This window comes from Salvelinus fontinalis, chromosome 18, assembly GCF_029448725.1.
Source record: "Salvelinus fontinalis isolate EN_2023a chromosome 18, ASM2944872v1, whole genome shotgun sequence".
Taxonomy (NCBI): Eukaryota; Metazoa; Chordata; class Actinopteri; order Salmoniformes; family Salmonidae; genus Salvelinus; species Salvelinus fontinalis.
In genome coordinates, this window is record NC_074682.1 from 40,184,508 (window position 1) to 40,472,865 (window position 288,358).

The window sequence follows — 288,358 nt, forward strand, 5'->3', positions numbered from 1 at the left end:
AGTAATTTAGTTTCCTCAACTTGTTCAACAGCCACACCATTCATTACCAGATTTAGCTGAGGTCTAGAACTTGAGGAGTGATTTGTACCAAATACAATGCTCTTAGTTTTAGAGATGTTCAGGAGCAGTTTATTACTGGCCACCCATTCTAAAACAGACTGCAACTCTTGTTAAGGGTTTTAGTGACTTCATTAGCTGTGGTTGCTGATGCGTATATGGTTGAATCATCAGCATACACGGACACACATGCTTTGTTTAATGCCAGTGACAGGTCCTTGGTAAAACTAGAAAAGATTAGAGGGCCTAGAGAGCTACCCTGCAGTACACCGCACTTTACATGTTTAACATTAGAGATGCTTCCATTAAAGAAAAGCCTTTGAGTTCTATTAGATAGATAGCTCGATATGGCAGAGGTTGAAAAGCCATACCACTTAAGTTTTTTCAACAACAGGTTATGGTAAATAATATCAAAGGCTCCACTGAAATCTAACAGTACAGCTCCCACAATCTTCGTATTATCAATTTCTTTCAACCAATCATCAGTCATTTGTGCCAGTGCAGTACATGTTGAGTGCCCTTCTCTATAAGCATGCTGAAAGTCTGTTGTTAATTTGTTAACAAAGAAATGGCATTGTATTTGGTCAAACACAATTTTTTCCAACAGCTTGCTAAGAGCTGGCAGCAAGCTTATAGGTCTGCTGTTAGAACCAGTAAAGGCCGCTTTACCACTCTTTGGTAGCGGAATTACTTTGGCTTCCCTCCAGGCCTGAGGACAAAGACTTTCCTCTAGGCTCAGATAAAATATATGACAGATAGGAGTGACTAGCTCCTCAGTAGCTACCATCCTCAGTAGCTTTCTATCTAACTTGTCAATGCCAGGAGGTTTGTCATTATTGATCGTTAAAAATAAATTTTCCACCTCTCCCACACTAACTTTACAAAATTCAAACTGGTACTGCTTTTCTTTCATTATTTGTTTCTTTATACATAAATATAATTGCTCACTGTTTGTCATGGGCATTTCCTGCCTAAGTTTGCACACTTTGTCAATTAAATAATCATTAAAATAATTGGCAACATCAAATGGTTTTGTGATGAATAAGCCTTCTGATTCGATGAAAGATGGAGTTGAATTTGTCTTTCTGCCCATAATTTAATTTAAAGCACTTCAAAGTTTTTTTCCATCATTCTTTATATCATTGATCTTGGCTTCATAATAAAGTTTCTTCTTCTTTTTGTTGAGTTTAGTCACATCATTTCTCAATTTGCAGTAAGTAAGCCAGTCAGATGTGCAGCCAGACTTATTAGCCACTCTTTTTGCCCCATCTCTTTCAACCATACAGTTTTTCAATTCCTTATCAATCCATGGAGCCTTAACAGTTCTAATAGTCCGTTTCTTTATTAACCTGTCTAGGATGAGAGTGCCGCTCCCCCCCCACCCCCACTGAAAAACCAGGGCCGCGAAATTCAAAAAAAATATTTTTTTTAAATATTTAACTTTCACACATTAAAGTCCAATACAGCTAATGAAAGACACAGATCTTGTGAATCCAGTCAACATGTCCGATTTTTAAACTGTTTTACAGGGAAGACACAATATGTAAAGATGTAAATCTATTACCTAAAAACACATTAGCATAATCCACCATCTTTTATTTGTCCACCAACACCAGTAGATATCACCAATTCGGCTAAACTAAGATATTTATAGCCCCTAACCAAGAAAAAACTCATCAGATGACAGTCTGATAACATATTTATGGTATGGGATAGGTTTTGTTAGAAAAAAGTGCATATTTCAGGTAGATGGCATAGGTTACAATTGCACCCACCGTCACAAATGGAATAGAAAAACTACTTAGAGCAACGTGTTTACCTACTTACTAATCATCAAACATTTCGTAAAAATACACAGCATACACGAATCGAAAGACACAGATCCTGTGAATACAGACAATATTTCAGATTTTCTAAGTGTCTTACAGCGAAAACACAATAAATCGTTATATTAGCATAGCACATAGCACATAGCAGCCCAGCATTGATTCTAGCCAAAGTGAGCGATAAAAGTCAACATCGCCAAAATATATTAATTTTTTCACTAACCTTCTCAGAATTCTTCAGATGACACTCCTGTAACATCATATTACACAATCCATATAGAGTTTGATCGAAAATGTTTATATTTAGCCACCAAAATCATGGTTAGACAATGTGAAATGTAGCTCAGCTGGTCAGAAAATGTCCGTGCGCCACTTAGACAGTGATCTACTCTTATACATAAATACTCATAAACGTGACTAAAAAATATAGGGTGGACAGGGATTGATAGACAATTTAATTCTTAATACAATCGCGGAATTACATTTTTTAAATTATCCTTACTTTTCAATACAGTTTGTGCCAAGCGAAGCTACGTCAAAAAACATGGCGTCCTAAGCCACTAACATTTTTCGACAGAAACACGATTTATCATAATAAAAATGTCCTACTTTGAGCTGTTCTTCCATCAGTATCTTGGGCAAAGGATCCTTTCTTGGGTCCAATCGTCTTTTGGTGGAAAGCTGTCCTCTTGCCATGTGGAAATGCCAACTGCGTTCGGGATGAACTGGAAGCGTGCCCAGCAATTCACAGCGTTTCAGAAATAAATGTCCCAAAATCGCACTAAACGGATATAATTTGCTATAAAACGCTTTAAATTAACTACCTTATGATGTTTTTAACTCCCATAACGAGTAGAAACATGACCAGACTAATATTACTCCCTCCACTAATGCTTGGAACAAGTGCGGGTCGATGTCCTCCAGGCGCATTACGCAGCAAGAAAAGACTTGCTAGCTACAGGTTTTTTTAATTTATAGTGCCTGTGAACGCGCAATCGACCCCATTCAAATCGTCATCACGTAAAGGCATCCAGGGGAAGACGTAAGCAGTGTCCGTATAGTCATAGCAATAACAGTGCCCTTTTAACTGACTCCAGAACAGTGGCCAAAATTTCTGAAATCTGACTCCATGTCAGGGAAATTGCTGTAGAATGGGCTCTGTTCCACTTAGAGACAAAATTTCAACTCCTATAGAAACTATAGAGTGTTTTCTATCCAATAATAATAATACTATGCATATTGTACGATCAAGAACTTTGTGGGAAGCCGTTTCAAAAATTACACGATTAGCATAAATAGTCACAACAGCGCCCCGTTATAGGAGTTAAAAACATCATAAGGTAGTTAATATAAAGCGTTTTATAGCAATTTATATCCGTTTAGTGCGATTTTGGGACATTTATTTCTGAAACGCTGTGAATCGCTGGGCACGCTTCCAGTTCATGCTGAACGCAGTTGGCATTTCCACATGGCAAGAGGACAGCTTTCCACCAAAAGACGATTAGACCCAAGAAAGGATCCTTTGCCCAAGATACTGATGGAAGAACAGCTCAAAGTAGGACATTTTTATTATGATAAATCGTGTTTCTGTCAAAAAATGTTAGTGGCTTAGGACGCCATGTTTTTTGACGTAGCTTCGCTTGGCGCAAACTGTATTGAAAAGTAAGGATAATTGAAAAAATGTAATTCCGCGATTGTATTAAGAATTAAATTGTCTATCAATCGATGTCCACCCTATATTTTTTAGTCACGTTTATGAGTATTTATGTATAAGAGTAGATCACTGTCTAATATGGCGCACGGACATTTTCTCACCAGCTGGGCTACATTTCACATTGTCTAACCATGATTTTGGTGGCTAAATATGCACATTTTCGAACAAACTGTATATGTATGTTGTAATGTGATGTTACAGGGGTGTCATCTGAAGAATTCTGAGAAGGTTAGTGAAAGAAATAATATATTTTGGCGATGTTGACGTTATCGCTCTCTTTGGCTAGAATCAATGCTGGGCTGCTATGTGCTATGTGCTATGCTAATATAACGATTTATTGTGTTTTCGCTGTAAGACACTTAGAAAATCTGAAATATTGTCTGTATTCACAGGATCTGTGTCTTTTGATTAGTGTATGCTGTGTATTTTTACGAAATGTTTGATGATTAGTAAGTAGGTAAACACGTTGCTCTATGTAGTTATTCTAGTCCATTTGTGACGGTGGGTGCAATTGTAACCTATGCCATCTACCTGAAATATGCACATTTTTCTAACAAAACCTATCCCATACCATAAATATGTTATCAGACTGTCATCTGATGAGTTTTTTTCTTGGTTAGGGGCTATAAATATCTTAGTTTAGCCGAATTGGTGATAGCTACTGGTGTTGGTGGACAAATAAAAGATGGTGGATTATGCTAATGTGTTTTTAGGTAATAGATGTACATCTTTACATATTGTGTCTTCCCTGTAAAACATTTTAAAAATCGGACATGTTGGCTGGATTCACAAGATCTGTGTCTTTCATTAGCTGTATTGGACTTTAATGTGTGAAAGTTAAATATTTAAAAAAAAAAAAAATTTTAATTTCGCGGCTCTGCCTTTTCAGTGGGGGTGGGGGGGGAGTGCCGCTAGCGGCACCCTCAGCCTAGACAGGTTAATAACCTGAACCAGATTACAGGTTACAGTAAGAAGCTTCCTCTTGAGCAGACAGCTTGATGAAAACCAGACAATATTCAGGTCCCCAAGAATGTAGACCTCTCTCATCACATACACTATCAAGCATTTCACACATATTATTTATGTTAGCACTTGGTGGCCTATAGCAACAGCCCAAAAGAAAAGGCTTTAGATGTGCTAAGTGAACCTGCAACCACAACACTTCAATAACACTCTAAGCATCACAGGGATATGGCTCTGAATATATACAGCAACTCCTCCCCCATAAGCATTTCTGTCTCTTCTACTGATGTTATATCCTTGTATTGCTACTGATGTATCATCAAATGAATTATCTAAGTGAGTCTCAGAAATGGCTAATATATGAATGTTATCGGATGTTAGCAAGTTATTGATTTCATGAACCTTATTTCTAAGGCTACATATATTAATATGGGCTATTTTCAGCCCTTTCCTGGGTAGCTTATCAGAGATAGACATAATATTGAAAAAACAGACAAAGCAAGAGAAAAAAATACATTCAGCAGTCCATTAATCAATTGGTGTGTGTGTGTGTGTGTGTGTGTGTGTGTGTGTGTGTGTGTGTGTGTGTGTGTGTGTGTGTGTGTGTGTGTGTGTGTGTGTGTGTGTGTGTGTGTGTGTGTGTGTGTGCTGCGGGGTTGAGGCTACGAACCCATAGGCTTGGCTCTCTCATCCCTCCCAGGCTTCTGGGAGGGTGGGTGGACAATGAGCCTGTCGTAGCGGATGTACGGAATGTCCCCACGCACTCTGGCAGCTTTCATGGCTGGGATCAGTTCTTTCCTCTTCTGGTGCACAGCTTCAGGATAGTCCTCGTTGAGGAAGATATACGTTCTTCTCAAGTTCTTGGCTCTTTCCAGAACAGCTACCCTGTCCTTGAACCTCAGGAACTTGACCACTATCGGCCTGGGCCTATCACCTGGGCCGGTGGTGGGTCTTCCAGTCCTGTGGGCGCGCTCCACCTCAATCATCCTATGGTCCATCATCAGTTTCTCAGGGATCATTTCCCTCACTTTGTCCTCAGACTCCATCTAGGTCTCATGTGGAGATTCTGCAATTCTGTCCACAACCATGTTGTTTCGCCTTGATTGTCCCTCGAGAGTCTTATTCATCTGTCATTGTTATCATGGATTCAAACACAGAACTGATTTCTTCTCTCAATGAATTACAGATTGCTGTCATCTTGCTGTCATCATGGCTCAATTGTCTCAAGGCTTTCAAATATTTAATACTCAAAATATTTAATTTTCATGAAATCACAAGTGCAATATACCAAAACACAGCTTAGCTTGTTGTTAATCCACCTGGCATGTCAGATTTCAAAAAAGCGTTATGGCGAAGCAAACCATGCGATTATGTGAGGACAGCTCTCAGTAGACAAAACATTACAAACAGCTAGCAGCAAAGTAGATTGGTCACGAGAGTCAGAAAAGCAATAAAATGAATCACTTACCTTTGTTGATCTTAGTATGTTTGCACTCACGAGACTCCCAGTTACACAATAAATGTTCATTTTGTTCGATAAAGATTATTTTTATATCCAAAAACCTCCATTTGGTTGGCGCGTTTTGTTGAGTAATCCACAGGCTCGTGCAGGTCACGACGGGCAGACGAAAATTCCAAATAGTATACGTAAAGTTCGTAGAAACATGTCAAATGTTTTTTTTAATCAATCCTCACGTTGTTTTTACAATAAATAATCGATAATATTTTAACCGGATGGTAAACTTTTCAATACAAGAGAGAAAGAAAAGGTCTCGCTCCAGTGGCGCGCGCATGAACAAATCTAAGGACATCTGGCTATCCACTGACGCGATGTGATCATTCTTGCTCATTTTTCAGAATTAAAGCTTGAAACTAGGTCTAAAGACTGTTCCCACCCTATGGTTGATATCCCTTTAAATGGAGGATAGGCTTGCAATGGAAAATGATAGTTTCAGAAAAACAGCACTTCCTTGTTGGATTTTCCTCAGGTTTTCGCCTGCAATATCAGTTCTGTTATACTCACAGACGATATTTTGACAGTTTTGGAAACTTTGGAGTGTTTTCTATCCAAATCTACCAATTAAATGCATATTCTAGCTTCTGGGCCTGAGTAACAGGCAGTTTACTTTGGTCACGCTTTTCATCCGGACGTCAAAATACTGCCCCCTAGCCCAAAGAGGTTTTAACAAGAAATTTATGGAGTGGTTGAAAAACGAGTTTTAATGACTCCAACCTCAGTGTATGTAAACTTCCGACTTTAACTGTATATTTAAAAATTTAAATTTTACGTATGGGTATAGGTGATACAAATACTTATCTTGTAGTAAACATTAACAGTATCAAATTGAGAGCGGAGAGATCCTATAGGTAGGTAGAGAAATGGAGTCTATTTCTTAGACAACATTGTTGTAGATTTGTTCCCTCTCGACAAAAGACAGGTGACTTCGTCCCGAAACGGATTGGGAAAGGATAGTCCTTCTAGGGAATAGGGAAGGATTAGGGAATGTGACTGCCCTGACAGTCCACCCACAGGGAAATGGGAATACCATGGAATACCGAGGCACATGTGACAGATTTGAGAATGGACCCTAAACCCAATAAATCAGACAGAGAAGGAGACAAATACTGAGCAGAAGAATCAAAGGAAATGCCTGGCCTCTCGTTCCCATGTTAAATCACCTCTTTCTCTCCCTCTCTCCCTTTCTCTCTACCCATTTGGAGAGGAGAGGATAGCCGTTTCCTGTTATTCATGTGGAGGAAAAGTCGAGAGTGAGGGATAGCAAGACTGGAAGAAAGAAAGGGAGAGTGAAGAGAGAGAGACTGAGACAGACAAACAGAGAGGTAAATAGAGCAGAAGAAGAAGGGTTACGCAGGCCATTGTGAGAGAGAGAAGGTGAGGTGGGATGAGGAGAGAGAGACACAGACAGAGACAAAGACAGAGACAAACGGGCGGACAGACTAATGGATGGACATAGAGACAGACGGGTGGATGGACTAACGGATGGACACAGAGACAGACGGACATAGAAACCAACAGATGTAGACAGAGAAAGAAAGGATGAGAGGGGTTGAGGGGGGGTGTGCCTGTCTGCCCGTCTGTCTGTCTGTCTGTCCCAGGCCACATTCCAGCAGAGTAATCCCACTGACAAAGCCTGGTGACAGGGCCAGGAACTGACCTAGGGTCTGTCCATCAGCAGCTGATCGCTCTGATATCACCGACATGGGGAGTGTAACCTATACTCTCATATTCACAGACACACAGGCACGTGCATACTAAACGCTTGCAGGAACATACCTGAATGAACACACATATAATCCCAGATATATAGAGTACACCTGTACATTGCACTGTACTGACAATAGTAGCTGTACCTGAACATCATTGAAGATCCTAAAGTATGCTCCTCATTCACAATCATATCCTCTCCTCCCTCATTCCTCCTCACCTCCAAACATCCTTCTCAGATTATTTTATCATACTCCTCTTTCTGTCACTCCCACACCCCCCCACACCCCACTATGAGCAGAGTCAGTGTAGCATTTCAGTTGTTAACAGAGTGGAGAGGGGGTTGTATGAGAGGTGGGATGGGGGGGGGGGGGGGGGGGTGTAGAGGAGATGAGGGGGGATCATGAATGGGTCTCATTCTCCCGGACCAGACTTCAAACAGACCTGCATCAGTCAGCCAGGTGGAGTACCGCCGGCCCACGATGCCCGGCGGCAACCCAAAGGTTTCAGATTTACCGAGCACGCTCTCACACACACGACATACAGACTTACACACTGATCCATGGAATGAGCCGTCCGTACCTTCAGGCAGACGCACACAAACACACACTCACACACAGACTGGTACTTGATGAGCCAGTAGACTTTAGTAGTGTCTCTGGCCAGCGGATCCTGGCTGTGTGTGTGTGTGAGAGAGAGAGACAGAGAGAGATGGAGAGAGAGAGAGAGAGAGAGAGAGAGAGAGAGAGAGAGAGAGAGAGAGAGAGCGAGAGAGAGAGAGAGAGAGAGAGAGAGAGAGAGAGAGAGAGAGAGAGAGAGAAAGAGAGAGAGAGAGGGAGAAAGGGAGAAAGGGAGAAAGGGAGAGAAAGAGAGAGAGAGAGAGAACGAGAGAGAGAGAGAGAAAGGGAGAGAGAGAGAGAGAGAGAGAGAGAGAGAGAGAGAGAGAGAGAGAGAGAGAGAGAGAAAGGGAGAGAGAGAGAGAGAGAGAAAGGGAAGGAGAGAGAGAGAGAGAGAGAGAGAGAGAGAGAGAGAGAGAAAGGGAGAAAGGGAGAGAGACAGAGAGAGAGAGAGAGAGAGAGAGAGAGAGAGAGACACAGAGAGAGAGAGAAAGGGAGAGAGAGAGAGAGAAAGGGAGAGAGAGAGAGAGAGAGAGAGAGAGAGAGAGAGAGAGAGAGAGAGAGAGAGAGAGAGAGAGAGAGAGAGAGACAGAGACAGAGAGAGAGAGAGAGAGAGAGAGAGAGAGAAGCTGGAGAGTGGCACCATAAACCAGCCATGGACGCCAGGGCTAGAGCATGGTCTACCGCAAGGTACACACACACACAATTTCCTTTTGGGGACCGGTACACACTTGTCCGAATTTTCCTTGTTTTACTATCCTTGTGTGGACTTCTGGTCCCAATAAGGATAGTAAAACCAAAAACACACACACACACACACACACACACACACACACACACAAACAAACACACCACACATGCACAGGCACACACACAAACACACATCTTCTCTCTTGCTCTCCCCCCTCTGCACATACGTAGTTTATAGTGAGCGTCCTCCTCTGTCGATGAGAACATGCTCAGAAAACTCCTCTTTGGGACACAAGGCTGAATTACAGCTGCTGGAGGCAGGAGAGGGAGTGATGATACACGCACTAACAATTTCTCTCATTCTAAAGCCTTGTTCACACCGCCAGTTTGAAGTGACTCAAATCAAATTATTTTGCATATCCGATTCGAATATGTTCTTTTTCCTGCATTCTGAACAGCCAAAAAGTACATGGAATCAGATATTTCAAGCCATTTCAAACCACCTTCATAGGTGGTGTGTGTATCAAATCTGATTTCTGGACATGAGACTTGTGTCTGAACAGTCAAATTTGATTTATTTGCCCTCAAGTCGTTTTTAGACTGTTATTTGACATATCTTGTTGTTTGCTAGCTACTCTGTTGACAGTTTAACAAGAACATGTGGTAGCTAACTAGCTTTTTATTTGTTTACAAACAGATTAGTGAATGTGCTAGAACGTTAAACAGCTAGCTAGCTAGCCAAAAAGGACTAGTTTTCAAAGTTGGATCATCTTATCCTTTGAGGATTTAAAAGTGTTCTTACACTGTGATTTTGAACATTCAAAGCAACTGGGAAACGTCCATTGCAGGCAATGTTGTCACCTTAGCTTGCTACATAACTTCTGAGTGACAGGTAGCACGAGCTCCACCACCAGCCATTACTAGGACAACTTACGTAGCCATGTCAGCAAATTACTGCTGTCTGAACACACACAAATCTGATTTGGTCACTTGTAACTTGCTATTTGGACAGTCAGTATTCCAAAATGGATTTCAATCAAATTTCAATCAAATTTATTTATAAAACCCTTCTTACATCAGCTGATGTCACAAAGTGCTGTACGGAAACCCAGCCTAAAACCACAACAGCAGGTCTGGGACAGGTAGCACGTCCGGTGAACAGGTCAGGGTTCCATAGCCGAAGGCAGAACAGTTGAAACTGGAGCAGCAGCATGGCCAGGTGGACTGGGGACAGCAAGGAGTCATCATGCCAGGTAGTCCTGAGGCATGGTCCTAGGGCTCAGATCCCCCGAGAGAGAGAGAAAGTGAGAGAGAGAAAGAGAGAAAGAGAGAAAGAGAGAGAGCATACTTAAATTCACACAGGACACCGGATAAAACAGGAGAAATACTCCAGATATAACAGACTGACCCTAGCCCCCCGACACATAAACTGCTGCAGCATAAATACTGGAGGCTGAGACAAGAGTGGTCGGGAGACACTGTGGCCCCGTCCGACGATACCCCCAGACAGGGCCAAACAGGCAGGATATAACCCCACCCACTTTGCCAAAGCACAGCCCCCACACCACTAGAGGGATATCTTCAACCACCAACTTACCATCCTGAGACAAGGCCGAGTATAGCCCACAAAGATCTCCGCCACGGCACAACCCAAGGGGGGGCACCAACCCAGACAGGAAGATCACGTCAGTGACTCAACCCACTCTTCCATGCCGACCCCTCCTGGGGACGGCATGGAAGAGCACCAGTAAGCCAGTGATTCAGCCCCTGTAATAGGGTTAGTGGCAGAGAATCCCAGTGGAGAGAGGGGAACCGGCCAGGCAGAGACAGCAAGGGCGGTTCGTTGCTCCAGTGCTTTTCCGTTCACCTTCACACTCCTGGGCCAGACTACACTCAATCATAGGACCTACTGAAGAGATGAGTCTTCAATAAAGACTTAAAGGTTGAGACCGAGTCCGCGTCTCTCACATAGGTAGGCAGACCATTCCATAAAAATGGAGCTCTATAGGAGAAAAAAGATTTGAGCATGAAAGCCTGCAGTGTGATAAAAAGGCTTAACACACACACACACACACACACACACACACACACACACACACACACACACACACACACACACACACACACACACACACACACACACACACACACACACACACACACACACACACACACACACACACACACACACCTGCAGTACTCCAGATTCTATCCACCATTCCTCACATAAAACCCCCCTTTCCTCCACCTCTCCTCCCCAGGCACCTCTGCTTTAAACAGTGATCCATCAGAGCTGTGTGTGTCTCTGGTTGGCTTTGGCCAACCAATCAGGCATTACATACTAATCCAACCATCACACTGATATCAAGAAAAATTAAATATTAGCTTTTATTACCGAGATATTATGAAAAAAACTCCTTGCAGACTGTGTCTACATACACATACAAACTGTCCCATAAAAAACTTCAGTACATCGGCTGTTCTAAATGCACTGTTTTAGACTGGTGAGAAAGAACATGAAGCAAGACTCTGAAGCAAGACTGACTGAAAAATAAAAACAGAATTAACTAAGCACACACAGAAAGACAACAAACACACACTCCCGAGTGGCACAATGGTCTAAGGCACTGCATCTCAGTGCAAGAGGTGTCACTGCAGTCCCTGGTTCACATTCGGCCGTGATTGGGAGTCCCATAGGGCGGTGCACAATTGGCCCAGCGTCGTCTGGGTTTGGCCGGGGTAGGTGGTCATTGTAATAAGAGTTTGTTCTTAATGGACTTGTAAAATAAATAAATGATCAATATTAGGGCTTATTGGTGAGCCTTGAAGTACATGTCACATAAAGCAATGTTTATGTACAAAACGCTGAGACACACACATATTTCTGCATATAGGAATTCACATTCAGATGGAATCATAAAGTTATGGAGCTCTATTCTATGTATTGACTGAATATGACTGCTGCTCTCCCACTGAATAGAAGAGAGATGTACTAGAGAGCCACAGTAGAAATAGAGAGTACCGCCCATATGCAGGAATGCATTTATAATTCACAGTCCACAGACATACTGGTTTCTATTACACTGCCCCTGCTCCTGCTGCTGCACAATGGATTCAGTTGGCAGTAAAGACTCATTGACATCCAATAGCTGAGTATACAAATCCATATGCTCTTTTCAATGAAATTAAATGGCAACTGAGTGGTGAATGCAGTGTATGGACACCTCAGGCCAATAGACTGTAATATGAGTATTACTGGATGCAGACTCTCCTCTGTGGATGTCTATGGCTCAGATAAGCAGGCAGCTGTGTAGTACAGGAGAAAGTGGATGTAGAGCCGTCTAGAGAGCTATAGAAAGACAGGGATGCAAATGGACAGAATTGACAGATTCACACACTGACCTGTGCTACCATAGGCCACAAACACAAACACTCTCTCTACCTCTCCCCTCCCTCTCCATGGGAAACAAGGCAGCAACTTCCTGTGCCCACAGGCCTCAACCAATCACCATCAGATAAGAGGTAAGCCAGCCCCCCTCCAATCGGAGCCAGGCGGGGGCAGTCACATAACTGGCGCGCCAATCTTGATAAGGGGAGTGCTGTATCCACCCGCTTCTGAAATGTTCCCTTTTATCCAACAGCCTTTCCCCTGGCCCTGCCTGGCCTCTCATGTCCCGGTCGGTGCACCCCTAGGCCAGGCTGTGGTGGTGTGGTTGGGCTGTAGCAGGCTGTGTTGGTGTGTTGGGGCTGTAGCAGGCTGTGTTGGTGTGTTGGGGCTGTAGCAGGCTGTGTTGGTCTGTTGGGGCTGTAGCAGGCTGTGGTGGTGTGGTGGGGCTGTAGCAGGCTGTGGTGGTGTGGTTGGGCTGTAGCAGGCTGTGTTGGTGTGTTGGGGCTGTAGCAGGCTGTGGTGGTGTGGTTGGGCTGTAGCAGGCTGTGGTGGTGTGGTGGGGCTGTAGCAGGCTGTGGTGGTGTGGTGGGGCTGTAGCAGGCTGTGGTGGTGTGGTGGGGCTGTAGCAGGCTGTGGTGGTGTGGTTGGGCTGTAGCAGGCTGTGGTGGTGTGGTTGGGCTGTAGCAGGCTGTGTTGGTGTGTTGGGGCTGTAGCAGGCTGTGGTGGTGTGGTTGGGCTGTAGCAGGCTGTGGTGGTGTGGTTGGGCTGTAGCAGGCTGTGGTGTGGAGTCTCTCTCTCGCTCCCTCTCTCTCTCACTCCTTGTGGGCTGGGCTTTGTGTTTGTGCTGCAATTATTCCTCTCTCTCATCCACCCCTGCTCCCCTGTGACCTCTGGCTAGGGGTCACACCCCTGGACCCCCCCCCCCCCCCCCCCCCCCCCCCCCCCCATCACACACAATGGACCTCTATTCATGGGCCTGGAGAGGAGAAAGAGAGAAGGAGAAGGAGACGAGAGGAGTGGAAGCCATATCTCACCATTGCATCTCTCCATTCCGTCTGACCAGTGTTAGCCCCCTTAGCTTCCTCCCACATCTGTCTAGCCATAGCCCCCTCGTCTAGCGGCCGGGCCTCGTCTCTGCCGTCGCCCATCGCCCACTCAACCGCCATCCTCCTGTTCCTACCTCCCCACGTCAGACCCTAGATCCAGTGGTGAGCTGCCCCATCCTTGCACTCCCTTCCTAGGGTTGGATTCTGTGTCTATAGCCCCCTGGGGAGCTCTGGTGTAACTGCTCTAAAAATTGCAGCTTTTTCACATAGGTTCTACCCTTTCTATCCAATCTGGCACTAGCTGGACCTTTGTCTCTTTAGATAAACACCATCATTCTAAGGACTCATTCCATAAATCCACAGTACATCATCTCACCAAATTTCTAAAAGCTATATCACCATACATTTCATACTGGATGTCAATAGCTGATGTATCACCTGCTGTCACCTATAGAGTGATGCTGAAGTCCCAGTTGAAACCTGTGAGTGTTGGTTTCAGTGTGTTGGTTTCAGTCAGAGAGGTCAGGCGGAGACAGTAGGGGGGCATCAGGGGGTGGGTGTAGGGGGGTACAGTGCTGGTGTTGATGGGTGGGCGAGTAGGCAGGGCAGGCTGGGATTTAAATGGAGATTGAGCCCCTGGGGGTAACCTGGCAACAGGCAGGAGCTGCTGTCAGATTAGAATCTGAGAGAGAGAGATAACCAGTTTACTGCCCCCTGGATGGATGAGACGGGGGGAACAGGAGGAGGAGGAAGATGAGGAGAGGAGGAGGGGTGCAATGTGTGTGTGTCAGTGTGTATTTAACCCGCAGTGCTACATGGCAGAAGGCAGCTGCAGAGGCCTTTTCTAAAGGAGCGATGGGGCTGTTAAAGCAGCATGGTTAGAATGCCACACACAGCACACTATACAGAGCACACACACAGCACATCCATCACTGACTGCTTGCAACACAGACAGACAGATACACACACTCTGTGAAACACAGACACACACACACACATACACACACACACACACACACACACACACACACACACACACACACACACACACACACACACACACACACACACACACACACACACACACACACACACACACACACACAACAAACAGTGAGACAAAAGGAAATGACACAAAAGTGTGTTGTACCACTGCTTTGTTCCTGGGTGATCGGTCAGAACTTGAGACACACGTTTATACAATATGTCCAGTTTACACGAGGAAGACTTGCTGGTCTGTGTTTGAAACCAACACTAACACACCACTGACCAGCATCATTCAGCCCTTATGGTCACCTCAACTCTATATAGTATCTGCTCAAAAAGAACATATACACACACCTACAGGCACACACCTGGTCAAATCAACGACACTGAACAAAAATATAAACACAACATGCAACAATTTCTAAGATTTACTGAGTTACAGTTCATAAGGAAATCGGTCAATTGAAATAAATTCATTAGGTCTTAATCTATGGATTTCACATGACTGGGAACGCAGATATACACCTGTTGGTCACAGATACTTAAAAAAAAGTATGGGCGTGGATGAGAAAACCAGACACATCTCCTTCACATTGATTTGATCAGGCTGTTGACTGTGGACTGTGTAATGTTGTCCCACTCCTCTTCAATGGCTGTGCGAAGTTTCTTGATATTGGCGGGAACTGGAACACGCTGTCGTACACTTCAATCCAGATCATCCCAAACATGCTCAATGGGTGACATGTCTGGTGAGTATTCAGGCCAAGGAAGAACGAAGACATTTTCAGCTTCCAGGAATTGCAAAGATCCTTGCGACATGGGGTCGTGCATTATCATGCTGAAACATGAGGTGATGGCGGTGGATGAATGGCACGACAATGGGCCTCAGGATCTCATCACGGTGTCTCTGTGCATTCAAATTGCCATCAACAAAAAGTAATTATGTTCCTTATCCATAGCCTATGCCTGCCCATACCTAAACCCCACCATGGGGCGTTGTGAACAACGTTGACATCAGCAAACCAGTCGCCCACACAATGCCATACCCGTGGTCTGGGGTTGTGAGGCCGGTTGGGTGTACTGCCAAATTCTTTAAAACTACATTGTAGGCTGGAGATCTTTGTGGGCTATACTCTGCCTTGTCTCAGGATGGTAAGTTGGTGGTTGAAGGTAGGTGGTGTGGGGGCTGTGCTTTGGCAAAGTGGGTGGGGTTATATCCTTCCTGTTTGGCCCCGTCCGGTGGTATCATCGGATGGGGCCACAGTGTCTCCTGACCCCTCTTGTCTCATTCTCCAGTATTTATGCTGCAGTAGTTTATGTGTCATGGGGCTAGGGTCAGTTTTTTATATCTGGAGTACTTCTCTTGTCTTATCCGGTGTCCTGTGTGAATTTAAGTATGCTCTCTCTAATTCTCTCTTTCTCTCCTTCTTTCTCTCTCTCTCTCGGAGGACCTGAGCCCTAGGACCATGCCTCAGGACTACCTGGCATGATGACTCCTTGCTGTCCCCAGTCCACCTGGCCGTGCTGCTGCTCCAGTTTCAACTGTTCTCCCTGCGGCTATGGAACCCTGACCTGTTCACCGGACGTGCTACCTGTCCCAGACCTGCTGTTTTCAACTCTCTAGAGACAGACAGCGGTAGAGATACTCTTAATGATCGGCTATGAAAAGCCAACTGACATTTACTCCTGAGGTGCTGACTTGCTGCACCCTCGACAACTACTGTGATTATTATTATTTGACCATGCTGGTCATTTATGAACATTTGAACATCTTGGCCATGTTCTGTTATAATCTCCACCTGGCAAAGCCAGAAGAGGACTGGCCACCCCTCATAGCCTGGTTCCTCTCTAGGTTTCTTCCTAGGTTTTGGCCTTTCTAGGGAGTTTTTCCTAGCCACCGTGCTTCTACACCTGCATTGCTTGCTGTTTGAAGTTTTAGGCTGGGTTTCTGTACAGCACTTTGAGATATCAGCTGATGTAAGAAGGGCTATATAAATACATTTGATTTGATTTAGGTGGCTTATTCTCTGGCAACAACTCTGGTGGATATTTCTGCAGTCAGCATGCCAACTGCCCACTCCCTCAAAACTTGAGATATATGTGGCCTTTTAGAGTGTCCTTTTATTGTCCCCAGTACAAGGTGCACCTTTGTAATGATCATGCTGTTTAATCAGTTTCTTGATATGCCACACAGGGATGTTAAACAAATTTGTGCACAACACTTGAGAGAAATAAGCATTTTGTGCATAACGACCATTTGTGAGATTTTTTTTTTTCAGCTCACTTTACATTAAAGTGAACTGTATACTTTGTTAAGTGTATTTTACAACTTTAAAAAAGTATTCTAACTGTTATTTGACAGTAATATAAAGAAACATTTGCGTGGAAAAGGAATACAGAGATGTGTGGAATTTTGGTACTTGAAATCCCTCTAACTGGACTTATTTTATGAAGTTGCATTTTTATCATGAGACTGATCAGTAGCTTTTCAATAAAATCTGTGTATTTTGTCTATGTTATCTAACAAGACATTTTGGCTAAGAAGTCCCATTGAATCCACTCTGACACGTTCACCCACATTACTGAAGATTTCAGTCTAATTTACTGAACCATGTCCAATACGTTGCAGGAAGGAAAACAATTTAAACAAGTATTGAGGAAAGTAATTGATTGATTCAAAGAGAGAATGATCTACCTGATAAATTGATTGATTGATTGATTGTTTGATTGATTGAGAGTTAACGACTGCCTAAACAGAGAATTGATGGACGTAACAAACAACCTCCTTGGTTTACTAAGGACACAGCTACAGTATCTGATGTCCAATACACTAACCTTAGATGGACAAAGTGTTATGTACTGTTGTTTGTTGCCCCCACAAGCTTTAAGTGAAACAAAAAGTGATTTTTTATCCAACTACAACACATTAGGCCTAACCTTTTTTGCTTAAACCTCTGTTTTTCTCTTCACAGAAACGATTGTAAATTAAATTGTCTTGTGAAACAAGAGAACACAGCTGCAATCATAAAACGTTCAAGACAGTCCTGTTACACACACATCAGTACAGGGACTGTTTGAATCTATGGATGAAACACACACTTATCATAAAAACTGTTTCAATCTATGGATAAAACCAACACACTCACACACACGGCCTGCTGTCTGTCTGGTGGAAGAGGGGGTGTGTGGGGAGGCCGTCGAGCAGGTCGTTGCGGAGCCCCCCGTCAGCTGTATTGGTGTAGTGACAGGAGAGGACGGGGGCTCACAGAAAACAAGGTAGGGGTACTATAGAGAGGGGTTCACACAAAGAGAGGGGGGCCGCTGCTGGAAAAGAAGAGCAAGTAAATCTTCTCAAAAGGAAAGAGAAAATAAGTAGGGCTAGAGGAGGGGATAGGGGTGAAGTCTGAAACAATGACTGCTCTTTTTTTGCAGGTGTGTGTGTGTGTGTGCGTGCGTGCGTGCGTGCGTGCGTGAGTGCGTGCATGCGTGCGTGTACCTTGCGGTAGACCATGCTCAGGGTTAATGGAATTAACCAAATAAGCTGAGCATGGATCTGCTTTCTCCCCTTGTTAACTTTCTGATGATTTGCATGTGACCTTTATCAGCTACAGACCTGCAGCGGTGCATGTGTGCGTCAATAAAATGTAACAAACAAAAGAACATGTATGAAAGACTTTGCATGTTCTTTGGTTTGAATAATCTCTTCTCATTCAGTTTGAACATTTGAAATGTTTCTTATTGGATCCAAGCTGGGATCCGTATCTGTGTCTCCTAAACCTCTCAGTTAGTTACACATCACAAGTGTGTGCATAAATTTGATCATTAACTACATGAAAAACAAACAAGACATAGGACTATAAACCTGTGAGGAGGATTCTCAGTCCATCTGAAAGAGAACGATCATGACTTCTTTACTGGAAGACTATAAAACAAATTTATATTAACTATAAACTGGGATGACCACATCAGAGGTATGAGGGTGGTCTGAACATCTTCAAAGGAAAGTCAATGATGGTTTAAGAGTGTTTGGATATTTATAGTTATACAGTATATACCCTGAGTGTACAAAACATTAAGAACACGTTTCTAATATTGAGTTGCGCACCCCCCAAGTGACATCAATAAGTGATCATAGCTTTCACCTGGATTCACCCGGTCAGTCTATATCATGGAAAGAGCAGGTGTTCTTAATGTTTTGTACACTCAGTGTGTGTGTGTGTGTGTGTGTGTGTGTGTGTGTGTGTGTGTGTGTGTGTGTGTGTGTGTGTGTGTGTGTGTGTGTGTGTGTGTGTGTGTGTGTGTGTGTGTGTGTGTGTGTGTGTGTGTGTGTGTGTGTGTGTGTGTGTGTGTGTTTGTGTGTGTGTGTGTGTGTGTGTGTGTGTAAAGTTGTAAAGATCTCAGATTAATACTTAATTTTGGTAAATATTTGATTGATCTGTTAACAATTGTGGATTCAAATTCAACTTTGAATTCAACCAACCCCTGTCCTTCCAGACCCAGCGCCAAGATAAAGTGACTAAGGGGGCAGTTGAAATCGTGGAGGGTTCTTGCATTGTAATTATATTGAATTCTGATTATATCACAATAAAGATCAAGTTAAAATGCAGAGACTCCGAGACCATTGACTGAGTGCTTTTGTAGTGACAGGTTGGAAATCTGTAGCCTATCTCCGCAGCACTGTATCAGCGCAATGGACAGCGCCCTACACACCAAAGTGAGGTCATTTTGGTAATGAATATAAGCTACAAGTAAGATTGGTGTAATGAAGACGCAGGGAGTCAGGAAGCAGGTGCATTCGGTGAGTTTAATAAGAATAAACATAGAGTGGATACAGGAACAAGCGCAGCATCTGAACATAAACCAGAAACACTACTGCCTGATGGGTGACAACAAAGGAGTGCTAGATAGAGGGGGAGTAATCAGGGAAGTGATGAAGTCCAGGTGTGCCTAATGATGAGGCGTCGGTGTGCGTAATGAAGGTTGTCAAGTGTGCGTAATGATGAGTTGCCAGGATCGGTGGTTAGTAGACCGACAAATGGGTAATTCAACTACTACAAACAGCTGTGCAAACTAAATGGTGTTAGTGGTAGCCTAGTTATTAATGCATGTAAACAAAAATATTGAATAGCAGTTTTGCTTAGAATTCCGACACAACTGTGAATGTGAACGAATGAATGTGAAAATGTCACGTTCTGAGCATAGTTCTTGTGTGTTTTGCTTGTTTTAGCGTTGGTCAGGACGTGAGCTGGGTGGGCATTCTATGTTGTGTGTCTAGTTTGTCTGTTTCTATGTTTGGCCTAATATGGTTCTCAATCAGAGGCAGGTGTTTTGTGTTGTCTCTGATTGGGAATCATATATAGGTGGCTTGTTTTGTGTTGGGGATTGTGGGTGGTTGTTTCCTGTCTTTGTGTTTTCTCTGCACCAGATAGGGCTGTATCGGTTTGCCACATTTTTGTTATTTTGTATTGTTGTAAGTGTTCACTGTTTTCGTCTATCAAAACTTCTTGTCAATATGGGGGCGCTGTTTTCACTTTGTAAAAAATCGTGCCCAAATTAAACTGCCTCGTACTCTATTCTATTGGATAGAAAACACTCTCAAGTTTCTAAAACCGTTTGAATTATATCTGTGAGTAAAACAGAACTCATTTTGCAACAAACTTCCTGACAGGAAGTGAAAAATCTGAAATCAAGGCTCAGTTCCAGGGCCTTCCTATTAATTTGCTTGAAATCTATGGATATACATGCATTTCATACGCCTTCCACTAGATGTCAACAGGCAGTGGGAGGTGGAATGGGGTGTCTAGCTTGATCTGAGGTCGAACAAGAGCTCTTGGAATGACGTGACCACTATTTCCTTTGTCTACCAAGGCTCGGGAAGGACATCAGCATTGGCTTCTGAAAAGCGTTCGGTATAGACGGCTAATATCTCCGGCTTTAATTTTATTTGATACATGTGATAATATCATCGTAAAGTATGTTTTTTCAATATAGTTTTATCAGATTATTCAACGTTTATCGGGAGTTTTGGAGTTTTCCGTTCTCTGCGTTAGGTGAAGATGGACATCTTCGCGCCACTTGGCTAGTTAAGGTTGCTAATTGACAGGAGAAGAGGACCTTCTAAAACCAAACAACGATTTATTCTGGACAAAGGACTCCTTGTACAAGATTCTGATGGAAGCTCAGCAAAAGTAAGAACCATTTATGATGTTATTTCGTATTTCTGTGGAAAATGTTTAGTCGTATTTTCCTTCCTTTTTGCGGGCGCTGTCTCGCTATAACGTAAGCTGTTTGTTATGGTAAAGTAATTTTTTTAAATCTAACACGGCGATTGCATTAGAACTAGTGTATCTTTCATTTGCTGTCCAACATGTATTTTTTAGTAAAGTTTATGATGAGTTCTTTGATTAGATTAGGTGACTGTCCAAAATTTCTTCGGAGATTCTGGTGAATCGATGCTACATATTCACAATGTATAACCACGGTTTGCAGCTCAAAATATGCACATTTTCGAACAAAACATAAGTGTATTGTATAACCTGATGTTATAGGACTGTCATCTGATGAAGTTGGTCAAGGTTAGTGGTTCATTTTATATCTTTTGCTGTTTTTTTGCGATCGCTACCTTTGCGGTGAATGAATGCGGTTGTGTGTTTGGCTATTGTGGTAAGCTAATATAATGCTATATTGTGTTTTCGCTGTAAAACACTTAAAAAAGCGGAAATATTGTCTGGATTCACAAGATGTTTATCTTTCATTTGCTGTATTTTTCATAAATGTTTTATGATGAGTATTTAGGTATTTCACGTTGCTCTCTGTAATTATTCTTGCTGCTTCGGTGCTATTTGTGATTGTAGCTGCAATGTAAAACTATGATTTATACCTCAAATATGCACATTTTCGAACAAAACATAGATTTATTGTATAACATGTTATAAGACTGTCATCTGATGAAGTTGTTTCTTGGTTAGTGACTAATTATATCTCTATTTGCTCGGTTTTGTGATAGCTACCTATGCGGTAAAAAAATGGTGAAAATATGCGGTTGAGTCTTTTGCTATTGTGGTTAGCTAATAGAAATACATATTGTGTTTTCGCTGTAAAACATTTTAAAAATCGGAAATGATGGCTGGATTCACAAGATGTGTATCTTTCATTTGCTGTATTGGACTTGTGATTTCATGATATTTATATGCTAGTATTTACTTGTGGTGCTATGCTAGGCTATGCTAGTCAGCTTTTTACTGATGAGGATGCTCCCGGATCAGGGATGGTGATGAAGTTAAGGTTTTAAACATGTTGAGCACTGGCTACGCTGCGTGTTGGTCCGATCCCTGCTACATCTTCTCTTCTCTTGAAGAGGAGGAAGGCTGCCGTTACAGAACAGAACAAAACAGCGGTACCAAGTAGGCCTAGTAAACACAATATCAAAGGCATGAGGCATGACATAATGTCTATTTAGGCTAGTTACATTAACAGTTAACAAACGCAGTCAACAAAAGGCGATTGAAGCTCCAAATAACCAAAACATAGCCTACCACAGTGAGATACAGCCATGCACAGCTGTCTTGCCAAATAAATTCAAATTCGACCCACATAATTAATTAAGCAATTGCATGCCTACCATAAACACGTTCCAATGCGTACAGTTCGACTGACAACCAATAGGCTACCAAGTTAACCATAATTAAATGTATCTATTTCTATATAACTATACCCAGGGGTGTCTTTTCAAATCAAATCAAATGTTATTTGTCACATTCGACGAATACAACATGTGTAGTAGACCTTAACGTGAAATGCTTACTTATAAGCCCTTAACCTACAATGCAGTTTATAAAAAAATAGAGTTAAAGGAAATATTTACTAAATAAACAAAAGTAAAATTAAAATAACACAATAAAATAGCGAGGCTTTATGTTTTTTACCTTCATTTAACTAGGCAAGTCAGTTAAAAACAATTTATTATTTACAATGACAGCCTAGGAACAGTAGCCGTCATTCCCTTGTTCAGGGGAAGAATGACAGATTTCTACCTTGTCAGCTCAGGGATTCAATCTAGCAAACTTGCGGTTACTGGCTCAACGCTCTAACCACAAGGCTACCTGCCGCACTTATATACAGGTGGTATGGGTACCGAGTCAATGTGCTGGGCTACAGGTTAGTCAAGGTAATTTGTATGTGTAGGTAGGGGTGAAGTGACTCTGCATTGCTAATAAACAGCCCTTTGATTAATTGTTCAACCGTCTTAAGGCTTGGGGGTATAAGCTGTTAAGAAGCCATTTGGACCTAGACTTGGCACTCCGGTGCCACTTGCCGTGCGATAGCAGAGAAAACAGTCTATGACATGGGTGACTGGAGTCTGACAATTTTTTTGGTCCTTCCTCTGACACCGCCTAGTATATCTTCTTTGGGCTGCAGGGGCAGTAATGAGTAGCCTGGATAAAAGGTGCCCATTTCAAACGGCCTCGTACTCAATTCTTGCTCGTACAATATGCATATTATTATTACTATTGGATAGAAAACACTCTCTAGTTTCTAAAACCGTTTGAATTATATCTGTGAGTAAAACAAAACTCATTTTGCAGCAAACTTCCTGACAGGAAGTGGAAAATCTGAAATCGATGCTCTGTTCTAGGGCCTGCCTATAAATGTGCTTGATATGTATTAGTATACATGCACTTCATACGCCTTCCACTAGATGTCAATAGGGAGTGAGAGAAGAAATGGAGTGGATAACTTGATCTGAGGTCGAATAAGAGCTCTTGGCATGACGTGTCACCAATTTCTTGTTTTCAGGAAGGCGCGAGTAGTACCCGGGGATTGCCTTCTGAAAAGCTGTCGTTATAGACGGCTACTATCTCCGGATTTGATTTGATTTGATAAATGTGACAATATCATCGTAAAGTATGTTTTATCAATATAGTTTTATTAGATTATTGAAATTTTTTCGGGACGTTAGGCGTGTTGCGTTGTCTGCGTTTGTTCACGAAGGAGAGCTTCGCGCCACTTTGCTAGCTTTCCGTGCTAATTGACTGGAGAAGAGGACATTCTAAAACCAAACAACGATTGTTCCCGACAAAGGACCCCTTGTACAACATGCTGATGGAAGATCATCAAAAGTAGGACCCATTTATGATGCTATTTCATATATCTGTCGGAACATGTTTACTAATAGTTTGCGCCCAGATTTTGGGTACTCTCTCGCTATAACGTAAGCTGGATGTCGTAATGAAGTTATTTTTAGAATTCTAACACGCCGATTGCATTGAGAACTAGTGTATCTATCATTTCCTATAAAACATGTATTTTTTAGTAACGTTTATGAATAGTTATTTGGTCAGAATAGGTGAGTGTCATAAAAATATCCGGACATTCTGGGAAAAAGCTGCTACGTTAGCACAATGTATAACCACTGATTTCAGCTCTAAATATGCACATTTTCGAACAAAACATAAGTGTATGTATAACCTGAGGTTATAGGACTGTCATCTGATGAAGCTTATCAAGGTTAGTCAAAAATGATATATCTTTTGCTGGTTTGTTACGATCACTAACTTTTGCTGCTGGTGAATGGCTTCTGTTTCTGGCTATTGTGGTAAGCTAATATAATGTTATATTGTGTTTTCGCTGTAAAACACTTAAGAAATCGGAAATATTGGCTGGATTCACAAGATGCTTGTCTTTCATTTGCTGTACACCATGTATTTTTCAGAAATGTTTTATGATGAGTATTTAGGTATTTCACGTTGGTGTCTGTAATTACTCTGGCTGCTTCGGTGCTAGTTGTGACGGTAGCTGTGATGGTAGCTGCAATGTAAAACTGATTTATACCTCAAATATGCAAATTTTTCGAACAAAACATAGATTTATTGTATAACATGTTATAAGACTGTCATCTGATGAAGTTGTTTCTTGGTTAGTTTGGTTGGTTATTGGTTAGTTAGGTTGGTTTTGTGCATGCTACCTGTGCTGTGAAAAATGTCTGTCCATTTTTGTATTTGGTGGTGAGCTAACATAAATATATGTGGTGTTTTCGCTGTAAAACATTTAAAAAAAATGTTGGCTAGATTCACAAGATGTTTATCTTTCAGTTGCTGTATTGGACTTGTTAATGTGTGAAAGTTAAATATTTCTAAAAAATATATTTTGAATTTCGCACCCTGCACTTGAGCTGGCTGTTGTCATAAGTGTACCGACACCGGGCTGGCAGCCATAAGAAGATATAGGTCCAATTTGGCAGGTAGCTTGGACCCAGTGATGTACTAGGCTGTAGGCACTACCCTCTGTAGCGCCTTACGGTCGGATGCCGAGCAGTTGCCATACCAGGCGGTGATGCAACCGGTCAGGATGCTCTCGATGGGGCAGCTGTAAAACCTTTTGAGGATCTGGGGACCCATGACAAATCTCTCCTGAGTGGGAAAAGGCATTGTCGTGCCCTCTTCACGACTGTCTTGGTATGTTTGGACCATGATAGTTTGTTGGCGATGTGGACACCAAGGAACTTGAAACTTTCAACCCACTCCACTTCAGCCCTGTCGATGTGAATGGGGGTGTGTTCGGCCCTCATTTTCCTGTTGTCCACAATCATGTCCTTAGTCTTGCTCACGTTGAGGGTGAGGTTGTTGTCCTGGCACCACACTGCCAGGTCTCTGACCTCCTCCCTATAGGCTGTTTCATTGTTGTTGGTGATCAGGCCTACCACTGTTGTGTGGTCAGCAAACGTATTGATGGTGTTGGAGTCGTGCTAGGCCATGCAGTCGTGGGTGAACAGGGAGTACAGGAGAGGACTAAGCACGCACACCTGAGGGGCCCCCCGTGTTGCGGATCTGCATGGCAGATGTGTTGTTCCCTACACTTACTACCTGGGGGCGGCCCATCAGGAAGTCTAGGATCCAGTTGCAGAGGGAGGTGTTTAGTCCCTGGGTCCTTAGCTTAGTGATGAGCTTTGTAGGCACTATGGTGTTGAACGTTGAGTTGTAGTCATAGGTCTCACATAGGTGTTCTTTTCGTCCAGGTGGGAAAGGTCAGTGTGGAGTGCGATTGAGATTGCGTCATCTGCTGGGGAAATTTGCGAATTGGAGTGGGCCTAGGGTTTCCGGGATGATGGTGTTGATGTGAGCCATGACCAGTCTGTCAAAGCACTTCATGGCTACCGACGTGAGTGCTACGGGGTGGTAGTGATTTAGGCTGGTTACCTTTGCTTTCTTGTGCACAGGGACTATGGTGGTCTGCTTGAAACATGTATGTATTTTGGGTTGTTGGATTACAATTATATTGAATTCTGCTTATATCCCATTACTCCACAATAAACATAAGAGTTCAAATGCTGAGACCATTGAGTGCTTTTAACAAAGAAGTGACAGGTTGGTGTGAAGTCTCCCCTGCGCTGTGTCAACACCATGGACAGCGCCCTACACACTTAAGCAAGGCCGTTGAAAACCTAGGCTAGTGGCTAAGGATGTCATTTTGCCCTTCCATACCCTAGGTTTTTGCTGAAATGACACCAATGGCTAAACCACCAATATTTTGTATAAAAAACAACCAGCTAAACTGTTTCTTACCTTTTCAGAAGAGTTGCAGCCTTTTTGATTCTCTGTGGAACTTCCTGAATACTCATGATCCTCAAATGCCAGTTGGATTAGCTGAGCTTTCCTCGGGTGTAGCATGCCTCTTATGTGCTGAATGAACACATTTGTCAAAGTGGAAAATGTGTTCTCGCATGTAGCTGTGGACGCTCCAAAAGTCGATCCATGTGTCTGCAGAAACTGGAAAGCAACAATAAACACAGCTTCCGCCAAATCTCTTTTGCTTACATTCAGCAGTGGTTTCACCTTTTCACATCTAGAAAGTCATGGCTCTCTGGGTTAAGGGCACACAAGGTCTCCCTTAACCCAGAGAGGGCACACAAGGTCTCCCTTAATTAACCCAGAGAGGGCACACAAGGTCTCCCTTAACCCAGAGAGGGCACACAAGGTCTCCCTTAACCCAGAGAGGGCACACAAGGTCTCCCTTAACCAGTTTGCTGTTGCGTTCTCACAATCGTTCGGACATTTCAACAATGACAGCTTTTAATGTAGGCTGTCATTGTAAATAGGAATTTGTTCTTAACTGACTTGCCTAGTTAAATAAAAGTTAAATAAAAAATGTAATCAAAAATAAATGTGCTGAAGAACAGTCTTTTACAGTCTCTTCTCCTCTGTCCTGCTGGCCTACTGTACTGTCCACCACGTATTGCTGGAAATGTGTACGTACATAACGTTGTTGTTTGCTTGGAGCTGGTGGTGCGTCAGTGTCACTCACACTGCACTGTGCCCAAATGACTTCAAACTCACTGTCGCATCTTAACATCTCGACAAACTCCAACGCACTGCGGACCACTTTGACTCTAGTGTAAAGATGCATTGCTTTTGCCTGGAGTAATTGGTTTGTAGGATCGAGAAGACTGAGCATTCTGTGCACCAGCATTGTGGCTGTAAACTCAAAGCCAGGGTCCGTTACCGCCTTCAGCATCCCTGTAGCCTCCAGTCTTACTTCTGTGTTGTACGAACGTGTGCATTCGATGTCAGAGAGGAACTTCACAATGCGGTCACAACTTTTAACAACCACTGACACAGTAGCCAGGTGTCCCCTTCTCCTTTGGCTGTGTTTGGGTACTTTGACAAGGCCCATTTTCAATATCCATCGTGGCAGTGGCAGAATAGCTGGTTTGAGCTAGCTAAATAGGCTAAGGCTAATAACACAAACACTTTTTACTGCTAGCTAAGAAGCTAACTAAACTCTGTAGTGAGGGGGGGTGAGGCAAAGTTGAGCGAAGCAGCTTCAATGGTAAACTTGGCCCCACCCTTATAAATAAAAATAGAATATTACAGGTGGAGGCGTATCACACTATTCATCTAGCCTACCACAGATGAGAAGCGTTTTTTCCAGCTTTTTATGGAAACCCATAGGAGTCATACCTAACCGCCCCAGTGGCTTTCTATAGCCCCCCTACACACACCACAGTATGCTCTGTCCATTGTGCTGATACAGCGCAGTGGAGATACTGATTTTGCGCCAACCTGACACTTTTTTGCTTTTTTATATAGGGACATAATACTGAAGAGGCTAAAGTTTTAACTGAGTGGCAAAGCCCTTTTTGCCCCCTCGTAGAGCCGGGCCCATGTCCATCATTTGTGGTTGAAATCTGGTTTAAAAGGAAACAAAATTCAACCTACAAGACACAATAATACAAGGTAGAGTATTATTGATAGAGTATAATGAGGAAACTGTCAACTCAACCACTTTTTAGCCTGGAGGATATGTGTTTGTAGCCTGTTATACATTTGTTTACAAGAACCGACCAATTGTTTGATCTTGTTAAACTCTTATCAGGCAGACATTTCTCCATTGAGGCTCAGTTTCCTGTAAAGTGTTCTACTGGCCACAGAAGTGACAGGGAAGAGCTGCCATCATGGCTATAACTGGGCCAGGCTGTGTCAGACTATAAGACTGTGTCAGTGTGGGCAACCGTGGGCTGATTTGCCTCTAACAGAACTACTCTCCTTACAGGACACATTTGCATTGGCTTATCCCCCTGCCTGGAAATACTATGGAAGTAAAACATTGTCATAGGAGTCCTCTTTGTCTCATGGAGCAGAACATGTAGGGATACACACACACACCAGAATTAGATAAATGTGAAACACAAACAGTAGTAATACTGTGGTAATTATGCCACCTGCTTTATCCACGCAAAACAAAGTAATAGGAACAAAATTCTTGTCCTTTTTATTGTCATTCCAAAGACACAATTCTAATTCTTCTTCAATATTTCAACTCCGTGTACGTCTTAAAACAGATTCAGAAACCTGGTGACAAATGTACAAGTGCAGTAGAAATGCATTAAAAAACACCACATAAAACAAGGAGGGGAGAGGAGAAGGAGAGGACAGAATAGAGAGAGAGAGAGAGGAGAGCTAAGTTGAAAGAGAGCGAGAGAGAGAGAGGAGAGCTGAGTTGAAAGAGAGAGAGAGAGAGAGAGAGAGAGAGGAGAGCTGAGTTGAAAGAGAGAGAGAGAGAGAGAGGAGAGCTGAGTTGAAAGAGAGAGAGAGAGAGAGAGAAAGAGGAGAGCTGAGTTGAAAGAGAGAGAGAGAGAGCGAGAGCGAGAGAGAGAGAGAGAAAGAGAGAGAGAGAGAGAGAGAGAGAGAGAGAGAGAGAGAGAGAAAGGAGAGCTGAGTTATAAGAGAGAGAGAGGAGAGCTGAGTTATAAGAGAGAGAAAGGAGAGGAGAGGGAAAGTTCTAACCTCTGCTCCTATGGTCCATCTTTCTGTGAAAGCAGATTATCTGGAGAGGATGGGAGGGGATGGAGGGAGGGACTGGAGGAAAGAGGAGAGGGGACGGAGGGAGAGGATGTGTTGTGGACAGAGAAGAGAGAGAGACAGAGAAAGAGAGAGAGAGAGCTCTGGTTTTCATCATCAGCAGTGATATTAGCGCTTCGTTAGCATGTGCTAAATATTATTGTGACTGATGGCTTTCACACTCCTATGTAATGAGATACAGGCCTGTTCACAGACCCATTTCAGCCCCTCTCTCCCTTCCACTGAAACCTACTAACACTCCATTTACAGTGTGCACGCACTTAAATGTGTGTGTATTTATGTGTGCATGTTTGCGTGTGTGCATGTTTGCATGTATGAGTGTGTGTCTATGTGTGCATGAGATATCCATCCCTCCCTATTACCTAGTCCATATCACAGACCCTCTCCCTCCCTATTATCTAGTCCATATCACAGACCCTCTCTCTCCCTATTATCTAGTCCATATCACAGGCCCTCTCCCTCCCTATTATCTAGTCCATATCACAGACCCTCTCTCTCCCTATTATCTAGTCCATATCACAGACCCTCTCCCTCCCTATTATCTAGTCCATATCACAGACCCTCTCTCTCCCTATTATCTAGTCCATATCACAGACCCTCTCCCTCCCTATTATCTAGTCCATATCACAGACCCTCTCCCTCCCTATTATCTAGTCCATATCACAGGCCCTCTCCCTCCCTATTATCTAGTCCATATCACAGACCCTCACCCTCCCTATTATCTAGTCCATATCACAGACCCTCTCCCTCCCTATAATCTAGTCCATATCGCAGACCCTCTCCCTCCCTATTATCTAGTCCATATCACAGACCCTCTCCCTCCCTATTATCTAGTCCATATCACAGACCCTCTCCCTCCCTATTATCTAGTCCATATCACAGACCCTCTCCCTCCCTATTATCTAGTCCATATCACAGGCCCTCTCCCTCCCTATTATCTAGTCCATATCACAGACCCTCTCCCTCCCTATTATCTAGTCCATATCACAGACCCTCTCCCTCCCTATTATCTAGTCCATATCACAGACCCTCTCCCTCCCTATTATCTAGTCCATATCACAGACCCTCTCCCTCCCTATTATCTAGTCCATATCACAGACCCTCTCCCTCCCTATTATCTAGTCCATATCACAGACCCTCTCCCTCCCTATTATCTAGTCCATATCACAGGCCCTCTCCCTCCCTCCTATTCTCAAATCTCATTTCAACTCCAGCACTTTAGGACTTCACTCCTCACTCACATATCTCCCTCTGACCGATTTAGAAATATATTCCAATTAAAGATAAACATTCCCAGGTAAAGCCTCAGTCTCAGATGTTCTCTGGAGGTTGTTTGAAGGTTGTGTGTGGAGAGGGAATTCCTCAGGAGTCATTCTCTCACAAGTCATGATAATTGAGATTGGGAAGAGTTTGATATGAACCACAGAACCAAAGGTCATTCACTGAGATAGGAAGACAAAACAATTAGACTCTAGCACAATGCCCACAAAACCTTCCACATGAAGTGGTTTGGATAGACATAATGCACTTAACCACATTTATATTCACATAATAATACAAACCAATATACACACTATTCAGTTGTAAAAATGTAGAAGAAAAAACTTGTTTGATTGCGTAAAGAATAAAAAATATACAAGACAAATGTGATTGGTTTAAGGATCATGGAGTGTTATGCCTATAATAATGTAATTAGTATGTAATTACACAGAGCCAACAGAGACAGAGGCCAAAGATGTATGGGGACTGCAGGTTAACTCTGTGTGATTAGTGTGTGATTGGCTGGGTTATATCTGAGGTTAGGAATCACAATATGGAAACAGAGGGAGGATAGGAGAGAGAGAAGGAGTGTGCATAAGAGGGAGGATAGGAGAGAGAGGGAGGATAGGAGAGAGAGGAGGGGAGAGAGAGGGAGGATAGGAGAGAGAGAAGGAGGGTGAGAGAGAGGGAGGATAGGAGAGAGCGAAGGAGGGTGAGAGAGAGGAATAGTGATACAAGGGTATGATAACACCACAGGCGACGTGCTGGGATAAAACTAAGGGCCTTTGAGAGTGGAGCATGGCAACAAGAGAAATGAGAATGAGAAAGAAAGAGAGAGAGAGATAACAGATACTTTCTCCCACTACATGTGACACCCCCCCCCCCCTTTTCTTTGTTCAGTGAAGGATAGGAGTTAAAATGGCCGTTCCCCTGTTCTAAATCTACTAAATCCCTGTGTCTGTGACTCTACCGCCCTACCAGCTTTACAACACACTCATCCTTAATAAAACTCTCTCTCACCAACACAATGTCCAGCACTGTAGATCACTACTGCCCCCCTGAGGAATGACGTATACCACAACAAGCCCAAGGAGGAAAGGTTGTGTAAAGTAAAGGAACATCATGTCAAATATTCCAGTGAGGATGAACAAAGACATGACTGACTGTGACAGCACAGAGCAGAAGATACACTATATGGCCATTTTATCACCACCTACCTCCCCTTGTGTGGGAGGTGTTGGGGGAGGAAAGGGGAAGAACAGGACGATTGGTCTAGGAGTGGTAGGAGGAGGATCAGTGATACAGTGGTAAAAAACAAAAGGTGGGTTAAAGCTGAACATCGATGTCGTTGAGAAAAGTAATTCTTCCTATATTTTGAATGCATTTTTCAGCTAAAGGTGTGTAAACTGTGTTTATGTGTATTTTCCCCTTCACTACACCGCTTGTGTTATCAGTGTGGTTGTGTTTGGGTCGAACCCTGGTATCAGTGTGGTTGTGTTTGGGTCGAACCCTGGTATCAGTGTGGTTGTGTTTGGGTCGAACCCTGGTATCAGTGTGGTTGTGTTTGGGTCGAACCCTGGTATCAGTGTGGTTGTGTTTGGGTCGAACCCTGGTATCAGTGTGGTTGTTTTTGGGTCGAAACCTGGTATCAGTGTGGTTGTGTTTGGGTCGAACCCTGGTATCAGTGTGGTTGTGTTTGGGTCGAACCCTGGTATCAGTGTGGTTGTGTTTGGGTCGAACCCTGGTATCAGTGTGGTTGTGTTTGGGTCGAACCCTGGTATCAGTGTGGTTGTTTTTGGGTCGAACCCTGGTATCAGTGTGGTTGTGTTTGGGTCGAACCCTGGTATCAGTGTGGTTGTGTTTGGGTTGAACCCTGGTATCAGTGTGGTTGTGTTTGGGTTGAACCCTGGTATCAGTGTGTTATCTGGACATTCATGGTCCATTACAGTGCTGCTTTATGACCCCCAATCAGAGCAAGGCCAGCAGATAAGGGCCAATCAGAGCTCAGAGGGCTGATAAGAGCCAATCAGAACAGGGGAGTGATAAGGAGCCGACCTGACATGCAGGTGAGATAAGGATCTGTAGAAACGAGGACAGGCCCAGACCCACGCAAACCACATGCAAATTCACACACAAACACACACACACACACACACACACACACACACACACACACACACACACACACACACATACACACACACACACACACACACACACACACACACACACACACACTCACACACACTCACACACACACACACAGTGTAACTGTCTCTCACTCAGCTCGAGTGCACACACTTGACCCTGGTAACTGCTTGCATTACCAATACGTTGATGGAGTTATTTTATTCTGGTTATTGGAAATTCACTCCACTGAACCTTTAATTATGGATGACCACTGCTGCTTAAAGGGGAAGTTTATGAGAAAAACAGGAATTACATTTGTTTTGTGTCTCCCGCCACAACAGTGTGTTTACAGCAAGTTCCAATAGTTGTTAGATAGCCACGTTTAACATTCCTACACACATAGAACCACACACAACACACAGAAACGTGCATACACAAGCAAGTACAAGTGTCCGCACGCACCATGTCCCATGTGAAGAAGACGTGTCAGGTAAGCTCAGAGTGAGGAGCTCGACAGTAAATCAAGCACAGATAAGGCATCTCTCTCTCTCAGAGAACACTGCAGAGTCACCATCACTGCCTTATCAGCGTCTGATTTATCAATATTACATTTCAGACCACATTCCCCATCCCAGCATCTGACTGACTGGTGCCAGCGGGGTGCCAGGGTGCCATCTTGGCAAAGGAGAGGGTGGTGTGGGATTTGTTCTACTTATCTACATTACCTGCTCCACACTTTCAAAGTGAATGAAAATTATAGAACATTTCCCACACAAAAAAATGTGTAAGATTCTACCAACTCTACACGATTCTTAAGGTAACATCCATTGTTTTTGTCAAAATTGCTCAAGCTCAGTAAATTTGGTTGGGAATCATTGATGGAAGGCAATATTCAAACCTTGCCTCTGATTTTCAAAGAAATTGAAGTCAGGACTGAGACTGAACCAGTCAGGAACTATCAAACCTCTTGGAAAGCCATTCTGGTGTCTTTGGCATTACAATTTGTGAAATTGTCCTGCTGAAAAATAAAACTCTATCCCAGGGTTAGGTTTACAGAAGACTGAGGCAGGTTTTGCTCAGACTTTTTACCTGGGCTTTGCTCCTTTCATATTTATTTTGATCCTGACAAACTCCCCAGTCCCTGCTGGTGACAAGCATACCCATAACATGATGCTGACACCACAATACTTGAAAGTCATAGACGAGTTAAGGGCTCGCTTAACAGTTCACTCCATCAAAACAAGAGCACAGAGATTACAAGATGAACAAGAGTTAAAGTATTATGCGCTAATTACATAAATAGAGAAATAACGAAACTTGAAACTTTAATATTGGGGTAACATTGGAGTGAGAAAACAGAGGGAGAGGAGGGGCAAGCTACGATATAAATGGAGAGAGATGAGGGAAGTGTAGAGAGATTTATTGTGTGCTTTTTAACATTTGAAAAAGAGGGAAGAATAGCAAGTGAGGGGAGGGGGGTGGGATGGAGTGGCGGTTGAAGAGTGACAAAAGGGTGTGGGGGGGGGTTGATGAACTTCAAACTGGTCTTTGAGGAAAATGAGAGCGTTTTGGCCCACCAGAGATCACAGGCTGCAATTATATCAGTGTGCCGGTCGGGGTGATGGAGGCGATAGCACAACTAGCAGTCAGGCTAACGGCACAGGAATACTGGCGCTCACAGCTCAGACCCCGCCCCCCACCTCCTTCCAGCCTCCGCCAGCAGAATACAGCCCTTGACTTCTCTCAAAGCGGTCGTCCAGGGATCAGCAGGGGGTCAGGTACAGGAAGAAGCTGGGGAGTGCAGGACGCTAAATCATTAGCCCATCTGATGGAACTCCCCGTGCTTCCCTCTCACTCTTGTAAAACTTTTTTTTTTTTTAAATACTTCCATTACTTTTCCAATTTTTGTATATTTCCAATTATGCTCAACAAAAATATAAACGCAACATGTAAAGTGTTGGTCCCATGTTTCATGAGCTGAAATAAAAGATCCAAGAAATGTTCCATATGCACAAAAACGTATTTCTCTCCAATTTTGTGCACAAATTTGTTTACATCTCAGTTAGTGAGTATTTCTACTTTGTCAAGATAATCCATCCACCTGACAGGTGTGGCATATTAGGAAGCTGATTAAAGAGCATGATCATTACACAGGTGCACCTTGTCCTGGGGACAATAAAAGGCAACTCTAAAATGTGCAGTTTTGTCACACAACACAATGTCACAGATGTCTCACGTTTTGAGGGAGCATGCAATTGGCATGCTGACTGCAGGAATGTCCACCATTCCTGCAGTCATCTGTTGCCAGATAATTGAATGTTAATTCCTCTACCATAAGCCGTATCTAACGTTGTTTTAGAGAATTTGACAGTACGTCCAACCAGCCTCACAACTGCAGACCAAGTGTAACCACACCAGCCCAGGACCTCCACATCAGGCTTCTTTTTTTGAGGTTCCCGAGTAGCACAGCGGTCTAAGGAACTGCATCTCAGTGCTAGAAGCGTCACAACAGACCCTGGTTTAATTCCAGACTGTATGTAGGCCGTCATTGTAAATAAGAATTTGTTCTTAGCTGACTTGCCTAGTTAAATAAAGGTTCATTAAAAAAATTCTAATTCACCTGTGGGATCGTCTGAGACCAGCCACCTGGACAGCTGATGAAACTGAGGAGTATTTCTGTCTGTAATAAAGCCCTTTAGTGGGGAAAAACTCATTCTGATTGGCTGGGCCTGGCTCCCCAGTGGGTGGGCCTGGATCCCAAGTGGGTGGGCCTGGATCCCAAGTGGGTGGGCCTATGCACTCCCAGGCCTACCCATGGCTACGCCCCTGCCCAGTCATGTGAAATCCATAGATTAGGGCCTAATTCATTTACTTCAATTGATTTTCTTATATGAACTGTAACTCAGTAAAATTGTTGAAATTGTTGCATGTTGCATTTATATTTTTGTTCAGTATATTTCTTGGGATTGTGTATTTTTTACACAGGCATCACCGGTGTGTACACGTATTTAACTTTTGCAAGTTACTTAATCAGAATGGATAGCATGATAGCTATTTACACTGTTATCCAAAATACACATATAACACAGAGACAAGGAGGTTAGAGACAGGAGGGAAGGGTTAGGGGTCAGAGAAATGGATCCAGCTCATACCACCGATGAGGGACATTGGGGTGGACTTGGGGGCCAGTGAGAGGGCGTAGGGCTTTGGCTTCCAGAGACTGGTCTTATGAAGGCTCTGTGTGTGCAGAGAGATCCCTATCAGTCTAAGGCCTGGAATGGGAAGACACAGAGGTAAATGGCTAACTGATGTAACCATCCCTTCGTGCTACAGTATCCTTACTATATCCACTCCCTCTCTCTAGGATCCTCTTTCTTCCAGACCTGTCCATCTTCACCACAGTCTGACCACAGAACCACGGAATGATCAGATGAGTGCTTACAGTAGAGAAGTATGGATATGTGTGTCTTAAGGGAATTTGTGGGTGAATCCACAAGCCAACAACAATGCGCATCAATCAGTCACCGGATGGCTTCCTGTCTCTCTGTCGACTACTGCTTTTAAATACTCCTCTCTGTTGTCATAGCAACACCTCTCCTCTTTGGGTGTAGAGGGACGGTGGGATCACAAAGAAGGTTGTGCTTCACACTTCACACACATATTCCCAAACAACGTAGTCAGTCCTCCATATTGTTGCCCCGACAGTGGGTAAAAACACGTACACTGAAACACACACGTCCACACACCAAACATACACTTTACCTCCCACTCACCCCTCCTCCCTGGGTGGGACTCCATTTCCTTCTCCTGATACATAAATAAATGGAGGGGTATAGTGCCCCAGGACTGGAGAAAGAGAGAGGGGTGGGGGAGGGGGTGTAAAAAGACAGGAAGAAAGACAGAGGAAGCAAGACAGAGTTTGAGAGAGAGAGAGAAAGAGAGAGGGGGAGCGGAGCAGAGGGCTAAAAGTGGTGGAGACGATGAAAAGGGGAAGAAGAGAGGAAGGCAGGTGAGAGGGGGACGGTAATTGTTTCCCAACTCAAGGAAGTGTGGTCTCAGTGCGGCAAGGCTTCCTCTCCCTGTGGAAGCCACCTCTCCCCTCTCAGACATGAGAGAGAGACTGAATCAAACAAATTAACCACAGAACATGACCTGGAATGTACAGCAGAAAAGGAGGGGAGGAGGAGCAGGAGGGAGAGAGTGTGAATTGACTGAATTAGTTAAACAGCTCTCACTTTGCCGCTACAAACGCCATGCGTGAGGCTGTTAGTGTATGTCTACCCTTACAGAAAAAACACATTTTTGGAATACTTCATGTGTAGTTTCATGTTATCACATGTTGCTTTACATGTTGTCACATTAACTTCACATAACATGTGATTAGATGAAAACATGTTTTTTGAACAATTAACATGTTCACGTGTGAAATGCATGTGTATTTTCCCTAAGGGTAGTCTATAGTCTACAGACTACAGTGGTCTGAAAATATATAATTCACACAGTTCACCGCAGTAATGGGCTTCAATCATTCAATCACGTTCAGTGTGTGTGTGTGTGTGTGTGTGTGTGTGTGTGTGTGTGTGTGTGTGTGTGTGTGTCTGTGTGTGTGTGTGTGTGTGTGTGTGTGTGTGTGTGTGTGTGTGTGTGTGTGTGTGTGTGTGTGTGTGTGTGTGTGTGTGTGTGTGTGTGTGTGTGTGTGTGTGTGTGTGTGTGTGTGTGTGTGTGTGTGTGTGTGTGTGTGATAACACAGACAGGCTTAATGTAGACTGTCTGCAGTGCTCAGACATAGACATGTAGGGTAAGGGTTAAGGGGTATGGGGGAGGGAGGGAGGGTGATATTTCCAATCTTAATTAGATTACTATCCGGAGGGCAGTATTTTAAGGAGGGGGAGCAGTCTGATAATCTCCTCATAACTAAATCTAGCAGATGACAGAACTTGCTTTTTAGTGACTTTCAATGTTTACAACTGTGTGTGATTTGGCTACTTTGTTTTGTCGTTATTTATTTCTGTCTGTCTGTCTGTCTGTCTGTCTGTCTGTCTGTCTGTCTGTCTGTCTGTCTGTCTGTCTGTCTATTTGTCTGTCTGTCTGTCTATTTGTCTGTCTGTCTGTCTATTTGTTTGTCTGTCTGTCTGTCTGTCTGTCTGTCTGTCTGTCTGTCTGTCTGTCTGTCTGTCTGTCTGACATTCTGTCTATCTGACGGTCTGTGTGTCTGATGGTCTGTGTGTCTCACGGTCTGTGTGTCTGACGGTCTGTGTGTCTGTGTGTCTGACGGTCTGTGTCTGTGTGTATGTGTGTGTGTTTGTTAGAAGAGAGAGGTTAGGTTGAGGGGAGAACCAAATGAGGTTAATTGAGTTTGTTTTGTTTGGAGGCCTTCCATATGCAGGGAGATCTAAGTAAAGGTATGTTTATTAGAGAGAGCGGGTAGAGAAGGAGAGAGAAATACAGGGAGAGAGAGACAGAGTGAGAGAGGAAGAAAAAGAGGGAGAATAATAAAATATGTACATGTACGCACATGTCTTCTAGGGATCACACACCCCTTCTCTTTTTCTCATCTCCCCCTTCCTTTTCCATAGTTGAGAATAATAGCTCAAAGCACCAAAAATAATTACGCTTTCAAATTTATTCATCTAATTTAAAATGGCTGTCCGCACACTAACTTTGTGTATGGGAGAAAGAGGCTTGATTACGCTAATTCTTGCTGTAAGTGTTGTTTACTGTAGTATCTCTGGCATAGTGATACCAGCTGCCACGGCAACAAACACAGACCTTCACCTGCCAATCAAAGTGTCCCGTCAGGCATTAAGATTCCAAACAAAGAGAATCAGAGAAAGGAGTAGGAGTTGGGGGAAAGATGCAGCAATGTCAACGGAATATGTGTTAGAGAGAGAGAGAACGTGCATGTTTTAATCATAACAGCAATGTCAAATGCCCCAAATTATTCTCAAACACATGGATACTGCTCTCTGGTCTGCAGGGACGTAAAAAACTCTCTGAGTGAGAGAGGTGAAGGGGAAGTAAGAGTTCTGTTGGGCTGTGCACCCACCAGTCAGACCGGTTCTGAGTGTAGGCTGCAGATTTCCAGGTGAGTCAGTGAGGCTGTGTTCAGCCCGTGTTTATTTGCCTACTGTACCTGTACATTTGCATGGTGTGTTTTTGCAACGGGAGGTCCAGAGTGCCGAGGGGCCTAACACCCCTGCCATCCATGAGTGCCGCCTACAGGCCACAGCTACCATCACAGCAGCATTATATTTCATAACCAGGAGAGAGGACAGCTCCTACAGCAGGGTTCCCCAACTGGTGTGGTTTTATTCCCCCCCCCCACACAAGTTTTCTGACCCCCCCCCCCCCCCTCCCCAAAAATATATAAATACATATATAAAAGATTATAGTAATAATTACATTACATTTCATTGTTGAACATGACAGACTATAAAATCACCAGGAAATCAGCTCCAATTGATTGTATTTTATTTTATTTGTTCCCAAATATTCCCATGCATAGTAGAGAGACGTGATTGTATACAACTGTAAGCAAGGTTGGAAATTATTATGTTCTAGTCAAATATTATATCTGTTTGGGATTCTTGCGATCAATTTGCGGTCCACAATTGATCTGTAATTATGTTTTGGCCCCCCGACCAGCCGCTCAAGAAAAAAATGGTCCTTTTGCTGAAACTAGTTGATGATCGAGCTACAATGTCTGGTGATTTTCATCCTTGTCTTCTAATCACACTGATAACACCTGGCTAAGCAGGTATGTGGACTCTCCAGCGCCAATACATGACATCAGTTGATCAATTAGGTGCAAGTGGGGAGGAAAACCAGCAGAATTGTGCATCTCGAGAACAGGGCTTGTTCATGACCTGATATTCAGTATACTGTAGGCCTATATCAGAATGTCATAGCTAGACTCATTCAGAACCAGAGAGTGTTACTTCAGCAAAGCACAGCAGCAGCTGTCTCCCAGTGTCTCTCAGTGTCCTCCATCCATAGGGGTTGACTGTAATTACTTTGTGACCACTCAGTTCAACCTGTCACAGCTACGGTCACATGACTAGGACTCCATACTTGTCGCTCATCGAGACGGTAATCTGGAAGATCTGAGAGGCTGAATCAATCTTCCATTCCGGCTCTATTGATCTTCTCTCCTCTGTCTACCCGTTACACTTTCTCTTCTCTCAGTTTTCTGGCCTGCTTTCTGCAGTAATGGATACTGAAGACATCAGGCACGTTTAACATTAATGCTGTGGGCTTATTTGTTAAAATACCCTCCCCTCCCCTTATACAGACAGAAATACACACACATGCACATACACACACACACACCAACACACACACACACACACACACACACACACACACACACACACACACACACACACACACACACACACACACACACACACACACACACACACACACACACACACACACACACACACACACACACACATTGAACAAAGGTCTCTCTAAATTGAAAGGGGTTTGGCTAAACGTCAAAGAGGAGCTGCCTCTCTTGTTGTTGCAGTAGCCATGAAATGATTAGCCTCAGCTAATGGCTCTTATCTCCGCAGCAAGACTTATCATGGATGTTCAAAGCCCTGCTCCTCCAGGTGGGTCTTATTTTAGGGGTTATTACAGCTCACTCTGCCCAGAGTAATGAGCTCGATCTGGGCTGAACGAGAACGACAAGGGGGCCAAGAGGAATGGAAGTACAAACCAACATATTAGAGAGCAATTCCACTGGGCACAGGCATCATTTCAATGTCTAGTTTTGATTTACATTTGGTAAAATTAACAAAAACATTTCCCCATGTCATTGGTTGAAAGTTAAGTTAAAAAATATATGAAATTCTCTTATCTTGATGATTTTTTGCAAATCCAATAATTTTCTACATTGATTCAAGGTTCTCACATAGTTTAAAAAAAAATGAAATGATGTGGAAACATCGTCGATTCAACCAGTTTTATGTCTTTGTACATGCCGATGTGGCCAGTGTGTGTGTATGCACATATGTATGTGTGTGTGTCGGTATGTGTGTGGTGTGTGTACATGCAACATGCATGTTTATATAATGTACTAATCTCTCTTGCCTGCAGTGTTTTTATAAACTCAGTAAGATTGACCAAACAGAAAGAAGATTAATTTACTCAACATGTTCTAATGAATGAAATTGCACTCTGCTGTACTGTGGTGATTCATTCATATGTATACAAAGGGAACAGGAAAGAACACCCTATGGGGAGAGAACCAGTCACGCTACAGCAACGGAACACGACAACGGAACTTGGAACAAAGGCTCCGGCCAGAGCATTCCAAACGGTCTAAACCACAACTCACAAAGAAAAAGAGAACGAGAAAATACATTAGAAAGGGAGGTGAACGTCAGAGAAAAACAGAGCAAGAGAATAAAACAGAAAAATACTGGGAGAGAGAGAGAAACTGAAATACACAAAGGAAAGAGAGAAATAGGATGAGATGTTGACAGAAAGAGAGAAATGGGATGAGATGGGGACAGAAAGAGAGAAATGGGATGAGATGGAGACAGAAAGAGAGAAATGGGATGAGATGGAGACAGAAAGAGAGAAATGGGATGAGATGGAGACAGAAAGAGAGAAATGGGATGAGATGGAGACAGAAAGAGAGAAATGGGATGAGATGGAGACAGAAAGAGAAGGAGACAAAGAGCACAAAGACACAAAAAGAGGGCGAGAGATCTGTTTCCTATTCCGAGGCCTCTTGCTCAGAGCTAACAGCACGCGCCCCTCCTTCATCCCTTCATCCTGATTGGAACTAGAAGACATGAGCCGAATCCAGGGGCCAGCAGGCGCCACCCGCCGCAACTCTCAACCAATCACGGGCCAGGACAGCCTGGGGGCCCACAGGGGCCAGAGAACACAGAGGGCCCATCTCAGTAATCTAACTTCACTCTGCATTAGAATACAGAAATACTCTAACGTGGGTTAAACTGTTCATGCACAGGGCAAGCATTGATGCAGCAGGGCTTTAATCAACCAACACACATCCAGGGTTGGATAGATTACTTTCTAAATGTAATCCTTTACAGTTACAAGTTACCTGTCAGAAACATAACTTTTGCATAACTTAATCTCAGTAACGTAATCAGATCGCTTTCTGATACTTTTGGATTACTTTCCCCTTAAAACTTCTTGACGCACGGATCCCTTTAGCGGGATCATTTTCATAAACAACCACTGAATTGCAGAGCGCCAAATTCAAAAAGAATTGCAAAAAATATTTATATTCATGAAATCACAAGTTTAATATAGCAAAACACAACTTAGCTTGTTGTTAATCCACCTGTCGTGTCAGATTGTGAAAATATGCTTTACAGTGAAAGCAATTCAAGCGTTTGTGTGAGTTTATCGATCACTAGACAAAACATTAAGAACATCTAGCAGCAATGTAGATTGGTCACGAAACACAGAAAAGCAATAAAATTAATCGCTTACCTTTGATCTTCGGATGTTTGCACTCACGAGACTCCCAGTTACACAATAAATGTTCATTTTGTTCGATAAAGATCATTTTTTATAAAAAAAACTCAATTTGTTTGTTCAGTATTCCACAGCTTTAGGCAGGTCATCAAGGCTTGACAAAATTTCCAAATAGTATCCGTAAAGTTCGTAGAAACATGTCAAACGATTTTAATAATCAATCCTCAGGTTGTTTTTAACATCAATAATCGATAAAATTTCAACCGGACTGTAAACTATTCAATACAGGAGAGAAATAAAATGTTGAGCAACCAGTGTTGCGCACATGAACTAATGGAAGGACATCCACTGACGCGTTTTGATAAATCTCGCTCATTTTTCCGAATAATAGCTTGAAACTATGTCTAAAGACTGTTCCCACCCTGAGGGAGCCATTGGAAAAGGAATCTGGTTGATATCCCTTTAAATGGACGAAAGGCAGGCAATGGAACAGTGATTTTTCAAAATAAGAGTCACGTCCAGGTTGGATTTCCTCAGGTTTTCGCCTGCAAAATCAGTTCTGTTATACTCACAGACAATATTTTGACAGTTTTGGAAACTTTAGAGTGTCTTCTATCCTACTCTGGCAATTATATGCATATTCTAGCATCTGGACCTGAGAAATAGGCAGCTTACATTGGAAAAGTTATTTTTCCAAACATAAAAATTCTGCCCCCTAGCTTCAATAGGCATTCGAAGAAGACAAAAAAGATCCATCAAATGCATTTGATGTGTCATCATAGCGGTCTCTGGCTAGACTCGCTCAAGTAGAACAAACTTAAACATGTGCATTTTTTTCAATGCTGAATGGAATGTCATTGAGAAACAGAGAGGTGTCATACAGTGGAGGCTCCTCAGAGGAAGGGGAGCATTTCATAAAAATAAAAATTGTGAAACATTAAAAAAGTTATCCTTTTTAGATAAAACTATACTAAAACTATACTAAATATATTCACGTCACCAAATAATTGATTAAAACACACTGTTTAGCAATGAAGGTCTACAGTAGCCTCAGCAGCACTCTGTAGGGTAGCACCATGGTGGTAGCTGGAGGACAGCTAGTTTCCGTCCTCCTCTGGGTACACTGACTTCAATACAAAACCTAAGTGGCTCATGGTTTTCACCCCCTTCCATAGACTTACACAGTAATTATGACAACTCCCGGACGACGTCCTCCAACCTATCAAAGCTCTTGCAGCATGAACTGACATGCTGTCCACCCAGTCAAAGGGTGAGAGAATGAATGTTTAAATATCGAACAAAAATATAAACGCAACTTGCAACAATTTCAACGATTTTACTGAGTTACAGTTTATATAAGGAAATCAGTCAATTAAAATAAATAAATTAGGCCCTAATCTATGGTTTTCACATTACTGGGCAGGGGCGCAGCCATGGGTGGGCCTGGGAGGGAATAGGCCAGGCCCAGCCAATCAGAATGAGTTTTCCCCCACAAAAGGGCATTATTACAGACAGAAATGCTCCTCAGTTTCATCAGCTGTCTGGGTAGATGGTCTCAGACAATTCCGCAGGTGAAGAAGCCGGATGTGGAGGTCCTGGGCTGGTGTGGTTACACGTGGTCTGCGGTTGTGAGGCTGGTTGGACAAACTGCCAAATTCTCTAAAACGACGTTGGACACGGCTTATGGTAGAGAAATTAACATTAAATTATCTGGCAACAGCTTTGGTAGACATTCCTGCAGTCAGCATGCCAATTGCACGCTCCCTCAAAACTTGAGACATCTGTGGCATTGTGTTGTGTGACAAAACTGCTCATTTTAGAGTGTCATTTTATTGTCCCCAGCAGAAGGTGCACCTGTGTAATGATCATGCTGTTTAATCAGCTTTTTGATATGCCACACCTGACAGGTGGATGGATTATCTTGGCAAACGAGAAATCCTCACTAACTGGGATGTAAACAAATTTGTGCACAATGTTTGAGAGAAATAAGCTTTTCGTGGATCTTTTTTTTCAGCTCATGAAACATGGGACCAACTCTTTACATGTTGAGCTTATATTTTTGTTCAGTACAGTACTGAAAGCGTGAGCTACAGCTAGCTAGCACTGCAATGCATAAGTTGTTTACTCAACGAGAGAGAAAGACAATAGTAGAACAGTTTTGAACAAATTCATTTCTTCAAAAATGAAGAAGTGAGACAGAGATTGATATTTCATTGTATTTTTTTTCAATTTAATTTTCACTTACTTAGCTAGTGAATGCTAGTAAATCTAGATAGTTTAGCCTACTCAAACAGAAAGGGATGCTATGTTAGCTAGCTGAATATGGCTATCCAACACTGGAACTCTTCCAAGTCAAAGGCTGGAGGAAAATTTAGATCAGAAAGACCAGAGAGTATTAACATAAAGAATAAAAACAAGGTGGGATAGGAGGAGGAGGAGGAGGAGGAGAGGAGGAGGAGGAAGAGGAGAAGTGGGAGCAAGTAAAGACAGAGGGGGTGGGGGTGGTCTGGTCTGGCACCAGAATCCTATTGGCAGTGGGACAGACCCAGAGATGAGAGGAACAGGAAAGAGAAGCCGTGTTCGTGTTTGCAAACAGTTTCGCTTCATTACGATGAATAGGAAAGAAAGGATTAGCAGGGGAAGAAAATGAACGAATGAACCAAAATGTGTATTCCATAAATCAAAACTACATCCAGATGAGAGCGGGCCGGCTAACCTGTTCCAGATGAAGCAGTCTGAATGTCTATTCCTCCTCCCAGTTCACTCAGGCCTTAAATCAACTGCACCTTCCATTCAATAAACACAGATTATGGATATTAATACACATTGACAAGGAGATGGATAGTCTGACACTGGAGTCTGTCAATGGATGTCCACCTCACATGAAAATGCTGAAATGTTAGGCGAATTAATAAGGAGACATATATTATAGTGAAAATGGATGAGTGGGTTGGGGATGAACTGGGCACCATAAGCTTGGCTGCTGGCACAGTAATCACAGTGCTATTCAGGTTTATCAATTTAACATTAGTCATACTCAAGTACACCAACCAAAAGTCACTGGCTACAATATTGAACATGCACATTAGACATTATACTGAGCTGAGGGTCCTCACTGAGCTGAGGACCTGCAGTACTCTGCTCTGGTCTTGTCTAATGTCCTCACAGCCCAGCAGTAGCACAGTGTTGTGTTGGTGGATGTTTGTTGTCAGGAGGATAGTTGATGTTTTGGTGTGGGGGAGCTCATCTGTATCTGCGTGTGTCCTGGCTCTTCATCACCACTCATTTCCATGGCAATCCTTCACCTCGCCGTCTCCACGACGTCTGGCTCATCTGTTACTTCAAAGGCCCTGGCAGACGCCTCAGACCTGTTCCCAGCGATAAGGCAACACCTCAACCGTAACTTCAAACACCTCCTTTAGCTCTCACCACTTTCGCCCCATCTCCTCAACACTGGAGCGGGTGGCGCAGGGGAGTGGAACGCCTGTCCTCAGTCCCACTAGAAAAAGCTGTCAAAAGCCACAATCAAGAGCAAGGAGGTGGAAAAGAACATTAATATTGGGCTGGGATATGGCTGGGCTAATGCTGGAACATGGGTAAGAAGATACACCCACATCTTGTTTTTGGTGGCGAGGTGGGGGAGGGGGCACTCACTGTCTGGGCCTGTTTTAAGCACATACTGTCTGGGCCTGTTTTACCCGCATACTGTCTGGGCCTGCTTTACTGTCTGGGCCTGCTTTACCCACATACTGTCTGGGCCTGCTTTACTGTCTGGGCCTGCTTTACCCACATACTGTCTGGGCCTGCTTTACTGTCTGGGCCTGCTTTACCCACATACTGTCTGGGCCTGCTTAACTGTCTGGGCCTGCTTTACCCACATACTGTCTGGGCCTGCTTTACTGTCTGGGCCTGCTTTACCCACATACTGTCTGGGCCTGCTTTACCCACATACTGTCTGGGCCTGCTTTACTGTCTGGGCCTGCTTTACCCACATACTGTCTGGGCCTGCTTTACCCACTTACTGTCTGGGCCTGCTTTGCCCACTTACTGTCTGGGCCTGCTTTACTGCCTAGGCCTGCTTTACCCACATACTGTCTGGGCCTGCTTTACTGTCTGTGTCTGCTATACCCACTTACTGTCTGGGCCTGCTTTACCCGCTTACTGTCTGGGCCTGCTTTACTGTCTGGGCCTGCTTTACCCACTTATTGTCTGGGCCTGCTTTACTGTCTGGGCCTGCTTTACTGTCTGGGCCTGCTTTACTGTCTGGGCCTGCTTTACTGTCTGGGCCTGCTTTACCCACTTACTGTCTGGGCCTGCTTTACTGTCTGGGCCTGCTTTACCCACTTACTGTCTGGGCCTGCTTTACCCACTTACTGTCTGGGCCTGCTTTACTGTCTGGGCCTGCTTTACCCACTTACTGTCTGGGCCTGCTTTACAGTCTGGGCCTGCTTTACTGTCTGGGCCTGCTTTACTGTCTGGGCCTGCTTTACCCACTTACTGTCTGGGCCTGCTTTACTGTCTGGGCCTGCTTTACCCACTTATTGTCTGGGCCTGCTTTACTGTCTGGGCCTGCTTTACTGTCTGGGCCTGCTTTACTGTCTGGGCCTGCTTTACTGTCTGGGCCTGCTTTACCCACTTACTGTCTGGGCCTGCTTTACTGTCTGGGCCTGCTTTACCCACTTACTGTCTGGGCCTGCTTTACTGTCTGGGCCTGCTTTACCCGCTTACTGTCTGGGCCTGCTTTACTGTCTGGGCCTGCTTTACTGTCTGGGCCTGCTTTACCCACTTACTGTCTGGGCCTGCTTTACTGTCTGGGCCTGCTTTACCCACTTACTGTCTGGGCCTGCTTTACAGTCTGGGTCTGCTTTATCCTGAATCCCCTGCATGTAATGTTTCTAAGAAGGAGAGTGGATGGAGACCAACGGTTCTGTGTCTCCTCTATAAAGAGATTGAACATGTCCAAGACAGGCTGCCGTGGGGGCTGTCCTGTCCATCCACCAAATCATTCAAAACTTCAGCCCCCCCCCCCCCCCCCCCCCTTCCTCCATCACCACCACAGAAAAGGAAAAAGGAAAGAAAGAAATCTTCAATTCTAATGGTTCATTTCCATGGGACACTACCCTGAAGCTCTGAGCCTGACTGTAGTGGAGTACCCCTCTACCCTACTCCCCTGTTCCCTCTCCCTCAAAGCTCCCCGTTCGTCCATCTTCCCCCACTCTCCCCCCAGAATGGGAATCTGAGTTGCGAGTGTGACTAATCTGATTTCCTCATTGAATTTCCCTTCCCGAAGAACGAACACACAGTTGGATCTGGCGGTATAGTATATGTAAAGGTGAGGCTGGATGGGATGGGATGAATTTCACAATATTGATATTAGTCCGTATCAATATACACCATAAAATAAAACACCACCCCCATGTGGTCAAACACACAGAAGGAGGAGGAACAGGAGGAAGATGGGATGTGTTTCTCTTACATCATCACTCACTGTCTTTTGCTCAATGTCTCCCTCTTTAAACCTCTTCCCTCCTCCTCGCAGTTGTCTTCACCATCCCTCGCTCCCTCTGTGTGCCTACATGCGATAAAGCTGTGCACACACACCTGATTAAGATGCAGAGATGAAGTGAGGGAAGGAAAAAAGAAAAGAGGGATAGAGAAAGGAAAAACAGATAGTGAGAAAAAGGACTTCTCAGCAAGTAAACACTAAGTGAATGAACCTATCAGAATATTGACACAAGCAGGCACGTTTATAAAACAGATTAGGAGAGAGGAGAGAGTCAGGGGAAAGAGGAGAGAGCTAGTGGGGAGAGGAGAGAGTCAGGGGGAGAGGAGAGAGTCAGGGGGAGAGGAGAGAGTCAGGGGGAGAGGAGAGAGTCAAGGGGAGAGGAGAGAGTCAGGGGGAGAGGAGAGAGTCAGGGGGAGAGGAGAGAGTCAGGGGAAAGAGGAGAGAGCTAGTGGGGAGAGGAGAGAGTCAGGGGGAGAGGAGAGAGTCAAGGGGAGAGGAAAGAGTCAGGGGGAGAGGAGAGGGTCAAGGGGAGAGGAGAGAGTCAATGGGAGAGGAAAGAGTCAGGGGGAGAGGAGAGAGTCAAGGGGAGAGGAGAGAGTCAGGGGGAGAGGAGAGAGTCAAGGGGAGAGGAGAGAGTCAGGGGGAGAGGAGAGAGTCAGGGGGAGAGGAGAGAGTCAGGGGGAGAGGAGAGAGACAGGGGTTAGAGGAGAGAGTCAGGGGGAGAGGAGAGGGTCAGGGGGAGAGGAGAGAGTCAGGGGGAGAGGAGAGGGTCAGGGGGAGAGGAGAGAGTCAAGGGGAGAGGAGAGAGTCAGGGGGAGAGGAGAGGGTCAGGGGGAGAGGAGAGAGACAGGGGTTAGAGGAGAGAGACAGGGGTTAGAGGAGAGAGTCAGGGGGAGAGGATAGAGTCAGGGGGAGAGGAGAGGAGAGAGACAGGGGGAGAGGAGAGGGCCAGGGGAGTGGAAAGAGGGAAAAGAGGAGAGAGTCAGGGGGAGAGGAGAAATGGAAAGAGAGCAGAGAGTCAGGGTGAGAGGAGAGAGTCAGGAGGAGAGGGGAAAGGGAAAGAAAGGAGAGAGTCAGGAGGAGAGGAGAGAGTCAGGAGGAGAGGGGAAAGGGAAAGAAAGGAGAGAGTCAGGGGGAGAGGAGAGAGTCAGGTGGAGAGGAGAAAGGGAAAGAAAGGAGAGAGTCAGGGGGGGAGGGGAAAGGGAAAGAAAGGAGAGAGTCAGATGGAGAGGAGAGAGTCAGGAGGAGAGGAGAGAGTCAGGAGGAGAGGGGAAAGGGAAAGAAAGGAGAGAGTCAGAGGGAGAGGAGAGTGTCAGGAGGAGAGGAGAGAGTCAGGAGGAGAGGGGAAAGGGAAAGAAAGGAGAGTCAGAGGGAGAGGAGAGAGTCAGGAGGAGAGGAGAGAGTCAGGAGGAGAGGGGAAAGGGAAAGAAAGGAGAGAGTCAGGAGGAGAGGAGAAAGTGAAAGAAAGGAGAGAGTCAGGAGGAGAGGAGAGAGTCAGGAGGAGAGGGGAAAGGGAAAGAAAGGAGAGAGTCAGAGGGAGAGGAGAGAGTCAGGAGGAGAGGAGAGAGTCAGGAGGAGAGGGGAAAGGGAAAGAAAGGAGAGAGTCAGAAGGAGAGGAGAGAGTCAGGAGGAGAGGAGAAAGGGAAAGAAAGGAGAGATTCAGGGGGAGAGGAGAGAGTCAGGAGGAGAGGAGAGAGTCAGGAGGAGAGGGGAAAGGGAAAGAAAGGAGAGAGTCAGAGGGAGAGGGAGAGGAGAGTGTCAGGAGGAGAGGAGAGAGTCAGGAGGAGAGGGGAAAGGGAAAGAAAGGAGAGAGTCAGGAGGAGAGGAGAGAGTCAGGAGGAGAGGGGAAAGGGAAAGAAAGGAGAGAGTCAGGGGAGAGGAGAGAGTCAGGTGGAGAGGAGAAAGGGAAAGAAAGGAGAGAGTCAGGGGGGGAGGGGAAAGGGAAAGAAAGGAGAGAGTCAGATGGAGAGGAGAGAGTCAGGAGGAGAGGAGAGAGTCAGGAGGAGAGGGGAAAGGGAAAGAAAGGAGAGAGTCAGAGGGAGAGGAGAGTGTCAGGAGGAGAGGAGAGAGTCAGGAGGAGAGGGGAAAGGGAAAGAAAGGAGAGTCAGAGGGAGAGGAGAGAGTCAGGAGGAGAGGAGAGAGTCAGGAGGAGAGGGGAAAGGGAAAGAAAGGAGAGAGTCAGGAGGAGAGGAGAAAGTGAAAGAAAGGAGAGAGTCAGGAGGAGAGGAGAGAGTCAGGAGGAGAGGGGAAAGGGAAAGAAAGGAGAGAGTCAGAGGGAGAGGAGAGAGTCAGGAGGAGAGGAGAGAGTCAGGAGGAGAGGGGAAAGGGAAAGAAAGGAGAGAGTCAGAAGGAGAGGAGAGAGTCAGGAGGAGAGGAGAAAGGGAAAGAAAGGAGAGATTCAGGGGGAGAGGAGAGAGTCAGGAGGAGAGGAGAGAGTCAGGAGGAGAGGGGAAAGGGAAAGAAAGGAGAGAGTCAGAGGGAGAGGGAGAGGAGAGTGTCAGGAGGAGAGGAGAGAGTCAGGAGGAGAGGGGAAAGGGAAAGAAAGGAGAGAGTCAGAGGGAGAGGAGAGAGTCAGGAGGAGAGGAGAGAGTCAGGAGGAGAGGGGAAAGGGAAAGAAAGGAGAGAGTCAGGAGGAGAGGAGAAAGGGAAAGAAAGGAGAGAGTCAGGAGGAGAGGAGAGAGTCAGGAGGAGAGGAGAGAGTCATGAGGAGAGGAGAGAGTCAGGAGGAGAGGGGAAAGGGAAAGAAAGGAGAGAGTCAGGAGGAGAGGAGAGAGTCAGTAGGAGAGGAGAAAGGGAAAGAAAGGAGAGAGTCAGGAGGAGAGGAGAGAGTCAGGAGGAGAGGGGAAAGGGAAAGAAAGGAGAGAGTCAGGAGGAGAGGAGAGAGTCAGTAGGAGAGGAGAAAGGGAAAGAAAGGAGATAGTCGGGGGGAGAGGAGAAAGTCAGGAGGAGAGGAGAAGGGGAAAGAAAGGAGAGAGTCAGGAGGAGAGGAGAGAGTCAGTAGGAGAGGAGAAAGGGAAAGAAAGGAGAGAGTCAGAGGGAGAGGAGAGAGTCAGGAGGAGAGGAGAGAGTCATGAGGAGAGGAGAGAGTCAGGAGGAGAGGGGAAAGGGAAAGAAAGGAGAGAGTCAGGAGGAGAGGAGAGAGTCAGTAGGAGAGGAGAAAGGGAAAGAAAGGAGAGAGTCAGGAGGAGAGGAGAGAGTCAGGAGGAGAGGGGAAAGGGAAAGAAAGAAGAGAGTCAGGGGGAGAGGAGAGAGTCAGGAGGAGAGGAGAGAGTCAGTAGGAGAGGAGAAAGGGAAAGAAAGGAGAGAGTCGGGGGGAGAGGAGAGAGTCAGTAGGAGAGGAGAAAGGGAAAGAAAGGAGAGAGTCGGGGGGAGAGGAGAAAGTCAGGAGGAGAGGAGAAGGGGAAAGAAAGGAGAGAGTCAGGAGGAGAGGAGAGAGTCAGTAGGAGAGGAGAAAGGGAAAGAAAGGAGAGAGTCAGGGGGAGAGGAGAGAGTCAGGAGGAGAGGAGAGAGTCAGGAGGAGAGGGGAAAGGGAAAGAAAGGAGAGAGTCAGAGGGAGAGGAGAGAGTCAGGAGGAGAGGAGAGAGTCAGGAGGAGAGGGGAAAGGGAAAGAAAGGAGAGAGTCAGGAGGAGAGGAGAGAGTCAGTAGGAGAGGAGAAAGGGAAAGAAAGGAGAGAGTCAGGAGGAGAGGAGAGAGTCAGGAGGAGAGGGGAAAGGGAAAGAAAGGAGAGAGTCAGAGAGAGAGGAGAGAGTCAGGAGGAGAGGAGAGAGTCAGGAGGAGAGGAGAAAGGGAAAGAAAGGAGAGAGTCAGGAGGAGAGGAGAAAGGGAAAGAAAGGAGAGAGTCAGGAGGAGAGGAGAGAGTCAGGAGGAGAGGGGAAAGGGAAAGAAAGGAGAGAGTCAGGAGGAGAGGAGAAAGGGAAAGAAATGAGAGAGTCAGGGGGAGAGGAGAGAGTCAGTAGGAGAGGAGAAAGGGAAAGAAAGGAGAGAGTCGGGGGGAGAGGAGAAAGTCAGGAGGAGAGGAGAAGGGGAAAGAGAGGAGAGATTCAGGGGAGAGGAGAGAGTCAGGAGGAGAGGAGAGTGTCAGGGGGGAGGAGAGAGTCAGGGGGAGAGGAGAGAGTCAGGGGGGAGGAGAGAGTCAGGGGGAGAGGAGAAAGTCAGGGGGAGAGGAGAGAGTTAGAGGGAGAGGAGACAGTCAGGGGGGAGAGGAGATTGTTAGGGGGAGAGGAGACAGTCAGGGGGAGAAGAGAGTGTCAGGGGGGAGGAGAGAGTCAGGGGGAGAGGAGAGAGTCAGGGGGAGAAGAAAGAGGGAAAGAGAGGAGAAACAGAGAGAAGCAAGGAGAAAAAGAGTTTACACTAAGTGAATGAGCAGTGCCAGTAGACCCTCATATTACAGGAAGAGCAATGAGCTGAGGTGTGTGTGTGTGTGTGTGTGTGTGTGTGTGTGTGTGTGTGTGTGTGTGTGTGTGTGTGTGTGTGTGTGTGTGTGTGTGTGTGTGTGTGTGTGTGTGTGTGTGTGTGTGTGTGTGTGTGTGTGTGTGTGTGTGTGTGTGTGTGTGTGTGTGCACTCCCTGTGTGTCTATGGAGAGAACAGTCAGCGACCCCAACGTCAATCAAACAGCATTCTAATTAAAAGTTGCTGTGAAAGGTAGATGACTGTTGCTCGGGAGGAAAATCATTATCAGTCCCCCATTTTCATATGAATGAGCTTTTTAATTAAACTGAACAGCTAATGAGAGGCTGTATCAAAGCGATGGAGTGTTTTACCAGACAAAGGGCTGTGTATAGGAAATAAAAAACATTAGAGAAGATGATGACACATAGCGTGGACAGAGAGAAAGGGAAAGGGAGAGAGAGTTAACTGCAAAGAGTGAAAAGTAAGAAGAGGTGTCGTCTTTCAACGTGTTATATTGTTTCTGTTCTCACAGAAGTTCAAAGAATCAGTCAAAGGACGAAACAAAGACTAGATAGAATTAGAGACTGCTGTACGTAAAGAGAGAGAAGTAGGGAGAGATAGAGGGAGAGAGGGGGAGAAAGAGGGAGAGAGATAGAGAGAGAGATGGTGAGAGAGAGAGGGAGAGAGAGGTAGAGGGAGAGAGAGATGTTTGTAATAGAGTTTGCAGACAGAACATTTCAATAGCAGGCAGGGATATGTCAGAGAACAAAAATAGAGAACTTTCATCAGTTCTGCATCTGTGTGTACTGGAAGGTGGGCTCGTAAGAGTCTGCCTCTGCCTCTCTGCCTCTCTGCTCATTTCTCCAATTGGAGGTTAATTAACACTAGCATTAAAAAGCCAAATGATTCCAAATCAAAGGAAGTAAACAGTCTTTCAGCCACAAAGCAGCTTCAGGGGATTCTGCATACTACAGACATAAAATAAAGCAACACAATACAATTATAGACATTTGAAACACGCTGTTGAACTATGTATTTCAGTCATTTCAACGCTGTTGAACTATGTATTTCAGTCATTTCAACGCTGTTGAACTATGTATTTCAGTCATTTCAAAGCTGTCGAACTATGTATTTCAGTCATTTCAATGCTGTTGAACTATGTATTTCAGTCATTTCAATGCTGTTGAACTATGTATTTCAGTCATTTCAATGCTGTTGAACTATGTATTTCAGTCATTTCAATGCTGTTGAACTATGTATTTCAGTCATTTCAACGCTGTTGAACTATGTATTTCAGTCATTTCAACGCTGTCGAACTATGTATTTCAGTCATTTCAACGCTGTTGAACTATGTATTTCAGTCATTTCAACGCTGTTGAACTATGTATTTCAGTCATTTCAACGCTGTTGAACTATGTATTTCAGTCATTTCAATGCTGTTGAAATATGTATTTCAGTCATTTCAACGCTGTTGAACTATGTATTTCAGTCATTTCAACGCTGTTGAACTATGTATTTCAGTCATTTCAACGCTGTTGAACTATGTATTTCTGTTAAGGCAGATTTCCTCCTCTTCGTCAGAAGTAGGGATTGGACCAAAACGCAGAGTGGAAAGTGTCCATATTTATTATAAATAAACTGAACACTACAAGTAACAAAATAACAAAAGAGAATCTAACCAACAAACAGTCCCGTGTGACACGAACACTGACATGAAATACAAACACCCACAAACACACAAGTGAACCCCAGCTGCCTAAGTATGATTCTCAATCGGGACAACGATTGACAGCTGCCTCTGATTGAGAATCATACCAGGCCGAACGCACAAAACCCCAACATAGAAAACAACACATAGACAACCCACCCAACTCACGCCCTGACCATACTAAATAAATACAAAACAAGAGAAAACAGGTCAGGAACGTGACATAACCCCCCCCCCTCAAGGTGCGAACTCCGGGCGCACCCCCTAAAACTCTAGGGGAGGGTCTGGGTGGGCGTCTGTCCGCGGTGGCGCCTCTGGCGCGGGATGTGGACCCCACCTTAACAATGTCTTTGTCCGCCTCCTTACTCACCCCCGTGGCCTCCTCCTAACAACCACCCTCCATGTCAATCCCACTATACCAAAGGGCAGCACCGGACTGAGGGGCAGCACCAGACTGAGGGGCAGATCCTGGCTGGCGGGCGGCTCTGGTGGATCCTGGCTGGCTGGTGGCTCCGGCGAATCCTGGCTGGCTGGCTGGCTCTCGCTGATCCTGGCTGGCTGGCTCTGGCGGAACCTGGCTGGCTGGCTCTGGCGGATCCTGGCTGGCTGGCTCTGGCGGATCCTGGCTGGCTGGCTCCGGCGGATCCTGGCTGGACAGCTCTGGCGGGTCCTGGCTGGACAGCTCAGACAGCGCTGGGCAGGCAGGCAGCTCAGACAGCGCTGGGCAGGCAGGCAGTTCAGACTGGCTGCGATGGAGAGGAGGAAGGCTCTGACAGCGCTGGACAGGTGGGAGCAACTGGAGAGAGAAAACGGAGAGACAGCCTGGTGCGGGGGGCTGCCACCGGAGGACTGGTACGTGGAGGTGGCACCGGAATTACCGGACCGTGAAGGAGGACACGCGCTCTTGAGCACCGAGCCTGCCCAACCTTACCAGGTTGAATGGTCCCCGTAGCCGTGCCAGTGCGGCGAGGTGGAATAGCCCGCACTGGGCTATGCTGGCGCACCGGGGACACCATTTGTAAGGCTGGTGCCATGTACGCCGGCCCGAGGAGACACACTGGAGACCAGATGCGTTGGGCCGGCTTCATGACACCCGGCTCGATGCCCAACCTAGCCCTACCAGTGCGGCGAGGTGGAATAGCCCGCACTGGGCTAAGCACGCGTACTGGGGACACCGTGCGCTCCACCGCATAACACGGTGTCTGACCAGTACGACGCCCTCTCACTCCACGGTAAGCACGGGGAGTTGGCTCAGGTCTCCTACCCGTCTTTGCCACACTCCGCGTGTGCCACCCCCCAAGACATTTTTGGGTCTGACTCTCGGGCTCCCAACCGCGTCGCCGCGCTGCCTCCTCATACCAGCGCCTCTCTGCCTTCGCTGCCTCCAACTCTGCCTTGGGACGGCGATATTCCCCTGGCTGAGCCCAGGGTCCTTTGCCGTCCAGGATCTCTTCCCAAGTCCAGGAGTCCTGGGCTTTTTGCCGCTGCTGCTGCTGCTGCCCTTTTCCACTCCGCTTGGTCCTTTGGTAGTGGGTGTTTCTGTTACGGCAGATTTCCTCCTCTTCGCCAGAAGTAGGGTTCGGACCAAAACGCAGAGTGGAAAGTGTCCATATTTATTATAAATAAACTGAACACTACAAGTAACAAAATAACAAAAGAGAATCTAACCGACAAACAGTCCCGTGTGGCACGAACACTGACACGAAATACAAACACCCACAAACACACACGTGAACCCCGGCTGCCTAAGTATGATTCTCAATCAGGGACAACGATTGACAGCTGCCTCTGATTGAGAATCATACCAGGCCGAACGCACAAAACCCCAACATAGAAAACAACACATAGACAACCCACCCAACTCACGCCCTGACCATACTAAATAAATACAAAACAAGAGAAAACAGGTCAGGAACGTGACATAACCCCCCCCCCCCCCTCAAGGTGCGAACTCCGGGCACACCCCCTAAAACTCTAGGGGAGGGTCTGGGTGGGCGTCTGTCCGCGGTGACGGCTCTGGCGCGGGACGTGGACCCCACCTTAACAATGTCTTTGTCCGCCTCCTTACTCGCCCCCGTGGCCTCCTCCTAACAACCACCCTCCATGTCAATCCCACTATACCAAAGGGCAGCACCGGACTGAGGGGCAGCACCGGACTGAGGGGCAGATCCTGGCTGGCGGGCGGCTCTGGTGGATCCTGGCTGGCTGGTGGCTCCGGCGGATGCTGGCTGGCTGGCTCTCGCTGATCCTGGCTGGCTGGCTCTGGCGGAACCTGGCTGGCTGGCTCTGGCGGATCCTGGCTGGCTGGCTCTGGCGGATCCTGGCTGGACAGCTCTGGCGGGTCCTGGCTGGACAGCTCAGACAGCGCTGGGCAGGCAGGCAGCTCAGACAGCGCTGGGCAGGCAGGCAGTTCAGACTGGCTGCAATGGAGAGGAGGAAGGCTCTGACAGCGCTGGACAGGTGGGAGCAACTGGAGAGCGAAAACGGAGAGACAGCCTGGTGCGGGGGGCTGCCACCGGAGGACTGGTACGTGGAGGTGGCACCGGAATTACCGGACCGTGAAGGAGGACACGTGCCCTCGAGGTGGAATAGCCCGCACTGGGCTATGCTGGCGCACCGGGGACACCATTTGTAAGGCTGGTGCCATGTACGCCGGCCCGAGGAGACACACTGGAGACCAGATGCGTTGGGCCGGCTTCATGACACCCGGCTCGATGCCCAACCTAGCCCTACCAGTGCGGCGAGGTGGAATAGCCCGCACTGGGCTAAGCACGCGTACTGGGGACACCGTGCGCTCCACCGCATAACACGGTGTCTGACCAGTACGACGCCCTCTCACTCCACGGTAAGCACGGGGAGTTGGCTCAAGTCTCCTACCCGGCTTTGCCACACTCCGCGTGTGCCACCCCCCAAGACATTTTTGGGTCTGACTCTCGGGCTCCCAACCGCGTCGCCGCGCTGCCTCCTCATACCAGCGCCTCTCTGCCTTCGCTGCCTCCAACTCTGCCTTGGGACGGCGATATTCCCCTGGCTGAGCCCAGGGTCCTTTGCCGTCCAGGATCTCTTCCCAAGTCCATGAGTCCTGGGTTTTTTGCCGCTGCTGCTGCTGCTGCCCTTTTCCACTCCGCTTGGTCCTTTGGTAGTGGGTGTTTCTGTTACGGCAGATTTCCTCCTCTTCGCCAGAAGTAGGGTTCGGACCAAAACGCAGAGTGGAAAGTGTCCATATTTATTATAAATAAACTGAACACTACAAGTAACAAAATAACAAAAGAGAATCTAACCGACAAACAGTCCCGTGTGGCACGAACACTGACACGAAATACAAACACCCACAAACACACACGTGAACCCCGGCTGCCTAAGTATGATTCTCAATCAGGGACAACGATTGACAGCTGCCTCTGATTGAGAATCATACCAGGCCGAACGCACAAAACGCCAACATAGAAAACAACACATAGACAACCCACCCAACTCACGCCCTGACCATACTAAATAAATACAAAACAAGAGAAAACGGGTCAGGAACGTGACAATTTCAGTCATTTCAATGCTGTTGAACTATGTATTTCAGTCATTTGAACGCTGTTGAACTATGTATTTCAGTCATTTCAACGCTGTTGAACTATGTATTTCAGTCATTTCAACGCTGTTGAACTATGTATTTCAGTCATTTCAACGCTTTTGAACTATGTTTTTCAGTCATTTCAACGCTGTTGAACTATGTATTTCAGTCATTTCAACGCTGTCGAACTATGTATTTCAGTCATTTCAATACTGTTGAACTATGTATTTCAGTCATTTCAACGCTGTTGAATTATGTATTTCAGTCATTTCAACGCTGTTGAACTATGTATTTCAGTCATTTCAACGCTGTTGAACTATGTATTTCAGTCATTTCAACGCTGTTGAACTATGTTTTTCAGTCATTTCAACGCTGTTGAACTATGTATTTCAGTCATTTCAACGCTGTCGAACTATGTATTTCAGTCATTTCAATACTGTTGAACTATGTATTTCAGTCATTTCAACGCTGTTGAACTATGTATTTCAGTCATTTCAACGCTGTTGAACTATGTATTTCAGTCATTTCACTGCTGTTGAACTATGTATTTCAGTCATTTCAACGCTGTTGAACTATGTATTTCAGTCATTTCAGCTCTGTTGAACTATGTATTTCAGTCATTTCAACATTGGTGAACTATGTATTTCAGTCATATCAATGCTGTTGAACTATGTATTTCAGTCATTTCAACGCTGTTGAACTATGTATTTCAGTCATTTCAACATTGTTGAACTATGTATTTCAGTCATTTCAATACTGTTGAACTATGTATTTCAGTCATTTCAAAGCTGTTGAACTATGTATTTCAGTCATTTCAATGCTGTTGAACTATGTATTTCAGTCATTTCAATGCTGTTGAACTATGTATTTCAGTCATTTCAACGCTGTTGAACTATGTATTTCAGTCATTTCAACGCCGTTGAACTATGTATTTCAGTCATTTCAACGCTGTTGAACTATGTATTTCAGTCATTTCAACGCTGTTGGACTATGTATTTCAGTCATTTCAATGCTGTTGAACTATGTATTTCAGTCATTTCAATGCTGTTGAACTATGTATTTCAGTCATTTCAATGCTGTTGAACTATGTATTTCAGTCATTTCAACGCTGTTGAACTATGTATTTCAGTCATTTCAACGCTGTTGAACTGTGTATTTCAGTCAAGATGTGATCCTACAAAGACAAACACACAGACATGACGCAGACACTCAAAACGACACACAAAGGAAATATCATCAACACAAGATGTGTCTGATGAACCCAGTATGTAACAACTAAACACAGATGCATGATTATATTATATATAACAACATTTAGGTCAATATACAATACAGCACATTGACAAAATGCTTTATGTAGTGAAGTATTTAGAAAGAATAAGCACATTCACACACACCAAATAACTATCTGGACAATCTGCATTGCATTGCACTAACTCTTTTGACTCATCACATAAGCTGCTGCTACTGTTTATTATCCATCTGTTGCCTAGTCACTTTATACCTACCTATTTTTAGATATCTACCTCAGTTACCTCATACCCCTGCACATCCACTCGGTACTGATACACTGTGTAAATAGCCAAGTTATCATTACGCATTGTCTATTTATTCCTTGTGTTATTATCTTTCTATGATTTGTATATTTTCTTTCTCTCTGCATTGTTGGGAAGGGCCCGTAAGTAAGCATTTCACTGTTAGTCTGCACCTGTTGTTTACGAAGCATGTGACAAATACAATTCGATTTTGATTCGACACCCACACACAAATAAACTTTCAGAAATAAACATCACATGCACACAGGAACGGTCATGGGCTGTGAATGCGACTCCTTTGACAGCGATCTGCAGACTGACTGTGCTGCCTGCAGGCTATAGTAGCGGGCACAGTGCAGGGCATAACAGCCACAGAATCTCCATTCTGCATGTGCCACTTCAAAGGCAAGGGAACTCAGTCTACTGCAGCCAGTGGGCAAGCAATGTAGGGGTTTGGGGGGGGGGGGGGGGGGGGTTGGAACAACAACGCTATTTTGGCTCCCGGAGTGCCAGGGAAGCAGGACGGAAGGGGAGGTAGAAAGAGGGGGGTGGAGAGGGATAAGTATTGGGAGGAGATTGATATAGTTGATTTGGGGCAGTGCCGTCTGCGAGTCAACTCTCCCAATCTATGAAACCAGACGGAGACGAGAGGATCTAATTACAGGGAAAATACAACTGTCTGTCGGGGTAAAACAGCGGAGAGACAAATCAAATTAGAGAGGATTAGTAAGAGACAAACTTAAGTTACTTCTGTGAGAGAGTTGAGCTTGGCTGACACGGGGAGGCGGAGGAGGGGGAGGAGAGGAAACTTGGGAGAGGGGATAGAGAGATGGATACAGACAGAGAGCGAGATGGGTGAGAAAAGGTTTGGCTAGCGCTGCATAGTGGATCTGGGTATAAATAATGGGGCCAATGTGTGATATTTAATTATTATTACATTCTAAAATATGTGAGAATGACAAAATGGGTTGGATGCATGCATGGCGATTTTTCTGTAGCCTATGTGGCTGATGCAGGCACACAATAAATCCATGTGAATAGCCAACTCAATCTCAACATTAGAATCTCACCATCGCTGTTTTTAAAATGAGCAAGTGAACAAAAACTAGGTTCCTTTCATAATGGAAGGATTTGTATGGAAAGCCAAGTTAACTAGGTTCCTTTCATAATGGAAGGATTTGTATGGAAAGCCAAGTTAACTAGGTTCCTTTCGTAATGGAAGGATTTGTATGGAAAGCCAAGTTAACTAGGTTCCTTTCGTAATGGAAGGATTTGTATGGAAAGCCAAGTTGAAGCCAACATTAGATGTTTTCCTCCTCTTAATAACCCCACATGGTTTTACCGCAACAGAGTATTGCAACACCCTTCAATTGAAGCGTGGGAAACAAACGAAAGTGGCAACATCTCTCACAAAAACGGATCAAAAATTTAATCACAGATAATTTTACGGGAGCAGAAGAACCTACAATAATTACAAAGACTTTTCAAGCACCAAATTGAGTTAACGTCTGATTTTCAAGGTAGGCCTATTCCAGTAGCCTATTTGAATTTCTGCGCTCCAAATTCAGTTGGCTACTTCAAGCAACTTGTATTGTTTATAGTTGCAGGTGTATCATGTAAAAAATATATTTGTCATGCTATTTCATTACCCGATCATATTGTGAATAAGCCCACTAGGCTGTCAATTGTTGTCATTATATAAATAATAATTCATAGGAATAGAGTTGTGTGTTGCGCAATAGTCTATCCTACACAATTGCGCACAATATACTTGGTGTCCAATCCCAGGTACAAAAACATGAAAACATGAACGCATTACCTTGATGCTTTCTCTGTCAAATATAATGACACCCTGCTGTAAATCAAGCAGACAACAACAGATGATCAACATCAATTCGCTAGGGACATTAGATCCAACTTGGATCCAGGCACAACTGTCTTCACCAGAACAACGAATGAGACACCAAAATATTCTGGACATCCCTCACGAACACCTTTCAGCACTTGAGCTGCTGTTGCCTCACATGTACATAGCTGTTCGTCACTTGACTGTATTGCTTAATATACAGTAAGATATGACAACTTACACTGCCATAAATGCAAGGGTAGAAAAGTAATGTTTTATGTCACACGATTTTGGACAAATCCGTCAAGACACCAACCATGATAAAGGATTAAATATTTAATGTTATTGAATATAGCTACGCTCACCCTTTATATCTTAAAACTTCTACTTCATCACAATCCCGGATCCGGGAGCACCCCCATCAGTAAAAAAGCTGACTAGCATAGCCTAGCATAGCGTCACAAGTAAATACTAGCATCTAAATATCATTAAATCACAAGTCCAAGACACCAGATGAAAGATACACATCTTGTGAATCCAGCCATCATTTCTGATTTTTAAAATGTTTTACAGGGAAGACACAATATGTAAATCTATTAGCTAACCACGATAGCAAAAGACACAACTTTTTTTCCACCATTTTTTTCCTGCATAGGTAGCTATCACAATTTTGACCAAATAAAGATATAAATAGCCACTAACCAAGAAACAACTTAATCAGATGACAGTCTGATAACATATTTATTGTATAGCATATGTTTTGTTAGAAGAATGTGCATATTTCAGGTATAAATCATAGTTTACCATTGCAGCCACCATCACAACTCTCACCAAAGCAACTAGAATAACTACAGAGACCATCGTGTATTACCTAAATACTCATCATAAAACATTTCTGAAAAATACACAGCGTACAGCAAATGAAAGACAAAGATCTTGTGAATCCAGCCAATATTTCAGATTCTTTAAGTGTTTTACAGCGAAAACACAATGTAGCATTATATTAGCTTACTACAATAGCCAACCACACAACAGCATTGATTCAGGCCAACAATAGCGATAACGAATAAACCAGCAAAATATATAAATTTTTTCACTAACCTTCTCAAACTTCTTCAGATGACAGTCCTATAACATCATATTACACAATACATATAGAGTTTGTTCGAAAATGTGCATATTTAGCGGCACAAATCGTGGTTATAGAAGGAGAAAAGTAGCCAAGCTGCCAACAATATGTCGGGAGAAATCTTGGGAGAGGCAACTAATCTAATCAGTAACTAATCCTAAACTTGACTAAAAAATACAGGTTGGACAGCAAATGAAAGACACATTAGTTCTTAATGCAATCGCTGTGTTAGATTTTTAAAATTAACGTTACTACGACATACAGCGTGCGTTAAAGCGAGACCGCACCGAAATTAATGGCGGAATATGAGTTTAACATTTTTCAACAGAACAACGAATTAACATCATAAATAGTTCTTACTTTTTGATGAGCTCCCATCAGAATCTTGGGCAAGTTGTCCTTTTTCCAAAAGAATCGTTGCTCGGTTGTAGAACGCCTTCAACGTTGGAATTAGCAGTAAACATTAGCCATGTGGGCCAGACGTGCCCAAGTCCCGAGAACGCAGCACAAATAAATAGCCGAAAATCGCAATATACTGATATAAACTGATATAACTCGGTTTAAAATAACAACATTATGATGTCTTTAACACCTATATCGAATAAAAACAGAGCCGGATATATCTAAGGGCTATAACGGGAGCTTTCTAGAACGACATCCTGAGGTCCTTTTTGCGTCATGGCGAAGAGAAGAAAGAGAGAACCCCACGTTGCCAGCCCATTTATAAGCCCTCAGATCTGCCTAGCAACTCCATTTCAATTCTCACTATTCGCTGACATCCAGGGGAAGGCGTATGCAGTGCATCTCAACCAATAAAAGACAGGCAAATTAATAAACTGACCTCAGAACAGCCTGCAGATTTCAGCATTCTCACATCCTCATAGGAAAATTGCTCCAACTCGAGTTTTGTTTTACTCACAGATATAATTCAAACGGTTTTAGAAACTAGAGAGTGTTTTCATTCCAATAGTAATAATAATATGCATATTGTACGAGCAAGAATTGAGTACGAGGCAGTTTAATTTGGGAACTAAATTATTACAAAGTGCAAACAGCACCCCCAATTGAGAAAAGGTTTTAATGCAATGACAGATTATTATCATTGACTCATCCATGGCCATCATTGTAAATAAGAATTTGTTCTTAACTGACTTGCCTAGTTAAATAAAGGTTCAACAAATAAAAAAGTTAGTTTTTTTGTTTGTTTTTAAACAAGTTGTCTCTCATTTCTATTATCCTTTTCTTTTCCCATCTTTCTTCAATCCTTTACTACCCCACCCCCCCAATCTGTTTCTTTCATTCCCATCCCCTCACCAGTCAGAGCACAATCTGATTGGCAGCGAGCCGCTGTTTTCATAAACACAGGTTTGGAGGGCCAGCATACATAAACAGCTCTCCAGTCTGCCATGTCAAGTCCCCTCTAAACTTCCGTCACTCACTCTGCCTGCCGCTCTAAAAGCCCCATCAGGCCCTTTCCCCCCATCCCCCATTCCTTCCAAGCCCCCCTGAACCTCTGCCTCTGTATGGACCTGCCTGACAGAACTAGATGGGTCGCAGATGGTCGGACCTGCCGAGACACCCCCCACCCCCCCTAGAGCCACCAGAAACCTGGCTGGTCTGAGCCTGTCAGGCCAGGATTAACTCTGTATACAGTCTGCTGCTATTACAGTCCATACAGCACAACCTCTAGGCCACAATAAATATCATCTACAGTCCTGATCTGATAACCTTACTGTACAGTATCAACAAAGACTCTTGCACTATGATATAGTACTGTATCTGGAACACAGTTTATACAACATGTACATACACATAACACGCTATCATAGAAATAGCATCTCAGTTGATGGTTTAGAGATGCATGCAACAAAATACAAACACTGTTGACTGTTCAGATACTATATATGGTGCTACTCTTTTCAATACAGCATTTTCACTGCAGGAAAATATCAACAATATCTCTCTTTCCACAGACAGACAGTCAGACAGGTCAACTTTGACATGTGACAAAGGAAAGATTAAAACAATCAACATGAAAGGACTAAGTAAACCTAAAACACCCTCCAGGGTGGCGGCAGGTCAAGAGTACAGATAAACAGCGACTCTCCACGGACCATCCATGATCTACGTCTTTAAATAAGAAGCACATCTAGTATAATAATAATAGCATAGAGCAGATATCTAAAAATATGCTCATTCTTAGAAAAAGGTCAAATGAAAACAGAGCGCGGTTTGTGGAGTAGGGGAGAGTGACCCCTAGACGACACTGACAAGCTCTGTGACATCACGTGCGGGTCACAGTGTGCAGCCTACTCCTCTAGGTCATCCAGTGAGGAAGGGGAATTTTCACACAACCTTTCACATCCCATTCGAAGCAGAAGTCTTGCTCCAACTTCACAGCTTTTTGACTACCCCCACCCCCACCCCTCAACCTCAGACCCCCACCCACATCTTGTAGCCTCATCTCCCTCCCCATCACCCACCCAGCTAAACACAGAATACCTTAGGGGCATACATAACACAGCCAGGAAAATCCCCTCTGTACGCCACCTAACCCCTGACCCAAACCAGTTTCAACATGGTCAAATAACCTCCACACAGAGTTAATGATGATGATAATGATGATGATGATGTTGGGTTAGACGTTCATTCACTGAGAGAGAGAGAGAGAGAGAGAGAGAGAGAGAGAGAGAGAGAGAGAGAGAGAGAGAGAGAGAGAGAGAGAGAGAGAGAGAGAGAGAGAGAGAGAGAGAGAGAGAGAGAGAGAGAGAGAGAGAGAGAGAGAGAGAGAGAGAGAGAGAGAGAGAGAGAGAGAGAGAGAGAGAGAGAGAGAGAGAGAGAGAGAGAGAGAGAGAGAGAGAGCCAGCGAGGAAGAGAGAGAGAGAGAGAGAGAGAAATATAGCGAGAGAGAGAGAGAGAAAGATAGCGAGAGAGAGAGAGAGAGAGAGAGAGAGAGAGAGAGAGAGAAAGATAGCGAGAGAGAGATAACACAAACTTCTGCCTAATGTTATATTCTGAACATTCAATCTGTGACAATGACGGTCCAGAGCCATGATGTCACCATGCTGTGACAATGACGGTCCAGAGCCATGATGTCACCATGCTGTCACGATGTCCCACTGGCCCCCGATCAAAGGTGACATTGACTGAGCAGCATGGTGGGCTTGCCAAATTGGGTCACACAATGCCTCCTAACCCCTCCCTGTGGCCTGGTCACCACCCACACAGAGAATTCAGGATTTAACTATGACACAACACTGGTGTGCAGTCAATATGGCATGGGCATAATTAGGAACAGGAATGTGAAGAGTTAAATGGTTTCCTGCCTAAAGACATTTCAATATCAGCATGAGCTGCAGAGCGAAACAGGGCATTCAATTATTGTTGTCTCCCTGACAACCCGTGGTAGGGATGGAAAGAAAGAAATACTTTAACCTGTTATGGCTGCAGGGCGAATATTGAAAAGACTGGAAAATATGTGCACATTTTCAAACGGCCTCCTAAGAAACTTTTTATTTTACAATATGCATATATTTACTACTGTTGGATAGATAACAGTCTATAGTTTCTAAAAAGGTTTGAATTGTTTCTCTAAGTCGAACAGAAATATTTTTACAGCCATTTTCCCAGCCGAATTGAGATTTCCAAAATGCGATGTGTCTCTTTAATCATAATTGTGAAATATAAAATGTTTATGGAATCTCATCAGCTTGTGTCTGAAAGTTCCACTTTACCTAATGTTACAACACTCTTCACACGCGCTCCACTATTGCCCTTATTACACACAGTAAGAGAAATGATTCTATCCTGTAAAGTACAGCGATTTGTCTGTCAAGGTAGGCACTAATTTAAGTTTGTTTTGCTTGACTTAGTATGCAAGGGGAGAACGTGAGTCACCCACTTTCAGTAACATGCACTTGACTTTCTTTTGAGAAATCAAACACCAGGGGCGCAACTTTGGTTATAGATGTGGGGGGGACCAATATATATATATTTTATTTATCCAATCGGATAAACACTCCAAACAGCCTACCCGACCGCTCATAGGCGTCCACATGGTCCTAAAGCACACTGTTGACTCGTTTTGGATCACATTCCAATGATAAAACTGGGGGGGACAAAAATGCAATTTCAGAATGTTGGGGGGACATGTCCCCCCCGTCCCCAGTGAAAGTTGCGCCCCTGGTAAACACACAGCTGTGTTCTCTCATCCCTACGCTCCCTTAACTTACACTAGAACACTCTCTCTGGCCCAAACGTCCCAGTGACTCTATGATGGAGAGAGGTATGGGTGAAGCAGGCATGGGGTGTTAAAAGTGAGGGAAGAAGACAAGCAGAAGAAAGAGACTGACAGAAAGCTACCTTCGATCTCCCCAAACCGTCCTGACATCCCCAGTCTGCATGACTGCACCCCGCTGTCAAAGAGGCCCCAATCTCTGTCTCACAGCTGCATACAGAAGGGGTGGTGGTGGTGGCAGTGTACATGCAGCCAATCATAAAGCACACAGGGCCAGGCCGTCTGGTCGGTGTGGTCTAGGATGGACAGGATGACACAGTGACGGCGATACAGTGGGGCTGCCTGGCATTTCTCAAGGTGCCACTGCTGTCGCTGACCCCTGACCTCAGTGGCTAGGTTCAGATGAGCTCTGTTCAGTCGCCATGATTGGCGGTTATTCTTTAGCCGTCAGTTTCTCCCCCTTTCCCACACACACTCTCTTAAGGTGACGTTGAGAGCTGGGGGCTGACAGGGCCGGTAAACACAAAGACAGCAGTCACACAACTGGACCTTTGGGTAAGAAAGGTTAGTGAGTGTGTGTGTGTGTGTGTGTGTGTGTGTGTGTGTGTGTGTGTGTGTGTGTGTGTGTGTGTGTGTGTGTGTGTGTGTGTGTGTGTGTGTGTGTGTGTGTGTGTGTGTGTGTGTGTGTGTGTGTGTGTGTGTGTATGCCTGCTGGCGAGCGTCAAGGATATGGAAACAGTATATCAATACATTGCTTTACTGGGGTGCCAGCACTAATTTGCATGAATGTTTTTCTCTGTGTGAGTAATGAGACAGGAATAGATATGCAAACAAGCCGGCGGTGATGGGAGAACAATGGTGGCCTTGAAGGGTCATTTGCTTTTCTTTCATAAGGGTGTTCTGCTTTTTGCCTTGCACCAATTTTACTGAAGGATCAGCTAATGGGTTTCTTTTGTATGTAAATAAAACAGAAATGTGGCATTGCTAACTGAACTTCTGAGAGACTCATGTTTTCATGCATATGCTATCTTCACAGCTGATTGGAGCAGTGTACGACCCAATATTACTGAACTCAATAGCACATGATACGATATCTTTTCCTGTTGCTATTTGCATCTAATGCTGATACTAAACCACATCAACACAAATCAGGAACATAAGGAAGGTGATAAAGATGGCTACCGTGGATCAGTGTAGGTTTAGGTCTAGAGAGGGAACTGTCGAGCTGTAAGAAACCTAATGGACTGTGAAGATGCCTCTCCCTTTAAATGGCTCATATGAACTTATCTTAGTTATAATACAATACTGAAAGCTCTTGCCGAGTCCCTCCGCCTGTCATTCTTCCCATTTAACTTGGACCAGAACCTAAACCTCAAACCCCTCTCTTCTTCACCCGCATTTAAGGCACAACTCTGAGATCCAGGCTTTATTAAAACCATACTCTGTTCTGATGTTCCTAAGAAAGCTCATCCACTTAACATAGTTTCCATATTCATGTACACATTTAGTCAAAAGAACTTATACTTCTACCCTGTTCTGCTGAGACATAGTAAGATTGTGGGGCATTAGGCCTGTTATTTTTTTAAACACTTCCATGACCGTTATTTAAATGTATTCCATGTATACTGTTGTACTGTAGCCTACGTACTTAGATCCATTCATCCTTTGGTCAACTATGCAGTAGAAGTTGACGAACATACACCAGCGAAGGGAGAGATGGAGATTCTGATTTTCCTAAGCTTTAAAGACATGCTTTGGAACTTTGGTGACTAGTAAGTCTTTTTTTTAAACTTCCCGCTTTGGGCTGGACCTGTCAATGTGCAATTCATACATGCATAATCTATGTGCAGAATTACTGTCTTACCTCAATTAGCCTTGAAATCCCTAGTTTTCCAGAAGCTGCCATTTTCTCTACATTTTTCCCGCGTGGGCCAGCCCCCTAGCAAATCGAGTTCAAGCCAATGAGCTTCCGCCCCTCGCCATTTCAGTGACAGATAGGAAAATGCACACACAGCAGAGAGAAAGCAATGACATGGTGCACATATCTGAACATATGTGACGTAGCATGCAATTTCAGGGACCACTTTTGGCTTGTGAGCGCTATTTTCAGAACTACTGGCTAAAAGTATAGAAAAGTACTGGAGAATCTCTAAGCAAAAAGTGATGAAGAAACTGTCTGCACATGTACATTTACGTTCACATCCATCGACGTTGAGGATGGCCCAAGCAGTAGAGGGATAGAACGAGAGAACACAGCAGCTAAAAAGGAAAGATAAAGGGTGATGGAGGGATGAGAGATAGGAGAGACAGGAAATTGAGAGGTAGAGAGAGAAAAGAGGCAGTGTAGTATAAATTAAAGAATGCCCATTTTAATCATAGTTAATTACATTTGTGCAAGAGGGAAAGGCAAGAGGGAGAGGGACAGGGGCTAGAGGGTGATTCTATCTGAACACATTAATTATTTGATCACTCGTGCTCATCAACACAATGCAGGGTTTTTCTTTTCAATAGAATCAGTGACAATATTTCCGTCTTCATATCATCGATAACATAAAAATTGGCATTGCTCTTTTATGACAAAGGTTAGATTATATTGTAAAGCAGGAAGGATGACTTCATGTGAATACAGAGCTGTGACAACAGTACTATGAGACAGGGTTGTGTACTATAGGTCTGCCATCGCACTTGACAACAAATGGGAACATTCCCCCCGTCTATCTTCTGAGCAAACTATGATCCAAAGACGCAGCCAGTGACTGGGAAGAATCCGCACATGATCCAAACCAATCATGGAGTAAAAAGACTGACACCACAACTACAAAAGTAAACTAAAGAGGGCGCGAGAGAGAGTGAGGAAGAGTTAGGAGAAACAGAGAGAGGACATCAGTAGCCTAACTACATGCCCACTGGTTAAACAGCTGTTAATTAACCACTCTCGTTCATCAGTCAAACGCATGCTAATTACTCTTTTTAATCTTCTGCCTCTGCCTCGCACCACTTTCTCCTTCTCCCTCTTTTCTCTTACTTTCCTGTGTCAATTCCCCTCTCTTCATCTCCATTTCTTGTATTACTCTATAGCCTCTCTCTCTGTCTGTGTCCTTCTCCGTTCCTCTCTTCTGTTTGTAAATGTGGGTGCTCAGCTGTTGACCCCTGGCCCTGTCGTGACCCTGAGGTCATGGACAGAAACGATACTAGGGTCACTGTAGACCTAAATTGAAACACGTCATTGATTGTCTGTTATCTCCGTGTGGAGGAGAGAAGACCTGGTGGAACCTCCCCATGAAATTGATTGTCTCAGTCACTGGATTCATTGTGGTTAAATACAGTGTGAGCATAGATTTACACATACAAGTAATCTAATAATATCACTTTGTGTAGTGGGTGTCTGTGTGCTGGCCTGAGAGTAAAGGTTTAATCGCTCTGTTTGTCTGGTGTCTGTCTCTTCTCCTCCTACTTGTCTGTATGTCTGTCTGTTTGTCTGTCTGTAGTATTAGAAGAGGGGTGTCTGAGCTGGGACGAGAATGCACCCCTAGTCCCAGTCACATCGCCTTCTTGTCTGCCTCCTCCTGCCACAATCAGCCATGGCTCTAAAACCGGATTAGACCCCCCTTAACCCTCCTCACCTAAGCCTAGATTGGGCTCCAGCGATGCTCCCAGCACACACACACACATACACACACCAACAGGATTAGCATGCATGTTATAATACACACACTGAAGAAAGCAGTGAGCACACACTGGCTTGTCTGTCTTAATGAACCGCGAGGAGATCTTTATCATGGAGGGAGAGAAGAATGAAGAGACGGATTGAAGAGAGAGGATCACTTCTCCATATTCTGTTCCATCATGCCCCAACAAACACTGCTCAAATTGAAAAGTCATAGTCAATCGATTAATAATATAATAACTCTTGGCTAAACTGTTTATCTTTCATTTACAATCTGTAGAAACTATCAGAATAGAAAGGTTCAGAACTTTTGTGAAACATCACAGCGCAGTTGAAAAATATATGGCAAAATTAAAACTGGATGGTGTTCAGAGAAAGATGGGACGGGTTCAGGTTAGCCAAACAAAGATAACTAATGTTAAATATACTGTGTCTGTAAAATGTATGTAGTATATATAAGCTGGTAGTAGAAGCATAAGTGTTGTTGTCCATTATTTTACTCCAATATGTGAGGAGTGGAAGGTTTAAATAAACAAGGAATATATATATGTATATATTATATATATACACACACAGTACCAGTCAAAAGTGTGCAAAGCTGTCATCAAGGCAAAGGGTGGTTAGTTTGAAGAATCTCAAATATAAAATATATCTTGATTTGTTTAACACTTATTTGGTTACTACATGATTCCATATGTGTTATTTCATAGTTATGATGTCTTCACTATTATTCTACAATGTAGAAAATAGTAAACATAAAGAAAAACCCTGGAATGAGTAGGTGTGTCCAAACGTTTGACTGGTACTGTATATATATATAAAAATATATGGGGGATTAGAAATGATGCAGACAGTTACATTTATAGAGGCCTAAATCTATCTGCAATATTAAAGCTGATCTGCCTCTTAAACAAAAAAACACAGTTCTGTACAGTTTGGTCTTGCTTTGCAAAAAAACTGAAAACATACACATAAAACATAGTTTAGGTGGTGGGAATATTGAAGATCTATATAGTATGGGTTATAGATTATACAAAGAAAACCCCTGACTACAGAAAAGAGCTAATGGGAGACCATTGACAGAAGGCTTTATTACTCTTGTAACACAGTTATTCTCCATGTAGTTGGTGTGCTCATATCCAAGGCTTGTATCTGAAGTAACACCCAGTCACATTTGTCACATCACTTCACAAATAAAGACCAACACAATAAGGCAATATATATTGGTAGGAATTGTTTTAGCAAAAATATATTTATATTTCCTCATTCCCCAAATCCTCCTTGAGCCGCTCCATCTGAGGAAATGACAATGACACATGATCTGCACGTTATTGGGTACGTACACATACATTAGCTGGCACATGCACAGCTGGGTACACACACACACACACACACACACACACACACACACACACACACACACACACACACACACACACACACACACACACACACACACACACACACACACACACACACACACACACACGAAATATACACAGCTGTGCAAATAATGTGTATATGAACATACACATCCCTGTTCTGTTGTTTCTGGTAAAACCTTTCTGTTAACGCCACAACACAGAGAACAATATGATACAATCTGTGTGAGAGGAGGGAGATTTCACACAAACATAAGTAAGGTGCTACTGAGGAAAACCAGACAGAATGAGAGCGTGGGAAAATAGGAAGGCACAACGTGACAAGGGGATGAAAAAGTGACAGACCGGCAGAAACAGGCCGAAATAAAAAGCAGGATGGAGAGATGGAGAGACATGATGGAGCAGGGGAGAAATTTGAGAAAGAGAGGAATAAGGAGAGGAACAGGGAGAGGGGTTTTTTCCCCTCCGTCTGCTTTTCTATAAGAGGAACTGGAGGAGATAAGACTAAAAGGACTGTCAGTCTGAGGAACAATCCTAGTAGTGTCCCCTTCTCCTCCCTCTCCCTCACTTTCACTCTCCTATTTCCACTGATTCCTGCTCAGATACAGGAACGGTCCATAGAGACGCTTTGCTGACATCACACACTACATGCTCAATACCCCACTGGCTTACCAGTCCTGGCTTACCAAATCATGTACAGTACATTCATTAAGTATTGAGACCCCTTCACTTTCTCCACATTTTGTTACGTTACAGCCTTATTCTAAAAATGGATTAAATTGTTTTTTTCCCTCATCAATATACACACCCAATACCCCATAATGACAAAACAAAAACAGTTTTTTATAAATCTTTTGCCAATGTATTAAAAATAAACGGAAGGGCCTTGGTGGTTCCAAACTTCTAACATTTAAGAATGATGAAGGTCACTGTTCTTGGGGACCTTCAATGCTGCAGAAATGTTTTGGTACCCTTCCCAGATCTGTGCCTCAACACAATCCAGTCTCGGAGCTCTACGGACAATTCCTTCAACCTCATGGCTTGGTTCTTCCTCTGACATGCACTGTCAACTGTGGAACCTTCTATAGGCAGTTGTGTGCCTTTCCAAATAATTTCCAATCAATTGAATTTACCACAGGTGGACTCCAATCAAGTTTTAGAAACATCTCAAGGATGATGAATGAAAACAGGATGCACCTGAGCTCAATTTCGAAGTAAATAAGGTATCTGTTTTTTATTTAGAATACATTTGCAAAAATGTCTAAAAACCTGTTTTCACTTAGTGTTTGTTTAATACATTTTAGAATATTCCTACGGTGAAGCATGGTGGGGGCAGCATCATGCTGCGGGGATGTTTTTCAGCGGCAGGGACTGAGAGACTAGTCAGAATCGAGGGAAAGATGAAAAGAGCAAAGTAGAATGAGATCCTTGATGAAAACCTGCTCCAAAGCGCTCAGGACCTCAGACTGGGGCGAAGGTTCACCTTCCAACAGGCCAACGACCCTAAGCACACAGTCAAGACAACGCAGGAGTGGCTTTGGGACAAGTCTCTGAATGTCCTTGAGGAACCCAGCAGGAGCCCAGACTTGAACCCGATCGAACATTCCTGGAGAGGTGAAAATAGCTGTGTAGCAACGCTCCCCATCCAACCTGACAGAGCTTGAGAGGATCTGCAGAGAAGAATGGGAGAAACTCCCCAAATACAGGTGTGCCAAGCTTGTAGCGTCATACCCAAGAAGACTCAAGGCTGTAATCGCTGCCAAAGGTGCTTCAACAAAGTACTGAGTAAAGGGTTTGAGTACTGTATGTAAATGTGATATCAGTTGATTTTATATATTTTTTAAATAATCTAAAAACCTGTTTGTGCTTTATCATTATGGGGTTTTGTGTGTATATTGTATATTGATGAGGGGGGAAAACAATTTAATACATTTTAGAATATGTCTGTAACGTAACAAAATGTGGAAAAAGTCAAGGGGTCTGAATACTTCCCAAATGCACTGTAGCATGGGGTGTAAAGCCATAACAAAAGTTTTTCAGTAGCAGACTATGATTAATGTCAAAAGCCACACTGATGTCTAACAAAACAGCCCCCACAATCTTTTTATGATCAATTTCTCTCAGCCAATCATCAGTCATTTGTGTAAGTGCTGTGCTTGATGAATGTCCTTCCTTATAAGCATGTTGAAATTCTGTCGTCAATTTGTTTATTGTAAAATAGCATTGTATCTGGTCAAATATTTTTTGCTCCAAAGGTTTACTAAGTTGTTGGTAACAGGCTGATTAGTCAGCTACTTGAGCCAGTAAAGGGGGCTTTACTATTGTTTGGTAGAGGAATTATTTTTTACTTCCCTCCAGGCCTAAGGGCACACACTTTCTAGTAGGCTTAAATTGAAGCTATGGCAAATAGGAGTGGCAATGTCGTCCGCTATTATACTCAGTCATTTTCCATCCAAGTTGTCAAACCTTGGTGGCTTATCATGGTGATAGAGAACAATAATTCTTTCACCTCTTCCACATTTACTTTACAGAATTGAAAATTACAATTGTCTTTCATCATTTGATCAGTTATACTTGAATTTGTAGTGTCAGCGTTTGTTGCTGGCATGTCATGCCTAAATTTGCTAATCTTACAAATGAAAAAAATCATGAAAATAATTGTCAATTACAGTGGGTTTAGTGATGAAATGTTCATTTAGGTGCTCCAGAGCTTTTTACTATCATTCTTTATATAATGTATATCTTTGTTTCATAATATAGTTTCTTATTATTATTGTTCCCTTTAGTCAAATGATTTCTCAATTTACAGTACGTTTGCCAATCGGTTGTGCAGCCAGACTTATTTGCCATTCTAACATGTATTGACTCAGGGGATTGAATACTTATTAAAATATATTAGTGTTTTATTTTCCATTAATAAAAATATTTCGCTGGCCATGGCAGGACACTGACATTTGTGTCTTGCAGGAAATCACGCACCGAACGAGCAGTATGGCTGATGGCATTGTCATGCTGGAGGTTCATGTCAGGATGAGTCCGCAGGAAGGGTACCACATGAGGGAGGAGAATGTCTTCCCTGAAACGCACAGCGTTGAGATTGCCTGCAATGAAAACAAGCTCAGTCCGATGATGCTGTGACACATCGACCCAGCCCATGACGGACCCTCCACCTCCAAATCGATCCCGATCCAAAGTACAAGCCTCGGTGTAATGCTCATTCCTTCGACGATAAACGCAAATCCGACCATCACTCCTGGTGAGACAAAACCGCAACTCGTCAATGAAGAGCACTTTTTGCCAGTCCTGTCTGGTCCAGCGACGGTGGGTTTGTGCCATTAGGCGACGTTGTTGCCAGTGATGTCTGGTGAGGACTTGCCTTACAACAGGCCTACAAGCCCTCAGTCCAGCCTCTCTCAGCCTATTGCGGAGAGTCTGAGCACCGATGGAGGGATTGTGCGTTCCTGGTGTAACTGGGGCAGTTGTTGTTGCCATCCTGTACCTGTCCCGCAGGTGTGATGTTCGGATGTACCGATCCTGTGCAGGTGTTGTTACATGTGGTCTGTCACTGCGAGGACGATCAGCTGTCCGTCCTGTCTCTCTGTAGAGCTGTCTTAGACGTCTCACAGCACGGACATTGCAATTTATTGCCCTGGCCACATCTGCAGTCATCATGCCTCCTTGCAGCATGCCTAAGGCACGTTCACGCAGATGAGCAGGGACCCTGGGCATCTTTCTTTTGGTGTTTTTCAGAGTCAGTAGAAAGGCCTCTTTAATGTCCTAAGTTTTCCTAACTGTGACCTTAACTGCCTACCGTCTGTAAGCTGTTAGTGTCTTAACGACCGTTCTACAGGTGGATGTTCATTAATTGTTTATGGTTCATTGAACAAGCATGGGAAACAGTATTTAAACCCTTTACAATGAAGATCTGTGAAGTTGTTTGGATTTTTACGAATTATCTTTGAAAGACAGACATCTCTTTTTTTGCTGAGTTTATATCATTATTTAAATCGAAATACAAGAGTAACTTCTCCCATTACAACTGTCAATCAGGCACAAATGCAGGTCTGCTGCAACCCATCCAGAAATGTAAATGTCATTAAAAGGGAAAAATGAAATTTGAAATCACATGAAAGGAGTTAACGGGTCCATACCCAGAGAGAGGTGACCTAGCACCCCAACATGAGGGTGAGATCAGAGAACAGAGCGGAGAGCGGAGAGTTGGTGATGGGTTACGTTTGTAAAACAGATGATTGCTGTGGCAACACTAGCTAATGTGGTCATGCCTATTAAGGCAGAGAGAAAAAGGGGAAATAGATATGGAAAGAAAGAGCGCAAGAGCGAGAGACAGTCAGGATATTCAATTCAATTGAGTTTAAGGCTTAACTGAAATAACAACAGACACAAAATGCAATATGAAAGTTTATTCAAATAATTTGGGGAGTGGCCTCGTCTCAGAGGGAAGATTCCCGGAGCTAAATGCTTTGATAGCACGTAGCCCTATTCGGAGCAGATGGCATCGAAACCCCCCCCACTGGGAGAAAGGATTTCCAATGACGGGCCTCAGCTGGTAGGGGTGGGGAGGTGGAGCATTGTCTGTAACTTTTGCTGTAACACAGTAAGTAAGAGAACATGGGTACGTTTGACATAAATACATCCCAAGATGCCCATTGGTTGAGAGAAAGTTGAAAATTGCAAGAGCCATAAAGTTGAAGTCGGAAGTTGACATACACTTAGGTTGGAGTCATTAAAACTCGTTGTTCAACCACTCCACAAATTTCTTGTTAACAACCTATAGTTTTGGCAAGTCGGTTAGGACATCTGCTTTGTGCATGACGCAAGTAATTTTTCCAACAATTGTTTTCAGACAGATTATTTCACTTATAAAACAGATTATTTCACTTATAATTCACACAATTCCAGTGGGTCAGAAGTTTACATACACTAAGTTGACTGTGCCTTTAAACAGCTTGGAAAATTTCCTAAAATTATGTCATGGCTTTAGAAGCTTTTGATAAATTATGTCAATTAGAGATGTACCTGTGGAGGAACTTCAAGGCCTACATTCAAACTCAGTGCCTCTTCGCTTGACATCATGGAAAAATCAAAAGAAATCAGCCAAGACCTTAGGAAAACAATTGTAGATATCCACAAATCTGGATCATCCTTGGGAGCAATTCCCAAGCGCCTGAAGGTACCACATTCATCTGTACCAACAATAGTACGCAAGTATAAACACCATGGGACCACGCAGCCGTCACACCGCTCAGGAAGGAGACGCATTCTGTCTCCTAGAGAAGAACGTACTTTGGTGCGAAAAGTGCAAATCAATCCCAGAACAACAGCAAAGGACCTTGTGAAGATGCTGGAGGAAACAGGTACAAAAGTATCAATATCCACAGTGAAACGAGTCCTATATCGACATAACCTGAATGGCCGCTCAGCAAGGAAGAAGCCACTGCTCCAAAAACGCCATAAAAAAGCAAGACTACAGTTTCCAACTGCACATGGGGAAGAAGATCGTACTTTTTGGAGAAATGTCCTCTGGTCGTCTGATGAAACAAAAATAGAACTGTTTGGCCATAATGACCATTGTTATGTTTGGAGGAAAAAGGGGGAAGCTTGCAAGCCGAAGAACACCATCCCAACCGTGAAGCACGGGGGTGGCAGCATCATGTTGTGGGGCTGCTTTGCTGCAGGAGGGACTGATGCACTTCACAAAAAAGATAGCACCATGAGGGAAGAAAATGATGTGGATATATTGAAGTCAGGAAGTTAAAGCTTGGTCGCAAATGGTCTTCCAAATGGACAATGACCCCAGGCATACTTCCAAAGTTGTGGCAAAATGGCTGAAAGACAACAAAGTCAAGGTATTAGAGTAGCCATCACAAAGCCCTGACATCAATCCTATACAAAATATGTGGGCAGAACTGAAAAAGCGTGTGCGAACAAGGAGGCCTACAAACCTGACTCAGTTACACCAGCTCTGTCAGGAGGAATGGGCCAAAATTCACCCAACTTATTGTGGGAAACTTGTGGAAGTCTTCCCCAAATGTGTGACCTAAGTCAAACAATTTAAAGGCAATGCTACCAAATACTAATTGAGTGTATGTAAACTTCTGACCCACTGGGAATGTGACGAAATAAATAAATCGCTCTCTACTATTATTCTGACATTTCACATTCTTAAAATAAAGTGGTGATCCTACCTGACCTAATACAGGGAATTCTTACTAGGATTAAATGTCAGGAATTGTGAAAAACTGAATTTAAATGTATTTGGCTAAGGTGTATGTAAACCTCCGACTTCAACTGTAGGTAAAACAGCAAGTGTGAAGAAGGGGCATTATTGTGTCTACAGGCTATAAGACAGGTGAGATTCTGCACGTGGGCTAATAGAAGAGGAGAGACATGACGCCCGTAGAATAGGAAAATATGTGAATTATATTATGCTTACTGTATGAAGTTAAAGAGAGCTAACTATTAAGACCTGCTTTACTGACTGAACCATTGTAAACTACATGACATTTGTCACATCATACATGAGCAACTATCAGGTCAGCCAACAAAACAACGAGGGGGTGGCGTCTGCGATAACTGGGGAGTAACATGAGACAAAAAACATAGGCTGTCACTACTGTCACTGGGAAAATGTGGTTGAAACAAAGAAGCACATATATATTTTCTGCTTTTCACTCAGGCTTCTCAGCAGTCCACAACGATGGGAATTCAGGTGAGATCTTTAGGTCCTCAGTCTATGTGGAAGAGAAGATGGAAGCATCTGTTCCCCAGATACAGAGGCCAGGCTGCTTTACTCTCTCTCCTTCATCCATCAACACTGGCCTTATCCAGTGGCCTTATCCAGTGGTATAGCGGAGGGTAAACGCACACAAACAACGCTTACGCACCTTTTTTATTTACATTTGTATTTATTTTTTAAATTGAACCTTTATTTAACTAGGCAAGTCAGTTAAGAACAAATTCTTATTTACAATGACAACCTACCCTGGCCAAATTCTGACGACACTGGGCCAATTGTGAGCTGCCCTATGGGACTCCCAATCACGTCCGGATGTGATACAGCCTGTAATCGAACCAGGGACTGTAGTGACGCTTCTTGCACTAAGATGCAGTGCCTTAGACCGCTGCGATGAGCGCAGAAAAATGCGTTGAAAATATAGTGAGCAATACTTTCCCCATGAACAGAGATCAGCTTAAACGCACCATTTTTTTTTTTTTTTTTTTTTTACACTACATCACAGGTCTCATCCTATAGCTGCTGCAGAAGTTAGATCTGAACCATCTTCTTGTGGGGGTCAAAGACGTATCTCTTGAATCGGAGGTTGATGCAGATTGGCTGAGAGTCTGTCTTGGCATCATCCTCTTTGGCTGGTTCCCTCTTAGCCCCACCCTTAACTCTCTTCTTGGCAGAGGAGGAGAGGAGCTGCTTAGTCTCTAGACTGAGACCCTCTGAAGAGAAGAAAGAAGGAATAGGGAAGAAAGGGAGAGATAAAGAAAGAGATAATTCATATTAGCATTAGAATTGCTGTTAGTTTATACAATTCATATTTCCCCCCTTTAAAAAAGTCTTCACATATCGTTTGTTTATTGGATAGGACAGAGGAATTAAATATGTATACATTACCAGTCAAAAGTTTGGACGTCTACTCATTCCAAGGTTTTTATTTATTTTTACTATTTTCTTTATTGTAGAATAATAGTGAAGACATCAAAACTATGAAATAACACATATGGAATCATGTAGTAACCAAAAACGTGTTAAACAAATCAAAATATATGTTTGATTTTAGATTCTTCAAATTAGCCACCCTTTGCCTTGATGACATCTTTACACACACTTGGAATTCTCTCAACCAGCTTCACCTGGAATGCTTTTCCAACAGTCTCGAAGGAGTTCCCACATATGCTGAGCAATTATTGATTGCTTTTCCACTCTACGGTCCAATTTATCCCAAACCATATCAATTGGGTTGAGGTCAGGTCATTTGATGAAGCACTCCATCACTCTCCTTCTTGGTCAAATAGCCCTCACACAGCCTGTAGGTGTGTTGGGTCATTGTCCTGTTGAAAAACAAATGATAGTTCCACTAGCCGCAAACCAGATGGGATGGCGTATCACTGCAGAATTCTATGGTAGCCATGCTGGTTAAGTGCGCCTTGAATTCTAAATAAAATCACAGACAGCGTCACCAGCAAAGCACCCCCACACCATCATACCTCCTCCTCCATGCCTCACGGTGGGTACCACACATGCGGAGATCATCCGTTCACCTACTCTGCGTCTCATAAAGACATGCCGGTTAGAACCAAAAATCACAAAGTTGGACCAAAGGACCGGTCTAATGTCCATTGCTCGTGTTTCTCGGCCCAAGCAAGTCTCTTCTTATTGGTGTCCTTTAGTAATGGTTTATTTGCAGCAATTCGCCCATGAAGGCCTGATTCACACAGTCTCCTCTGAACAGTTGATGTTGAGATGCGTCTGTTACTTGAACTCTGTGAAGCATTTATTTGGGCTGCAATTTCTGAGGCTGGTAACTAATGAACTTATCCTCTGCAGCAGAGGTAACTCTGGTTCTTCCTTTCCTGTTGCGTTCCTCATGAAAGCGAGTTTCATCATAGCGCTTAATGGTTTTGCGACTGCACTTGAATAAACTTTCAAAGTTCTTGAAATTTTCCATATTGACTGACCTTCATGTCTTAAAGTAATGATGGTCTGTCGTTTCTCTTTGCTTATTTGAGCTGTTCTTTCCATAATATGGACTTGGTCTTTTACCAAATAGGGATACATTCTGTATATTCCCCCACCTTGTCACACCACAACTGATTGTCTCAAATGCATTAAGGAAAGAAATTCCACAAATGGACTTTTAAGAAGGCACACCCGTTAAATTTAAATGCATTCCAGGTGACTACCTCATGAAGCTGGTTGTGAAAATGCCAAGAGTGGACAAAGCTGTCATCAAGGCAAAGGGTGGCTACTTTGAAAAATCTGAAATATGTTGTTTTGTTTAACACTTTTTTGGTTACTACATGTGTTATTTCATAGTTGAGATGTCTTCAATATTAGTCTACAATGTATAAAATAGTAAAAATAAAGAAAAACCCTGGAATGAGGTAGTATGTAGGTAGTACGTACCTGAATGTATAGTAAAAGTGACTATGCATATACATTTTATTCACTGCTTAAGCACACTCCGCCAACCCTGATGTCCTAGCCGTGTCTGAAACCTGGCATAGGAAGGCCACCAAAAATTCAGAAATTTCCATCCCCAACTACAACATTTTCCGTCAAGATAGAACTGCCAAAGGGGGCGCAGTTGCAATCTACTGCAGAGATAGCCTGCAGAGATCTGTCATACCATCCAGTTCTGTGGCAAACAATTCAAGCTTCTACTTTTAAAGATCCACCTTTTCAGAAATAAGTCTCACTGTTGCCGCTTGTTATAGACCCCCCTCAGCCCCCAGCTGTGCCCTGGACACCATATGTGAATTGATTGCTCCCCATCCATCTTCAGAGTTCATACTGTTAGGTGACCTAAACTGGGATATGTTTAGCACCCCGGCCGTCCTACAATCTAAACTAGATGCCCTCAATCTCACACAAATTATCAAGGAACCTACCATGTACAACCCTAAATCAGTAAACATGGGCACCCTCATAGATATCATCCTGACTAACTTGCTCTCTAAATGCACCTCTGCTGTCTTCAACCAGGATCTCAGCGATCACTGCCTCATTGCCTGCGTCCGTCAAGACAACCCCTCATCACTGTCAAAAGCTCCCTAAAATGCTTCAGAGAGCAGGCCTTTCTAATCGACCTGGCCCGGGTATCCTGGAAGGATATTGACCTCATCCTGTCAGTAGAGAATGCCTGGTTGTTCTTTAAAAGTGCTTTCCTCACCATCTTAAATAAGCATGCCCCATTCAAAAAATGTAGAACTAAGAACAGATATAGCCCTTGGTTCACTCCAGACTTGACTGCCCTTGACGAGCACAAAAACATCCTGTGGCGTACTGCATTAGCATCGAATAGCCCCCGCGATATGCAACTTTTCAGGGAAGTCAGGAACCAATTTACACAGTCAGTTAGGAAAGCTAAGGCTAGCTTTTTCAAACAGAAATTTGCATCCTGTAGCACTAATTCCCAAAAGTTTTGGGACACCGTAAAGTCCATTTAGAATAAGACCACATCCTCTCAGCTGCCCACAGCCTAGGAAATACTGTCCCCACCGATAAATCTACGATAATCGAGAATTTCAAGAAGCATTTCTCCCCTACCCTGGCCAACAGCTCTGCCCCCCCCGCAGCAACTTACCAAAGCCACCTCCCCTTCTCCTTCACCCAAATCCAGATACCTGATGTTCTGAAAGAGCTGCAAAATCCGGATCCCTACAAATCAGGCTAGACAATCTGGACCCTCTCTTCTAAAATTATCCGCCAAAATTGTTGCAACCCCTATTACTAGCCTGTTCAACCTCTCTTTCGTATCGTCTGAGATCCCTAAAGATTGGAAAGCTGCCGCGGTCATCCTTCTCTTCAAAGGGGGAGACACTCTAGACCCAAACTGTTACATACCTATATCTATCCTACCCTGCCTTTCTAAAGTCTTCAAAAGCCAAGTGAACAAACAGATTACCGACCATTTAGAATCCCACCGTACCTTCTCCACTATGCAATCTGGTTTCCGAGCTGGTCATGGGTGCACCTGAGCCACTCTCAAGGTCCTAAACGATTTCATAACCGCAATAGATAAAAGACAGCACTGTGCAGCCGTTTTCATCAACCTGGCCAAGGCTTTTGACTCTGTCAATCACCACATTCTTATCAGCAGGCTCAATAGCCTTGGTTTCTCAAATGACTGCCTCACCTGGTTCACCAACTACTTCTCAGATAGAGTTTAGTGTGTCAAATCGAAGGGCCTGTTGTTCGGACATCGGGCCTACTCTTTTCTCTGTATAATTCAATGATATCGCTCTTGCTGCTGGTGATTCTCTGATCCACCTCTACGCAGACGACACCATTCTGTATACATTTGGCACTTCCTTGGACACTGTGTTAACAAACCCACAAACGAGCCTCAATGCCATACAAAACTCTTTCCGTGGCCTCCAACTGCTCTTAAATTCTAGTAAATCTAAATGCATGCTCTTCAACCGAATGCTGCCCACACCTGCCCACCCGCCTAGCATCACTACTCTGGACGGTTCTGACTTAGAATAGGTGGACAACTACAAATACCTAGGTGTCTGGTTAGACTGTAAACTCTCCTTCCAGACTCACATTAAGCATCTCCAATCCAAAATTAAATCTAGAATTGGCTTCCTATTACGCCACAAAGCCTCCTTCACTCATGCTGCCAAACATACCCTCGTAAAACTGACTATCCTAATGATCCTCGACTTCAGCGATGTAATTTACAAAATAGCCTTCAATACTCTGCCATCCGTTTTGTCACCAAAGCCCCATAAACTACCCACCACTGCGACTTGTATGCTCTCGTTGGCTGGCCCTCGCTACATATTCGGCGCCAAACCCACTGGCTCCAGGTCATCTATCAGTCTTTGCTAGGTAAAGCTCGGCCTTATCTCAGCTCACTGGTCTCCATAGAAACACCCACCCGTAGCACGTGCTCCAGCAGGTATATTTCACTGGACATCCTCAAAACCAACAACTCCTTTGGCCGCCTTTCCTTCCAGTTCTCTGCTACCAATGACTGGAACGAAATGCAAAAATTACTGAAGCTGGAGACTTATATCTCCCTCACTAACTTTAAGCATCAGCTGTCAGAGCAGCTTACTGATCACTGTACCTGTACACAGCCCATCTGTAAATATTACACCAAACTACCTCATCCCCATATGTTTTTGTTTTTTTGCACCCCAGTATCTCTACTTGCACATCATCATCTGCATGTCCATCACTCCAGTGTTAATGCTAAATTGTCATTATTTTGTCACTATGGCCTATTTATTGCCTTACCTCCCTAACCTTACTATATTTGCACACGCTGTACACAGATTTTTCTATTGTGTTTTTGACTGTACATGTTTATCCTATGTGTAACTCTGTGTTGTTGTTTTTGTCGCACTGCTTTGCTTTATCTTGGCCAGGTCGCAGTTGTAAATTAGAACTTTTTCTCAACTGGACTACCTGGTAAAATAAAAGGTGAAATACAAATATATAAAAAAAATAAACATCTGTGGCATTGTGTTGTGTGATAGGAGTGCACATTTTAGGGTGGCCTTATGGTCCCCAGCACAAGGTGCACCTGTGTAATGATTATGCCTTTTAATCAGTTTCTTGATAATCCAGCCACCTGACAGGTGTGGCATATCTTGGAAAAGGAGAAATTCTCACCAACAGGGATGTAAACAAATTTGTGCACAAAAATGACATAAATAAGCTTTATGTGCGTACAGAATATTTCTGGAATCTTTTATTTCAGCTCATGACACATGGGACCAACACTTTACATGTTGCGTTTATATTTTTGTTCAGTGTAGGAAGGTGTTCTTAATATTTGTTATACTCTGTGTATGTGATCTGGAGGCAGCAGCTTAGACCGCTAGACCACACAAGTCACTTTTAAAAACCTCCACACCACTAGTCCCATTCTTACTGCTCTATAGTGGTGACTCAGGGTCAACAGTACATCTGCTCTTTACACTGACGATGACAGAGATAGGAGATGAGAGACAGAACAGATAGATAGTGATCCTCTCTCTGCTCTACTTAAAGAGTGACAATGCTGGAGCCACTGTGGTCTGCTGAACCTGAACTGGATCGCCTACCTCAGCCTCCTGATCCTGCTGCTGATAGAGTGAGACAAAGGTCACAGTCCTGCCTCACAGTCCTATTCCATGGTCATGTTTCATCTGACATTTACGGTCCAGATTGGGCATCCAATCACACATGCAACCTTGTCCCACCAGTCATTGTCTGCTTAACTTATTAAGCAGTTGTGGTCTTGTCTCACGGTTCCCGTTTCACGCTCAAGGTCGTGAAAGAACCTTGACTCTGTCTCTCTGTCAGGGTTCTGTGTGGCGGTTCTGTTCTGGCTGACATTTATTGTGGTGTCTGACAGTCCTCAGGCGACTGGGCGCGTGCTGTGGATTCCTCTGGGGCATCTCTTCCTGTGTGTGTGTGTGCGTTTGACATGTTTGTTTGCTTGTTGTTCCACTCACGTAAAGGTGAGAAATGTTCCCTGAGCAAACCTTTGCACTGGCTGACCTCATCTACCCACATCACATGGTGCCACAGAGGAGGTTGTTATGGTTATGCCAGTGAGAGGGTTGTTATGGTTACAGGCCAGGCAGAATGAATCTCTGATCTACAGAACTCAATTAGCCTTAGCTCACACCTCTCACACAAATGAATCAGCGTGATGTCATTTCAAATAAAATCCAGTTCATCAATGCTTGAACTTTATTTTTTGTTGTAAATGTGTTCAGCACACACACACACACCCCTTATTCAGCATAATTACAAAAAATACTCAATTATCCTCCTAAAGCTGTCACCACAAACGTATAACAAGTTGTTTTTTTTGCATTAAACAACATAATGAAAATGTATTTTATCCTTTTAATTACAGGCTGACATATCACATAGACAAAGTAGAGGTCCGATGTATGTATGAACTCACGTAAGTCGCTCTGAATAAGACCGTCTGCTAAATGACTCAAACGTAAAATGTAACCTGAATACCCGAGAGGGTCTGGATTCATAAATCTAACTTTTCCCTCGTGTCCAGGTCGGGTCCTGTTTGATTGTCATTGGGTCTATGCAACTACAGCTGATAGACCCGAGTGGACCCATAGCCTATAGCCAACATATGAAGACCTATTTGTTAACCAGAAGATCAACTTGGTTGATAAACATATTTTTATCATCACTCGATCCAATCGGGTACAGGCCGGGTCTAGGTCTGTTTGTCATCAGACCTGATGTTCTCGGGTCCGTTCAGGTCCCCATTTTTTAAAATATTTTTTTATAATAATAATAATTTTTATTTTTTTTCAATCGAGTCCGATTGTCCTCGGGTCCAATCTTTTGGAGCTGAGAAGACCTATACTTCAAAGTCTAAATGACAGCTATCCCCCTCCTCTGCTCCTTTCCCTCAATCTGTCCATCTCTCTCTCCTCCTCTAGAATAGCTGTCTAGTGCCAGGCTGCTGGCCCTAAGGGGCTTGTAGGGGATGAGTTTGGGGTCAGGGCGGGTTGCGGAAGGGAATTGGACAGTAGTGTGTGTGAAGGAGGGGGGTTGTGAGGGGTCTGGGGGGCATTCAAAGACTCACTCAAATCTAACTAGCCCTCTTTTCCTTTCTCTCCCTCACTTTCTCCATTTTGAATCATATGCCCTGAAGGGGCAAAAAACAATGAGCGAAAGGGAGCACACACAAGCACACCCAGAGTAGCGAGAGGTCAGAGGTCAGAAGAACACACAGCAGAGGGCAAACTATGAGAGTGAATGAGCAATGAGCATGTTGAATGTCTTAAGTGACTAGCCAAGTATGTCAGTGTATATATAAGAGCATGTTTGTGAGTGTGTACGCCAGTGTGAGTGAGTTAAGGGGAAGTAGGTACGGTTCTCTTTCTAAATGTTTTAGTGTTCTCTTCCCGCCGGGCCCAGTGTGGAGCCTATCTGTGGGTCGGAGGTGAGTGGAGCGACAGAAGGTAAAATAAACAGGGTGCAGACTTCCCCCGGAACCAGAGCTACCCCCAGAGGATCCTGGAGAGGGATTCCCAGCACACCACATCCTGACCCTGACAACTAACGGACCACGGACAACCACGGGAGGTAGAAGAAGGAAAGACACAGCATAATGAACGGCGGCCGTGTGCAGTACTGCTGAGTGTCAACGAAGGGTGGTGGCGTTTCAACATGTACAAACGGCAGGAAATTCATATAAAATGGCTGATATCTGTTGGTCAGATGTGATCATACGCTGCTTTAAACCGATCAGCAGTGAGGTCTGTTTTATCATTAACACGTTCATACAGGCCCATCCCTACGTACCTGGCACCCGGATCTTAAACTTCCCGCTCTGTCCGAAGCCGCCCTCGATGACCCCCGCCTCGCCGGTCGACAGCGTGACCTTTAACCCCACAAACAACTGCAGGTTGGTCTCCTTCTTGAAGAGATTTCGGCCAATCACAGTGTAGTCGTCTGTCACCTGACCAGAAGAAGGAGGAGACTTGAGAGGCACCAATGACAGATAAAACAAAATAGAATTATTGTAATGCAATACGCCTAAATAACATTATCATTAAATGAGCAGCTTCCTGTAACAAATACAAGCATATATCATACAAATAGCATTATTAACTAACGTTCCAGCATATCGCTTAATGATTTGAGGCAGACAGTATAAGAGAGGTCAGTGTGTGTTTGTTTTTCATGTTCCTCTCTCTGATCTAACACACACTGCTGCATGATCTCCTGTGTTGCCATGATGCCACTCTGTTGCCATATTGAGTGGTGGGGGGGTGGCTGACCCCAGCATGACACTGTTTTGTCCCCTGTCCCAACCCAACGCTGCTATGAGCCACATTCCCATAGGACTGCCGTCTGTCTGTCCTCTCATTCCTCGTCGCATTTTTTCTTCTGTTTTGTATCTGTCCATCACAGAGACTCTCTCACCCGTCACTGATCCGATAAAGGGAGGGCACCGCTCTTTCCCTCGCTACTTCTCCCCCTTTGTCACTTCCATCCCTCGCTCACTCTGACGTTCGGTTCTGACTGATGCGTCACCGCTGATAAGCTACAGTTGGTTGTATTTTAAATGTATGTTCTGTCCTTGTGCTGTTCCTGTCTATTTTTGTTCTGTATTAGGTCATGTTCTATGTGGACCCCAGGAAGAGTAGCTGCTGCATTTGGAACTGATAACGGGGATCCTAATAAAATAACCCAGTAACTAAGGGATGACAAAGTCATATCTCAAACTCAGATATTTGTCCTGTTAGAAAAACAAAAAACAAATAGGACTTCCTCATTCTGGGAGGGGAACCCACGTCACAAGACCTGAGTCTGACCTCACAGGGAGAGGATCAACCTCAGGGTCAACGACCTATGTGTAACAGCCTAACAGCAATAAAACTTGTCCACACACTTGACCTCTGACCTGTGAGTGATCCTGATAGAGGGTGCGTACTGTGTACACACAGACACGCTGCTGGCTGCAGACAACACTGAAACAGACAGACAGGCAGGAGCAACGAGGCAGATAAGACTCTTATGAGTCAAAAGGGGAAGATAAACTGAGGAACAACAGAAGAGTCAGAGAAGATGTGTTGAATTAAATGACAAAATAAGTAATTAAAGATATTACAATAGCGAGATCGAACCAGGGAGAAAGACGGTAAAGGTGAGAGATCGAGAAGCATAATGGATTGAGGAGAAAGAGAGATGAGCGTGAGAGAGCAGTGGCCAGAGTGAGGGCCTGGGGGAATGCAGAGAGCCATGGTGGATATATTCCTGTGCCACTCAGGTCCAAACAGCACCAGTCTGGCTGTCTGGCTGTTGCCGCTGGCGTCAGGGGGACACACGCCTGTGTCACAGCCCAGCACACGCAAAGGCCCTGCATTCTTCTCCAAGCCGCATCGTCGGGACTCTGTGTGTGTGTGTGTGTGTGTGTGTGTGTGTGTGTGTGTGTGTGTGTGTGTGTGTGTGTGTGTGTGTGTGTGTGTGTGTGTGTGTGTGTGTGTGTGTGTGTGTGTGTGTGTGTGTGTGTGTGTGTGTGTGTGTGTGTGTGTGTGTGTGTGTGTGTGTGTGTGTGTGTGTGTGTGTGTGTGTGTGTGTGTCCACAATGCGAGGTCAGTCCCTGAAAATCTCTTCAGTGCCACCAGCAATGAGAAACATCCAAACAAGGACCAGAAGTTAGGAAGGAGAGGGGGAGGGGGGCAGAGGAACAAGGACCAGAAGACAGGAAGGAGAGAGGGAGGGGGGCAGAGGAACAAGGACCAGAAGACAGGAAGGAGAGGGGGAGGGGGGCAGAGGAACAAGGACCAGAAGACAGGAAGGAGAGCGGGAGGGGGGCAGAGGAACAAGGACCAAAGACAGGAAGGTGAGAGGGAGGGGGGCAGAGGAACAAGGACCAGAAGACAGGAAGGAGAGGGGGAGGGGGGCAGAGGAACAAGGACCAGAAGACAGGAAGGAGAGCGGGAGGGGGGCAGAGGAACAAGGACCAAAGACAGGAAGGTGAGAGGGAGGGGGGCAGAGGAACAAGGACCAGAAGACAGGAAGGCGAGAGGGAGGGGGGCAGAGGAACAAGGACCAGAAGACAGGAAGGTGAGAGGGAGGGGGGCAGAGGAACAAGGACCAGAAGACAGGAAGGTGAGAGGGAGGGGGGCAGAGGAACAAGGACCAGAAGACAGGAAGGTGAGAGGGAGGGGGGCAGAGGAACAAGGACCAGAAGACAGGAAGGTGAGAGGGAGGGGGGCAGAGGAACAAGGACCAGAAGACAGGAAGGTGAGAGGGAGGGGGGCAGAGGAACAAGGACCAGAAGACAGGAAGGTGAGGGGGAGGGGGGCAGAGGAACAAGGACCAGAAGACAGGAAGGTGAGGGAGGGGGGCAGAGGAACAAGGACCAGAAGACAGGGAGGGGGAGGGGGGCAGAGGAACAAGGACCAGAAGACAGGGAGGGGGAGGGGGGCAGAGGAACAAGGACCAGAAGACAGGGAGGGGGAGGGGGGCAGAGGACCAAGGACAGAGAGCCAAGCACGAAGACTGATGAGAGGGGTGTGTGTGTGTGTGCAGACTAGTAGGGGAGTGAGGAGGTGGAAGATGTGTCTGTGTGTGGCAGGGGGTCCACTCACCCTCTCCACCTGTCCCTCCTTGTGTTTGGTCTTGTAGATAAGTAGTCTGGGTAGTGTAGTCTCAGAGTAGCTCTTCTCCTCAAAACCCTCCAGCAGACGCCCCTGGAATGCCAGTCGGCACGCGTTGGCGTGAATGTCTGTGTCCAGCTTGGAGCCAATCACCAGGCAGAGAGTGGGACATGTAACCGGACGCTCAAACTCCAGCAGCGCCCACTGCTCCGGGTCTTGTCCCGCCCCGCCGGCCTCCCGTTGGCCAATCACATACTCATCCTGGTGGAAGTACTCCCGGTCAAAAGAGAAGGGTGTGTCCAGGGGTCTAAGGTCTGGCTCAGAGGCGTGGGGGTCTGAGGTGGGTAGCTGGGGTTCCGTGGTGGAGGTCTGGTGGGTCTCTCCAGGGGGCAGACCGAAGAAGGTGACCCTGGCCATGACAGTCTCATGTCCCACGGTGATGTGGAACTTGGCGCGGGTGGCCAGGGAACCCTTGAAGTAGCCAATCTTTCTGACAGAGATGAGGGCTGCGTGGAGGGTGTGTAGGGAACCAGGGGTACACACCACCCCCCGTTCTAGCAGTTTAGGGTCAAACTGGGTCACACACACGCCCACCCGGTCACCCTGCATGGCCCCGGCCACCGGCCGCCGGAACATCTGAACTGACTTCACTTTCTTGGTCACCTAGGGGTTAAAAGACAAACACAGAGAGACTATCAAACTAACTCATCAGCTCTATTGATTGTTTGTGAAGGTTAGGTATACAATTGACAGATTATGAAGTATGAACATGTTCAGTATTACACTGAACAAAAATATAAAATGCAACCATTTCAATGATTTTACTGAGTTACAGTTCATATAAGGAATTCAGTCAATTGAAATAAATTCATTAGGCCCTAATCTATGGATTTCACATGACTGGGAATACAGATATGCATCTGTTCATCACAGCTACCTAAAAAAGGTAGGGGCGTGGATCAGAAAACCAGTCAGTATCTGGTGTCACGACCATTTGCCTCACAGTGTGACATCTCCTTAGCATATAGTCTTCAATGGCTGTGCAAAGTTGATGGATATTGGCGGGAACTGGGACACATACACGTTGATCCAGAGCATCCCAAAAATGCTCAATGAATGACATGTCTGGTGAGTATGCAGGCCATGTAAGAACTGAAACATTTTCAGCTTCCAGGAATTGTGTACTGATCCTTGCAACATGGGGCCGTGCATTATCATGCTGAAACATGAGGTGATGGCGGCGGATGAATGTCATGACAATAGGCCTCAGGATCTCGTCACGGTATCTCTGTGCATTCAAATGGCCATCGATAAAATGCAATTGAGTTCGTTGCCCATACCCCCACCATGGGGCTCTCAGTTCACAAAGCTGACATCAGCAAACTGCTCGCCCACACGCTGCCATCTTCCCAGTACAGTGGAGCTTCCCTGAGATGGATTCTGACAGTTTGTGTAGAAATGATTTGGTTGTGCAAACCCACAGTTTCACCAGCTGTCCGGGTGGCTGATCTCAGATCTTCCCACAGGTGAAGAAGCCGGATGTGGAGGTCCTGGGCTGGCGTGGTTACACATGGTAGGCTTATGGTAGAGAAATTAACATGACATTTTCTGCCAACAGCTCTGGTGGCCATTCTTGCAGTCAGCATGCAATTGGCATGCTGACTGCAAGAATGGCCACCAGAGCTGTTGGCAGAAAATGTCATGTTAATGTGTTGCATTGTGTTGTGTGACAAGACTGCCCATTTTACAGTGTCCTTTTATTGTCCCAACACAAGGTGCACCTGTGTAATTATCATGCTGTTTAATCAGCTTCTTGATATACCACACCTATTTTGGCAAAGGAGAAATTCTCACTATCAGAGAATGAGAGAAATAAGCCTTTTGTGCGTATGGAATATTTCTGGGATCTTTTATTTCAGCTCATGACACATGGGACTAACACTTTACATGTTGCTTATATTTTTTGTTCAGTGTATAACAGAATAATCTTTGAGTGTTGTTTTTATGTTGTGAGTGGGTGAGTATGGTCAGTGTGGCCTAACCACAATTTTTCTCTGACACTGAATGCTGAGACTACCTGCTGGTTTATCCAGGGTTCTGCCGCCACCCGGTGGAGGATGTTATGATGACAGTAGGTTCAAGATAATAAACTGGGCTGGCCTACAAGTGTGAGTGACTGCATCTGGTCTAAATTAGCCAGCTCCTGTACTGCCAATACCCCACCCCTCCTCCCCAGTCTCCCCAAAAACACAGACACATCCTCCACCCCCATCCCTCCCTCTCTCCTCTTGCAGTCAACTTCTGAACTTCCCAAAAATCTCTGTAGCTTTTATCTTCTACTCCAGCCATTCAGGTCATCTGAAACAGGGCTCTTCTACTACATCAATGATTCTCAACCTTTCTGGAAGCAGGGACTACCATCATGCTATAGTCTCTTTATAGGACCACATCAACTAAAATTATAACAAATGAAATTGGCTAATGCACTCTAATGTTCTGCAATGTCACAAAGAACGGTTTCTGGTCTATAGACATGGGGGATTGAGGTTGAGAACCACTGATCAAGACTTCTTTTAGTGGTCATGTACATCAGTGTTCTGTGGTAAGTGACCATACCTTGAGCGCAGGGATCTCCACAGTGTCGTTGACAGCCAGCGCCCCCTGTAGGATGGTTCCAGTCATGACTGTGCCCTGACCACGGATGGAGAAGCAGTGGTCCACAGCCATCAGCAGAGCTCCCCCCGGATCTCTGTGAGGGAGGTACGTCTGGCTCTTCAACAACTAGGACAACACACACACACACCAAAGGATGTCATAAGGTGAATGCACCAATTTGTAAGTCGCTCTGGATAAGAGCGTCTGCTAAATGACTTAAATGTAAATCTGCTCTCATAACATTGTAATGTCCTTGTAGGCATGAGTGTGATTCAGAGTCACACACAGAGAGCCATATAGTAGTGTTAAGTGTGTATCCTGTGGTTTCATCAACACTTCCTGACAGTGTCTCTTGTGATTTAATTATAGGGCAGAACCCCTGACCTGACAGTGTCTGTCATACCTCTTTGTTCTGTAAGAGTGACCTTTTACTGAATCATACTGTATGTATCATTGAAGCCTTCTACATATCAGTTAGAATATTAAGCCAAACTGCTAATAGCGCAGGCACTTCCTGGGGCACCAGTGTGTCCAGGGTCTTTACCTCTATTAACTCAGGCACTCCATGGGGCTCGTCTGTGTCAGGGGCCTCAGGACCACCAGGCTTTGCTGACAAAGCAATCACAGGACAGTCTTTAAATCTATCCAACAGGGGATGAAACGAGAGTTAGAATTATTGTGTGTGTGTCATAGACATTAAAACCAGAAGACAGTGATAGCATTGATGTCATCCATGTATTCCTATGCAAAACTCGCAATGGCGCATGAAGCTGGTAGTATTTGAATTTGAAGCATGCCATTATTGCTGAATGAGGCTGAATGAGCATGGGTGGGGCAGTGGTCTAGGGCACTGCATCGCAGTGCTAGCTGCGCCACCAGAGTCTCTGGGTTCGCGTCCAGGCTGGGCTGGGTTCGCGCCCAGGCTGTCGCAGCCGGCCGCAACCGAGAGGTCCGTGGGGCGACGCACAATTGGCATAGCGTCGTCCGGGTTAAGGAGGGTTTGGCCGGTAGGGATATCCTTGTCTCAGTATGTAAAAATGTAATAAAATATATGCACTCTACTGTAAGTCGCTCTGGATAAGAGCGTCTGCTAAATGACTAAAATGTAAATGTAAAATGAATGGCACCCCCAAAAAATAGCTAAGGATCATAGTGAAAGTGGCAATAAGTAGCAAAGGATCATGGTCGATGTTGTTGTTTTTTTATTTATTTTTTATTTAACCTTTATTTAACCAGGTAGGCAAATTGAGAACACGTTCTCATTTACAATTGCGACCTGGCCAAGATAAAGCAGAGCAGTTCGACACATACAACAACACATAGTTACACATGGAGTAAAACAAACATATAGTCAATGATACAGTGAAAAAGAATAAGTCTATATACAATGTGAGCAAGTGAGGTGAGATAAGGGAGGTGAAGGCAAACACATATATGTATAAAAAGGCCATGGTGGCGAAGTAAATACAACACAGCAAGTAAAATAAAAAATAAAAACACTGGAATGGTTGGTTTGCAGTGGAAGAAAGCGCAAAGTAGAGACAGAAATAATGGGGTGCAAAGGAGCAAAATAAATAAATAAATACAGTAGGTAAAGAGGTAGTTGTTTGGGCTAAATTATAGATGGGCTATGTACAGGTGCAGTAATCTATGAGCTGCTCTGACAGCTGGTGCTTAAAGCTAGTGAGGGAGATAAGTGTTTCCAGTTTCAGAGATTTTTGTAGTTCGTTCCAGTCATTGGCAGCAGAGAACTGTAAGGAGAGGCGGCCAAAGGAAGAATTGGTTTTGGGGGTGACCAGAGAGATAAACCTGCTGGAGCGCGTGCTACAGGTAGGTGTTGCTATGGTGACCAGCGAGCTGAGATAAGGGGGGACTTTACCTAGCAGGGTCTTGTAGATGACCTGGAACCAGTGGGTTTGGCGACGAGTATGAAGCGAGGGCCAGCCAACGAGAGTGTACAGGTCGCAGTGGTGGGTAGTATATGGGGCTTTGGTGACAAAACGGATGGCACTGTGATAGACTGCATCCAATTTATTGAGTAGGGTTTTGGAGGCTATTTTGTAAATGACATCACCGAAGTCGAGGATTGGTAGGATGGTCAGTTTTACAAGGGTATGTTTGGCAGCATGAGTGAAGGATGCTTTGTTGCGGAATAGGAAGCCAATTCTAGATTTAACTTTGGATTGGAGATGCTTGATGTGAGTCTGGAAGGAGAGTTTACAGTCTAACCAGACACCTAGGTATTTGTAGTTGTCCACATATTCTAAGTCAGAGCCGTCCAGAGTAGTGATGTTGGACAGGCGGGCAGGTGCAGGCAGCCATCGGTTGAATAGCATGCATTTAATTTTACTTGTATTTAAGAGCAATTGGAGGCCACGGAAGGAGAGTTGTATGGCATTGAAGCTCGCCTGGAGGGTTGTTAACACAGTGTCAAAAGAAGGGCCAGAAGTATACAGAATAGTGTCGTCTGCGTAGAGGTGGATCAGAGAATCACCAGCAGCAAGAGCGACATCATTGATGTATACAGAGAAGAGAGTCGGTCCAAGAATTGAACCCTGTGGTACCCCCATGGAGACTGCCAGAGGCCCGGACAACAGACCCTCCGATTTGACACACTGAACTCGATCAGAGAAGTAGTTGGTGAACCAGGCGAGGCAATCATTAGAGAAACCAAGGCTGTCGAGTCTGCCGATGAGGATGTGGTGATTGACAGAGTCAAAAGCCTTGGCCAGGTCAATGAATACGGCTGCACAGTATTGTTTCCTATCGATGGCGGTTAAGATATCGTTTATGACCTTGAGCGTGGCTGAGGTGCACCCATGACCAGCTCTGAAACCAGATTGCATAGCGGAGAAGGTATGGTGGGATTCGAAATGGTCGGTAATCTGTTTGTTGACTTGGCTTTCGAAGACCTTAGAAAGGCAGGGTAGGATAGATATAGGTCTGTAGCTGTTAGGGTCAAGAGTGTCCCCCCCTTTGAAGAGGGGGATAACCGCAGCTGCTTTCCAATCTTTGGGAATCTCAGACGACACGAAAGAGAGGTTGAAAAGGCTAGTAATAGGGGTGGCAACAATTTCTGCAGATAGTTTTAGAAAGTAAGGGTCCAGATTATCTAGCCCGGCTGATTTGTAAGGGTCCAGATTTTGCAGCTCTTTTAGAACATCAGCTGACTGTATTTGGGAGAAAGAGAAATGGGGAAGGCTTGGGCGAGTAGCAGAGGGGAGGGCAGTGCTGTTGTCCGGGGTAGGGGTAGCCAGGTGGAAAGCATGGCCAGCCGTAGAAAAATGCTTATTGAAATTCTCAATTATAGTGGATTTGTCGGAGGTGACAGTGTTTCCTATCTTCAGAGCAGTTGGAAGCTGGGAGGAGGTGTTCTTATTCTCCATGGACTTTACAGTGTCCCAGAACTTTTTTGAATTTGTGTTGCAGGAAGCAAATTTCTGCTTGAAAAAGCTAGCCTTGGCTTTTCTAACTGCCTGTGTATACTGGTTTCTAGCTTCCCTGAAAAGTTGCATATCACGGGGGCTGTTCGATGCTAATGCAGAACGCCATAGGATGTTTTTCTGTTGGTTAAGGGCAGTCAGGTCAGGAGAGAACCAAGGGCTATATCTGTTCCTGGTTCTAAATTTCTTTAATGGGGCATGCTTATTCAAGATGGTGAGGAAGGCATTTTTTTAAAATGTCCAAGCATCCTCTACTGACGGGATGAGATCAATATCCTTCCAGGATACCTCGGCCAGGTCGATTAGAAAGGCCTGCTCGCTGAAGTGTTTCAGGGAGCGTTTGACAGTGATGAGTGGAGGTCGTTTGACCGCTGACCCATTACGGATGCAGGCAATGAGGCAGTGATCGCTGAGATCTTGGTTGAAAACAGCAGAGGTGTATTTGGAGGGCAAGTTTGTTAGGATGATATCTATGAGGGTACCCGTGTTTACGGAATTGGGGTGGTACCTGGTAGGTTCATTGATAATTTGTGTGAGATTGAGGGCATCAAGCTTAGATTGTAGGGTGGCTGGGGTGTTAAGCATGTTAAAATTTAGGTCGCCTAGCAGCACGAGCTCTGAAGATAGATGGGGGGCAATCAGTTCACATATAGTGTCCAGAGCACAGCTGGGGGCAGAGGGTGGTCTATAGCAGGCGGCAACGGTGAGAGACTTGTTTTTAGAGAGGTGGATTTTTAAAAGTAGAAGTTCAAATTGTTTGGGAACAGACCTGGATAGTAAAACAGAACTCTGCAGGCAATCTTTGCAATAGATTGCAACACCGCCCCCTTTGGCCGTTCTATCTTGTCTGAAAATCTTGTAGTTGGGGATGAAAATGTCAGAATTTTTGGTGGTCTTTCTAAGCCAGGATTCAGACACGGCTAAAACATCCGGGTTGGCAGAATGTGCTAAAGCAGTGAACAAAACAAACTTAGGGAGGAGGCTTCTAATGTTAACATGCATGAAGCCAAGGCTATTACGGTTACAGAAGTCATCAAAAGAGAGCGCCTGGGGAATAGGAGTGGAGCTAGGTACTGCAGGGCCTGGATTCACCTCTACATCACCAGAGGAACAGAGGAGGAGTAGGATAAGGGTACGGCTAAAAGCTATGAGAATTGGTCGTCTAGGACTTCTAGAGCAGAGAGTAAAAGGAAGTTTCTGGGGGCGATAAAATAGCTTAAAGGAATAATGTACAGACAAAGGTATGGTAGGATGTGAATACAGTGGAGGTAAACCTAGGTATTGAGTGATGATGAGAGAGATATTGTCTCTAGAAACATCATTGAAACCAGGTGATGTCATCGCATATGTGGGTGGTGGAACTGTGAGGTTGGATATGGTATAGTGAGCAGGGCTAGAGGCTCTACAGTGAAATAAGCCAATAAACACTAACCAGAACAGCAATGGACAAGGCATATTTACATTAAGGAGAGGCATGCTTAATCAAGTGAAAAATAAGGGTCCAGTGAGTAGAGGTTGGTTGGGGTCACGGCGATCCAGACAGCTGGCCGGGTAGATGGCTATCGGTAGCAAGATAGCATAGTATGGAAGTCTATTTGTAGATACCTCGTGCGTTTCCGTCGGTAGGTTAGTGGGGTTCCGTGTGGTAGAGGGGATCAATCCAAATTGGCAAAATAGATATAGTGACCCAAGAAAAAAAAAAAAAAAAATAATAATAATAATAATTGTTCGATATTCTTATTCAGATAGCAGCCGATGAGACAGCTAACGGTTAGCGGGCCCCAGATGAGCGTTCAGGTAACGTCGGGACGGAGGTGCCAGTTGGATAACTCCCTCGGGCAGATAACGTCGGCAGTCAGTCGTGAAGGCCCGGTGGGGCTCCGTATCTGCAGCAACAACAAAACAAAAACAACAAAAAACGGGTCCGGATAGGTGACTGTAGCCCAGGAATGGCTGATGGAACTCCTCAGCTGGCTAGCTCCGGAATGATTTGAGTTTGCTCCGGGATCGACGTAAGCCAATAGTCACACGTTTTGCAGCTAGCTAGCTGCAAATGTCCAGAGCCTGCGGCTGAAATCCGGGGAAACTGAGAGAAAAAAAAGTCCCGGAATGCTCCGGTCCGAGTCGCGTTGCACAAAAATGCCGGTAGATTATCGAGCTAAAGGAATAGCTGATGACCACAAAACGTGGGCAGCTGAAACACCAACGCTAGCCAGCAGACCGGCTAATTTCTGGGCAGCTACAGATTAGCTTCTGGCTAGCTATCGGATAGCTTCTGGTTAGCTTTCTGGCTAGCTTCTGAATTAGCCCCTGGCTAGCTTCCACGGTGGATTTTCAGATTTGAGGTAAATAATACTTTTTTGTAATTGGTGAAGCGGGTTGCAGGAAAGCTTTTGCAGGAAAGCTTTTGTAGTTGTGTTCTTGGATAATAAAATATATAAAAGATATGCGAAGAAAGGTGTAAATATATATATATACAGGACACGACAATACGAAACAGAAATGACGTCTGAACTGCTAAGTCATCTTGGGGAGCGAGTTTTCATTCTGCCTTAATGTCTACGGAGCCTCCTAATAGCCTGCCGGCCATGATTGGTCTGTGTCAGCACTTGATCCTGTGTGACGACAAATGTAGTAGTCAGAATGTATCACTACTTAATTCAATATCTTGATTTGTTGCAAACTTTTAAATAATTCAGTGGGGATTGAACTTGATCATAATAAACACATTTTAGAGCACAAAATAGTCGTCTAAACCAAATGTGTTTGGCAATACTGGCGATCGTAATTTACAGGCTTTCTAGGTCAGACCTGGGCCCATATCCACAAAGCATCCCAGAAACATTCTTAGAATCCTGTTAAAACCTGTTCAAAGACCAAAAAAATACCAACTCAGCAGGTTTTAGGATGATGTTAAGACAGTGCCTAGACAAAATCAACCACATAAAAGTTTATCTCAGCTGGTAATCACAACAGTTGAGGTACCACAAAGGAAAGATAGTGATGAAGCTCATTGACATGTTGCAAATTGGGGAATAACCAATCCTGATGAGGCGTCGCCAGCTGTGAACTCTATAGCACATGTTTATTCAGAAAACCACAATGAATGTGAATGTTAAAATATTTCATTGGTAAAACGTTTCATATCATTTCCGACTGACACGATCACTTTGCCTACTCTTAATGATTGCTTAATATGTTTGCATGCATAAACTTTTTTTAACCAAATCTGATGGTTGTTAAAAGCAGAATTTTGACAATACCATTATATCAACACACTCGTCACTCCTGTTTAACATATCTACATCGATTTGGCATAGTAGGCATCAATGTCACTTGCTGATAATGTTGCATTCAATGTTTGAAAGGTCCATCATTTTCATCAAACAATCAAAGTTAACATAAGCCCTAGATTCCTTAAATTTCCCAACTTATAGACATGCCCAATTAGACATATTTATTAGCCTAGTGGTTCTACGTATTTAGGCATATCATGTGTAATAGGCCTCATGTGAAATCATTGTCAAAGACAAGAGCATGAAGGTCTACATTATTTATAATATAGAAATATCAAAACATTCTTTCAACAACTCCAAAGCAGTTGCATGTGGTGCAGGAACCACTGACTCGCTGCATTTTTCTATTATCAAGACACCTGCTGGTAACTATTAAGCGGTTAGGACAGCTTGAGGCATCTTAAATAATCTGTCGACTTGGTATCTCTTATGACTAAAGCTCTTCCTGCATAGCTTTCATTTTTACCCATAAGAGTAGGAGTAAAATGTCTCTATTCTCAGCACTTAGGACAAATGTTTTCCTCTGAAATGCATTGTGGATACAGGCCCACTGGGAGCCTGGTGTGTGTGTTACCTGGTGTTCTCCAGTGTCTTGTGCAGTCTCTTGGTCATCTTGTCGATAGCGGTCTGTCTCTTGTTGGGCGGCAGCAGGTCAGTCTTGTTGAGAATGACCACCATGCGGGGGCAGGTCAGCTCTCCTATCAGCAGACACTCTGCTGTCTGGGTCTGGATCCCCTTCACCACGTCTACCACCAGCATCATCAAGTCTATGATTTGAGCCCCTGAAACACACACACTCACTATTAGACTTTTATGTATGCTATATGGCTTGTCTATAATAAACACCCCAGTCCAAAACTCCTGCAGTGAAATGATTGTGACCACTCAGCACTGCATGGTTACAGCTTACCTACATAGGGCCCAAATGACCAGTCATAAGTTGAGCAACAAATGGAGAAACAGCAACAGACAACCAAGAATAATAACGAAGAGGGAGAGAACAAAGGGTAAAGATGTAGAGAAGGGAGAAAGGCTAGATGGCTGAAATTTGAGCCCAAGCTCACTTGGTTGTCTTTCCTCTCCCTCTTTTCTTTCCTTCACTTTGGCAGTCTTTCTTTCCTCTGCCTCTCTTTGGCTTTCTTTCTTTCCTGTGCTCTCCCCATTGGGGACAGGAGAGGAAGTTTGTTACATACCCTGATCCCCACACCTTCCTTCCACCCTAATCCACAGCATGTGCCATCCACAAGGAAACACTGGCTTTATATAGCCAACTACCAGCCATATACACTGACTCAGTCCACACTCCCACTGTGTGTGCTCTCCTTATCCTGCTTTCCTTCAGTTTCAATCTTCTTCTCCCAACAATGCATACCCTCACCTCTCAGCCCTGTCAAAGCAGTCTCCACTTTCAGCATACATAGTAAATTCCTTACCTAGAAATAATAAAACAAAAATAATAAAATGAGGATAAAGCCAAAAAACACTCCTCAGGAGTGAGGAGAGAGAGAGAAAGGGAGATCGTAGCAAGAAAGAGAGGGGGAATGACTAAGCAGGGTTTAGCTGGGGCGTAAGGGTAAGGAAGTCTCTTGTCTTCCTAGAAATTCTACCCATTCCTCCTCTCTCTCTTCCTTGCCAAGCCACATGCTAGTGGAGGGGCCAGTCAACCAGTGTGTAACCATGTAATGGCTGAATTAAATGGTTGAGTCAAGAAATAATGTATTTTTGTATCAGGTGTATGTGTACTCTTTATTCTGCAGTCCCAGTATGTTCCCATTTGCCATTATTGAAGCTGGCTGTCAAACTCATGGCTAGAGTACCAGGAGCTGTCAGACAGCTGACTGGACAGTTGAAATATGTCACATGTCATGTACAGTCATTTAGTGTGAGTGATGAGATCTCCACCGTTACGCAGGTGTCAAAACCTGAACATTTGCTGTTTTGCTACTATGGTTAGGGTATCAATTTCTCTCTGCAGTAATATGATATTCTCCTCATTCACTTCTCTCACCCCCAATAATGGTGCGAATGAGGGACGCGTGTCCAGGACAGTCCACCAGCGTGAACTGTAGGTTGTCGTAGCCGTGGCCCCCGGGGTCCTCCCGCAGCTGCTCGGGGAGGTCCACGTTGAAGGAGGAGAAGCCGAGATCCAGTGTGATGCCTCTCTCTCGGGACTGGGGGTTCTTGTCAAAGGCAGCCGTGGACGCTGTGCTGCTGAGCGCCCTGGCAAGCGACGTCTTCCCGCTGTCGACATGCCCAAGTACCCCCACATTAAAATTGAGGGTCTTCGGGTGGTTGTTGCTCGAGTCTGCCATGACTGGTAGCTAGCTAGCTATCTGCTCCTGTCGCAACCGCAGCAGCTAGCGTTAGCGTTACTGGCTGGGCCTTGAACTCTAGTTACGTTCAGTAAGTTAATGACACAAAACGATTGACAACATTTACAACAAACTAATATTCATTCAATAAACTAATTCATTGAACTCCTTACGTTACAATGAATTCATATGTTTGATGAAATATAGGTAGCTAAACACAAACGTAGCTGTCGCGCCACACAAAACTTTTCTTTCAACTTTTCTTCCTGCGTATCAGTAAAAACAGTCCTCTGATAAATTATGCCAGTGTGACTAACGTTTTATTCCCTCTCACAAGTAAAGGCTACAAAATCATGATGTGTGAAGAAAATATCCGTCTAGAATTCAAAACGAATTACATTTATTAAGCAAACTTTTTGATAAGAGAGTGTAGGCGATGGAATGCAATCACAAAGCCAGGAATTAATCTCAAATGATGTACTAGTTTCCGTAAAGTCAAAGTGACGTGAACACAAGCGGAAATAAAAGCCAAAAGGAGGCGTGGTGGTTTTTGTATGAGTGAGATTGACAGTGCTTCTATCCAATCGCTTTATTACAGAAGAGCGTAATTGTCCAATAGTGTACCTCTTAGAGCTAAAAAATGAACTTTCGGGTGGTATTTCCTTCAACTTCCTTGGTAACCCACATGGAAACAGTTCGTATCATACCTCACTGAAAAAGATCGCATCTGTTTGTTTTGTTTTACCGCGCCAATTCTAAAGGTGAAAAAATAACGATCAGGAAGGGGCCATTTTTGTTTGCATTTGTTGCTTTCTTATAAGACGTTCACAGCCATGAAGATCGAGGAAGTCAAAAGCACCACGAAAACCCAGCGCATCGCGTCTCATAGCCATGTGAAAGGACTCGGGCTAGACGATGTTGGGAACGCAAAGCAAAGTGCGTCAGGTCTTGTTGGACAGGAGACCGCAAGAGAGGTATTAGCAAACGAGATGCCAAGCTAACTAGTTAACGTTATATCAAAAGTAGGTTACGTTTAGTTATTTGGCTAGCCACTGTATTTCAGAAATGTATTTTATTTATTTTATTTCACCTTTATTTATTAACCAGGTAGTCAAGTTGAGAACACGTACAGAACAAATCACGTTACTTCGTATTGCATTTTTCTTAGATGTATTATTTATTATTCTATTCCTCATTTTCAATTAAACAACTACCAACTGGGCTTGGGAAAGCCAAGTGTATTTTTTTAATGGATGTTCTGTACCTTTGTTTTCTGTCAACAGGCTTGTGGTATCATTGTGGAACTGATCCGCTCAAAGAAGATGTCAGGAAGGGCAGTTTTACTTGCTGGACCTCCCGGTACAGGAAAGGTAGACAAGATGTTACTGCAGTACTTCAATGATACCCCAAAGTCTTAATTGTGAAATGTCTGATATGCTTACTGTGTCTCCTGGCCTCCACAGTAATAGAAAGAATACAACTTGAGAGACTTTGACCAACCCTACTTTGCACCATCTCATTCCCCCCTGCAGACCGCCCTGGCTTTGGCTATGGCACAGGAGCTCGGCAACAAGGTGCCCTTCTGCCCCATGGTAGGCAGTGAGGTCTACTCTTCTGAGATCAAGAAAACAGAGGTGCTGATGGAGAACTTCAGGAGGGCCATAGGTGAGGGGCCACACACAAACACAGGGCCACTGGGAATGGATCACACGCTAGTGCTGAGCGAGTTGTGCTTTTTTTCAGTTCGATTATGTAAAAAATTATCCCAGTTTTTGATTTCAGTTTCACATTTTTGGGAGGACTTTAAAGCTGCAGTATGTAACTTTTTGGGTGACCTGACTAAATTCACATAGAAATGTGAGTTATAGTCCTATCTTTCTCATTGAAAGCAAGTCTAAGAAGCAGTAGATCTGTTCAATATGCGCTATTTCTATGCTTCCCGTTCGTAATTGTTTAGTTTTTGTGTCTTTTAATTTCGATTTTGTACACCAGCTGAAAATACAACATTTTTGGTTATTGAAAATATAAACTCAGCCGAAAAAGAAACATCCTCTCACTGTCAACTTCATTTATTTTCAGCAAACTTAACATGTGTAAATATTTGTATGAACATAATAAGATTCAACAACTGAGACATGAACTGAACAAGTTCCACAGACATGTGACTGACAGAAATGGAATAATGTGTCCCTGAACAAAGGGGGGTCAAAATCAAAAGTAACAGTCAGTATCTGGTGTGGCCACCAGCTGCATTAAGTACTGCAGTGCATGGACTGCACCAGATTTGCCAGTTCTTGCTGTGAGATGTTACCCCAATTTTCCACCAAGGCCCCTGCATGTTCCCGGATATTTCTGGGGGGAATGACCCTCCGATCCAACAGGTCCCAGACGTGCTCTATGGGATTGAGATCCGGGCTGTTCGCTGGCAGAACACTGACATTCCTGTCTTGCAGGAAATCACGCACAGAACGAGCAGTATGGCTGGTGGCATTGTCATGCTGGAGGGTCATGTCAGGATGAGTCTGCAGGAATTGTACCACATGAGGGAGGGGATGTCTTCCCTGTAACGTGTTGAGATTGAGCTTGTTGTCATTGCAGGCAGTCTAATGATGCTGTGACACACCGCCCCAGATCATGACGGACCCTCCACCTCCAAATCGATCCCGCTCCACCAGTACAGGACTCGGTGTAACGCTCATTCCTTCGACAATAAACGCGAATCCGACCATCACCCCAGTGAGACAAAACCGCGACTCTTCAGTGAAGAGCTCTTTTTCCCAGTCCTGTCTGGTCCAGCGACGGTGGGTTTGTGCCCATAGGCGACGTTGTTGCCTGTGATGTCTGGTGAGGACCTGCCTTACAACGGGCCTACAAGCCCTCAGTCCAGCCTCTCTCAGCCTATTGCGGACAGTCTGAGCACCGATGGAGGGATTGTGCGTTCCTGGTGTAACTGGGGCAGTTGTTGTTGCCGTCCTGTACCTGTCCCGCAGGTGTGATGTTCGGCTGTACCGATCCTGTGCTGGTGTTATTACACGTGGTCTGCCACTGCGAGGACGATCAGATGTCCATCCTGTCTCCCTGTAGCGCTGTCTTAGGCGTCTCACAGTACGGACATTGCAATTTATTGCCCTGTCCACATGTGCAGTCCTCATGCCTCCTTGCAGCATGCCTAAGGCATGTTCACACAGATGAGCAGGGACCCTGGGCATCTTTCTTTTGGTGTTTTTCAGAGTCAGTAGAAAGGCCTCTTTAGTGTCCTGAGTTTTCATGACTGTGACTTTTTAATTGCCTACCATCTGTCAGCTGTTAGTGTCTTAACGACCGTTACACAGGTGCATGTTCATGAGTTGTTTATGGAACATTTAACATGCATGGGAACAGTGTTTAAACCCTTTACAATGAAGATCTGTGAAGTTGTTTGGATTTTTACGAATTATCTTTGAAAGATAGGGTCCTGAAAAAGGGACGTTTCTTTTTTTGCTGAGTTTATTTCACAGCGGTTTAGATGGTACAATGATTCTCTAAACATTGCTTGTTTTCTCACATAAAGGCGGACAGTTTATAATTTTAGCAACCAGGAAACGGCAGAGCGATTTCTGCATATTGCACCTTTAAATGCATTATGTGGGTTGAATGCTGTAACAACACAGAATAAAACAATTACTAAAAGTCGCATGATGGTAGTGACTGCCCATTACTACTTATCACTAATTAACTGTCATTTATTCACATTACTTTACTTTAATAAAAGATTTCAATTGTTATTACATTTGTTTTATTTGATGGCTTTATTATTTCATTCCAAGTCATCATCTCATCTCTATAGAGCTGCTGCTTAAAGCTGTCTGACAAAATCACTATTTTAGTAGTTCTTCAAAGTAAATAAGGCATACTTTATGACTGCTGAATACCAACTATCAATGACTTTGATCATGTATTTTGAGGCAGAGATATCTCAAAGCAACTGCTCTCTATCCCTCTCGATTATGCATTCTTCTCTCTTTTACGTAGCAGGTGTAAAAGAAACACAGACCGGACATGTAGACGCGCAATGGATTATGGTGATTGTAGTTAATTACCACGTTTTAATGTGTAAAACTGTACTGAACAAAATATAAACTCAACATACAACAATTTCAAGATTTTACCCAGTTACATTTCATATAAGGAAATCAGTGAACTGGAATAAATTATTTAGGCCCTAATCTATGGATTTCACATGACTGGGCAGGCCCACCCACTGGGGAACCAGGCCCAACCAATGAGAATGAGTTTTTCCCCACAAAGGGTTTATTACAAACAGAAATACTCTTCAGTTTCATCAGCTGTCCGGATGAAATCTCGCAGGTGAAGAAGCCAGATGTGGAGGTCCTGGGCTGGCGTGGTTATACGTAGTCCGGTTGGACGTACTGCCAAATTCTGTAAAACGACGTTGGAGGTGGTTTATGATAGAGAAATTAACATTAAATTCCCTGGCAACAGCTCTGGTGGACATTCCTGCAGACAGCATGTCAATTGCACTCTCCCTCAACTTGAGACGTCTGTGGCATTGTGTTTTGTGACAAAACTGCACATTTTAGTTGTAAAAAAAATCATATATCCCCAGCACAAGGTGCACCTGTGTAATGACCAGGCTGTTTATCAGCTTCTTGATATGCCACACCTGTCAGGTGGATGGATTACTTTGGCAAAGGAGAAATGCTCACTGACAGGGATGTAAACCAATTTGTGCACAACATTTGAGAAAAATAAGCTTTTTGTGCATATGGAACATTTCTGGGATCTTTAATTTCAGCTCATGACACATGGAACCAACACTTTACCTTGCTTATATTTTTGTTCAGTATATGTAGAATATTGGCCCGTTGGAAATTACAACTCCCTACTACATCGCACAGTTTGGTCATGATCTGATTTGTCTGCACAAAAAGCCCACAGAATTATTATTTTTTTAATTAAAATATTTGAACTGACGTCGGTCAAGTAATTGTTTGAAAAAACAAACAAACATTTGGTTAATCGCTCAACACTAACACACGCTCATAAGCTTTGGCCAAATGGAGACCAGATAAAGCTGCATCCTTCATTCACCTGCTGCCCCACCATCAGAATAGACTCCAGGTGTTCTCCTCCTGCTGGACAGAAGTAGGACTAGGGTAGGGTATCAGTGTGGCTGACACTGGGGAGGATGACCTTGGAGATGGGTTGGGGAAAGGGGTTTGTTGGAGTGTTGACATTACCTGTCACAGAGAAGGAAATGGAGTGTGGGTTGAGAGCAGAGTGGTGGTCAGCACCCTCACCCCACAGAACACACAAGTTTTACGATGGAGGAAAATGGCGGGGTACATTCTGAGCCTGTCGACACCCCCCTGATAAGAGCCCTCTGACAGATGGTCTCTCCCTCAGAAGTGTCCCCCCCCTCCTGCCACTCACACACCGGGAGGCTGTATGCAGGAGGAACAAGGGCTACAGTGTGATCACATTACAAAGAGAGGACCATGCACTGTACACACACTGTCTCACATTCTCCAATAAATGATCCACCAGGTAGACCAAAGGATGTGGCGTTTTTATTGATTCAAGAGAGGTTTTACAGAGTCTTCATTCAGTGTGTGTGACCCTGTCCTCCCTCCTCCAGGGTTGCGTATTAAGGAGACCAAGGAGGTGTATGAGGGAGAGGTTACAGAGCTGACCCCCTGTGAGACAGAGAACCCCATGGGTGGTTATGGGAAGACCATCAGCCACGTCATCATCGGACTGAAGACTGGCAAGGGCACCAAGCAGCTCAAGGTCAGGCACGAGTCAGAGGCTAGACCAGTCCATATAGAAGTTGCCCATGTGTCTCACTGTCTGTCTCTGTGTTGTTTTTGTAGCTGGATCCCAGTATTTATGAGAGCCTGCAGAAGGAGCGTGTGGAAGCGGGAGACGTGATCTACATTGAAGCAAACAGTGGCGCCGTCAAGGTATCAGTACACTTCCACTTATTACAGTACACTTCTATACAAACACTCGCTTTGGAAAGGCTCCCATACACAAATTACACATTTGCAATGGCTCAAACATTTAATTCCAGAGTAATTGTAAACGGAGTAAGTAGATAAACTAACAAACAAGTACACAAACTAAGAATACCCCCCAAATAAAACAACACTAAAAGAACAGTGCGCTCTCCTGGGTTTTATTCTCCCTATCTCTCCTCCTGGGTTTTATTCTCCCTATCTCTCCTCCTGGGTTTTATTCTCCCTATCTCTCCTCCTGGGTTTTATTCTCCCTATCTCTCCTTCTGGGTTTTATTCTCCCTATCTCTCCTCCTGGGTTTTATTCTCCCCATCTCTCCTCCTGGGTTTTATTCTCCCCATCTCTCCTCCTGGGTTTTATTCTCCCCATCTCTCCTCCTGGGTTTTATTCTCCCTATCTCTCCTCCTGGGTTTTATTCTCCCTATCTCTCCTCCTGGGTTTTATTCTCCCTATCTCTCCTCCTGGGTTTTATTCTCCCTATCTCTCCTCCTGGGTTTTATTCTCCCTATCTCTCCTCCTGGGTTTTATTCTCCCTATCTCTCCTCCTGGGTTTTATTCTCCCTATCTCTCCTCCTGGGCCAGTTCTTCATGCCGGCTCTGTTTCATCTCTCTACTGTAGGCATTCCTTCAGCTCTTCATCGCACTTGGGTTCTATTCTCCCTATCTCTCTATCTCTCCTCTGCTTCCTCTGTTCTGGTGGACGACCTCATGGCATAGTTTGACGCTTGTGTTGACGGCTTCTTTAATCGGTGCAGGTGGGCCGAGGGTGTAGGTGGGACGGGGGGGACAGGTGGGCTGGGGGCCTTACATTTGTTGCTGTTGACAGCCTCCCTGACTCTTTCATCCCCCCGCCTCTTTCATGCCTTCCTTGAGATGGCATGGAGTCCAGTCATACACCTGCTCTCACTCCTCCCATCCCTTATTTTTGTTCCTCTATGAAGTGATTGGCCTAGTTTCAGCCACCTGACCACCTCTGATGGGATTGGGTTAATATTTGATGCCTGTGTTCTGTGTTGAACGATTCTTTCCATGTGTGGGGTGTGCTCAGAGACAAGGTCGGTGTGACACATTTGCCACAGAGTTTGACCTGGAGGCTGAGGAGTATGTGCCGCTGCCTAAGGGGGACGTCCACAAGAAGAAAGAGATTATCCAAGACGTCACGCTACACGACCTGGATATTGCCAACGCTAGACCACAGGTACCCTAGACCCTGATTCAAGTGAATATGAGACTGCACTGCAGATATACACTTAAAAAATAACTATTGATTGAAAAAGAATTATGCACAAACAAAGACACACTTGATCTTTGGTTGTTAAAGTGAGGTTCCTGTCCTCTCAGGGAGGTCAAGATATCCTGTCTATGATGGGACAGCTGATGAAGCCCAAGAAAACAGAGATCACAGGTAAGACCTGAAACACGTAACCTTAACTTTTTAAAACCCACAACCCTAGTTCTATCCTTGTAGTAATAGCAGCTTGTACTTTCAAAACCCCAACCCCTCCCCCAATAAGCATCATTCAAAAGAACCCCACCCTTTCTTCTCTGCCCTTGCCTTTTGATTGGCTCCCTTGCTTGATCCCTGGCTCTTCATTGACTCTTTATGCTGTACATTAGACAAGCTGCGAGCTGAGATCAACAAGGTGGTAAACCGCTACATTGACCAGGGTGTGGCTGAGCTGGTTCCCGGGGTGCTGTTTGTGGACGAGGTGCACATGCTGGACATCGAGTGTTTCACCTACCTGCACCGAGCTCTGGAGAGCACCATCGCACCCATCGTAGTATTCGCCTCCAACAGGGGCAACTGCCTCATCAGGTGGGTCGGTGGGTGTGTGTGTGCTAATGTGCATGCATGTGATTTCCTCTCCCAGTCAGTTTGAATGTGAGTTACTCTGACAGTTTGTTTTGGAAGTTATACAAATAAATAAAGTTGCACACTCTAATTATGCTCCCAAACATGTAAGTCTTATAGCAGCCTATTACCCTGTTTACTAACCTTTCTGTTGTGTGGTTGGCTGGTTATCAGGGGGACAGAGGACATCAGCTCTCCCCATGGCATTCCCCTGGACCTGCTGGACAGAGTCTTGATCATCCGCACCATGCTCTACACACCGCAGGAGATGAAGCAGGTGTGTGTGTGTGTGTGTGTGTGTGTGTGTGTGTGTGTGTGTGTGTGTGTGTGTGTGTGTGTGTGTGTGTGTGTGTTATCATGTCTGAGATGGCATTCCTACATATGAAGTGTGTGTGTGTGTGTGGGTGATGGTATGTTAATATATGAAGTATGTGGTCACTGTGGCGTGATGCTGACGGCGTGTGTGTGTTCTCTGTAGATCATTAAGATTCGTGCTCAGACTGAGGGGATCAACATCAGTGAGGAGGCCCTCAGTCACCTGGGAGAGATCGGAACCAAGACCACACTCCGGTAACACTCACCAGTCGGTTACTCTGTTCATGTGTGCTCACTCCACTGTCTCTAGTGCAGGGGTCTCCAACAGGTCGATCACAAGCTATGAGTAGCTCGCAGGCCAGCTATGAGTAGCTCGCAGGCCAGCTATGAGTAGCTCGCAGGCCAGCTATGAGTAGCTCGCAGGCCAGCTATGAGTAGCTCGCAGGCCAGCTATGAGTAGCTCGCAGGCCAGCTATGAGTAGCTCGCAGGCCAGCTATGAGTAGCTCGCAGGCCAGCTATGAGTAGCTCGCAGGCCAGCTATGAGTAGCTCGCCTAATAATTTACTTTCAGAATTGTTTAAAGAAATAGTCGTGTGTGATCCTTTCAGCACAGTTTTGATTGGACAGCGCCATCGCGCGGATTTGCGACTAGCGTGGTGTACTCTTGATAAATCACTCAATGTCAGATTTTTGTTTTCATTGAATCTCAGTTTGGATATTTGGTAACAATTAGGCTGGGAAAATGTTAGCTATGTTGAGATGAGTCCTAATGATTATCTTTATTATATATAGTTTGCTCACATATTAGCTGATCAAAACATTTTGCCTACATGTTATGTAGCTTAAAAGAAAATTCCATCCCAAAACTTGCCCAGCCAGAGATCAATTAACCAAATGTACAGATGGAGATTAATTGAAACAAAATTGCATTGACATGTCACAGGCAGTTGGTCGGGAGAAGGACGGGCTACTACATGAGTGAAAATCAAAGTCCACTTGTTAAAGGAAAACTCCACCCAAAAACCATATTTTGGTGTTTGTTTCATTAGTCTATTGTTGGCATAGTCACAAACTGTTTTGCTTGTCAGCAATCAAGTTTTCAAGATAGGTAACGCTCAAAATACAGAAATCATCCCTGTATGGAGATTATTCTTTTTAAAGTTACATACAGTATCTTGAAAACGAATGTAAAAGAATGGAATTAAGAAATATAGAAATGTTAGAACGAGCAATGTCAGAGTCCGGTGTATAAATATGTGATGGAATGTGTACTATATATTCTATCCATCTTGTCTATATCTGAAGAATACATAGAATAGTATATGTACAGCAATAGTTGAATAGGATGGACTTGACTAGAATACAGTATATACAGTGCATTCAGAAAGTATTCAGACCCCTTGACTTTTTCCCATATTTTGTTACGTTACAGCCTTATTCTAAAATGAATTAAGTTATTTTTTTCCCCCCATCAGTCTACACACAATACCCCATAATGACAAAAAAAAACAGATTTTTAGACATGTTTGCAAATATATAAAAAAATTAAAACAAATACCTTATTTACATAAGTATTCAGACCGTTTGCTATGAAACTCGAAATTGAGCTCAGGTGCATCCTGTTTCCATTGACCATCCTTGAGATGTTTCTACAACTTGATTGGAGTCCACCTGTGGTAAATTCAATTGATTGGACATGATTTGGAAAGAAACACACCTGTCTATAAAAGGTCCCACAGTTGACAGTGTATGTCAGAGCAAAAACCAAGCCATGAGGTCGAAGGAATTGTCCGTAGAGCTCCGAGACAGGCTTGTGTACCAAAACATTTCTGCAGCATTGAAGGTCCCCAAGAACACAGTGGTCTCCATCATTCTTAAATGGAAGGTGTTTGGAACCACCAATACTCTTCCTAGAGCTGGCTGCCCGGACAAACTGAGCAATCGGGGGAGAAGGCCCTTGGTCAGGGAGGTGACCAAGAATCCGGTGGTCGCTCTTACAGATCCAGATCCAGAGTTCCCCTGTGGCGATGGGAGAACCTTCCAAAAGGACAACGATCTCTGCAGCACTCCACCAGTCAATCCTTTATGGTAGAGTGGCCAGCCACTCCTCAGTAAAAGGCACATGACCGCTTGGAGTTTGCCAAAAGGCACCTAAAGACTCTGACCATGAGAAACCAGATTCTCTGGTCTGATGAAACTAAGGCTGAACTATTTGGCTGGAATGCCAATGGTCACATCTGGAAGAAACCTGGCAGCATCCCTACGGTGAAGCATGGTGGTGGCAGCATCATGCTGTGGGGATGTTTTTCAGCGGCAGGGACTGGGAGACTAGTCAAGATCGATGGAAAGATGAACGGAGCAAAGTACAGAGAGATCCTTGAGCGCTCAGGACCTCAGACTGGGCCGAAGGTTCGCCTTCCAACAGGACAACGACCCTAAGCAGACAGCCAAGACAATGCAGGAGTGGATTTGTGACAAGTCTCTGAATGTCCTTGAGTGGCTCAGCCAGAGCCCGGACATGAACCCAATCGAACATCTCTAGAGAGACCTGAAAATAGCTGTGCAGCGACGCTCCCCATCCAACCTGACAGAGCTTGAGAAGATCTGCAGAGAAGAATGGGAGAAATTCCCCAAATACAGGTGTGCCAAGCTTGTAGTGTCATACTCAGGGCTGTAATCATTGCCGAAGGTGCTTCAACAAAGTACTGAGTAAAGGGTTTGAATACTTATGTAAATGTGATATCGGTTTATTTATTTTTTATAAATTTGCAAAAATTACTACAAACCTGTTTTTGCTTAGTCATTGTGGGGTAGTGTGTGTAGATTGAGCGGAGGGAAGCGATTTAATACATTTTAGAATAAGGTTGTAACGTAAATATATTTGGAATAAGTCAAGGGGTCTGAATACTTTCCGAATGCACTGTACATATGACATGGCTAAAACAGTATGTAAACATTAGACGTGGAACACTGGTCACTTTAATATGTGCATAGGACAGCAGCCTCTAAAGTGCAGGGTTGAGTAACCGGGTGGTAGCCGGCTAGTGACTAAAGTTCAGGACGGTACTGGGCGGAGGCCCGGCTTGTGGTGACAATTTAACAGTCTGACGGCCTTGAGATGGAAGCTGTTTTCCAGTCTTTCTGTGTCAGCTTTGATGCACCTGTCCTGACCTCGCCTTCTGCATGATAGAGGGGTGAACAGGCCGTGGCTCGGGTGGTTGATGTCCTTGATGATCATTTTGGCCTTCCTGTGAGAGCGCGTCCTGTTTTCTGTCTAAACCTAACATAGCCTACTTCAATATAATCATTCATTCATTCATGCCATTACACAGCATCCGAGTCATTCATGCCGTTAAATGCAATCAAGCATTTTACCATTATGTATAAGACCAGCACGGGTGGTCGGCCTCTACCGCAAACTGTCCAGTATCAGACACCTCAAGCTCCTGGCTTCTATCAAATCAATTCCACATTGACATTATCCCTAGTTAGTCACAATTGGCTTAAAAAAAACAAACGTAACACTGTCAATTAATTTCCAGCAATATTGCCCCTGTATGTGTGTCATAGGAGGTTGGTGGCACCTTCATTTGGGAGGACGGGCCCATGGTAATGGCTGGAGCGGAATAGTTGGAATGGTATCAAATACATGGTTTCTATGTTTTGATGCCATTCCATTTGCTCTGTTCCAGACATTATTATGAGACGCCCTCCCCTCCACAGCTTCCACTGATGTGTGTGTGTTTGTCTGTCATTCACTTCGTGTAGCCAGTTAGCTACTTCTGGGTAGACAGAAATACTTTCCCCAAAACCTTCTCATTTAAATGTTAAGTGCAAGGTAGGCTTTCCTGGCAGAATTACACTGAGTATACCAAACATTAGGAACACCTTCCTATTATTGAGTTGCACCCCCCTTTGCCCTCAGAACAGCCTTAATTCATCGGGGCATGGACTCTACAAGGTGTCCAAAGCGTTCCACAGGGATGCTGGCCCATGTTGACTCCAATGCTTCCCGCAGTTGTCAAGTTGGCTGGATGTCCTTTGGGTGGTTGACCATTCTTGATACACACGGGAAACTGTTGAGTGTGAAAAACCCATCAGAGTTGCAGTTCTTGACACAAACCGATGTGCCTGTCACCTACTACCATACCCCGTTCAAAGGCACTTACATTTTTTGTCTTGCCCATTCACCCTCTGAATTGCACACATACACAATCCATGTTTCAATGCTTAAAAATGTTCTTTAACCTGTCTCCTCCCCTTCATCTACACTGATTGAAGTGGATTTATCAGGTGATATCAATAAGGGATCATAGCGTTCACCTGGATTTACCTGGTCAGTGTCATGTTTTGTATACTCAGTGTATATCATGATTATTTGTATCAATCGGGTGGGCTTTTGTTTTGCAAGCTGTGTCATGGCATATGCAGCAGCAAAAACATCACTAGACCAGCAAATTCTTCTTGCAAAATGCACAATTAAAGGGGTATTAATACTCAAATCTGAATTTGTTCTTTTTTTTTCAGCACGCAAAAATGATACTCATGTGATTTAAGCATTGACATGGACTCCAAACATCCAATTTCATTGTTTCTCTATGAATAGTTGTGATTTTGAGTGAAAATCCCCCCCAAAATCTCCAAACCAGGAAAAATAACACAGAGAAAATGGAATAATACAAAGTGCCTATTTGAATGCTAGGGGAAAAATTGAGTAGCTCTTGACATATTTCATATTTCTAAAGTAGCTCTCATGCTAGAAAAGGTTGGAGAGACCCATGCTCTGTGTGTGTGTGTGCGTATTGACTCACCGACCCCTCTCCTTTGTCAGGTATGCGGTGCAGCTGCTGACCCCAGCCAGTCTGTTAGGCAGAGTCCAGGGGAAGGAGGGAGTAGAGAGGGAGCAGGTGGAGGAGATCAACGAACTCTTCTACGATGCCAAGTCCTCCGCTAAGATCCTCCAGGACCAGCAGCACAAGTACATGAAATAAAGAACTATCCTCCACTCCCTCCACCCTTCTCTACATCCCTCCATCCTCACTTTCTACCACAAGGCTAGCATCAAATGTTTGTAAACCCTGACAGTCTCTTTTTCTCTCCTCGTTCTCCTTCATGTAAAGTTCATCCTGCTCTTTCTTGTTTCTCTCATTCTAGCCTTCCTCTCATCCTTTTGTTCAGAGCCCCCCTCAAGCTGCCCCATCTGTGCCTTATCCACTGTAGTAGTTTGTTACATTCAGATAAATACATTGTTTTAAAGGTTCTTTGCATGTTAATAAAATTCGATTTTTTCAATAAAAAGGAACTTGATATTTGTCATTGTTGCTTTCAGACTTATCAGATACACTAGCTAGAGTTAACTGATACAGGACTGGGAATTCCAAAGAGATGCTCCTTAGCATAATGAGAACATCCACTTCTAAATGAACAGCGTCAATATGTATTTTGGGGATTTTTTTGTGATATCCAATTGGTAGTTAGTCTTGTCCCATCGCTGCAACTCCCATACAGACTTGGGAGAGGCGACGGTCGAGAGCCATGCGTCCTCTGAAACCGAAGTCAGCGTGTGTGCGCCCGGCCGCCACAAGAACTCAAGAGCGCGATGGGACAAGGACATCCTAGCCAGCCAAACCCTGCCCTAACCCGGACAACGCTGGGCCAATAGTGTGTCGCCTCATGGGTCTCCCGGTCGTGACAGCCTGGATCGAACCCAGATCTGTAGTGACGCCTCTAGCACTGCGATGCAGTGCCTTAGACTTCTGCGCCACTCGGGAGGCCCAACTCAAATATATTCACACAACCAATACAGCCTACTCAACTGGCATCCAGTTAATGCCCACTTAAACTCCTTTCTTAACAATCAGACTCCTGACAGAATGAGGGTTCAAGCTTTTTATTAAAGTGGAGAAATACTTGACCATAAGGCCCATTCAGTCACACAAGTGTGGTTTTAAATATATGCCAGGCTGGAGTATAAGAAGTGGCTTTATTGCCTCTGCTACTTCTTGATTTGTCGAGCCTGGGACTTGTTGAAGGCAGTCTCTCTCCCTGAACGCACTCCACTGAACACAGAAGGGGCGACTTTACCCGCACGCTCTGTGAACACAGATCCATCCATCACTCTGACGTCAAGTAGCTACAGTCGAAGAGCTATGTAATACAGTAGATATGGATAAACATCCATAGTTCATGCAGCAGGGAGATGGGCAGTGTGTTTGACAGTCCTCAACTGTGCTGTATATGGAGTGGAAACTTCATCACAGTAAGTAACGCCCCCTCTACTCACTAACTCCCTCTCTTGTTCAATAACACTGGCTTTGTTTAGAAAGGCAGCCCAATTCTGATTTTTTTTCTCTCACTAATTGGTCTTTTGACAGATTAGATCTGATGTGAAAAGATCTGTGATTGGTCAAAAGAACAGTTAGTGGAAAAAATATCAGAATTGGGCTGCCTGTCTAAACGCAGCCCAGGTATGTATGTACATATATGTAAACTTATTTCCAATATTAAAGGGGCAATCAGCAGTTGCTACATCCATTATTGGACTTAATTAATATGTACCCATTGATTTCTCGAAGAATATAACTTAGAAATGCCTCAAGCTTAATTCAACTGTCATATCCCATAATAACCCGTAATAAGTTGTTTTATTAAAATGTTTGTAAACAAATAAATACAAACAAACACTATATAGCCTCAACACAATTAAATCTATAATTTCGATATGTATAGCCAGTCCGTGCATCCATAGCTCTGTATATGAATTGAGATTTGTTACATTTCTCCAGCCCCATCCCTCAACCTTTTTACAGAAACGGGTGGGGAGTATATTTTGTTATAGTTTCAACTGCTGATTGCCGCTTTAAATCCGCAACAAAAATGACAAACAGATTTCAGAGGTTTTTAAATATGTACTCCTAGCCCGTAGACTTAACCCCTAACCCAGGGTTTCCCAAACTCCGTCCAAAGGGTGCACATTTTGGTTTTTGCCCTAGGACTACACAACTGATGAAAATAATCAGCTAATCTTCATTCTTTGATCATTTTAATCAGTTGTGTTAGGGCAAAAACAAAAATTGCACCGAGTTTGGGAAACGTTTCCCTAACCCCATTGTCACGCCAATAAAAGCGGCACTCTGCTCACCGCACTCATCCATCACTTCTATAGTCTTGCCCTTCAGCTTTCCTTTAGCGCTCAGCTTATCCTTCGCTCCGATCAGATCCTCCTCGCTCACCTCAGGACGCTTCAGCTGTCCCTCCTCCCCCTCTTCAGGCTGGAGAAGAAGAGAGGGAAGAAATGGAATGCCGAAGAAAGACAGCTGAAGAAAAGTTCCCATGTAGAGTTCTCCAGTAGGTTTACTAAGCAGGAACTTTCTAGGCAAGTTTCAGTGAGATCATGTCATAACTCTACATGTCCCTCCCTAGTCCAGCACTGTAGTCTTACCTGAGACATGGTGACTGACTGTGAAGTAGTGGATGATCCTCCTGGATACTGTTGTGGTCAGAATGACTGCTGCGCTCTCTTTCTCCCTCTCTGCAGTGCAGGCCAACACACACACTGTAACTCTCCAGTGAGCTATAACTCTGTCTGCAGGCCCAGTAGATGACTCAGTGGGTCAGTGGACTCCTCCCTTCTTTCTTCTCTCTCATGTTTTCTGGGTCTGTTTGTTCTCAGGGTGGTGTATCATTAGGAGGTGAATGACGTGATCTGCTCTACAGTTGGAACGATCTTGCCTTCTTTTAAAGCAACTCCTCAAGGACGAATAAAAGATCACAAATCAAAGTCTAAAACTCAACTCCTCCTCCACTATGACAACATTCTGTCATGGCCCTCCTCCTTTTCTCCTGTCACTAGGCCAAAATTGAAATGAGATCAAGACTTCTTTCTGTCCTAAACAATAACAACCTAAGGAACCAATCTAACCCTTACACTCATCAATGGATAGAAGAAACCCAACAGTCAAACAGAGCAACACTTTACTATGCATGTCCATATCTCAATCATTCAATGGAAAAACAAATAACATGGGCAGAGAAACAACTTACATGGCAACAGACGTATGTGTCATTCCCTCCCCTTCCTTCCTCTGTTCTGTCATTATGTCATTATTCTGTTCCTCTTCAGAAAAAAAGGGGGGGGGGGGCTGACATATAAAACCTAGTAGGATCTTTAATTAACATTGTGAATCATGAAGAGAACAGCTGGAGCTACAGAAGGCTGTTTCACCTTACATCTCCCTCTAGTCATTTGAGAGCCAATACAATATACTCATGTTATCATTCTCAGTGCTGCTAGGCAATGGTTTTCAAAGGTGAACCCTAGCTTCACTAAATATGAATGAGATGATTCAGTGGAGATAGCTTCCTGGGATTAAACAAATGACACAACACAGGAAATATAAGAAAATCAGTTTATAATTTTATGAGTTTCAAAAGCAATAACTTTTAAAAATGATCATTCTGTAAACATATTCACATTGGAAACATCCACAAACCAATAATAACCATTTACATTTTTGATTGTTTCATGAGAAACCCCTTAAGTTTACATTAACCACCAACACTTATTTTCAACATGAGCAACAGGGATGTAAAATCAAGTGTAATCGATATAGTGAACGAGAATGACAGCCCTGAATGAAAAACCAAGCTGATGTGGAATGTGAAAACGGACACATAAATAACAGGGAATGTCTCAAACATGGCACATTTTGTTTTTCAACAAAACCAACCTGAACCATATACAGAACTAACAAAAAGGTAATATTACATTTAACAAAAGTTCTTCAGCTTTGCCTTCAGTACCGTTCGTTTTTTAGATATAGCATTAGTGTATCATATTATCCTCAAAAACATTACATAAATAAAAACAAGACATGTTTTAGCCTACTCAAAGCCATCTACAGAATGCTTCCGAGCATAGTTTATATTTAATCTTTAGAAATACCTGTAAAAACATACGTTTATACTTTGATCAAGCTGCAATATACAAGAGGTAAAATGAGGACAGACAGGTCCTCAACAATCTATAAAAATATTTGTATGAACCGAGATGTCAATAATTGTCAGGACCATCTTATAACGCTGTCGTACACCCCATGGCCACAGAATGAGTGACTTACTATACTACACACAACTAAATTGACAATCATCATAGTCATCATATAGACAAAAGGTTAAGAACAGCCTAACCCCTTGAGAATCTAATAGGATGCATTTAAAATGCAATGAATCACAATCCAATGGCCGATTTCACAGAGATTAAGACTCGTCCTGGACTAAGAACAACTTTCAATGGAGAATCTTCATTGAACATGCTTTTTAGTCTAGGACTAGGCTTAATCTGTGTGTTGGAAACCGGACCCAAACGTCTGAGCTGCTATTTATATTCAAGTAGTCAGTCAAATTGATAACATAGCCCTATAGACCAATGTAAAAACCTAGCTGCGATAGTGCAAATGTCTCCCCACAATAGGTGCCGTTTGTTATTCACATTATTCATATTTTTACTGTTTCACAATGAGGGGTGAACTAGTACCTAAACAGGAATCCAGATGTATTTTGTTGACATACTTTACCTTGGGTGTTCATTATACCCTGAATAGCTCAGTCATGGATGGATGAAAAAGAATTCCATCATGACTCCATACAATTATCTTGTGCTTTTCAATTCCCCTCCACTATGTATCTAATCGTACACAAACAAATGGTAAACAAACACATACAGTGCCTTCAGAAAGTAGTCACACCACTCCTTGATCTTTTCCACATTTTGTGGTTCTGTAAGGCTCAGTTGGTAGAGCATGGTGCTTGCACCGCCAGGGTTGTGGGTTCGTAAAATGTATGCATGACTAAGTCTGCTAAATGTCACATATTATTATGCTTGTGTTACAGCCTAAAATGAAAATGGATTAAATTTAGATGTGTCACTGGCCTACACACAATACCACATAATGTCAGAGTGGAATTGTTTGAATAAAAATATATATATATGTAAAATTCTATGCTGAAATGTCTCGAGCCATTAAGTATTCAACCCCTTTGTTATGGCAAGCATTAATAAGTTCAGGAGTACACATTTACTTAACAAGTCACATAATAAGTTGCATTGACTCACACTGTGTGCAATTAAGTGTTTAACATCATATTTGAAAGATTACCTCATCTCTGTACCCCACACATACAATTATCTGTAAGGTCCCTCAGTTGAGCAGTGAATTTTAAACATATTCAACCAGGGTGGTTTTCCAATGCCTCACAAAGAAGGGCACCTATTGGTAGATGAAAAAAAAAAAAAAAAAAAAACAGCAGACATTGAATATCCCTTTGAGCATGGTGAAGTTATTAATTACACTTTGGATGGTGTATCAATACACCCAGTCACTACAAAGAAACAGGTGTGCTTCCTAACTCAATTGCCGAAGAGGAAGGAAACCGCTCAGGGATTTCACCATGGGCCAATGGTGACTTTAAAACAGTTACAGAGTTTAATGGCTGTGATAGGAGAAAACTGAGGATGGATAAACAACATTGTATTTACTCCACAATACTAACCTAAATGACAGTGTGAAACGAAGAAAGCCTGTACAGAAAAAATAAACTCCTAAACATGCACCCTGTCTGCAATATGGCACTAAAGTAAAACTGCAAAAAATTGGCAAAGAAATTAACTTTATGTTCTGAATACAAAGCGTTATTGTCACGATCGTCTTCGGGTGAAAGAGAGGACCAAGGCGCAGCGTGATATAAATACATTATGTATTTATTTAAGAAAGAGGAATAACACTAAAACTGTAACGGCTCTCTTTCGGTGAGTGAGTTGACCAAGGCGCAGCGGGTTGTGAATACATAATGAACTTTATTTAACAAGACGAAACTAAACACACGAAGAACACTTGAATAATTTTACAAAACAACAAAACGAACTAGACAGACCTAAACTATGAACTTACATGAAACGAGGAACACATAAACAGGAACAACCGAGACAAGACAGTACCGTGTGGTGCAACAAACACAGACACAGTGACAATCACCCACCAACAAACAGTGAGAACACCCTACCTTAATATGACTCTCAATTAGAGGAAAACGCAAAACACCTGCCTCTAATTAAGAGCCATACCAGGCAACCCAAAACCAACATAGAAACAGAAAACATAGACTGCCCACCCAAAACTCACGCCCTGACCATCACACACATACAAAACAACAGAAAACAGGTCAGGAACGTGTCAAAAACAAACTAAACAAAACAACAAACAGACGACCGCGAAGCTATACAAACAAATAAGTGCAGACACTGGCAACTTACACATAGACAATCACCCACAACCTACCTAATGACTATGGCTGCCTAAATATGGCTCCCAATCAGAGACAACGATAGACAGCTGTCTCTAATTGAAAACCAATCTAGGCAACAATAGACTTACATAAACACCTACACTGAACACAACCCCATGAACTCTACAAACACCCCCTAGACAATACAAACACCATAGAAGAGACAAAAACACACAAACATCCCCCATGTCACACCCTGACCTAACTAAAATAATAAAGAAAACAATGATAACTAAGGCCCGGGCGTGACAGTTATGCTTGGGTCAAATCCAACACAACACATCACTGAGTACCAGTTCATATTTTCAAGCATGGTGGTGGCTGCATCATGTTATAGGTATGTTTGTCATTGGCAAGGACTAGGATGTATTTTTAGGGATACAAATAAATGGAATCGAGCTAAGCACAGGCAAAAACCTAGAGGAAAACCTGGATTAGTCTGCTATCCAACAGACACTGGGAGACAAATTCACCTTTCAGCAGGACAATAACCTAAAACACAAGGCCATATACAGTTGAAGTCGGAAGTTTACATACACTTCGGTTGGAGTCATAAAAACTAATTTCAACCACTCCACAAATTTCTTTTGGCTAGTCGGTTAGGACATCTGCTTTGTGCATGACAAGTAATTTTTCCAACAATTGTTTACAGACAGATTATTTCACTTATAATTCACTGTATCACAATTCCAGTGGGTCAGAAGTTTACATACACTAAGTTGACTGTGCCTTTAAACAGCTTGGAAAATTCCAGAAAATGATGTCATGGCTTTAGAAACTTCTGATAGGCTAATTGACATAATTTGAGTCAATTGGAGGTGTACCTGTGGATGTATTTCAAGGCCTATCTTCAAACTCAGTGCCTCTTTGCTTGACATCATGGGAAAATCAAAAGAAATCAGCCAAGACCTCAGAAAAAAACATTGTAGACCTCCACAAGTCTGGTTCCTCATTGGGAGCAATTTCCAAACGCCTGAAGGTACCACGTTCACCTGTACAAACAATAGTACGCAAATATAAACACCATGGGACCACGCAGCCGTCATATCGCTCAGGAAGGAGACGTGTTCTGTCTCCTAGAGTTGAACGTACTGCGGTGCGAAAAGTGCAAATCAATCCCAGAACAACAGCAAAGGACCTTGTGAAGATGCTGGAGGAAACGGGTACAAACGTATCTATATCCACAGTAAAATGAGTCCTATATCGACATAACCTAAAAGGCCGCTCAGCAAGGAAGAAGCCACTGCTCCAAAACTGCCATAAAAAAGCCAGACTACAGTTTGCAACTGCACATGGGGACAAAGATCGTACTTTTTGAAGAAATGTCCTCTGGTCTGATGAAACAAAAATAGAACTGTTTGGCCATAATGACCATCGTTATGTTTGGAGGAAAAAGGGGGATGCTTGCAAGCCGAAGAACACCATCCCAACCGTGAAGCACGGGGGTGGCAGCATCATGTTGTGGGGGTGCTTTGTTGCAGGAGAGACTGGTGCACTTCACAAACTAGATGGCATTATGAGGGAGGAAAATTATGTGAATATATTGAAGCAACATCTCAAGACATCAGTCAGGAAGTTAAAGCTTGGTTGCAATTGGATTTTCCAAATGGACAATGACTCCAAGCATAGTTGTGGCAAAATGGCTTAACGACAACAAAGTCAAGGTATTGGAGTGGCCATCACAAAGCCCTGACCTCAATCTCATAGAACATTTGTGGGCAGAACTGAAAAAGCGTGTGTGAGCAAGGAGGCCTAAAAACCTGACTCAGTTACACCAGCTCTGTCAGGAGGAATAGGCCAAAATTCACCCAACTTATTGTGGGAAGCTTGTGGAAGACTACCCGAAACGTTTGACCCAAGTTTAACAATTTAAAGGCAATGCTACCAAATACTAATTGAGTGTATGTAAACTTCTGACCCACTGGGAATGTGATGGAAGAAATAAAAGCTGAAATAAATCATTCTCTCTACTATTATTCTGACATTTCACATTCTTAAAATAAAGTGGTGATCCTAACTGACCTAAGACGGGGAATTGTTACTAGGATTAAATGTCAGGAATTGTGAAAAACTGAGTTTAAATGTATTTGGCTAAGGTGTATGGAAACTTCTGACTTCAACTGTATACACTGGAGTTGCTTACCAAGATGACATTAAATGTTCTTGAGTGGCATAGTTACAGCTTTGACTTAAATGAGCCTGAAAACCTATGGCAAGATTTGAAAATGGCTGTCTAGCAATGATCAACAACCAACTTGACAGAGCTCAAATAATAAAAAAAAATTACAAATACTGAACAATACAGGTGTGGAAAACTCTTAGAGACTTACCCAGAAATACTCACAGCTGTAATCGCTGCCAAAGGTGATTCTAACATTGACTAAGGGGTGAAAATACTTATGTAAATTAGATATAAAAACTTGTTTTCACTTTGTCATTATGGGCTATTGTGTGTAAATGGGTGAGAAAATAAATCAATTTAATCCGTTATGAATTCAGCCTGAACAACAAAATGTATAATAAGTCAAGGGGTGTGAATACTATCTGAAGGCACTGTAAACATTAAATCCCTGAAAGATACAGAATCCAGTCACATTCCAGGGTGAACAGCTGAGGCTATAAGCTGTGTCCATCCTGGAGCAGCACATACTGTACATTACAACAACGCTGGATGTGATATGGCTTAGTAATGAGACCAAACACACACACACACACACACACACACACACACACACACACACACACACACACACACACACACACACACACACACACACACACACACACACACACACACACACACACACACACACACACACACACACACACACACACACACACACACACTCCTCAGCTGGCAAAGTGCTGGTAAAAGGTCAGTTTGACCCTCTCTATAAGGTGGCACAGTTTGATGGCAGGGCCCAGCTTCAGCCCCATACACTCCTGTACTGTGGGCAGGCTCAGCAACAGCAGGGCCTGGCCATCTATCTCCTGTCAACACGCACAACAACATGGCTCAGAAAATTAGCACACTGTGCGTGTGTGTATTTTTCCTGGTGTGTGCGTCACTCCTACCTGGTCCCTGAATATGCGTGCCAGCGGGGCACAGTCAGTAGTTCTGATGAATCGGGTCACATCAGTGATGCTCCAGCCCAGTGGACTGCTGTCCAGATGCAGCTTCTCCTGCACCTCCACCCGCCCACTCTGAGACAGAACACACACAAAGGGGATGTTACACATATATAGTTCCAGGATCAGTGTGTGTGTGTGTGTGTGTATAATTATGTAACCAGCACTACCTTAGGTAAGGTGGGCCCGCTCTCATCGTCTGAGTAGGAGGGTGAGCGGGCGGGTTTCCTGCGCTGGCGACGGGGTCTGTTCCGGGGGCGAGGTTCTGTAGGGGTGGGACAGGGGGAGGGAGAGGGGGGCTGGGACTTCCTCTCTGATACCTCATAGTCATCCTGCGGCTCTGAGCCTGAGTCCTCCTCACTCAGAGAGTAGTCCTGATCCAGGTCCTCCTCTTCTCCACTAGCCTGGAGTGGAAAAAATGTGGACAGTTATGATTAGTTTGATTACTGGCTCCTTCCATATAAAAGTTCCCCGTAACATCAGATCTAGAATCAGATTTCTCTGCAACCTACCCCAGATCCTAACCTTAACTGTTAGATAACATCTGACCCAGGACCAATGGTTAGGGGCAACTCTTCTGGCTTCTCTGTGATGACTAAGTTAATGGCAGTTGAAGGAAATGAATGATGTAAGAATGTGCAGTACCAGTGGGGAGCCAGCAGGAGTGCTGTCTACAGAGGTAGACAGGTGTTTCTTCTTGTGGACAAATAGGGGCTTTCTCTTCTTCCTCCTGCTCCCCTGCTTGGTGCTGCTCTCCAGGTTGTTGTAACCGCCAAGGGGAAGGCTGATTCGCTTGGTCTTCTGCTTACCATAGTAATGAGCTATAGAGCACATAGACATACACCAAGGAAACTATTTAGTAACCAAAAAAAGTGTTAAACAAATCAAAATATATTTTATATTTAAGATTCTTCAAAGTAGCCACCCTTTGCCTTGATGACAGCTTTTCACACTCTTGGCATTCTCTCAAACAGCTTCATGAGGTAGTCACCTGGAATGCATTTCAATTAATCGGTGTGCCTTGTTAAAAGTTAATATGTTGAGTTTCTTTCCTCTTTAATCAGTTTGAGCCAATTAGTTGTGTTGTGACGAGGTAGGGGTGGTATACAGTAGATATCCCTATTTGGTCCATATTATAGCAAGAACAGCTCAAGTAAGCAAAGAGAAACGACAGTCCATCATTACTTTAAGACATGAAGGTCAGTCAATACGGAAAATTTCAAGAACTTTAAAAGTTTTAAAAGCAGTCGCAAAAACCATCAAGCACTATGATGAAACTCGCTCTCATGAGGACCGCCACAGGAAAGGAAGACACAAGAGTTACCTCTGCTGCAGAGGATAAGTTCATTAGAGTTAACTGCACCTCAGAAATTGCAGCCCAAATAAATGCTTCACAGAGTTCAAGTAACAGACACATCTCAACATCAACTGTTCACAGGAGACTATGTGAATCAGGCCTTCATGGTCAAACTGCTGCAAAGAAACCACTACTAGAGGACACCAACAATAAGAATAGACTTGCTTGGGCCAAGAAACACAAGCAATGGACATTAGACCAGTGGAAATCTGTCCTTTGGTCTGATGAGTCCACATTTTACATTTCTGGTTGAAACCGCTGTGTCTTTGTGAGACGCAGAATAGGTGAACAGATGATCTCTGCATGTGTGGTTCTTACCGTGAAGCATGGAGGAGGAGGTGTGATGGTGCTTTGCTGGTGACACTGTCGCTGATTTATTTAGAATTCAAGGCATACTTAACCAGCATGGTTTGCGCTTAGTGTGACAATAACCCAACACACCTCCAGGCTGTGTAAGGGCTATTTGACCAAGAAGGAGAGTGATGGAGTGCTGCATCAGATGACCTGGTTTGGGAAGAGTTGGACCGCAGAGTGAAGGAAAAGCAGCCAACAAGTACTCAGCATATATGGGAACTCTTTCAAAACTGTTGGAAAAGCATTCCAGTTGAAGCTGGTTGACAGAATGCCAAGAGTGTCCAAAGCTGTCATCAATGCAAAGGGTGGCTACTTTGAAGAATCAAAAAAATATATTTTGATTTGTTTAACACTTTTTTTGGTTACTACATGATTCCATATGTGTTATTTCATAGCTTTGATGTCTTCACTATTATTCTACAATGTCGAAAATAGTAAAAATAAAGAAAAACCCTAGGTGTGTCCAAACTTTTGACTGGTACTGTATGTATGCGTGTGTGCGTGTTTGGTATCACGTACTGTATTTGGTCTTGGTGAGAAGGGAGCAGTTCTCCGAGCAGTGTTCCAGCACCATGTGAGGTGCGATCAGGTTGGGGCAGCACTCCAGCCTCACACACGTCTTCCTGCAGAACTCAGCCACCTGGTCAGCTGTACGGGCAATCCCCACAGTGGCCCGGTAACTCCTCCCTTTGTACCTTCACACCACAACATGGTCCAGAGCAGAATCTGATCCATTACTGTCTGTCAGACACCAATGTGGTAGGGAGCATCTCTTCCAGTATGATGTTTATGCAGCAGAGAGAGTGTATATCCTGTGTCACTCGACTACTACCATACAGTGGCTTGCGAAAGTATTCACCCCCCTTGGTATTTTTCTTATTTTGTTGCCTTACAACCTGGAATTAAAATAGATTTTTGGGGGGTTTGTATCATTTGATATAAACAACATGCCTACCACTGAAGATGCACAATATTTTTTCTTGTGAAACAAACAAGAAATAAAAAAAACTGAAAACTTGAGCGTGCATAATTGCCACCTTTTGCAGCAATTACAGCTGCAAGTCTTTTGGGGTATGTCTCTATAAGCTTGGCACATCTAGCCACTGGGATTTTTGCCCATTCTTCAAGGCAAAACTGCTCCATCTCCTTCAAGTTGGATGGGTTCCGCTGGTGTACAGCAATCTTCAAGTCATACCACAGATTCTCAATTGGATTGACTAGGCCATTCCAAGACATTTAAATGTTTCCCCTTAAACCACTTGAGTGTTGCTTTAGCAGTATGCTTAGGGTCATTTTCCTGCTGGAAGGTGAACCTCTGTCCCAGTCTCAAATCTCTGGCAGACTGAAAACAGGTTTCCCTCAAGAATTTCCCTGTATTTAGCGCCAGCCATCATTCCTTCAATTCTGACCAGTTTCGTCGTCCCTGCCGATGAAAAACATCCCCACAGTATGATGCTGCCACCACCGTGCTTCTGGTGTTCTCGGGGTGATGTTAGGTGTTGTGTTTGCGCCAGACACAACATTTTCATTGATGGCCAAAAAGCTTAATTTTTGCTTCATCTGCCCAGAGTACCTTCTTCCATATGTTTGGGGAGTCTCCCACATGCCTTTTGGCAAACACCAAATGTGTTTGCGTATTTTTTTCTTTAAGCAATGGCTTTTTTCTGGACACTCTTCCGTAAAGCCCAGCTCTGTGAGTGTCGGCTTAAAGTGGTCCTATGGACAGATACTCCAATCTATGCTGTGAGCTTTGCAGCTCCTTCAGGGTTATCTTTGGTCTCTTTGTTGCCTCTCTGATTAATGCCCTCCTTGCCTGGTCCATGAGTTTTAGTGGGCGGCCCTCTCTTGGCAGGTTTGTTGCGGTGCCATATTGTTTCAATTCTTTTTATAATGGATTTAATGGTGCTCCGTGGGATGTTCAAAGTTTTGGGTATTTTTTATAACCCAACCCTGATCTGTACTTCTCCACAACTTTGTCCCTGACCTGTTTGGAGAGCTCCTTGGTCTTTATGGTGCCGCTTGCTTGGTGGTGCCCCTTGCTTAGTGGTGTTGCAGACTCTCGGGCCTTTCAGAACAGGTGTATATAATCTGAGATCATGTGACAGATCATGTGACACTTAGATTGCACACAGGTGGACTTTATTTAACCAATTGTGTGACTTCTAAAGGTAATTGGTTACAACAGATCTTATTTAGGGGCTTCATAGCAAAGGGGGTGAATACATATGCATGCACCACTTTTCGGTAAAACATTTTTTTTTTTAAACAAGTTATTATTTATTTTTTCACTTCACCAATTTGGACTATTTTGTGTATGTCCATTACATGTAATCCAAATAAAAATCAATTTAAATGACAGGTTGTAATGCAACAAAATAGGAAAAACGCCAAGGGGGATGAATACTTTGCTATGCACTGTATATAGTGGCATTATGGTGCATACATAGTGACCTAGAACAGACCAAATCTACAGCATACAGAAATAAATTGTGTATGGTTTCTCATTTTATCACAATACTGTACAATAAATAGTATAATCTAAACAGTAATTATACAACGAGTAGGTCTAATCCTAAATGCTGACTGGTTAAAAGCACATTCCAGCAGGTGTCTATTCCACAAGTTACCACCGGCTAAATCTTTTGACGTTAAAATACCTATTTACTCATGACGTTGAGACTGGTGTTTTGCAGGTACTATTTAATGAAGCTGCCAGTTGAGGCCTTGTGAGGTGCCTGTTTCTCAAACTAGACACTCTAATGTACTTGTCCTCTTGCTCAGTTGTGCACCAGGGCCTCCCACTCCTCTTTCTATTCTGGTTAGAGCCAGTTTGCGCTAATCAGAACCAGCACAACAGTTTTCAGCTGTGCTAACATAATTGCAAAAGGGTTTTCTAATGATCAATTAGCCTTTTAAAATGATAAACGTGGATTAGCTAACACAACGTGCCATTGGAACACAGGAGTGATGGTTGCTGATAATGGGCCTCTGTACGCCTATGTAGATATATATATATATTTTTTAAATCAGCCGTTTCCAGCTACAATAGTCATTTACAACATTAACAATGTCTACACTGTATTTCTGATCAATTTGATGTTATTTTAATGAACAACAAATGTGCTTTTCTTTCAAAAACAAGGACCTTTCTAAGTGACCCCGAACTTTTGAATGGTAGTCTACATAGACTTGGAATCCCTGGCCACTTTAATAATGGAACACTAGTCACTTTAATGATGGAACACTAGTCACTTTAATAATGGAACACTAGTCACTTTAATAATGGAACACTAGTCACTTTAATAATGGAACACTAGTCACTTTAATAATGTTTAAATAATGTCTACATACTCCTTTACTCATCTCATATGTATATTCTGTATTCTATTATACTGTATTTTATTTAACGCCACTCCAATCTCATATTTATATATTTCTTAATTCCATTATTTTACTTTTAGATTTGTGTGTATTGTTGTGAATTGTTAGATACTACTGCACTGTCTAAGCCAGGAACACAAGCATTTCACTACACCAGCAATAACATCTGCTAAATGTGTATGTGACCAATACAATTTGATTTGATTTGTTGTTATGGTGTATACTCTAATGTCCACTGACTTAGCCTAAGTCATTGTTCTGCATATAGTTAATGATCCCTATGAAGCAGTGCGAGTGTATCTCATCCACATCATTATATAAAGTGAGTGTTATTAACGTAGCATTATTATGGTGTTATAGTGTGGTGGGTAGACTGACTTGGCCTTCAGAGTCTCTCCCTGGCCGTGCCCCCTGAGCTCTGGGTCCTGCTGCAGCTCCCTCAGCACCTGGCTGGGCTTGTAGGCCGAGCTGATCAGCAGAGTCAACACCTGGACCACAGGACAGGATAGAGGGAGGTTAGAAAGCCATAGAAGATGACATAGTAGGATACTCCACAGAATTAAATAGAATATGTATCTGTATGGGGATAACAATGAGTTGTCATCTACAGTTGTGCCTGTGTAAGATAGAGGAGCTGGTAGAGGTGTGCTGCTCTCTCATTCACCTCTTTCAGCACCAGGACACAGTTGCCAGGGCCAATGCTCTGGGGCAGCTCAGCGATACGGCCCTTGTTCAGGTAGGGGCCAGAGAAACAGCGGTGGTTGAAATAGATCTTTGGGCAGCTGTACTTCCCGTTACCCTGAGCTGCTGACATAGACAGTCACACACACATGTAAGATTTTCTCATAAGCATTCTTTTTCCACAAATTATTTTTCACAAGGAATTACACTCACCGTTCTCCGATTGGTTCAGATCCTGCTGCCTCGCTGCATCAGGGGCCGTGGCTTTAAGTGGAGATCTGCAATCGGATCAAACCAAAATAAACATACAGTTAAAAATAAAATAACATACGTTACAAAGTTGGGTAACAGTAGAGGTAAATTTCGCTTTTTTAAATTTCTAATCCCTCGCTCTCTGTAATAATCAAGATCTTCAAAGCTCACTGCTTCTCTTGTTGCACCACGGCCACACGGCTCTTCCTCTGAGCTGCAACAGAACAGGAACAAAAGTCAACATCTACACATGCCAGTAACCTTCAAATAAAACACTGATATAGACCAATCACCAAAATGGTCAGGAGGTTCTTGTTTTGAGCCTGACCTCTAGGTTTGTAGGGGTGTTGGAGGGGATAGCCATTACTCTCACACCAGCTGACTGGAAAGATGTCCAGGGAGTCCACATGAGTGATGATGTCAGGGAGAGGCTGCTTCAACCCTGAGAAGAACACACAAAGCAGAAGGGAGTTTATGAGTGGCTGAACATGTGGTTGAATAGAATATGTAAAGAACCAGTAAAACAGATTTGGACACAACTACTCATTCAAGGGTTTTTCTTAATTTTTTATTATTTTCTATACTGTAGAATAATAGTGAAGACATCAAAACTACGAAATAACACATATGGAATCATGTAGTAACCAAAAAAAGTGTTAAACAAATCAATTTTAGATTCTTCAAAGTAGCCACCCGTTGCCTCGATGACAGCTTTTCACACACTTGGGATTCTCTCAACCAGCTTCATGAGGTAGTCACCTGGAATGCATTTAAATTAACAGGTGTGCCTTGTTAAAAGTTAATTTGTGGAATTTCTTTCCTTCTTAACTTTTTAGGGATAGGGGGCAGCATTTTCACTTTGGATGAACTGCGTGCCCATAGTGAACTGCCTCCTACTCTGTCCCAGATGCTAATACATGCATATTATTATTACTATTGGATAGAAAATACTCTGAAGTTTGTAAAACTGTTCGAATTATGTCTGTGAGTATAACAGAACTCATATGGCAGGCAAACTTCAGGCTAACTTCCAAACAGGAAGTCTGAGGCTGGTGTTTTTTCTACTCGTCGCCTATTCAAATCCCAGGAAGATATGGATTTGTTTGCACTTCCTACGCCCTCCACTAGATGTCAACAGTCGGTAGAACGTTGAATGAAGTGTATACTGTGATGTGGGGCCGGATGGGAGGTGTTTCAGTCAGTGGTCTGGCAGATTGCCAGTTCCTGGTCTCGCGCATGATATCGCCTTGCGTTCCATAACTTTTACAGACATGAAGGAATGCTCCGGTTGGAACGTTATTGGATATATATGATAACAACATCCTGAAGATTGAATCTCTACTAAATTTTATTTTAATTTAAAAAAAATGTTATCCCATTTTCTCCCCAATTTTCGTGGTATCCAATCGCTAGTAATTACTATAATGTCTCATCGCTACAACTCCCGTACGGGCTCGGGAGAGACGAAGGTCGAAAGCCATGCGTCCTCCGAAGCACAACCCAACCAAGCCGCACTGCTTCTTAACACAGCGCGCCTCCAACCCGGAAGCCAGCCGCACCAATGTGTCGGAGGAAACACCGTGTACCTGGCCCCCTTGGTTAGCGCGCACTGCGCCCGGCCCGCCACAGGAGTCGCTGGAGCGCGATGAGACAAGGATATCCCTACCGGCCAAACCCTCCCTAACCCGGACGACGCTATGCCAATTGTGCGTCGCCCCACGGACCTCCCGGTCGCGGCCGGCTGCGTCAGAGCCAGGACGCGAACCCAGAGACTCTGGTGGCGCAGCTAGCACTGCCCTAGACCACTGTGCCACCGAATCTCTACTAAGTTTGACCAGTTTATTCGAATTGTAATATAACTTTTTGAAGTTTTCGTCCGACGTTATGCGTCACTTGCACGAGCGTTTGGATATGTGTACTAAACGCGCTAGCAAAAGCAGCTATTTGGACATAAATAATTGACATTATCGAACAAAACAACAATTTATTGTCAAACTAGGATTCCTGGGAATGGATTCTGATGAAGATATTCAAAGGTAAGGGAATATTTATGATGTAATTTCGTATTTCTGTTGACTCCAACATGGCGGAGAAATGTTATTTATATTTGAGCGCCGTCTCAGATTATTGCATGGTGTGCTTTTTCCGTAAATTCTTTTTTTAAATCTGACACAGCGGTTGCATTAAGAACAAGTGTATCTTTAATTATATGTAAAACATGTATCTTTCGTCAAAGTGTATGATTTCTGTTATTTGACGTGGCCCTCTGCAATTTCTCCGGATATTTTGGAGGCATTTCTGAACATGGCGCCAATGTAAACTAAGATTTTTGGATATAAATATGCACATTATCGAACAAAAAATACATGTATTGTGTAAGATGATGTCCTATGAGTGTCATCTGATGAAGATCATCAAAGGTTAGTGATTAATTCTATCTCTATTTCTGTTTTTGTGACTCCTATCTTTGACTGGGAAAATGGCTGTGTGTTTTTTGAACTTGGTGGTGATCTAACATAATCATATGTTGTGTTTTCGCTGTAAAGCATTTTTCTTTTTTAAATCGGACACGATGGGTAGATTAACAAGGTGTTTATCTTTCATTTCCTGTATTGGACTTGTTAATGTGTGAAAGTTACATATTTCAAAAAAATATTTTTGAATTTCCCGCGCTGCCTTTTCAGCGGAATGTTGTGGGGGGGGTTCCGCTAGTGGAACGTGTGTCCTAGAAAGGTTAATGCATTTGAGCCAATCAGTTGTGTTGTAGGGGTGGAATGCAGAAGATAGCCCTATTTGGTAAAAGACCAAGTCCATATTATGGCAAGAACAGCTCAAATAAGCAAAGAGAAACGACAGACCATCATTACTTTAAGACATGAAGGTCAGTCAATACGGAAAATTTCAAGAACTTTAAAAGTTTCTTCAAGTGCAGTCGCAAAAACCATCAAGCGCTATGATGAAACTGACTCTTATGAGGACCGCCACAGGAAAGGAAGACACAAGAGTTACCTCTGCTGCAGAGGTTAAGTTCATTAGAGTTAACTGCACCTCGGAAATTGCAGCCCAAATAAATGCTTCAGAGTTCAAGTCACAGACACATCTCAACATCAACTGTTCACAGGAGACTATGTGAATCAGGCCTTCATGGTCAAATTGCTGCAAAGAAACTACTACTAAAGGACACCAATAATAAGAATAGACTTGCTTGGGCCAACAAACAAAAGCAATGGACATTAGACCGGTGGAAATCTGTCCTTTGGTCTGATGAGTGCGAATTTTAGATTTTTGTTTGCAACCGCCGTGTCTTTGTGAGACGCAGAGTAGGTGAACAGATGATCTCCGCATGTGCGGTTTCCACCATGAAGCATGGAGGAGATGTGATGGTGCTTAGCTGGTGATACTGTCTGTGATTTATTTAGAATTCAAGGCACACTTAACCAGCATGGCTACCACAGAATTCTGCAGCAATACGCCATCCCATCTTGTTTGAGCTTAGTGGGACTGTCATTTGTTTTTCAACAGGATAATGATCCAAAACACACCTCCGGGCTGTGTAACGGCTATTTGACCAAGAAAGAGAGTGATGGAGTACTGCATCAGATGACCTGGCCTCCAAAATCACCTGACCTCAACCCAATTGAGATTGTTTGGGATTAGTTGGACTGCAGAGTGAAGGAAAAGCAGCCAACAAGTGCTCAGCATATGTGGGAACTCCTTCAAGACTGTTGGAAAAGCATTCCTCAGGAAGCTGGTTGAGAGAATGCCAAGAGTATGCAAAGCTGTCATCAAGGCAAAGGGTGGCTACTTTGAAGAATCCAAAATATTACCTCAGCAAAAAAGGAAACGGCTCTTTTTCAGGACCCTATATTTCAAAGATAATTCGTAAAAATTTAAATAACTTCATAGATCATCATTGTAAAGGGTTTAAACACTGTTTCCAGAGCTTGTTCAATGAACCATAAACAATTAATGAACATGCACCTGTGGAACGGTCGTTAAGACACTAACAGCTTACAGACGGTAGGCAATTAAGGGCACAGTTATGAAAACTTAGGACATTAAAGAGGCCTTTCTACTGACTCTGAAAAACACCAAAAGAAAGATGCCCAGGGTCCCATGCTGCAAGGAGACATGAGGACTGCAGATGTGGCCAGGGCAATAAATTGCAATGTGCGTACTGTGAGAAGCCTAAGACAGCGCTACAGGGAGACAGGACGGACAGCTGATTGTCCTCGCAGTGGCAGACCAAGTGTAACAACACCGGCACAGGATCGGTACATCTGAGCATCACACCTGCAGGACAAGTACAGGATGGCAACAACAACTGCCCGAATTACACCAGGAACGCACAATCCCTCCATCGGTGCTCAGTGCTCAGACTGTCCGCAATAGGCTGAGAGAAGCTGGACCGAGTGCTTGTAGGCCTGTTGTAGGCCAGACATCACCTGCAACAACGTCGCCTATGGGCACAAACCCACCGTCGCTGGACCAGACAGGACTGGCAAAAAGTGCTCTTCACTGACGAGTCGCGGTTTTGTCTCACCAAGAGTGATGGTCGGATTCGCGTTTATCAGAGGCCTGTACTCTGAGACGGGATCGATTTGGAGGCAGAGGGCCGTCATGGTCTGGGGCGGTGTGTCACCGCACCATCGGACTGAGCTTGTTGTCATTGCAGGCAATCTCAACGCTGTGCGTTACAGGGAAGACATCCTCCTCCATCATGTGGTACCCTTCCTGCAGGCTCATCCTGACATGACCCTCCAGCATGACAATGCCACCAGCAATACTGCTCGTTCTGTGCGTGATTTCCTGCAAGACAAGAATGTCAGTGTTCTGCCATGGCCAGCGAACAGCCCGGATCTCAATCCCACTGAGCACGTCTGGGACCTGTTGGATCGGAGGGTGAGGGCTAGGGCCATTCTCTCCAGAAATGTCTGGGAACTTGCAGGTGCCTTGGTGAAAGAGTGAGGTAACATCTCACAGCAAGAACTGGCAAATCTGGTGCAGTCCATGAGGAGACGCACTGCAGTACTTAATGCAGCTGGTGGCCACATCAGATACTGACTGTTACTTTTGATTTTGACACACCCCCTTTGTTCAGGGACACATTATTCCATTTCTGTTAGTCACATGTCTGTGGAACTTGCTCAGTTTATGTCTCAATTGTTGAATCTTGTTATGTTCATACAAATATTTACACATGTTAAGTTTGCTGAAAATAAACACAGTTGACAGTGAGAGTACGTTTCTTTTTTTGCTGAGTTTATTTTGATTTGTTTAACACTTTTCTGGTTACTACATGATTCCATATGCGTTATTTAAAAAATAAAGGAAAATAAAGGAAAACCCTTGAATGAGTAGGTGTGTCCAAACTTCTGACTGGTACTGTATATATAATAAGACTGAGTATTCAGGTAGGTGAAATTGACACCCAACAACATTATTGTCCCTCCCCCAAAACCTTACATCCCTCCATCCCAGCCCTTTTCTCTCTCCTCCAGCTGTTCTGTTCTCACCTTCCAGATGCAACCAGATGTGCTGACCTCTGACCCTGGTTACGGTTGCCACGTGAACTTGCTCAGGAGAGACAGGATTCACCGCCTCCAGCCTCATGGACTCAACAAAGTCATGATCACTCTGCCCCTGGGGAGAAAACACCTGTCATCATATCAGTTGGAGTGGTGTGTGTTTTTGGTTTTACTATCCTTATTGGGACCAGAAGTCCTCACAAGGATAGTAAAACAAGGAAAATTCGTACAGGTGGGGACATTTCACTGGTCCCGACAAGGAAAAAGGCTATTTTAGGCTCAGGGTTAGTTTTACAGTTAGGGTTAGAATTAGGGGTTAAGTTTTGGGTTAGGATAAGGGTTAGGGGAAAATAGGATTTAGAATGGGAATCAACTCTTTGGTCCCAAAAAAGATAGTAAAACAAACATGTGTGTGTGGTTGTGTGTGTCTCACCACGGGGAAACAGCTCTCTGGCGCTCCTTCCGCTCCACACTGTTTCAGATAATCCACCCAGTCAAAGTTCTGGCCCTGGTAACCTACACACCCACATACCCAGGGACACAGTAAACTCTGTGATCCATTTCACTGGACCAGTAGAATGCCTGAGGTGAGAGTATTCTGCCCTACCTGGAGGGGGACTGAGGGGTACCCCATTTTTAAGGCTCCATTGGGCAGGGAAGATTCCGGTGCTCCCATAGTGACAGAGTAAGGATAAGCCAGGCCCCGCCCCTTCACTCTCTCCCTGCAGGCTGTCCATCTGCACCCTGAAGTACTGGTCGCTCAGCACCTGGGGAACACAATGATGACATCACTGCTACAGCCACATACAACTAGGGGAAACCTACCACATGATAATTGTGTCATTGGTAAACACTTATCATGAGAAGACGGATGCTGTGTGGATGAGGTGAGGGTGTTACTATGGTGACATGTGAGCGTTACCTTGGTGACAGTAGCTGGGCTGGTGTTGAAGGGGGCAGCGGGGTCCACTGCCTCTAACTTCATCCCCTCAGAGAAGCAGTGAGGAGAGAGGACTGGCCTGTCCTACAAACACACACACAGGAGATATGCCAGAGGGAGAGGGACACAGAAAGAGGATGGGGGAGAGAGAGAGAGAGAATACCTTAAAGAAGTCTTCATTGATGGCCTCTTCTTTAGGCTGTCTAATGTTCTTTCTCACCTCCTCCCACTCTGTCTCGCTGCGCAAACCACGAAGCACTGCAACACAGCACAGTGACATTATCACTAACTTTCACTAATACTTAAACACACACACACACACACACACACAACAGTGGTCACCAAGCAACCAGCCCAGCATTAACACATCTTATTCAACAAGATCTTGATGATTCATTGATTGAGGTGTATTTGTGTTTACCCTAGTTTTCCAAAACCAGGGTTGGTCAACAGCGCTACAAGGTGCAAAGGCAGTTCTGTTTCTTACCAGCAGGTGGGGTGAGAGAGAAGCTGTTCTCCTCAGCCCAGCCAGGTGGGTGTAAAAGGGGGTCCAGGTAGAATACCCAGCGCCTGGTCTGTGACTGGGTGAGCCCCTCCGTCCCAGTGTAGCGCAGACACAGCCGGCCCCCTACGTTGTCCTCCACCTGGGCCCCCCAGGCCACCCCCGGGTCTACACTGTCCTGCAGCTCCACACACCACCCCAGGGGGAACAGGTCTCCCCCTGTCTGGGCCTGGACACAGACAGAGAAGTTTTTTTATTTTTTATGGACATTTATTGATACTAAACAATCAAGCTGTTCTGAAATTATTAGTAATGTTGAATAGGTCCCAACTATAGTTATGGTCCTAGTGTCCCCACCCTCCCCCCAGACTCACCCCCTCCAGTAGGTGTGCTGGTGCACTCCCTCCCTGAGCCAGAGCCTCCTCTAGGACAGCATTCCAGTCAGCATGTTTCTCACGGACACCTGGACACACATAATATTTATGCATTTTGTACATCTATATCCTGTTCATTCCTGTATGAAAAGTTTTAACAGAGTTTTCCAATGCATTTATTTGAGCACAGGGCCAAACCGGTCTACAGCAACACAAATGTCTATTTCCATCAAACCCTATGTCACCCCCTACTCACCCTCAGGCGGTCTCATTGGTTGCCTGTGCTGTCTGCTCCAGCCCAGAGGGTGGAGGTCAGAGTTCATGATGTCACACCAGAAGTCTGCTCGTCGGTCATCGTGGTAACCCTCGTAGCGCAGCAGCAGCAGTTGGCCACAGGTGGTGATGATGGTTGCCACCCAGTAGGGTTGGTCAGGCTCCGAACGCACACACACCTCCAAACTCATCCCTGGAGCCAGCCCTGTCTGCAGGCTGCGGTCTACCTGAGAGGGAGGGAAGGGTGTGTATGTAGATATACAATAAATATGGCCATGACCACAAAAAACTCTGGGCCCTAAATATAAGTACCATATCTGCAAATGGGCCCTGATGCAGTGTGATAAGACATACATGTTTGAAGGCGTGATGTGGAACCGCCAATACTCCATTCTCCTCTAGATATTCATCCCAGTTGAAGTCAGACTCCAGTTCAGAGCCGCCTTCTGAAAGACACACACAAACGTATTTACAAAGACAGAAATATCATCTGAATACACCTCTGCCATTCAACCATTGTGAGACTCACCAGATTCCTGTGTCTCGGGGTTCATGATGCCCCTACTGTGTTCCCAACACCACCCAAGAGACTGTATTAGCATTAGCTAAAACCACTTTGATCCAACTGAAAAAGATACAAAAGACAGGATGTTAATAAATAAACACCTCTGTAGAAGTACATCTGTTTAGGGCCTGGTACTCAGTGGCCTTTAGATCTCACATACTACACACTTATACAGTCCAAGTCCACCATCTCCCTCTTTCTCCATCTCATATTATACACCCATTCCCCCCTCCCCCCCGAACTCAAGCTGAAAAACCCCTTCCTGTCAAAGCAGTAATATCAAACGATCATGGGATGTGATCGCAATGCGTGTGGAGTCTGCACTTTTGAGGTTATAAATTGCACACTAGCAGCCTCTGCCTCGCGACAGGTGTTCCCGCCAGTAGCTGAAAGAGATATTCCTATCTCAGAAAAGGTGTTGGTTGACCATAACAAACTCAGCACAAAAATGCTAATGCCAGCCTACACATAATATCTTCATATTTGGTTGCGAAAAGGGCTGTAAGAAACAGTTAATATAGTATTGGTCACATACAAGGATTGCATTGGTCACATATTGCCAGCCATAGACTACAGTGAAACAGTGTAATAGGCTGTACTGTGTAATAACTACAATGTTAAAATGTTTACGATGTTACTACATCAGGCCGCTTGCAATGACACATCGCAAGCTAAACAAACATCAGATAAAACACTAATCTAGAAAAAGCTAGTCTGACTTTTCAAGGATAGTTTATGTCAGCATCAGCAATATTGCAATCTACTGTTGACACAATCTTCCAGGCAAATGCGTAATGCGCCACCCCAACTTTCAATGTTATATTGTGTTCAAGTAAAATTGTATTGACTACATTGAAATGAGAAAAGGAGAATAACAAAAGCTGGCTTGCCTATGACGGGTTTACAATGTTGATCGTAGATATTAAAGTCAGTGAGAGGAAATTGATCGGGCGCGCGAAGCTGGTGCACCGTTTCCACTGACCACGAGCAAGTTAACAACTGAAATGTCAAGTATGGGTATGGCGCTGCCTACTCAGTAGAGCACAATACAGCTTATTTGACACCAGGAAAAAACACACGGGAGCCACCAAGGCAGCTGAGAATAGTAAATAATAGGTAAGTATTTCGTCCACGTACGTGAATCTCACCTTTTCCTAGTTCTTCCAAGTAAATTTAAAACGTTACCCCCCGTCTTTCTCCTGTCCTCTGCCTCGTTCCAATATGGCACGAACCTCAACTGCGCATGCTCGATAATTCACTTTCTCAACCTGGTGCTGTCAAGAGGCGTCCCGCACTGATGGACTTGTTAATGTATTTGAGCGATTAAAGGGAAAATATTGACATACTCTGCCCAAGGCATTGTGTTCTCTTTGTGTAAATTACAAATGCATATCTAAATCAATTCAACTTATATCCTGCCACAAACAACGACGCGCGGACCGAACAAGGATAAAGCATAAGAAAACAAGTATACACAGCCAGTCGTCGTGAGCCATGCAATAAAGCACTAGTTAATAAAAAAAATGAAATTCAATACAGACCTATCTCGAGATAATTTTTCTGCATCAATTTTCTATCCTAAATGCAACTTTTCGTTTGTATCCCCCCTCCCCATGTTCTTTTAAATCAAAGTCTAATTTTGTAAGCCAAAGACCAGGTTGGACTTTTTTTGATTCAATAGCCTTTTTTACTCTCGCAGGGTGGGAACTCGTGCAGTAGGTCTGACTGCTCCGTTTCCATGGCAACAACATCACGAGAAGCACAAAAGGATGGATGTGGGGTGGCGGGAAACTCGACGCAATTACTGCCATTGAATTTCAATGATTGATTGATACTAGACAATATTCGCTGCCATGCAGAGTAAATTAGCAATGTTTTTTTATACAATGACATGGGACAAATTTCCCTAATACACTGTATCTAATCTGTAGTAGGCTACAAATAACAATTAGTCAAAATCCACCTGTTTTTATTTATCAAAACCTAATTTGGTTACAAAATAGCTTACCTCTCAAGCTGTTTACATTAAAAAAAACTCAACAATGTGCAGGTGAAACAGTGTTTTCAGTGCTTGCTCATACTGTACACACAAAAAGAGCTCTATTTTCATGTCATCCAATAAATGTAACCGCCTGGAGTTTGCTAAACGCATTTGGACTGGAACCAGTGCTATGGTCAGATCAGATGAAAATAGAGTTCTTTGGCCACGCACACCAGTGGTGGGTTTGGTGGCAAAAGACAGATGCCTATGCAGATAAGAACCCCATATTTACTGTAAAATATGGTGGTGGATCATTGATGTTATGGGGCTATTTTGCTTCCACTGGTCCTGGGGCCCCAACGGCATCATGAACTTTACCCAGTACCAGGACAATTTAGCCAAAACCCTGGTTGCGTCTGCCAGGAGGCTGAAACTTGGCTACAAGTTGATTTTCCTGCAAGACAATAACCCCAAGCACACATTAAAATCCACCTTTATTTTGTTAATTGACCACAAAATATCAACATTTTGAAATGACCATCTCAGTCTCCAGACTTGAATCCCATTGAAAGCCTGTGGTTTGAATTGAAGAGGGCAGTCCATAACAGCAGAGGAAGGATATCAAGGATCTGGAAAGATTCTGTATGGAGGAATGGTCTAAGATCCCTCCCAATGTATTCTCCAATCTCATAAAACATTTTAGGAAAAGGCTCAGTGCCATTATCCTCGCAAGGGGTGCTGGAGTATTGACCACTATCTTTTTGAGAAAAAGGAAACATTACTTGTTTAACAAAATCTCTTTCTCTGAGCAATTGTATTAGTATATAATAATATAATTTCCCCGAAATGTAAGCATACAATATAGCTCAGTATTTGTTTTTATTTATTTTATACAGTATTTTTTTCTTTATCAATGTTGCCAATATTTTTTCTCCTGACACCCCCACACACCCACCCACCCACACCCACACCCACACACACACATTTCTGGCCAGTGAGCTGCTCATTCCAACTTCACCCTCAGTCCATGACATGGTCACTTATGATTGCAGCTGTTTCCACATTCCCCTCCAAGTCACTGTGTTCAGATCTATCTATCCTTCTGCCATTCGGTTTATCCTGTCTCTCTCTCTCATTATAGCTGGCAGGTTACTCCTCTGCTGGGCAGGTTTAGGTGTGTTTCTTCCCATAGCGAGGTAAGAGCTGAGTCAGAACAAACTGAACAAGTTTTGTCTCTGTGAGAAGGACAGTGACAAGTACACCCAGTAGACACCCGGCCCCCACGGCGATGTGAACCAGCCTTAGTAACCATCCTCCGTCACAACAGAACACACCCTGAAACAGCAGAGTACAGACAGATGGGAAATCGGATTTGAATAAAAATAAAATAAAAAAATATCTTGTCTCATCGCTACAACTCCCGTACGGGCTCGGGAGAGACGAAGGTCGAAAGCCATGCGTCCTCCGAAACACAACCCAACCAAGCCGCACTGCTTCTTAACACAGCGCGCCTCCAACCCGGAAGCCAGCCGCACCAATGTGTCGGAGGAAACACCGTGCACCCTGCTCCCTTGGTTAGTGCGCACTGCGCCCGGCCCGCCACAGGAGTCGCTGATGCGCAATGAGACAAGGATATCCCTACCGGCCAAACCCTCCCTAACCCGGACGACGCTAGGCCAATTGTGCGTCGCCCCACGGACCTACCGGTCGCGGCCGGCTGCGACAGAGCTTGGGCGCGAACCCAGAGTCTCTGGTGGCGCAGCTAGTGCTGCGATGCAGTGCCCTAGACCACTGCGCCACCCGGGAGGCCCGGAAATCGGATTTTATGGTAAATAAATACATAGACAGATAAGACAATCTGTCTCACTATTATCTCTGATTATTTGAGAAGAATAAATATATAGTTTGTATACTAACTCCCATTTCTATGATTGTAAGGTAGAAACAATAACTGTTTCATTAAATGTCAGAGACAGACTTAAGTGTGATTGGCTGATATGTGATTGGATGGTGTATACAGTATGTGGGGTGTATCAGAGGAGGCTGGTTGGAGGAGCTATAGGAGGATGGGCTCATTGTAATGGCTGGAATGTAATTAATGGAACGGTGTCAAACACATCAAACATATGGAAACCACATGTTTGACTCAGCTCCATTTATTCCATTACAGCCATTACAATGAGCCCATCTTCATATAGCTCCTCCCACCAGCCTCCTCTGGCGTGTCCAGTAAAGCAGTGAGGAGAACAATTATAGTGTGGTACCTCAGAGAGAGCAGTGAGAACTGCACTGAGAGCCAGAGCCAGCTGCAGAAGAGGGGAGGGCCTCAGGCCACGCAGAGGCGTCCACTGGCTAGACAGGAAGTAGCGGTGGATGTAGAACAGGCTGTGAAGGATACGCAGGCCCATGTTCAGACAGTTAGCCAAGATGAAGCCAATGCCCCCTGCCCACCACGTCAGCATGTAAGACAGGAGCAGGAAGGAGATAGACAGAGCCAACATCACCAGGTTATACCTGGGGACAGACGAGAGGGCAACGTAAGCAACATGATACACACTGTGTGTGTGTGTGTGTGTGTGTGTGTGTGTGTGTGTGTGTGTGTGTGTGTGTGTGTGTGTGTGTGTGTGTGTGTGTGTGTGTGTGTGTGTGTGTGTGTGTGTGTGTGTGTGTGTGTGTGTGTGTGTGTGTGTGTGTGTGTGTGTGTTTGCCTTCTCTCACCTGTCAACCTCTTCCTTGCTCATGGCAGCAAAGACAAAGCACTCAGTAATTCCATTAATGGCCAGTAGGAGCACATAGGAGCTATAGCATCGCAACAGACTGGGCCCTTCAATATAACACAAATATCATTACACACAACCACTCACATAAAACCAGTAGCTTGAGGAATTAGATTATTCCAATCATTGCTGAATAAGTTCCTTTATCTCTATAACTCCAGTGATTCAGTTGACTATGGTGGTTGACTCAATTAATCGATTAATTTGGTTAGTTGACTCACCTGCACCACTGCTCAGTAAAGATCCCCCATAGATGTCCAGAGCCAGGTGAGAGTAGGCGTAACCAAACACTGTGATGATCAGACCAATCACAAGCACCAGCTTCAGCAGACACTCCAGAACTTCAGCTGCTATGGCAACCTCCTCCTGCAGACCAATCAGCAAGCGGCATCAATGCATCTGCATGAGCTATGATGTGTGTGTCAGACAACTTTATTTATCATTGGCCACTGACAAATGGTGAAATGAGTGACAGGTATTTGATTGGCTGACTCTGCCCTCTGACCTGTTTCTGCTGCCTGACGTCCCGCCCCCTCTCCAGGACTTTGGCAAAGAAGACGTAGAAGCTCTCCTCGATGGGCAGGAAGATGAAACGGGCAACCATTGAGCCCAGGTTGTTGACGATGTCGTACACGCCCTGCTCCCCGAAGCTCAGCACATTGAGGAAGGTCATGACATAACGCTCGCCCTCCGTCAGGATCTGCTTCAGAAAGGACTGCTTGAAGAAGCTCCACGTCAGCCTGGCCAACGTCCAGTCAATCACAGGCTACAGACACACACACAACGGGATGACAGCACACACAGTTGTGACCTGACATAGTATATGAATGAATAAACCAAACAATCAATTTATCATTGATTTGTCAGTTAATACAACCAATTGCTTTCGTATACTGTATACTAGCTCAGTGAGGAGTGTATGTGGTGAGTGACGGTTAGTGCTGTTGTGGTGAATGTTACCTCTCCTTCAACTCTGGAGGGCAGCAGGTCTGCCACACGCTGCAGGGGGAAGTACTTCCTGTTAGCCTCCCCAGAGCCCAGGAAACGCAGGAAGTAGACAAAGTAGCACAGCACCAGGAACCCTGTGTACACCAGCTATGAAGGACAGGCCAGTATAAGTTAGCTAAGTAGACACTCGTCCACAGTGATTTATGAGGGTTGCATGCAATATCATCTCCACCTATATAGATTCATATTTACTAACACAACCTTACTCCATGTCCACTTCATCTTTTTGACAATACCTTCTATCCACACAACCCTCTAACCATACTCCCTTGTAACCAGTGATGTAGTGGTAAAAAAAAAAAAAAAAAAGTGGGTAAACGCTGATTGCGGTGAATTAAGCAATGCTGCCTATACTTTCAATGCATTTTTATGCAAAAGGTGGGTAAACGCTTGCGCTAAATAGACAAACATAAGATCATTTGTATAAGGGATGGGGCTGCGTATGTATGTACCTGAGCAGCAGAGAATATGTAGAGCCCCCACTGAGGAGCAGAGACCACCAGCACCACTGTCAGAACACACTTAGCCACCATGGCCAGGCTCTCAGCAACCACCTTCAGCCTGACAAACATATGGGCCTGAGCCAGGACCCAGAGAGGCTCAGCCAGCAGCTCCTGCAGTGCGGCCAGGGCAAAGAGCCCCACAGCGGGGCCGTAGTGGGGGATGGTCAGGGGATCCGGAACCTCCAGGAGCCACAGCCACACACACACCAGGAGAGATGCCCATAGTACACCCAGCGGCATCCTGGGAGGATGACACACACACAATCATTTGTTATGCAGATAGTGCCGATGAAAGACCCAACTGTGTATGTTCTGACCAGAGCCAACACTGTGGAGCAGCAGCTCCCCTATAGTCCCACTCACGTCAGCCATAGCAGGTTGATGACTTGTCTCCAGTTGTGATCTGTTCCGCCACTCAAACAGGCTCTCCTGAAGGCCTCTCTGGACAAGAAGACCAGCGTGGAGTACAGCAGTGTCAACCTGCGCACACACACACACACAGTATGTAGTGGTGTTAGTTTTTGTTTAACTGCAGGTTTGGACAGCTCATATTGCAGCAGGTGTAATGTTATACAAGAAGGCAATTCCACAGTAACAGACTGATGCTGAGACACTTTCCACTTTAAAATGTACGTCAAACCGAAACCAATGATTGCAAAGTTAAACAAACCACACAACTCCCTAAACTTCACTTCTGCACTGTTCTTCAAGTAAATGTTTTTGTAAAATATTCTGTGGAAATTGCTCAAAGTCATCCTTGTGCATAGAGTTGTACGGTTTGTTTAACTTTGCTATCATTGTTTTTTGTTTGGCATACATTTTAAAGTGAAAAATCTGAATCCCAGCATCACTCTGTTACCATGGAATTGCCACAGAGTAAAACAATCTTACCTGACGTTGACTACGCCAATCAACTCTTTGGACACAAAGCGCAGCGTGAATGCGTTCAGCAAAAAGGTGAGCACACGAAACATGACCTAAAAATAACCAGGAACATATTCAGTAGGCACATAGATAGACATGCAATGGACATGATTATCTCACGTGGAATAGAGTTTGCTCTGTAACTTAGATGTCTTTCTGCCACTTGAATATTTTATGCCTTAGGACAACAAACACACACTTGCTTATGGTAGCCCATCATATCCGATGACGACTTCCACTTCTGAGTTAACGGTGAATTCTTTGGTGACTGTAGAATCCAATCCGAGATCCACAAACTGTATTGCAGGTGGGGCCTATGCAGTCTATTGTTGGCGGGGCAGGCATGGTTGAATGTCTCCTGAGCTGTTTTTGCTGTCTCTTTGTGCTCCTCTCCTCCTCCCACCTCTGTACACGATCTTGCAGAACTGCCACCAGGTGGAACGGTTGGCTGCAGCATCCTCTAGGTCTGTGGGTTTGATGTTGCATTTCTTCAGCAATGTTTTCAGCTGGTCCTTGTAGAACTTAATCTGCCCCCTGCAGACCACCGGCCAGGATGTTCCGTGGCAAGCGCTCCTGAAACATTCTAATGACATGCCCAAGCGAGCGCAGTTGGTGTTGGGCGAACATGGCCTCCATACTCTTGCAGTTGGTGTTGGGCGACCATGGCCTCCATACTCTTGCAGTTGGTGTTGGGCGACCATGGCCTCCATACTCTTCCAGTTGGTGTTGGGCGACCATGGCCTCCATACTCTTGCAGTTGGTGTTGGGCGACCATGGCCTCCATACTCTTGCAGTTGGTGTTGGGCGACCATGGCCTCCATACTCTTGCAGTTGGTGTTGGGCGACCATGGCCTCCATACTCTTGCAGTTGGTGTTGGGCGACCATGGCCTCCATACTCTTGCAGTTGGTGTTGGGCGACCATGGCCTCCATACTCTTGCAGTTGGTGTTGGGCGACCATGGCCTCCATACTCTTGCAGTTGGTGTTGGGCGACCATGGCCTCCATACTCTTGCAGTTGGTGTTGGGCGACCATGGCCTCCATACTCTTGCAGTTGGTGTTGGGCGACCATGGCCTCCATACTCTTGCAGTTGGTGTTGGGCGACCATGGCCTCCATACTCTTGCAGTTGGTGTTGGGCGACCATGGCCTCCATACTCTTGCAGTTGGTGTTGGGCGACCATGGCCTCCATACTCTTCCAGTTGGTGTTGGGCGACCATGGCCTCCATACTCTTCCAGTTGGTGTTGGGCGACCATGGCCTCCATACTCTTGCTGTTGGTCTTGGGTGACCATGGCCTCCATACTCTTGCAGTTGGTGTTGGGTGACCATGGCCTCCATACTCTTGCCGTTGGTCTTAGTATATCTGTATGGGCCACACGGTTGCACCAGATGATTCCCAGGATGCACTGCAGGCATCGTATGTGGAATCGCTTGAGCTGCTTGTTGTGGCGACTGTAAATGACCCAGGCTTCACAGCTGTAAAGAAGTGTGGTGATGCAGACGGCTCAATAGATGGCGACTTTGGTGTGGAGGTGGAGATCCCTGTTTTGGAAGACCCTGCACCTGAGTTTCCCGAAGGATTCTGATGCTTGCTTGATCTTATTTTGAATTTTGAGGTCGATGCTGCAGTCCTCCGAAAGGATGCTGCCCAGGTATTTGAAGGACGGGACTATTGCCAGTGATTTGTGTTCAATGGTGCAGACAGGCATGGTGGGTGGAGTGCTGGATCTCCATTGGTAGACTACCTCTGTCTTGGTGGTGTTGATAGACAGTCCCATCCTACTATAGACCCTCACAGCCGCTACAAGGACGGACTGAAGGTCTTCCAGAGTGTGAACCACAAGAGCACAGTCATCAGCACACTGCAGCTCAAGAAACCGCTCCATCAAAACCTTGGTGGTTGCTTGGAGCCTCCTGATGTTGAATAGGTTTCCATCCAGCCTGAAGTCCATCGCAACCCGCTGCTGTCCTCAAGCTCCTTGTGGAGAAGCTGGGTGACACATAGGAGGAAGATGTTAAAGAGTACCGGTGCCAGCACACACCTATGCCTCAAACCAAAGCGCACTGACTCCTGCCCTCCTATGGCCACCCGAGCCATCATCCCATCATGGAACTGGCAAAGGATGTTGATAAATATGTCTGGACAGCCAAATTTGAGTAGAATGCCCCATAGTAGTTTCCTGCTCACAGTGTCGAAGGCCTTGGAGAGGTTGACAAAGGCCATGAAAAGGTCCTAATGTTGTTCACGGCACTTCTCCTGGAGTTGCTATGTCGTGAATATCATGTCGACCGTACTCCTGTTCTTTCTGAAGCCACATTGTGACTCTGGCAGCAGTTCCTCTGTGATGTTGTTTGCCAGCCTGTGTAGCATCACCTTGGCCAGGACCTTGCCGGCAACAGCCAGAAGGGATATCCCCCGGCTGTTGCCGCAGATGGACTTGACACCCTTGTTCTTATAGATGGTGACAATGTTTGCATCCCGCCACTGTTGGGGGACGATCTCACGGTCCAAAACCTCAGTGATGTACTGGTGGAGCATTCTGGTGCAGAAGTAACCTCCCTTCTTAAGTAGCTCTGCCGGGATGCTGTCAGCACCAGGAGTCTTGTTGTTCTTGAGGGAACGGATAGCTGATAACACCTCTTGGAAGGTCTGTAGGAGAATGCTGATTGAGTAGTGCCTCAAAGTGGTCAGACCACTTCATCAGGATCTAGTTTTAGTCCTTCAAGAGAGTCAGACCATCAGCTGTTTTCATGGGAGTGACGGAGCGATTCCTAGGGCCATAGATGGAGTGACTTCTAGGGCCGACTTCTAGGGCCCGGCTCCCGAGTGGCGCAGAGGTCGAAGTCACTGCATCTCAGCATTAGAGGCGTCACTACAGACCCTGGTTCGATTCCAGGCTGTATCACAACCGGCCGTGAGAGTCCTATAGGGTGGCGCACAATTGACCCAGCGTCGTCTGGGTTAGGGTTTGGACGTCATTGTAAATAAGAATTTTTTCTTAACTGACTTGCCTAGTTAAATAAAAAAGAAAATGTTGATTGGTAGAAATGTGAAATTCCTGTGACTTATCGTCCACCATTTGTTCTGCAGAGCACGCAAGGTTGTTTGCACTTCCTTGAGCGATGCACGCCATTGCTTGTAAAGGGTAGTAGATGTGGGGCTGTTGAGAGTAGCCCTGTGCGCATATTGTCCAGTAAGGTTGTGATGGTGTCAGAGTTCTCATAGAACCAGTCCTGATGTTTCCTACCTTTGTAGCCAATGGAGTGGGCTGCTGCCTGATAGAGCACTGAGCTAATTGATGCCCACTTCTGGTCCTCTGCGCTCAGAAGAGGCTCAGTCTCCCTCAGCCTTTCAGCGAGAGAGCGACAGATGTACATTTCACCTCAATTATGTTGACTAACAGATACCCCCTTCGCTATTGTTATTTTACTGCTGCTCTTTAATTATTTGTTACTTTTATTTCACTTATTTTTCATCTTAAAACTGCATTGTTGGTTAAGGGCATGTAAGTAAGCATTTCACTGTAAGGTCTACACCTGATGTATTAAGCGCATGTGACAAATACAATTTGTAGCATAACGCATCTTGGCTAGGGGGGATACGGAGAGACATGAGTCTTTCACTTATGCAGACAGGTGTTTCGGTGAGGCTGGGTAGAAGGCTGTTCTTAATTGCCAGTCACACACCATGCTGATGTTGTCCACCCGGAGGGTAACCTTTCAAGAGGATGTAATCTTCTCCCTTCTCTTTCAGGGAATCTGGTCACACTCAGGGCACACACTAATCGCATCAACAACTGCTACAAAATCTAGGCATTCAGAAAAAAATGCTACATAAAAGGATATTTCACTACAACTAACTTAAAAGTATGTCCTCCACATGCTACTCTGAGGGGGTGGATATAAGGTATTTTAGCAAGGACACTATTGTCATCAAGTGCAAAAAATGAGTTTGGCATAGGTAATTATAATAGCTAGCTACTTTACCTGAAGCAAGACATTGTATGACGCGAGAGTGGAGGCATTCTTCAACATATCTTGGGAACTCATCGTACAGCTAGCTAGCTAGCCCTCTTCCTTTGAGGCTTCTGACAAAGCTTCTCCAGAAACTGCACCGTGAAAAGGAGCAGACTCACAGATACGGATAGTAAGTGCGTTACGAAGTATGAATCGGCACTAATTGTTGTGCCATTTGTCTTTTCTGGTGGATCGTATGACCAGACCTGACTACATACAGCTTTAGAGATTTCATGCTATCAACTTCCGTACACATGGAAAGTCACTACCACGTCACCAGAACGATTTGTGTACATTATGCAAGTGGCCCGCTAGGCGGCGTGGTCACCCCAGCGTTGAGTTTTGGATGCAGGAACTACTGTAAATAAGAAAGGAAAGTCTCATGGGAATACTGCTATGTTACATTCAACATCGCATACCCCCCCCCCCCCCCCCAAAAAAAAATGATTTTAGAATGGACATAACATTTACTTGTGCCAATTGTGTGCGTTTCTGTGTCTGTTCACAATTTGCAGAAAGCAAAGGCCATTTCTTCTTGAGTGCAGTGATAGTGTGGTTTATAAAACGTCACTCCCTGCTATCTAAAGTGCTTTATATGGCAGAATGACTGAAGACACTAGGAGTTGATGATTTTTTATTAAGATGTAAAAGATGGAGACAGTAAAAAAGCACATCCTTAGCACACCAATAATATACATTTTACAACAATATACATATAGATATATAGATCTATATACAGCATCTCAATAAGTTCAATTCAAATAAAGACATTCACGTAGCATCATACACAATAAGCACAATAATCATACACCAAATCTTTCCCTGTCCCATATGAGGCTACATGTAACGGCAACAATACCTGTAGTTGCTCAGTCTGAACTTGGTCTTCTTAACACTACATGGCACACAGTCCAAATGACCACACAATAGAGGCAAAGGCTCCCCATGCAGTGACGAACTGGACATTTAGATTAAGTCAATCTTTCAAGAATATGTGACACATTTAGAGGTTGTTGTGATTGAGAGGTGGTTGGTGTTGGTATGAGGTCTTTAAACATTTCCTTTCACAGCCACAAACACGCACACACATACACACACATACACCTTCCAACCCTAATACAAGTCAGGACATTAAAATATAAGGCCGCCCGTGTACATCTGGACACCCTAGCATGCACACAAAACAGTAACACCTACAGTATATCTGTACAACATAGGCCCATTCCTGTATAAGTTTAAATCCTATAATTTCTCTAAGTACCAAAGACTGCTTGTGCTTCTATTGCAGTCACAAATACTAACATACAACAACTCACTCAAGTTGAGGGTTTGATCACATGAATCAGGACACATTGACAAACTGACCCTGACCCTAGGATCGTTTCACGAAATTGGTGCCTTTTGTGTCCCTTTGATATTTTAAGTAGAAATGATGCACCAATATTGAATTTTAAAAGCCTGTAAATGAAGTGCACTATAATTTAAACCACATCGAGAATTCAATAAATCACATTTTTTACATGAATAAAGGCCAAAATTCTGCATTTTGACATGTCCCTCCATCAACCCTGTGTCACTTCTAGGAACATTTCAACCCACTTAATCTCAAAATATCTCAAAATTTCACCATCATTGTAAAGGTCTAGTTATTGTGCTGCTATGACAGTCATTTCTGAAGATGATTATTTATATTCATGTGATTAGTGATGCATTCACTTCTGTCCCTCATTTTTAAGGCCAACCCTTATGCAAACAAATTGTCCCTTTTAAATAATGGACCATTCTCACCAATTTAAATGATTCACAGCAGTAGACATCAATTGGGTCTTCTGAACAGCATGGTGGAAAGGGAAGGAAGTCTTCTCTCTCTTTTAGGTCTATTTATAATTGTTTTATCATCTTTGACTGAGGTGGTCGATCTCAACACATTAACCCCGTTCGCTCAATTATTGTTAGGAATATTTTTATTTGATTAAACTTTCATTATGTGTGGAACATAAATATAGTTCCTAATTTCATGAGCACCATGTAGTCGGTCCCATGCTCTTCATCACATGAGGAGTAATGGATGATCTTCACCTAAAACCTTAACAATGTTATCGCCAACCCTGTTAGAGGCCCAACGGTAACTTTATCAGATTGATATTATATGTGAGTTATTTGTTCAAGGAATACTTAATCAATGAGAAAATGTTGGATTTATCTCAAACATGCTTTTAAATAATAGTTAGGCAGTTACATAAGTGTCTTAGGTAACAGGGTTGACAATGTGGTACAAGTGAAGATAAAATGCTCTTAGTTCATAGGATTCTTATGTCTGAGATGGAAAAATGTGTTTATCCGTCGGAAACTGCTTGTGCTTCTATTACAGTCACAAATACTGAACATTGAACAGCTCACTCAAGTTGAGGGTTTGATCACATTGAATGCAATTGAATGCTGAAAGAAAATATATTTGTAAATTAATTTCTTCAAACTTTGCATGTCCAAAAGGCAACCATTTCATGGAACGACCCATTAGTAATGTATCGCTGGCTTCCCCTATGACCCCAGTAATGTCACTGAGAACTAAGAGCATGGGGATTGGTTGACAGGCCCCTCCCTCACTTTTCCAGGAGAAGCTCCATCTCTGGGTTGATGAAGGAGAACCCGGCAAAAGCTGATTGGTCCATGGAATCCATGAAGTTCTTGTCACCATGGGAAAGGCAGGGTTTCTCACTGAGGAACTCTCGGTCGAAGTTGCTGCAGTCGTTGGGGGCTTTCTGTTATTGGCAGGAGAGATGTCAATCAGTAGGGAGGACAAGTGATACATGGAGACAATCGGTGATGAATCAAATTATGCCTAATTTCTACTGAACATTCAGTAGTTTAATTATTGTAGATCTTTGTTTAGATACATGAATGGCTGTCAGTGACAGCCTCTTCTCCCCTTTGAAACGACCCCAAATACTGTGTGTTATATTATGGTAGGCCTATATATTACAACTGTTTTATCATCACTATAAAACCTCATGTCTAGACCGTACCACTTTGGGTCTGAAGGGGGGTTCCACCTCCCTCCTCTCCAGGGCGGGCCAGCTGATGGTCTTGAAGAAGGGGTGGACACGAATGTTATCAACGATGCCTAGCCTGCGAGTCGAGTCTCTCTCAAACAGCTGCAGCGGCGGAGGAGAGAAACAGTGAGTAAGGGATAAAAACACACAAAGGAGGAGAGAAATAGACTCCGAGGCAGAATAGGACACTGTATGGGAGGAGGGAATGGGGGTGAGCAGACCTTCTCCATCAGGTCCTTGGCCTCCTTGGTGATCCAGCGAGGGTAGTGTGGCGTGTCCATGCGGATAGACTCAAAAAGCTCGTCCTCATCATCACCATGGAAGGGTGACTGACCAATCAGCATCTCGTACAGCAGCACCCCGAATGACCACCAGTCCACGGAGAAGGAGTACTTCTGACCCAGCAGTATCTAAAAGTGACGTCATCAGATAGAAAGACACGGTCAGTGACATCATCATAGTGAGACACTCGCAAAGGTATAGTCGCAGTGATTGCTTCTCAAATAATACCCTATTCCCTATCGGCGGGTTGGTTGTTTAGCAACAAAACCGGAGGAGAGAAACAGTGAGCAAGGGATAAAAACACACAAAGGAGGAGAGAAACAGACTCAACTATGGAGCATAACAGACAGGGTTGGCTTAGATTGTTGAGAACATGTAAACTGTACTTAGTCTCCAATTTTTATTGAAAACATAAATACATTTGCACAATGAACACTTGTTGTCTCTCAAATACATCATTACAGTTGTTGGTTAGCTAGCTTCAAAATTGTTGCCATATTAGCATAAACTTGACATCAGTGAAAAAAACTCAAAACAGCCAGATATGATTTCCCACATGGCAGCTTCTTGTCATTGTTGCTAGCTATCTGGCCATCCAGAATCACAACAACACATGGACACAGACTTCTGCCCCATTGAAGCGTGCGCATCGTTTTTGTGATGTTGTTACCTAACCCATCTCTCAGAGTGCACTACTTTGGCTCTGGTCAAAAGTAGGGTACTAAATAGGGAATAGGGTGTCATGAGATGCAGCCATGTATACAGTACACTCTTAGAAAAAAAGGTGCTATCTAGAACCTAAAAGGGTTCTTCGGCTGTCCTCATGGAATAACCCTTTAAATAACCCTTTTTAGTTACAGGTAGAACCCTTTCGAGTTCCATGTAGAACCCTTTCCACAGAGGGTTCTACATGGAACCCAAAAGGGTTCTACCTGGAACCAAAAAAGGGTTATCCTATGTAGACAGCCAAAGAACCCTTTTGGAACCCTTTTTTCTGAGAGTGTATGTCTGTGTTCCATACCTCTGGAGCGATGTAGTCAGGAGTCCCACAGAAGGTTGTGGCTAGGCTCTCTCCAAACACGTTCTCCTTACACATGCCAAAGTCTGCTATCTTTACATGTCCGCTATGATCTAACATCACGTTGTCCAACTTCAGGTCTCTGAGGGCAGAAAGACAAAACAAGTGAGGGAGAGTTGGAGGGAAGACAGGGTGGGAAGAAATGTGTGGTGTAGAAAGGTTGAGAGGGTGACTAGAGTTGTGACAGTATAGAAAAGCACAGCTAATAATCACATACTCACTGTCCCACAACGTGATACTATCACTATATCAATCCTTGGTGGAAGGGCTCTGGCCATTTTCTTTTATCTGTATGGTAATGTGATTGAGTGAGTAAGAAGTTAGTGAGTGTACATTAGAGTGCTGATGATGGCATTTGCTATTTACCTGTAAATGATCCCTTTGGAGTGCAGAAACTGAAGGCCACAGATGATCTCAGCAGAGTAGAACCTGGAGGGAGAAAAGATAGATAAACATCACTACACAGTCTAGAGATCCAGCTGGCTGGCAGCAGAGTACTACTCTATCTACTTTCCTGTTGAGTTAGTCCCTGAACACTGCTGTCTGTCGCTGAGGACTCCAGTCCAGTGTGTAGCTAGCTGCATTATTGAAGAGGCCATTTGTATAGAGTGGTGCTCAGAGAGGAGAGCTGAACAATGGCCTCATACTGTAGGGTGAAACCTGAGAGGTGCTCCTGGCCCAGTGGCCCCAGCCTAGCCACAACTGAAGGATTAGCCTACACTATCTCTGACCTCCTGCTTCTCTTTTCAACTCTGGCATGGGGAAACTGATTGGGCCTTGACATAAGTGGAGAGAGACTGTGTATGCTCTTGTCGCTGGTGATTGATTGGGATTGAGAGACTGAATGATTGACTTGAAGTAAGCTTTGTCCAGACAGGTTTCTACTCTGACTCTCACTCAACACACAAGTAGATACCGTCACACGCATCAGCCGTCCTGGTATCAACCGGCTACACACACACCATCATATGGGTAGTTTGTTCAACGAACAGAGCGCTTTTGATATTTTAAATAGAAATTGTGCACCAATATTGAATTTTAAAAGCCTGTTATATTAAATGATGTGCCCTTTAATATAGACCACAGGGAGAATTCAATAAATCCGATTTTTTGTATGAATAAAGACTTGTTAAAGTTCCAAAAAACAGCATTTTGACATGTCCCTCATCATGTTTTTCTGACTTATTGGAATATTTTAACCCACTTAACCCCCAAGTTTTCACCATCATGGTAAAACCCTAGTTATTTTGTTGATTTGACAAAGTCATTTCTGAAGATTATTATTCATTTCATGTGATTACTGATTCATTTACCTCTGTACCTCATTTTAAGGTCAACCCTGTTACGTGAACCAAACTTTTAATTGCCCCTCAGTGTTGCACACAACAAGATTCCAATCCCCCTGTCACAAGGGGATTTAATGTTGAAAACATCTACTGTGTTAGGGTCAACCCTGTTACTTTATTTGGCTCTTACTAATGTATTTTTTTTATTTAACCTCTTTAGTTGGGAAAACATGTTTTTATGAAGAACATGTGGTCTTTATGACAGAATGTTAAAATTATTGAATTTCTTTACCAAATTACACTACCCAAAAGGAACTCTATTGGTGGAACGACCCATATACACTCACACATGCATGTAGACACACACATACACAGTGTAGTATTCTGGGGGAACCGCACAACAGTATGCCAAATGGTGAGGAGGCAACTCAGTAAGAAACAGTGTGTATTGGGTTTTACAGTGTTAAGTGTGTTTAGGGTGCGGCCCAGTGTCTCTGTGCCACTGCGTTAAGATGCTTAGGGTCAGTTAGTGGATACAGGTTTATTGTTCTGTGATAGTGGGACTCATTTGAAACTCAACAGTTCACCAAACTACCCAGGGAAACATATTACATAACCAGGAAACCAAACCCACGAGACTTTCCATTCTGCACTGCCAGCTTGTGTGCTGTGCAAACACACACACACACACACACACACACACACACACACACACACACACACACACACACACACACACACACACACACACACACACACACACACACACACACACACACACACACACACACACACACACACACACACACACACACAAACACACCCATACACAATTAGTTAATGATTAATACAGTGAGAGCAGAGAGGTGAACATCTCTCTCCCTTTCTGAACATCTCTCTCCCTTTCTGAAACTGTCCTTGAGGACCGGGGAGCGTGCGTGAGGACAATAGGAGCAGATGCCAATGCTGGATCGGGTATAGCTGGCAACAGTGTAGAAGTGAATGTCTCCTGTCATCTCACCTGTCCTGAGCATAGAGGGGATAGAGTCACCTAACGACTGAAAAACTTTAACACCACTATAACTAAGCACCAGTTAGTTTAACATCCCATTTCAGATCCACACTCAGAAGGGCTCAACAGCCATGCGACTCTGTACCTTCTCTGTGTTTGACCTCACTCAAACTATCTGAATCTAGTCTTTCTCTTGTGGGACTTCTGCAAACACAAATACAGTCACACTGACAGAGAGAGACACACAGACCCGTTTGCATGGTGAACAGCTACCCATGGACAGTGACCAACCCAAAATCCACCAATGCATAATTTCCCTGTATGTAGCAGGGAAACCCCATAACCCCATAACACTCAGCTACAGTCTCACACTGTGTAAACACCGTCTTTGCTTTATAGCTGTCTGGTTTCCATCAAAGTATTGGTGGTGAGTGTCTGTATGTCTCTATGAGTGAGTAATAGTGACATTAGGGGTGTGTGTTTATCTCCGTCTGTGTGACTGGGGAAACTCACGTTGCTCTGTAGAGGTCAAAGCGTCCCTTCTCCTGAATATGGAACATCAGGTCTCCTCCATTCAGATATTCCATGACAAAGAACAGGTGTTCCTGAGGACAACACGGTCAAGGTCAAGCATCATAACACATACTGTAAAGCTACCTAGCACAGTAGTAGTGTAATAAGCTATGATAGCGAGTTTGTGTTTACATCACTTCTTATTGGAGAAAGCTTTTGTAGATACTTATTGTTATTAGTAATGTTAATCAGAAAAAATGGTGTTGCTATAATAACCAGAATGACACACAAAAAGGGGAGCGAGGAGTGTGTGTAGGGCTACAGTCTGTACCTTGGACTGGAAGGTAGAGTAGAGGTGTGTGTGTAGGGCTACAGTCTGTACCTTGGACTGGAAGGTAGAGTAGAGGTGTGTGTGTAGGGCTACAGTCTGTACCTTGGACTGGAAGGTAGAGTAGAGGAGTGTGTGTAGGGCTACAGTCCGTACCTTGGACTGGAAGGTGGAGTAGAGGTGTGTGTGTAGGGCTACAGTCCGTACCTTGGACTGGAAGGTGGAGTAGAGGTGTGTGTGTAGGGCTACAGTCCGTACCTTGGACTGGAAGGTGGAGTAGAGGTGTGTGTGTAGGGCTACAGTCCGTACCTTGGACTGGAAGGTGGAGTAGAGGTGTGTGAGGAAGGGGTTGTCCCAGGCCAGGGCCAGGACTCTCTTCTCCACCATGGTACACTCCACATCATCATCCATCAGAACCACGTCTTTCTTCAGAGCCTTCACCGCAAACCACTCCCCCTGACCTTTCAACTCTGCCAGCAGGACCTGGGGAGAGAAGGGGGGGGGGCAGAATAAAGGAAAGAAGAGAAGAAAATAAGAGAAAACAAAAGAAGAGAGGAGAGCCTGATTAAATATTATATTGGTGGTAATATGAAAGTCTGTTGTCCCTACTGCTTCATTGTATGTGAACTGTACTGTGGTGAGCTTTACTGCTCTGGAATCCTGAATGTCTGCTGTACCAGGCTTACCTTGCCAAAGCTGCCCTTGCCTAGGACCTTGTGAAAGACAAAGTTGTCTACGTTGATGAGTGTCAGGTGGGTGAGGCGAGATGGGGGATGCGGGCTGGAGCCCTTCCACAGCCTGCCATAAGGGTGGCCGTCTGGGGAAGACACAGCTTATAAGGTCCACAATTGTCACCACAATTGTCATCATATTCATCATTATTATAATTAACGTTATATATAAAAACATATTTTACTCCAAACCATTCACACAAACTTGATTTAAGTGAATTTAAAATAACACATCATCAAATATGTTCATAAAAACAAACACACACAGACTGACCATTGACATCCAGACCACTAGTGGAATTCCTATTGACTTCCTGATAGACTCCTATATCTGGGTCAGCTAGAGTTGGGTCCAAGCGCCGAGTGGAGGATTTCTGAAAGACATTCAGGAAATATGGGGAGAGATAATACATATATAGAAGGGTGATGAGAGGGAGAAGCAAATAACACCTTCGTTGTCACCTTTGACAGATATCCATAAACAAAGATGCATTACACTGTATGGAGACAGGGCTGTAAAATACTGTTGTTGAACAGTTATTCAGCATTTCACTTGACCCCATTGTTATACGGCCTACATAATGCTGACTTAAGAATGACATAGCAGCTTATTCAGTCAGACCACAGTCATAACATAATATATAAACATAGTGTCCAGGGGAAGGTAGTTAATTGCTATTGCCTAGACAGGGCCATGATAAGGAGCATTACAGTTGTTGAAAGCCTCACCACCACAAAAAGTCTTCCTGTCCATAAACATACCAGGGCCCAGTTTTTCAATGGTTATCTATCTGGATTTCACCCATCGGATAGGATAAAATGCATAGAAATAGAATGAATAGAACAGAGAAATCATTGACTTCAATTGGGACTCCCGTCCTATTAATTATTTTTCTATGCATTTTATCCTATCCGATAGCCGAAATCCAGAACTTTTGAAAAACTGGGCCCAGGACAAGAAGCTCAGGTTCCCATAGCCATACAGATACAGTCGATCTGGGCCAGGTGTCACACACACATTCAGTAACATATGTCAATGCACACACACCCACACGTGCACTTGCAAGAACACACATCCACCCACATGCCTGCATGCTTGCACATGCACACAATCAGCTCACTCACCTGGCTGACTTGTGTAAGTGCTTCAGCCAGTAGTTTCTGGTTGATTCCACAAAGGTTGGCCACTTTATCCTGACACTTATGATGCACATTCATGGCACAATCTACAAGAGCATAGAAGAGTTACAGTATACAGTTAAATACAATGACAATGCAGACGCAACACACACACACGCCGCTCCTTACCTTCACACTTGAGGCCCTGCCTGACCAGGCCCCACAACAGACTGCCACAGTGGTCACAGAAGGTGGGACTCATGTAGTTGTGGTTCTTGAAGCGGTGTGGCATGTCTATCTTAAAGCGCTCCTTCTGGAACTGTGATGGACACACACAACTCATCAACACCCAGATCGGTATCGGGGGGCAAAACCCCCGCCTGGGAGGGTGCCTCATGGCCTACGCATCTCTCTCTCTCCTTCCTTCCTTCCTGCCTTGTTCTCTCCCTATCTTCTTTTGTTTTGCGTGCCCTGGTGTTATTCTTCCTGAGCCTAGGTCCTGTCTGTAGTAGTTTCAGTGGGGTCCTGTAGACTGCCATAGACAGGCACACTTTCTCTTGGTCTCCTCTCCTGCTCTCTCTCTAGTCTAGAGAGGGCCTTATATACGCCCCTTTCTAACTCAGAACACACCCCTTCTCACCACCCCTCACATATGAGTGAAGGGAGATTCCCTCATGTTTGAATGTAACCTCTAAGCTCAGTTACCTGTGCTCTTTGGTCCTTTCTATTGATGAATATTGATGGGGATGTGAGGGGACCTCATCCTTGGTCGAGGTTACATGTCTGATTAATGCCTACTAGTTTGGACTCTGACCCTATGACACCTTGACAGCTAATGGCATCACAGCTATTGTTCACATTATTAATGGAGGAAAACCTCCTGACCAGTTTAATCAATGGAACGGACACCTTATAGGGAGTAAACTCCACATTGGATTGACACAAATAAGTAAATTAATAAATAATCAATTAATTAACTAGTAATAATCAATTAATTAACTAGTAGTCCCAACGTACCACAGTGTCCCGGCTGTTGGCTGCCGTACCCGTACACCTGCCGATGATCTTGTCGATGCATTTCTTGTGAATAGCTGCATTGCATTCTGGGAGAGAAGAGATATGGAGAACATTGATGACAGGTGAGCACCATTCATACAGGCAGATATCGAAGTCACTGGTAGGGCTGTACAATCTGCTCTGCATTGAGGTAGTGTTTATAACTACAGTGTTTATAGGTGTGTATCTATGATGTTGTGTGTATGTGGTTGTATAGCAGTAGGTTGTCCACATTACTGTACACTTACGTCTGCACTTGTACCCTTGCTTGTTGAGCCCCCTGTAGAATACAAAGGCATAAGAGTGAGAGATTGTGGAGGGCCAGTGATGATGAATGGAGACAAAGTGAGAATGGACTATATAGATGACAGGTGAGAACCGTTTATAAAGCAGCACACAGACACTCATCCACCATTTCCAGAGACACAACCTATTCTACCAGAACACAACAGTAGTAGTGGAATCTGTGCTGATTTTGCGAATACATTGCTAAATGTTGATAAGTCTTGTGTGGGTATTTCCAGACAATGCAAGACTTCTGACCCGCTCCCGGAAACACAACCCCTAAAGTTAGATAGATAGGAGGAGATCATAGGCCATACTAAGATATTGCCTTATCTTATCCCTTCACTCAGTCTCTCAGTATAAAGTAGACCGACCAAGACTTAAATTGGATGAATGGAAGAGATAATAAAACTTGTAAATAGGGAATGACTTCTGTTAGCATGAAGCTAACAAAAAGTAGAGCTAGGAGTAAAGAGCCATGAGGACAGGCGGCTGGACAAAATGAATAACTGACCAGACAAACTCTCTGCAGACGGAGCAGAAGGTGGGCTGTCTGAAGAAGGTGGCGATGAACTCGTGACATTTGACCTCGTGGATCTTGGCCTGTTTGATGGCTCCTCGTCTGCGGTTTATGGTGGGACCCCCTACCTCCTCCTTTGTGGGAGGCTTGCCCTCTATAGGTGACATGGAGAGAGTCAGGCTAACAGCAGAGCGTTATGGTTAAGAAACATCACTGTAGCATTAGGAACAGTAGTGACAACATTTGGAGTGCTTGCTCCACTGTTGGTTTAAGAAAACAGGCAAAACCTTATAGAGCCAGTAAGAGAACTATGTTTAAAAAACTAACAGACAGGTATTTATACACAAAACCTATACATGACTGCAAGAATGTGTGTGTGTGTGTGTGTGTGTACGTGTGTGTGTGTGTGTGTGTGTGTGTGTGTGTGTGTGTGTGTGTGTGTGTGTGTGTGTGTGTGTGTGTGTGTGTGTGTGTGTGTGTGTACGTGTGTGTACGTGTGTGTACGTGTGTGTACGTGTGTGTGTACGTGTGCTTGAGTGAGACAGATGAGAGCGGAATAGATCAAATCAAATTTATTTGTCACATACACATTGGTTAGCAGGTGTTTATGCAAGTGTAGCGAAATGCTTGTGCTTCTAGTTCCGACCATGCAGTAATATCTAACAAGTAATATAACCTAACAATTTCACAAGTGTAAAGGAATGAATACGAATATGTACATAAAAATATATAAATGAGTGATGGTCGAACGGCATAGGCAAGATGCAGTAGATGGTATAGAGTACAGTATATACATATGAGATGAGTAATGTAGGGTATGAGAACATTATATAAAGTGGCATTGTTTAAACTGGCTATTGATACATTTAATTATATCAAGATGGCAAGATGCATTAGATGGTATAGCGTACAGAATATACATATGAGATGAGTAATGTAGGGTAAGTAAACATTATATAATATAAAGTGGCTAGTGATAAATTGATTACATCAATTTTTCCATTATTAAAGTAGCTGGAGTTGAGTCAGTATGTTGGCAGCGGCCACTAAATGTTAGTGATGGCTGTTTAACAGTCTGATGGCCTTGAGATAGAAGCTGTTTTTCAGTCTCTCGGTCCCTGCTTTGATGCACCTGTACTGACCTCGCCTTCTGGATGATAGCGGGGTGAACAGGCAGTGGCTCGGGTGGTTGTTGTGCTTGATGATCTTTTTGGCCTTCCTGTGACATCGGGTGGTGTAGATGTCCTGGAGGGCAGGTAGTTTGCACCCGGTGATGCGTTGTGCAGACCTCACTACCCTCTGGAGAGCATTTCGGTTATGGGTGGAGCAGCTGCCGTACCAGGCGGTGATACAGCCCGACAGGATGCTCTCGATTGTGCATCTGTAAAAGTTTGCGAGTGTTTTTGGTGACAAGACGAATTTCTTCAGCCTCCTGAAGTTGAAGAGGCGCTGCTGCGCCTTCTTCACCACGCTGTCTGTGTGGGTGGACCATTTCAGTTTGTCCGTGATGTGTACGCCGAGGAACTTAAAACTCTCCACCCTCTCCACTACTGTCCCGTCGATGTAGATAGGGGGCTGCTCCCTCTGCTGTTTACTTAAGTCCACGATCATCTCCTTTGTTTTGTTGACATTGAGTGAGAGGTTATTTTCCTGACACCACACCCCAAGGGCCCTCACCTCCTCCTCCCTGTAGGCCGTCTCGTCGTTGTTGGTAATCAAGCTTACCACTGTAGTGTCGTCTGCCAACTTGATGATTGAGTTGGAGGCGTGCATGGCCATGCAGTCATGGGTGAACTGGGAGTACAGGAGAGGGCTGAGAACGCACCCTTGTGGGGACCCAGTGTTGAGGATCAGCAGGGTGGAGATGTTGTTACCTACCCTCACCACCTGGGGGCAGCCCGTCAGGAAGTCTAGGACCCAGTTGCACAGAGTGGGGTCGAGACCCAGGGTCTCGAGCTTGATGACGAGTTTGGAGGGTACTATGGTGTTACATGCTGAGCTGTAGTCGATGAACAGCATTCTTACATAGGTATTCCTCTTGTCCGGATGGGTTAGGGCAGTGTGCAGTGTGATGGCGATAGCGTCGTCTGTGGACCTATTGGGGCAGTAAGCAAATTAGAGTGGGTCTAGGGTGTCAGGTAGGGTGGAGGTGATATGGTCCTTGACTAGTCTCTCAAAGCACTTCATGATGACGGAAGTGAGTGCTACAGGGCGGTAGTCATTTAGCTCAGTTACCTTAGCTTTCTTGGGAACAGGAACAATGGTGGCCCTCTTGAAGCATGTGGGGACTGCATACTGGGATAAGGATTGATTGAATATGTCTGTAAACACACCAGCCAGCTGGTCTGCGCATGCTCTGAGGACTGGGCCGGCAGCCTTGCGAGGATTAACATGTTTAAATGTTTTACTCACCTCGGCTGCAGTGAAGGAGAGCCCGCAGGTTTTGGTAGCGGGCCGTGTCAGTGGCACTGTATTGTCCTCAAAGCGAGCAAAAAAGTTGTTTAGTCTGCCTGGGAGCAAGGCATCGTGATCCGCGACGGGGCTGGTTTTTCTTTTGTAGTCCGTGATTGACTGTAGACCCTGCCACATACCTCTCGTGTCTGAGCCGTTGAATTGCAACTCCAGTACTCTTACCCTAAACTTAACCCTAACCTTAACCCAAAGACCTAATCTTAACCCTAATCCTAAACATAACCCTTGCTACTAACCCTAAAACTAATCCTAGCTCCTAACCCTTAACGTAATTCTAACCCTAACACTAATTCTAACCTTAACCCTAAACCTCCTAGAAGTAGCATTTGACCTCGTGGGGACCAACAAAATGTCCCCAGTTGGTCAAATTTTAGTTTGTTTACTGTTCTTGTGGGGACTTTTGCTCTGTTCCCTCTTGCTCCGTCTGTACTCCAAAAGTGAGCATTGAACAGATGAGAACCAAGGCAACAGACAGACAGCTTCAGAGTGACAAACATGACATATAAAATATAGATCAAAAACAGACCAGATAGGAGGGGAACAGAGGAGGATGAGAAGAGTAGAGGTGGGCTTCATCTCCTGAGTCTCACCTGTATCAGTTGCTCCCTCCAAGAAGTACTGCACTGCCATCATCACCTTCCCTGAGGGCTGCAAGTCAACCTGAACACACACACACACACACACACACACACACACATACACACAATCATCTGCAAGTTAGACACACAATTCATGCAGGACAGTGGTGAATCAGACTGTAGTCAAAGTCCCTCTTACCCAGAATTCAGCGTGGCCGTTGGCCTTTTTGCAGCGCTCGGCAAGGACAGACATGCCCACTGTGACCTCGGCCAATGGCTCCTCTGCAGTCTTCATCAGCAGCACCTGCAGGACACGCCCCTCGTAGATGTGGGCGTCGAAGCTGGCCTTCCAGGCTGGGAACATGGTGGGCTTCTTCTGAACCAGCGTCTTACCACGCTCTGGAGAGAAGGAGGGAGAGAGGGAAAGAGGGGGAAGGAGAGAGAGGATAGATAGAGGTTAGAAAGAGAGGTTAGATAGAAATAGATTTCTTTCATACTCCTGTCTAACAAGCTAAAAACCTGCATATCTGTACAACACCGGTCCTCGTGTATGACTTTCATAGGACATACAGTATAAAGTATTTAATGACAGGGTTACAATGTGACTGTGTGGGACAATGGGACTAATATATTTCTACTATAACACACTAGTGACTATAGTAATAGTCAGATTCTCACCGGTGGTGAGGGCCTCCTTCATCTTGATGACACAGAAGGGGGTATCAGAAGGGGCCAGGGGGGACAGAACACCCAGATCGTAAGAGTTGAAGGCGATCCGCAAGAAGGGTGCCATGGTGACGTGTCACTGGGCCACCTGTTCAAAGACATGGCCAAGCAGAATGTAACCACAGCAAAATATTTCTAGAAACAGTCCATCACTCAGCCTTCTGTTCATACGCACATGACAGCCGTGATTCAGTTACAGATGTAGGATATTAATTTGAGCCAGTTTGCTACAGCAGGAAAATAATCCTGCAGCAACAGGAAATGTCAATTGTTTTGTGGATTATAATTACTGGACATTTTTTGTAGGGGTTGATACATTTTTAATTAGGGCAAATCAAGTCTGACATTTTTAAGTGGAAATTACAAACTTTAGAAGCCTTTTTAAACCTTGAATACACCACTTAAAAATGTTCCTGCAACAACGGGATGATCAAATTAAGATACGACATCTGAACATCACCTACGGTGATGAGAGCTATACATTCACATACACACACCCTGCATCATCAGTCACATGCTACTAATATGGATATTTATTTAATTCATTGTTTGATCATTGTAAAAGTATAAGCAAAGACTAAAGTGTGATATGTATCCACTCAAGATGACAAGCAAAATGGATAAGGTAGAGGGAAATGCGGAGAGACAGAGAGAAAGGGAGAAGAGATTAGATATCAGTCTCATAATCGAGTCATATGACAGAAAGAGATTGTGTGTGTGTGTGTGTGTGTGTGTGTGTGTGTGTGTGTGTGTGTGTGTGTGTGTGTGTGTGTGTGTGTGTGTGTGTGTGTGTGTGTGTGTGTGTGTGTGTGTGTGTGTGTGTGTGTGTGTGTGTGTGTGTGTTAACTAACACACACACATAACTATTATTGTGAGGACCAGAAGTCCTTTTTGACCAACTGGGGATATTTTGTTGGTTGCCACGAGGTCAAATGCTATTTCTAGGAGGTTTAGGGTTAAGGTTAGAATTAGTGTTAGGGTTAGAATTACGTTAAGGGTTAGGATCTAGGGTTAGGGTTAGGTTTAGGGTTAGGGTTAAGGTTAGGGTTAGAGTAAGGGTATGAGTATGGGTTAGGGTTAGGGAAAATAGGATTTTGAATGGGACTGAATTGTGTGTCCCCACAAGGTTAGCTGTACAAGACTGATTCTCTCTGAGTGTAGCTCTGGGAGTGAAGGTATTTCCCTGCATTCCTGGGAGGGGGCAGGTCTCAATATGTCCAAAGTCCTGTGTTTCTATTCACCAGCTCTACACCACCACCTATGCACATCAACAATAAGTCAGGAGACAAGGAAATGGTGGCAAAAACAAGGAAAGAAAAAAAAGAAAACATAAGAGGACAGAAAAGAGGCGGAAGAGAGACAGAGAGAGGAATGTCATGCAGTGTGTACTAAAGGAGGTGTCCATGTGTTCAAGCCTTGAGCTGTGCTGCTTTCAGGTGTTGATCAATAATAAACTCTGTGTGTGCGTGCCTGTGTTTGTGTGACTGCGTGCATGCCTGTGCGTGTGTTACCAGGGAATCACAGAGATTGATATTGATTACCTATCAGATCAGAGCCTGGGTTGACAAGGACAAGGGACTCTTTCTCTTCCTATGTTCAAGGTCCATTGTTAACTAACCTTGTCCACCAGTTAGTTCTCTCTCTGTACAGTATATGTGGTAGCAACTGAACCTAATAATAAAAATACTAATAATAGCACATTATATTTATGTAGCGCTTTTCAAGGACCCAATGTCGCTGTGAGCTCATAATCCCTTCCTTTTCATCTCTCTCTCTCTCTCTCTCTCTCTTTTTATTGTTTTGTCCCATGCAGACACGCATTCACACATCTTCCCCTTATGACTCACAGACAGCTGACTGATAGCACCTCAGACAATGACATCACACACACTGGGCTCTATTTGAACAAACCTAACACAATGGTAAATCAACCACAGGCGGTAGCTTATATGTTCAGGGGTGTGTCAGAAATATTTGTGCTATTTTCACTATCACAATTATTGGCGCACTTGCTGGCGTTGGCTCGAAAGAGCTGGGTATTGATGAATAAACAAGTTGTGGGTGTGTCGAGGCTTGGCCCCTCACTGGCCAATCAGAGCGTGTTCAAAGGCAAAATATGTGGTTGCTTCAATTTGTGTATTTACAGTCTTTTATGTATTGCGTATAATCAACTCCAATTCCAATGTTAGTCCGCTATAATTTGTTAAATGGCTTACAGAAAAAAAAGGGGGAAAAATGTAGACCTATATTTTCTAAATACGTTAAGTAATTGCTTGGTTTTAATGTGAAAATATATACATAGAATTAACACTGATATAGGGGCTCCTACTGTAAATTGCATTATGGCTGAGCATGGACATGCCAAACGTTGTCAATAAGCAAGATTAAATGAATGATTGATAAAAGCCTAAGAAGAGAACGAATAATTGTAATCAAAACGAAACAACAACTTGTTTTAAATTGTCTATGCCACACTTACAGGCCCCATACTTTCTCCATGGGCATATAATATTAAAACAACGTAGGCAATGGAGGGTTTACGTACATCCTTCTCACAGTTGCTGGACAAAAGATCCAATATGAATTTCCACGCAGCGTTATACTGCTCCCAATAGGCCTATGTTTTATGAACATAATCGGAACCATTTTACAGATCAGATCGCATTCACACATCTCCAGAAGTTGCACGCCACGGACCTTGTCACCGTAATACCAGGAAGGTGAATCATTCGAATAAGTTTAGTTGTAATAAAATGTAACGAAAAACAAGCCACCAGTTTTTTTTAAACAACAATAAATACATGTAAAATGTAATGATAGCATAAAATCTCCATGATAAAAAAGACAGGCATTGCTGTTGAACCAGCCTTCGTTATAGTAGGCCTATGGGAGGGCTTGGGTTTTGAACATATGAAACGGAAAACAAGCTATTTTTACTGGTTACATATGACTTCTAAATACGAGGTTCACAGTATTCACCAAGGGTATCATCTCTCGTTTCATGATGGGCATGTAAACGTAGCCTACATCATGGAGGGGTTTTTACGCACGTCCAAAACGGGACCTGCATGGCTAAAATACTGTGGGCCTGCCTACAATGCATAAAAAGGGAATGTCAGCTCACTGTTTTACTCCTCTCAAACTTGATATTATAATAAAGCTTTGATGGTTAAGATATATTTCCAAGCGGTTTCAGGAGCCAACCCCTTTATCGGCAGTCTTGACTACTTTGTGATTGCATTGGGCAGACAAAAAAAGCCTTAATTGAGAGGAGGGAGAGGCTATATTTGGTTTTTAATAAAATAAAATAAAATGGGGAAAAATATGAGTTTTTATATTTCTAAATACAGGCACAAAAAGCACATTGGGCTACCTTTGTTCCATGTGCATATGGGCATTGTGCGTCATGGCTGGATAGTCTGAGTTTCCGCTGTCAAAATGAATGCCTTAACCAAATGTGTTAGCGCTAAAACCAGCTTTTGGTTGGTCTTAAATATCCCTATCAGCACTGCCTGAAATCAGCACTTTGGGTCGTGTTTTTAAGGACACGCCTAAAATATTTCCACCTCTCCCATCTGAGCGCAAGCGTGCTGGTGTTAGACAGGTAAATTGCAGAGCCTGGCGTTAGGGCTGGAAAATGCCAGTGCACCAGTTTTACATGACGAAATTTTAACTAACGTGCGTTTGACACGAAAATAGAGCCCACTCTCTGTCAGAGAGCTCTTTACACTGCGTGTAAGGGATCTGTCAAACTATGGAAGGGATTCTTACAGTTTTTTTATCGCTTCGGTACAATTTTCACAAGTATGTGGTACATTTTCACAACTCTTGGTACAACTCAAAATAGATAATCAAAAAGGCAGTTGTTTCGCAACTCTAAGCACATTTTTAATTGACTAAGTACAGCACACAAAATTATATAGTCACTTTTTCACCAAACCTATTTTTTTATACATATTTTTTATTTCACCTTTATTTAACCAGGTAGGCTAGTTGAGAACAAGTTCCCCTTTACAACTGCGACCTGGCCAAGATAAAGCAAAGCAGTTCGACACAAACAACAACACGGAGTTACGCATAAACAAACGTACAGTCAATAATACAATAGAAAAAAGTCTATAAACACCTAATCAGTGTTTCATCTAGAAATACATGTTTCACATTGCAATATATGTTCATATAAAGTAATTGCCTTTCACAATGCAATGCTCACATTACTTTTGACATGATTATCTTCTCTTTTGTTAAAATATATTTTACTACTACTTAATCTGACTGCTCTTAATTGATGATCACTTAAACATTTGGTAAACCTTTAGATTTGACATGTAAACTGGTTTGTCTACTACAGTTTAGCAGATGTTACAGCAGGTGCAGCGAAATGCTTGTGTTTCTAGCCCTTACAATGCAGTTATACAATATCAATACAATACCAATACGCAAATAATCCAGAATGTCCAAAACAAGAAAGGGGGAGGTTCATACTGCTTTACTAAAATTGCGTTGGCCAATACAGTGCTGTAATACTGTAATATATGCCATTTATGTAGCAGACACTTTAATCCAAAGTGACAAGAGTCCACACATTTTGGTATGTGACCCCAGTGGAAGATGTTTGCTTGTCATCTCCATGAGCGCACCACCCTCCTTCAGGCCATGGATGAGGCATGCAATGATTTCAGTCCGACCTAATCAGGCTTGGATTCGCCATGCCAAAACGTTTTTTCCCAGGTGCATGAACAATGAGGATATTCACTGCGATTGCGATGGGAACCTATGGCCAAATGCTCAAGACAAGTTTTAGATCAGAAGTAAATTGCTAAAATTGCAACAACGAAAAACACCACCAAGATGCCTCTAAAATGTTCTCTAAAATTCAGTCCGCCAGCCATGCCCATTGCCACGCCCCTTGTCACGCTCACCACCTAAATACCTTTTTAATCCAGAAAAAAAAGCCTGGTAGTATATGGATAAAGATGACCACCCTGTGATGGAGGATGCAGCACAATGCACAGTCCAGTATTTATAGTGGGACACAATGGAATAGGAAGTTAAATGATATCTTTACTCCATGTACCTGTACACACTTCCACACACATTTCCACACACACACACACACACACACACAACATCTTCATCAGATCAGTACAAGTTGGTTAACGGGTGGGTGTGCAGAAATCATGTCTTGTTCTTGCTTCATCTGTGCTCTGTTTGTCAAATGTGGATGTGGTTCACAAAATTCAGTTGGCATTATGATAAGACACAGTGGTTACTCATCAAATGCAATGCAACTTAAAAAGGGGCTTCTTTTAGCAAGTAAAGTTGCATATAAAAGTTTGACAGTAAATGTATAGAAACTACCTTTGTTTTCAACCTAGTTATTAGTGAACAACAAACATGCAGAAGTGGTCATGACATGTCCAGTAATTGGGAAATAAACTGAACAGTGTGGATAAGTGGAAGTCTTTAAAACTGCTTCTACATCAATGGCAATTCCTTGCATCATGCATGTCACAATTAACCCACAGAATGTCATGATCTTGAGAAACCCCAGAGGGCTTTGAAAGCAAGGTATTACAAATGAAAAATAATGGTTTCTCTCATTGTCTCATAACTGAGTAAGGTCTGGTTTTATGTATTAAATGTGTTGACAGTCTGCTCACAATAAGACCCGTGCGTTTACAGTTGAGAATAATTTGAAGTAGGGAAGACCACGGTTGGTTGGCTCATGGATTGATTGTCACTGCTTATTATTACTGTGTAATCATTTCAACATAAACATGTGTGTCCTCTATAGGAGAGGTCATCCATGTGGTCAATTCAGGACAGGATCACAAAACATGGAGGTGAGACGAATATTAGAATGTTTCATGGTTGAAAGTAAACATTTGTATGCTTGTTATTTCTTTTATAAATAGTTGATGGAAGTATCCATAAAATATATTTATTGGAACGAGGAAAGGGATAGATTTATTTCAAGCCTATTTGTGAGTTCCTAGGTCAAGCAATGTGGTAACTAGCATCTTAATTAGCATTGGGGTGGTTGGCGATGGTTGTCAAATTGATGTTAGGGTTGCTTGTCACAATCTGACAACCATCCCCATTGTAACAATGTACCCAGTAAGCTAAATGACATTAAAAAGATGCCTAGAATACTTATTTTCCAGATGTTGAAAAGACATCTGTTTGACAAGTTTGGACAGCACAGTACAGCACAGCGCAGTACAGTGCAAAACAGTTTAATTTGGTAGAGTACAGTCTACTCAGTAGAGCAAGGTAGAGTACAGTTTAGTTTAGTTCAGTAAATTATAGTACACCACAGTACAGTTGAGTACAGTAGGATACAATACAGTACATTATACTGTAATTTACCCTACTGTGCTGTACTCTACTGTACTGAACTATACTCTACTTTACCTTACTGTACTGTATCCTACTGTGCTCTACTGTACTATACTATACTCTACTGAACTACACTCTACTTTACTGTACCCTACAGTACTATACTGTACTGCACGAGTACATTATACTCTTGTTTACTTTACTGTACTGTACTGTACTGTACTATGCTCTACTGTATACTGTGCTGTCCAAACTTGTGAAACACAGGCATCTCTGATTGGTTCAGGTTTGGTCCAGTCCGGACCTGCTTGTCAAAACTGTGAGTCATGTGACTCCGACTGAGAGTCAGCAACATTCTCACACACACACACACACACACACACACACACACACACACACACACACACACACACACACACACACACACACACACACACACACACACACACACACACACTCATTAACACACACACATGTTAACACACACACACGTTAACACACACCCATGCTCCTGTTTGAAAAAGCTTTCCTTGTTTCAACAAAAACAGCTTTACTTTTTTCACTTCATAAAAATTTCATTTTCATCCAAATATCTGATGGTTACTGTTTATTTTGTGTTGATATGTGTTGATATGACAATTTGAGTGGAGTAAGAACTACAATGTCAAAGAAAATATTAAACTATGTTGAAAATGTTTTTACTTATTTATTTTTATTATGTTAGATAGAAATACTGTTAAAAAAATAAAGACTTTACTTTTTTCAAATAACGGCTTCAATTGTTTATTTTATTGTAAATTAGATCAATTGTTGCTGGGAAAAAAGGCAAACACTGCGACAATTGTCAAATACACCGGATAGGTGCAGTAAAATGTGTTATTTTATAGTGTCAGCCATAGTAGTATAGAGCAAAATAGGGTTAACTGACTTGCTCAAGGTCACTTCAACACATTTTTCACCTTGTTGGCTCGAGTGTACTTGGTTCCGCCCACCTCCTTACTTGTGCTGCCCACTATGATTCATTTGCTCCATTGGAAACGACAGGCTGTGGTCTATCTTGGGTTAGATATAAAAATCTTTGCCCATACTGTGTGACAACCAACCCTGGATGTGGCTGTTTGTCACAAGTGGTGTTTAATGGCTTGTAACTCTATGTTGGAGTAAGATATGAGGATATAAAGGTTCCCCATTTCAACCCAAGACCTTGGTATTTCTCTTAATATTGAAAATAGTCTCGTAAGATATAGCCTAATATAGGCTCCCGAGTGGGGCAGTGGTCTAAGGCACTGCATCTCAGTGCTCGCGTCACTACAGGCCCTGGTTCGATGCTAGGCTGTATCACAACCGGCCGTGATTGGGAGTCCCATAGGGCGGCGGGCACAATTTGCCCAGCGTCGTCCGGGGTAGGCCGTCATTGTCAATAAGAATTGATCTTAACTGACTTGCCTAGTTAAATAAATGGTGTTGAGAAATACACAAATTAGTAAAAAGTATGAAAACCAACCACGGTTTCCCCCAGTATTCTACAATGCCAAGTTTCTATTGAATAATTCATTTGCCCCTTGCACATGAAATTGTACTGTACAATTTTTTTACCCGGAATGTAGCGGATGTCAGTGCACGCCAATATCAATATATAACATTACAGTTGACAACGTTTTCTTCATTTTCTGGGGTTACGGAAATACTAGCTACCTAGTATTCGCGCAAGTTTTCGTAAAGTTTCCAGTGCACTGTATGTAGCTTAATGTTTTCTTCAATAAAGGCTATTTAAATAATCAACCTAAAAAAGGGTATTAAACTACATTGCAAAACGTAACAACAGCGAAGTTACGAACGTATATGCGTCTTTCTCAATTGTTCAAATGACCGAAAGTATTTTCCCCTTGACTTACCTCGTCTTGCAAATGTACGGATTATTTATTGTTCTGTGACTTTTCTTTTTCTTGTCTTCCTTCCCGTTGCTCGTTCTGTGATTCCGTTGATCGAGGAAGTAGCCTTACTGCTCGCTTGCTCTGTAGACTGTGGCAATGTGACGTCGACCAGGTAGCTACATACACACTGCACTGTGGACGCAGCAGTCTTAGTTATTATGCACAAGTGTCCTCGTTTGGTTTCACAGATTCTTGGTCATCTCCTATGTAACATTGAATTATCTTACTATTGTACACACATCATGAAACATTTATACCAAGGGGTGATGATGATTGATTGCCCTCTTCAACCTTTGGTTTTACAATAGTGCAACTGCTTAGTCAAAACTGCCTCCACTCCCTCATTGAATTTCACTGTGACTTGTTGTAGTCTCCTAAACAGGCTAGAGTGTAGTATATGTGCAGTACTGTGAGTATGTCTGTCCTAAAACTCTCTATGTGGGAGAAGACTTGGGCTGAGTTTTACGTAAAGTCCTGATGTGTGTGGGTTTGGATCACACGGGTAGGCTGTGGGTGTAGTCTGGGTTTGGGCAGAACTCTGCGGGTGTGGAGGTGGTAGAGTTGGCTGCTGCTGCTAGCACTGTCCCTGAGGCTAAACTGGCACCAGAACTGTAAATTACTCAACATCATCCAATGTTTCGGCATCATGTGCAAATATATCCACCCCACACGCAGGCACACACATAGGCAAACACACATTCACAGACACACACACCATCACTACTAAAGAGCTCATCTCACAGTTAAGTTAAGTGCACATATACATTTGTCTATAGCCATATAGAGGCTTAATTATACATTAATTAAACTGTGTGTGTGTGTATGCGGGTGTATGCATGTATGTGTGTACGCCCTGCTGTAAGGTAAGACATCTGTGGGACAGGTAGGTACAGGTGTGTGTCACTGCTCTACTCCAGTCATGGTTACATAACAGGTAGATCCTGACTCATGACAGAACTGGGGAAGTCCTTATCCTGCTGGACGCCACTCTGCACACCTGTGGGTGTGGAACTCAGCTTCTGATTCGGCACTTTTGATTTAGTACTACTACCACACACACACACACGCACACACACACACACACACACACACACACACACACACACACACACACACACACACACACACACACACACACACACACACACACACACACACACACACACACACACACACACACACACACACACACACACACACACACACTCACACTCACACACACACACACACACTGTTGCCCCAAAACTATCCCACCAACCACTGACAGTGTGGGGCCAGGACCCCAAAAACCTCTGGCTCCATCAATCCACTGCTTCCATCTCCGTAGGCGTATGATTCTGCAATATGGCCCTGTCTCTGTTTGCTCGCCTGCTGGGCTGCAGAACACTGAGGGGAGGTACATTTAGCATGTTTAGATTACATTGAGCACTGGTTTCCTGGTGGATCTGGCTCCACACAGCTGACTCTCCCAGCTCTGCACTGGCTCTAAATGCTCTAATAGGTCACAGCAGCCGGAGGAAGATAGTGCACGACTATGTCCAAAATGGGACCCCATAGAGCTCTGGTCCTGCACTATATATGGAATATGATGCTCTTTGGGACACATACACGGTTAATGACAACATGCTCACCCAGAGGGTCCATGATGTACATGTTCCACTGATACTTTCTGACTCCTCTGCCTAGTGGTACTACTATCTATCTCTACTACTAAGTATCTACACTGAGTCTCTTTGGTAAGTTAATGAGAACCGCTCAGTGTAATGTGGTAATGTGATCATTGTTTGATTAAATTGAAAGGAAGCCCTGTCGTGCTGGTGAGCATAATGGGACTTTGCGTTGTTATGACAGCCCAGCCAAAGACCCCCAGCCAATAAGATACCTTTATCCTCCAGGAACAGTTAATACCACCCACCACCACTACAGACAGACATAGCCCGAGTCCCAAATGGCACCCTATTCCCTATACAGGTATAGTGCATTACTTTTGAACAGAGCCCTATAGGTCCCGGTCAAAAATAGTGCACTAGGGAATAGGATGCCATTTGGGACACAACCATTGACACAGACACCTACCCACTGAGCTGGAGAGGTCTAAGGCACTGCATCTCAGTGCTTGAGGTGTCACTACAGACACCCTGGTTCGAATCCAGGCTGTATCACAACCGGCCATGATTGGGAGTCCCATAGGGTGGTGCACAATTGGCCCAGTGTCGTCCGGGTTTGGCTAATGTAGGCCGTCATTGTAAATAAGAATTTGTTCTTAACTGACTTGCCTAGTTAAGTATACATTTAAAAAGTGCTGCTCGCATGTTTATGTTCCCCCTCTGCAGACTGGCACTGATGACACAGAATATGGAAACCATGACACACTCTCCATGTATAGATAACACAGGGCTGGGGGGTTGAGGGACTTTATGTTTTGTTCAGGGAGGGAGAGCGGGAGGATTCTAAACCTGGACTGGTGGAGGGACGGAGGTATGGAGGAAGGGGGAAGAGGTGTAACAGTGACTTGTCAGTGTGAGCGGCATGTAGAGTCGCAAAAAATGGGACATAACAGCTTGTCCCTCTCTTCTTCCACCCTCCTCTACCTCTCCCTTTCTCTTCTCCCCTCTCCTGTTCTCCTCTCTCTCTCTCCACTGCGTTGCGAGACAAGGTGCAGACCCAGAAATGTCAACCCAATGTCATGAGAAAGTATTTTGTTTTCTTTTTCCTCAATCTCTTTCTTTCCTCTCTTTCTCTGTCACATATCCATTTCTATGACTCTTTAAGTCTCTTTATGGGTTAAACCACCTCCTACATCCCTGTTGATAATGCTTTCCGTTTTTGAACATAAAGCAGCAGAAAAACACTGTTTGTGGGTGAGGCTTTACACACAAGAAGATGAGGGTGTGTATGGCAATACCATTTTCAGAACTGAGAGCAAAACTAATACACACCTTTTTCGCCTCTCTGGTGAGTGGGTCAGATAGCTTATCCTTGTCATTTTTTTACCTTCATTTAACTAGGCAAGTCAGTTAAGAACAAATTCTTATTTTCAATGACGGCCTAGGAACAGTAGGTTAACTGCCTTGTTCAGGGGCAGAACGACAAATCTTGCAACCTTTCGGTTACAAGTCCAACGCTCTAACCGCTAGGCTACCTGCCGCCTCTACACTCTAACCACTAGACTACCTGCCTCCCAATAAATTATGTGTGTCAGTGTGAATTTGGCCGTGGGAGTAAGGCAGCGTTCACACAATACAGCTCTCACTTTGTCATTCTCTACGGTCGGAAGGAATAGTTGAATAAGTTTACTTCATTATAGATTTGACAAGTCTTTCATAGTTTGATGTGCATTTGAGAGACAATAGCCTGAGAGACAATTAGAGCCCAGGGCAGCTGACCTTATTGAGCAGTTCTGTTCTTTGTGATTGATGAGCAGCATGCTTCGCTCTCTGTGCCTCATGCCTTTGGTGTGTGTTAGGGTTATGATACTGTTACAGTACCATCTCGCTAAAACAGCATATCCTCCCACCTTCGACCTCCATCCTAAAGCAAGGAGTGCACTCAACACAAGAACTAACAGGAAGAGAAGAACTGACCTCCCTCCTCTCTCTTTTTAGTTCTCACTTCTCCTTCTCACTACTTCTTACTTGTACAGACACCACCATTTTTCTAATATCTCACTCTATCTCCCTGTTTCATACTGTCCTGTCCCATCCTGCTCTGTTTCCAATCTCTCACATTTGGTGTTTTCATTGAAACAGTATGGTAGTATGGGATAATGGCGTACGACTGCTAATGAAGACTTTTTAAGAAAACCCAGGCTGGATAATAGGAACAGGTGCAGAAGGCAGGTACGGGGGGGTGGGGGCTTGTCTCTGGAGAGGGAGATGAATTGGAACAAATGAATGGCCATTATTCAAGAAGAGCAAGCATCACTGGAATGGTATGCAGTATGAGTAGGGCCTTAAGTTTTTCCTAGTCAGATCATGAAAATAGGATGAGACCTGCATGAACTAAAGAGGACCTAACCAACAGCCTTACAACTGAGAAACAGGATACGTTGTGAAACACAAAGAGAGCGAGACAAAAATAATGAGGAAGAGTTGAAAGAATGAGGGATGCTGTTGAAGAAAGTAAAGAGAAAGAGAGGGAGCCTGGGAGATAGAAAAAAGGAGAGCACTGGATGATGAATCATCCAACCTATATAGAACGAGGTGTCTGCAACTTTCAGGTACCCCAGAAAACAAACTTTCCCCCTTACTATTCTGGGTCAGGAAACCTCAGGGGAGAGGTAAGAAACAGAGCAGTGCTGCCCTTTCTCCTGCCCTACTCTCCTGTACTCCAACCTGCTGCCTGTCTGTCTATCTGTCTGGATCACCCAGGCTCTGTTGCCTTACTGCTGCAGCCTTCACAGTAATATCATTTTCACTCAGGACGCCTTCCAGCATTGGAGAACATTGTACTATTGCAACTTCTGCTTATTTAGTGCCCAGTTAGACACAGTGGAAATAAGGGCGGTAGTCTAAGGGTGCGTTCGTAAATTCGCTCTGGCTATCTATTCCAATTTCAGAGCAATCTCGTCTGAGTGTGTCGGAGCGCAGAATAACTGATACATTTACAAAAGCTCAACACCTTTTGAATATGGCCAGTGCCGGTAAATGCCGGCAAAAAAACGTATTTAAATTATTTCTGTCTGTAACAAAGCCTTTTGTGGGAGAAAACTCATTCTGATTGGCTGGGCCTGGCTCCCCAGTGGGTGGGCCTGGTCCCAACTGGGTGGGCCTATGCCCTCCCAGGCCGACCCATGGCTCTTCCTCTGCCCAGCCATGGGAAATCTATAAACTTGGGCCTAATTCATTTATTTCAATTGACTGATTTCCTTATATGAACTGTAACTCAGTAAAATCTTTGAAATTGTTGCATGTTGTGTTTATGTTTTTGTTCAGTGTATATGCCATCTAGTGACCAATATAGGAATAGCACAGGGTAGCGAGAAGAAATCACACAAAATGATACACGCAAAGGATATCCAACCTTGGTCACTTTACTTGTTTGAGAAACCCCAACAGTTTGAAATAAATAACTCATCCATTTCAAAGTCCACTACAGTGATTATGGCTGATAGCAGTGTTTCACACCAGGGAAACCACTCTCATTATAAGGCGGAGCTGAGGCTTGGTACAAATAGGAATTTGACATATTATGCAACTTAACGTTGAGGACAAGCCTCTTTTTTGTCATTGATCTGATAATTGATATATCCATGGTTTGCGAACACAGAGAACGAACTCCAGGCACTGGGCTTAGTGAGTTTGGCACAGGCTGACCAAGACACATGATCAAATAATAACATTTAGAAGAAGAGTGCACTTCACTACATTGCTCTTCCAGTTCCATTCTTCTTTTATGAGTGCAAATATAGCAAAATCATTTTTGCCTATCAAAATCTCTACATATGTATTTACATGAACTAATTGCCGTATGTAAGGCCATTTCAGAAAATACAGTACATGGCGAAAATATGTAGCTAAGAAACACATTAAATGCAAAACCATACAAGACAATAGTCATACTTTGAGCAGAACCTGTGCTTCAAAATGTCAGGCACGTGAAGCTGGCTAAGTCCAGTGCGGAAACGTGTTCTGATAAAACGATGGAAATAGGGAGTCCATTCAGTAAATAGAGGGAGATCTTTTAAAGTACCGCCATGTTGGTTTAGAAAGGCTGTATTGCACTGTGAACATGGAAGCACATACTAGGTCTACCGGGAGGTGTGAATGACCCTACGACCTCAGACCTTGGTGGATGGTGTAATAATACCTGGAGATCCACTCTCATTCTTCTGACATCACATTAAGACTACAGTCACGTTGGCATGTGCTCAACGTGTATTAATAACAGATTCATCATTTTCATAACCTCTGGATGTAGGTTACACACTAGTAGGACATGCAGTTTAAACACATTTACTGCTAATGTTCGTTTTCTGTTTTGTCTTCTTTACCCCCAAATGTAACCCCTTGTCAGGGCTCTTAGTGTCAAAAACATGTCAATGTAGTGATAGCTTGATATCAACGAACATTCTCTTCTTTGCTTTAATAAATCCAGCATTTTGTTTGCATGTCATTTTCCAGAATGGTACATATCTGTGCCAGCTCCTCAATTGGCTCTGGGCGTCACACCTTCTGTAGCAGCGGGATGGGGACATTGGAGGGTGACAAAGTAGGCGAGCGTGTTCCCTCCTTTAAGAACACCATGTTTCCTTCTCTCCTCTCTCGGTCCACACACAGTAAGACACAGCCGTCACAGCTGACTAAAGGCAAAATTAACATATTCCTCCCTCTTTCTCTTCCCTTTTTGTTTTACATTCAGGCATTCTGAGGCACTGCTATATGTAGCAGGAGAGTGGCAGTGAGGTCCCCAGGGTAAGACTGGAAGGTGAGTGATGCACATCCAAAGATATAGTCTCAACAACCCACCCAAGATGGCCACTGCTATAAAACTGTCGCTTCCTCCATGGCGTTCACCCATCTGGGTAGAAAGAAAAGTTCTGACTGTAATTATAACACATTGTAATAACAAGCTGATTGATGCTGCTGCCAATGTGAGTCATGCCTATGACATGACTTAATGAGGCCTGTAAGTGGGGCCAGGAGTTTTACCTCACCACGTAAAAGGCTAAAGACTATAACTATGGCCCAGAGTTAGTTTTGGTTAGATCATGTGGTGATATATTTTTGGTGCAGTGCAGGGCTCACCTCTTAGCAGTGTGGTTGTCCTCGGCCTTAAATGTGTAGTACAGGGTCTTCTTGTGGTACAGCTCAAAGACGTTGGTAGTCTCCACTCCACTTGGCCTGTCAGGCAGCTTCACTGTGAAGCCCAACAGAGGCAAACTCTCAGATGCCACCTTCTCCTGGAGACAGAGAGAGAGGAGGAAGAGAGAGACAGAGAGAGAGGAGGAGGAGAGAGACAGAGAGAGAGGAGGAGGAGAGAGACAGAGAGAGAGGAGGAAGAGAGAGACAGAGAGAGAGGAGGAGGAGAGAGACAGAGAGAGATATAGAGACAGGGAGAGAGAGAGGAGGAAGAGAGACAGAGAGAGAAATACACAGTGATCATTAACCTGCATCGTTTTAAGGATGCAGTTTGTGGAGGTTTTGCTGACTAAAAAAGTAGAGGGTGAATTAGCTTTACTAGAGACCCTCTATGCTCTTTCCCCATCTGAGTTGGGTATGTGTACATTACAGAGTTACAGGGATAGGTGGTTTGGGTAAAGGTATGTGTGAGGGTTCAGGTTTAAGGGGAGTGTGTGTTCCCCCTCACCTCGCAGGCCTGGTAGGTGTAAAGCACCTTGTCTTTGAGGAGGAACCACAGCCTCTTCCAGTTCCTCTTGCTCCTCTTACTGCGCTGCAGAGTCCCGCTCATAGAGCCCTCCTCTGACACACTCACCTAGAGACAACACAGGAACTCACAGAGAGATTACTTACATACATAACAGGGCAAAGGGAACATATACTGCTACTACCTCAGTACAACCAAGGTGCTTGAATTGAAGATCAAGCTAGAAAAAACCCTGTCTAAGAGACACTTTTGGAGGAAAATGTATGTTTACATTAAAATATAAGTTTAGTGCGTGGACAATAGCTTTTACCATTCATTTGGTAGAATATTAGTGGTTTGTGTGTGTGTGTGCGTGCGTGTGCGTGCGTTTGTGCGTGTGTGCGTGTGTGAGATTACCTGGGTCAGAGAGGCGGTGCCCTTGCGTCTCCACAGGCTGGGAGGGTGAAAGTTCTGGAAGACGGCAGAGAGCGGGCGGATGGAGCGGCGATTAGAACGAGGACTGTCAGTACCACTCGCCACAGACACATTTCCTCCTATGGAGACAGAGAAGCCCTGACCTTAACACCTGGACTCACACACATTCAATACGCTCCAGTAGTCAAGAGCAGCATATACAGTACAGTACAATACAGTATAGTACAGTACAGTTTAGTACAATACAGTACAGGAAAGGAGGAGGAGTTATGCACCTCTCTTCTGGAGCTCGCTGTAACAGTGGTCACACACGTTGGCCATGCGGTCCTCCAGGTACTTCAGACGGCTTCTGTTCCTGGAGCAGCTCCGACACACAATCTGAGTAGAGCAGGACCCCGTCACAACACCCAACACACACAGGTCAGGCCTGACTGTGGATAACACACTCCAGCCACATCATACTGCGCTAAACTGTGCTCCCATGTGACGTAGCCATGCATTGTCTGCGAGAGACTCACCCTCCCGCAGGCGTGGCAGTGGTGTCTGCGCAGTGTGAGGCTGAAGTCTGAGGTGCAGTTCATACACATCATCACATGGGACACAGGCACCAGAGTAGGAGCTTTCTCCCCCAGGGACAGCCACAGACGCTCTCTGGCCTGGAAGAGAGACAGGACAATATAGTTAGAGCTACGGCTACTATACTAGACTTCACAGTCATACTCAGTGACTCATACTCAACTTAAAAGAGAAAATACTCCCTCTGCAATGTTAATATAACCTCAGTAAATGTATGAGTATTGGTTTTCCATTGTCATTGAGTGGGGAGCATTGTTATGCTATTGCTAACATTGCTAGCGTCACTTTTCTGTATGCTCTGTCTCCCAGTCAAAGTCCTCCTCACCTCTCCAGAGCAGCTGCTGAATGGCGCAGGTCCTCTGGCGTGGTCAGACACTGTCCGACTCAGAGTGTGGAACCAGTCCTCTCTCTCACTACAGGAGCTGCACAGGGACACACAGAGCACAGGTCATTAAGCCCTCTGACCATACTTGTCATATACCAGTGATAAATGGCCCAGAGTGGTCTAGACAGATGGTCAGGAAAGCAACACTGACACTACTTATAAAAGATCCAAAAGGCCTTGTAACGAGAAGCTTTACTATACTTAATTCACTGTTTAAACAGTGCATTTGGCGACCGTGGGAACTGTGAACTACAATCATTATACCGACCATGCCACCCAAGGTGTGAGTGTGTGTTAGTGTGACCCACCTGGCTGCCAAGGTGATGGAGATGTCTGCTCCCTCGATACTCAGAGCGTTCTGTACATTCTCTATGACGGGTTTACTGACCTGGAACATCAACAACACATTACACAGACCCATCAGGAATCAGTGAGCGAGAGGACAAATAGGTTTGAGAAGGGTATAGAGAGAAAGAGAGGATGAGGAAAGAGAGAGAGAGGAAAAGAAGGAGAGATATAAAAGTGAGAGGGAGTAACATAGAGACAAAAACAAAATTATAGAGAGGACAAGGGAGAGAGGACAAGGGAGAGAGCGAGGGAGAGGGAGAAGTGAGGGGGGTAAGTGATATAGACAAAGAGGAGAGAGAAATTTGGTAAATGGTGATGGGAAAAAAACGGGAGAGAGAGAGAGACGGGAGGGAGAGATGGAGGACTCTGACCTTCATCCCAGTCAGTGGGAGGCTATTCTTCAGTCTGTATTTCCCATCCTGCTGAGGGTAGGTGTACAGCAGCACATCATTCATCTGTTAACACACAAACAAACACACAGAATTCACTAACAAACCTCAGAATCACACATACTTTCATTCTGTATCCTCAGAACCAATTAACAAGATAATACAGTATACAAACATTTCACTGATTCCGCTGTTGGATAGGACAAGTGCATGGAGAAATGACTTATTATTGTCAGTACTCTCCAATCAAAATAGCATGCTACTAAGTATTATATATATTGATGCCTAGTCACTTTACCTCCGCCTTCATGTACATGCTGTATCTACCTCTATTACCACATGTCCCTGCCAATTGATATGGTTTTGGTACTCCTTGTATATAAGTAGCTTCATTCTTGTGTTTTCATTTTGTCTTGTTTAATTCTGCATCATTGGGAAAGGGCTTGTAAGTAAGCATATCACCGTAAGGTCTACACCTGTTGTACTCAGCGCATGTGACAAATAAAAATTGATTTGATTAAAAATACATTGTACATTATTCCTGCATGTTAAATAACCACATGGTGGTGCCCTAAACTAAGAGGAAACCATCTTCTCCTCAACGATGAGGTGGGCTGTTTTACTTATCATCTTTTCATCAGATTTTACAGTTAAATGCAGTGGCGGTTTTAGCATAGAAATCTTGGTGGGGCAAAAAATAAATAAAAGTGGGATGTTTTGCATGCCAGCAAAGCCACTACACAACACAACACTAAACAATACATGAATTGCACTATAACGGTGACAAACGGTGCCTACCACCTGTTAGGGCCTACATAAAGCTGTCCCAACAGCAGAGTCCCAACAGCAGTCCCAACACCTTACCACTGCTACGCCTGGCTATCAGCGGAGCCTATCTGGCAGTGAAACAGTTCATTCAGCCTCATTTACTGCCTTTTAAAAAAACATAGCTGATATGGCTGACTTGTTTAAACAAGTGTGGTTTCTACTGACAACTGAGATGTACAAACTATGGCCTAAGGGGACGACAAGCGGATAAGAGTCCATCTGTATTTTGATTAAGACAATGAGCGAGCTAGGACGGGCGTAATCAATATAACTATAATTTTGTTCAGCACCTCTGAAATGTACAGCAAACAGAATTCAGAACATGGGCAGTTCTTACAGTATTCTCCCTGTACACCAAGTCAGAACCATAGGATAAATTAAGGGGGCATATAAGCAGACAATGAAAGCTCTTACAATAGTCGATGATTACATTTCTCTAAAACAGGTTATAGGCTACAGTAGAACAGTCAGAACAGTAGGCGAAATTAAGAGGGGGAAATAGACCAAATTATTAGGGTGATGCACATGGGCTACTAACATCTTACTACACAACATACACTTAGTATTACTTTCTTAGCTACAGTATACATATCTCCCTGGCATATTACATCCTTTATGAAGCAGCATACCATACATTTTTGGACTCACATTGTTGTGCTCGGCTGACTTGAACAGGATGAGTTAACAGTTGTTTGAAGCGCGACACAAACCATGCTTCATTGACAGCATGGCCAATGTTGAATGTTTATCATTTTAAACTTGGATTTGGGACCACACAGCCACTGTCACTGATTCCTTCCAAACCACTCATTGAATTTGCGATTTGCGAATGTTTATGTTCAATGGCCGATGAGCACCGATACGTTTTATCTATAATTTCTCTTCAATATTTCTCTTCATATGACAAGGATTAAAAAGGACTTGCCAGTAGATTGTCGACTTGATTCATGATGATGACTGCTAGCTAAGATTGTGAAAGTATGACGTTGACATGATCAGTCCAATCAAAGCTACCGTGTCAATGACATTGATCCTTCTTGGATGGGCACTTCTATTGCAGGAGCCGAAGGGCTAGAATATTCAATGTCCCCTCTTACACTTGGCAGTGACGTAAAGTCCCCATAAGTGACAGAACACTGAGCCAATCACCGCGCAACGCTCCGTATTTTCTGCTGGCTTGCCCCACCACCACAGAAAGTACTGAGCTAGGCTGAAACACCTGCATTTTGGAGCTGCCTTACTCAAGAAAACAAAAAAGAAACCATGTTTGTATGCGGCTTTATTAACTCAATTATATATATTCTTTTTTACATTGTTTGCAAACTGATACGTGACGCGTAATAATGCCAAAATAACATGCAAAACAGGCAAGCCTAAAAAATGTCTGCCCCACCTGCCCTGAATGACGGGTCGCCACTGGTTAAATGTGTCTCAATGTCACAAATTAAGATTTCTCCTGTTTTTCTGTCCGCATGACTTGACCAGTTAAAACTCTGGGCAAGACTCATCATTCCATTGGGGCCCTAAGCACACCGTAACTCCACCTCCTAAAGAGAGTGAGAGATGTTACAGATTTATCTCAGAAAAAAACAAAATGGATTATAGTTGTGTGTGATCATGAGTGGGCTGACTGCAGTGTTTTATTCTTAAATGTTAACGCAATTTCCTACAAGCGGTTCCTATAGTTTATCCTATAATACTTTAAATTCCGTTTTATCCGGTTGGATAATATTTCCAAAATATGATTGAGTGAATTGTCTTAGTGCAAATCCCTGTAGTTGGACAACAGTGACCTAGAAAACCTTAAAGTTGACTCATTCTGGGTAGATGTAAACAAAGGTCATTGGTCATTCATGAATAGGCATTTGGGATTATCTTTTCATTTTCACATAACAGATTTTTCTTTCGTTAACTCTATTGTCGATCATCGTTTACTGTCACTGAGAGGGCTGTACATTTGAAAAAATAAGGAAGTCCCCTATAACTCTGTAATTTTCCATCATATTAACCCATTCCTTGATTTAAGCTCTTTCTCTTCTTCTTCTGCCGACATCCCTCTCTCTCACTTTGAGATGGCAGAATCAGAGTGTTCTGTTGGCATAGTTACAGAGGGGGCTTTCACTGCCAGGCTGCTAAAGAATGGCCTGTCTGAAGTCGTTATTCTGTTTGGACTTATGGCTATATAAATAACACCCTCCTCCTCCTCAGACATGTCACCCCTACTACCATATCCTGAGTGTGGTTGTGTGGGTGCTAAAGACGAGTGTGTTCTTTTTTAAAGATGACAGATTCTAGGTGGGGGAGGTGGGTTTAATCTAAGAAATTAGTAATGAAACAATTTTAGATGAACATGGCATGTTGTCACGCCCTGACCTTAGAGATCATTTTTATGTCTCTATTTTGGTTTGGTCAGGGCGTGAGTTGGGGTGGGCATTCTATGTTTTGTGTTCTATGTTTTCTATTTCTGTGTGTTTGGCCGGGTGTGGTTCTCAATAAGAGGCAGCTGTCTATCGTTGTCTCTGATTGAGAACCATACTTAGGTAGCCTTTTCCCACCTGTGTTTTGTGGGGAGTTGTTTTCTGTTTTGTGTTGTTGCACCAGACAGAACTGTTTCGTTTCGTTCACTCTCTTTGTTGTTTTTGTTGTTTCAGTGTTCAGGTTATTTTATTAAATTACAATGAACACTTACAATGCTGGCTTTGGTCCACTTCTTCATGCAACGATGACCGTTACAGAACTACCCACCACCAAAGGACCAAGCGGTGGAATGGACTCCTGGACATGGGAGGAAATCTTGGACAGCAAGGGACCCTGGGCACAGCCGGAAGAGTGTAGCCATCCTAAAGAGGAGCTGGAGGCAGCTAAAGCGGAGCGGAAACACTACGAGGAGTTGGCTCGAGGAAACGTGCACGAGAGGCAGCCCCAGAATTTTTTTTGGGGGGGGGGGCACACGAGGAGATTGGCAGAGTCAGGTAGGAGACCTGAGCCAACTCACCGTGCTTACCGTGGCGAGCGTCGTACTGGTCAGGCACCGTGTTATGAGGTGGAGCGCACGGTGTCTCCAGTACTTGTTCTTAGCCCGGTGCGCTATATCCCAGCTCCTCGCATCTCCCGGGCTAGAGTGGGCATCGAGCCAGGACGGAGTGTGCCAGCCCTGCTCTCCAGGCCTCCAGTGCGTCTCCTCGGCCCGGGTTATCCTGCGCCAGCCCTACGCACGGTGTCCCCGGTTCGCCAGCACAGCCCTGTGCAGCCTGTTCCAACTCCCCGCACTTGCCGGGCTACAGGGGGGATCCAGCCAGGACGAGTTGTGCTAGCTCTGCGCTCGAGACCTCCAGTGCGCCTCCACGGCCCAGTGTGTCCGGTGCCTCGGCCAAGGAAGAGGCCTCCTGCATGTCTCCCCAGCCTGGTGAGTCCTGTGCCTGTTCCCAGAACCAGGTCTCCTGTGTGTCTCCCCAGCCTGGTGAGTCCTGTGCCTGTGCTAAGTCCTAACCCTCCTGCATGTCTCCCCAGCCTGGTGAGTCCTGTGCCTACTCCCAGAGCCAGGCCTCCTGTGTGTCTCTCTACTCCAGTGATGATCCATGGCAAGAAGCCTCCAGTGATGATCCATGGCAAGAAGCTTCCAGTGATGATCCATGGCACGAAGCCTCCAGTGATGATCCATGGCACGAAGCCTCCAGTGATGATCCATGGCACGAAGCCTCCAGTGATGATCCATGGCAAGAAGCCTCCAGTGATGATCCATGGCAAGAAGCCTCCAGTGGTGATCCATGGCAAGAAGCCTCCAGTGGTGATCCATGGCAAGAAGCCTCCAGTGATGATCCATGGCACGACCCTCCAGTGATGATCCATGGCAAGAAGCATCCAGTGATGATCCATGGCAAGAAGCCTACAGTGATGATCCATGGCACGAAGCCTCCTGTGTGTCTCTCCACTCCAGTGACATCCTTCAGTCCGGAGCCTCCAGCGACGATCTCTAGTCCGGAGCCTCCAGCGACGATCTCCTGTCCGGAGCTGCCAGAGTCTCCCTCCTGTCCGGAGCTGCCAGAGTCTCCCTCCTGTCCGGAGCTGCCAGAGTCTCCCTCCTGTCCGGAGCTGCCAGAGTCTCCCTCCTGTCCGGAGCTGCCAGAGTCGCCCTCCTGTCCGGGGCCCGCTGTGAGGGTCCCCAGTCCGGGGTCGGCGGCGATGTCCCGCACCAGAGCTGCCACAGCGGATAGATGCCCACCCAGACCCTCTCCTATAGGTTTAGGTTTTGCGGCCGGAGTCCGCACCTTTGGGGGGGGGGGGGTACTGTCACGCCCTGACCTTAGAGATCCTTTTTATGTCTCTATTTTGGTTTGGTCAGGGCGTGAGTTGGGGTGGGCATTCTATGTTTTGTGTTCTATGTTTTCTATTTCTGTGTGTTTGGCCGGGTGTGGTTCTCAATCAGAGGCAGCTGTCTATCGTTGTCTCTGATTGAGAACCATACTTAGGTAGCCTTTTCCCACCTGTGTTTTGTGGGGAGTTGTTTTCTGTTTTGTGTTGTTGCACCAGACAGAACTGTTTCGTTTCGTTCACTCTCTTTGTTGTTTTTGTTGTTTCAGTGTTCAGGTTATTTTATTAAATTACAATGAACACTTACCATGCTGGGCTTTGGTCATCTTCTTTCCAGGACGATCGTTACAATGGTAAAACAATAGTAGGACATCCAAGTTAATTCCTACTGATATACATACAAAATAGATATCTAAATACAGTTATGATTGGACAAACTAACATCAGGTTTAAACAGAGAGAGAAGCAGGTTTAGTGTGTGTGACAGTATTCAACAGAAAGAGAAGCAGGTCTAGTGTGTGTGACTGTATTCAACAGAGAGAGAAGCAGGTCTAGTGTGTGTGACTGTATTCAACAGAGAGAGAAGCAGGTCTAGTGTGTGTGACTGTATTCAACAGAGAGAGAAGCAGGTCTAGTGTGTGTGACTGTATTCAACAGAGAGAGAAGCAGGTCTAGTGTGTGTGTGACTGTATTCAACAGAGAGAGAAGCAGGTCTAGTGTGTGTGACAGTATTCAACAGAGAGAGAAGCAGGTCTAGTGTGTGTGACTGTATTCAACAGAGAGAGAAGCAGGTCTAGTGTGCGTGACTGTATTCAACAGAGAGAGAAGCAGGTCTAGTGTGTGTGACTGTATTCAACAGAGAGAGAAGCAGGTCTAGTGTGTGTGACTGTATTCAACAGAGAGAGAACCAGGTCTAATGTGTGTGGGTGTATTAAACAGAGAGAGAAGCAGGTCTAGTGTGTGTGTGGGTGTATTAAACAGAGAGAAGCAGGTCTAGTTTGTGTGGATGTATTAAAAAGAGAGAGAAGCAGGTCTAGTGTGTGTGTGGGTGTATTAAACAGAGAGAGAAGCAGGTCTAGTGTGTGTGTGGGTGTATTAAACAGAGAGAGAAGCAGGTCTAGTGTGTGTGTGTGTGTGTATTAAACAGAGAGAAGCAGGTCTAGTGTGTGTGTGGGTGTATTAAACAGAGAGAAGCAGGTCTCGTGTGTGTGTGTGTGGGTGTATTAAACAGAGAGAGAAGCAGGTCTAGTGTGTGTATGTGTGTGTGTGTGTATTAAACAGAGAGAAGCAGGTCTAGTGTGTGTGTGTGTGTATTAAACAGAGAGAAGCAGGACTTGTGTGTGTGGGGGTGTATTAAACAGAGAGAGGCAGGTCTAGTGTGTGTGTGTGTGTGTGTGTGTGTGTGTGTGTGTGTGTGTGTGTGTGTGTGTGTGTGTGTGTGTGTGTGTATTAAACAGAGAGAAGCAGGTCTAGTGTGTGTGTGTGTGTGTGTGTGTGTGTGTGTGTGTGTGTGTGTGTGTGTGTGTGTGTGGTGTGTGTATTAAACAGAGAGAGAAGCAGGTCAAATGTGTGTATGTGTGTGTGTGTGTGTATTAAACAGAGATAGAAGCAGGTCTAGTGTGTGTATGTGTGTGTGTGTATTAAACAGAGAGAAGCAGGTCTAGTGTGGGTGTATTAAACATAGAGAAGCAGGTCTAGTGTGTGTGTGGGTGCATTAAACAGAGAGAAGCAGGTCTAGTGTGTGTGTGGGTGTATTAAACAGAGAGAAGCAGGTCTAGTGTGTGTGTGTGGGGGTGTATTAAACAGAGAAGCAGGTCTAGTGTGTGTGTGGGTGTATTAAACAGGGAGAAGCAGGTCTAGTGTGTGTGTGTGTGTGTATTAAACAGATAGAAGCAGGTTGAGTGTGTGTGTGTATTAAACAGAGAGAACCAGGTCTAGTGTGTGTGTGTGTGTGTGTATTAAACAGAGAGAAGCAGGTCTAGTGTGTGTGTGTGTGTGTGTGTGTGTGTGTGTGTGTGTATTCAACAGAGAGAAGCAGGTCTAGTGTGTGTGTGTGTGTGTATTTAACAGAGAGAAGCAGGTCTCGTGTGTGTGTGGGTGTATTAAACAGAGAGAGAAGCAGGTATAGTGTGTGTGTGTGTGTGTGTATTAAACAGAGAGAAGCAGGTCTAGTGTGTGTGTGTGTGTATTAAACAGAGAGAAGCAGGTCTTGTGTGTGTGTATTAAACAGAGAGAGGCAGGTCTAGTGTGTGTGTGTGTGTGTGTGTGTGTGTGTGTGTGTGTGTGTGTGTGTGTGTGTGTGTGTGTGTGTGTGTGTGTGTGTGTGTGTGTGTGTGTGTGTGTGTGTGTGTATTAAACAGAGAGAAGCAGGTCTAGTGTGTGTGTGTGTGTGTGTGTGTGTGTGTGTGTGTGTGTGTGTGTGTGTGTGTGTGTGTGTGTGTGTGTGTGTGTGTGTGTGTGTGTGTATTAAACAGAGAGAAGCAGGTCTAGTGCGTGTGTGTGCGTGTGCGTGTGTGTGTGTGTGTGTGTGTTAAACAGAGAGAAGCAGGTCTAGTGTGTGTGGGTGTATTAAACAGAGAGAAGCAGGTCTAGTGTGTGTGTGTGTATTAAACAGAGAGAAGCAGGTCTAGTGTGTGTGTGGGTGTATTAAACAGAGAGAAGCAGGTCTAGTGTGTGTGTTGGTGTATTAAACAGAGAGAAGCAGGTCTAGTGAGTGTGTGGGTGTATTAAACAGAGATAAGCAGGTCTAGTGTGTGTGTGGGTGTATTAAACAGAGAGAAGCAGGTCTAGTGTGTGTGTTGGTGTATTAAACAGAGAGAAGCAGGTCTAGTGTGTGTGTGGGTGTATTAAACAGAGAGAAGCAGGTCTAGTGTGTGTGTTGGTGTATTAAACAGAGAGAAGCAGGTCTAGTGTGTGTGTTGGTGTATTAAACAGAGAGAAGCAGGTCCAGTGTGTGTGTGGGTGTATGAGGAGCATTCCTGACCTTCCCCGTTCAGTCAGTAAAGAGCAGCTCAGGAAGCTGCCATTCAGAAACATCCTGCCAGGAAACCCTGCTCTCAATAGCAGGGTCTGGGTCTGGGAGGGCCATAGATATAGAGCAAACAGAACAGATCTGCTGCTTATCCTTTTCAGATTACATTTACATTGCAACAAGATGGTGCATAGTTGTGTAGTCATAATGACAAGCGCGGTGACCATGTTCAAATTTGAGAAAATTGTTATTTTCGATTTTTGGCCTAAAAGCTCTGTCCGTTATCTACAGGTTTGTGACAGTGAGTCCCCTACCCTCCCTCCAAACAGGAAGTGACATTTACCAGAAACAGGTGGCGTGGCTGTCTGCACTTCCTGCTGACCTTCATCAGAGTGCCCTCCTTCACAAACACCTGAGTACAAAACACACACACAGGGTCAGATATATAGTAGATGAAATGGCAATTAAGGACAGTGTGCCACATATGAGAAGCAAGAGGGTTGGAGAGAGGGCTTTAAAGAGCGTGTGTCCCCGCTCTTCTCCACCCAGACACAGAGAGAGGGCCAGGGGATTCCCAGCTGACTGGTTATATAAAGTGCGACACGGGCGGGATGGAGAGGTAGAGGTTGAAGGGGGGAGAGGGTGTACCATTGCCCGGGGCCCTGGGCAGAAACAATGGTGTTATCAGGCAGGCAGACAGGACGGAGCTTACCCTGCCAGGCTGGAGCAGATCCCTCTGGCCTCCAACACTGTACTCTATGTTGACAAGACGTAGCAGGTTCTCCTGAGAAAGTGAGAAAGAGAGAGGAGGGAGAGACATGCCATGTTGAGCAATAACTACCAAATAACAACACTGCATGTGTGCTCTCTCTCTCTTACAAGCACTCTCACACACACACACACGCACACGCACAACAAACATACATGCAACAAACACACACACACACAACAAACACACAAAGGCAGACACACACTATGTTGAAAGACACTCGTCTTGAAACTCACCCCATGTTTCAAACTGTCATTGGCTTGATCTGCAATGTCTGATACTACCACCAGAGCAGCTGAGAGAGGAGACAGTGACAAGACGGAAACAAAGAGTTGTCGTTAACGCAAAATGAAAAACATCAGACACACAGAGAACCAGAGAGGGACATGTTCACCAGAGACTATTCTCATCTATCATGAGGTGTTCATTCCAGCCTTGTCCCCCATACACACACAGAGAGATAACATCCCCTACAATTTTCCTCCTCTCTCTGATAAATGAATCTCACTCACTCACTCACTCACTCACTCACTCACTCACTCACACACTTACCATCTGCGCTGGAAGTGGCTTTCCTAGTGGCCAGAGATAGCACAGTGGCTAACCCACTCATGAATTACACATACAGCACACAGAGACAAGAGAGCCAAAATGGTTACCTAGTGATTTACCCACACACACACAAACACACAGAAAAACAGACAAAATGGCTCCCTAGTAAGGTGAGAATGCCAAATAAATCCCTTGTAAACACATAGAAACAGAACTGATATGGCCCTCTTGTGAATAACACAACACAGAATAAATAGGTACTATACATGGCTAGGGCTTACAGCAGAGCCCCACTGTACCTTGTGTGTCTTCGTATTCTTTGGAGTCTGGGGAGAGGTTGTTGAGGTAATCTGGAGCAGGAGGAAAACAGACTCAGACAAAGTGAAAGACACATGACCATTAATAAAACCGCGGTACAATCAGACATAATGAGATCATTTTCATCTGAAGAATGGCTGATGTATAAATGTGTACGTTATGACACACACACCCACCCACACCTACCCACACCCACCCACACCCACACACCCACACCCACACCCACACACACACACACACGCAAACACTTACCGGTGAGGAGCATGCGGTATTGAGCCACCCGTACGATGACCTGCAGAAGCTGGTGTTTGAGAGAGACATTGTCCCCTGCTGGACTCTGCTGCTGGGACAGACAGACACACACATATCATCCCGAAATGTCTTAAGAGAAACATTGACCAAATTAGCTTTTGCACTGACAGACGAAGTAGAGTAGAGACAGAGAAAAGAAAGAGAGAAAAAGAGATGGTGGGACGAGATATTTCAGCAGAATCCCAAGTCACGTATGTGGCGAGCCAGGACCATTAACTCAACAGAGTGCTGGTCAGCATTCACAGTCCCCTGCAGAAACATCTCCATACACTTGTACTCTTACACACACAAACAAGCATGTACACACACACACACACAAACTCACACACAAACACATGCACACACTATTTCATACTACCCACACAAACAGAATGGATCACAAATCAAGTCCTGGCAGAGAAATATGTTGATTTGATAAGGGAGAGCTAGCCAGCAGCAATGCAACCAAACACACACACACACACACACACGAGTGGCGAGCGATTAACCAAATGTCAGTTATTTTTCATTTTTTATACAACTAATTGACTGACGTCGGTTCAATTATTTGAATTCCATTTTGTACGTTTTTTTCTGTGAGCTCAATGCGCAGTTTCTCTAGAGAGAAATCAGATCAAGCTTGAACTGTGCAAAGTAGTACAGACTTGTTTTGCACAGAAAACATGGAAATGAACTACCATGGCCATAAAACACTGTGCATCTACAGTACTTGTCCAGTCGTTGTGGGACAGACATGGAGAGAAGAGACAGAATAAAGCACGATGGAGAGGGATACAGAGCAGTTGCTTCGTGAGGTATCTCTACCTGAAAATTCGTGACCTAAGTGATTGATAGTTGGTTTTCAGCAGTCATAAAGTATGCCTTATTTACTTTGAAGAACTCCTAAAATAGTGATTTTGTCAGACTGCTTAGCGCTAGGGGTCAGAATTCTTTCTTAAAAGTTTTTTATAACGCACCCAACGTAAACTGACATTTTCTCTGGCCCAGATCGTAGAATATGCATATCATTTACAGATTAGGATAGAAAACACTCCAAGTTTCCAAAACTGTCAAAATATTGTCTGTGAGAAAAATAATACTTATTCTGCAAGCAAAATCCTGAGAAAAAGTAACCCGGAAGTGATATATATATTTTTTAAATCTTTGTTTTCTGGCCTGTCTAACCTCCATTTAAAGGGGTATCAACCAGATTCTTTTCCAATGGCTTCCTCATGCTGTGACCAGGCTTTAGACGTTTCAGGCTTTTATTTTGAAAAATGAGCGAGATGTTTCAAAAGAGGTCAGGTGTCCTCTGAATATTTCCTGCGCACGCGGGAGGAGCTCTCCATTTTCCTTTTCTCTCTTAATGAATAGGTTATGCTCCGGTTGAAATATTATTGATTATGTTTGTTAATTAAAGACAACCTGAGGTTTGATTATAAAAAACATTTTAAATGTTTCTACGACCATTTCGGATTCTTTTGGGGATTTGTCGAACGGAACACGGCTTTTGTTTTCTCAAAATAACGCGCAACTCAAATGGCGTTTTTTTGTGATAAAAGTAATATTTATCGAACAAAAATAACATTTGTTGTGTAACTGGGAGTCTCGTGAGTGGAAACGTCCGAAGATTATCTAAGGTAAGCGATTCATTTTATTGCTTTTCACACTTTCGTGACCATGCTAATTTGGGGCTAGCTGATGTAGCATTGAAAGCTACACTCACAAAAGCTTGGATTTCTTTTGCTGTAAAATATTTATTCCAAATCTGATACCATAGGTGGATTAACAACAAGCTAAGCTGTGTTTTGGTATATTTCACTTATGATTGCATGATTATAAATATTTTTAGGAATATTTTTGAATTTGGCGCCCTGCAATTCAGCGGTTGCTTAGGAAAGTGAACCCGTATTCGGTATCCGTAGCTCAAAAAAGTTAAGCAGCAGCTCTATAGAGATGAGATGAAATATTTTATTAACGTGAAGTAACGTGATTAAATGATGGATAATAAGTAATAAGCAGTAATGGGCAGTCACTACCATCATGGGACTTGTATTAATAGTTTTATTCTTTGTTGTTACAGCATTCAACCCACATAATGCATAGTGCATTTCATGTTGAAATATAATCTAAATCTAAAAACCAAACTGAACCGAAACCAAACTGACCTCCAAAAGCACTGATTGCTCAGCACTAACACATACACAGAACACACAAGACGGGGATGTCGATTATGGCAGCCCCCCGCACCTCTCTGACTCAGAGGGGTTGGGTTAAATACATAAAGACATATTTGTGTTGAATGCATTCAGTTGTACAACTGACTAGATATCCCCCTTTCCCTTTCCCACACACACACAGTTGTAGCACACTGTACAGTAACACCAACCATATCAACTTTATCTGTTTCAGTTCACACAGGAGCTTCATCATGGTGACTGTACATGATACTTGGTTCTCTCCAGACCTGACTGCCCTTAAACAACACAAAAACATCCAATGGCGTTCTGCATTAGCATCGAACAGCCCCCGTGATATGCAACTTTTCAGGGAAGCTAGAAACCAATATACACAGGCAGTTAGAAAAGCCAAGGCTAGCTTTTTCAAGCAGAAATTTGCTTCCTGCAACACAAACTCAAAAAAATTCTGGGACACTGTAAAGTCCATGGAGAATAAGAACACCTCCTCCCAGCTGCCCACTGTACTGAGGACAGGAAACACTGTCACCACCGATAAATCCACTATAATTGAGAATTTCAAAAAGCATTTTTCTACGGCTGGCCATGCGTTCCACCTGGCTACCCCTACCCCGGTCAACAGCACTGCACACCCCACAGCAACTCGCCCAAGCCTTCCCCATTTCTCCTTCTCCCAAATCAGTCAGCTGATGTTCTGAAAGAGCTGCAAAATCTGGACCCCTACAAATCAGCCGGGCTTGACAATCTGGACCCTTTCTTTCTAAAATGATCTGCCAAAATTGTTGCAACCCCTATTACTAGCCTGTTCAACCTCTCTTTCGTATCGTCTGAGATTCCCATAGATTGGAAAGCGGCTGCAGTCATCCCCCTCTTCAAAGGGGGGGACACTCTTGACCCAAACTGCTACAGACCTATATCTATCCTACCCTGCCTTTCTAAGGTCTTCGAAAGCCAAGTTAATAAACAGATTACCGACCATTTAGAATCCCACCATACCTTCTCCGCTATGCAATCTGGTTTCAGAACTGGTCATGGGTGCACCTCAGCCACGCTCAAGGTCCTAAACGATATCCTAACCGCCATCGATAAGAAACAATACTGTGCAGCCGTATTCATTGACCTGGCCAAGGCTTTCGACTCTGTCAATCACCACATCCTCATCGGCAGACTCGATAGTCTTGGTTTCTCAAATGATTGCCTCGCCTGGTTCACCAACTACTTCTCTGTTCAGTGTGTCAAATCGGAGGGCTTGTTATCCGGGCCTCTGGCAGTCTCTATGGGGGTGCCACAGGGTTCAATTCTTGGACTGACTCTCTTCTCTGTATACATCAATGATGTCGCTCTTGCTGCTGGTGAGTCTCTGATCCACCTCTACGCAGACGACACCATTCTGTATACTTCTGGCCCTTCTTTGGACACTGTGTTAACAACCCTCAAGACGAGCTCCAATGCCATACAACTCTCCTTCCGTGGCCTCCAATTGCTCTTAAATACAAGTAAAACTAAATGCATGCTCTTCAACCGATCGCTGCCTGCACCTGCCCGCCCGTCCAACATCACTACTCTGGACAGTTCTGACTTAGAATATGTGTACAACTACCTAGGTGTCTGGTTAGACTGTAAACTCTCCTTCCAGACTCACATCAAACATCTCCAATCCAAAGTTAAATCTAGAATTGGCTTCCTATTTCGCAACAAAGCATCCTTTACTCATGCTGCCAAACATACCCTTGTAAAACTGACCATCCTACCGATCCTCGACTTCGGCGATGTCATTTACAAAATAGCCTCCAATACCCTACTCAACAAATTGGAAGCAGTCTATCACAGTGCCATCCGTTTTGTCACCAAAGCCCCATATACTACCCACCACTGCGACCTGTACGCTCTCGTTGGCTGGCCCTTGCTTCATACTCGTCGCCAAACCCACTGGCTCCAGGTCATCTACAAGACCCTGCTAGGTAAAGTCCCCCCTTATCTCAGCTCGCTGGTCACCATAGCAGCACCCACCTGTAGCACGCGCTCCAGCAGGTATATCTCTCTGGTCACCTCCAAAACCAATTCTTCCTTTGGCCGCCTCTCCTTCCAGTTCTCTGCTGCCAATGACTGGAATGAACTACAAAAATCTCTGAAACTGGAAACACTTATCTCCCTCACTAGCTTTAAGCACCAGCTGTCAGAGCAGCTCACAGATTACTGCACCTGTACATAGCCCATCTATAATTTAGCCCAAACAACTACCTCTCCCCCTACTGTATTTATTTATTTATTTATTTTGCTCCTTTGCACCCCATTATTTCTATCTTTACTTTGCACATTCTTCCACTGCAAATCTACCATTCCAGTGTTTTACTTGCTATATTGTATTTACTTCGCCACCATGGCGTTTTTTTGCCTTTACCTCCCTTATCTCACCTCATTTGATCACATTGTATATACTTATTTTTTCTACTGTATTATTGACTGTATGTTTGTTTTACTCCATGTGTAACTCTGTGTTGTTGTACGTGCCTAACTTGCTTTATCTTGGCCAGGTCGCAATTGTAAATGAGAACTTGTTCTCAACTTGCCTACCTGGTTAAATAAAGGTGAAATAAATAAATAAATACACACAGGAGCTTCATCATGGTGACTGTACATGATACACACAGGAGCTTCATCATGGTGACTGTACATGATACACACAGGAGCTTCATCATGGTGACTGTACATGATACACACAGGAGCTTCATCATGGTGACTGTACATGATACACACAGGAGCTTCATCATGGTGACTGTACATGATACACACAGGAGCTTCATCATGGTGACTGTACATGATACACACAGGAGCTTCATCATGGTGACTGTACATGATACACACAGGAGCTTCATCATGGTGACTGTACATGATACACACAGGAGCTTCATCATGGCGACTGTACATGATACACACAGGAGCTTCATCATGGCGACTGTACATGATACACACAAGAGCTTCATCATGGTGACTGTACATGATACACACAGGAGCTTCATCATGGCGACTGTACATGATACACACAAGAGCTTCATCATGGTGACTGTACATGATACACACAGGAGCTTCATCATGGCGACTGTACATGATACACACAAGAGCTTCATCATGGCGACTGTACATGATACACACAAGAGCTTCATCATGGCGACTGTACATGATACACACAAGAGCTTCATCATGGTGACTGTACATGATACACACAAGAGCTTCATCATGGCGACTGTACATGATACACACAGGAGCTTCATCATGGTGACTGTACATGATACACACAAGAGCTTCATCATGGTGACTGTACATGATGCACACAGGAGCTTATACACTACAATCGACTCCTTATAATGTACTCCAAGGGAATGCCGTCAATGTATGCAATATAAACTGGAGCATGCAGATATCCAGAGAAGTTTGTGTCATGTTTTGGTTTTGATCATCATGTCTTGTCCCTGTGCTTCCCTCTGCTGGTCTTATTAGGTTCTTTCCCTCTTTCTATTCCTCTCTCTCCTCCTCCCTCTTTCCCTCTCCCGCTCTCTCTCTCTATCGTTCCGTTCTTGCTCCCAGCTGGTTCTCATTCTCCTAACGACCTTATTTACTCTTTCACACCTGTCCCCTATTTTGCCCTCTGATTTGAGTCCCTATTTCTCCCTCTGTTTTCCGCTTCTGTCTTTGTCGGATTCTTGTTTGAGGTTAGCTGCTCTGTGTCCTTGTTCCGCCCTGTTGTGTTTTTGCATTTGTCAGATGTTGCGTGTGAGCAGGTGTCTATGTCAGCTACGGTCTGTGCCTTCCTGAAGCGACCTGCAGTCGGTGGTCGCGTCTCCAGTCGTTCCTCTCTACTGACAAGAGGTTTTCAGTTTCCTGTTTTGGATTACCTTTGGATAATATCCAGGAACATCATTGTTTGTTTAAGACTGGAATAAAGACTCTGTTTCTATTACGTCGCTTTTGGGTCCTCCTTCATCAGCATAACAGTTTGCACTTATCCAATATGCACGGTAGCTCACACGCTCATGGATAGCTCATGGTTGCTTACGATCTGAAGGATTTTGACAGAGACCCGACCCCTTCAATACTTCCCCTTTGCTGTGGTTTCTACAATCCTACAGGCCTACCGTCCAACACCTCAACCATTCAAAGCAAAGCCTGGCAATTACAATACATGTTGATGTGGTTAATAAAACAGACTCCTTTCGGTCGGTAGGCTTGGTGAATGAATGTAGTTATCTTGCTCAATGGATCTTGCTTAACTTCTTGAGAATACAGGGGGTGCTGTTTCGCATTAGCATAATTGCCTCTACAGATTAAACTGCCTCTTTTTCAATTATTGCTGTTACTATATGCATATAACCATATAGCATTGGATAGAAAACAAGCTATGGTTTCTAAAACCGTTCCAATTGAGTCTCTGAGTCAAACACAGGTCATTTCACAGCACTTTCCCTGAGCCAGAAGAAAATTGCAAGATGTGTATGCTCGCTTCAAAGCTCTGCCTATATATGGTCACGCGACCTATGACCCGAATCACACTTCCTTCTTCTTCCTCTGGGTGTCTGGAAGACGTCAGAGGAGAAATTTTTTGTTTATCTTGTACTGACGTGAAATAAGACCTATTTCTTTAGCGTGACCGACAACTTCCGGTTTCTGAAATGCGCGTTTTCAGAGGTGGCATTGTATTTTGTTATGCTGACGTTACGGATGAAAACTATCTCCGTGTCGAAGTTTGTTTGAAACATGTGACCATATCACCGTAATGTATGTTTTTTCAATATAGTTTAATCAGATTATTAGAATTTTTTCGGGAGTTTTGCCGTGTTCCGTTCTTTGAGTTTTTTAACTTTGGACATGGACCGTGCCAGTCGACCAGTACCCAGGCTAAATGAAGAGGGGAGGTTGCCATTGTGAATGGATTGAACGACTCATCAGGACTAAGGACACCTTGATCAACATTCTGATGAAAGACCAGCAATAGTAAGACCCAATTTACGATGTTATTTCATATATCTGTCGTGCATGTGAACTGGTCGGGCGCGTCCAGCCGGTTCTGGCTGGCCTCGTTATGCTAATTTAGCGATACATTTTGTTTTCGCTATAAAACATTTAAAAAATCTGAAATATTGTTTGGATTCACCAGATGTTGGGCTTTCAATGTCTGTACGCTGTGTATTTTTTCTGAAATGTTTTAAGACAAGTAATTAGTTATATAACGTTGGTCTCTGTAATTGTTCTAGCTGCATCAGCACTATATCAGATTGCAGCTGCAATGTAGAACTGTGATTTATACCTGAAAAATGCACATTTAAAAAAAAAAAACTATGCTATACCATAAATATGTTATCAGACTGTCATCTTATAAATTTGTTTGTTGGTTTGTGGCTATCAATATCTTAGTTTAGCCGAATTGGTGATAGCACCTGATGGAGTAAGAAACTGTTGGAGTAAGAAAATGGTGTCTTTTGCTAACGTGTTTAGCTAATAGATTTACATATTTTGTCTTCCCTGTAAAACATTTAAAAAATCTGAAATGGTGGTTTTATTCACAAGATCTGTGTCTTTCATTGGGTGTCTTGGACTTGTGATTTAATGATATTTAGATGCTTCTATTTAATTGTGACGCTATGCTAGCGATGCTAATCAGTGTGTGGGGGGGGGGGGGGGTGCTCCCGGATCCGGGTTAGGTACTCTGTAGAGGTTTTAATGTATGTATGAAGAGCTTTACTTTGTCCATACTAAAAGCCAAATAAAGCAAATGAGATAGGAACTGTGTTTGTCATTCAGACATTTCCAACATGTTACTGATGAGGCAACACTTCATCTAATCTTATAGGATGATGACTTGAAGAAAACGTTTTTCTTCATCAAAAGGAAAAACAGAATAAGATCTTATACATGTAATACATTTGATTTCCAAATATGCCTGTGTACAGTATTAACATTATCTGTCCACTTCTTGATCTTGTGGCTGAAACTCAAACGAGCTGCCTGTGAGAACGAGAAGCTGATTTAAAACTCAAACCCAGCTGGATATACAGTAGTTAGATCACCAGGCCAGTCTGTTCTCATGCCTTGCTCCTGTACTGACCCTCAGACTAAACCTGCCAGCATCACATGGACTAAACTCTAGAATGGAAAGAGACCTGAGATTTCATTAACCCAGTGATCTCTACAGAGACAGAGTGGAGATGTTTGATACTGAGAACTCTCCTGGAAACCTCTGTCCTCCTCTCAGAGCTCACTGAGAAGGATCAGGGAGATTACAGGTGTATAATCAACATTATAAACTGGGTGATTTGAGCCCTGAATGCTGATTGGCTGACAGCCTTGGTACATCAGACCATATACCACGGGTTTGAAAAAACATATTTTTTTACTGCTCTAATTCCGTTGGTAAACAGTTTATAATAGCAATAAGGCAACTCGGGGGTTTGTGGTATATGGCCAGCTAAGGGCTGGGTCCAAGAACTGCCCTTAGCCGTGGAATATTGGACATATACCACACCCCCTCGGGCCTAATTGCTTAAATAGAGAATACAGAGACATCACTCTTTATGTTAAAGGTAATACACCTGATTCTGATCTAGCCTTTTCATTTATTTGTATGTATATTTAATTTCATTTTAAATAGTCAATTTTCCACCAAATCCATTAGAAAGTCAAGACATCATGATTACGAAACACTTCTGCAAAGGATGTCAATTTTCACTAAAATACAGAGTCTTTATCTGACTCCCTGACCAGAGCCATTATCATACATCTCTGTCCCAGATCTGGCAGTAGCATAGAGTGTAGCCTACTAGACCAAACACAATGTCTTCATAAACACTCATGACAACGATTATCATTTGAAAGGCATTAAAATATTTTGCCTCTAGAAAGTGGCCATACCTGTTGTAACAGTGCCTCTATAAGTGCTTCTGCCGTGGAAAAAAAATCATTGATCATCTCCTCTCACGTTATAGACCATACAACCACCATATCTACCAACACCCAACCAATAACAACCACTACCCAACCAATAACAACCACTACCCAACCACCAACAACCACTACCCAACCAACAACAACCACTACCCAACCACCAACAACCACTACCTAACCAACAACAATCACCACCCAACCAACAACCACTACCCAACCAACAACAACCACTACCCAACCAACAACAACCACTACCCAACCAACAACAACCACTACCCAACCAACAACCACCAAACCACCATATTTAACAACACCCAACCAACAACAACCACTAACCAACCAACAACAACCATTACCCAACCAAAAACCACCCAACCAACAACAACCACTACCCAACCAACAACAACCTCTACCCAACCAACAACAACCACTACCCAACCAACAACAACCACTACCCAACCAACAACAACCACTACCCAACCAACATCAATCACCACCGAACCAACAACCACTACCCAACCAACAACAACCACTACCCAACCAACAACAACCACTACCCAACCAACAACAACCACTACCCAACCAACATCAATCACCACCGAACCAACAACCACTACCCAACCAACAACAACCACTACCCAACCAACAACAACCACTACCCAACCAACAACAACCACTACCCAACCAACAACAACCACTACCCAACCAACATCAATCACCACCGAACCAACAACCACTACCCAACCAACAACAACCACTACCCAACCAACAACAACCACTACCCAACCAACAACAACCACTACCCAACCAACATCAATCACCACCGAACCAACAACCACTACCCAACCAACAACAACCACTACCCAACCAACAACAACCACTACCCAACCAACAACAACCACTACCCAACCAACATCAATCACCACCGAACCAACAACCACTACCCAACCAACAACAACCACTACCCAACCAACAACAACCACTAACCAACCAACAACAACCACTACCCAACCAACAACAACCACTACCCAACCAACATCAATCACCACCGAACCAACAACCACTACCCAACCAACAACAACCACTACCCAACCAACAACAACCACTACCCAACCAACATCAATCACCACCGAACCAACAACCACTACCCAACCAACAACAACCACTACCCAACCAACAACAACCAACACCCAACCAACAACAACCACTACCCAAGCAACAACAACCACTACCCAACCAACAACCACTCACCCACCCAACAACCACCTAACCAACAACAACCAACAACAACAACAACCGCCCAACCAACAACAACAACCAGCCAACAACAACCACCCAACCAACAACAACCGCTTAATCAACAAAAAAAAACACAACAACCACTACCCAACCAACATCAATCACCACCGAACCAACAACCACTACCCAACCAACAACAACCACTACCCAACCAACATCAATCACCACCGAACCAACAACCACTACCCAACCAACAACAACCACTACCCAACCAACAACAACCAACACCCAACCAACAACAACCACTACCCAAGCAACAACAACCACTACCCAACCAACAACCACCCACCCACCCAACAACCACCCAGCCAACAACAACCACCTAACCAACAACAACAACAACAACCACCCAACCAACAACAACAACCGCCCAACCAACAACAACAACCAGCCAACAACAACCACCCAACCAACAACAACCGCCTAATCAAAAAAATAAAAAACACAACAACCACTACCCAACCAACAACAACCACTACCCAACCAACAACAACCACTACCCAACCAACAACAACCACTACCCACCCAACCAACAACCACCCAACCAACAACCACTACCCAAAAAACAACAACCACTACCCAACCAAAAACAACCACTACCCAACCAACAACCACCATATCAACCAACACCTAACCAACAACAACCACTAACCAACCAATAACAACCACTACCCAACCAACAACAACCACTACCCAACCAACAACAACCACCAACCAACCACCCAACCACCATATCAACCAACACCCAACCAACAACAACCACTAACCAACCAACAACAACCACTACCCAAACAACAACAACCACCAGCCAACCACCCAAACAACAACAACCACCCAACCAACAAGCATAGGTAAGTGCCAATACATAATTACATACTCATTATGATATAGCAACTCCATGAAAACATTATAATACAATTTCAGAAGGAACTATTTTACACACATACACATGGCTTGATATTGCATGTACAGTAACATTTTAACAGAGACCAGACACCTCCTGTACTTCTCCTTTAGTATTGTGTCAGCGCTCATTGCGGTCATTGTGGTCATAGCAGTCATTGTGGTTATAACAGTCATTGCGGTTATAGCAGTCACTGTGGTTATAGCAGTCATTGTGGTTATAGCAGTCATCGTGGTTATAGCAGTCATTGTGGTTATAGCAGTCATCGTGGTTATAGCAGTCACTGTGGTGATAGCAGTCATCGTGGTGATAGCAGTCATCGTGGTTATAGCAGTCATTGTGGTTATAGCAGTCACTGTGGTTATAGCAGTCACTGTGGTTATAGCAGTCACTGTGGTTATAGCAGTCACTGTGGTTATAGCAGTCACTGTGGTTATAGCAGTCATCGTGGTTATAGCAGTCATCGTGGTTATAGCAGTCATTGTGGTTATAGCAGTCATTGTGGTTATAGCAGTCATTGTGGTTCTAGCAGTCATTGTGGTTCTAGCAGTCATCATGGTTCTAGCAGTCATCGTGGTTCTAGCAGTCATCGTGGTTCTAGCAGTCATTGTGGTTCTAGCAGTCATTGTGGTTCTAGCAGTCATTGTGGTTCTAGCAGTCATTGTGGTTATAGCAGTCATTGTGGTTATAGCAGTCATTGTGGTTATAGCAGTCATTGTGGTTATAACATTGTTACTGAAGAAGAGGAGCAGAGCAGCTGGACCAGATGTCAAACAGTCTGATGATGTGAATTACAGTATGTTAATCAAACTGAAACTGAAACTGTCAATATCAGATAACTTTTAAGTTTATGCCTACATTTAGCATATTTAGTTGTTTTTTATAAGTGTATGTTTTTGTTCTATGATATTGTATATCAGGTTTGATCTTTAGTTTGGTACTTTTAGGTCTATTTCTGATATGTGTCCTTTTTAAAACCAAGTGAAGTGGGTCGATTTTCTCAAAGCATACAGCTAATATGTATTTTATTGTATTGAGTATAAATTAAATAAGTAAATGATGTAAACTGGGTTTGTGCTAAGTTCTAAGACACTGGGTTATTATCTGTCATTAGTCATTAGTTATTATCTGTCATGTGTATGGGTGCATACTGTATAGAATAAGAGCTGGAAATTAAACAGTAATCAACATACACCTGATTAAAAGTAAGAATGATATTCCACAGAAAAGTCCACTCTTCAGCAGAGACAGAAGGATGGCCTGCAGTTCCCTGCCACAGGATGTGTTTTAGGTGGCATAGCATGACATTCTCACACTCATCTAACATTGTGCACGGAAAGCTGAAACTGGCTAACAAATAGCTCACTGTGGGTTCAGAGCCTGCATACAGAGAGAAACCTAAGAGAAACCTCCCGTATCTTCTCTGGTCTTATTCCAAAAACAGTCTGTTTGCTATGAACAGTCCTGACTTGACTTTAAACAGCCCTGCTGTCTGACCTCATACTGGCTGACGATGGCTGAGAAGGCGGGCGAGGTCCGGCAGCTTTCGTCCAGCAGGCTCATGCTGCGGTCGTAGTGACCAATGTAGGCCGTGAAGACCACAAACTCCAACTTCCTGGATAGGATGACATCCGCAATCCTCTGGCTCTCTTCCCTGAAGGAAGAGAAAGAATGGTATGAAGAAAAATGAAGGATTGCACACTAGACACTGTGCTCAGTATGCAGCAGACACATGGTCCATCTGATCTGATGAATGACCTCTGTGCTGCATTAATGTGTGTTCTGTCGGTCATGAGTACTGTGTGTGTCGGCTGTGTGTGTGTGTGTGTGTGTGTGTGTGTGTGTGTGTGTGTGTGTGTGTGTGTGTGTGTGTGTGTGTGTGTGTGTGTGTGTGTGTGTGTGTGTGTGTGTGTGTGGTGTAGAGTCTGCAGTGTCTCACCACTGTCGGATGCGGTTCTCTAACTCGGTGAGGATTCTGCGGTGCAGAGTGTAAACATCAGGCAGCTTGTTGAGGATCTCCCTTAGCCTCTCCTCCTCCAGCACAGGATCTCCCTCATCCCCTACTGCAGCCCCCACCGCCTCCCTGAAGTCCTGACACAGAGATGAACATGATTTGATTATATGGGTTATTAACATACTGTACATGACACACACTCATTTTATGAAGTCAATCAGTGCTGCCAGCCCTACGGCTGGAAGAGTCCTCCATTCACACAACAAAAATGGGAATCTCTGAGCATTATGTCGGTCTGTCTGTCTGTCGGTCATGATGTCTATTTTTAGACAGACTGCTAATGACTGCATGAGGCAGCCAGTTAGCTCCTATAATGTACAGAGCCAGAGCACTAGATTATTTCCATAAGCCATAAGATGTAGGCCTGCTATGGTACATGTATGTTTACTTGCCTACATATACAGAAGTATAACGCAGTACCCTATCAATGACTGCAATAGGGGCATTGCCACATTTTGTGATGGAATTTTCATTAACATCTTACGATTACGTCTCTGATCACAACAACAGGTTCTCTTCTTTTCACCCAGAAATAATACACACTAAAATTGCTGTGTCAATCCATTAACCATGATGAGCTGACCCACTTTTTGAAGCGCCTTACCAACCCCACCCTGGTTTCTCGGGAGAGGGGTGACAGACATTGTGATGTAATGCAGAGAGAAGTGCACCGAGATGAACTTTGACCCCAGAAGGGTTGCATTCCAAATCCCTTGCCTTCTTCTTGAAATGTGCAATGAACCACTTACCTTCCTCTAAAATAGGATAGTTGCTCTGCTGCTAAAAACTCTTCCACAGCTTGTGCAGACAGCACTGTTCTCCAGTCTGAAGGTAACCCTCCATTACATCATTCAAAGCCATCCCATTGATTCTATCTTGTCTGTGATTTACACGATTTGACTTTCCACAGACTAAAAAGTACTGTTTGCCATTTGAACTCATGGCTGCTAGTGTTCCGACTACTATACTGCTGTACCAAGTACCAAACATATCACTGTAGATTACCATCCTAACCCTTACGCCTCATCTTCTGTATCTTTCTCCTACCCAGCTCATAGGGGCACTAAAAGACGACAGGTAGCTTTCTTGGAGCAGATTTTGCCCCATGAAAGTAAGGGGTAAAATCATCAATAAAAACATGTCAAGTTCAAAGACTTCTTGATACTTACCACCTGGAGAAGCTTGAGGGCTTTCACATGTCTGCAGAGAGACAAATTGAGGCACTGTCAGGTTTCCATGTGCAGACAAATGTAAAAATGCATCAATTTCCAGGTTATTAAGGTGAAAGAACAAGGTGAAAGGGACACAACAATGTTACAGAGTTACAGTGATGCTGATCATTAGTGTTCTATGTCAGTGGTTCCCAAACTTTTTATAGTCCCGTACCCCTTCAAACATTCAACCTCCAGCTGTGTACCCCCTCTAGCACCAGGGTCAGCGCACTGTCAAATGTTGTTTTTTGCCATCATTGTAAGCCTGCCACACACACACACACTATACGATACATTTATTAAACATAAGAATGAGTGTAAGTTTTTGTCACATCCCGGCTCGTGAGAAGTGACAAAGAGATCTTATAGGACCAGGGCACAAATAATAATATATTAATAATCGATAATTTTGCTCTTTATTTAACCATCTTACATATAAAACCTTATTTGTTCATCAAAAATTGTGAATAACTCACCACAGGTTAATGAGAAGGGGGTGCTAGAAAGGATGCACATAACTCTGCAATGTTGGGTTGTATTGGAGAGAGTCTCAGTCTTAAATCATTTTCCACATACAGTCTGTGCCTGTATTTAGTTTTCATGCTAGTGAGGGCCGAGAATCCACTCTCACATAGGTACGTGGTTGCAAAGGGCATCAGTGTCTTAACAGCGTGATTTGCCAAGGCAGGAATCTCTGAGCGCAGCCCAATCTGGAAATCTGGCAGTGACTTCAGATTAAATAACATTTTCACAGAACCGCTTGTTGGAATTTCGATGAAGCTCTCTTGTTCAGATATCGGTAAGTGGACTGGAGGCAGGGCATGAAAGGGATAACGAATCCAGTTGTTTGGGTCACCCTTTCGGGAAAGTACCAGCGTAATTGCGCACCCAACTCACTCAGGTCCTTCGCTATATCACATTTGACATTGTCTGAGTTAATTTGCACACAAAAAATCATACAATGATGGAAAGACCTGTGTGTTGTCCTTGTTAATGCAGACAAAGAAGAGCTCCAAATTCTTAATCATAGCCTCAATTGTGTAACGCACATTGAATATACACTGCTCAAAAAATAAAGGGAACACTTAAACAACACAATGCAACTCCAAGTCAATCACACTTCTGTAAAATCAAACTGTCCACTTAGGAAGCAACACTGATTGACAATAAATTTCACATGCTGTTGTGCAAATGGAATAGACAAAAGGTGGAAATTATAGGCAATTAGCAAGACACCCCCAAAAAAGGAGTGATTCTGCAGGTGGTGACCACAGACCACTTCTCAGTTCCTATGCTTCCTGGCTGATGTTTTGGTCACTTTTGAATGCTGGCGGTGCTCTCACTCTAGTGGTAGCATGAGACGGAGTCTACAACCCACACAAGTGGCTCAGGTAGTGCAGTTCATCCAGGATGGCACATCAATGCGAGCTGTGGCAAAAAGGTTTGCTGTGTCTGTCAGCGTAGTGTCCAGAGCATGGAGGCGCTACCAGGAGACAGGCCAGTACATCAGGAGACGTGGAGGAGGCCGTAGGAGGGCAACAACCCAGCAGCAGGACCGCTACCTCCGCCTTTGTGCAAGGAGGTGCACTGCCAGCGCCCTGCAAAATGACCTCCAGCAGGCCACAAATGTGCATGTGTCTGCTCAAACGGTCAGAAACAGACTCCATGAGGGTGGTATGAGGGCCCGACGTCCACAGGTGGGGGTTGTGCTTACAGCCCAACACCGTGCAGGACGTTTGGCTTTTGCCAGAGAACACCAAGATTGGCAAATTCGCCACTGGGGCCCTGTGCTCTTCACAGATGAAAGCAGGTTCACACTGAGCACATGAGCACATGTGACAGACGTGACAGAGTCTGGAGACGCCGTGGAGAACGTTCTGCTGCCTGCAACATCCTCCAGCATGACCGGTTTGGCGATGGGTCAGTCATGGTGTGGGGTGGCATTTCTTTGTGGGGCCGCACAGCCCTCCATGTGCTCGCCAGAGGTAGCCTGACTGCCAATAGGTACCGAGATGAGATCCTCAGACCCCTTGTGAGACCATATGCTGACACATGCACATTTGTGGCCTGCTGGAGGTCATTTTGCAGGGCTCTGGCAGTGCACCTCCTTGCACAAAGGCGGAGGTAGCGGTCCTGCTGCTGGGTTCTTGCCCTCCTACGGCCTCCACCACGTCTCCTGATGTACTGGCCTGTCTCCTGGTAGCGCCTCCATGCTCTGGACACTACGCTGACAGACACAGCAAACCTTTTTGCCACAGCTCGCATTGATGTGCCATCCTGGATGAACTGCACTACCTGAGCCACTTGTGTGGGTTGTAGACTCCGTCTCATGCTACCACTAGAGTGAGAGCACCGCCAGCATTCAAAAGTGACCAAAACATCAGCCAGGAAGCATAGGAACTGAGAAGTGGTCTGTGGTCACCACCTGCAGAATCACTCCTTTTTTGGGGGTGTCTTGCTAATTGCCTATAATTTCCACCTTTTGTCTATTCCATTTGCACAACAGCATGTGAAATGTATTGTCAATCAGTGTTGCTTCCTAAGTGGACAGTTTGATTTCACAGAAGTGTGATTGACTTGGAGTTACATTGTGTTGTTTAAGTGTTCCCTTTATTTTTTTGAGCAGTGTAGTTTCAGAGAGTCCCTGTAATCCTAGATTCAGATCATTCAGGTGAGAAAAAACATCACCCAGATAGGCCAGTCGTGTGAGAAACTCGTCATCATGCAAGCGGTCAGATAAGTGAAAATTATGGCCAGTAAAGACAACTTTAAGCTCGTCTCTCAATTTTAAAAAATGTGTTAATACTTTGCCAATGGTAACCAGCATTGTAAAAGCGTTACATGGTCGCTGCCCATATCATCGCATAGTGCAGAAAATACATGAGAGTTCAGGGGCCTTGCTTTAACAAAGTTAACCATTTTCACTGTAGTGCCCAAAACGTCTTTCAAGCTGTCAGGCATTCCCTTGGCAGCAAGAACCTCTCAGTGGATGCTGCAGTGTACCCATGTGGCGTCGGGAGCAACTGCTGGCACGCACGCGCATTACCATTCCACTATGTCTCCCTATCATGGCTTTTGCGCCATCAGTACAGATTTCAGCATGAGCAGCAGCTTCCCGCGAGAGAGTAACGGTTAATGTGATTATTTGACTAGGCTACCTATATTTGACATTGCATTGTTATTTCGCTGAACACTAGATGGTTGAATTTTATTCTTGGCAGTGTAACGAGGCTACTCAGGCAAGAAATAAAACTCAGCCAAATGTATAGCCCCGTTGGAAAATATAAATGGACTGTTTGAAAATGTGCAGAAAATGAGAATCACATTTTTATTTGGCGTACCCCCTACGGCATTGCGCGTACCCCAGCTTGGGAATACCTGTTCTATGTGATACTCACAATCTCTCAGTGTCCACCAGCTCTTTGGCAATGTAGAAGGCTCTGGATCGACCGTCGCTCTGTCAAGAACAACATTATCACTAACAAATCTCTGTTGAATAGCAAACATAATACAATAGCAATATCTTAACTTATTTTTTAACACTCAAGCGGTCTCAAAGGTTTTGAAGTCTCACCTGTCTGCCATATGTGTTATCTTCTCCTCCCTCCTCCTCCTCAGAGGTGCGTCCTTGGTCCTCCTCAGCTGTCCCTCCCCTCGCCTCACCCGATGACCCACCAGGGGGACCAACAGCTAGGGAGCACACGGTGTAGGGTTCTGTATAGGCACTAAATGAACAGGACCGAATCAGAGTATCAGTATACTGTAGTTCACACTTCACACACACAGGTCAACAAACACACACAGGTCAACAAACACACACATACGTATCAACATATGAGAGTTTATTTCCAAAACACATGTTTTTTCACTAGAAATGATTGATTATGGGTATCATCATGTGTGTGTAAAATATTACTCTTCTCAGATTTTTTATTAATAGATTTTAAATGTATATTGAAATGTGTTTTATTTGCAAAATGCTATACGCTGAGTGTACAAACCATTATGAACACCTAATCTTTCCATGACATAGACTGACAAGGTGAATCCAGGTGAAAGCTATGATCCCTTATTGATGTCACTTGTTAAATCCACTTAAATCCGTGTAGCTGAAGGGGAGGAGACAGGCTAAAGAAGAGAAGGATTTTTAAGCCTTGAGACTATTGAGACATGGATTGTGTATGTGTGCCTTTCAGAGGGTCAATGGCAAGACAAAAGATGGGTGATGGGTTCAAAGTGCCTTTGAACGGGGTATGGTAGTAGGTGCCTTTGAACGGGGTATGGTAGTAGGTGCCTTTGAACGGGGTATGGTAGTAGGTGCCTTTGAACGGGGTATGGTAGTAGGTGCACCGGTTTTTGTGTTTCAAGAACTGCAACACTGCTGGATTTTTTCATGCTCAAAAGTTTCCCATGTGGGGCCTCCAGAGTGGCGCAGTGGTCTAAGGCACTGCATCGCAGTGCTTGAGGCGTCACTACAGATCCAGGTTCGATCCCGGGCTGTGAACAGCCGGCCATGTACGGGAGACCCATAAGGCGGCGCAGTGTAGGGTTTGGGCCTGGCTGGGATTTCCTAGTCCCATCGCACTCCAGCGACTCCTGTGACGGGCCGGGCGCCCGCACACTGACTTTGGTTGCCAGTTGTACAGTGTTTCCTCTGACACATTGGTGCAGCTGGCTTCCTGGTTAAGCGTGCAGTGTGTCAAGAAGCAGTGCGGCTTGACAGAGTCATGTTTCGGAGGACTCTCGACCTTTGCCTCTCCTGAGTCCGTACGGGAGTTGCAGCGATGGGACTAGACTGCAACCACCAATTGGATATAATGAAATTGGGAAGAAAAAGGGGTAAAAGTTGAAATAAAAATTCAAAGAATGGTCCACCACCCAAAGGACATCCAGCCAACTTGAAATAACTGTGGGAAGCATTGGAGTTAACATGGGCCAGCATCCCTGTGGAACGCTTTGGACACCTTGTAGAGTCCATGCCCCGAGGAATTGAGGGTAAAAGAGAGGGGGGGTGCAACTCAATATTAACACTAACTATAAGTCGCACTGGATAAGAGCATCTGCTAAATGACCAAAATGTCAAATGTAAATGTCTATATAAAGATGTCATATTACTGTATTGGTTAATAACAATACAAATAATACTAACATTGATGCCACAAATGTATCATTTCTAAGGTTCTCTATAAAAAAATGTAGTTATTTGTTACATTTGACTGTGTAAAACCTAGCAGTACTACTTATATAGTCTTGCAAAAAACATGATTATTTGTCTCTCTGAAATGAAACCATCAAGTGATAGATTTCAAACAAATACTGTACATGTCTGTCATTAAACAACCCCATGCCATGATTAGATCATGTAAAAACACACCAATCTCTTTCATAAGTTCTTTAACAAAAAAAGCTAATTACCAACATTTCTGAAAATGGATATATAGCGTTTTGGAATGAATCTCTTCATATGTACAGTACATCAACAAACAGTCACACACACAGTGCAATACCATAACATTTTTGTTGGTAAACTGAAATCTGGCAGATGATGAGGGAGAGAGAGACTGAGAGTGTGAGAGAGAGAGAGAGAGAGAGAGAGAGAGTGTGAAAGAGTGTGAAAGAGAGAGAGAGAGAGAGAGAGAGAGAGAGAGAGATAGAGGGAGCAAGAGAGGGAGCAAGAGAGCGAGAGAGAGAGAGAGAGAGAGAGGGAGCGAGAGAGAGAGAGAGAGAGAGAGAGAGAGAGAGAGAGAGAGAGAGAGGAGAGAGAGAGAGAGAGAGAGAGAGAGAGAGAGAGAGAGAGAGAGAGAGAGAGGAGAGAGAGAGAGAGAGAGGAGAGAGAGAGAGAGGAGAGAGAGAGAGAGAGAGAGAGAGAGAGAGAGAGAGAGAGAGAGAGAGAGAGGAGGGAGGGAGGGAGGGAGGGAGGGAGGGAGGGAGGGAGGGAGGGAGGGAGGGAGGGAGGGAGGGAGGGAGGGAGGGAGGGAGGGAGGGGAGGGAGGGAGGGAGGGAGGGAGGGAGGGAGGGAGGGAGAGAGAGAGAGGGGCAGTAGTGACCCCATCAAAGATATTGCTAAACCAAAGGACATTTACAGGGAGGAATTCATCGGATGGGCAATGGATCAAATCCATAAAAGACAAAACTCTGATTGTTAAACAGATAAAAAAATTATGAAACATAATAAAAAACATTCTTCAGATGAATATGAAGTCCGGAGACACAGTGAGACACAGCTTGTCTTCAGCTGGTGTCCATTTCCAAACCAACACAGAGAGATCTGGTAACGCGTCTTTATAGGAAATTAAGAGGAAGATGTCATGTCAATGGAAAGGAGGATTAATCAACCCCAGAGTGATCTCTCATAGGCCACGGTGTCGCCAGTTGATGAATGGCTCATAAAACTCAAAGGCTCTTAGAGAAACGAATTAAAAAACATTTGTTCAGGAAGAGAACAATGACGGTGTTAGAGTAATGTTTCAAGATTCTATCTGCCCACTCCAACGCGCTGTATGTATGCTGTTTCAATCATTAATGTCTTTATCTACAGACCACAACATGAACTCTTATCTTCATACAGCTTTTTCATTGATATAAAGTCTATAAAGTTGTTTCAATACACTAAGTGCACTAAACATTAGGAACACCTGCTCTTTCCATGACATACACTGGCAGGTGAATCAAGGTGAAAGCTATGATCCCTTAGTGATGTCACCTGTTAAATCCACTTTAAAGAAGGATTTTTCAACATTGAGACAAATGAGACCTGGATAGTGCATGTGTGCCATTGCGAGGGTGAATGGGCAAGACAAAAGATTTAAGTGCCTTTTAACGGGTTATGGTAGTAAGTGCCAGGGCACCGGTTTTAGTGTCTCAAGAACTGCAATGCTGCTGAGTTTTTCACACAACAGTTTCCTGTGTGCATCAAGAATGGTCCACCACCCAAAGGACATCCAGCCAACTTAACACAACTGTGGGAAGCATTGGAGTCAACATGGGCCAGCATCCCTGTGGAACTCCCTGTGCTCCTATGACTTGAGGCTGTTCTGATGGCAAAAGGGGGTGCAACTCAATGTTAGGAATGTGTTCCTACTGTTTTGTACACAGTTTATTTCAGTTTCCTCCACATAATGTGTCTCTTAGTTAGAGCAGTCCTACTCTCCTCTCTCCATAAAGCTTTATCTGTGAGATATATGACGCAGATGAATTGCACTCAACCGTCTGAGTTGACTTTATATGTCTCCATGTTAAAATACTGCTGTAATAATAGCAAAGCTACAGTATGTGGAGGACCATCAGAAGTATGGATAGCATGAATGTGAAATTATGACAATAGATAGACAATAGATTCAGCGTGGGGAGAGACCAATAAACCTTCTATAGTGCCTCCAGCGACACAGCCATACCCAGGCCATGGGATGGGATGGTACATGCTGACAGATGCACTTCTGCTGGGAGCCTGGGTGGATATGCTAATGATTGCGGCTCAGTGTGGAGTGTGCGCTAATGCTCTAATGACAACACATCTGTGAGTTAGCAGCGTGGCAGACCCCGGTGATTCTTATTGCTGTGACAGTGTGAATGCTGTGCTTCAATGGTGCTCCAATGGGTTTAACACCACTGAAATGTACATTAGACAATTCTCCCCAAAAAAATACAACATGAATGGGGTTCCATTCTTTGCTTCTCACAGATAGGAAGTTACTACACTGAACAAAAACATAAATGCAACATGTAACGTTTTAGTCCAATGTTTTCTGAGCAGAAATGTTCCATACACATAAATAGTTTATTTCTCTCAAATGTTGGGCACAAATTTGTTTACATCCCTGTTAGTGAGCATTTCGCCTTTGCCAAGATAATCCATCCACCTAACAAGTGTGGCATATCCAGAAGCTGATTAAACAGAATGTTCATTACACAGGTTGCACCTTGTGCTGGGGACAATACAAGGCCACATAAAATGTGCAGTTTTGTCACACAACCCAATGCCACAGATGTCTCAAGTTGAGGGAGCGTGCACTTGGCATGCTGACTGCAGGAATGTCCACCAGAACTGTTGCCAGATAATTTCATGTTCATTTCTCTACCATAAGCCGCCTCCAATGTCATTTTAGAGAATTTGTCACAACACAACTAATTGGCTCAAACTGATTAAAGAGGAAAGAAATTCCACAAGTGAACTTTTAACAAGGCACACCGATTAATTGAAATGCATTCCAGGTGACTACCTCATGAAGCTGGTTGAGAGAATTCCAAGAGTGTGCAAACCTGTCATCAAGGCAAAGGGTGGCTACTTTGAAGAATCTCAAATATATTTTATATTTACATTTGTTTAACAGTTTTTTGGTTACTACTTAATTCCATGTGTTATTTCACAGTGTGATGTCTAAACTATTATTTATAGGTAGATAATGTATTTATTTATACATTTATTTCTATATATTTAAATTATTTGTAGAAAATAGTAAAAATAAAGAAAAACTCTTGAATGAGTAGGTTAATCCAAACTTTTTACTGGTACTGTATATAGCAGATTAGTACCTTCCCAGTTAATGCTAGTGCCATGGACCAAATCAGATCATTAAGTCAGTTCTCAGTTTTCAACCTCCAAATCATTTCCCACCAAAACCACTTCTTAATCTCAGCATGTTACAACTTCTGCACTCTGGCAACTCAAGGCAATAGCATCCCAGTCTCTGCAGCATTTGTGCTATGCTGTTTTAGGACAGCCGAAGGCTAAATCTAGTGGCAAATTACAAAAGGAGAAAAACAATTATTCTTACCCGCTTCCCCAGGCTCTTTGTGAGCCTATTTGTTCCTTCTGCTGATAGTGGGAGGGTGAGTGGACACTGCTCAATGACCTTAAGTATACTGAAGGATTTGGTTTATTGGATAGTAAGTATTCTACAGTGGCTAAAATAGTGAAAATACATGTATAGAAGACTGGGGTACAAATCATGTTCAGTGCTGTTAATGCTATCACAAGAGGTGTAACACGGTGCTTGACTGTTTCTGCATTAAACACCACAAACAACTCAACCACATATTGGCTTAAGCAGACTAGCACCAAGGCTACTGGAGGTGTTAGGTCACCCTACTGTTACATCTCAACTTGGTGCACGCCAGTTGAGGTACAGTACTGTATGTACTGTAAGCCCTGTAAAGTCCCCCACCCCCTCTCTTGTCCGGCATTTCGCATAAACAGGGAGGTGGTCGCTCAAAGGCAGTACGATTCCTCCCACGGACGACCTGACAATGACCTCACAGGTTCCACACCCAGAACTTCCTCCAGCCAACACCTAGCCTACAAACAGAGCCCCTGAGCACTGCTGACCAACCTCCACCCAACACCTACAGACAGAGACCCTGAGCACTGCTGACCAACCTCCACCCAACACCTACAGACAGAGCCCCTGACCACTGCTGACCAACCTCCACCCAACACCTACAGACAGAGCCCCGGACCACTGTGGACCAACCTCCATCCAACACCTACAGACAGAGCCCCGGACCACTGCTGACTAACCTCCACCCAACACCTACAGACAGAGCCCCGGACCACTGCTGACCAAACTCCACCCAACACCTACACACAGAGCCCCGGACCACTGCTGACCAACCTCCACCCAACACCTACAGACAGAGCCCCGGACCACTGCTGACCAACCTCCACCCAACACCTACAGACAGAGCCCCGGACCACTGCTGACCAACCTCCATCCAACACCTACAGACAGAGCCCCGGACCACTGTTGACCAACCTCCACCCAACACCTACAGACAGAGCCCCGGACCACTGCTGACCAACCTCCACCCAACACCTACACACAGAGCCCCGGACTACTGCTGACCAACCTCCACCCAACACCTACAGACAGAGCCCCGGACCACTGCTGACCAACCTCCGTCCAACACCTACAGACAGAGCCCCGGACCACTGCTGACCAACCTTCACCCAACACCTACAGACAGAGCCCCGGACCACTGCTGACCAACCTCCAACCCAACACCTACAGACAGAGCCCCGGACCACTGTTGACCAACCTCCGCCCAACACCTACAGACAGAGCCCCGGACCACTGCTGACCAACCTCCACCCAACACCTACAGACAGAGCCCCGGACCACTGTTGACCAACCTCCGCCCAACACCTACGGACAGAACCCCGGACCACTGCTGACCAACCTCCACCCAACACCTACAGACAGAGCCCCGGACCACTGCTGACCAACCTCCACCCAACACCTACACACAGAGCCCCGGACCACTGCTGACCAACCTCCACCCAACACCTACAGACAGAGTCACGGACCACTGCTGACCAACCTCCACCCAACACCTACAGACAGAGCCCCGGACGACTGCTGACCAACCTCCATCCAACACCTACAGACAGAGCCCCGGACCACTGTTGACCAACCTCCGCCCAACACCTACACACAGAGCGCCGGACCACTGCTGACCAACCTCCAACCCAACACCTACACACAGAGCACCGGACCCATGCTGACCAACCTCCACCCAACACCTACAGACAGAGCCCCGGACCACTGTTGACCAACCTCCGCCCAACACCTACAGACAGAGCCCCGGACCAATGCTGACCAACCTCCATCCAACACCTACAGACAGAGCCCCGGACCACTGCTGACCAACCTCCATCCAACACCTACAGACAGAGTCCCGGACCACTGCTGACCAACCTCCAACCCAACACCTACAGACAGAGCCCCGGACCACTGCTGACTAACCTCCACCCAACACCTACAGACAGAGCCCCGGACCACTGCTGACCAAACTCCACCCAACACCTACAGACAGAGCCCCGGACCACTGCTGACCAACCTCCATCCAACACCTACAGACAGAGTCCCGGACCACTGCTGACCAACCTCCATCCAACACCTACAGACAGAGCCCCGGACCACTGCTGACCAACCTCCATCCAACACCTACAGACAGAGTCCCGGACCACTGCTGACCAACCTCCAACCCAACACCTACAGACAGAGCCCCGGACCACTGCTGACCAACCTCCATCCAACACCTACACACAGAGCCCCGGACCACTGCTGACCAACCTCCAACCCAACACCTACAGACAGAGCCCCGGACCACTGCTGACCAACCTCCACCCAACACCTACAGACAGAGCCCCGGACCACTGTTGACCAACCTCCGCCCAACACCTACAGACAGAACCCCGGACCACTGCTGACCAACCTCCACCCAACACCTACAGACAGAGCCCCGGACCACTGCTGACCAACCTCCACCCAACACCTACACACAGAGCCCCGGACCACTGCTGACCAACCTCCACCCAACACCTACAGACAGAGTCACGGACCACTGCTGACCAACCTCCACCCAACACCTACAGACAGAGCCCCGGACCACTGCTGACCAACCTCCATCCAACACCTACAGACAGAGCCCCGGACCACTGTTGACCAACCTCCGCCCAACACCTACACACAGAGCGCCGGACCACTGCTGACCAACCTCCAACCCAACACCTACACACAGAGCACCGGACCCATGCTGACCAACCTCCACCCAACACCTACAGACAGAGCCCCGGACCACTGTTGACCAACCTCCGCCCAACACCTACAGACAGAGCCCCGGACCAATGCTGACCAACCTCCATCCAACACCTACAGACAGAGCCCCGGACCACTGCTGACCAACCTCCATCCAACACCTACAGACAGAGTCCCGGACCACTGCTGACCAACCTCCAACCCAACACCTACAGACAGAGCCCCGGACCACTGCTGACTAACCTCCACCCAACACCTACAGACAGAGCCCCGGACCACTGCTGACCAAACTCCACCCAACACCTACAGACAGAGCCCCGGACCACTGCTGACCAACCTCCATCCAACACCTACACACAGAGCCCCGGACCACTGCTGACCAACCTCCAACCCAACACCTACAGACAGAGCCCCGGACCAATGCTGACCAACCTCCAACCCAACACCTACAGACAGAGCCCCGGACCACTGCTGACCAACCTCCATCCAACACCTACACACAGAGCCCCGGACCACTGCTGACCAACCTCCAACCCAACACCTACAGACAGAGCCCCGGACCACTGCTGACCAACCTCCATCCAACACCTACAGACAGAGCCCCGGACCACTGTTGACCAACCTCCACCCAACACCTACAGACAGAGCCCCGGACCACTGCTGACCAACCTCCATCCCAACACCTACAGACAGAGTCCCGGACCACTGCTGACCAACCTCCATCCAACACCTACAGACAGAGTCCCGGACCACTGCTGACCAACCTCCATCCCAACACCTACAGACAGAGCACCAGACCACTGCTGACCAACCTCCACCCAACACCTACAGACAGAGCCCCGGACCACTGCTGACCAACCTCCGTCCAACACCTACAGACAGAGCCCCGGACCACTGCTGACCAACCTTCACCCAACACCTACAGACAGAGCCCCGGACCACTGCTGACCAACCTCCAACCCAACACCTACAGACAGAGCCCCGGACCACTGTTGACCAACCTCCGCCCAACACCTACAGACAGAGCCCCGGACCACTGCTGACCAACCTCCACCCAACACCTACAGACAGAGCCCCGGACCACTGTTGACCAACCTCCGCCCAACACCTACAGACAGAACCCCGGACCACTGCTGACCAACCTCCACCCAACACCTACAGACAGAGCCCCGGACCACTGCTGACCAACCTCCACCCAACACCTACACACAGAGCCCCGGACCACTGCTGACCAACCTCCACCCAACACCTACAGACAGAGTCACGGACCACTGCTGACCAACCTCCACCCAACACCTACAGACAGAGCCCCGGACCACTGCTGACCAACCTTCATCCAACACCTACAGACAGAGCCCCGGACCACTGTTGACCAACCTCCGCCCAACACCTACACACAGAGCGCCGGACCACTGCTGACCAACCTCCAACCCAACACCTACACACAGAGCACCGGACCCATGCTGACCAACCTCCACCCAACACCTACAGACAGAGCCCCGGACCACTGTTGACCAACCTCCGCCCAACACCTACAGACAGAGCCCCGGACCAATGCTGACCAACCTCCATCCAACACCTACAGACAGAGCCCCGGACCACTGCTGACCAACCTCCATCCAACACCTACAGACAGAGTCCCGGACCACTGCTGACCAACCTCCAACCCAACACCTACAGACAGAGCCCCGGACCACTGCTGACTAACCTCCACCCAACACCTACAGACAGAGCCCCGGACCACTGCTGACCAAACTCCACCCAACACCTACAGACAGAGCCCCGGACCACTGCTGACCAACCTCCATCCAACACCTACACACAGAGCCCCGGACCACTGCTGACCAACCTCCAACCCAACACCTACAGACAGAGCCCCGGACCACTGCTGACCAACCTCCATCCAACACCTACAGACAGAGCCCCGGACCACTGCTGACCAACCTCCATCCAACACCTACAGACAGAGCCCCGGACCACTGCTGACCAACCTCCACCCAACACCTACAGACAGAGCCCCGGACCACTGTTGACCAACCTCCATCCAACACCTACAGACAGAGCCCCGGACCACTGCTGACCAACCTCCAACCCAACACCTACAGACAGAGCCCCGGACCACTGCTGACCAACCTCCATCCAACACCTACAGACAAAGCCCCGGACCACTGCTGACCAACCTCCATCCCAACACCTACAGACAGAGCACCGGACCACTGCTGACCAACCTCCACCCAACACCTACAGACAGAGCCCCGGACCACTGCTGACCAACCTCCATCCCAACACCTACAGACAGAGTCCCGGACCACTGCTGACCAACCTCCATCCCAACACCTACAGACAGAGCACCAGACCACTGCTGACCAACCTCCACCCAACACCTACAGACAGAGCCCCGGACCACTGCTGACCAACCTCCATCCCAACACCTACAGACAGAGCCCCGGACCACTGCTGACCAACCTCCACCCAACACCTACACACAGAGCCCCGGACCACTGCTGACCAACCTCCATCCAACACCTACAGACAGAGCCCCGGACCACTGCTGACCAACCTCCATCCAACACCTACAGACAGAGCCCCGGACCACTGCTGACCAACCTCCACAGACAGAGCCCCTGACCACTGCTGACCAACCTCCCGCAGAAACTACAGTCTGATCCTTCTGACCATTACAAACTGATCAACAGCCAAATAGTCTGCTATGCACAATAAAGACAGTCAACATGTGCAGTCTAAACCCATATCAGTTCAAATGTTAGAGTAAAATACAGTAAGACGTGTGGTTGGTACAGGCAGTGGATCTCTGACCCTTTATTTGCAAACAATTTCCTTTCAAATGTCTTAGTGCCAATGTATAATTTTAATGTGAACTGAACATCATTTGGATGCGTATGATGCAACAACACGAAACAGCATCACCAGTTCAGAGGATTCCCAGAGTCCTGTATATCAACACACCCTTATGATTACCTCCCATGCACCTCCAGAATAATAAACGTGGCTACTATGCTGAGGGCAACACATCATAGAGCACACAGAACACTGAGATTGTATCTCCCAATCCTGTTTCTGATTGGCTGGAGGGAAGAGGGATGACTCCAAAATGCTCTGACAATTAATCATCTGGGGAGGTCTGTATAATAAGGGTGCAGTACTGTGGGGGTGCAGGGGGAGGGGGGAGGGGGGTAATGTCAGCCAAGCACTGGAGATCATCCCCGCAAAAACCATAACAACAGTGAAGGTGTGAGGAGAATACTCTGCATTTCACACATTTCACTTCACTATGGACTCAGCTTGTCCAACAAAACAGAATCCCTTGTCCACTGTCCAGCCCCACCAATCATGGGACTCGTAGGTAGGGGAGAGTTGGGTAAGTTGAAAAGATAATTTCATTCAGCATCACTCCGTCAAAAGAAATATAGTATTCTTTCTTACAAATATACCTACATATATTTCAGGATGTTGTGTATCCCTGGAAATAATCAGAATTCATGTAAACATTACTGTTTTGAAAACATAGCTTGTCCAAAAAAAGGGTATGAGGTAAGTTAAGCAGCGGTACATGGTAAGTTAAGCCACCTACAAATGTCTGTACTGAACAAAATATTACCACTACCTTTTTAAAACCATGTCTATCTGTAACGTTCATCTTCCTCCTCGTCTGAAGAGGAGCAAGGATCGGACCAAAATGCAGCGTGGTTTGAATACATACTATCGTTTATCTAAACGAAGACGAAAAAACACTTGAACAAATTACAAAACAATAAACGACATGAACAGACCTGAACTTGAGAACATAAAACATGAACGCACGAACAGGAACAAACGAACGAACGAAACGAAACAGTACCGTGTGGCGAACAAACAGAGACACAGCAACAATCACCCAGAAACAAACAGTGAGAACAGCCTACCTAAATATGATTCCCAATCAGAGGAAATGTAAAACACCTGCCCCTGATTGAGAACCATATCAGGCTAGAAACAACCCTAAACCAAACATAGAAACACATAACATAGAATGCCCACCCAGCTCACGTCCTGACCAACTAAACAATACAGAATACAGAACAAAGGAAATAAGGTCAGGAACGTGACAGTACCCCCCCCCCCCCCAAGGTGCGGACTCCAGCCGCAAAACCTGAACCTATAGGGGAGGGTCTGGGTGGGCATCTGTCCAAGGTGGCGGCTCTGGACGTGGCCCCCACCCCACCATAGTTAATCCCCGCTTCCGTGGCCTCCTCCTAATGGCTACCCTCCATATTAACCCCACTGGATTAAGGGGCAGCACCGGACTGAGGAGCAGCACCGGACTGAGAGGCAGCTCCGGACTGAGGGGGAATTCCGGCATCGCCGGCGTGACAGGTAGCTCTGGCAGCTCCTGGCTGACTGACGACTCTGGCAGATCCTGGCTGACTGACGGCTCTGGCAGCTCCTGGCTGGCTGGCGGCTCTGGCAGCTCCTGGCTGGCTGGCGGCTCTGGCAGCTCCTGGGGTGCTGGCGGCTCTGGCGGCTCCTGGCTGACGGACGGCTCTAGCGGCTCCTGACTGACGGACGGCTCTAGCGGCTCCTGACTGACGGACGGCTCTAGCGGCTCCTGACTGACGGGCGGCTCTGAAGGCTCAGGACAGACGGGCGGCTTTGAAGGCTCAGGACAGACGGGCAGTTCAGACGGCGCTGGGCAGACGGGCAGTGCAGACGGCGCTGGGCAGACTGGCAGTGCAGACGGCGCTGGGCAGACAGGCAGTGCAGATGGAGCTGGGCAGACGGGCAGTGCAGACGGCGCTGGGCAGACGGGCAGTGCAGACTCTGGCCGGCTGAGGCGCACAGTAGGCCTGGTGCATGGTGCCGGAACTGGTGGTACCGGGCTAAGGACACGCACCTTAAGGCTAGTGCGGGGAGCAGCAACAGGGCGCACAGGGCTCTGGAGACGCACAGGAGGCTTGGTGCGTGGTGTAGGCACTGGTGGTAATGGGCTGGAGACACAAACCACAGGGCGAGTGCTTGGAGGAGTTACAGGGCTCTGGAGACACACTGGAAGCCTGGTGCGTGGTGTTGGTACTGGTGGTACTGGGCTGGGGCGGGGAGGTGGCGCCGGATAAACCGGACCGTGCAGGCGTACTGGCTCCCTTGAGCACCGAGCCTGCCCAACCTTACCTGGTTGAATGCTCCCCGTAGCCCGACCAGTGCGGGGAGGTGGAATAACCCGCACTGGGCTGTTTTGGCGAACCGGGGACACCATGCGTAAGGCTGGTGCCATGTATGCCGGCCCGAGGAGACGCACTGGAGACCAGACGCGTTGAGCTGGCTTCATGGCACCTGGCTCAATGCTCAATCTAGCCCGGCCGATACGTGGAGCTGGAATGTACCGCACCGGGCTATGCACACGTACAGGAAACACCGTGCGCTTTACCGCATAACACGGTGTCTGCCCGTACTTTCGCTCTCCACGGTAAGCTCGGGGAGTTGGCGCAGGTCTCCTACCTGACTTCGCCACACTCCCTTGTATCCCCCCCCCCCCAAGACATTTTTGGGCTTGACTCTCGGGCTTCCTACCGCGTCGTCGTGCTGCCTCCATTCGCCGGTATCCCTCCTCACACTGCTCCAGAGAATCCCAGGCGGGCTCCGGCATTCTCCTTGGGTCGATCGCCCACCTGTCGATCTCCTCCCATGTAGTGTAATCCAGACTCTGCTCCCATGTCCATTCCTCCTTGCGCTGCTCCTGCTGCCTGTTACCACGCTGCTTGGTCCTTGGTTGGTGGGTGATTCTGTAACGCTCGTCTTCCTCCTCGTCTGAAGAGGAGCAAGGATCGGACCAAAATGCAGCGTGGTTTGTATACATACTATCGTTTATTTAAACGAAGACGAAAAAACACTTGAACAAATTACAAAACAATAAACGACGTGAACAGACCTGAACTTGAGAACATAAAACATGAACGCACGAACAGGAACAAACGAACGAACGAACGAACGAAACGAAACAGTAACGTGTGGCGAACAAACACAGACACAGCAACAATCACCCACAAACAAACAGTGAGAACAGCCTACCTAAATATGATTCCCAATCAGAGGAAACGTAAAACACCTGCCCCTGATTGAGAACCATATCAGGCTAGAAACAACCCTAAACCAAACATAGAAACAATAACATAGAATGCCCACCCAGCTCACGTCCTGACCAACTAAACAGTACAGCACAAAGGAAATAAGGTCAGGAACGTGACACTATCTTTATTTCCCAAATACAATTCAACACAATCCCAATAGCTTTTTTGTCTTTTAATCATTTTAAGCATCTTTTAACACAGGCTGAATATCTAACAAATACTTTGTACTTTTTTCAAACACTTTTAACATAGGCCAGTCCCTATTGTTACCTCATATCCCAGCGATAAAGCCTTGCATATTGCACCTGCGAAGAAAACACTTCAATTTTCTCAACTTGCTATTGGCTCAACCATTGGCTCAACTTACCTCAAGGCAACAACAAAAAAATACCATATTAGCCCATGCTAAGGACCTCATATTGAAGCTTAAAGAGTGATGTATAGAACAATCTTAAAATGATCAAATCAAATGTTTTTGGTCACATACACATATTTAGCAGATGTTATTGTGGGTGTAGCGAAATGCTTTAGTTCCTACAGTAGCTTCAACAGCGCAGTTGGAGCTAGGTTTAGACACAAGCATCATGAAACCTCAACAAAATTAATTAATTTGACTTGGTGAAAATCCTTTTTTTTTCTTCACCAAACTTGCTTACCACTGTTTCCATGTGGTTTCCTCCTTCACAGACTACATGAAATAATGACCTCTTCCAAAATATTTGGTCAAATGATACATTGTGTGTATGGTTTCCAACAAACAAGGGTGGCTCAACCTACCCCTTTGGCTCAATTTACCCCACTCTCCCCTACCGTATCCCTTAGGTAGCCATCCAAGGCAGAAAAACTATGAACTGCCCAAACGAATTGTTATGTCTGTTCCTCAATGATTTATTCACTCCTACGGATGTAGTATCTTAATTTGAGCCAGTTTACTAAAGCAATAAATGTGAATTATTATGTGGATTATAATTAATGGAAATTTTTGCAGAGGTTGATAAATTAAGGGAAAATCAAGTCTGAACTACAAGTTTTACATTTTGCACACACACATGCATACACACACTAATAACACACATGTGCAAACTATACAACTTAAAATCCAAGTAAGTAGTAAAGTTCAAGGTATAAACAAAAATGTCCCCATACCTTTCAGGCTCCTGCTCAGACGATTGAGCATTTCTCTCAAACCCAGGGAAGCTACTCATATCTACGTAACCATCGGTGTCATTGGCAGAAGACAGCGCCCGACTCGGATGATCAAAAAACTCTGCAAAGGCCCCCGGTCGTACAGGCCTCCGAGAGGGGATCTGGATGTTCTCATAGTCGGAGTTGAGAGTCTGGGCGGGGATATTCTCGTAGTCTGATGTGTCAGCGTTGGGGAAGGAGATGGAGCGGGGTTTAGTCAGGGGGATGGGGGTGAAGGGGGCGAGAGTGCGATCCTCGAAGGACTCTACCCGGGCCACGCTGCGGTTGAGGAAAGCCACAGAACCCCTTTTTCTTTTCCCGTCCTTATAGAACAGAAAGGTGGATGGGGACTCTGGAGAGCGCTGGGGCTTAATGACTGTCCAGGACTTGAGCTGCGGGGAGCTGCCTGTGCTGCGCCTGTCTGAATCAAGGACTCTGGCAGGGCCGTGGTGGCTGGACTCAGAGGAGGACCTGGAGGAGGACACGTTGACATCCACTAGCAGCTTGCTCTCCGTCTTTCTCCTGAATTTCAACATCAGGAAGCGCTTGAAGGAGGACTTCTTCTTCTTCTGCCTGTCTGGGGAGTCTCCCTCGATGAACAGGGACGGAAAGCTTTTGTTGATGGGCTTCTTGGTGATGTAGGCCAGCTCAAAGGGAGGAGGGATGTTCACCATTGATGTAGGAGTGGACAGGCCGCTGGAGGGCAGGGGGCTTCGCTGGGAGAAGCTTCCAGAAGAGCCCGTGACACACGGCAGAGAGAGGCTGTCCTCCCTACTCTCCCCCGGGGAACCCTGGCCCTCCCTGTACACACTTAGGGGAAGGTCCCGTCTCTCCATGGAGAAGGAGCGGGGGTACAGGAGAAAGCGATGTGGTTTGGATGAGCTCTTGGCCCGTGTTGAGTTTAACATGGGGCTGCTGCTCAACGCGGGTCCCCTCCGGTCCAATCCCACCTTGCAGTAGTTCTGAACATGGAACTCTGAGCCCGCCTCCTCAGGGACCGTCTCAGGTACATAACCAGGCACTTTCCCCGACAGCGACCGGGACCTGGTGACAATGGACTTCCTGTCAAAAGGCAGGAAATTCTCCCCCTCTGAGTTCAGGCCGGCCTCTTCGTAGACATGCTCATCACTGAGGTTCTCTTCTGTGTCTGTTGTCTCATCCAGGTAGGGAATGATGTGGCCCTCTAGGTCCTCCTCATCCCTGAACACATCAGAGTCATCTGGGGAGCGCAGCTGGCTGTCAGAGAACAACAAGACCTGGGCGGTGTCTGTGTCCGCTGGCACAGAGATGGACAGCAGCCTGAAACGGGGCTGGTTGTTACTCTGGTTAAAGAAAGCCTCCACCGTCTGGAATCCAGGCATCCTTCTCTGACATGAACCTGTCATGTTCTCCCTGTCATCATTATCATCGTCATCTATCTCAACGTAGTCCTCAGAGGAGACACACTCAATCTTCCCCATGTCGTCAGAGTCATCACACAGCGAGTCATTGTCACCTATGGCTGCATACTCACTGGGTTCCGTGGTCTCTGTGGTGGCCAGTGAAGATTCCTCCGGAGTGCTTTCACTCTCTGCCAATCCGTGAACTTTGCCCTCTGTGGGGCACTGCTCTGGGTTCACGATGGCCTCAGTTGATATGTAATAAGGCTCCAGACTGGGCTCAGCTGCTTCTTCCTCTGTGTCAAAGAGTTGATTTGCTTTATGGTGGCTTTGTTGGCACTCACCTCCTTCCATTTTGTACTGAATAGTCATGGGGTCTTTGTCAATGATGGAAAATGGTTGGTACCTTTCTACTCTCTCATTTGTAGGACCAATTACATTATTTCCATCGTCCTCCTGTAGGACATTGTGAGGACTACCAGGGTTAGGTAAGGATTCCTCTGCTTCCTTCTCATCCTCCTTGAAGGATGAATGCTCTTGGCTAACAAGGTCCTCTTTGTTGTCTTTGATGAGGAGAGCTTTGGGTTCCTCAGAAAGAGATGCTGTTACTTCGTCTGCTGTGCTATCAGCTGCTTCTTTTTCTTCCTCTCTTCGGCACTCCACCTCCTGCTCCCTCTCCTCCTCTACATCCCTCTCCTCTTTCCCAGGCCCAGTTTCACAGGGGTAGCATGCTGACTCCTCCTCCTCAATGCTGGTTATGGAGAGGTCGCACACCGAGAGGCCATCTTTGTCGGCCAGCGCCTCGCCTGCATAGCTGCCCTCAGCGTCGATGTCATCATTGATGTCCGAATCGATCATCTCCACTGTGTCCACTGAGTCAATTGTGAATCCAGCATTACTGACCGTCAGCATTTCCAAAGAATCCACCTCTGTTTGAACCCTGTCAGTTAACCTCCAGTCCTTCTCTTCCTCCTGCATCATCTTTTCCCCCTGTTCCCTCTGCTCTTCATACCCATTCTCATTGACCCCTGAACTGAGAGCGTCTGAGTAATACTGAAGTTCCACTGGCTCCTCCTCTAGCCCCTCCTCTCCACTCAGAGAGTCCTCTGGCTCATTCTCCTGGTCCAGCTCCTCGCCTGAGGGCAGCAGGTCCCCGTTGGCGCACCCCTCCTGGCTGTTGTTGGAGAACAGGGAAGAGTCACGCCCCTCAAGGTCATGTGGTACTTTGGGTTTGGGGGCAATGAGAGGTTTGGGGCCCCTGGCTGAGGAGCAGGGCCGGGACATGAGTGGGGATGGCAGCTTGAAGGAGAGGTAACTCATAAGCTGTGGTTTAGGAGCAAGAGGAGGCTTCTTAAAATCTGAAAACAAAACAAAAGAGATCATCATTAGCGACTTCAATCAGAAATTGAATATTCAAAACATACAGGGGAGGAATCGTGAGGTTAGCGATCTGCACAAAAAAACTATTAACTAGGAGTTCAAGGAACAATGCATATAGCGTCAGAAGAGATTTAAATGCTGTAGGCTATCTTTAAATCAACTTTCATCATACTACCTCATATCATTATGAAAAGCATAGCCTAAGTTGTTTCTAACTATCTTTGTGCTGTGATAGCCTTCAAACAGATAGGGAACCTGGGAAGGGTATTGCAAGTGGACACTTTTCTTAGAGGGACAAAAGTTACAACACTAAAGGATTTATTAAAGGATTTCCCCCAAGTCACTTCCTGCGATTCACTGGAGAGAAGCCCCTCTCAGACTGTTTTGCTCCTTTGAAGGTGTGAGTATCAAAGGACAAAACAACAAAAGAAAACACATGACAGCACAACTGGGGCCTGTTGCACAAAAGTAGAATTAAGACATCCAGGATAAATGACTCAGCTGAGCTCAATGAAGCCAAAACATGTGCGTCCAGGCTTAATTGGTTGCACAAAGACCAAGCCAGGATGAGCAGACACGGATTCATTAAGCCAGGTGAAACCAATCCTGGATAGGTGCGCGCTCACGGCTCACTCAAATAGACCCCGCCACAGATCACAGATTAACTGATTTACCATGGCAACTAGAGCCGCGTACTTTTCCCCGTCGGAAGCACAAATCCTCATGAAGGCATACGAGGAGGTAAAAGATATAATTAAGAAGAAAGGCAACACCGCCACAGTGATAAAGCAAAGAGAAAAAGCGTGGCAAAGTATTGCAGACCGCATGAATGCGTAAGTAGTGCACAATTACACAGTCACCGCTCCGCTGAAACATCACAATTACAATTCAAATATTTAATTCACATCTCCAAAAATGCAGTTGTACTGTAATTATGAAACGGTTAAATTTTTAATTGAAATGCACTGCAGATATGAGTGAAATTGTGTAAAATAACTCCATCACACTGTATAAAGCTATGATACATTTTTTGATATTTTTACTGAAAACAAGACAAAAATACCAAGTAATTTTTTGCAGTGTGACTCCATTAAATGTGTGTGTGTGTGTGTGTGTGTGTAGATTAAACATGAACGGGCCAAAGCGGACATGGCAGCAGGTCAAAATCAAATACAAGAACATTCTGCAGAATGGTATGGTCCCTGACTAATATTTAACAAAGCACAAGCATATATTGTACCCAGAAGGTGCCTGCTCACACATTGTCTGTACTGTTTTAGCAGTGAAAAAGAATACCCACAGACAAGGCACGGGTGGTGGGTCACCAAAGGCTGACCTTACCCCAGCAGAGGACATGGCCTTGGAGCTAAATAAAGGCAGGCCCGTCTTAGAGGGGATCCCTGGGGGGAAAGAGACGAGCATAGGTTCCTCCCAAGATGCCACCCGCTTCATTCAAGGTATGTCCTTCCATCTCTACATGGGATACAACCACATTCATATTGAATCAATTTGGACTGTCTGACTTTGGTTTACCTATTGCCTTGCAGTGTCTGGCAGCACTGTGTTCCTGTTAGAGCCACCAGCACAAGCACCAGACGATGCTGATCCAGTGAGTACTCCATCAAAGGCATACTGTAGGCCTGGCATGTCTTGTCTACTAGCTTCAATATGAATCCGATTAAATGTGATAGGGTGAAGGCCCCAGTGCAGCAGCAACAGCACATGATGGAGACGATGATGAGGAGGAGACCATCTCTCTGGATTCCAGAAGGCATGAGGTATCATGTTAAGACTGTGAAAGTACTATTTACTCTACAATGGTGAGGAGTCCTCATCAAAATCAAAAAATCTAATTTATTTTACAGGACCCAGATGCTATACAGTGGGAAAACCAGCCTGGCAACATAGTGCGTATTAATAAAAGGACACCACATCCTGCCAAATTCCAGCTGCGCTAATTGTATTGTGTTCACAGAGCTCACAAGCTATCAGAAAGTTGTATGGCAACCACCTCCGGCGCCAAATAGAACTGGCAGACATAGACATTCAGTACAAGAAGAAAAAGATGGAAAATCTTGCACTGGAGTCCGAAATAAAAAAGAGGACAATTAGGAAACTGGACCTTGAAATAAAAAAACTTGAGAGGGAGGTGAGATATGCCTTCAATGTACACTGTATGCTAACTGTAACACAAATGTATTAATCATTATTTTTCTTTCCTCCCCCAGCTCCAAGAAGATGACACAGCTCAAAATAAAAATTAGGTATATTCTCGTAAAGTCAAGTGAGCCATGACATATGAGCTCTTATTGTGAGCACACAGGACGGTGGCATCTTTCTAAGGTTTTTTTTATTTTCCCAGCAATCAGTACAACTAAGTCATCGTTATAAGGCATCGCCCTATTTTGCCCACCCCCCCAGCACCAGGTGTGGCCACTAGCCTATATGAAGGCCCAAAATTGTGTGTTCCTTTCTGCTCTGACAATGGCATGCCCATTCGTGCGAGATGTGGTGGATGAAGAAGCACTTGTGCTGAGGAGAGCCTTCAGGCGAGAAAGGGTCTTCAGGTACCGGTTGGACCCACTGGCCTTCCCTGATGACCATCTATATGAAAGATACAGGTTTTCTGCAGATGGCATCAGGTATCTATGCAGACTACTGGGTCCCAGGATTAAGCACCGCACTGCACGGAGCCATGCACTGAGTGTGGAGCAAATGGTTTGTGTGGCCTTGCGCTTTTTTGCTAGTGGAGCCTTCCTGTACTCAGTGGGGGATGCAGAACAGCTGAACAAGGCCACAATTTGCCGCACAATAAGGAGTGTGTGTCTGGCTATCAAAGCATTAGCAGATGTCTTCATCTCCTTCCCTGGCCACAGAAGACTCTGTGACATCAAAGAGGAGTTCTATAGGATTGCAGGTAAGAGGATCTACAAATTACAGGACAACTGTTAACACATAGTAGGATACTCATTACTTTGTGTGACAGGTTTCCCCAATGTCATTGGTGCAGTGGACTGCACACACATAAGGTTAAAAGCCCCCTCAGGTGCCCATGAGGCCGATTTTGTGAATAGGAAATCCTTTCACAGCATTAATGTTCAGGTGAACATAACTTTTTGATATTGTCCATTGACGAACACTCTGCATTGCCAGTGATGTGCATTGATTGGTGTAATATTCATCATCTTATGATTTCAGATGGTCTGCAATGCTGACTGTGTGATCAGCAATGTTGTGGCAAAATGGCCTGGCTCAGTCCATGACTCCAGAATCTTTCGGGCCTCTGAAATCTATCAGTGCCTATCACAAGGTAAGCCACACAACCCCTATTTATAACCATCATGGCTGTGTCAAGAATATCACTGTGTTTATGAGGTAGTAATGATGAGATTTTGTGTTGACAGGTGAATTCTCTGGTGTGTTGCTGGGAGACAGGGGGTATGGCTGCCAGCCTTTTCTCCTGACACCTTTCACAGACCCCCAGGAAGCACAGCAGGCCTACAACCATGCCCATGCCAGGACCAGGGCCAGAGTTGAAATGACCTTTGGCCTCCTGAAGGCACGCTTTCACTGCCTTCACAAATTAAGGGTCAGCCCTGTTAGGGCATGTGATAATACTGTGGCTTGTGCTGTCCTCCACAATGTGGCCTGCCTGAGGAAGGAGAGGGCCCCCAGAGTGCCACCAGCCATGGACTGGGACAATCCGGCAATCTTCCCTGATGACGACAGTGGTCGGCTGCTGAGGGACCAATATGTGTTGAATTATTTTAGTTAGTATGTGTGCTTTCAATTTTGGTTAAATATGTCCTGCGGTGGCAGAGGAATTTGGGTTTTTTTGGGTTCGTTTTTTTACGAATTTGGCCTCTTATGATGTTTGTGCGGTATACTGTGTGTAATACAAGGCTGCAGGGAGGCTACTGCATCCATTCATTTGTCTGTTCAGTTGATGTGTATGGATTTGTCCTGCATTTATTTTAGTGTGCAGACATGCAGGGTGTGTTATATACAGACCTTTGAATGTGTATGTATCACTTTGTATAATATGCTTGGATTCTGTGCTTTCCATCTTGTAGAGTCACTGTGACTTCAGTTTCGAAAGGAGCTGATGGTTTACCTGCTTTGTTTTGTCCTTATTCAATAAAGGAACATAATGTTACACATTGTGTTTTTATATTCATATGGAATGTGTATTTGTTTATATGACAGAGTACTAGGGCCACACTGAAGAAAAAGGATAAAGTCATAAATTTATGAGGCTGGTTCTTTCTGCAGAAAAGCTACATATTATTTTTACAGTTTTGATACTTATGACAATGTGATACTTAATATTCTGGCACATCAGCATGTCTTTGTTTATGAAACCATACTGAAGTACAATTTCACGAAATGCCCCACATCTGTCATTTTAACAACTGTCCTCCTTTAAAACAACTGGTTAAAATATTATTACTTGTGTTTTTTTCCCCTCTGTGGCCCTAATATTCTAACATTTTATATATAGCCTTATAGTCTATGGGAAACTGTAAATTATCTAATGATAGCAACATCATCTAAAAATTATTTTTTATCCAAAATCATTGAAATTAATGATCACAAACGTTTAAATAATGACAGTGGGTCTAGTTATATGTGATAACAATGTATAGTGAGCAGTGAAATAACTATTGGTTTCCATTTGTGGTGACTGCTGACTGACATTAGGGATGAGATTATATAGATCCTGGAATTTAGCCTGGTCTGGAGCAGGCTAGCTCCACAGAATAAATCTCCATGGTAATTTATACCATAACATATCCTCCTGCCCCCTATCCATCTTTAGTGCAACCGGATTACGGATCAATTGAGCCAGGATCACCAAGATATCCTGGCTTAATCCCTTATCCTAGTTTTGTGCAACAGGCCCCTGGTCAAACATGACCTCAACAGATCAATCAACTATATGATCTCCATCCCCTGAGGAAAACAGAACCCCTAGCTGGACCATGAAGAACCAATCAGATTCTCCATAAAGTTGCAATGTGACATGCATCATAGGCTGTGTTTAGACAGGCAGCCCAATTCTGATATTCTTTTCACTAATTGGTCTAATGCCATTGACAACCTTGTCATAAATCCATAATGGCATTATCAAAAGAATATCTGGTGTCAATAAAATCCTCATCACTCATGTGTTTAGATATACATATTATACTAGATATATTAGATTTACACTATATATACAAAAGTATGTAGACACCCCTTCAAATTATGGAATTTGGCTATTTGAGCCACAATGTTGCCGACAGGTGTATAAAATCGTGCACACAGCCATGTAAACTCCATAGACAAACATTGACAGTAGGAATGGCCCGTACTGAAGAGCTCAGCGACTTTCAACGTGGCACCGTCATAGGATTCCACCTTTCCAACAACTCAGTTTGTAACATTTCTGCCCAACTAGAGCTGCCCAACGGTAAGTGCTTTTATTGTGAAGTGGAAACGTCTAGGAGCAACAACGGCTCAGCCGCGAGGTGGTAGGCCACAGAAGCTCACAGAACGGGGTCGCTGAGTACTGAAGCACGTAGCGCATAAAAATGATCTGTCCTCGGTTGGAACACTCACTACCGAGTTCCAAACTGCCTCTGGAAGCAACGTCAGCACAAGAACTGTCTGTCGTTCCATGGAAGGGAATTCTTAATGCTACAGCATACAATGACATTCTAGACGATTCTGTGCTTCCAAATTTGTAGCAACAGTTTGGGGAAGGCCCTTTCCTGTTTCAGAATGACAATGCCTCCGTGCACAAAGCGAGGTTCATACAAAAATTGTTTGTCGAGATCGGTGTGGAAGAACTTGACTGGCCTGCACAGAGACCTGACCTCAACCCCATCGAACACCTTTGGGTTGAATTGGAACACCGACTGCGAGCCAAGCCTAATTGCCCAACATCAGTGGCCAACCTCACTAATGCTCTTGTGGTGGCATGGAAGCAAGTCCCCGCAGCAATGTTCAAACATCTAGTGGAATGCCTTCCAGAAAAGTGTAGGCTGTTATAGCAGCAAATGGGGGACCAACTCCATATTAATGTCCATGATTTTGGAATGAGATGTTTGACGAGCAGATGTCCACATACTTTTGGTCATGTAGCTTATTTTTAGACCATCAACAGCAATTTTCCCTAAACACTGCATCGCAGATTGAAACTGCATCGCAGTTTGAAAAACTGCATTGTAGTTTTTCAAAGTCTCAGATATTCACTACAGACCTAGAGACTCTTTCACACTTGGGACTTCAATGGTTGAAATAATATGATTGGAATTGCATGATCAATTCTATATCTAAGCAACAATATGCTCTCTAATAGGCTTGCCTGAATAGGCTATCCCAGTCTGTGGCATTATGATCCCAGGTCTTGTCAACTTCCACCAATTATTGTAGTTTGCACAAATCAGTAAGCAAATAATGTTGAGAAGACTTCCAAAAGGTGTTTAAAATACATATTTTCTGGATGTTGAAAAAACATATTTTCCGGATGTTAAAACCATGTTCATTTTCGGTTATGAATGAAAGTTGAAAAGATGTCATTACAGACATTGAAAAAAGTATAGGTATATTTTAAGAATTTTGGTTATTGATTCTATGACCAAATATCAACAGCACATTAATTCTCAATGAAGTAAGATTATATCACAATAATCATTTGTACATCTATTTTATATAGGAAAGAGGGCCAAACTGAAGATTGCACCATAGAATATTTATTATTGCTCCCATCTGTCACATGCACTTAGCTTTTTCAAAAGTTTTTTTCAAAAGTTTTAAATCTGGCAGCAATGATACTTAAAGTAGTCCAATTTACAGAATAAACCAACAGACAACTTCAGCTACAATTAGATTTTTTTTCTTGCTATGACTGTGATATGTTGTTGTTTATCTACATTAGTTGAATGTACTGACTGTAAGTCTGCTAAATTACCAAAATGTGAAACAAACCTGTGCACAGCATGCTGGGTGCTATTCTAATGAGCTCCGCCCCCAAACAAGTGCACAATTTGGTTGGCCCAAACCAGACCAGATCTGAGCGAATCATAGACATCTAGGCCATGTTTTACAAGATTGTACAGTAAGGTACAGTTCAGTACAGTAGAGCACAGTAGAGTACAGTACGGTACAGTAGATATTCAGAGAGTAGTGTAGAGTAAAGTAGAGTAGAGTCGAGTAAAGTAGGGTACAATACAATACATTATACTGTACAATACTAGAGCTGGGCGGTATACCGTATTTTACTATATACAGGTATTGATGCACAGACCAGTTTGGGTTTCTACTTCACCTTCTACAGTATTTCAATGTTTGGTTTGTTAACCCTCCCAATACAATATGTTGCGGTTCAATTTGACCCATTTCCACTTTTGAGTTACTAGTTAACCTCTCTTTATCTCCATGAAATTAAATAACTTTTCCTCATTTAGGGTCATGAACCTAACTTCAAAATGTGGACACACTGATGTGTTGTGGAATGTCTGTGTAGATTTTGTATACAAACATGATGTGGGTCCTTTTACCCGGGGACTTTCATGTGTATAGGTATTTGCACAGGTCCAAAATAAACACGACTTTGATGTATTTTGTTTTGACTGGTTCTGGTTGCACTTTTATAATTATGTTTGGGTGAAAATGAGCTTTCCCAAGCTTCTCCTTCTCAGTGCGAGAGCAGCAGACATAGACACTCAAAAATGTTAAAAAATAGTTCTTAAATATAGAGTTTTGGAAATCAAATGTTTGTGTATTTCTTCTTTCTGAAAGGTCTGACAAGACAAAATATCGTTTTGGCTGTTTTTACATGATTCTTTGACTGTCTTGAGTGTGTTTAACCTGTGCAGGTCAATCTAACCCATACCACAATGGACATATTTTTTTCCCAGCGAAGCACAAGGGTTAAATGGGTTACACCACTCAGACGTCTATGAATGTTCGAGATTTTTTGGGGGGGGGACATGACCAAAAATCTACTTGAAATCAAGGCTGCACCAAAGAAACAAAAAACGGTTTGGACAGGACCAATAAAAGACATCCAAAAGACGTTGGCTCCTGCTTAGTGGGAAGTATGTCTCCCTACATCCACACACAGTCCCTTTCCCATTTTTTTAATGAGTAGGACACATTCTTACACTCTTTTTTATAGGGACAAAACAAATCAGACAATCAGCGTTTTATTATGAACTGACCAAAACGTTGTCTAGACCTACATGATTTGTACATTTGTCCAAATTAAAGTGATCTTACCTGTGTTCATTTTCGTGAACCATCCGCGCGAACATCCGAACCGTTTATCATTTATCAATCCTTGTGAGAAAGCAACAACTCGTACATTCCATGCAACAACACGTATCCCAAGAAACAGAAAGCAAGCTATTCAAAGACAAGCAAGGTAAAATAATAACTTTAGTTTTCTTATGTCGTTTTTATTGCGTCAAGTTACTTTCCAGCTGTAGTGGTCCTCGCCTGGTGAAGCGCGCATTGTATGTGGTGAGAGGCGCGACTAAATTGATGCACGAAGGTTTGGCGTTGGGAGCTGAGCGCGAGAGGTGCTCCCCTGGCGTTTCCTGAAGAGGAAGCGCCTTTTTCCCTGTCAGGGACTGACTTGCCCTCAAAACAACACACATAGAGGAGGAAAAGTTGAACTTATTATTTAAATTGAGTAGCCTACTAATGAGAGCGGTTAATTTAAATAGAAAAGCATATGGCCATTGCATGAAAAGGCATACACAATGAGTATCTTTTCTTTTTGCATTCTAATTGCCAATATGGGGTAGGCTACTATAACCTAAGACTCGTTGAACCAGAATGCATTGCCTTTTGGCCCTCATCAGACAGATAGCCTATGTTAGATGCATTGACAAACTGGAATTGACAACATGCATGATATAAAAACAACTGATGGATTCCATGTTGTCCAAGCTGATGAACGTTTTGTGTGTGGAAAATGGATTGTTTTCTTTTCCACATGAGGCTGTGTGACCATAGGCTCTGAGACATCCAGCTGAAAACAGAATGTGTGGGATCCAAGAGACTGCTGTCATTTGAACATTGTTTCCTGCCTATACATCTGAAGTCTGATTGGAGGACAGAAGTCTGATTGGAGGACAGCAGTCCCTTAAAACATTTCTGCATAACAGGAAATTGCTCTCCCTGTTTCCTGCACAAGGAGGCTTCACTTCCTTAGCAACTAATGGACAAAATGAGCACATTTAACCCTTTGGAGTGTTAAAACTCAAATGATGACGATGTAACTTCACAGGATAGGATACACCAAAAATAATTTATATTCCAATCCAACAATGAAGCGTTGTGTTTAGGAGAACTCCCTATTTCCTATTGTGGTACACATTTCTATACAGTAGGCCTACTTATAAACCACATTTGGCATATTTATCGTGAATGTACCACCTTTCAACTGCCTTGTCCTAATGCACCCTCAGCGGCGTAGATAGAAACTGGAAACATCCGGTTATCAGGGATACAGCATCTTCAACCAAGCTTCCTTTTCCCCTGGAAACCGGATGTGGGGACCCCACTCGGGCATTTCTTTACGCCTACAATGTCAGGTTAGTCTTACTGTAATACCACAGCAGCTATTATGATCCATGAGTACTGAACTGACTTTACCTCACTCTGTATCTCTCAGGGTGTGACACACACACACACACACACACACAAATACTCAGTCATGTTCAGCTGCAGATGTAATCCTAGCAATCTCACTGTCACATGCAGTTCAGAGAGAGGCTAAATCCGCACAGAAGGCATGTAGATTGCTGCCCAGGACCACCAAAGAGAAAACTCAGAACGCCAGGATTACAGCATTCCCAACCTCCAGGACATCCCTCCTTGCTGTGACAGTGCACATGGGAGGATATTGTATAAACTGCCTCTGCCTGAGAAAGGACCATGGGGTGCCATCTTCCTCTTGCTCTCTCTCAAAACATTGAATGGTCAAAAAATCTGAGCACATTAAAGCCGGCCTGGGGATTACTGCAGATATAATTCAACATGCAAAATACATAAATAAGTCCCATTGCTGGCACTGGCAGCATTACAAGAAGAGACACAGAAGGAAAACATCCAACTGTAGACCTGACTCGTAAAGAAAAAACTATCTACAGTCCAGTCTAGTGCTCTCAGACTCAAACTAGAGGCACCACACTGGGTTCCACTAAGTTAGACCTGCCTAAAATAGGTCACCCACTCTGATCATATTACACATTGATTAAACATACTTGATTCTACCACAAGTGTATTTCTGCAGAATTATCCTATTTGTACTTTTCAATCAGGGGCATCATGCATTATGACCAGTCCATATCATTTATAGCTAATCCCATAACTTCAATAGGCATGACAACTGTTTTCAACAGTCCCCCAACTCAGGCTAAGTATAGCCTACTAGCAGCACAGATTGTTTTCTGATGATTGAAAAACATTAAGTACCATTACCTCTGACCCCTTTTGTTTGTCCAAGAAGAGTGTTTTCATATTGAGTCAATAAAGGGGAGGGAGGTGGGCTCAGAGAGCAGCCCTGCTCTGTGGTGTGAGAGAATAATGGATCTCCTGATAACACGTGACTGCAGATGTGGAGCACATGAAAATATGTTTTGGGCTCTGAGATGGGGGGGTTTCCTCCACACACACACACTCTCTAACACACACATACACGGACACACACAGCAATCCTCGCCACCTCCTGAAGGGGAACGATGTGAAAGAGGGTTAATAGGCCAGTGATGATCTCAGGGCTGGAATGTGAGGTGTTCTAGTCAACGTGCCAGCTCCACCAACTGATCTGAGGCCAGTGTTGTCTAACACCTGTGCTGTGTGCAGCCAGCTGTGGTGTTACAGAGCAGGTTGTTGTGGGAGGAGGAGGATGATTAATGGATGGACCCATTCATGTGGCTGCTACACCACATGCAGTAATTAGGTCCACTTGCAAATCAGCATTTATAACCAGAGAGTGAGGAAAAGTGTGTGTGTGTCTAAGAGAAAGAAAGAACAAAAGAAGGAACAAAAGAAAGGAAACAACGAAGAAAAGACAAAAGAAAGAAAGAAAACGAATGAACGGGGAGGACGGCTCATGAACCCAGTCAATAACTTCCCTTTATTACAATGCCTTGTTCTCCTGGTTGTAACATTCATTAAAGGGAATTACTGACCCAACCAAATGGTATTTATTTGTGCACAGTGTGTTACAGGGGATTTTAACATTGGACTAAACATGAATGGTTTTCAGTTGTTTTCTTTAGGAGCATGAAGGACTTTCCGTGAAGCAGCCTCATAGAACAATCCCATGGATGATTTTACAATGGCCACCCTCTCGTAGGAACAGGTGTTATTTAGAGACATTCAAAAACAATGACAGCACAGTCAAACCAAGAGCCAGCAAAATCACTCCTTCACACAGTTGGCTGTCAGGCTATGCATCGAAGAGGCACATAAGCATACTGCTCGGTGCTGTGGTTTGGCTCTATCATACCATGCACAATGGTCTGATACTGAAGCATTCCACTATCAGTGCCCTCCATAATTATTGAGAAGGTGAAGCATTTTTTATTCTTTATACTTAAAAACTTTGGATTTTAAATCAAACACTGACTAAGAAGTTAAAGTGCAGACTGTCAGCTTTAATTTTATCCATATTGAATCGTTGTCACGACTTCCACCGGAGGTGGTTCCTCTCCCTGTTCGGGCGGTGCTCGGCGGTCGGCGTCGCCGGCCTACTAGCCATCAACGATCCTTTTTTCCTTTTCCGTTTGTTTTGTCTTTGGTTCTTTCACAACTGGTTTCATTTGCTTTAATTTCTGTGTGTATAATTACCCCTGTTGCCTGCCTAGGTTTGTGCGGGATTATTCGTGTTATGTTGCTCGTTAAGGTTGTGCCTTATTTGTTTTCACGTATTATACCAAGTGTGTATAAGTTTAGAAGCGTTGTTTTTCCTCCTTCCGTGAGTAACTGGTTTCTCTTTTGTCGAGGGCGTTTATTTTAGTATTGTACCTGACCTATATGTTTGTGGACTTGCCTATTAAAAAACGCTACTCGGACATCTCTGCTCTCCTGCACTTGACTCCTTCACCTACCTCTAAACACAATCACGTAACAATCGTTTAGAAATTACAGCACTTTCTGTACATAGTCCAACCATTTTAGGGGAGCAAAAGTATTGGGACAAATTAACTTATATAGTGCATTCAGAAAATATTCAGACCCCTTGACTTTTTCCACATTTTGTTACATTACAGCCTTATTCTAAAATGTATTAAATAAAAAATGGCCCTCATCAATCTACACACAATATTCCATAATGACAAAGTGAAAACAAGTTTAGGCATTTTTGCAAATGTATTAAAAATAAAAAACAGATACCTTATTTATAAGTATTCAGACCCTTTGCTATGAGACTCTAAATTGAGCTCAGGTGCATCGTGCTTCCATTGATCATCCTTGAGATGTTTCTACAACTTGATTGGAGTCCACCTGTGGTAAATTCAATTGATTGGATATGATTTGGAAAGGCACACACCTGTCTATATAAGGTCCCACAGTTGACAGTGCATGTCAGAGCAAAAACCAAGCCATGATGTCAAAGGAAATGTCCGTAGAGCTGCGAGACAGGATTGTGTTGTGAGACAGACCTAGGGAATTGTACCAATTAATGTGGGAAACATTGAAGATCCACAAGAAAACAGTGGCCTCCATCATTCTTAAATGTAATAAATTTGGAACCACCAAGACTCTTCCTAGAGCTGGCCGAACTGAGCAATCAGTGAAGCATGGTGGGAGCATCATGCTGTGGGGATGTTTTCAACGGCAGGGACTGAGAGACTCAGTCCCTGCCTCTGGTTTCATCAGACCAGAGAATCTTGTTTCTCATGGTCTGAGAGTCTTTAGGTGCCTTTTGGCAAACTCCAAGCGGGCTGTCGTGTCCCGTGTATATATATTTTTTTCCCTTCGTATATATTTTTTATTATATATATATATATATATTATATATATTTGTAACCTCAGTTTCAACATACTGTCCTGAAACCCGCCTCACCCAATGTGGTATGGATCTGCTATTTTCTATACTTTAGAACCGGAAACCCCAACAGAAGCTAGCCAGCTAACTAGCTACTAGCTAATAGTCAGTTAGCCACTGCTAGCGGTCATCAGCTAACCTTAGCCTGGTCAACTCCTGCCAGTCTGCACAGCGCGTTTCAACCCAGAGCATACCGGACTGCTCTTTCTCCACATCTCCGGTTTCCTACCTCAAGCTCTGAACCCTTTCACCTGGATCGTCGCAGCTAGCTAGCTGCTATCCGAGTGGCTACCCCCTGGCTAACGCCTCTGTCCCGAAGCAAGCACCAGTGAGCCTGAAATTAGCCTCATGCTAGGCCCATCTCTCGGCTAGCTGAAGAGGTCCATCAGCCACTCCTTGGGCTACAATACATATTTTGCCAATTGGCCTGGACCCCTTTTACTGCCGACACGGAGCCCTGCCGATTCCACCACAACTGGTCTACTGACGTAATCCGCCCGAGGGGTTTCAAAAGCCTCCTCCGTCGCGACGTCCCCTGAAGGCCCATCCGATAGCCTGCTAGCCGCGGCCCGCTAGCTGTCTAGAGCATATCGGACTGTTAGCTGAAAAGGACCACCAGCTATTTCTTGGGCTACAATACCTATTTTGCCACTTTTAATTTTATAAATGTGCAAAACAATATGTTTTTGCCTTGTCATTATGGTGTATTGTTTGTAGATTGATGAGGGGAAAAAACTAAAGTTTAATACATTTAATCACAAAATGTGGAAAAAGTCAAAGTCTGTAACGTTTGTCGTCTGAAGATGAGGAATCATCGGACCAAAGCGCAGCGTGGTAAGTGTTCATGTTAATTTATTAAAACAGAACACTAAACAAAATAACAAATAGAATGAAACAAAACGAAACAGTCCTGTCTGGTACAGACACAAAGACAGAAAACAACTACTCACAAAACACAGGTGGGAAAAGGCTACCTAAGTATGGTTCTCAATCAGAGACAACGATAGACAGCTGCCTCTGATTGAGAACCACACCCGGCCAAACACACAGAAATAGAAAACATAGAACACAAAACATAGAATGCCCACCCCAACTCACGCCCTGACCAAACCAAAAATAGAGACATAAAAAAGGAACTAAGGTCAGGGCGTGACAAGGTCTCTGAATACTTTCCGAATGCACTGTATGTGTCATTTTGGAGTCACCGTTATTGTAAATAAGAATAGAATATGTTAATGTTTAAATTAAGGAATCATGAATAATGATGAGTGAGAAAGTTACAGAGGGTCAAAGATAATACCTCCAAGACATGCTAACCCAGGGTTTCCCAAACGTAGTCCTCGGGACCACAAGGGTTGCACATTTTGGTTTTTGCCCTGGCACTACACATGTGATTGAAATAGTCAACTAATGTATTGTGTCATTTTGGAGTCACTTTTATTGTAAATAATTATAGAATATGTTTCTAAACGCTTCTATATTAATGTGGATGCTACCATGATTACAGATTATCCTGAATGAATCGTGAACAATCGTGAACAGAGAAAGTTATAGAAGAACAAATATCATACCCCCCAAACAATGCTTACTTCCCCTGTTATTTTAATGGTGAGATGTTAGCATGTCTTGGGCGTATGATATCTGTAACTTTCATTATTCACGATTCATTCAGGATTATCCGTAATCATGGTAGCATCCACATTAATGTAGAAGCATTTAGAAATATATTATATTCTTATTTAAAATACAAGTGACTACAAAATGACACAATACAATATTTACAATTTTTTCTATTATGCACAAAATCTGAAACAACCAAAACAAACAGCAAATGCATCCAACAAATCTGTAGTCACAAGTTTGATGTAGTCTTTGCCTGCTATGAATATGGGACCAAATGCTGAACTTTTTCCTACTGTCACGCCCTGGCCTTAGTATTCTTTGTTTTCTTTATTATTTTAGTTAGGTCAGGGTGTGACATGGGAAGTTTGTGTGTTTTGTCTAGTTTAGGGTGTGTGTATTGTTTAGGGGGTGTTGTATAGTGTATGGGGTTGTGTTCAGGAGAGAGTTCTAGGAAAGTCTATGGTTGCCTGGTTTGGTTCTCAATCAGAGACAGATGTCATTAATTGTCTCTGATTGGGAGCCATATTTAAGGCAGCCATAGGCTTTAGGTGATGGTGGGAGATTGTCTATGTTGAACGTAAGTAGCTTGTGTGTGCACTTTAGTTTGTAGCTTCACTGTTGTTTTGTATAGTTTGTATAAGTGTTTTGTTTCGTTTTCATCTTCAAAAATAAAGAGAAGATGTATTTTGCACACGCTGCGCCTTGGTCCACTTTCTCTAAAGAAGACAATCGTGACAACTACTTTAATTAATATAAGTGAATTTGTCTGTATACTTTTGATCCTCTAAAATTGGGGGACTATGTACAACAAGTGCTAAATGGAAAATACCCTCAAATTAAAGCTGGCAGTCTGCACTTTAACTTCATAGTCGTTGTTTGATTTCAAATCCACACTTTGAGTATAGAGCCAAAAGAAGAAAAACATGCTTCAACGTCCCAATAATAATGGAGGGCACTGTATATGATAAAGTGGGAGAATCCCTGTGTGTGTGTGTGCGTACGTGCTCCCTCTTGATTTACTCTTTCCTGTCACTGTTTTAAGGTCGTTCAGCAAAATTGGGCAGGGAAAGAGGGAGAGAATGGTTTCCAAACTTGTAAACATATTTTCTTTCACACCTTCTGAAGCAATAGCTTTGTACGAGTGATAGTTATGGCCAGAGCAGTTATGTAATGGGTCCTTCAGTCTATGATATATACAGTCTAATTTCTAAGTTATGTGAAGTGTCACAAAAAATAGCTGGTTATAAAAGTAAGATCATAACAAGTAATCACTTACAGTGTTAACACAATCACTACTTCTGTTAAAACCCATCTGACAAGTAGTTGATGTGGTTTACATCAGCTGCAAATCAACAGTAACTGTTTTGCAGGAGGGGATTAAATTGTGTCAAGGGGTTGAAGTGTGTTCCTGTGTGTTCACTTTTATCTGTCTTCATATCTATTGTGTGAGCCATGGAGTCGATTCAAATATTTTCCCACTGGGTCACGCTAATCATAAAATACAGTCACACTTTCGCAGTATTGAAAATGACAGAAAATATTTATGTAACAATGTAAGCAAACACTCATGCTCACACGTACACACAAACTGAATGAAAACATGTTTGTTCTACTTGGATTGTGCTCTTGGCTGGCGCAGCTATGCTGAGTGTAGCACAGCTGTGTGTCCTGTCAGGTCTACAGAGGGGAGTGCAATGGGGTGCTGACAACCTCTTGTGTCATGGTGAGCTAAATATAATTTCACATCATGGCTAAGCACGAAAACTGTAAGACCTTCCTGACCTTTGTACAATGATCACAGGACATTAGTCCCTCGCTCTCTTTCCCTCTGGATATCTCTGCAAATAAGTTTTTTCAAAGAATGTTCTGATTCCTGGTGAGAAGAAAGAGCTACCCCCTCAGGTCTGAATAGTTTTTGATAAATCAAACTTTATTGAATCACAGTGGACTCCTTAACAGACAGGAAACATGGTATCGGGGTGAAATAATCTGTCACAGATAAGAATGACACTTGATTTGAAGGAGCTTTGTTAAAGAAACAAGAAACCATAGAGAGGGAATAATTTACTGATCTATTAAAAATGCTTGCCCTCATAGATTATGGTTATGGTGAAAACATAGACCTATATCTTTCAGGCGCATTCTTTGAATTGCTAATGAATGTTATTTGAAAACCTGATTTGAAACATTCCTGCACTTAAATCATGGAAAGCAAACAAAATAGCATCAGGGAAAATGATGCACTAAAATAGCAACCAAAAAACAGCATGGTATGTATGCAATTTCAACCCCTGAACAATAAACAATGGACAAAGAAAGGTCAAAGTGTGTGTGTGTGTGTGTGTATGTGTGCGTGTGTGTGTGCGTGCGTGTGTGAGTGCATGCGTGCGTTTGGAAAGAAAAATAAAGAGCCTAGACCTAAGAAAGGTCAAAGTGTGTGTGTGGGTGTTTGTGTTGGGTGTGTGTTTGTGTTGGGTGTGTGTGAGTGAGTGAGTGAATGAGTGAGTGGGCCTGTGGTGCTCTGCTGCCTGGGTTACAGCCCAACATCTCCACTTTACTGCCTCTCTCCATGGTCACTAAGGTCCCAGGCATCATCAACTATGCACACAACAAATATCCCTGGTTAAAATACTATTATAAACTGGGATGGTTTGAGCCCTGAATGCTGATTGGCTGACAGCCATGGTATCTCAGACCGTATACCAAGTCTATGACAAAACATGTATTTTTACTTCTCTAATTACGTTGGTAAACAGTTTATAATAGCAATAAGGCACCTCAGGGGTTTGTGATATATGGACAATATTCCACAGTTAAGGGCTGTGTCCAGGCACTTCACGTTGCATCGTGCGTAAGAACAGCCCTTAGCCGTGGTATATTAGCCATATGCCACAACTCCTCGGGCATTATTGCTTAAATACACTTTGCAGGAGAAACTATGGTGTAGGTTCTGCTTTAGAATAGAAGGCCCTGGATCCAGAAAAGTGCTAAAAATAGCCCATATTTACATACGTTGCCTAAGAAACAAGGTCCATGAAGTCAATAACTTTCTTGTAACAGATGACATTCATATTCTGACTATCTCTGAAACTCACTTCGATAATACCTTTGATAATACAGTGGTAGCAATACATGGTTATAACATCTACCAAAAAGACAGAAATGCCAACTGAGGTGGTGTTCTGGTCTATATTCAGAACCACATTCCTGTAAAGCTTAGAGACGATCTAATGTTAAATACTGTTGAAGTAGTACGGCTACAGGTTCATCTGCCTCACCTAAAGCCCATTCTTGTGGGAAGCTGCTATAGACCACCAAGTGCTAAAAGGCAGCATCTGGATAATATGTGTGTAACGGTTTCTCTCCTCCTCTTCGTCTGAAGAGGAGGAGTAGGGATCAGACCAAAATGCAGCGTTGTATTTAGACATAAATGAATTTATTAAACAACAAGACGAACACGAAAAAACACTTTGAAAAATTACAAAACAACGTAGACAGACCTGAACTTGAGAACTTACAATATAACACGAAGAACAGGAACAGACTAACCAAACGAACGAACACGAAACAGTCCCGTGTGGTGCGATAGACACAGACACAGGAACAATCACCCACAAACAAACAGTGAGAACAGCCTACCTTAATATGGTTCTCAATCAGAGGAAACGTCAAACACCTGCCCCTAATTGAGAACCATATCAGGCAACACATTTAACCCAACATAGAAACACATAACATAGAATGCCCACCCCAACTCACGCCCTGACCAACTAAACACATACAAAAAAAGGAAAACAGGTCAGGAACGTGACAATGTGTGAGATGCTTGATAATGTATGTGATATCAACAGAGAAGTACAGATGAAGTCAGAAGTTTACAAACACTTAGATTGGAGTCATTAAAACTTGTTTTTCAACCACTCCACAAATTTCTTGTTAACTCTTATGGCTGCAGGGGCAGTATTGAGTACCTTGGATGAAAGGTGCACAGAGGTGCCCATAGTAAACTGCCTGCTCCTCAGTCCCAGTTGCTAATATATGCATATTATTGTTCATATTGGATAGAAAACACTCTGAAGTTTCTAAGACTGTTTGAATTATGTCTGTGCGTATAACAGAACTCATATGGCAGGCAAAAACCTGAGAAGTTCCACTTCCTGTTTGAATTTTTTCTGAGGTGGCATATTTTCAACCAAGCTCTCATTGAAATTACAGCGAGATATTGATGAGTTTTCACTTCCTACGGCTTCCACTAGATGTCAACAGTCAATAGAACTTTGTCTGATGACTCTAATGTGAAGGGGGGCCGAAGGAGACAGGAATTAGTCACCACTGCCACGAGCTGGCCATGCTTTCACATGCGCGTTCACATGAGGAGGACCTCCGTTCCACCGCTCATCTGAAGTCAATCTAATTCTCCAGTTGGAACGTTATTCAAGGTGTATGTTAACAACATTCTAAAGATTGATTCAGTACATCGTTTGACATGTTTCTACTGACTCTTATGGAACTTTTGGACATTTCGTCACGTTATAGTGGACACGCTTTGTGACTTTGGAATTGTTTACCAAACGCGCTAACCAAAGTAGCTAATTGGACATAAATAACGAACATTATCGAACAAATCAAGCATTTATTGTGGACCTGGGATTCCTAGGACTGCATTCTGATGAAGTTCATCAAAGGTAAGGAAAAATGTATCATGTATTTTCTGGTTTCTGTTGACCCCAACATGGCAGCTAATTTGGCTATTGTTCTGAGCTGCGTCTCAGATTATTGCATGATTTGCTTTTTCCGTAAAGTTTTTTTGAAATCTGACACAGCGGTTGCATTAAGGAGAGGTATATCTAGAATTCCATGTGTATAACTTGTATTATCATCTACATTTATGATGAGTATTTCTGTTGAAACGATGTGGCTATGCAAAATCACTTGATGTTTTTGGAACTAGTGAATGTAACGCGCCAATGTAAACTCAGATTTTTTGTTATAAATATGAACTTTATCAAACAAAATATGCATGTATTGTGTAACATGAAGTCCTATAAGTGTCATCTGATGAAGATAATCAAAGGTTAGTGATTCATTTTATCTCTATTTCTGCTTTTTCTGACTGCTATCTTTTGCTGGAAAAATGGCTGTGCTTATTATGGTTTGGTGGTGACCTAACATAATCGTTTGTAGTGCTTTCGCTGAAAAGCATATTTGAAATCGGACACTTTGGTGGGATTAACAACAAGATTACCTTTAAAATGATATAAGACACATGTATGTTTGAGGAATTTTAACTATGAGATTTCTGTTGTTTGAATTTGGCGCCCTGCACTTTGGCACCCCGCCCTCACTGGCTGTTGTCATATCGATCCCGGGAGCGGGATGCAGCCAACAAACTATAGTTTTGGCAAGTCGGTTAGGTACATGAAGGTACCACGTTCATCTGTACAAACAATAGTACGCAAGTATGAATACCATGGGACCACGCAGCCGTCATACCGCTCAGGAACGTGACGCGTTCTGTCTCCTAGAGATGAACGTACTTTGGTGCGAAAAGTTAAAATTCAATCCCAGAACAGCAAAGGACCTTGTGAAGATGCTGGAGGAAACAGGTACAAATATATCTATATCCACAGTAAAACGAGTCCTATATCGACATAACCTGAACAGCCGCTCAGCAAGGAAGAAGCCACTGCTGCAAAACCGCCATAAAAAAGCCAGACTACGGTTTGCAACTGCACATGGGGGAAAAGATCGTAATTTTTGGAGAAATGTACTCTGGTCTGATGAAACAAAAATAGAACTGTTTGGCCGTAAAGACCATCGTTATGTTTGGAGGAATAGGGGGAGGCTTGCAAGCCGAAGAACACCATCCAACCATGAAGCACGGGTGTGGCAGCATCATGTTGTGGGGGTGCTTTGCTGCAGGAGGGACTGGTGCACTTCACAAAATAGATGGCATCATGAGGGAGGAAATGGATGTGGATATATTGAAGCAACATCTCAAGACATCAGTCAGGAAGTTAAAGCTTGGTCGCAAATGGGTCTTCCAAATGGACAATGACCCCAAGCATATTTCCAAAGTTGTGGCAAAATGGCTTAAGGACAACAAAGTCAAGGTGTTGGAGTGGCCATCACAAAGCGCTGACTTCAATCCTATAAAAAATTTGTGGGCAAAACTGAAAAAGTGTGTGCGAGCAAGGAGGCCTACAAACCTGACTCAGTTACACCAGCTCTGTCAGGAGGAATGGGCCAACATTCACCCAACTTATTGTGGGAAGCTTGTGGAAGGCAACCCGAAACATTTGACCCAAGTTAAACAACTGTATACAGTTGAAGTCGGAAGTTTACATACACCTTAGCCAAATACATATAAACTCAGTTTTTCACAATTCCTGACATTTAATCCTAGTAAAAATTCCCTGTCTTAGTACTACCACTTTATTTTAAGAATGTGAAATGTCAGAATAATAGTAGAGAGAATGATTTATTTCAGCTTTAATTTCTTTCATCACATTTCCAGTTGGTCAGAAGTTTACATACCTTTAAATTGTTTAACTTGGGTCAAACTTATCGGGTAGCCTTCCACAAGCTTCCCACAATAAGTTGGGTGAAGTTTGGCCTTCCAGGTGACGCTGGTTGAAAGAATGCCAAGAGTGTGCAAAGGGCCATAAAGGGAGACCACTGTGTGTAACCAACGGTGAGTCAATTTTAAGTTTCTAGAGATGGAATGATATCCTGTCAAAGTGTCAGTGACATAACACTGGTGTTAGTGAGGTTCCCCATTATATGCATGCCTTTGAAAGTTGGCTTGTTGGTTTGCTGAACCACAATGGTCTACTCCTGTATAGTAACTCTTCAGTCATTATCTCCACCCCAGAGACAGAGGTCCACCTCTAATTAAATCCCCTATGGGAACTGTTAGCTAAGTGCTACAATAATGAGAGCTAACCTATCTCCCTGTCTCATATACACCTATCTCGTGAGGAGGGCTACCCAGAAACACTTGGAAGAAAGACGTCCAGGCAGAAATTACTGAGAGAGGCCTCAACTGGTGTGACCTGAAAAAACTTGTCCTAAACCGAGTGAGATGGAGGAGATTTATCAACGGCCTGTGCGCCATAGAAGCCAAGGGCTTAAGTAAAGTAAGTCATGAGGTGGACAGGCATGATTTCCTTTTGCAAGGCCAACATCCATACCTCTGGTTGGGATCATTTGTATGCCATGTACCATACCTTAGAGGAGACCATCGGGCATAGCGGAGGATTTCAGAGTGTTGTCATCTAGTGCCACGTTTTCAGATAAACTGAAGGTTATCCTTGCTGACATTGGACATGCCCCACATCATGACTGATGTCTCACTGATGAAGGGAGAAGTAGAGTGAATGAAAATGTATGCAGGGTATGAACCAGATCTTTTCAGAGAGTGCCACATGGGAGCAGTCAGGCAGGCAGGAGTGCAGTGAGTCGACACAGCGCAGCACGTACACATGCCTACACATATCCTGCCAATCACTCACATCGATTCGTCACATGCTTATTTAAACAGTCATGGCACCATAAAACACAAACACATGGTCAGCAAACACAGAAACACGGTCAGCGGCGATCAGCCTTGGACAGAGGAGAAGAATAAAAAAACATTGGGGAGGATGGGCTCGTGGTAATGGCTGGAGCGGAATAGTGGTTTCCATGTATTTGATGCCATTCCATTCGCTCCGTTCCAGCCATTTTATGAGCCGTCCTCCACTCAGCAAGTAAGAGTTGCTTTACTATAATAGTCACAGCAGTTTCTGTAATATTCATTCCATTCGTGTGTGGTATAGCCTGCAGATCCTCTAATGACTGGTTCAGCAGGCAGTTTAGACCTTAAGGTTCTCTCCCCCATAACCACACCGAGTGCCATAAAGGAGTTTGCATGTGAAACACAGGCTAGTTCTGCCATTACCAGACAGAATGGAGGCTCACAGTAATGCCACTCCTGCTGCGTTAGTGTAAAGCAGCCTAAAAGCAGCATATGTAAGACAGGCTGGCCGACACCAGTGGGGCTAATGGCAGACCTGCAGCTGTGACTACCCAGTACACCCCAGTAGCAAATGGATCAGAGAGAGAAGAGAAAATAGTCCCTGTGGATAATGTGATGACTCCATTTGGCATGATACAACTCAGTATGGGGCTGTTGGATTCATGTAGTAAATAACGCCTTCACAGTTTGATAAACATTTCCTATTAGTGTTGTATTTCTCCTCACTGGTTCTGTTGTTCACTCCATGTGGTGAGGAGGACCGGTCTTCCCCAGTCAAGGGAGTAGGGCCTTCAGTTCCTATACTGTGGTGTTGTATGTCATTTAGCACTCATAACCCTTTGTTGCCCACAAATGAGATCCTGCCCTCGCGGCTGATACAATAAGGACGATTGCAAGAGTAACAAATGGTTTTAATTGATCCCCTAAGTAGATGGAAATCTATTCAAAAGAGAGCGGTTAAGGTGTTTAAACTGCTGAGATGTATCAAATTGCAGAAAGAGTGTTTGTGTACTTGTGTGTTCAGCTGAAATGGGAATCCGATAGGCCGTTTGTCTCCCGGGCGGTGTATCTGTTGTCCTCCACGGACCGTTCCTTGCGGTGGCGGATAAAGAGATTAGCAGAGTGCTGATCGTTGTAGGCACTGCACGCAGGCTCGTAATGGACTCGTAAATTCCGCCGAAGTAAAAGAAAAAAGAAAAAAAGAGATGGAAAGGGTGGCTGAAGGGAGGAAGAAGAGTCACTGGCGGTGCTCTCTCTTTCTCTGCCCATTCGTGTTTCTGGGGGGCAGAGACCTTGGCTGTATCTTATCCTATTAGCTCATGATGTTTCCAAACACAGAGGCCATGACAAGTAGACATGAGCTGTGTTGAGATGACGAGGGATTAGGCCTTGCAGCAACAACTTTAAAGGGTGATAAAAGAAAGTTATAGCTACTTATAAGGTTTTGGGCTCTTTCATGTTATAGAATGTTTATGGCACTCTGAACACACCAGCAACACTGCTAGGCTACTATGGAAGGTCTATTACTCTTTTCACACTATAGGGCCGACCAAAACCAAACTTTGCTGGCTTGGATATTTTCTTCTCACAATTGTCCTTTTCAGCATGGTTTCAGCAAATATGGTAGATGCGTAACCAGGCCAGCTCAGTACAGCTTGGTTTGGCTTGGCTCGGCTCAGTAGTGTGAAGAGCCCTTAGGAGGAATAGTGAAAGATAGATGAAGGTTAATTTGCACCAATGACATGAATCAAATGACTGAGTTTGTGTTTAACGTAGGTTTAGTGCTACTGAAAATAAAAGATGAGTTTAGTCTAATGGAGAAATTGTGATGGTGATATAGATGCCAGACAGTGGCACTCTCTCCTTTTGAGCCCCTCAGGCAGATGGATGGGAGCCCAGGTATCGATCTGCTCTTTATTCCCAGCCTGCATGGCTATATTACGGCATTCCGATACTGGGGGGGGAATTATTTTATATATTTTTTTATCAAGGGAGGCCAAATGCTTCTTGGCATCAATCAATCAAATGCTATGGTGGCAACATGTTATACTCTTTTGGTCCAGACAGCATCCAATACATGGGCTACACATACTCTGTCTCCCTTGCTCGGATGATTTCTCCGGTGAGATTCAGCCAGTTGCGAATTGAAGGAAAATTATGAAAACACAGAGAGATGAAAGAAATTATTGCATAATATATATGTTTTTATTGGTCAAATATTTGGGGATGCCTGGCTTCCTTTGGCGTCCATGAATACACACCACTGCTGCTAGTTGCCATAAATCCATCCAACAGTTAAAAAAAAAAAAACGTTGCAGTTGTAGGCTACTACCCATAGACTACTACCCAGAGACTACTAGCTAGACTACTACTAGCCAGACTACTACGACCCAGACTACTACGACCCAGACTACGACCCAGAGACTACTACCCAGAGGCTACTACCCAGACTACTACGACACAGAGACTACGGCCCAGAGACTACTACCCAGAGACTACAACCCAGAGACTACTAAGAGACTACTACCCAGATACTACAACCCAGAGACTACTACCCAGAAATTACTACTACCCAGAGACTACAACCTAGAGACCTATAGGCAGGGATTAAAGCAAATCATGGTTCAAGCCCAAAAAATATATTTTGAGTGAGGTGACAATGTACAATGTGCTCTTCTACTTTTTTACGATCCAGAATCTTGGCTGTCTAACTGATGACAGAGTTGGAGCAGGTCTCTTTGCTAATGTCGAGTTTGACATTGAATGTGTTTGTGTGACCTCAGCTCAGCCTATAAGAAAACCGGGCCCATTGACCAGCCAAAGGCTCGTTATAGATGAGTATAACAAAGAAATTGCGCTAAAAATAATAATAATCTTAACAGGCCCATGGGCAGCTGGCCATGTCACCGTTTTCATTGTTAACTTTTATATTTAAAAAAAAATGTATTTCGACCAGCCCACCCAACCTAAAAAGTGGTTCAGCCCATCTGGCATTTACTACTTCATGGCAGTAGTGAAATGCTTCCTGCAGGCCCCAATACGGTATTGACTGTGAAGTCCGAGAACAGTTTTACAGCGGCTTGCATCTCAATGTGTCGTTCAGGAGGAGATGAATGTTGTCTCCTAGAAACAAACAACCCAATATAGTATGATAATGAACACTTCAACCAAGATGGACTGGGACTCCCTGCTGCTCTTCTCTCTCCCTTTCATTGCCAATCCAATGTGAATGTCACTGACAGAAGCAACCCAAAACAGATTAGACACACTTACTGGCAGGCAGTTGAAAAGGAAATAGTATTTTCCTTATACGAGGTTAGGTGCCATCCATGGTCAAGTAATGCAGATAATGAATGAGCATAGGGGTCGGAAAACATGTACTGAATTCTCCTTCGCTTGGCACATAGGGCATGTCAGATTCAATTAACCCAGGAAGCACACTAGCTGACCAATAACACAATCATCTCAATTTCTCCAGGCTCACCAACGTAGCACACTGTCCTGGCATTCTACCTCTCTGGCGAGCATGGAATCCTGTGATAAAGCCAGTGATGGAAGACAATGAACATATTTAAAAGTCAGTTTGAATATCTTGGGAAAACAAGTACTGTAGGCGGGGTTAGGTGGTTCTAACCCCATGGTGGACTCTGTTGGACATACAGTAAATAATTTGTATAAGGTACACTGTCAGGAGTGGAGAACTCACTACATGACTATGCCAGGATCAATCCCATCTGTCCACTGCGTTTGGACGCTCTGCTGTACTTAATGGCTGGGCTGTATAGTCCTTATTGGGTTGCTGCGGTTCTGCTTATCGCCTGGATTAGACATCCATCACTTCAGCATGATAACTGTCTACCGCGCTTCTCAGCATCCCACACACACACACAACACAAACACACAGATGTGCGTGCAGGAACGCACGCATGTATACACGCACGTACACACAACAGTTTCATGGAGATAGATGGCCGCTTCTCACAACAACATGGTCTGGTCATTATTGGGTTGATAAATGTACGATAATGGAGAATTTCAATAAGCATTTTTCTACGGCTGGCCATGCTTTCCAACTGGCTACCCCTACCCTCGTCAACAGCTCTGCACCCCCCGCAGTAACTTGCCCAAGCCTCCCCCATTTCTCCTTCACCCAAATCCAGATAGCTAATGTTCTGAAAGAGCTGCAAAATCTGGACCCCAACAAATCAGCTGGCCTAGACAATCTCGACCCTCTCTTTCTAAAATTATTGTTGCAACCCCTATTACTAGCCTGTTCAACCTCTCTTTCATATCGTCTGAGATCCCCAAAGATTGGAAAGCTGCCACGGTCATCCCCCTCTTCAAAGGGGGAGACACTCTTGACCCAAACTGTTACAGACGTATATCTATCCTACCCTGCCTTTCTAAGGTCTTCGAAAGCCAAGTTAACAAACAGATCACCGACCATTTCGAATCCCACTGTACCTTCTCAAATCAAATTGATTGAAAAGCCCTTCTTACATCAGCTGACATCTCAAAGTGCTGTACAGAAACCCAGCCTAAAACCCCAAACAGCAAGCAATGCAGGTGTAGAAGCAAGAAACTCTCCGCTATGCAATCTGGTTTCCGAGCTGGTCAAGGGTGCATCTCAGCCACGCTCAAGGTCCTAAACGATATCATAACCACCATCGACAAAATACAATACTGTGCAGCCGTATTCATCGACCTGACCAAGGCTTTCGACTCTGTCAATCACCGCATTCTTATCATCAGACTCAACAGCCTTGGTTTCTCAAATGACTGCCTCGCCTGTTTCACCAACTACTTCTCAGACAGAGTTCAGTGTGTCAAATCAGAGGGCCTGTTGTCCAGACCTCTGGCTGTCTCTATGGGGGTACCACAGCGTTCAATTCTTGGGCCGACTCTTTTCTCTGTATACATCAATGATGTCACTCTTGCGGCTGGTGATTCTCTGATCTACCAATACGCAGATGACACCGTTCTGTATACTTCTGGCCCTTCTTTGGACACTGTGTTAACTAACCTCCAGGCGAGCTTCAACTCCATACAACTCTCCCTCCGTTTCCTCCAACTGCTCTTAAATGCAAGTAAAATTAAATGCATGCTCTTGAACCGATCACTGCCTGCATCAGCATCACTACTCTGGACGGTTCTGACTGAGAATATGTGGACAACTACAAATACCTAGGTGTCTGGTTAGACTGTAAACTCTCCTTCCAGACTCACATTAAGCATCTCCAATACAAAATTAAATCTAGAATCGGCTTCCTATTTCACAAGAAAGCATCCTTCACTCATGTGCCAAACATACCCTCGTAAAACTGACTATCCTTCCGATCCTTGACTTCGGTGATGTCATTTACAAAATAGCCTCCAACACTCTACTCAGCAAATTGGATGCAGTCCATCTATCATAGCACCATCCATTTTGTCACCAAAGCCCATAAACTACCCAGCACTGCGACCTGTAGGCTCTTGTTGGCTGGCCCTCGCTTCATATTCGTTGCCAAACCCACTGGCTCCAGGTCATCTATAAGTCTTTGGTTGGTAAAGCCCCGCCTTATCTCAGCTCACTGGTCACCATAGCAGCACCCACCCGTAGCACACGCTCCAGCAGGTATATGTCACTGGTCACCCCCAAAGCCAATTCCTCCTTTGGCTGCCTCTCCTTCCAGTTCTCTGCTGCAAATGACTGGAACAAATTACAAAATTGACTGAAGCTGGAGACTCATGTCTGCCTCACTAACTTGAAGCATCAGCTGTCAGAGCAGCTTACAAATCATGGCACCTGTACATAGCCCATCTGTAAATAGCCCATTCAACTTCTTCATCCCCATATTGATATTTATTTATTTATTTTGCTCCTTAGCACCCCAGTATCTCTACTTGCACATTCATCTTGTGCACATCTATCACTCCAGTGTTTATTTGCCAAATTGCAATTATTTCGCCACTACGGCCTATTTATTGCCCTACCTCCCTAATCTTACTTCATTTGCACACTGTATATATATATATTTTCTATTGTGTTATTGACTGTATGTTTGTTTATTCTATGTGTAACTCCGTGTTGTTGCTTGTGTTGCACTGCTTTGCTTTATCTTGGCCAGGTCGCAGTTGTAAATAGCAAAGCAGCAGCTACTCTTCCTAGGGTCCAGCAAAATTAAGGCAGTTTATACAATTTTAAAAACATTACAATACATTCACAACACACTGCGTGCCCTCAGGCCCCTACTCCACCACTACCACATATCTACAGTACTAAATCCATGAGTATGTATAGTGCGTATGTTATCGTGTGTGTGTGTGTATGCATGTGTCTGTGCCAATGTTTTGTTTTTAAATCTAATTTTACTGCTTGCGTCAGTTACTTGATGTGGAATAGAGTTCCATGTAGTCGTGGCTCTATGTAGTACTGTGTGCCTCCCATAGTCTGTTCTGGACTTAGGGACTGTGAAGAGACCTCTTGTGGCATGTCTTGTGGGGTATGCATGGGTGTCCGAGCTGTGTGCCAGTAGTTTAGACAGACAGCTCGTGCATTCAACATGTCAATACCTCTCTTAAATAAAAGTAGTGATGAAGTCAATCTCTCCTCCACTTTCAGTCAGGAGAGATTGACATGCATATTATTAATATTAGCTCTCTGTGTACAACCAAGGGCCAGCCATGCTGCCCTGTTCTGAGTCAATTGCAATTTTCCTAAGTCATTTTTGTGGCACCTGACCACACAACTGAACAGTAGTCAAGGTGCGACAAAACTAGGGCCTGTAGGACCTGCCTTGTTGATAGTGTTGTTAAGAAGGCTAACTTATTCCTTGCCACCCACTCTGAAACTAACTGCAGCTCTTTGGTGAGTGTTGCAGTCATTTCAGTTGTAGTAGCTGACGTGTATAGTGTCGAGTCATCCGCATTCATAGACACTGGCTTTACTCAGTCAGTGGCACGTCGTTAGTAAAAATTTAAAAAAGCAAGGGGCTTAAACAGCTACCCTGGCGAATTCCTGATTATAACTGGATTATATTTGAGAGGTTTCCATTAAAGAACGCCCTTTATCCACATCATAGCAGGGGGTGTAAAGCCATAACACATACGTTTTTTCAGCAGCAGACTATGATCGATAATGTCAAAAGCTGCATTGAAGTCTAACAAGACAGCCCCCACAATCATTTTATCATCAATTTCTCTCAGCCAATCATCAGTCATTTGTGTAAGTGCTGTGCTTGTTGAGTGTCCTTCCCTATAAGCATGTCGAAATTCTGTTGTCAATTTGTTTACTGTGACATAGCATTGTATCTGGTCAGTTTACTAAGGTTTGGTAACAGGCTGATTGGTCAGCTATTTGAGCCAGTAAAGGGGGCTTTGCTATTCTTGGGTAGCGGGATGACTTCAGCTTCCTTCCAGGCCTGAGTGAGGGCACACGCTCTCTATTAGACTTAAATTGAGGATGTGGCAAATAGGAGTGGCAATATCAGGGTTGATAGACACCAACAATTGTTCCACCTTTTCCACACTGACTTAACGGAGTTCAAAAGTACAATTCTTGTCTTTCATAATTTGGTCCAATATACTTGGATGTGTAGTGTCAGCGTTTGTTGCTGGCATATCATCCCTAAGTTTGCTTGTCTTGCCAATGAAAAAGTCATTGAAGTAGTTTGCAATATCAGTGGGCTTTGTGATGAATGAGCCATCTGAATCAATGAGTGGAGCCGATTTGGCCTTTTTCCACCAAAATTTCATTTAAGGTGCCCCAAAGCTTTTTACTATCATTCTTTATATAATTTATTTGTTTCATAGTGTAGTTCACTTTGATTTTTATTTCGTTTAGTCACATGATTTCTTAATTTCCGGTACGTTTGCCAATCAGTTGGGCTGCCAGACCTAATTGCCATACCTTTTGCCTCATCCCTCTCAACCATACAATTTTTCAATTCCTCATCAATCCAAGGGGATCTAACAGTTTTTACAGTCGTTTTCTTAATGGGTGAGTGCTTATTAGTAACTGGAATAAGTAGTTTCAAATGTGTCAATTGCAGTGTCTGGTTGCTCCTCATTACACACCACAGACCAGCAAATATTCTTTACATCAACATATGAATCACTACAAAACTTATTATATGACCTCTTATACACTATATTATGCCCAGCCTTTGGAACTTTAGTTTTCATAGATATGACAATTATATTGTGATTACCACATCCTATGGATTTGGATACTGCTTTAACCTGTTTGGGCTGCAAGCTGAATATTGAAAAAACTGGAAAATATGTGCACATTTTCAAACGGCCTCCTAAGAAACTTTTTATTTTACAATATGCATATATTTACTACTGTTGGATAGATAACAGTCTATAGTTTCTAAAAAGGTTTGAATTGTTTCTCTAAGTCGAACAGAAATATTTTTACAGCCATTTTCCCAGCCGAATTGAGATTTCCAAAATGCGATGTGTCTCTTTAAGACCTTCTCTATAAAAGGCCATTTGACTTAGGACCATAGAAACACGTCACACGCCTTCATCAGGCTGTAATGCGGAAGTGAGAATTGAAAGGAGTCGAATATCTCGTCCATGGACTGAATAACACACCTTCTTGTGAGACCTGCGCAGTTAAAAAAAAATTCCGGGCGCGAAGCAGAATTTGGTCTCGGCTTCTGGAAGAAGGTAGATAACGGTGAATATGATCTCTGACTACGATATTATTTGATACATGTCACAAAATCATCCTAAAGTATGTTTTTTCAATATACTTTAATTATATTATTGCAATTTATTCTGGACTTTAGATGTGATACGACGGAAGAATATTTTGAAGAAAGGCAGAGTAGCGCCGCAATGCTATTGTGCTTGCTAACCAAAGAGGGAAATAATTCGTTCTGGAACCCAACTAAAGACTCTACTGGACATTGGACCCCGTTACAACATTCTGATGGAATATCAACAAAGATAAGACCCAATTTGGGATGCTTTTTCATATATCTGTCGAGCTGTGCTGTGCTAACTGAGCTAACTGTGCTAGGCTAGCGCTTGACCAATGCTAGTGCTGTCTTATGCTAGCTTATGTTGTTAGCTAATATAACGATATATTGTGTTTTCGCTGTAAAACACTTCAAAAATCGGAAATGTTGGCTTTATTCACACGATATCTGTCTTTCATTAGCTATCCACCATATGTTTTTCTGAAATGTTTTATGAGGTGTAATTAGTAGCCGACGTTGGTGTATGTATTTTCTCTGGCTACTCCCGTCTGGATTCAGACTCTAGCTATGTGTTAGCATTTATGGTAGCATCAATGTAAAACTGATTTATAGCTAAAATATGCACTTTTTATGAACAAAATATAGATTTATTGTGTAACATGTTATATGACTGTCATCTGAGGTAGTTTTTTCTGGGCTCTTTAGGTTGGTTTTAGTTTATTTCGGTTGGCTTGTGCATGCTACTTGAATCATAATTCATACATCATAATCATATCCATATGTGTCTGTCCACTTTTGTATTTGGTGGTGAGCTAACATAAATATATGTGGTGTTTTCTCTGTAAAACATTTAAAAAATCGGACATGTTGGCTGGATTGACAAGATGTTTATCTTTCAAATGCTGTATTGGACTTGTTAATGTGTAAAAGTTAAATATTTTTAAAAAATAGATTTTGAATTTCGCGCCCTGCAGCTGTTGTCATTGTCGTTCCGATTTCGGGCTTGCAGGCAAATATCTGCAGCATTAGTAAAGATGAGATCAATACATGTTGATGATTTCATTCCTGTGTTTGTAACTACCCTGGTAGTTTGAATGATAACCTGGACTAGGTTGCAGGCACTGGTTACAGTTTGAAGTTTTTTTCCTGAGTGGGCAGCTTGACGATAGCCAGTCAATATTTAAATCACCCAGAAAATACATTTGAAGTCAGAGGTTTACATACACTTAGGTTGGAGTCATTTAAAACTTGTTTTTCAACCACTCTACAAATTTCTTGTTAACAAACTATAGTTTTGGCAAGTCAGTTAGGACATCTACTTCGTGCATGACACAAGTAATTTTTCCAACAATTGTTTACAGACAGATTATTTCACCTTATCACAATTCCAGTGGGTCAGAAGTTGACTGTGCCTTTAAACAGCTTGGAAATTCCAGAAAATTATGTCATGCATTTAGAAGCTTCTGATAGGCTAATTGACATCATTTGAGTCAATTGGAGGTGTACTTGTGGATGTATTTCAAGGCCTACCTTAAAACTCAGTGCCTCTTTGCTTGACATCTCGGGAAAATCAAAAGAAATCAACCAAGACCTCCACAAGTCTAGTTCATCCTTGAGAGCAATTTCCAAATGCCTGAAGTTACCACGTTCATCTGTACAAACAATAGTACGCAAGTATTAACACCATGAGACTACGCAGCCATCATACCGCTCAGGAAGGAGACACGTTCTGTCTCCTAGAGATGAACCTACTTTGGTGCGAAAAGTGCAAATCAATCTCAGAACAACAGCAAAGGACCCTGTGAAGATGCTGGAGGAAACAGGTACAAAAGTATCTATATCCACATAACCTGAAAGGCCGCTCAAAGGAAGAAGCCACTGCTCCAAAACTGCCATAAAAAGCCAGAGTACGGTGCAACTGCACATGGGGACAAAGATCATACTTTTTGGAGTAATGTACTCTGGTCTGATGAAACAAAAATAGAACTGTTTGGCCATAATGACCATCGTTATGTCGTTAATGACCCAAGCATACTTCCAAAGTTGTTGCAAATTTTTTTATTTCACCTTTATTTAACCAGGTAGGCAAATTGAGAACACGTTCTCATTTACAATTGCGACCTGGCCAAGATAAAGCAAAGCAGTTCGACACATACAACAACACATAGTTACACATGGAGTAAAACAAACATACAGTCAATAATACAGTGAAAATACGTCTATATACAATATGAGCAAGTGAGGTGAGATAAGGGAGGTGAAGGAAAACAAAATATATATATAAATAAATAAATAAATAAATATAAAAAGGCCATGGTGGCGAAGTAAATACAATATAGCAAGTAAAAAAAATAACACTGGAATGGTTGGTTTGCAGTGGAAGAAGGTGCAAAGTAGAGATAGAAATAATGGGGTGCAAAGGAGCAAAATAAATAAATACAGTAGGTAAAGAGGTAGTTATTTGGGCTAAATTATAGATGGGCTATGTACAGGTGCAGTAATCTATGAACTGCTCTGACAGCTGGTGCTTAAAGCTAGTGAGGGAGATAAGTGTTTCCAGTTTCAGAGATTTTTGTAGTTCGTTCCAGTCATTGGCAGCAGAGAACTGGAAGGAGAGGCGGCCAAAGGAAGAATTGGTTTTGGGGGTGACCAGAGAGATATACCTGCTGGAGCGCGTGCTACGGGTGGGCGTTGCTATGGTGACCAGCGAGCTGAGATAAGGGGGGACTTTACCTAGCAGGGTCTTGTAGATGACCTGGAGCCAGTGGGTTTGGCGACGAGTGTGAAGCGAGGGCCAGCCAACGAGAGCGTACAGGTCGCAGTGGTGGGTAGTATATGGGGCTTTGGTGACAAAACGGATGGCACTGTGATAGACTGCATCCAATTTATTGAGTAGGGTTTTGGAGGCTATTTTGTAAATGACATCACCGAAGTCGAGGATTGGTAGGATGGTCAGTTTTACAAGGGTATGTTTGGCAGCATGAGTGAAGGATGCTTTGTTGCGGAATAGGAAGCCGATTCTAGATTTAACTTTGGATTGGAGATGCTTGATGTGAGTCTGGAAGGAGAGTTTACAGTCTAACCAGACACCTAGGTATTTGTAGTTGTCCACATATTCTAAGTCAGAGCCGTCCAGAGTAGTGATGCTGGACAGGCGGGCAGGTGCAGGCAGCGATCGGTTGAAGAGCATGCATTTAGTTTTACTTGTATTTAAGAGCAATTGGAGGCCACGGAAGGAGAGTTGTATGGCATTGAAGCTCGCCTGGAGGGTTGTTAACACAGTGTCAAGAGAAGGGCCAGAAGTATACAGAATAGTGTCGTCTGCGTAGAGGTGGATCAGAGACTCACCAGCAGCAAGAGCGACATCATTGATGTATACAGAGAAGAGAGTCGGTCCAAGAATTGAACCCTGTGGCACCCCCATAGAGACTGCCAGAGGTCCGGACAACAGACCCTCCGATTTGACACACTGAACTCGATCAGAGAAGTAGTTGGTGAACCAGGCGAGGCAATCATTATAGAAACCAAGGCTGTCGAGTCTGCCGATGAGGATGTGGTGATTGACAGAGTCAAAAGCCTTGGCCAGGTCAATGAATATGGCTGCACAGTACTGTTTCCTATCGATAGCAGTTAAGATATCGTTTATGACCTTGAGCGTGGCTGAGGTGCACCCATGACCAGCTCTGAAACCAGATTGCATAGCAGAGAAGGTATGGTGGGATTCGAGATGGTCGGTAATCTGTTTGTTGACTTGGCTTTCGAAGACCTTAGAAAGGCAGGGTAGGATAGATATAGGTCTGTAGCAGTTTGGGTCTAGAGTGTCCCCCCCTTTGAAGAGGGGGATAACCGCAGCTGCTTTCCAATCTTTGGGAATCTCAGACGACACGAAAGAGAGGTTGAAAAGGCTGGTAATAGGGGTTGCAACAATTTCAGCAGATAGTTTTAGAAAGAAAGGGTCCAGATTATCTAGCCCGGCTGATTTGTAAGGGTCCAGATTTTGCAGCTCTTTCAGAACATCAGCTGACTGTATTTGGGAGAAAGAGAAATGGGGAAGGCTTGGGCGAGTAGCAGAGGGGAGGGCAGTGCTGTTGACCGGGGTAGGGGTAGCCAGGTGGAAAGCATGGCCAGCCGTAGAAAAATGCTTATTGAAATTCTCAATTATAATGGATTTGTCGGTGGTGACAGTATTTCCTATCTTCAGTGCAGTTGGAAGCTGGGAGGAGGTGTTCTTATTCTCCATGGACTTTACAGTGTCCCAGAACTTTTTTGAGTTTGTGTTGCAGGAAGCAAATTTCTGCTTGAAAAAGCTAGCCTTGGCTTTTCTAACTGCCTGTGTATACTGGTTTCTAGCTTCCCTGAAAAGTTGCATATCACGGGGGCTGTTCGATGCTAATGCAGAACGCCATAGGATGTTTTTCTGTTGGTTAAGGGCAGTCAGGTCAGGAGAGAACCAAGGGCTATATCTGTTCCTGGTTCTAAATTTCTTGAATGGGGCATGCTTATTCAAGATGGTGAGGAAGGCATTTTTAAAAAATATCCAGGCATCCTCTACTGACGGGATGAGATCAATATCCTTCCAGGATACCTCGGCCAGGTCGATTAGAAAGGCCTGCTCGCTGAAGTGTTTCAGGGAGCGTTTGACAGTGATGAGTGGAGGTCGTTTGATCGCTGACCCATTACGGATACAGGCAATGAGGCAGTGATCGCTGAGATCTTGGTTGAAAACAGCAGAGGTGTATTTGGAGGGCAAGTTGGTTAGGATGATGTCTATGAGGGTACCCGTGTTTACGGAATTGGGGTGATACCTGGTAGGTTCATTGATAATTTGTGTGAGATTGAGGGCATCAAGCTTAGATTGTAGGATGGCTGGGGTGTTAAGCATGTTCCAATTTAGGTCGCCTAGCAGCACAAGCTCTGAAGATAGATGGGGGGCAATCAGTTCACATATGGTGTCCAGAGCACAGCTGGGGGCAGAGGGTGGTCTATAGCAGGCGGCAACAGTGAGAGACTTGTTTTTAGAGAGGTGGATTTTTAAAAGTAGGAGTTCAAATTGTTTCGGAACAGACCTGGATAGTAAAACAGAACTCTGCAGGCAATCCTTGCAGTAGATTGCAACACCGCCCCCTTTGGCCGTTCTATCTTGTCTGAAAATCTTGTAGTTAGAGATGAAAATGTCAGAATTTTTGGTGGTCTTCCTAAGCCAGGATTCAGACACGGCTAAAACATCTGGGTTGGCAGAGTGTGCTAAAGCAGTGAACAAAACAAACTTAGGGAGGAGGCTTCTAATGTTAACATGCATGAAACCAAGGCTATTACGGTTACAGAAGTCATCAAAAGAGAGCGCCTGGGGAATAGGAGTGGAGCTAGGTACTGCAGGGCCTGGATTCACCTCTACATCACCAGAGGAACAGAGGAGGAGTAGGATAAGGGTACGGCTAAAAGCTATGAGAATTGGTCGTTTGGATTGTCTAGAACAGAGAGTAAAAGGAAGTTTCTGGGGGCGATAAAATAGCTTCAAGGAATAATGTACAGACAAACGTATGGTAGGATGTGAATACAGTGGAGGTAAACCTAGGTAATGGGTGATGATGAGAGAGATATAGTCTCTAGAAACATCATTGAAACCAGGTGATGTCATCGCATATGTGGGTGGTGGAACTGAGAGGTTGGATATATAGTGAGCAGGGCTAGAGGCTCTACAGTGAAATAAGCCAATAAACACTAACCAGAACAGCAATGGACAAGGCATATTTACATTAAGGAGAGGCATGCTTAATCGAGTGATCATAAGGGTCCAGTGAGTAGAGGTTGGTTGGGGGCACGGCGATCCAGACAGCTGGCCGGGTAGCTGGCTATCGGTAGCAAGATAACATAGGATGGAGGTCTGTTTTTATTTATTTTTTATTTATTTTTATTTTTTGTCACCTCGTTCGTTTCCGTCGGTAGATTAGTGGGGTTTCGTGTGGTAGAGGGGATCGATCCAATTGGCAAAATAGATATAGTGACCCAGGAAAAAAGAAAAAAAATTGTCCGGTATATTTATTTAGATAGCAGCCGATAAGAAAGCTAATAATTAGCAGATGGGTATTCAGAAACGTCGCAATGGAAAAGCCTGTTGAAACCACCTCGGACAATTACGTCGGCAGACCAGTCGTGATGGATCGGCGGGGCTCCGTGTCGGCAATAAAGGGTCCAGTCCAATTGGCAAAAGAGGTATTGTAGCCCAATAATTCGCTGGTAGGCCTCTTCGGCTAGCCGGCAGATGGGCCTAGCTCGAGGCTAGCTCAAGGCTAACTGGTGCTTGTTTCGGGACAGAGGTATTAGCCAGTAGTAGCCACCTGGTTGCAGCTAGCTAGCGACGATGATCCGGTGTAATTGTCCAGAGCTTGCGTCAGGAATCCGGTGATGTGGTAGAGAAAAAGCAGTCCTATATTCTCTGGGTTGATATCGCGCCTGCAGACTGGCAGGTATTTGCCCGAGCTGAAGCTGGCTGGTGTCCGAGTTTAGGGCGAAGACCGCAGCAGTGGCTAACTGACTACTAGCTAGTAGCTAGTTATCTGGCTAGCTTCTGATTGGGGTTACGGTTCTAAAGTATAAAAAATAGCAGATCCGTACCACATTGGGTGAGGCGGGTTGCGGGAATGTATATTCAGTTCCAAGATGGAAAGTGAAATTAAAATATATACGAAATGTATACAAAAAATACGAGGACTATTTACGCGGGACAAGACAAGACAAACACACGTCCGACTGCTACGCCTTCTTGGAACACTCAAATGCGACAACAAAGTCAAGGTGTTGGAGTGTCCATCATAAAGCCCTGACCTCAATCCTATAGAAAATATGTGGGCAGAACTGAAAGTGTGTGCGAGCAAGGAGGCCTACAAACCTGACTCAGTTACACCAGCTCTGTCAGGAGGAATGGGCCAAAATTCACCCAACTTATTGTGGGAAGCTTGTGGAAGGCTACCCGAAACATTTGACCCAAGTTAGACAATTTAAAGGCAATGCTACCAAATACTAATTGAGTGTATGTAAACTTATGACTGAAAGATCATTCTCTCTACTATTATTCTGACATTTCACATTCTTAAAATAGAGTGGTGATCCTAACTGACCTAAGACAGGGAATTGTTACTAGGATTAAATGTCAGGAATTGTGAAAAACTGAGCTTAAATGTATTTGACTAAGATGTATGTAAACTTCCAACTTCAACTGTATGTACACGAGCCTGCATATTGGGTAGTTACACTGATGTCAAAACAAGAAATGAGAAGAATGTGCATTATTTTGTATTGACAATTTGAACTTTGACACTTTGAAAAGTAATCAATTTTCTATTACAAAAATAAACTTGTCAAATTGTTTCCTAACACTGTCAGAATCAAATTAAACCCCCTTACATTCCCTTGTCATCACAGTTAGTTACTGCAGGAAGAGTGCAGATCAGTCACTGAGACCCCCCCCCCCCCCCCATCCTGATGAAAAAAGTCCTGAGTCAGGAGAAGATGACAGAGGGAGGAGTAACAAGCATCATCCCTCTGGTGTCAGTGGCACTGCATCAGTCTGTGGTGGCAGGTCTGGCTATGCTCAGCCTCTTGCTCTGCATGGCCAGGATGCACACCCTGTCTGACATGCTGGACACCACAAAGTCCAGGGCCGTGCCCCCTAGAGACCTTAGGGGAAAGGAGTGTGTGTGTCTACAATACACTAGCTTCAATTTAAACTTTTACCACAAACATAAAAATACTTTTGAACAGCTGAAACAGGTCTCACAATGTGTGTGTGTGTGCGTGTTTACCTGGATAGAAGCTTATCAAGGAACCGGTTCTCCTTGTAGTGGGAGCAGGAGGATCGGGATCTGAGGGGTCTGTCTTCCATTTGCCCGTCCCCTTTACTGCGTCCTGCTGGCTCAGTTTGAGGGGGACACTTGGCCTCCCAGCCTTGGGATCTATCAAGGAGAGCTAAGTGACAAACTAACACTACAGTCCACTTGAAGTGATTGGCCACAGGCCTGCTGGCTCTCCAGGCCAAGCGGAGGCTCTCACTTTTCATTTCATCCATCACAGCATTGATCTGACACTGCACAATCCATATAAACACTCATACATCTACACAGACACTCTCTTTCTCTCTCTGATGCCAATACATACAATATTTTACACCCCTGTCAATGCCTTTACTTTAAGAGCTGGAACGAGTTAACACATGTTCATTGGCCTGTTTGAATGTAATGATTTGATTTGATCGCAAAACATGATAATTCTCCCACTGACTGAGCAAAAACATAATTCTCACACTCACATCTGTAGCCATGAAATACTTTGAAAGGCTGGTCATGGCTCACATCAACACCATCATCCCAGAAACCCTGGACCCACTCCCAATTCGCATACTGCCCCAACAGATCCACAGATGACGCAATCTCTATTGCATTCCACACTGCCCTTTCCCACCTGGACAAAAGGAACACCTATGTAAGAATGCTGTTCATTGACTATAGGTCAGTGTTCAACACTATAATGCCCTCCAAGTTCATCACAAAGCTAAAGACCCTGGGACTGAACATCTCCCTCTGCAACTGGATTCTTGACTTCCTGATGGGCTACCCCCAGATGGTGAGGGTAGGCAACACCACATCTGCCACACTGACCCTCAACACGGGGACCCCCTTCTGTACTCCCTGTTCACCCACGACTACGTGGCCACGCACGACTCCAACACCATCATTAAGTTTGGCGACGACACGAAAGTGGTAGACCTGATCACCGACAACAATGATCATAGTGGTCTGATGGTCCAAGTTGTCTGATGGTCCAAGTTCCACAAATTAACAATTTTTTGTTTTTTACATGATTCCATATGTGTTATTTCATAGTTTTGATGTCTTCACTATTATTCTACAATGTAGAAAATAGTAAAAAATAAAGAAAAACCCTGTGATGAATAGGTGTGTCCAAACTTTTGACTGGTACTGTATGTAAATGTGATATTTCATGATATATTTATTTTTACATTGGAAAAGATGTCTTACAACCTGTTTTTGCTTTGTGGTTATGGGGTTTGTGTGTAGATTGATGAGGGAAAAAGGCTGTAACATAATAAAATGTGGAAAAAGTCAAGAGGTCTGAATACTTTCCGAATGCACTGTAGATTAAAGGCTTCAATGCCAAAATCTTGAACTATCCCTTTAATATGGAGGAACTTAGTCATTGGAGACAATTACAGGTTTTGTCTGTAATAGAAAATGATACGCTGGCCGGTACTTTGTTGACTAGTAAATATTGTTTAAACCTCCCGCTTTGGGCTGGATGTGCGTAGTTCATACATGTTTAATCTATGAGTAGAATTACTGTTTCACTTCAATTAGCCACGAAATCCCTAGTTTGAATGCGACTTTTCTGGAAGCTGTGCGGCGGCATTTTCCCTACATTTACCCCCACGTGGGCCTGGCCCCCTAGCAATTCGAATTCTAGTCAATGAGCTTCAGCTAGCAAGACGCACACAAGGTAGATCGAGAGAGAGCAATGACGTGGTGCACATATCTGCACATTTGTGACGTAACACACATTTTTCGGGACCGCTTTTGACTCGTGAGCGCTACTCTCAGAACTATTGTCCAAAAAATATACAAAAGTAACAGAGAATATCTTTAAAACCAGAAAGCATGCTGAAAAGATATTGAACTATATACACTACTGTTCAAAAGTTTGGGGTCACTTAGAAATGTCCTTGTTTTTGAAAGAAAATCCATTTTTTTGTCCATTAAAATAACATCAAATTGATCAGAAATACAGTGTAGTCATTTTTAATGTTGTAAGTGATTATTGTAGCTGGAAATGGCTGATTTTTGAAAAATTGAATATCTACATACAGTAGGCTTACAGAGGCCCATTATCAGCAACCATAACATGTTGTGTTAGCTAATCCAAGTCTATCATTTTAAAAGGCTAATTGATCATTAGAAAACCCTTTTGCAATTGTGTTAGCACAGCTGAAAACTTTTGTACTGATTAAAGCAGCAATAAAACTGTCCTTCTTTAGACTAGTTGAGTATCTGGAGCATCAGCATTTGTGGGTTCGATTACAGGCTCAAAATGGCCAGAAGCAAAGATCTTTCTTCTGAAACTAGTCAGTCTATTATTTTTCTGAGAACTGAAGGCTATTCCATGCGAGAAATTGCCAAGAAACTGAAGATCTCGTACAACGCTGTGTACTACTTCCTTCACAGAACAGCACAAACTGTGATTTTCTTTAAAAAATAAGGAAATTTCTAAGTGACCCCAAACTTTTGAACGGTAGTGTATATATTTTTAAATAATACCATCCTTGAGAACTATAACAATCAAATAAAACCTAGACAGTCAGGGAGAATCGAAAATTGGAAAAACAGTGTATTCAGGGCACTTGCCCAATGATTGTGTTATGTTTGAGCAGAGGAACACAGCATTAGCCATGGCAAAATGCATTGAATTGCAGGAAATGTGCTTTAAAACTGTAAAATTCTCTCTCAGCTCAATACCAAACTTTGTAGAATTGCTGGAAATGTGCTTCCAAAATGAAAATGTTATCTCAGTTCAATGTAAAAATGTGTAGAATTGCAGAGAAATAGCTTTACAACAGCAAAATGTTCTCTTCGGCGCCATGTTCCCTTTCTAGTTAATAGGCTATGTTAGAGTTTACACTTCCTGTTCCAATGAACTGTGAGGTCAAAATAATGAAACTGTCTATCAAATATATTAATTTTAAAATGTTGATTAATTCTACTTGCCATCATCATTCACCTGATGATAAGACAAGACATGATTCATTTTCTTTGCTCACATACTATGGAGTCCCTGGGTAGCCGGTTTGCCTGGGCGGGGGTCCCTGGGAATGAAACGTTTACAAAACCTCTGGTCTAAGATAAACCCACTGATCATGTTAACCCACAGGCAGATTTTGGGTCGACCCTTGGCTGTTTGAATAGTCAGTAAACGAGGTGATGGTCCTATGTGGTTCTGTGCCAGACTCACCCCAGTTTGTAATCATGAGGTAGGAAGTTGCCCTTGGCATAGTCACTCTGGGTTTTGGCAATCTGCTTCAGGAGGTTGGTCTTGCTGAAGCCATAGCCATTCAGAGCACTGCCTCCGAAAATCAACTTTCCCCCAGCATACATCTGTGGACACACATGACCAGTTGCACACACAAGGAGAGAAAACAGTAAAGGGTGTCAGGTTGGTATAAATAAATAGAAGAAAATTGCACATTTGGATTTGGTTTTGGTTAGAAACCTCAACTTTAAGGCAAAATACAAAACATCTAATTTCATGGCCATCTAGCACAGAGAAGGTAATTTTACAGTGTCTCTATCTAGCTGCACAATAACATATAAATAACTTATAAAATAAAGCAATGACAACAGGGGAAAAAATATGGCTTATCGTTTTTCATCTGAGGCAAGCAAAATCTTTGTGTGTATCACTCTGCTGTTATTAGGTTGAATTATTTGGTCATAACCTTCAATAAGTGGCTTTTTCTTTATTGTTTTGTGCATTCTGCCCTGCACTGCATTATACACTGAGTGTACAAAACACCTTCCTAATATTGAGTTACATCCCCTTTTGCCCTCAGAACAGCGTCAATTTGTCAGTGCACTGACTCTACAAGGTGTCGAAAGCGTTCTACAGGGATGCTGGCCCATGTTGACTCCAATGCTTCCCACAGTTGTCAAGTTTGCTGGATGTCCTTTGGGTGGTGGGCCATTCTTCATACACACGGGAAACTGTGGAGTGTGAAAACCTCAGCAGCGTTGCAGTTTTTGATGCACTAAAACCTGTGCGCCTGGAACCTACTACCATGCCCCGTTCAAAGGCACTTAAACATTTTGTCTTGCCCATTCACCCCCTGAATAGCACATATACACAATCCATGTCTCAAGGCTTATTAAAAATCCTTCTTTAACAGACTCCTGCCCTTCATTGTACTGATTGAAGTGGATTTAACAAGCAACATCAACAAGGGATCATAGATTTAACCTGGATTCACCTGGTCAGCCTATGACACGGAAAGAGTAGGTGTTCTCAATGTTTTATACACTCAGTGTATATGCATGTATAGTGGGGTCTGAAATTATTGACACTGTTGATAAAGATATGAGCACTGTGTTCAACCGTGTTCGATCTTGCCTAGCCATCTTGTTTCAAGAGGACCACAATTGAAATAAGTCCCAGACTTTATTGTGTGTTATCCTCAATGATTTTTCTCATGTGCATGTATACCGTTTTCAAGTTTTATGTGTGCTTGATTTTTTTAAATGGTCGAATTCATAAACTAAACTAAAACTAGCAACAACGACTGTATAAAATAATTCATATGCTGAGCTGTTGTTTGCTCAAAAAAATGTAAGGAATCCAGGAGGAGTTGCGAATAATGATGAGTGAGAAATGTACAGAGGGTCAAAGATCATACAACCAAGACATGCTAATCCAGCATTTCCCAAACTTAGTCCTCAGGACCCCAAGAGTTGCACGTCTTATTTATTGCTGTAGCACTACATAGCTTATTCAAATAATCAACTAATTCTCAAGCTTTGATCATTGGAATCAGCGTAGTGTTAAGGCATCCCTTGGGGTCCCGAGGACCGGGTTTGGGAAACGCTGTGCTAACCTCTCACCATTACCAATAAAAGGGGAGGTTAGGATGTCTCGGGGGTATGATATTTGACCCTTTGTAACTTTCTCACTCATCATTATTCACAATTCATTCAAGATTATCCATAATCACGGTAGCATCCGCATTAATGTTTAGAAACATATTAGATTCTTCTTCTCTCCCTCTCTCCAAAATGTGCCCTGGTAGCAACACATAAATGCATCTTCATAAATGGGAGTGCAGACAAACAGTCACATACACACACGCTCGTACGCACACACACAAACAGTAACACACATAACAAACACACAGATGGTGACAGAAGAGCTGTGACTGTCTGAGTGATTGTTTCCCAGTCTGTTGGGCCGGTCTCACTAGAGGCAAATGGAAACAAAGAGGGGGGGTTCAAGGTCACATGGGGGTCTTCCCTCCACCAAACCAGGAAGCGCCTCGCCCCCCCATACAGGAAGTCTCTCAATACTATAACATGGGCTCCGTTTCCTTGTCTCCTTTCCTTCATTCTATCTTCAGAGCTCGTGCTGCTAGGCGACCTAAATTTGAACATGCTCAACACCCCAGCCACCCTACAATCTAAGCTTGATGCCCTCAATCTCACACAAATTATCAATGAACCTACCAGGTACCACCCCAATTCCGTAAACACGGGTACCCTCATAGATATCATCCTAACAAACTTGCCCTCCAAATACACCTCTGCTGTTTTCAACCAAGATCTCAGCGATCACTGCCTCATTGCCTGCATCCGTAATGGGTCAGCGGTCAAACGACCTCCACTCATCACTGTCAAACGCTCCCTGAAACACTTCAGCGAGCAGGCCTTCCTAATCGACCTGGCCGGGGTATCCTGGAAGGATATTGATCTCATCCCGTCAGTAGAGGATGCCTGGTCATTTTTTTAAAATGCCTTCCTCACCATCTTGAATAAGCATGCCCCATTCAAGAAATTTAGAACCAGGAACAGATATAGCCCTTGGTTCTCTCCTGACCTGACTGCCCTTAAACAACAGAAAAACATCCTATGGCGTTCTGCATTAGCATCGAACAGCCCCCGTGATATGCAACTTTTCAGGGAAGCCAGAAACCAATATACACAGGCAGTTAGAACAGCCAAGGCTAGCTTTTTCAAGCAGAAATTTGCTTCCTGCAACACAAATTCAAAAAAGTTCTGGGACACCGTAAAGTCCATGGAGAATAAGAACACCTCCTCCCAGCTTCCAACCGCTCTGAAGATAGGAAACACTGTCACCACCGACAAATCCACTATAATTGAGAATTTCAATAAGCATTTTTCTACGGCTGGCCATGCTTTCCACCTGGCTACCCCTACCCCGGACAACAGCACTGCCCTCCCCTCTGCTACTCGCCCAAGCCTTCCCCATTTCTCTTTCTCCCAAATACAGTCAGCTGATGTTCTTAATGAGCTGCAAAATCTGGACCCTTACAAATCAGCCGGGCTAGATAATCTGGACCCTTTCTTTCTAAAACTATCTGCTGAAATTGTTGCCACCCCTATTACTAGCCTCTTCAACCTCTCTTTCGTGTCGTCTGAGATCCCCAAAGATTGGAAAGCAGCTGCGGTTATCCCCCTCTTCAAAGGGGGGGACACCCTTGACCCTAACTGCTACAGACCTATATCTATCCTACCCTGCCTTTCTAAGGTCTTCGAAAGCCAAGTCAACAAACAGATTACCGACCATTTCGAATCACACCACACCTTCTCCGTTATGCAATCTGGTTTCAGAGCTGGTCATGGGTGCACCTCAGCCACGCTCAAGGTCATAAACGATATCGTAACCGCCATCGATAGGAAACAATACTGTGCAGCCGTATTCATTGACCTGGCCAAGGCTTTTGACTCTGTCAATCACCACATCCTCATTGGCAGACTCGACAGCCTTGGTTTCTCTAATGATTGCCTCGCCTGGTTCACCAACTACTTCTCTGATAGAGTTCAGTGTGTCAAATCGGAGGGTCTGTTGTCCGGGCCTCTGGCAGTCTCTATGGGGGTGCCACAGGGTTCAATTCTTGGACCGACTCTCTTCTCTGTTTACATCAATGATGTCGCTCTTGCTGCTGGTGATTCTCTGATCCACCTCTACGCAGACGACACTATTCTGTATACTTCTGGCCCTTCTTTTGACACTGTGTTAACAACCCTCCAGGCGAGCTTCAATGCCATACAACTCTCCTTCCGTGGCCTCCAACTGCTCTTAAATACAAGTAAAACCAAATGCATGCTCTTCAACCGATCGCTGCCTGCTCCTGCCCGCCTGTCCAACATCACTACTTTGGACGGCTCTGACTTAGAATATGTGGACAACTACAAATACCTAGGTGTCTGGTTAGACTGTAAACTCTCCTTCCAGACCCACATCAAACATCTCCAATCCAAAGTCAAATCTAGAATTGGCTTCCTATTCCGCAACAAAGCATCCTTTACTCATGCTGCCAAACATACCCTTGTAAAACTGACCATCCTACCAATCCTCGACTTCGGTGATGTCATTTACAAAATAGCCTCCAAAACCCTACTCAATAAATTGGATGCAGTCTATCACAGTGCCATCCGTTTTGTCACCAAAGCCCCATATACTACCCACCACTGCGACCTGTACACTCTCGTTGGCTGGCCCTCGCTTCATACTCGTCGCCAAACCCACTGGTTCCAGGTCATCTACAAGACCCTGCTAGGTAAAGTCCCCCCTTATCTCAGCTCGCTGGTCACCATAGCAGCACCTACCTGTAGCACGCGCTCCAGCAGGTATATCTCTCTAGTCACCCCCAAAACCAATTCTTCCTTTGGACGCCTCTCCTTCCAGTTCTCTGCTGCCAATGACTGGAACGAACTACAAAAATCTCTGAAACTGGAAACACCTATCTCCCTCACTAGCTTTAAGCACCAGCTGTCAGAGTAGCTCATAGATTACTGCACCTGTACATAACCCATCTACAATTTAGCCCAAACAACTACCTCTTTACCTACTGTATTTATTTATTTATTTATTTATTTTGCTCCTTTGCACCCCATTATTTCTGTCTCTACTTTGCACTTTCTTCCAATGCAAACCAACCATTTCAGTGTTTTTTTAGTTTTTATTTTACTTGCTGTGTTGTACTCACTTCGCCTCCATGGCCTTTTTATATTTTTATTTATTTATACATATATCTGTTTGCCTTCACCTCCCTTATCTCACCTCACTTGCTCACATTGTATATAGACTTATTTTTTTCACTGTATTATTGACTATATGTTTGTTTTTCCTACATGTGTAACTATGTGTTGTTGTATGTGTCGAACTGCTTTGCTTTATCTTGGCCAGGTCGCAATTGTAAATGAGAACGTGTTCTCAATTTGCCTACCTGGTTAAATAAAGGTTAAATAAAATAAATAAATAAATAAATGAGAGAACTGGGTAAGTTTCCACCATATTGCTTCAACCTTTCAAATGATGCCAGATCAGTGATAAATGGAGGAAAGGAGACGAGAGGAAGTTAAAACTATTAACAGACAACTATACAGTAGCACCCCCACATTCTGTAGGACAGAGATCTCCTACACTCCCAGCTAGCACATGTGGTTCCTTGGAAGTTGTGGGAACGTACATTTTTGTTTTCCCATTGGTTCTGTGAACAAAGCCATCATTTTCCTGACATGTAAAACAGAACGTTTTTTAACATTCTGAGAATGGAAGTAGAAATTTCACCTTTTCTGGGAACGTTACTTTTTAGGTTGCAGGGATGTTGTTAGAATGTTTCACTATGGTTTCTTGAAAGTTTTCCTGGGATGTTTAACAAATGAATGTTCTGAGAACAGAAATCATAGGTTATTTGAAGGTTATTAAATAACGTTCTGAGAACATTGTAGTGAATGTTTTGAACAAAATGTAAAGGGTATTTGGAGGTTTATGAATAACTTCCTTAAAATGTTCACTGAATGTTTCAATAAGACTTTTAATAACACTGCTAGCTTGGGTTAATGGGTTTGAACTCCAAGCACAGATAAAACACATGGAAATGCATTTGCTTAGGCATTTATTTTTTATTGTGTCACAGTGTCAGTGAGATTCAAGCCGAAGATCTCCTGTTCTCTATCCCATGGAATTAGTCCACTGCGCCAACAGAATGGAGCTAGCATGCCATGTTTTATTTACTCATTACAAAGCTGTTCATTTTAGTCTATTCAAACAAATCCCATTTGAAAGGAAACCCTCATTAAGATCAGGTGTGGCTAATTAGTGGGGGCGGCCAACACCTGCACACAAATTAAATCAAATCAAATTTGATTGGTCACATACATACAGTATTTAGCAGATGTTATTGCTGGTGTAGTGAAATGCTTGTGTTCCTAGCTCCAACAGTGCAGTAGTATCTAACAATACACAAATATACACAAATATAAAAGTAAAAGAATGGAATTAAGAAATATTAGGACAAGCAATGTTGGAGTGGCATTGACTAAAATAGAGTAGAATAGAATGCAGTATATACATATGAGATGAGTGAAGCAGTCAGTAAACATTATTAAAGTGACTTGTGTTCCAATATTAAAGTGGCCAGTGATTCCATGTCTATGTACAGAAAAAAGTTGACACAGCTACTCATTTATTTTAATGTAACTAGGCAAGTCAGTTAAGAACAAATTCTTATTTACAATGACTGTCTACCCCGGCCAAACCCTAACCCGGACACCGCTGGGACAATTGTGCGCCGCACTACGGGACAACCAATAACGTCCGGTTGTGATACAACCTGGAATCGAACCAGGATCTGTAGTGACGCCTCTAGCACTGAGATGCAGTGCCTTAGACCGCTGCGCCACTCGGGAGTCCATTCAAGGGTCTTTATTTTGACTATTTTCTACATTGTAGAATAATAGTGAAGACATCGCAACTATGAACACTCTTTGCCTTGATGACAGCCGAGCACACTTGGTATTCTCTCAACCAATTTCACCTGGAATGCTTTTCCAACAGTCTTGAAGGAGTTCCCTTCAAGACTGTGCACCCGGTGATGCATAGGACAGACCGCACCACCCTCTGGAGAGCCCTGCTGCCCGACAGGATGCTTTCAATTGTGCATCTGTAAAAGTTTCTGACGGTCTTATGGGCCAAGCCAAATTTCTTCAGCCTCCTGAGGTTGAAGAGGCGCTGTTGCACCTTCTTCACCACACTGTCTGTGTGGGAGGACCATTTCAGATTGTCAGTGATGTGTATGATGAGGAACTTGAAGCTTTCCACCTTCTCCACTGCGGTCCTGTCAATGGGGATAGGGGCATGCTCCCTCTGCTGTTTCCTGAAGTCAACGATCAGCTCCTTCGTTTTGTTGACTTTGAGGGAGAGGTTATTTTCCTGGCACCAGTCCATGAGGGCCCTCACCTCCTCCCTATAGGCTGTCTTGTCATTGCTGGCAATCAGGCCTACTGTTGTGTTGTCTGCAAACTTGATGATTGAGTTGGAGGCGTGTGTGGCCACGCAGTCATGGGTGAACAGGGAGTACAGCAGGCGGCTGTACAACCCTGTGTTGAGGATAAGCGAAGTGGAGGTGTTGTTTCCTACCACCTTTTGGCGGCCCGTCAGGAAGTCCAGGACCCAGTTGCACAGGGTGGGGTTCAGACCCAGGACCCCGAGCTTAATGATGAGCTTGGATTGTACTATGGTGTTGAAGGTTGAGCTACAGTCAATGAACAGCATTCTGACATAGGTATTCCTCTAGTCCAGATGGATAGGGCAGTGTGCAGTGCGATGGCGATTGCATCGTCTGTGGATCTATTGGGCGGTAAGAGAATTAAAGTGGGTCTAGGAAGTCAGGTAAGGTAGAGGTGATATGATCCTTAACTAGCCTCTTAAAGGACTTCATGATGACAGAAATGAGTGCTATGGGGCAATAGTCATTCAGTTCAGTTACCTTTGCTTTCTTGGGTACAGGAACAATGGTGGACATCTTGAAGCAAGTGGGAACAGCAGACTGGGATAGGGAGAGATTGAATATGTCCGTAAACACTCCAGCCAGCTGGTCTCCGCATGCTCTGAGGACATGGCTAAGGATGCCGTCTGGGACAGCAGTCTTGCAAGGATTAACACGCTTAAATGTCTTGCTCACGTCGGCCATTTAGAACGAGAGCCCACAGTTCTTGGGAGTGGGCCGCGTCAGTGGCACTGTGTTATCCTCAAAGCGGGCGAAGAAGGGGTTATGCTTGTCTGGGAGCAAGACGTGGTTGTCAAGACGTGGGTGTCCTTGGCTAGTTTTCCGTTTGTAATCCGTGATTGTCTGTAGACCCTGCAACATAAGTCTTGTGTCTGAGCCATTGAATTGCGACTCCACTTTGTCTCGATTCTGACGTTTTGCCTGTTTGATTGCCTTACGGAGGGAATGACTACACTGTTTGTATTCGACCATATTCCCAGTCACCTTGCGGTCGTTGGCACTTTCAGATTTTTTTAACAAGATAGAGGATAGAGAGTTTTGTTGACACTGAGAGCAGAATGAATATGTTTTGTAATAACATTCTTAGAACGTTCTTTGAATGAAAAGCTCTTACTGTTCTGAGAACATGACTTTAAAAAGAACCATAAGGAAACCTGCAGAAAACGTTATGCTGAAGTACTGAAATTCCCACAGAAGAATGTTGTTTCTTAACGTTCTCTGAACATTCTGAGAAAATTCGCAATATCAAACCAGTTGGAGTACCTATCTAGGGCGGCAGGTAGCCTTGCGGTTAAGAGAGTTGGGCCAGTAACTGAAAGGTCACTGGTTCAAATCCCAGAGCTGACTAGGTGAAAAATCCTTGAGCAATGCACTTAACCCTAATTGCGCCTTTAAGTCACTCTGAATAAGAGCGTCTGCTAAATGACAAATGTAGAACATTACCAAAAATGTTATGAAATGTAACCATGTTTGAATTTTTAGGAAACATTCTGTTAAAGTAATGTTATCAAGAAAATAACATTACTTAGTCAAGTTCCTTAAACGTGCTGAGAATGTTCCAAAGCCAAGCAACTTTCCTGCACCATTCCCAGAAAGTTGTGAAAATGCAAAATAACCATAGGACATCCATGCTCTCGTCAATCTATAAGAAACATATGGTTCTCAGAACATTCTGTGCTAGCTGGGCTGTCCCAACCATAATCAACTACTTCCAAACCCCCCGTTCCTCCCTGTGCCCCCATGTTGTGTACCAGAAGTGTTCCAGGTCCAATGCCGTGCCTCTGGACCAGGACAGGAAGTGATGACTGGGTCAGACGAGTGGCCGTGTCTGTGTCGTATTTGACCAACCTGAACGGGTCCTGAGAACTCTATCACAGACATAAACATCATAATTATTAACACTCAACAAATAGCAAAATCATCTAGCACATTCCCACTGTATGTCTGAGCCAGGGTTGCCATGTCTGCAGTTTTGCTGCAAATTGGGCTACTTTGAAAACAATGTTGCGCGTGAAAATGTAATGGTCGCGGGTTTCAGGTTTTTGGGCTACTTCTAAACTTCACCACAGACGCCATGGCATTTCTCTCTGTTGAGTGAGTGATGAGGAGGAGGGCAGGAGCGGTGTATGTGTGTTTCCGAGTGGGTGGGGGGGCGGAAGGGTGTGTGTGTTGAGAGAGCACTGCAGCAGGCAGTTGAGTCACGTGAGTGAGAGGAGAGCAGCATGTGCGCACGTCATGAATGGAAACACCTATTGGATAAATGTGGCAACTCCTCTCTTGCTGCCCGCCAATAAATGTGGGTCGTTTTCAGGCCTTGTTTGATCAAGTCATTTTATCTACACCTGGCAACTCTGGTCTGAGCCATGATCAGACATAGTCTATATACAGTATGTCCCTAAAGACACCCTATTCCCCATATTGTGCACTACTTTCTAAAATACTGAGTACATTTGGGATCAGAGACCAAAAGCAGTGCACCATATATGGGTAGTAAGAGTATCATTTGGACAGAAGTAACACCTCCACACCCCTAGCTCCTCACCTTGGCACAGGGATTGGCGGAGGCATGGACCTGCCTGTGATGGACCCTCCGCAGTATGACCTCCACATTGCGGGCCCTGGGTGGGGGACAGAGGGAGGAAGTGACGTAGATCACCAGGATGTGGCCACGGGGGGCCCAGGGGGCCCGGAGGAACAGCTCCAGCTCCAGGTCAGACAGGAGGGGAAGGCGGGTTGAGCAGTGGCAGCCCTGTGGAGTAGGAGGAGTCTGAGAGCTGTGGAGGAGGAGTCTGAGAACCGCAGGGCATGGAGGAGTTTCACTGGGGGAGAGGGCTGAGACGCATGGCAGGCCTGCTGACTTTGCCCTGTGGGAGAGAGAGACTGTAAGATTAGTGTGTGTGTGTGTGTGTGTGTGTGTGTGTGTGTGTGTGTGTGTGTGTGTGTGTGTGTGTGTGTGTGTGTGTGTGTGTGTGTGTGTGTGTGTGTGCGTGTGCGTGTGCGTGTGCGTGTGCGCGTGCGTTACCTGTGTAAGGTAGGTCTGTACAGGTTGGCTGGTGTGGACATGGGCAGGCTGCAGGTGGCTGGCCTCGGGACCTTCCTCCTCAGACGGGCTGGACGCACAAAGGTAGGTGGTATCTCCTCAATGGTGAGAGGTACTCTGGGAGTTGCAGTCCAAGCCTCTTTGCGTTTAGGTGGTCTGGATTTGTAGTCTGGGAGCAGTGGTTTATCACTGAGGCCTGGGGGATGAAGAACAGAGGGAGTTTAGGTAGAAGACTAGTAGTTTAGTTTACAAGAAATAAACATCACACAACAAACAGGGTTGTTCTAGGGCCATCAATCATGGAGAATAGCCCATGGGGTGATGGGATACCTGTGGCCATCAGGTAGAGTTGAAGCCAGCGCAGCGCTGTCTCTCTCACTCTCTTCCTGATCCCCTGTAACTTCGCCCTGTAGGCCTCGACCTCCACTGACTCCACCACTGCTGCCCCTGGCCCCTCCCTTCCACTACTCACAGGCTATACATGGGGAGGAGTGTGAGGAAAGGAGAAGAGGGAGGGAAGGAGGGATAAGAGGGGAAGTAAGAAGGATGAAAGAGGAGGGGATTGAGGGAAGGAAAGGAGGAGAGGGAGAGAAGGGGGGATAAGAGGGGAAGTGAGAGGGATGTGAGAGGAGGGGATAGAGGGAAGAAGATAAGTAAAATAGATGCATTAGACAACAGCAGAGACAGAAAAAAGTGCTGTTTCCATAGTGATCATAAACCGCTTACAGTGAAGGCTGTCTAGTCTTCCATACTGACACTAAGTAAACCACATCAAACAAATACCAAATAGATATCTCTTAAACATTAAACTTTTTATAGGAATGAGAGGATACCAAGAGTGTGCAAAGCTGTCATCAAGGCAAATGGTGGCTACTTTGAAGAATCTAAAATCCCCCAAAATATTTTGATTTGTTTAACCCTTTCTTGGTTACTACATAGTTTTAATAGCGAAGACTTAGTTTTGATGTCTTCACTATTATTCTACAATGTAGAAAATAGTAAAAATTAAGAAAAACCCTTGAATGAGTAGGTGTGTCCAAACTTTTGACTGGTACTGTGTGTATACGTTTTTTCCAGAAAGTTATGAGGTCCAAAAGTCACCCCATAATAGGAATGACGCGGATGCTAATTTTAGGTACTGTCTACACCCCATGACAAAATGTGTAGAATTGCAGGACACTAACTTTAAAATCAACATTGCTCTGTCATCAAGAGAGGGTCCACTAAAATGCTTTGCCCACGAGGTGAAGGCGGGGGGGGGGGGGGGGGGCACAACCAAATCTCGCTTAGGGCCCCCCAAAAGACTAGAGACGGCTCTACTGAATTTAATCAGTCAATCACATTGTTTTGCTCAGTAGTATATCATAGCAGGCCCAATGCAGTCATGCTGTCTCCTGATATCCCTCCCTTCCTTGCTCTCACTCTCTCTGTGCTTAGAGTTGGTAGAGGCAATATTCAGTATGTAGGACTGTTTAGGGGCTCTACCCTAGATTCTGGGTTCTTACCAGCTCCTCCCCCCTCAGACTCAAGGTGATGTCATTCTCCACCAGGACGCTGAATATCAGGGTCATGTTCAAGTGGTTACTGAAGGTCAGTGTTATGTTCTCGTTCACCTGATGAATACACACAAAATCTATAGTAGATGTGTTTGGGCTGCACACACGCACACATACGTACACACACACCTTGTATTTGTGCAGAACTTCATTCTGAGACCTGGGGTTGAAGGTCCACTCCTTGGTGAGACAGCCCTCTCTTGTGTACTGCTGACCTCCCAAGGATCCCACCAACAAGGCAACCCAGCTGGACCTGATCACACAACCTTAGTTTACAGACTCTTTTACAGACTCTCATAGGTTTACTCTTGAAATTACTGCTAAAGTTTGTGATTGCATGGCTACCATTACTGCACATCTGTAGTGCAGAGGATCTCAACCTTTTTGATGCCTGGGACCTCTTTTGTGGTAGCAAATGTGGTAGCATAATCAGAACATAACTTGAGTGAGATAAAAAAAAATAACATACAATGAGTTGTACTATGACTTCAGCAGTGCCGTACAAACCAAGTCTCTGATCCTGGGAAGAAACTTTTTAAAGGCCTGTCGCTTGGCATCGGAGAGAAAATTTTGCAGTTTTCAAGCTAATTTCCTGCAATTCTACATATTTTGTCATGTGGCAGAGAGATTTTTTGGTGTTGCAAATTTAAAGATAATACAGTGCATTTACTTTTTTTTTTAAATACAAGAAGTATTAAGTTGAAAAATTGTAGAATTGGTGGCGTACTGTGGATACCAATATCCCTGTGAGCCTCCCAGGCCCATGTTGCCCAGGGTTAAGAACATCCATTCTAGATGAATAATATTAAATTGTATTGCATTCGACCATCTTAACTTATTCCACGGATCCCTTGGCCAAAATGTGTTGAATCTGTTGTCGTTAGTAATATCATTTTTTACATTTTTTATTATGCAGCACCATCGCGAACCCCCAGGGGTGCGCCGACCACACTTTGAGAACAACTGTGTTAGTGTATTCTGGTTTCAAACCGCTGGTGATCTGACCATACCTGTGCTTGCCTGTGTGGTACACAACACCATGGCCACTGGGCTTGAAGGAGGCCACCAGGATGTCATAGGGACTGTCAGAGAAGATGTTTGTGTAAACGCCCCCTCCGGGCATGGCACTGGGCAGCTGGCACACTGCTACTGAACCAGATGGGTAGCTGAGACACAGTCAGGGACAACACTGAGAGGAGAGCTCCATGCTAAAATAGATTAAGGATGTGAAAGGAGCAGAGAGCATTGGGAAAGGTTAGAGGGAGGGAGAGAGAGATAGAGAGGGTGGAAAAACATGGAAGTCAGCAGTGGTAGAAAGCAGAAGTGGCGAGGCAAGGATACTAGAGATAGCTGGTTCCATCAGGCAGGCCGTAGTGCAGTTTTGGGGAGATGCTGTAGCTCAAGTACTTGGTGTTGGGGATTAAGGGGAAGAGGCAGTCCTCTGCATGGGCTAGGACTGGCTGTGGCAGCTGGAGGACCTTATAGTCCTGGTAGTGTTGAGCCACCATGGGGCGTGTGTGGCCTCTCGGATCCAGCCGGACATTCTCCTCTTTTCTATAGGAGCATAATCAAATCAACACAACGGCTACACAAGTGTCTATGTAAGTCATATATGTGAAGACGTAGAAGGGTAGACGGGGGAATGAGAATCTGGTTTTACAGGTTGATCTGTAGTGCTGAGAGAGGAGTTCTGCTCCATAGGTTTATACCACTCACATCTGATCCAGGATGGGTCTGAGCTTGTTGACAGCCCAGTAACACACCTCCAGAGTCTTGCTGTGAAGACGTGGAGTACAGGGGACATTGTTTACCTCTATAGGGAGATGGAGAGACAGATATAGAGAGAGAGACAGATATAGAGAGAGAGACAGATATAGAGAGAGAGACAGATATAGAGAGAGAGACAGATTTAGAGAGAGAGAGAGAGAGAGAGAGAGAGAGAGAGAGAGAGAGAGAGAGAGATAGCGAGAGAGAGAGAGACAGATATAGAGAGACAGAGAGAGAGAGAGAGAGAGAGAGAGAGAGAGAGAGAGAGAGAGAGAGAGAGAGAGAGAGAGAGAGAGAGAGAGAGGTCATGATCAGATGAGCTCCTGCATTTTTCAGCATTTTCTTTAAAAAATATAGATTTAGAGTTAGTTAAACTTGGATTTTTTGTCAGGAACACATACAGGATGCTACCCTCTACAACATAACCCTAAATTCAAATCAAAACTCAAAACCTACATCCTGATTTTGGACGGAATTACGGAATCACCTGAAAGATTCACAAATACCAAGGATTATTACACAGCAAATTCTCTGGAAAACAACAGAAACCTGAAAACACCACCCAACCTGGAACTGAGTGAGTAATGTTTAGTCTGAAACTATATTCTATTGCCAAAAGCCAAGAAGAAAAATACATGACATTACTTTATAAGCATTGAATGAAACATAATTGCCAAGCTTGATACAGCTTCAACTAGCACTGACGTGTCAAGTGAGAGGTGTCAAAGACCATTAGCCCAACAATGGCAGGAGAGTCGAATAGTCTACCCCAACCAAATGGAGAGGCCTTAGAAGCTCCCTCCCGCTGTTCAGAGGTAATTAAAATACTGTACCCTGTGAGTGTGAAGAATGACAAGGCAAGAAAAGAGCACAAAATGAAGCTCCTTATGGAAAATCAAGAGACACTTTTTGCTGACTATTACAAAAATGGGAACATCAGCAACCTTATCTTCCACACAAACCATCCCCTGGCATGGCACAGTGCTATATTAGCACACTACCCCTCTGTTAAGAGAGGGGGGGTTAACGAGGGGTGGAAACTCAGGATTCTTGACAACGAGGACGAGGAGTCAGCTAATATAAATCTTTATAAGTCTGGAACAGTATTGGTACAGGGCAACCCCAAACAGTTTCAGCTGGACTTTCACCTAATCAAAGAATTAGCCCAGCAGGAGAAGCTCTCCCTTGATAAAGATACCCCCACCCCAAGCGGGTCAGACCAGACCTCTTCATCAGGACCCACAGACGAGCAACCCTCAGCAGACAGTCAACCTCCCAGCACAGAGTACTTCCCCCTCATTGAAATGAAGGATAAATTCACCCAGCTGGAGGTAAGGCAGGTGGAGCTGGAACAGCAGGTGATTACACTCCAGTCAGCACAGACCCAGACAACAGTCCAGCACAACAACACCCCCTTAACCATACCAGGAGAGCTGGAGGTGGAGAGAGACATATCTGCACTCTGGACAATTTCAACAGGAGAAAGAGCAGAAGCAGGAGCAGAACAAAGCACTAGAGGAGAGGATCAGACTGCTGGAGGAGAGGGAGAGGGGGATGGAGGAGAGGATCAGACTGCTGGAGGAGAGGTGGAGGGGGATGGCATGTGACAGAGAACAACCCACTAGGGAGGTGGCCATCCCCACAGAGACGCCAGCAGAACAGCCCACCTCAGCACCCGACAAAAGTCTCGACACCACAGCAGAACAGTCCACACCAGACCCTGACCATAGAGTCAACATCACAGCAGAACAGACAAAAGAAAAACCCCAAGCCCAGCAGCTCTCACCCCCTCTGAGCACCCCCCCTGTCAGCCACCCTGATAGCCCTCCTGATAACCCCCCCACACCCACTGAGGACAAACACAAGACACAGATTGTTCTCCTTATGGACTCAAATGGGAAATATATAGAAGAAAAAAAACTTTTTCCCAAACACAGTGTGTCTAAACTCTGGTGTCCAAACACCCAGCGCGCCCTAGACCTTCTGTCTGAGGACAAACTAGGCTCACCTAGCCACATAATAATACACACAGGCACAAACGACCTGAGAGCACAGCAGGAAAGGGTGGCCACAGCACTGAAGGGAGTGATTGAAAAAGCTTCTTCTACTTTCCCCAACGCACAAGTGGTTATCTCCACCCTGCTACCACGAAAAGACTTCCACCCTGCTACAATACAGCGGGTAAACGCAAGCATTTCCCGTGACTGTGCCTCAAAACCAAATGTCTTTCTGGCCCACCACTCCACCCTGGACTTGAACAGCCTCTATGACCAGGTCCACCTCTACAAGGCAGCAGTGCCCACCTTTGCCCGGACTCTAAAGGACATCGCTCTCAAACGCAGCCCCAACACTTCACACAGGAGCAACAGATCAATAGACACCCCACCCAGACCAGCGAGACACCCTCCAAGACCTTCAGGACCCCCCCCTGGACCTACACATAGAGGACCCACGCCAAGAGGACTTACATCCAGACCACAGCACCCCCAGACACATCCACACCCCCACCCCAACCAATCAACACCCCCCCACATCAACCATGCCCACACCCCATTTAGGCCCCCTCAGATCAGACCTATGCCACTCCTGCCCACCCCATGCACCCCACCCCCGCAAAGAGGGCATCAACATGGAAGTCACACATACGCCCAGGTAGTGAGCGGGCAAACAGGCCCAACCCCCACTCTTACACTCGCCCAAGCCAACGGCATGTACCAGATGCTCAGCAGGCTCTGCTCACACTTACTGGCCTGAGGCCAAACCACGACCAACAACATTGGACACTTTATGGAACAAAAAGCCTTCACTATATCATCCTGGAATATCCAAGGCCTGAGGTCATCTGCCTTTGGCCTAAAGAGCAGGAACCCGGACTTCACCAAAGAAATCGGTAATGCAGACATTGTCATCCTGCAAGAAACCTGGTATAGAGGAGACGGACCCACTGGTTGCCCTCTAGGTTACAGAGAGCTGGTAGTCCCATCCACCAAACTACCAGGTGTGAAACAGGGAAGGGACTCAGGGGGAATGCTAATTTGGTATAGAGCAGACCTAACTCACTCCATTAAATTAATCAAAACAGGAACATTTTACATTTGGCTAGAAATTCAAAAGGAAATTATCTTAACAGAGAAAAATGTCCTCCTGTGTGCTACCTATATCCCCCCACTAGAATCCCCATACTTTAATGAAGACAGCTTCTCCATCCTGGAGGGGGAAATCAATCATTTCCAGGCCCAGGGACATGTATTAGTCTGTGGCGACCTAAATGCCAGAACTGGACACGAACCTGACACCCTCAGCACACAGGGGGACAAACACCTGCCTGCAGGTGACAGCATTCCCTCCCCCATATGCCCCCCTAGGCACAACTATGACAACATAACCAACAAAAACGGGTCACAACTCCTGCAGCTCTGTCGCACGCTGGGTATGTACATAGTCAATGGTAGGCTTCGAGGGGACTCCTATGGTAGGTACACCTATAGCTCATCTCTTGGCAGTAGCACTGTAGACTACTTTATCACTGACCTCAACCCAGAGTCTCTCAGAGCGTTCACAGTCAGCCCACTGACACCCCTATCAGATCACAGCAAAATCACAGTCTACTTGAACAGAGCAATACTCAATCATGAGGCATCAAAGCCAAAGGAACTGAGTAACATTAAGAAATGCTATAGATGGAAGGAATGCAGTTTGGAAACCTACCAAAAAACAATTAGGCAACAGCAAATCCAATCCCTTTTAGACAACTTCCTGGGTAAAACGTTCCACTGCAATAGTGAAGGTGTAAACTTGGCAGTAGAAAATCTTAACAGTATATTTGACCTCTCAGCTTCCCTATCAAATCTAAAAATCTCAAATAGAAAACCGAAGAAAATGAACAACAATGACAAATGGTTTGATGAAGAATGCAAAAATCTAAGAAATAAATTGAGAAACCTGTCCAACCAAAAACATAGAGACCCGGAAAACCTGAGTCTACGCCTTCACTATGGTGAATCACTAAAACAATACAGAAATACACTACGGAAAAAGAAGGAACAGCATGTCAGAAATCAGCTCAATGTAATTGAAGAATCCATAGACTCTAACCAATTCTGGGAAAATTGGAAAACACTAAACAAACAACAACACGAAGAATTATCTATCCAAAATGGAGATGTATGGGTAAACCACTTCTCCAATCTTTTTGGCTCTATAACAAAGAATAAAGAGCAAAAACATATACATGATCAAATACAAATACTAGAATCAACTATTAAAGACTACCAGAACCCACTGGATTCTCCAATTACCTTGAATGAGTTACAGGACAAAATAAAAACCCTCCAACCCAAAAAGGCCTGTGGTGTTGATGGTATCCTTAATGAAATGATCAAATATACAGACAACAAATTCCAATTGGCTATACTAAAACTCTTTAACATCGTCCTTAGCTCTGGCATCTTCCCCAATATTTGGAACCAAGGACTGATCACCCCAATCCACAAAAGTGGAGACAAATTTGACCCCAATAACTACCGTGGAATATGCGTCAACAGTAACCTTGGTAAAATACTCTGCATTATCATTAACAGCAGACTCGTACATTTCCTCAATGAACACAATGTACTGAGCAAATGTCAAATTGGCTTTTTACCAAATTACCGTACAACAGACCATGTATTCACCCTACACACCCTAATTGACAACCAAACAAACCAAAACAAAGGCAAAGTCTTCTCATGCTTTGTTGATTTCAAAAAAGCCTTCGACTCAATTTGGCATGAGGGTCTGCTATACAAATTGATGGAAAGTGGTGTTGGGGGTAAAACATACGACATTATAAAATCCATGTACACAAACAACAAGTGTGCGGTTAAAATTGGCAAAAAACACACACATTTCTTCACACAGGGTCGTGGGGTGAGACAGGGATGCAGCTTAAGCCCCACCCTCTTCAACATATATATCAACGAATTGGCGCGGGCACTAGAACAGTCTGCAGCACCCGGTCTCACCCTACTAGAATCCGAAGTCAAATGTCTACTGTTTGCTGATGATCTGGTGCTTCTGTCACCAACCAAGGAGGGCCTACAGCAGCACCTAGATCTTCTGCACAGATTCTGTCAGACCTGGGCCCTGACAGTAAATCTCAGTAAGACCAAAATAATGGTGTTCCAAAAAAGGTCCAGTCGCCAGGACCACAAATTCCATCTAGACACCGTTGCCCTAGAGCACACAAAAAACTATACATACCTCGGCCTAAACATCAGCACCACAGGTAACTTCCACAAAGCTGTGAACGATCTGAGAGACAAGGCAAGAAGGGCATTCTATGCCATCAAAAGGAACATAAATTTCAACATACCAATTAGGATCTGGCTAAAAATACTTGAATCAGTCATAGAGCCCATTGCCCTTTATGGTTGTGAGGTCTGGGGTCCGCTCACCAACCAAGATTTCACAAAATGGGACAAACACCAAATTGAGACTCTGCATGCAGAATTCTGCAAAAATATCCTCCGTGTACAACGTAGAACACCAAATAATGCATGCAGAGCAGAATTAGGCCGATACCCACTAATTATCAAAATCCAGAAAAGAGCCGTTAAATTCTACAACCACCTAAAAGGAAGCGATTCCCAAACCTTCCATAACAAAGCCATCACCTACAGAGAGATGAACCTGGAGAAGAGTCCCCTAAGCAAGCTGGTCCTAGGGCTCTGTTCACAAACACAAACACACCCCACAGAGCCCCAGGACAACAGCACAA

General features: G+C 44.3%; 9 protein-coding genes and 1 long non-coding RNA gene across 19 annotated transcripts; 3 read left to right on the forward strand and 7 right to left on the reverse strand.

The window, feature by feature from the left end:
- Positions 1-75,095: 75,095 nt before the first annotated feature.
- LOC129815495 (selenocysteine-specific elongation factor-like) lies at positions 75,096-100,706 on the reverse strand. Of its 2 annotated transcripts, none has more exons than XM_055869376.1 (7): positions 99,936-100,706; positions 98,502-98,709; positions 91,733-91,829; positions 91,150-91,314; positions 88,525-89,196; positions 85,727-85,904; positions 75,096-78,156 (listed from the first exon to the last, which is right to left on the reverse strand). In XM_055869376.1, the coding sequence occupies exons 1-7, from the start codon at positions 100,237-100,239 to the stop codon at positions 77,975-77,977; spliced, it is 1,806 nt and encodes a 601-aa protein (XP_055725351.1). In that variant the 5' UTR covers positions 100,240-100,706; the 3' UTR covers positions 75,096-77,974. The 2 variants fall into 2 exon arrangements, with proteins under 2 accessions (XP_055725351.1, XP_055725352.1); XM_055869377.1 differs by having other exon boundaries at positions 85,727-85,883; positions 99,936-100,704.
- Positions 100,707-100,895: 189 nt separating this feature from the next.
- ruvbl1 (RuvB-like AAA ATPase 1) lies at positions 100,896-113,740 on the forward strand. The gene is made up of 11 exons (XM_055869378.1): positions 100,896-101,213; positions 101,523-101,609; positions 101,772-101,904; positions 105,878-106,029; positions 106,113-106,202; positions 107,306-107,455; positions 107,599-107,662; positions 107,875-108,073; positions 108,284-108,386; positions 108,588-108,679; positions 113,256-113,740. Exons 1-11 carry the CDS (start codon positions 101,073-101,075, stop codon positions 113,413-113,415), a joined length of 1,371 nt encoding a protein of 456 aa, XP_055725353.1. The 5' UTR covers positions 100,896-101,072; the 3' UTR covers positions 113,416-113,740.
- Positions 113,741-114,298: 558 nt separating this feature from the next.
- On the reverse strand, positions 114,299-116,176 carry mustn1a (musculoskeletal, embryonic nuclear protein 1a). The gene is made up of 3 exons (XM_055869379.1): positions 115,866-116,176; positions 115,566-115,695; positions 114,299-114,517 (listed from the first exon to the last, which is right to left on the reverse strand). Exons 1-3 carry the CDS (start codon positions 115,872-115,874, stop codon positions 114,420-114,422), a joined length of 237 nt encoding a protein of 78 aa, XP_055725354.1. The 5' UTR covers positions 115,875-116,176; the 3' UTR covers positions 114,299-114,419.
- A 642-nt stretch (positions 116,177-116,818) lies between these two features.
- Positions 116,819-138,339, reverse strand: LOC129815499 (scm-like with four MBT domains protein 1). Of its 6 annotated transcripts, none has more exons than XM_055869387.1 (21): positions 138,252-138,339; positions 137,068-137,163; positions 136,893-136,984; positions 136,522-136,765; positions 136,266-136,354; positions 135,877-136,120; positions 135,553-135,647; positions 135,372-135,473; positions 135,057-135,216; positions 134,883-134,965; positions 134,438-134,558; positions 129,250-129,363; positions 129,093-129,135; positions 128,883-128,947; positions 128,653-128,795; positions 128,367-128,476; positions 125,127-125,302; positions 123,542-123,717; positions 123,067-123,300; positions 122,843-122,971; positions 116,819-122,758 (listed from the first exon to the last, which is right to left on the reverse strand). In XM_055869387.1, the coding sequence occupies exons 2-21, from the start codon at positions 137,138-137,140 to the stop codon at positions 122,618-122,620; spliced, it is 2,634 nt and encodes an 877-aa protein (XP_055725362.1). In that variant the 5' UTR covers positions 137,141-137,163; positions 138,252-138,339; the 3' UTR covers positions 116,819-122,617. The 6 variants fall into 6 exon arrangements, with proteins under 6 accessions (XP_055725362.1, XP_055725361.1, XP_055725359.1 ...); XM_055869386.1 differs by having other exon boundaries at positions 128,653-128,792; positions 134,438-134,564; XM_055869384.1 differs by having other exon boundaries at positions 134,438-134,564.
- A 1,709-nt stretch (positions 138,340-140,048) lies between these two features.
- rft1 (RFT1 homolog) lies at positions 140,049-148,580 on the reverse strand. The gene is made up of 10 exons (XM_055869390.1): positions 148,285-148,580; positions 144,264-144,349; positions 143,736-143,852; positions 143,322-143,613; positions 142,822-142,956; positions 142,367-142,627; positions 142,083-142,227; positions 141,803-141,908; positions 141,349-141,598; positions 140,049-140,419 (listed from the first exon to the last, which is right to left on the reverse strand). The coding sequence occupies exons 1-10, from the start codon at positions 148,345-148,347 to the stop codon at positions 140,255-140,257; spliced, it is 1,620 nt and encodes a 539-aa protein (XP_055725365.1). The 5' UTR covers positions 148,348-148,580; the 3' UTR covers positions 140,049-140,254.
- A 351-nt stretch (positions 148,581-148,931) lies between these two features.
- Positions 148,932-172,051, reverse strand: LOC129815500 (protein kinase C delta type-like). Of its 3 annotated transcripts, XM_055869389.1 has the most exons (18): positions 171,591-172,051; positions 163,306-163,441; positions 162,827-163,026; positions 162,640-162,709; positions 159,572-159,731; positions 159,021-159,052; positions 158,734-158,819; positions 157,906-158,035; positions 157,723-157,823; positions 156,872-156,971; positions 156,553-156,683; positions 156,176-156,349; positions 155,539-155,630; positions 153,094-153,156; positions 152,671-152,809; positions 151,589-151,777; positions 151,341-151,469; positions 148,932-151,076 (listed from the first exon to the last, which is right to left on the reverse strand). In XM_055869389.1, exons 2-18 carry the CDS (start codon positions 163,418-163,420, stop codon positions 150,918-150,920), a joined length of 2,070 nt encoding a protein of 689 aa, XP_055725364.1. In that variant the 5' UTR covers positions 163,421-163,441; positions 171,591-172,051; the 3' UTR covers positions 148,932-150,917. The 3 variants fall into 3 exon arrangements, 2 of the variants coding, with proteins under 2 accessions (XP_055725364.1, XP_055725363.1); XM_055869388.1 differs by lacking the exons at positions 162,640-162,709; positions 162,827-163,026; positions 163,306-163,441; positions 171,591-172,051 and adding exons at positions 160,720-161,672; positions 161,813-162,414; XR_008753437.1 differs by lacking the exons at positions 148,932-151,076; positions 151,341-151,469; positions 151,589-151,777; ... (2 more) ...; positions 163,306-163,441; positions 171,591-172,051 and adding exons at positions 152,949-153,015; positions 160,720-161,672; positions 161,813-162,414 and having other exon boundaries at positions 152,790-152,809.
- Positions 172,052-176,640: 4,589 nt separating this feature from the next.
- LOC129815502 (FYVE, RhoGEF and PH domain-containing protein 5-like) lies at positions 176,641-235,793 on the reverse strand. 2 transcript variants are annotated; one of them, XM_055869392.1, is made up of 21 exons: positions 235,538-235,793; positions 224,475-227,250; positions 209,244-209,394; positions 209,068-209,126; positions 205,628-205,658; positions 204,384-204,535; positions 203,942-204,098; positions 191,069-191,156; positions 190,798-190,848; positions 190,183-190,241; positions 189,890-189,961; positions 189,521-189,589; positions 181,050-181,133; positions 180,639-180,718; positions 180,271-180,367; positions 179,888-180,025; positions 179,645-179,747; positions 179,352-179,488; positions 178,965-179,063; positions 178,376-178,530; positions 176,641-178,148 (listed from the first exon to the last, which is right to left on the reverse strand). In XM_055869392.1, the coding sequence occupies exons 1-21, from the start codon at positions 235,545-235,547 to the stop codon at positions 178,112-178,114; spliced, it is 4,605 nt and encodes a 1,534-aa protein (XP_055725367.1). In that variant the 5' UTR covers positions 235,548-235,793; the 3' UTR covers positions 176,641-178,111. The 2 variants fall into 2 exon arrangements, with proteins under 2 accessions (XP_055725367.1, XP_055725366.1); XM_055869391.1 differs by having other exon boundaries at positions 178,938-179,063.
- Positions 227,768-228,952, forward strand: LOC129815505 (uncharacterized). Its single transcript, XR_008753438.1, has 3 exons — positions 227,768-228,465; positions 228,553-228,729; positions 228,820-228,952. It is a non-coding gene; the product is annotated as an uncharacterized LOC129815505 (long non-coding RNA).
- Positions 230,456-231,449, forward strand: LOC129815503 (putative nuclease HARBI1). The gene is made up of 2 exons (XM_055869393.1): positions 230,456-230,582; positions 230,677-231,449. The coding sequence occupies exons 1-2, from the start codon at positions 230,471-230,473 to the stop codon at positions 231,045-231,047; spliced, it is 483 nt and encodes a 160-aa protein (XP_055725368.1). The 5' UTR covers positions 230,456-230,470; the 3' UTR covers positions 231,048-231,449.
- A 39,035-nt stretch (positions 235,794-274,828) lies between the features above and the next one.
- Positions 274,829-282,639, reverse strand: LOC129815506 (uncharacterized protein C3orf20 homolog). Its single transcript, XM_055869394.1, has 7 exons — positions 282,550-282,639; positions 282,175-282,387; positions 281,844-281,999; positions 279,608-279,752; positions 279,260-279,473; positions 278,780-279,101; positions 274,829-278,105 (listed from the first exon to the last, which is right to left on the reverse strand). The coding sequence occupies exons 4-7, from the start codon at positions 279,615-279,617 to the stop codon at positions 277,875-277,877; spliced, it is 777 nt and encodes a 258-aa protein (XP_055725369.1). The 5' UTR covers positions 279,618-279,752; positions 281,844-281,999; positions 282,175-282,387; positions 282,550-282,639; the 3' UTR covers positions 274,829-277,874.
- Between the last annotated feature and the right edge of the window lie 5,719 nt (positions 282,640-288,358).

Coding starts and splice junctions, on each gene's coding strand:
- LOC129815495 (XM_055869376.1), bottom strand. CDS start 100,239: ATGGCAGACTCGAGCAACAACCACCCGAAGACCCTCAATTTTAATGTG. Junction 91,830..98,501: donor AAGACACTGGAGAACACCAG/GTAACACACACA, acceptor CCTGTTGGATAG/ATTTAAAGACTGTCCTGTGA. Junction 78,157..85,726: donor GTTTAAGATCCGGGTGCCAG/GTACGTAGGGAT, acceptor TCTTCTCTTCAG/AGGGTCTCAGTCTAGAGACT.
- ruvbl1 (XM_055869378.1), top strand. CDS start 101,073: ATGAAGATCGAGGAAGTCAAAAGCACCACGAAAACCCAGCGCATCGCG. Junction 107,456..107,598: donor TTGCCAACGCTAGACCACAG/GTACCCTAGACC, acceptor CTGTCCTCTCAG/GGAGGTCAAGATATCCTGTC. Junction 108,680..113,255: donor GGAACCAAGACCACACTCCG/GTAACACTCACC, acceptor CTCCTTTGTCAG/GTATGCGGTGCAGCTGCTGA.
- mustn1a (XM_055869379.1), bottom strand. Junction 114,518..115,565: donor AGAAGTGATGGATGAGTGCG/GTGAGCAGAGTG, acceptor CTGTGTTCACAG/AGCGTGCGGGTAAAGTCGCC.
- LOC129815499 (XM_055869381.1), bottom strand. CDS start 137,140: ATGCTAATACAGTCTCTTGGGTGGTGTTGGGAACACAGTAGGGGCATC. Junction 135,648..135,876: donor CTCTCTCACCCCACCTGCTG/GTAAGAAACAGA, acceptor GCTGTGTTGCAG/TGCTTCGTGGTTTGCGCAGC. Junction 135,474..135,552: donor TCAATGAAGACTTCTTTAAG/GTATTCTCTCTC, acceptor GTGTGTTTGTAG/GACAGGCCAGTCCTCTCTCC.
- rft1 (XM_055869390.1), bottom strand. CDS start 148,347: ATGAGTTCCCAAGATATGTTGAAGAATGCCTCCACTCTCGCGTCATAC. Junction 144,350..148,284: donor CATACAATGTCTTGCTTCAG/GTAAAGTAGCTA, acceptor GGTTATTTTTAG/GTCATGTTTCGTGTGCTCAC. Junction 143,614..143,735: donor ATCAACCTGCTATGGCTGAC/GTGAGTGGGACT, acceptor TCATCCTCCCAG/GATGCCGCTGGGTGTACTAT.
- LOC129815500 (XM_055869388.1), bottom strand. CDS start 161,970: ATGTTAATCCTCGCAAGGCTGCCGGCCCAGTCCTCAGAGCATGCGCAG. Junction 161,673..161,812: donor CTGTTCCCAAGAAAGCTAAG/GTAACTGAGCTA, acceptor CTGCCCCAATAG/GTCCACAGACGACGCTATCG. Junction 156,972..157,722: donor CACTTACACAAGTCAGCCAG/GTGAGTGAGCTG, acceptor AATGTCTTTCAG/AAATCCTCCACTCGGCGCTT.
- LOC129815503 (XM_055869393.1), top strand. CDS start 230,471: ATGGTCTGCAATGCTGACTGTGTGATCAGCAATGTTGTGGCAAAATGG. Junction 230,583..230,676: donor CTATCAGTGCCTATCACAAG/GTAAGCCACACA, acceptor TTGTGTTGACAG/GTGAATTCTCTGGTGTGTTG.
- LOC129815502 (XM_055869391.1), bottom strand. Junction 190,849..191,068: donor ATACCGCATGCTCCTCACCG/GTAAGTGTTTGC, acceptor CTCCTGCTCCAG/ATTACCTCAACAACCTCTCC. Junction 179,064..179,351: donor GCACCGCCTCTCTGACCCAG/GTAATCTCACAC, acceptor TGTTGTCTCTAG/GTGAGTGTGTCAGAGGAGGG.
- LOC129815506 (XM_055869394.1), bottom strand. Junction 279,102..279,259: donor TACAGACCTACCTTACACAG/GTAACGCACGCG, acceptor TCTCTCCCACAG/GGCAAAGTCAGCAGGCCTGC. Junction 278,106..278,779: donor CCGCCAATCCCTGTGCCAAG/GTGAGGAGCTAG, acceptor TGTCTGTGATAG/AGTTCTCAGGACCCGTTCAG.